We start from the raw sequence: 288,358 nt of genomic DNA, 5'->3' as shown, positions 1-288,358 counted from the left end.
TCTTTATCCGGCGAAGTGTGTTCCTGGACATCATAGCTGTGGTCGTCATGGCTGCAGTCGTCCATTGTCTCTTTTGTCACAGCAGGGGCAAAAAAGTCTTCGTCGTCTTCGTCATACTCAACTCCTGCCCACGTGAGCATTTGCCGAGAACGTTTACCACCAACTTTCCCAGCCGGGGAAGTTTGTTTTTTTAGATCAGAGCAATCTGTTTGGGTCTGGGTGCAATCCTCTAAATCTGCTTTTGTCTGAGCAGGAGTTGAGTCTTCATATTGTCCCTCATACTCAACTCCTGCCCAAGAGAACATAGGGGGAGAACAAACTTCCCCAGCCGGGGAAGAGACCTTGTTCTCTAGGACGGATGTTTCATCATGGGTAAACTGTTCTGATGCCTTGTTTGTCGGGGCAGGAGTTGAGTCTTCATGTCCTTCGTCATACTTTACAACTGCCCAAGAGAACATTGGGGGAGAACGTTTACGGCAAACTTCCCCAGCCGGGGAAGTTTGTTCTCTTAGATCAGAGACCTTGTTCTCTTGGACAGATTTATTTTCTGGGGTCCAGTCTTCTGATGTCTTTTTTGTCTGAGCAGGAGTTGAGTCTTCATCACACTCAACTCCTGCCCAAGAGAACATTGGGGGAGAACGTCTACGGCAAACTTCCCCAGCCGGGGAAGTTTGTTCTCCGAGATCAGAGATCTTGTTCTCTAGGACAGATGTTTCTTCAGGGGTAAAGTCTTCTGATGCCTTTTTCACCTGAGCAGGAGTTGAGTCTTCATCAAACTCAACTCCTGCCCAAGAGAACATTGGGGGAGAACGTTTACTGCAAACTTCCCCAGCCGGGGAAGTTTGTTCTCTGAGATCAGAGACATCATTCCTTTGGTCAGATTTTTCTTCCTGGGTCCCGTCTTCAGATGTCGCTTTTTCCCCAGTTGAGGAAGTTTGATCCTCGGCAGGGGAACCATTTGATAAATCGTTCTCTGATGCAGCCATCTCTTCAACTGTATCGTCTTCCCCAGCCAGTGAACTTTCCTTCTCAGCTGGGGAAGGCTTGAAAAGATAGGCATCAATTACATCATATTCGCAGTCGGTGTAAACGTCCTGTGAGCAAATGTTTTTCTCAGGGAAAACTTCTTCCCCAGCCGGGGAAGGATTGAAAAGATATGAATCAAATATATCGTACTCTGTGTCGTCCTGAGAGGTGCTTCTTTCAAATTTGATATTGGGAAGCAGTTTGTTAAAAACCTTCTTTACTCCCGTTGTTACCATATATCCAACGCCGAAACTGATGGGAAAAAACATTGTGACTAATGCTTGTTCCATTTTTAAAATCCCGGTATAACAGTGGTGAAGTCAAAGAGTTGTTTGTTTGTAACCTGATGTTTTGAGTTGCAAGCATTCATAACCTCCAACATTCTTTGATCTATGACATAGATCTATGTCATAGAAGAGGTCATGAGCTGTAGTTCTAGGGGAATGTCTTGCTTCTCATCGTTGCCATGGAAACGGTCAGATCAGTTCTGCGTGACTCAAGCTAACTGCGTCATTTAATCCAGTGTTTTTCAACTAGTGTGCCGTGAGTGATCGTCAGGTGTGCCGTGGAAATGATTCAATTTCACCTACGGTACCGTATTTTTCGGACTATAAGCTGCTACTGTTTTTCTAAGCTTTGAACCATGCGGATTGTAGCCCGATGTGGCTTTGCTGTGTATTTTTCTTCAACCACCAGGGGGCTCTCTAGCAGGAAGTGAATTATTAGAAGTCAAAATTGTAAATCAAAAGAAGAACGTGCTAATTTTCAACCACATGCTAGCAGCAGGCCCGACAGAGAAATGTTTTCAAACTCATATCATGCAGCTTTTAAGTTGAGGGCTGTCGATCTGGCACTACAGGAGGGAAATAGAGCCGCTGCATTTAAGCTCGGTGTGAACGAAACCATGGTTCGGCTTTGGAGACGGAGTGCAGCGTCCTTAATATATGCAGTAGATTTATTAAGACGCCGCCCTCTGCTGGGTCCTTATGGAAAACAGAGAGCAGCTTCCAGTTTTTATTTTTATTTTATTTTTTTAAAGGACCCCTTCTTTTCAATATTTATATTCTCCCACTGGCTAAGGTTATAACAGGACATAGGATTAGCTACCACAATTATGCGGATGAAACACAGCTCTACATCACGATGTCACCAGGTGACTCGGAAGTTATTATCTTTGGACCTACAGAGGAGCGAACCAGAATCAATGCACAGCTTCAGTTATTACAACTAAAAACCAGCGATTAGCCCGAAACCTGGGAGTAATGATGGACTCTGACCTGAACCTTCAGAGCCACATTAAAACAGTCACAAAGTCGGCCTTCTATCACCTGAAGAACATCTCTAGGATTAGCAGACTGATGTCTCAGCGCTATCTAGAGAAACTCATCCATGTGTTTATCTTTAGCCGCATTGATTACTGCAACAGCGTCTTCACAGGTCTGACTAATAAATCAATCAAACAGCTGCAGCTGATCCATAAGCTGCTGCTGCTGTTCTGACTAAAACCAGAAAGATAGAGACAGAACACCAGTTTTAAAGTCCCTACACTGGCTCCCTGTAGCTCAGAGAATAGACTTTAAAATACTGATGATAGTTTATAAATCACTGAACGGTTTAGCACCACAATACATTAAAGATCTGTTATTACTGTACCAACCGTCTAGACCCCTCAGATCTTCTGGTTCTGGTTCTGCTCTGCATCCCCAGAACCAGAACCAGACGAGGAGAAGCAGCATTCAGTTTCTATGCACCACAGATTTGGAACAAACTTCCAGAAAACTGTAAAACAGCTGAAACACTGGGTGCTTTTAAATCTCAACTTAAAACTCACCTGTTTAGAGTTGCTTATGGCTAAATTAGGGTTAGAGTGCCGGTTTTGATGTCTTCCATGTTTTTATGTCTTTAATGTTTTTAATGATGTAATGTTTTTTGTTTTATTTTTATTTTTTTAATCTCTCTCTTTCTCACTGATTATTTCTGTTTTTATTTTAATTATGTAAAGCACTTTGAAATGCCTTGCTGCTGAAATGTGCTATACAAATAAAATTTGATTGATTGATTGATTGAATTGGTGGCTGACTAAATACTTTTTTGCCCCACTGTATTTGTTAAAATGAGAAAATGAATTTGTTCCCTAATAAGTACAGAATTCAGTTTGTATTAAGAGGGTAAGATTGAGCCTCCACCTGTACTTTTCTTCTACCCTGTCAGGGACGGACAAAACTGAGTTAGATTTAAAAAGTTTTAAATTACACAGGAAAATAAGTATCTCTAGGTGTTTTGACTAAAGACCTGGGATTAATTATTCATTTCTGTAGAAGAAGAATAATTTATCTATTTTTCCTGATGTGAGGTGCGTATCTGGTTCTATAACGGAGATAATTGCACTTGTAGCGCGACAACTATTATAAACCTTTATTTTTTCAAAGTTTATTTGATAGGGACAGACACACATTTACATAGACAAACTGAATGAGACAGCAGTCCCATGTTAGCATCATGGTGCAATAGCAACAGCTAATTCGCAGCACTTGTCCCTAGATGGGCTTTTTTTTTTCTAAAAATAATAACTCTAAAAATTGAAGTGAAATCATTTGAAACAACACGACATAATATATACAGAGAAGTGTAAAAAAATTAAAAATGACTACAGGTCTGTTTTGGCATAACCAGAGTTTTGTTTGATTTTTGAACATACTAAAACTGGTTACAGACTTTAAGTGAACAGGAAGTGAGTTCCAAGCTGCAGATCCTCTCACAGACTGAGCACTTTGAGCAAAAGTGGTTCTTCGAAAGGGAACCTTACAATTTCCCTCCAAGGCTGCTCTGGTAGATCTGCTATTGCCCTGCAATGTCTGTATGCAATCGCTTAATGGTATTGGTGCTAGTCCATTTAAACACTTAAAAATCAGTTTTAAAACGTTATAATTTAGGAAATTTGTAAAATCCAAAATTCCAAATTTAGCCAAAATGCGACAATGATGGAATCTAATTGGCTTTTGAAATAAAACCTTAAAGGCCCGATTATAAAGACTTGCTAGAGGTTTGAGAGTAGTTTGATTAGTTTTAGACCACCATAGGCAAAATGTGTTCAGACAGGAAGGTGCTGAGTTGGAGCAACAGGTTGGATTGCTCTTTGCCAGCTCATGCCCAACTCTCAAAATGGATAAAAGCAAAGAGATCCTGGAAAAACTTTGTTGTTGCAAGCAGACTGGTGTCATTTCTAAACTTATAAATCTTACAGTAGGAACACCTGGAGGTATAATCCAGAATTTGAGTAAACATGATTGTATTATAAATCAATCATAACCAGGTGTTCCTCACAAAATTAATGACAAAACATGGAGTCAACTCCAGAAATGATCAGGTCTTTCCTGGAAAAAAGTTTAATTAATTAGCTATAATGGCCCCAATACATGGTCACTGCACAATAATTCACCACTGAAGAAAAAATTATGTTCATTTTAAGTTTGCTGTCAATAGGCAGTGAACTATTGAGAGAGCATAGCTTTGTGATCGATAGCCAGATGAGACCAAAATGTATCTATTGGATGTAATTCCAGTCAGCATGACTGGAGGAGGAATGACGGCACATCACCCCAGAAACACCACGCCGACAGAGACGGCTCCAGGTGAGGATATCATCTTTCACCACATGGTCCTGGCAGGCATCCTTTAATTTATGAAAGGGTAAATGAGGAAAAGAGTATTCAGCAAGACAATGATCCTAAACACTCCAAGAAACGCTCAATTGGCTTCAAAGAAAGAACATAAAGCTGCTAAAATGGTCCAATCAACCGGCTGATTTATATCCAATTAAAAATAAAAATAAAAAATCAGTGGAGAGATCGGAACATCTCTGCACAGTGGCGCAGTTGGTAGAGCTGTTGCCTTGCAGCAAGGAGGTTCTGGGTTCGATTCCCGGCCTGGGGTCTTTCTGCATGGAGTCTCCATGTTCTCCCTGTGCATGGTGGGTTTTCTCCAGGTACTCCGGTTTCCTCCCACAGTCCAAAAACATGACTGTCAGGTTAATTGGCCTCTACAAATTGTCCCTAGGTGTGAGTGTGTGTGTGCATGATTGTGTGTCCTGTGTGTCTCTGTTGCCCTGCGACAGACTGGCGACCTGTCCAGGGTGTACCCCGCCTCTCGCCCGAAACGTTGGCTGGAGATGGGCACCAGCAACCCTCCCGACCCCACTGAGGGAAAAAGGGTGCAAGAAAATGGATGGATGGAGATCGGAACATCAGATTACACAGAAAAGACCCGGAACAGTCAAGACTTTTAATACCTGAGCTTTAAAAACTGTCATCATACAGAAAAATACATTTCAGCAAAGTAATAAATCAATTTCAGTGAAATATATTTCCGTATGTAAATTATTTAAATGGTTACTGAAATCTGATGTGATTTTCATCCCCATGGCTTCATAAGAAACATATTTACTATGAATAACATAATTTTCTCTTGCTGAATGTGTTGCAACAGTTTATATAAATTGTTAACAGACTACATGTTATCTTTTACAGCTCATTGTATTAATAAAAAAAAGAAAATTGGCCTCAAATTCAAATAAAAAAAAAGCGAGAAGAGCTAAAAACAAATTAAATATTTACTACAATTTTAGCATCTACAAAGGGCTGTAGTGCCCACCGACGCAATGAAAAGCTTTGTTTTTTTCTTTCATTCTCATTTCCTGTTGAAGCCGACTGGGAGATGACAAATCTAGAAACTATTCTTATCTGAACTCCTGTGAGGCCACTAAAGTGTGAATCAAAATAAAATGCATTTAAAACTCTGAAATAATAAAGCAGAGTTTGTACCTCAGAGTGCAGGAAATTATCCATGTTGCTGTTTTCCGACTCCGATATGTTTAAGGTATGCATGAATCACAGAAATGGAAAAACAAAATGTAATGCATTTTACTCATGATGATCACATCCCTGGAAGGAAGATCAAATTTCAAGTAATATGGCAAAGGAAGGCTGCCATTTTATCAAGAAGCTAATATAAGATGAGTCAGATCAATTCCTAAAAAATAATAAATGTGGCACAAACGCCAAGTCTGGATGGTTTATAATTGCAGAGCCTTTGACTGCAGCTGAGGACTTGCATAATTAAATCACTTTGAATCAAAGACTTTCCCAGGTTACCGTCACCTTTCAATGTTACTGCAGCATTTCTGTCATTAAGCTACACATGCAAGCAATGATTGATACTGCACATATTCACATAAAATAAAGGACACAGGAAGAGCTGTTGGATAATGTGTTCATTAATATTTCATTTGATTTCAACGTTCGCTGCCTGTAAGAACCTAAAACATAAGGCAATGTCACTTGATGCACATCCTTCAAAGAAAATGAGTGTTACCTGAAAGCTAATGTACGGCGCACAAAGAATTCCCTTTTGATGGACTTTTTTTAAATTGGGGGTACGTCGGAGTATCAGCAGTCAATATCATACCTGAAGCAAATAACTCTCTGAAAACAGAACAGACTGTCCAAGCAGGATTAGAAAGGACAGACCTCTACCTCTACAAACATCTATAATCTCAAACACGTTGAAGGGAGTTCCTGAAAACACTCCTTTATAAACCACCAGTACATGAAGAATCATAACTGTAAGTATATTCTAACTAATATTGCAGATGTTGCCTTTATGTTACATTAAGTCAGATTTTGTCATCTACTGTTTTGCCTGAGAGAAATCTGCATTTGAACTTTGGTCAAAATGTGGAACAGAAACAGACAAGATAATGTAATCAGTTCAACTACTTCATGTTTAAAGCTGAAATTTAGCACCGTTTCCAAGCAGTGAACTGTTAACATGGTTGGAATCGGTGCAAATTGAATTCATAACTATTCATTCAAACACCTAAAGTGATATAAAACCAGACAATGATTGAGGGAACTCAGAAAAAATCCAAAGTGCCTCTTTAAAAATGGCATGCCGTGTTATGGACGGCTGCAAAAATAAACCAAAACAGTCCAAAGATGAAAAGTTCTATAATTTCATTACACTAAGACAAGACATATTTAATAAAATAATATTAGGGATAAATGGTGAAGACACGGTGTGAATGCATTTTAATTAATAGCCTGAAATTAATTTTTCTCCCTATCTTTGAGGCTAAGCCAAGATTAACCTTAGCATGCCTGAAAATTCAGCGAATTATTTTAATGTCAGTATTATTGCAGAGATAATGATATAATATTTCATCACTCATGTCCAATTAGCTGAAATGAGAGCAAATTGTTCTGTATAATTGAGCAAAAATGCAAAATTCAACATTGTTACAAATGTATCAAGTCACAGCTGGAAAGCATCTATATTCGTTGGCCCTTAAAACTAATGTGGTTATAATGAGAGTGTCAAATATTCACCATAAACAAGAACATTTATCTTTGCACAAAGCAACCCCTGTGAAAACCAGCCTGGGGTTATGAGTGGCTCTCTTAATGTTGACATTTTTGAATGCTAATACATTTGTACATTATTCACTGAACTCAATTTTGCATTTCAGGCACAGTTTCACACATTGTGCACTTTATGCTTTAGTTGTACTCACTTTGAAAAACACTGCTTTCTTGTGGGACGGATTCATTTCGTTTGGCTTGGGCTCAAATTGACATGATGGTGTGGCACTATGAAAGTGAGTCCTGAAACTAGTAGCCCCCCCATTTTCCATTTTGCTTGTTTCCTTCATAGAGTTTTTCTGTTTTTGTTTGAAATGTCATTGTTTGAGTGTTTGCAGCTAGTTTTCGGCGTTAGCTGCAGCTGTTAGAATTTATTAGATTTAACAATGTTTATTAGATTTAACAATGTTTGGGTTTCGCTCAGCACCATATGCAACAGCGGGTGACGCTCTGGCAGGCTGGAGGAGTCCGCCATTTCCGAGAGGACAGTTTGTTGCAGCGGATGTTGGGAGCGCTACTGTATTTTCTTTTCGCGTGTAAGCTGAGTATTAGAATATATAGCTCATAACACCAGTAGCCTCCGATGGGTACGGAATGACACAACAAAGGTGCCTCAGTATAGCTGCATTACCGAGCTAGATATAAAGCCGGAGTTAGCACTAGGCTAAAGTAGCGAGGCTAACGGCTCGCGCTTATGTGGGCTCGGTGGGTCGGCTAAATAGGGCCGTAAAATGTGTTCGAAACTGATGTATTGTTTGAGTTAATGAAAGTATGTTGGATGTAGATGTACAGTGATGTCAGTAGAGAACATTTATATTTGTTGTAGCACAATATGCAACAGCGGGTGACGCTCTGGCAGGCTGGAGGAGTCCGCCATTGCCGAGAGGACAGCTTGTTGCAGCGGATGTTGGGAGCGCTACTGTAACCGCTGTTTTCTTTTCGCAGTTTACACTGAATAAATATGCTACACGCGGAGTGACTCGGCCCATCGTTTCCTGCGGTGTAACAATGGCATAATGTAGTAACCACACAGTCACTGTGGATTTGTTATCTGGGTATCTGTGATTGGAGTTCCCCATTCATCCACATTACAAACTTGTTCTATTGGATAGAGATCTGATGGCCATGGAAGCCAGAGTTCAACTGCTCTCCGTGTTAAAAAAACAAACAGATTAAGCTACTCTAAAGGTCCGAGGATCAAAGTCTGCCAAAAAATATCTCCATAATATATTTATGGGGCCTGCTTTAACGGGGCCTCCAATAAAGCAGGCCCCATTTGTGGGGGTAAGCAACCACAGCCAAATGCAAAAAGCTAAAACCCAGGATGTAAACCTTTGCCTTTACAATAAAGTTCATGTTGGTTTGCATCGTTTGACCGCATTGCCTAAATTCAAAAGATTGGGCATCTAAAAAAACAATTTCAGATGCATGGCAAAAATAATCAGCTAATCTGAATTGTTTTCAGCAATAAATGTCTATAAGACAAAATGAAATATCTGGGTTTAGTTGAGTCCAAAAAGCCAAAACCTCCAGGTTCTCCACTGCTGAGTGTCACTACAAACCCGCCCATTATCCTGCCTGCATTCACGCCAACAGAAGACCATAATGCAGATGGTGCAAACTGGGATAGATCTAAACCAGACATCAACCAGTAAGGTTAAGACTTGACAATGGAGAAGATATTTTCCTCTAGAGGAGTTGGCCCAAGTGGCCGAGCAGAGGGACGTCTGGGTCTTTCTGCTGAGGCTGCAGCATCCGCAACCCGATCCTGGATTAAGTGGAAGAAAATGGAGGGATGGAAAAATTAGTTTGACAGCCTTACCCATAGTGAGTGTGCCTTGCTCAAAAGAACTGCATAAAGTGAGTAGTTCAGTGGTTTATTGAACAGTTCCTGAGAAGAGAAACAAAATCTTAAAGATTAGCACAGTGAGGGGATTCAGAAACAAAGTTTAATCTTGGCAGAGCAAAAGATAAATGTGGTCAGACTAAAACTGCATGGACAACTCTGTCCTCATCTGGTTTATTCTAACCCAGCAGTGACCATTTTCAAGATTATTCAGCAAAAAGCATTGTGTGTGGATGCATAAAATAATGGGAAGACATTTTTGAAATCCATAAGAATGGAAAAAAAACCCCATGAATTTTACATACATCATTTTTAAACTTGCAGTCTGCAGCTCAGCAGCCAGTCAAGGCTGTCAGGTTCAGTATTCAGTTGAGATAGAGACGTTACTCAGCTGGAAATCTTCTTTAAGTAAATCTGAAGATTATTGTGCTCGAGCTTTTAAAGGAAGAAAAAAGGTATTTTAAATTCCTTCTTAATCTCCTTAACTCAAGTCAAGACAAAGTTCCGCTACGCAGCTGACATTTGTTCTCATAATGAGCTTAAATAACGTAATGAAATGACGTACAGTAAAGAATGTCTCAGTGTTTGTAAAAAGTGCATGCAGGACATGCCAATTACACAGAAAATGAAAAACGAACTGCATGACAGGAAAATCAGTTCAGATTCATCGTGACCTGTTAACAGTCTCGCTTCTTCACCTCTTAACCTACAGAGCGATCTGACATCGGGGTCCAGAATAATAGAATTTAAAGGCTCTTGGTAAAAAAAAATAAATAAAAAGAACTACAAAGTGTGCCAGGCTAGGACGAGTAAGAAACGCATCGATCCGTCGGAGGAAAATCGATCAGCCAGTCACTCAAGTTTAAGGTGACACAAGGATGATGGTTTTGGACAGCTGGAAGCTACAGCTGCAGTCTCCTTCTGACTCGCATTCAGAGACAAGGACAATGCGCCGTCAGTCATCATTGTTCATCTGCACTAAGGTACAGACAGAAAATCTCTCCAGCTCTGAAACTTCCCGGGGAATCGGTTTGGCCTTCTTCACCGCTTTCAAGCCGAAGTAGAGAGACATCACAAGGAATAAAGTCTGCCAGGGTCTCGCGATCAATGATCTTAATAAATTGTTCAGTTCTTCAGTGACACTTAATAAATAAAGTTTTGAACCTTTTTCTTCTTTTTTTATTATTATTAAGACCACAACAATCAACATGGTTTTTGGAAATGCATGTGAAAGTAGTGCATAATTGTGGAATTGTTTAGATTTTATAGCACAATCAAGTAGCTACAGTATGTTAACTTCAGTTATTATTAAAATGCTACAAATATACTACATATGAAGTAAAATAAATTTTACTTTGATATTTAATTGTTCAAATAGTCATCAAAACATTGTCTATTAACACTTTAACACTGTTTTTAGTAACATTTCACTGAACTAGCTCCTACAATGAGCTCAGCACTTCCACCAGGTGTTTGCTAATTGCTGCTGGCTAGTCTGCAGGAGCAGTAACTATGAGACCTCTTTAAGAAGCTCCAGTACAGAGACAGAAGATGAACAACCATGCACATAGATCATTTGAAGACAAATCAACCTAATTCTCATGTTTTTTACAAGTGAAGGGAAGCCGGAGAAAAACCACACATCCACAGAGAGAACAGAGTCCATGGAGAAAGAACTCAGGCCAGGATTCAAACCCAGGACCTTCGTGCTGCACAGGAACAACTGCTCCACTGTGCAGCCAAGCTGGAACATATTGAGATGTGGAAAATTTGCAGCGGCATGAATACTTTTTCAAGGCCCGGTTAAGGATAGAAGAAAATACGGCACACTGGCTTTACATTGAAAACGGCTCGACTTTCCAACAACATTGGGAATCATTCCGAACCATCTGCTGAGCATAAGTACCTCATGTTGAGACTTCACATGCGGTTATGGTGCAGACTGAAATATTTGAGAATTTTTTAGGAGTTGCCATCAACAGTGATAGCATGTATGCATCCCTCCCCGTCCAGGCAGGTGACTCTACAATGCGAGCGCAGGAAGCTGTGACCACATGAGGCCTGCTAACCGTTTTGAAAATGCCAAATATCTGTCTGGCAGTGACACCAAGTTTCTGTCCTGAGGGACATTTCAGCCATCTGTGTATATGGTGGCTCCACCTATTTAAATATTTATTTTGTAATTAGGGTCCCTCTTCCTGTTCTCTGCCAGGACTTTTTATAACTGTTCAAACTGTCTCTGCTGTCCGTCTCCGTTTCCATGTAACTGACACACAGAGCATGACATGTTTTAAGGAAAGCAGAGCCGTTTCATAGACGTGCTATTGTAGCCATTGTCTCCTCTTTCTTTTTCTCCCTTCGTATTTGTAGCTGTACGAATGTTTGTCTTTGTAGTTTCTGCTCCATTCACTAGCACATTGCTGTTACTTGTGCCACTACAGTCTCAGATGCCACATCTAACTCTTGTTACTACCCAGAATTTTGCCATTTTGATTTCTCCTTTTTCCGACTGTTTCCAGTGTCTCTGCAATCTGCATGTCTACCTAAAAATATTAACATAAAATAACATAAACCCAGCAAGGTTTATGTTCTGGGTTTGGGCTCCCTGCAGATTCTTGAAAACACTTTGAAACTCAGTGGGCCAAAACAATCTGAAGGGTTTTGGAGCTCATCACTTCACTGGAAAAAAAAAAAAAAAAACAAAGAGAAAGAAATAAGATTCTGTGTTGACATTAAGATCATTTTAGATTTCAGATCAGATTTGTTGACTTTGTGTTATCAATCAGTTGTCCTCAAATACCATAGTTAGTTATGGAGAACCTCAGGCCTTGGTAATTCATTTCATATCTGCTTTCACTTGATAGAACAGCATGTGAAACACTGCAAAAACACAAAATGTTACCAAGTATTTTTTGTCTTATTTCCAGTGCAAATGTCTTAGTGGACTTGAAATAAGAAAACTAACTTACAAGTAACTTTTCAGCAAGATATATGAGCTTATTTTCAGTAAATAATTCCTTAATACGGATTTAAAATCATAAATGTTCCACTGGCAGATTATTTCACTTGCTAGAAACCCAAGAGCTTTAATGGAGATACTAACACTTGTTGATAATCAGTAAGTAGCACCAGGCTACTACGTTGTCTAATGTATTTATTGAGGCAGCAGGAATCAGTGTTTTCCACATATTCAGTTTAACTCATAATCACGCTTCATGGCATCTTTAAAAACTTTAGAACGTAATTATGTTTTATGTCCTAATTCTTAGAAATGTATGTACTGCATGTTTACAGCTGAATCTTCTGTGCATAAATCATATTTATATTGCAACTGAGTGGCAACATGTTTGGAATGTTATTTCAAAGCAAAACATTGCAAACATTCACTCAAGAAAAGTATTGGAATATGTAAAGATGATCTTTTCAGACTGCCACTCAAAGTTTTTGCAACCATTTACAGAAAAAAAAAAATCAGTTCAGTCATGTCAAGATATTACCAAGCAAATAATAATTCATAATTCACCATGAACACCTTTCATCTACTCTTGCTTTAAGAGGAAGGGTCAGAAACTCCTTACTATGGTAATGCAATGCAAAAGCTGGAAGCAAGTAACCAAGCATTGATTTCTGAAATTGACATACTGTTGCCATGACTTGGCTCCACTACGTTCAGATAAACAAACGTGCTGCTTGGAAAAGAACAATCAATTTGGCATTCTCAAGCTTTGAGTGTTGAGAAAATGATCATTTTCCTTGAAGGACCAGTACTATTACTATAATATTCACATTAATCTGTTATTTTCTGGGAGTTTTACTTTGGACTTCTACCACTTCAGGGAGGATTTAAATTGTGTAGTGGTGCATAGAAGATGAGGGTAATTTAAAGAAAACTAAATAATAGAATTTTTTGCTTTACTCCCAGACATTTTCTAGCCATTGTCTGAGTTTTCTTCTATTTCTTTGTCTTAAAGGAGTTTATATACATTAAATGCAGTTTTAGTTATTTCATGTTTATGATTTATCCAAATGTTTATTTCAGAGAACTTTCATACTTATTCAACCTTCCTTTGCAAAATCAGATAATTCCTCTAATCACCTCCCCAACATTTTTAAGCCTGTCAGATAAAATTGCTCTTCTGCAGATCCCCGTTTTTACTTCTGGTCAAGCCAATTCTCCACCGACCATCTCATGTTTCTTGCCTCTGTGTTCCTTAACTTTGTTTAAGTTTATTCTTCACCTCAAAATGAAACCACTATCTTCATGTTTGGCATTTGATGCCAATTCCACTGAAAAATAGACTTTTTAAAACAGTGTTGCAAAAATATATATATATATATATATACATTTAGGATTTTTCATTTTGTTGTGTAGAGCCATAAAAATATGAAAATATTAGATTTTTGCTTGGTTGGCTGGGGATTGCAGTTTGTTTTTGTTTTTTTCCCATTAGTACTCACAACTTAAAATATGTTTTTCAGTTGGAAAATTTAACAGGATCTGAAAAAATGTTTTACTAAAATGTCTTCTGAGAATCACCAAAAGCAGCCAAAATACCTCCATTGATGGTTATTTCACAGTTTCTACACAACTGGTTTAGTTGTGGATAAGAAACAAAAGCACTGATCCAGGAGTACTTTCTACACGAGAGAACTAAATAGTTCATGGCAGTAGTTTAGTGGATTTTTGTATATGCAGTTTAATATAAAGACCAAATCAGTTTGGTAGGCAGCAAAGCCTGTACTGAATAAACCCTCTGGAGCCTGTTGCTGACTACTGCTAAAGCAGCGTGGTGTGTTCTGACATCAGCTACACAACAAAGGAATATTTCTGGATCCGTGGAATTCGCAAACAAGATTTGACATGGCAGTCCTTGTGCAGAAATGCAGGCAGAGTGTTAAAACATTCAAAACACAACTCATGCGTCAGAGGGAACGGCTCGCTCACCCACAAAAGCCAACTGGAACACATCCGGGCCCACAATGGCAGGAAGATTTTATAGATTTACTTGACACTGGTTCAAGCTTAGCCTGATGTAGAAGAGAAAGGTTTGGAGGTTGGTAAAGAAAACCGAGCTCATGGCTCACGGACTGCCTGTCCGTTTTCAGCACTAGATGTGAAGTTTATTTCTTTTTGCACCCAGTTGCATCATGTTGAGGACTGACGCCGTTTCCACATTTCTGTATTTGCATTTTACATTTAGAAAGCGATTTCTGTTGTGTCAAGTCTAAGTGAAATTCATAACATGAAAATGGAGAAGGAACCAATCAAAACCAGTGCTGTAAATCACACCTCCCTCCCTTATCATAAGTCATTTATAATAAATGATGCTGCGACTCTTTTCCAATCATTATCGTCTGCCTACCAAACATTAATACTGCTTATCAAAGAAAAGTGTTGCACATAGAATAAGAAGTTTTCGTAAACAATCCGAAGTGACAGATACAAGTAAATAAAAGAAAAACACTTTCTGATGTTTCTTTCAAAGAATCTTTTAGATATGCTCAAGGTGCCTTTTGGTGTTGAGTGATGACATTCCACCGGCGGCAATATTTCATGCAGAATGACACGCTCCACTGCTTTGAATGAGTGTTTTCTCTCAGCGCTGAGAGAAAGGTTCAGAATCTATAAATGTAATAAAGCATTGTAAACACATACTGCAACGCAACCATTAGAAAACAGGAAAACTGAAGATTGGGGAAAAAACATCATCAACAGGAAGGTTTGACACATTCAGATGAGCGCTCCAGTTTTTGAAATAAAATATGGATTTATTTATTAAGGCGGGAAAAGCAACACAAACCACTTGACCCCAATTTCCCCCTTTATTCAATTTCACAAGCCAAATATAATTATTGTCTAATTTGTAAAGTCAGTAAAAATACATAAAGATCTACATGTTGTTATAATCAAGAAACAAAGCCATTGACACCTACCAGACAAGAAAATGTTACAAAGTCATTTCTCAGGTTTTCAGACCCGAGAGCCAAGAATCTACAGACAAAACATGGAGCAGTGGTGAAACTTCCTGTTTACAGAAATTATCCCCAGAATGCACTGACAACTCATCCAGGAGATCACAGACGTACGCAGGACAACATCTGGATCTCTGCAGTTGTTGGGTCAGTGTTTATGATTCATCAATAAGAGAAACTCGACTGAAATGGAAGAATTTCAAGCTATAAACTTCAAAGGACCAAAGAAAACACAAAGATCTGTATTAGATTTGGCAAAAAGCCTCTGGGTGAGAATGAAAAGGTCATACTAAAACTCAAACACTGTGGTGGGAACGTGATCGTCTGTGGGAGCTTCGCTTGCCATAACTATTGAAGCCATGACCTTTGCTACCAGGACATTCTGAAGGAGAAGGAACAGTCACCAGTTCACGACCTCAAGTTCAGTCTTCCTCCAAGTGCTTCGTGCATTTCCTTGGGTTATTTTTGTTTAATATTAAAATGTGTTTGTTCATCTGAAAAATGTGAATTGTAGTATTTTTTTTATTTCTTTAATTGTGGATTTTATGCTGACAAAACCAAGCAAGAACAGAACATGGACCAAAACCTCTCATCTCCAGTTGTCTGCACTTAAGGCTCATTTATTGGCCGTGACACGTCAATTTCAAACACCACACAGCAAGGGTTTGGGTAAAAATGAGAGATTCATTAAAGTTCATTCTGATGCCTCCAGGGAAATCAACAGTGATAGAGTCAAAGGGCTTCACTATAATCCAGTCTTCCCTGATATGAGTAATACAATCTGTGGAGCTTTATGAGTAATATAGAGGGGAATATTTAAGCAGCCAGAAGACTTCAGGGGGCAATCACTGAAGAGGGAAATGATTTAAATAGACAAAGACCTTCTTTGAGTTGTTACGTCCTGAAGCCCCTGATGTCGAGGCCCAGTACCTCGAGTGACTGACTTGAATAACGAATTATGACAGAAAGGTACCTGAAAAACCTTTTTTAAATACATAAAATAAATAAAAATATCAAAAAGTATGGAAATAAAAATGTGGCAACAAAAACCCTTGTCCCTTAGTGGGGACAAACAACCAGGCACATACTCACACCTGGGGGCAATTTAGAGAAACCAATTAACCCAACTGTGGGAGGAAGCTGGAGTACCCAGAGAAAACCCACCATGCACAGGGAGAACATGCAACTCCGTGCAGAAAGACCCCAGGCTGGGAATCGAACCCAGAACCTTCTTGCTGCAAGGCAACAGCTCTACCAACTGCGCCACTGTGCAGCCCAACACAAGGAACCATTAGTTCATAATATCTATTTAATAACAATAACTCATCTGGAGTGAAACCCTGTATTTAAAAATGTTTTAGTTAGGTAGGTATGATTAATATCTTTCATGTAATAGTGGGTAGTAGGTCAATAGGTCGCCTTGCTCCAGACCGGCCGTTAATCACAGCAGATGTAGCTTTGACTTTCACGTTTGTGTGCTCATCACAGACATTAGCCTGAGACACACAGGCGACTTCTAATGACTCCACTTTATGTCTGAATAATTAAAGTTTGGCTTGTCGGGAACCATTTTCCAGCCCAGGTCCCCAACCCTCAGAAGGATGGTGAAACCGCCACGTCAGCACCTTTTGAGGGCACCGCCTGTGATTTATGGCGTGTTGTCAACGATTTCGGCTGGAAAAAAGCCAGTGGGGTTCATTTTGTTTTGGGTTCGCCTGTAAGCCGCTGCTTCAGAGACTTTGTTTGAAAGTTAATGTGTTTTTCTTACCATCACTGCACTGTTGTTATTAGTGTGAGGCTTTGAATATTGGTTCCATGTGTGATTATTAATTTAAGAGAATGCAATTTTCTGTCTTGAGTATTATTGCGTCTGTCAAAAGGTTTATTGCTTCATTAAGGCAAAGCTTCCAGAACTATTAAAAGGTTTAGCGATGGAAGCTGCAGCCTTTTATGACGATTTAAAATGCGTCTTTTTTTAATACAAGAATGTATTTAGCTGTAAGGACTTTGCAACTACTAATTTGTCAACCAAATCTGGTAAATGTTAGAGCAGTTTATTCTACATTTGCAGAAAAACAAGACAAGATTACAAACAGCGAGAACTCATAAATATGGCAAAGAAAGCAGAATATAATTCCCAGTTCAGGCAGAGGAAAAGATTTTAATTGTTTATTTATTGACTAATAAAAGAGATTTGTTTCCCTCAGAGGAAATCCATAATTATTCGGTTTACTCCAGCAGATTCCCATTCGATTTCATGACAGCAAGGTTTCCTGTCACACAACACCAGTTTCAGTGATTCTTTGAACAATAAATAGCCAATATTAGAAGTTTTTTCCAACAAAGAAATGCACAGGCTGTCAAACACATCAAGTGCCTTTGCTTTTAGTACTGATTACATGGAGGCGAGTGGGACTGAAACACTTTCTTTCATTCCCAAAGGACGTCGGCTGAACGGCAGCAGTTTATTTGTCAAGGAAGTTTAGAGTTATGAGATTTGGCATTTAAGATTACAATTGTGTTGTTGTGGAAGGAGTGCAGGCTGCTAGGAGGTAAAGCAGGTTGTCGGGAGCAGGAGGGTTCAACTGAGCTTAATTTTAAACAAAACTAAAGAAAGCCGTGTCTACAGACCAAACATAGACTAAACTACGACATATGAAACAAGAACAAAGAACCCTTGATGACAGATTAACGATAACCAAACTTGATCTGTGTTAACAACCAATAGAAGAAATGTATTTTGTGGTGTGGTACTTTCGAAATCTAAATAATTAAACATAAAACCAGAACCCGACTTCAAAAAAGAAACTAATATGAATCCTGAAGGAAGCAACACATCTGAGCCAATGAAAGGAGTAACGACAAAGGAAATCTGTTTGTTACCTAACATAAAACAAACTTTCAAGACATTTCAACATATGTTTGCGTAATATTCCATAACAAATGAGCACACAGCACCATATATTTGATTGTGGTTCACTACATAATTAATTAATTGTGCTATAATGTTTTAAGGCATTGTAAACCGTTTGATTGGTGGAAAACAAAACTTGTTCTCTCGTATTATAGACACAACAATAAAGCCTTTACGGCTGACTCCAATCACTGCCTCTTTGTACAATGATTAAAGCAACTTATGGTGCAATTTCATTCAGAAAAACATCCAAATTACACATGGCCACCACATCCTATGACATTCAGCTGTACGTACACAGAGATAAGTGATGTGTGCAGTCACACTTTAACTAAACCGCTCGTAAACCTGACTGTGATTGTACCATAATGCTATGGATGATTACACGTAACTGCAGATTGAGCTGCTAAACAGTTGTGTGCAGGATTTAAGTTTTCATCAGTTATCTCCAGTTATTTATGTCCTGCCTGATTTCTAAATAATGTAGACAGGAATGCAGCTATAATGCAATGTGATTATGTTTTGTTAAATGAAAAATAACTGTGTGTTAAATTACCTCTTATGGATATAAACACCAATTGTTCTGCAAGGTAGTTTATACCTGGATTTACTGTGCTACCAGAAACAAACAGAGTATCAAATTAAACTGTTGTGTTAGTGGATCATTGACTGCATCAAGCTCCTAGCTTAGCTAAACACAACAGTGTATTTGTGGCTCTCCACCAGCAACAAATACACTGCTCTCCAAAGTGCCTCAATAAAATCACAATGTTTAACAATACGTGGGACCACAGAGCGGCAGCAGCACAGCACATCATCGGGGACATGTGACGTTCACAGAGCCGTGTGACTCTGTCCTCTCACTACAAAGATTTATGGCGGAAACCCCTCATCTCTTAAATCTTCAGCCTAAACACCCCACTGGTTAGTTCTGCTGACAGGTGTTATTAGAATATTCCTGCTCTGTGCAAAGCAAGGAGAAACACAGGGAAAAACTGTTGGCTCAGGTTTGGTGAATCCAGTGGGACTATACTCCAGATGCATGGTGGCAACAAACTCCGTTGCCCAGGTGGTTAAGCAGCACATAATGCCGCAGCTGAGCTGCTGCAGCAGGCCTCCTGGCAGCAGCACAAGAGCTGCCAGTCATTAGAGGAAAAAACTGAGTCTCCACAGAAATGACTGATTTATTTATTCCAAAATGTGGGGAACTGGGGATGTAGCATATATTTCACCAGCAATAAATAATACAGCAAGTACTCAAACAGGAGTACGACTACTTTAACATATTCTCAGTTGGATAGAAGTAAAAGAGTAACAACTAAGTAAGGTTAAAAGGTTGGTTAAGTACTGACTACTGCTTAGTCAGATTTAATTTGTGAAAATCATGAAATCAATCAGGAAAATGTAAAATAGTGTGTAGATTCTGATACTTTGGATAATAAAATGGAAAAATAAATCTAATCATTACAAAACATTTTTCAAATCTTCCTTTTTTACAGCATAAAACATTTAAACAGTTTGTAGAAATTGAGCCAGAATGTGTACTGCATGGTTAAGACGTCTGGCTACCAGTCACCTGGTCGACTGAAGGACCTTGCAAGTTCAGAAAATGTCCTGTAAATTCAACAAATACAAACTTTTGGGAAGTAACGTGTAGATTCCAGTAAAGTACCAGGTACATTTCATGAAGTGCTCTTTAACTTCTGAAAGACACCCTATAAGTCCTAGCATAATAAACAGTAAATTCAATATGGGCTCCAGAAAATATAAATAATTTCAAGAAATTGAGCAATGGGTTCCAGTAGAGTGTTCTATAAGATTTTAGAGAGTACATTCGTAAGTATCTTATTACTTTCAGAAGGCCATCTGTAAGTTCCAGGAAGGTACTTCCATCCATCCATTTTCTTGCACCCTTTTTCCCTCAGTGGAGTCGGGAGGGGTGCTGGTGCCCATCTCCAGCCAACATTTCGGGCGAGAGGCGGGGTCACCCTGGACAGGTCGCCAGTCTGTCGCAGGGCAACACAGAGACACACAGGATACACAACCATGCACACACACACACACACACACACACACACACACACACACACACACACACACACTCACACCTAGGGGCAATTTGGAGAGGCCAATTAACCTGACAGTCATGTTTTTGGACTGTGGGAGGAAACCGGAGTACCCGGAGAAAACCCACGCGTGCAGAAAGACCCCAGGCCGGGAATCGAACCCAGAACCTTCTTGCTGCAAGGCAACAGCTCTACCAACTGCGCCACTGTACAGCCTAGCAGGAAGGTACTTTGTAAGTTTAAATATTTTTTTAACTTCTGGCAAGTAACCAGTGACTCCAGAAGAGAGCCCTGTAAGTTTCAGAAGGTATCCAGCTACACAGTACATCCTGGACGGTCCAGCAGGTCTGGGTCGGGTTGTGTAGATTTTTCCTCCCACTATGAATTAGTTATGGCAGCTTACTGAATGTGGAGTGTCTGGCTCTATACCGGTTTTAAATGAAGAATCTAAATGATACTAAGTGCTTCTTGCATGGATTATTGTGGACTTTTTATGCTTCATATGGAGATGCAATATCTCAAAATGCAAATGCACATGCAGTTCCCCTGATAATATTTTAATTAACTCTGTAACTCATGCAGCCAGGCGTGCTTATCTCTGCTTTAAGTGAAAGGACAGCTGTTTGACCAGATGAGGTTGAAGCTTGAGTTTATGTGCAGCATGTAAAGAGCACATACAAAATGCACTTTAATATGCCAAAGGTGCAATAGCAAGAATTAAAGCTTGCATAGTCACAAAATGACTAAGATAAATCTGCAGAGTCTGACAGGTGTGTTGATCATTCTGACAGTACTAAAGCAGGAACTAAGTCTTTCTCACTTTCAGAAATCTCTGAATGTGCTGCTGGAACCAACTCAGCAGCTCTCATATTTTTAGCTTCTCAGTGATGGATGATGGTGTTAGTGCCACAAGAAATTTTGCTCCTGAGCCAAAAAAAGTAAATGGAAGATTATTAGAGTGCTTAGTGTTTGATATACCCCCTCTCCAGTTAATGTTTCTGTTATCCGCTCTAATTAATGTGACTTTAATATTTATGAACTCTGATGCAAGCTGTTGATGTCGCTGAAATCTGTCCAATTCTGGCAGAGGTTGGCCAAAGTCATTCCCAGGCTCCTATAAAGAAGCGTTTTTATTTACATTGTTGACTCATTACATGTCTGCTTTCCTCATTAAAGGTTTGCTTTAATCCAGGACAAATTCTCTTATCAGGGCCTAATGAGCAAGTAATTTCAAGTGGTAACAACAGTGTAGTTGATATTTATCACAAACAAAAGGGCCAAATTAGTCATCAAGGGAAATGTCACCGGGAGCAGCAACCTTTATAAAGGAGTCGGCCTTTGAGCCTCAGTGGCAAGATGGAGAGTCAATGGGTGGAGGTGGAGTGGTCCTGAAACATAATGAGCACTGCTGTAGTGTCTGAGGCAAAAAATAACTCCATTTCAGGATTGCATCCCCGGATGCGTCATCTGAAAGCTGCTATAGGCTGCACAATCAATCTGTTTCTATAGATGCAGACACATGAACACCCTCTTCACGATTCCTGAACAATCTGGAGTGAAAGTGAAGGATTTACCAAGTCTGGATAACTAACCAATATACATCCATTCATATACATCCAGCATTCATGTGAAGTTTTCATCCATCCATCCATTGTCTGGTCATTATCCATCCATTTGTTGATTTTCCATCCACACATACCATCCATTAGACCAGAGGTTCCCAAACTGTGGGGCGCGCCCCCTGGGGGGGCGCCGTACCATTGCATGGGGGGGCGCAGGAAGCCGTCAGGATGAAAGAAAAACAAAAAAAACATGAACGCTGTATGTGCTGGGTTTTTACCTTAGAATGGCCAACTCTCTGTTATTCCTCTGTCAATTTGATACAGAGGAACTTCCACACTTCCCATATCTGTGTCCTCTGTCACTTCTCTCAGCAGTTAAAACTGTTTAGTCCATTGTTAACATGCGGTAACCTATTTTTCCGAGCCATCTTTAAACGCAACATGAGCGCTACGACGCTCGCGCTGGGTTTACACCTGTGCGGCAGTGAAGGAGACCTGCTGCTGCTGGGCAGAGCTACGCAGGTTTGTGTTAGAATCATGGCAGCAAACCAGCAAAACGCAAAGAACTTTTCACAGTTTTTCCCCCAAACTAACCGACTGAGTTGAGCAATGCAGGTAATGTTAGCTAAAAGATGACTAGCTAATATTAATACAGCACCTTAAGCTTGTTAACAAGTAGCTCGTAGGCTACTGGTGGTGTTGTCTATGTTCATTCATTTTGCAGCTAAAAAAGTCGACCCCCCCCACAAACGTCGTTCAAAAAGACAGCTATTTGTAAGCCATAGGGGGCCCAGAAAATGTTTGGAAACCACTGCATTAGACCATCGACTCGTCCCTTTGATCACCATACTTTGACTTATCCATCCATCAGTCAATTGAATTGAATCTGTTTCAATTCAATTGAATTAAAAAATACTTTATTTATCCCAAAGTGAAATTAATATCTTCCAAGTTTCATTATAGATGGTGATGCTGTGTTTGAAGCGTCTCTGGGAAAAGGCCTCCGACTGCTGTGTGACAGTCTCATGACATGACATGCTTAGAGCTTGTCTACTAATTCATATAATGTACTTTTGCTATGCTTCTTTAAATCTCTGGAAAGTTGTGTGGAAAGATTGAGACTGGGATTTGACCTTTGCCCATTATGACTCATGGAAGAGATGGTTTGAACTTCCTCCTTCTCTCGCCGCTCTTTGGTTTTGACCAACCTTCTCAACTGCACTAGGATTTTAGGTTGTAGTTTTAGGTGTTATTTGAGCTTTTGATATGCTAATCTGCTGCTCCCATATGTGTCAACAATAACTTGCTGCCACGGTAACGCATATTAACACCTGTCCAAAAGTTCAAAAGGACAAAAACCCAATCACCTGCACAGTATCCAAAACCCAATGGAATAAACATGCAATAATTTAACCAAAAAATATGACTAAAAGTCTAGAAAAAGAAGCAATAAGAAGTACCATAACAGAGCTACTCCAACATGCTGGCACCAAACGGTGCAATCCATCATCCATTCATCTACTTATCCATGCATTCATCCATTTGACCATCCACCTGTCATCTTTCTTCCTCCTTTCTGCCATTTATTTTAGGTTTCATATTTAAACTCTGATCACTGATAAAAAAAATAACTACCATAAATTCATGGTAGACATCTCTGTCTGTGTGCCCAAATAAATATTTAAAAAATGACTGAGAACTGTGTAAATTTGCGTTTGGAAAAGTATTGAATTTTGACATGAAAAATGTGAAAGGACTCTGCAGCATGCACATTTAGGGCATTCAGGCACCGTGAGACGTATGAGGAATGGATTGGAGTGTAAACGCGACTTGTGATTTTATCGATGAATCACTTGAGTCTCGCTTGGATTATTTGGTCAGCAGCTTCTCTGTGATATAAAGCTGGAGATCTAGATTCAAAGCCGATATTGGAAGGGGATTTCAGATATATCCCGACCTCACTGTGCTTCCCTGCTCCGCACTCTGCAGATGAATTAGTTTGTTTTGTTTTCATATACACCCCATGAGCACGCCGCAAGATTGAAATTTAATGTCAGGCTAAAGCTCCTGAGGCCGATATTGATGTTAAACTTTAGCTTAAATGTCTGCGATGCAATCCGCGGGAGGTTTTACCTCTCTTCCTGAACAGATGATGTGACGTGTTTGGTCCTCAGTGCACTCTCTGTGCAGTCAGTGTGCAGCTTTGCTTGCATGATAAAACATCTTGCCCCAGGTTTAAGTCATAAAAGTGAAGCTGCTGGGCCAGAAAACCACATTTTCTGAGTAGGTAATCATGACCATTAATCATGTTGGCATGATTCGCTTTTTCGGCGACCAAAAGGAATAGGTCTGGGCTAAGGACTCTACCTCTGCGCTGTTGGTGAATATGTACTACCCCTCCCTCATCCTCCAGCTCCAAATAAATGCATATAACACAACCCACAATCCCTTTTTTTCTGACTCACGGCCATTTGGACTGATTTGTGGCTGCAGCTGTGTGAAATTATCTGAATTGTGGCAGTTGAGCAAAAAATATATATACAGCAAATTAGCCAGGTGTGGGACGAAGTTTTCTTAGATGCCCACGACTGTTGTGACACAAACAACTTGTGCTCTACCAAAAAGAAACATAGCAAGAAGAAATAGGAATAGGCATTCTTACACATTTAGCTATAGGTAATGTTGCTTTGAAGCAATAAATAAGAATATTTATCAATTTAAACAAAAAGAATGTTTTTTAAAGTAAAAGATCCAAAGTATCAGAAAAATAGAAATGAAAAAAATTGAGGCAATAACATCAAAAATGTAAATTCAGCACAACAGCAGTAAAAGACTAACAATTGAAAATACTGCTTTAATCTACTGCTAGATTTTGCTTTCATTTTATAGGCGTTTCTCTTTGCGATACCAACTTAAGCCAACTAAAGAGAAATACCAGAATATTTCAACAAAATAATCAATAAAATTAATAAAAACAATATAATTGATATATTAAGAGAGCCAAAGAATGACTTGTAGCTCCACTGCTGTAAGTTGCAGCACATATCATCAAAAGAAATTGATTTAATATTTACTATTCAGGGTTCATAATGGGGTCCAGAACCAGTTCTACCAAGGATCTGGACCTGGTTCAGAACCGCCCATGTTGATGAGCTAGCGTGGTGCCTGGATTAAAGCAGACATTGCTACATTAATTCATCTTAAATTTCATAAACTCCGGAGAAGGTAGAATTTTGTGGCGTAAACAGCATTGCTTTCCACTAATCAGCAGAGTACTATAAGCCTGGCGGTCCACCAGGCTTTACTTGGGCCCCCACCAGGCTAAATGTGTTTTTTAAAACACCAATAACAGTAAAGATGGATTAAGCTGGGTATATAGTTGCACCAATTGCACCATTCCTTCACCTGCCTGTTGGCCTCACGTCATTTAAAAATTATGATGCCCGCCCAACCCCATCTGAATTTTTGTAACTTAAAAACGTATGATGGACTGCCCATCCATCATGCGTATCCATCCTGGGTAGCAGGACTTCTGGGGGAAACCCTGTTGGTCTTTAAAGTAAATATTTCCAGCATGTTTTCTTCATTTTCACTAATGCAATGTGACCACAAGAAAACCACTTGCATATCCAAAGCATGTCTTCAAAAGGGTTAAGCCATCCATCCATCCATTTTCTTGACACCCTTGTCCCTTAGTGGGGTCGGGAGGGTTGCTGGTGCCGGGGGAGAGGAAACCGGAGTACCCGGAGGAAACCCATGCATGCACAGGGAGAACATGGAGACTCCATGCAGAAAGACTTGCTGCAAGGCAACTGCTCTACCAACTGCACCACTGTGCAGCCTGGTTTGATACCAACTGTCTGAAAAACTTCAAACTATTCCTTCACCACCTGGAAATCCCACTTTGGATAAAAGCTAAACCATGTTTTATAGTAGGTCGTAGATATTATTCCATATCTACACCAACATAGGTCTTTTTTCTTGTAGCACAACTTCTAACGGTGAATCTTGGTAAAGATTTTCTGTTGTACCGGATCGTCCCCAATAAATTTACGTGACTTTTCATTCTATGCAGTGAAAGAGACCCAGAGCAGAGTAAATTTAAGCAAAGTGCCCAGTTCCAGCGAGTCCGATGTGAACCCTTCTGATGTGGAAATGAGCTTCTCTTTCACAATGCAGCAATTTGTTTTCTGTGTCAATACCTTGAAAGCAAGGCAAGCCACTCTGCTTATTTCAAGACTCCAATCGATCCAGAAAACTCTATACAAGTCAAATTGCCTTGGGAACAAGTAACATTCATCACTTGCATTCAGGAGACTCAACGACTGAAGACAGCTGAAAAAACTGGCTTAAGATGAGCAGTTTTTGCTGTTTCACCTAAAACATGGCTGCCTTTCAATTACCATGCTCTCAAATGTTGTTATTCCGCTGTGCCTTTTGGGAACTGGGTGAGTGCTTGGGAGGATTATGATAAAATTAGGTCATACACACAATGAAACTGCTGCAGTTTGTCATTTGCACTGTGTTGCCATGTTACCAACCCATAACAAGGTCGGAAAATGCCGCCATGGGTCTTTTTTTTTTTTCTTCCCTTCAATAATTTAAAAAGCAAACTGATAGCTGCAAAGCCCCTACCTCACCTTATACCCAAACTGCCACTGCTGGCAATGTTGCTGACAAACTGTGGTGATACTGGATAATGACTTCTCTCATGTGGTGGAAAGAAATAACGGAAGACGTTATTAGATTGGGAGCTAATTTAGAATCTGAGCCGGCTTAAACTGAGACTTTATCTCACCGGTGCAGCAAGCCAACGGTGAACATAAAATCACCTCATGCTGTCAGGTCTTATCGGGGAAGTCTTCATGTCTGAAAGGTGGGGTTAAGCACCCTCTTCATGTAGAGGAAGCACACAGCATGCCTGAGCTTCACATTATCTGGATTTATGCGTTATAAATCTAGAAGTGATTATTGGAGCTTATTGTTAAAACTTTTTTAATTTTACTTAAATCTCTTCCATCTGGAGGTCTGAGTTACTGTGGTTTTGTCTTCAGCTTGCCTCTTATTACATCTGCTCCTTGTTTCTAGTGAGTACACCTGTTTCCACTTACCTAATCAGTCTGTGCAGTACTTCAGTTTTCTCTCCACTCTAGTTAATGCGATGCTGTGTTCCAGGTGTGTATGCTGCGCCTTCGCTCTGCTTGGTCCGTATTGCATTAAATACAATTTTAGTTTTTTTGACTCTACAACCTGTTTAGATGCTACTAAAGGCTAAAATCAATGTTTAGCTACATTAACCCCATAATTCTTTAAATGAATCATAATGTGTCACATAAGTAATTCACTGCAAAATGAATCTTTGGAGGTTGCTTATTGCTGTAGATCATTTTTATGTCTATTTTCTAGACATAAGAAGACATTTCATAATAATGATTGATTAAAATTGAAAACCAGTGTACCTACTGGTCGTCAGCTACTTGAAATGAAACTGGGAATGTTCAATACACGATTATGAGGCGCTCCTGTTCTCAGTGAAGTGGAGTGTTGAATGCAATGCACCTGGTTTCTAGTTCCCACCACTCAGCCCTCTGAACATTTCAAAGCCAGCTCTTATCTTAAGGATCAAATGTCCTGTATAATTGTGGTGTATTACTATTCCAAAACCTTATTACCTCCTTAGTCATCTCCTTTGGCAGGAGCTTTTTAAGTGCTATCAATTTAAGGTGTAGCTATGTAGCAAGAAAATATCAAAAATATACAGGATAGTGGATCCAGAACACCCACTACCCTAATTAGACAAATTTAATATTTTTTGTCTCATTTAAGAAAAGATAAGTCCATCCATTTTCTTTCACCCTTGTCCCTCAGTGGGGTCGGGAGGGTTGCTGGTGCCCATCTCCAGCTAGCGTGCCAGGCGAGAGGCGGGGTCACCCTGGACAGGTCGCCAGTCTGTCACAGGGCAACACACAGACACACAGGACACACAACCATGCACACACACACACACACTAACACCTAGGGGCAATTTAAACAGACCAATTAACCTGACAGTCATGTTTTTGGACTGTGGGAGGAAACCGGAGTACCCGGAGAAAACCCACCATGCACAGGGAGAACATGCAAACTCCATGCAGAAAGACCGGGGCCGGGAATCGAACCCAGAACCTTCTTGCTGCAAGGCAACAGCTCTACCAACTGCGCCACTGTGCAGCCCAAGATAAGTCTAGTTTTCCTTAATTAATTCCTTAAAGACTAGCATTGGGCTCAGTTTTACTTTAAACAGTTCAGGTTTGACACACTCTCCTTAACAAAAACTGAAAAAGCCGTCCAGATCGAAGCAAATTGAAAACGTCACATCAGACACCAAATTCAGCTCGACTACCAAGCTGCATGTTCTCATACGATGTTTAGACTGTTTACAACACATGTAAATGGCAGCTTAGCATTGATTAAACATGCATACAGTAGACTTTGGTATTGGTAAAATCTGCATATATGTGAGACTGACTATAAATACCCATTTTTAATATTTTAAAAAACACATATACTTAATATGCAATATTATTACACACATTTGAGACTATCATGGCCTGACAGCAGAAGCAAATGTCTAGATTCGAATGGCAGCTCTGCATATCGTGATCTTTCTAAAATGATGGTCTAAGTCATTTTTTACTAAGAGATTATTTAGGAAAAAAAAATCTATTTTGACAAAATAAATAAATACTTCGGCCATTCTTTTAGGAATCTGTGAATGAGAAGAATTCCTGCAAATATTTTGGAGTTATGTTATGTTCCACAGAAAAAATCTATTAATATGGAATCACAAATAGGAGGGAGTCCACCTTTAAAAAGACTTTTTCTTCTGCCGCCCCCTGGTGGAGCGGTGCCCTGATGATGAGCCATATCGTCCCGCTACGTTCCCAACACAGTCAAATATTTTAATGACCATCAAAAGTGTTTGTAAAACATATTTATGCACTAATTTCGTGAAAATATATATAAAAAAAATAGGGCTGCACAGTGGCGCAGTTGGTAGAGCTGTTGCCTTGCAGCAAGAAGGTTCTGGGTTTGATTCCCAGCCTGGGGTCTTTCTGCATGGAGTTTGTATGTTCTCCCTGTGCATGGTGGGTTTTCTCCAGGTACTCCGGTTTCCTCCCACAGTCCAAAAACATGACTGTCCGGTTAATTGGCCTCTCTAAATTGTCCCTAGGTGTGTGTGTGTGCATGGTTGTGTGTCTCTGTGTGTCTCTGTGTTGCCCTGCGACAGACTGGCGACCTGTCCAGGTGACCCCGCCTCTCGCCCGGAACGTTGGCTGGAGATAAACCAGCAACCCTCCCGACCCCACTGAGGGACAAGGGTGAAAGAAAATGGATGGATGGATGTATGGATATTAAAAAAATACTAATTTGTTACAAAACCACACAGGAGGTCACAAGAAACACAGAGGGTCATGGTGTGGAAGGACCTGCCATCTCTCACAACAAGGTAATTTGGTTACCTGAGCAGACAGGAGATTGGCGGTGGCTGCATCATGCTGAGGGAAAGGTGTTCTCTGGCATGAGCAGTGAAACTGGTGATGTGAAGATGGATGGAGCCAAATACAGCGCGACACTGAACAGGAGTAAAAGAAACTGTTGGTAATTGCTAAGCAGATGGTTTCAGCTTTTAAAGTACGGCCAACAAACACATGAATAACAAAACTCAACCTGTGGAGGCTTTTACAAAGTGGAGTCACCTTTCAGGTTTGCCTACAACTGCGTTTTTTTACATCCCCATCTCATGCAGCTTTACTGTCTTTTCACCTGCAGCTGACTAATGATGAAGAAATGCCATCAAAGTAGCGTTTTAAAGGGCACTTCACACACAGACGACTCTGTGCAAAGATGCTCCCCAGGGAGACTTTCTTTTATTTTTAATCTGCTTTTAGAGTCGCAGAACCTTAAAAGGTGAAAAGCAAATCTGGTTCTCTTTTCTGCCATCACTCTGTTCAATATATTGAAGGTTTATGGTTTTGATGTACTGTATTACCTCCTTTCTGTGCAAAAAGGCACACGTTTACAAACAGAAATATTGACAAGAACTTACTGAAAAAGACACAGACAGATCATAAACTGGATTATCGTGGGTTTCAGACCAACATCTCCGAGCTGCTTGAAGTAAAGAGAACTTTTCTTATCTTCTTTGGAAGACAAACTGATACTGAACAAGGTTTTTGAAGCTTTTTTAATATTTGTTCTCCCCTTAACCTTTAATAAAGTAACATCTTGTTTCCAAATGCACCAGTTTTTCTTTAGAGCAAACGCAGCTCCAGAAACATATTATCGGGATTGTAAAGAGTTATACTGTAGGCCATTTAGGAAGACAAACGTCTCGTTTTAGTCTCATTGAAGCCATATGTCCAGCAAGGTTCAATCAGGGATGTAAAATTAATTTAGTATCCCCACCATTATGCTGCTTGTGTCCCAGTGTTGGGTAGCAGCTGGATAATCACACCTATCTGCTGGAGGCATTTTTAATCAACAGCTATAAGGAAAGTGCAACAATGAAATCCTGTTAACTCTGCAACCCAGATGGAAACCATCCGGTGTTAATGACCCTATTCAGGAGCAGCATTGTGTTTGTGTGACTAAGCTTATGAATTTTGTTCCTGAATGTGATGTTGTTGTTATAAAATCATAAAAATAGCATTTTAATGTGCTTATTTTTCAATATTTTTGTAGAACATCGCTTAATGTGAACTGCAACCGAATACAAGTTTGTTTCAAATTTCTTTTTGGGTCAGTTTTTCATGACATTATATTCGTTTAAAAACAAAACAAACGGCTGCTCGGTTTTATTAGCTTTGTTTCCAATAAATCATAAATAATAGGGTGCAGCACATAGTAAAAGTTTTTTTGTTTTCTTTAATTTATAATACAGGGAAAATCTGGAACTGAATGATTGGTTAAAAACTCGTCCTCTAAACCTCAGTTATGGCAGTGAAACCTTTTTTCTTATAAATCAGGAAACTAAATACAAAGAGCAGACATTTCATATTTATATAGAAAAATTAAAAGCATGGTTCATTCTTAGTGTTTCAATCAAAATCCCAAGAAAATTATGCTGGATACGTTAGACAGTGGCGGAGCCAGACTTTTAAAGTTGGGGGGGGCCAAGGGGGTGCCAGGACTACCTCTGGGGGGGCAAAATTTTAAATGTGTGTGCGCATATATATATATATATATATATATATATATATATATATATATGTTATTTTTTTAAGCCCCTCTGTCATTTGACAGGTTATAATTAACACCTTTTGACTGGTGCACATGGAGTCATGTCAGACTTTACGCAAGGAGTTCATCACAGAGGCAACTAAAATCAATCAATAAAAAAATCCTTTCTGAATATCATCTCATGGACACTGAACTAAATGCGTCTTTCTCACCGGGAGCTGGCAGCATGTTGAAGAGTTATGGACACCTTGGTTAGGAAGCTTATTGCAAACCTTTAGTTGAAATGGCGCCTTTAACTCCAGTCTCCAGTACAGAACAGAGAAAACTAAAGAAATGCAACGTAGAGCTATCCATTTACAGTCTAAACAGAGGAGCCAGCAGTTTACTTTGAGGAAATAAATTAAGATGCAGAAGTTAATTAGATCCATGCGCAGTGCACTGCACAACCAATGCGGACGAGGCTCCGCCGCTAAGAATTAGACGCAACTCGCCCCGCAGTTTTAACAAATGGAGGTGAAGATGTTACCCTCCGCACCCAGAAGGAGCGCGCCAGACGAAACATCTGTCCGTTTTGGAGAAGCAAAACCATGCAAAATATATATATATATAAATAAATAAATCCTGGCAAAAACGCACGCTGTCACAGTATCACCTCCGATCTGGACGCTTTAACGGACCAGAGGCTTTGGAGCGTCTAGCGCAGCTGATCCGCATCTGCGGGGTTTTTCTCCCGCTGAGGGATCAGAAAACGATCAGAGTTCTGTCGTCTTCTAATCACGTCATGTCGTGAATTTTTACCTGATTTCAAAAACGTTCTTGCAGAGAAATAATAAACGTTTGAGGTCTTAAAATGTTTTTTTTCTTTGAAGGACAACAAAAAACTCTAGCGAAACCCCTGCTCCAAACTCCGAACTGTGTCGGCCCCTCTTAGGTTTTTTTCTTCTTTTTTTTTTTTTTTTTTTTTTTTGCGGAGGATCAGTAAATAACTTATTGGTGTTTTACCATCACCACCAGGTATGAAGTGCTTTAGCCTTTGAGTTGCACCACAGCGCAGCACAACTGAAACATCCAGGAAAACAATTTCAGCTTGCGAGTACAAATATAAAGGAGGCTGGTATCGCGCCTATTTATTTATATATAACCAAAGCAATGAACAATCATTGCTTTGGTTTAAATCATATTTGGAAGATCGTGAACTATGTGTTGTTATTAATAACAGCAAATCTGTCTTCTGCAACATTGCTACAGGGATTCCGCAAGGAACCATCTTAGGTCCGGTTCTTTTTAGTTTGTATGTTAATAGTCTTCCTGACATTTGTCCTGACGTCAACTTGCAAATGTATGCTGATGACACCATTGTTTATACATCGGACAAAAGCGGTACTGTTGTCAGTGAAAAACTTCAGAGCAGTCTGCAGAGATTATCGACATGGCTAAAGGACTCTTGCTTAACTCTAAATACAAACAAAACAAAGTGCATTTGCTTTTCAATTAGGAAAACCACATTACAGCATTTGAAAATTCAGATTAATGGGGACCCTATTGAACAAGTATCACAAGAAAAATATTTAGGAATCATCCTAGATGCTCAGTTAACTTTCAAGAGCCATGTCGATAAAATCTGCAAAACTGTTAGATCAAATATAAATTGCTTTAAAATCATTAGACATTGTTTGACACTTCACTGTGCAGAGATGTTTATGAACTCACTGATCCTCTCACATTTTGCCTATGGAGCTACTGTCTGGTCTCAAACTAATCAAACTACTCTCAAACCTCTAGCAAGTCTTTATAATCGGGCCTTTAAGGTTTTATATCAAAAGCCAATTAGATTCCATCATTGTCGCATTTTGGCTAAATTTGGAATTTTGGATTTTACAAATTTCCTAAATTATAACGTTTTAAAACTGATTTTTAAGTGTTTAAATGGACTAGCACCAATGCCATTAAGCGATTGCATACATACATTGCAGGGCAATAGCAGATCTACCAGAGCAGCCTTGGAGGGAAATTGTAAGGTTCCCTTTCGAAGAACCACTTTTGCTCAAAGTGCTCAGTCTGTGAGAGGATCTGCAGCTTGGAACTCACTTCCTGTTCACTTAAAGTCTGCAACCAGTTTTAGTATGTTCAAAAATCAAACAAAACTCTGGTTATGCCAAAAACAGACCTGTACTCATTTTTAATTTTTTTTTTTTTTTTTTTTTTTTTTTTACACTTTTCTGAATATATTGTCATGTTGTTTCAAATGATTTCACTTCAATTTTTAGAGTTATTATTTTTAGAAAAAGCCCATCTAGGGACAAGTGCTGCGAATTAGCTGTTGCTATTGCACCATGATGCTAACATGGGACTGCTGTTTTATTCAGTTTGTCTATGTAAATGTGTGTCTGTCCCTATCAAATAAAGGAATAAAAAAAAAAAAAAAAAAAGTCACATGGACTTATATAAAGTTTTATACATTTTCTTTTCATATATTTATTATTGTTTTTCTTCTTTAGATATTAGGTTGGCTTAGAATGATTCCATATAATGTACAGGAATGACCTGGTGCTGTTACATGTCAATCATCTGGGGGGGCCACTAGGGGGGCCAATCAGATGACAGGAGGGGCACTGGCCCCCCCGACCCCCCCCTCTGGCTCCGCCCCTGACGTTAGACAATCTTTTTTTAAAATATAGATTACATGTATCCTTGTAGATTGTGCCACGATGATTTTGTTGTTTCCAGTTTGAATCCAAACAATTAATTTTACACAGCAAATGTATTTTATACTCCCAGCAAGAAAACTTTGACTATAATCTTTACAAATTAAGCAGACTATTTAAAAGCCATAAATGACATTGTAAACAGCTGAACAGATTTTTTTTCCCCTAAGAATTCAAGTTATCGATTAGTGAGTTAATCTACAGTTGATTGGTCTTATCAATCTACAAACAATTAATTAAGTGGCCACAGATGGCCATTTTAATTATTTCAAGAAGGCGGACCGTTTTTTACATAAGATAAAGGGCTATTTTTTATGATATGCTTTTTTTTTTTAAATGACCATTTCACATTTTGTCAGCCGTGTTACATTCCGACTGAATAAACACAGAACATTGTGGCTTTTGTCACATTAATAAACTTGGACATATTTATAAAATATAACAGGAACCTCTTTAGTTGCTGGATAGAAAAATAAAAGATAAGAATAAAATATGCGAAACACTTAATTCAGAGAGACGTCAATACAGAAATGCCATCTGAATGTTAAAACGTCGCTGCATGAAGTGTATTTACTCACAAGTAGTAAAAAAAAATCATGTTTTTACCGTCATATTACTATTTTTCTCGATTCTGTCATCCTCACCTTCACAGCAAAGCAGTAATTTTTGTTGATAAAGTTGGCGCTGCTCCGTCATGCAGCTCGCCTGAGTTATAAGGTGAAACTTAAAGAGCTTGTTGGGTGTTTATTTCAAAACGGAACCACATAACGTTCATTTTACAAGCCGCACAGTGTTTGGACCATAGACATATAATATAAGAGTAGACCCCGCATTGGCTGCTCCGGCGCAGGAAATACGGCGGCCATCTTGGAGCGGCCGTCCCTCCTACTTTGCTCAATCAAAACAGCAGAAGATGCCTCAGCACTGAGGGATATTGTTGTTCGGATCTATGGATTATTGATGTGAGGGCTCCACAGACAACATTTCACAAGTAAGATGGACATATTATTGTGTATATATTGTGATTAGAATATTACTTTACGGTATTTATGTCCACCGGTGAGATACCAGCAAATATTAGCTACAGTGCTTGGTGTAATACGGTGTTCAGCCCCGCTATGAAGGCTAACTGAGATTCCGTAAAGCTAAAAGAAATAATTGTGATTCTTGAGAATAGGGACAAAACAGGTTCTTTGGATAAAGCACAAAATTTGAATGAAATATACACAAAATATACATTTTCAAATATCTGACTAAACTAACCTGGGTCATGTGAGCACAACAATGTATATTTTCCAGGTATTTGCTGAATATTTTTTTTCATTTTAAACATTGTAGTCGGTGGATGATGCCTGTAAAAGCCCTTGTCCGGGAGCAGAACTCAATATATTAAAATAGTTTAAAACAATTAAAGAAATACTCAAATTATATATTATGACAATTAAGTATAAGTAGTCATATAAATAATTATAAAAGTATCAATAAATTGAATTAAAAATCATTTTTATATATTTTCCAACTCCATTGAAATTTGTCCTTAGTTTTTGTCAATACCGTCAGAAATGAAAAGAATGTAAAAACAAATAAATCAGGCATTATTGGGGGCACCAGAACTTCTGAGGACCCCATGACCACTTCCTTTCTCTTCCTTTGCTAAGAGGGCTAAGAGAGTTTTTTCTTCTTTTTATTCCTAAGTTGTTTGTCACAACCATGATATGTCAACACCATAACTGACAATTTACAAAACTGAAATTTTGTGAAATAAAAGCTTAATTTTGGTAAAATGTAAAGATTTTATGGACCTAATGAGCTACAATATGGCCTCCTTCAGAATAACATCATGTAAATTGACGTAGTTTGGCATTTCGTCAACTCCGTCATATATCAACTCCATCAGTTTTTCTGACTCTTTCAGTGAAATTGTTGTCAAATCTCACTTAAATGTGCAGTTAATTCATTTTAATGTATTTTACATAAATTGCATCACTTCACATGTATCAAGTTTTTCATTTTACTCACCAGTTTCTCACCACCTTCAGTTCTGTGTCAACTCCGTCATGCAGTGTCAACTCCGCCAGATGGCCTTTTTGTTGTTTTTTGTTTTAAATAATATTTATTGTGTTTCTTGAGAAGCATTTGTATGTAAAATGAGTAGAAATATAACTAATAGGGTCATTAGAAATTATTTTTTTATTTATTTTTGTCAGATGGTGATGACAACGTTCTGGTCAGGTCGATTAAAAATGTAATTTTAAAAAAAAATGTTGCTACTGGGAGCCTGCACCTTAGCATCTTTATATTTCCAAAACATTATTTGCATACATGAGATTGAGAAATAACAAAAAAAAAAATTTAATTTAAAACCAATTTTATCCCTATTCTCAAGAATCACTAATTCTCTAACATTGGCTTAGATTATCTGACACAAGAGCCTACATTAGAAATTAAACAATGTAACATATATTATAAAACGTATATTATGTGTTATAACATTCACCAGCAAAGTTTACACAGGTGATAAAGACTATTATTTATATGTAATTCTTTCACTAGTAAGATGCATCCCAAATCTTCCGTTTTTGTTTTGAAAGTTTCCTAAAGACATGATGTGAGGAAGAAGAGGGAGATATCTATAAAGAGAGACGGATTCACTGCAGCATGCATGAATCTCACATCGGATTTTGGACTCGATCTCAGCTGTTGAATCTCTCTAAAGCTAGAACTCGTCGGCTGAAAAACATTTATATATATAACATGTATCCAATATATTATTCAGTATTAATCATTATTTATTTTGTTTGTATAGTTATATAAATATGTATTGATATTTCTAAATAATTTATTAAATACATTATGAACAGCTGTGTGCTTTGTAATATGCTCTTCATACATCGATATCAGAATATTCCATTCCTATTCTATTGTTATAGCCACTAAGCATATTTAAATATGCTGAACTATGTATTAAAAACACTTAAAAATACAATTGTTTATAAATATAGCTTTGATAGATGTTTGAATATGGTTTCCAGTAACAAAAAAGTGTGTTTTGATCGATTAAATGCACTGATATGTCATTTTGCCTGCTATACACATAAGGCTCAGTGGAGAGTTCTACCGCTCCAAGATGGCTGCCCTAGATCTCGTCAATAGGCGAGAGCGGTCCATGAGGCGTCTATCCTTATATTATGTCTACGGTTTGGACCATTTCTTTTTCCTGTTCTGTGTAAAACCCGCCATCTTTCCTCCTGGCTCTCCACTTAATGATGTCCAGCTGCGCCCTCTGCTGGATGGCGGGAAAACTACACATAACCTTTTCTAACCTAACATATAGAGAACATACCAGTATAATACTGATCTTTTAACTGCGCTTAACTGTGCTTGCCTGTTATTGTGTTGTAAATTAAAGCCAAAATTGTCTCAATTGTCCCCATAACACTGAAGATACTGCTTCTCAACTGGTTCAAACTCCTGATTGGCAGTCCTGTCTTTTCAACACATAAAACATGTGCATAATTTTGTAGTGTGTTTGCTCAGCTTTCACAAATGTTGAGCAGCTGCGTTGCATCGCACCCTTCTTAAGCAGTCGGGTTGAAGATTCTGACGTCTAAATAATACATTTAAACAATAGTAATCTTTGCAGAGCCCCACAGGGAAAGTGCTGTTTGTTCTCACCATGTAAAAATTTGCTTGTGGTGTACTCTGACCTGTTTACCTTTGGGGTGTCTGATTTTGAGTTGTTTCATGGTTTTAAGTGTGCTTTGTAATTTCCCAGAATTAACCTTTTTTCTGTTTTTCTTTGTTTTACCTTGGAGGGATTGTTACTGCTGGTTTTATTTCACCTGCTGTTCTCCTCTTGCAGTTATCTTCATTGAGACCACCTGTGTTTCACCAGCCTTGGTGAGTACATATGATCTTGTCTTATCCTCTAACTCAGTTTGTCTGTCTGCTTCCTGTGACGTGTTCTGGATTTCTTGTATCATCAAATTAGGTTCTGTTGCTCTTTTTGTCCCAAAAGGCGTTTAGAGTCTTTTGTTCCTTCAGTCTCCAACAATCTTGACCTCTATAAGTCAACAGCTGAACAAACTGCCCTCCTTTCAGAGTCCTCAGGCCTCCAGAAATGATGGTAAACATTCAAGAAAAGACAACAGTGTCAACAACTGAGTTTGTCAAAGAGGCCATGCTTCATTCACATAGGAATAGAAAACTGGTGGACTCATAAATTTTTGAAGCCAAATGGAAAACTGATATTCAGCGCAGTGATAAGTGTGTCACTTTGCAGATTTCATTTGTTTTTACTTTCCAGTTACATTCACTGGTCGCCAAACAAAAATAAAAACTAGTTAATGTTAGTGAATATATGGAGTTTTAGAGAATGTTCTGATGTAAAGCAGCCCAATACCATCACATTATCACAATGACGTTAGGTATTCAGTATGTTGATCTGTTTTAAAGTGCTGTTTTAGTTTTACACCAGACATACCACTACATACATTTGCCACTTTTACATCCTTGAAGACTTTGTAATAGATGTCATTTTTACCCAGTTTTTCTTTCTGATTGTTGAATCATCAACACTGACCTTCTGGAGTCACGTGAGCCCTGCAGTGCTCCAGATATTGTTCTGGGTTCCTTGGTGACGTCCTGGATGAGTCGTCAAAATGCTCCCAGGGTCATTTTTGAAGGTCGGCCCCTGCTCTGATGGTTCATCACTGTTTTATGCTTTCTCCATTTGTGGTAATGGATCTCACTGCAGTTCACTGGAGTCCTAAAGTTTTAGAAATAGCATTTCAACCCCTTTCCAGACTGATGACATCAATCAGTTTTCCTCATCTGTTTTAAAATTTCTTTACATTGTGTGACGATGTTTTGTTTTTTTAGCTCTTTTAAAATCATTTATTGAACCTACATGTCTCATTCAGACTGTTTCTTCTAATCTGTAAAGGGGGAAACTGTACAGGTGCTCTTAAATATGTATCCTGGTTAATTTACACAGTAAATGTAATCTTCTGGATTCGTTTTATTACCTTTGACATTTTCTCGATTCTGCCTCTTTGAAATCCTGCTCTGTTGACATCAGAATTCTCCTCAGTACTTTCTTACATAAGAGCACATCTACAATCTGCCTCACTGAGGTCTTTTCCATTTTCCCCCTTTCCCTATCTTCACTTCTTTTGTTTCATCAGCTGCTATACTCGCCATCTGCTGCATTATGAAACAGAAAAGGACCAAAGATCTACTCAGATGTGTATCGAATGAGTTGACTCCCCTGGAAAAGAGACATGTGCATGTTACATGGAATCCTCCATGTTTTCACGCATTCTAAAGAGGAAACAAAACAAGCTAAAACCTTGTGGAATAAATTAATATGCTGATGACAAACTGCACTAAAAATCCACTCATAATCATAATTTCAATGTGTTTCTGTTCAGCCAAACACTCCCTTTGAGAACTACCAGGAACCCAGTGACTGAACTCTCATGATAAGCTTCACTGATTCTCTTTATGAGTTGGTAAAAGTAGAGCAGACTGTAGAATACCTGATTTTTGTCTGTGAGCGCACTGGGAGCTAGCAGGAATAGCAACTCTCAATGGGATGTTAAACTTTATTGCATGCCAACAACTAACGCTCTAACGATTTCTAATGCTCCCCCTTGACGTCTTAAGACCACCAGCCACGTTCCTTCGTTTTCATCTTGTTCACTAAGCTGCCATAGCAACTGCATCGCCAAATCTCTGCAACAAAAAACAAAGTAAAAAAAAAAAAAAAGAAATCATAAAAGGCTCCATATTCAGTGGGATGGCAAAGAGGATCATCCACGAGGCTTTAAAAGATGCACACAGCTGCGGCAGGTTTTGCACAACACAATTGTGCGAAAGCGAAGTCGCTCTTAGTTTTGCTCTCACCTACAAACAGTTGCACATGCAGGGGGTGTGATGGGTGTGTGTGTGTGTGTGTGGGGGGATTTACAGACGACTGACGCTCCAGGTTGTGGATGTTGTGCAGACGTTGGTGTTCAGCAGCAGCAGAAGCTCTGAGAGGAAGGGAGACGCTGGGTGGGGGAGAGGAGGAGGAGGAGGAAGAAAAAGAAGGTGCAAATGCTGAATAATGGATGACGAGAGGTGAGAGAGTGGAATTCAGCTGCCGCTCTCGCTCCCCAGAACGCAGAGCGTGAATCATCCTCGACATGGATCAAATGGCAGAGTCCACTGAAGGGCTGGGGCAGTGCAGCGAGCAGCGCAGAGGGCATCTGCCAAGTCTGGGAGTCTGGAAGCGAGGAGGGTGGAGGAGAGATGCTACGGCAAACAGAATGGCTGAGGAGTGTCGCTGTTGTTACTGGAAGCGAAACCCAAACACAGATGCAGTCGCAGATTTGCTCATTTCTTTACATGTTTCACTCAACGTGTCGGGTCAGACCTCTGTCTCCTGAATGAGAATGAGATCTGACTGTAACTGATAGTTCTTTATTAAATCATGGAATCGATAACCGTGATTCTTCATGGAGGTTTCCTTTCAACACCACAGACATTTATTCTTCAATTCTCTCACTGCAGATGATTTTAAAATGTTTGATGCAGGTCCCAGAAACCATTGCTTCCATTGACAGCATTCAGTAAAAACAAACTATGTTCACACTGAAATGTTAACATCTTATCTTAACTAGGACACATGGGTTTGCTTACATTGTTTTAGAAACATCAAATTATAATTGTTTTCAAGGATCTGTTGCAAACAAATGTTGCAATTTTGTTTCCCAATCGAACCGAGTCGACCAGACCGTCAGAGAATACAGTGAACTGGATTTTAATAGTAAATACACAGATTCTGTTTGCCCTTTAAACTGCATTAAGATTTTACCTTTGCTATGAATTGGAAAGAAATAAACTGAAGCAAATTAAACTTGAATTATGGCACTTAATCATCATCAGGCTGAGACTGGCACCTGGATGACTCAACCATTTAGTCAAGTTTTTGAATTACTCATTGCTTTTTGAAACACGTCATTCTTTCCCAAACTAAACAAAGCAAACTGCCCCCTCTGGTTTCCTTATATTACATATATTGTTCACTTCCACTTGAAACTTGAAAACATCATATTATTTATTTCTGTCCAAGCCAAGAATCAGTAACCAGAGCATTTCACAATCTTAATATGCATTAGTGAACTTTCACGCCTACTTGACTTCTAAGCTCTTCTGATCAAGGTCTTGTTCTTGGTCTTTTCTTCCTGACTTAGAGGATGATTGAACTGTGTGTGTTTGTTGTCCTCGGCTCAGGGCAGTCGTCCTCTGGGAATCAAGACTTCAGGCTTTACATCACATCTGAAAACCCGTTTTTGTTTTTTTTTCTGGATGTTTTTGTGTCTCACTCACTCGATTTAGGATTCAGCTGGCGTTGATTTGTTGCCGTTTTCTTCCTTTAAATGTTGTTTATGCATGTATTTGTTTTCTATGTATTCCCAGATCAAAATAAATGTATTTATGTGCGCAGTGCAACATAATTCCCTTTTCTAAAAAACACTGCATTCATTTCCAAACCCAGGGTTTCAGAAGGATTGCCTTCTGTTCTCCCTTGTTTCATAAACATCCTCAGCAAATTTCTAACAAACATCCTTGAAGCATTTTCTGCCTTCAGTGTCTGATTGTGGCAACAAAAATAAAAACGGGGGCTGACTTCAGTGAACATTTTAAAGTAGAAACTCTGTCAGCAGATTAACCATCCAGCATCTCCAACTTCATGACTGACTGAAAAAAGAAAACCCAGACAATCCCAGACTGAAACCCATCAACTTTGCAACTTGAAGCCTTTCCCCTCTGCTTTATCACTGTTAGTTACATTACTTTGCATTACTTCAGTCCATTGTGCACTGAGTGAAAGCTGTGCTTTCAAGCCGAATACAATAAACTGGTTGAACCACTTCCTGCATTGATTGAATGCTTCAGCATGCTGATCTCTCTGTTATCACCGTGCAATTTTTAGAAGTCTGATCATTGAAATAATGTTTTGTTTTTCAATCCCTTTCCCCTCCAAACACTTTGCACCTGCTGGTTACCATCCACATTCTTCTAAGCTTGTCATTATAATGGGAGGGGGCCCAGAGGAGGCCATCTAAAACGGCTCTCTGATGTTATTTGAGGCGACCGAGAGCCGCTGCGTGAGTCACATTTTCTCCTCTTTAGTCTGTTACTTACCATGAGAGACACGTAATTGGGAGGATTGCATGTTGGAGTTAAAGGGACAGAGTTGACGCGTCTGCCAATTGAAATCCAGCCATCGGCTGCTGTATCTACCTCTATTACAAGAGGAAGCTGAAAATCTATCAACCTGTTCAATAAACCAGGATGTCTCTTCAAGTGTAGATGGTTGTATTGATGGCACAGGGGAGTTCATGCTCTCAGCTGTGCGATTCCAGTTCTTGTTGTTGTGTTTTTCATCCGTGTTCAGTTTCTGCCTTGTTGAACTCATCTTCAGCCTCCTTTGTGCCACACTGCTCTCCTTCCTCCTCCTCTCACTGTCAGGCTGCCAATAGGAGGCGTGGAGTCGGCGACGGCTCGGCCCAGCCGTGCGTCTGCAATCACTGCGTCTGCAGCGCCGCTGATTGGTGCTCCTGTGTCGGCCGCTGCTGTAGGTGACTGATCAGCTGCTTTCTTGGATACACAAGTCTTCTGTTGATCAATTGCTCCATTAATCCAGCAGCAGAATGGGTAATGCACAGCTAGAGGGGATACACGGCAGCGCCGCGATAGAGGCGCATGTAGTCGCTTGGCACCTCTTGTAAAACAACCCGGCTGGTTGTTGTTTTTGTTCTTTTTGGAACGGGGGTCTCACATGGACGACGCCCTCTAGATCAGTGGCTTTCAGAGTTGGGGGCCGCCAGGGGGCGCTGTGGGGGGCTTCAGAAAGTGGGAAGGAAGATGAGAAAGAAAAATGAATTCCATAAATTTATTCTTAAGTCTTTCAACATAATTTTTGTTTTCAGTTATTCAGTCATTTAACAAATATATATATATTCTTTAAATGTCACTTCAGATGCTCATTTTCTAACCAGTCAAATTCATTAAGCTCATAACGTAGCAAACATGAAATGGAAAAGTTACTGACAAACGAGAGAGCACTGCTGCAAAAAAACCATAAGAACTGTCCAGATAAAATAAAATCTGATCTGATTTACAGAAAATATCACAGATTTTCTTATGATCAAAAGACAGTGTCGGAAATAAAAAAAGGTATCTGGAAATAAAGTTATATTATCGGATAATAAAATGTTCTGCTTCTGAAGTCATGAGGCAGCATAATGCTAAGTGAATGTAATAATTATTGAAAGGTGAATAAAAGACATTCTAAAGTTGATGACTGACTTATTTTGCGGGATTGTCTGCAGCCAGAGCTGGAACAGTTTGGGAATCTTTGCTTCAGACTCATTTGGATAATGTGACACCTACGTTTGGGAAAAATAGAAAAAAAGTAAAGAAGGAGAGCTTTTATTCTTCTGAAGCACCGGAGTAGTTCATGAAACAATCACTCGGCCTGCACCAGAAATGACCAACTCAGAATTAAATGGATTTTCACAAAAAAAATTCAGAAATGTCAAAACAAAGCCAGCAATTACCAACAGCCACTTCAGCTCTGTCGCCTGGGCAAACAACGCAGGCCTGCCAGCTCTCTGACAGACCTCACAGCTAAAAATGGCTCCTTGAGCAAGAAGCTGGCCCTGTTTTCAGCCTGACCGGACTTCCACTGCTGCACAGCCTTCACACCTACATTTAACTGGCAAAGGTTGTCTGTTGTTTTTTTCTTTTAGCTTTGAGGCATAATATGTCAAGCTTATTGTTCAGATACTTGACTAAAACTGAGTGGTGTTTGTTTTGCTGAAGTAGTTCATTACTGTAGTTTGATGGAGGAAGTGGACGGTTGGAACAAGATGCATCAAGTCGGAATATTTTGGCCGAAATCATCAGAAGTCATTTTGATTTTCCCTGTGACGACCACAGCAGAAGAACATATAACATATACGTTTTAATCCGTCGATTTGGATTTTACCGAATTAAACTGATCTGGTATTTGAGCCTCTAAGTTTTTAAATTTAGATAAAAACTTCAATTCAAATTCCCTGAAGCCACATCTTGTCTAACTTGTTGATCCATCGCAGCAGAAAAAGTCTGATTTTGATTCCCATGTGTTCATGATTGAATTTGGGAGTTTTTTGACTTGCTCTCTCCGGTCAGGGCCGTTCAGGACGAGGATTTCACTCAACAGCTGAATTTCTCAGCGCATTTCTAGTTTGAAACGTTGATCAAATGTTGTTGTAAAAGATGGAAACGCTTGAGGTGCTTGAGAGAACCTTTCTTGTGAAAATGCTCTTTTTCCAGTTGGAAATAAAATATGTGGCTTTTTAAAAGTTTGAGCAACTGGCTTAATATTGAGGGAATGTAAAACTCTGGCTTTTTAGACAAAACAGGTGTACTCAGGCATTCAGATACATTCTGCCTTAGATTGGTGTGATCACTAAAAACATCTTGTAATTAATATTGTGTATTTTTCAGTGACAGTATGCTTGTTATATATATATTTATATATTTCTGCAAGTGTAGAAGCAGGTTCCTAGCCTCTCTTTGCTCTTTTTTCTCCAAAATCTTAAGTAAAGCGTTGTAGTAAAATCGTATCAAAGACTGAAAAACAATTGACAAAGCTAGAGGTTTTATAAAAATAAAGGATATTTTCAGCTAGTGAATTTGGTTCTGAAAAATATTAAATATCAATATACGATTAAAATGTACCAACAAGGAAAGGAGATGATTTTCTTCAGAGATTTAGATCCTAAATACTTAAAAAAGTTGATGCCTGTGATCAGATCAGGACCTACGGTTTCACCTTCCAACTGAATCAAAAACAGTTCAAACAGATTTAGAGAGTAAATGACAAAACAATCAAACAAAAGGCTGAAACAAGTTGTTTAAGCCTCTCTGTTTTTGTACACATCTTCATCTCCTCTCCGTCTTTCTGTGTTTCACTTGAGAATCGATATAAAGATTTAAAATAACTCCTCAACTTCTCAAACGATTTCTATAAAGTAGTTTTGACTCCCAAGCTGTAAAATTCACTGTGAAACTTTAATCTGTTGTTATAAACTGAATTCAGAATGAATATAACATTTAACACCCTCAATATTCACCTGTCAATAATAGTAAAATATGTCAGTAGGAGTCTACAGAAACAGTGTCTGAGTGATGCAGCTCTGGAACGTCTTATCACACTGAAGGTGGTTTAAAATGGCTGCTGTGACTTATATCATCCTGTCTGTCCTTTCTCATCTATTTGAAGGAAGAAAGCAACTTCTGAACACGAAGCAACAAAGCAAAGACCTGGCAGTACAGAAAATAAAACTACTGACAGAAACCACAATGAGAAAGCATTTTAAAATGTTTACTGAGTGAGTCTGAATGGGCAGGCAGGGCTGTGAGTGAATATGAAGTTTTACAATAAGGTCCATGGAAGATTAGCAAAACAACCTGAACCTCCTTCCTGTGCTGTTTAGATGGAGAACCCACATCAGTTTTGGTTTTACTACAGCTTGATTCCTTTTGAAAGGAAGCTGTTCATTTCGATAAAAAGTATAGAAACTTATAGAAATTGCTGGAGAATCAAACAACATTTAACTACCTTATACTGTACTTTCACTATCTTTGAAAATAGGAATCCATCGTTGTTGGGGATTGTTTTGGTGGCAAAAAGGTTCTGAATGATCACTTAATGTTTGGTGAAATCACATCACAGACAAGCAGCAGTGTGTTTAATAGTTAACATTTTGAGTGGGCCTGAGCCTGATAGTCATAAGAAAACCACAAATTGGTCGCTGTTTTAGGATTACAGATGCAATGAAGACTTTGTCGATGTTCTGCTAATATTGGGGGGAAAAACTATTTTGCAATTGCTGTGTTTCTATGCAATAAAAATGACATGAGAAAGATTGATGACGTGATAAGTCAGTAAAAAACCATGCCGCCCCACGAACCTCCATCAATATCCTGTTGACTTCCTCTTTGTGGTTTCCCCCAGTAGCAACATCCGGTTGTGTGATTTTAAAAAGTGTTTCCGTTGCAGGTTTGGGAAATGACCAATTTTGATCAAACCAAAAAAACCCAAACACCTCATCCTAGCACCAACACCTTTTTTTTTTTCTTCAAAATTTCCATGTTTCCACAAAGCAAATTTATTTTCAAAATTTCAAATAGACTAATCATATTGTCAATTGAAATGCTGCTAGTGAGGTTAACTGAAAATAAGCTCATTGGACTCTAAAGCGAAGAAAGTCAAATGGTCAGATGAGTCCAGATTTACCCTCCTGCAGAGCGACGGGCAGATGAAGTGATGCAGCCGTCGTTCCTGTAGCACTCTGTGTGGAGTTGTGGTTTGTGCTGCTGGTCAGGTCAAAGTTCAGCAACATTATGAGGTCAGCTGACTACCTGAATATACTGAACAACCAGGTTATTCAAGGCTTTGCTGCCTCCCTCACGATTCATCGGGCTCAAACAGTGAAGGAGTGGTTCACTGAGCAGCAGGTATCATTTTCACCCATGGATCGGTAAACACAAAGCTCAGATTTTAACCTCATCAGGAATCGTTCGGATGCTCTGGAGAAAGCTTGGTGGTCAGACTCTGCCATCACGAATAATGAAAAATTAATTCAGCCCTGGGAGGAAATAAATCTTCAAAACAATGACACAGCATATATCTGAAGGCGGCCTAACAAAGTGTTAGAATGACCTTTTATTGGCGGTAACTTTTTCCTTGGCGGTGCAGCTTTCCAGAATAAAAAGCATATTTCATGTTGGTCAACATAAATTATACTTTGTGCTCTTCTTGCATTTCCGTATTATAATCTTCCCTTAGATCTTGTATCTTAAAGCTTTATCCTTGCTTGTTGTCACACCACTTTCAGGACTTTTTCTCTCCAAAGTGAACACTGAGAATATTCTAAATGAACAACATATTTAACTATTAAAGTATGTTTACGAATGCCTTTCTTGATGTACTTTCTTTCATGTTGCTGCCGACCTCTTCCTCTTTCAAAGCGGTTCACTGCAGGTTCTTCCTGCCTGCTTCACTGAACTGAAGGCATGCCAGCCACAATCTGCTGCAGGAAACACTCTGACTACAGATAAGTACCTCATACGCACCGTCACTTCAAAGAAACTAAACTGTCCTCCTCGGAGGAATATTGTGCCAAGAATCGTACGGCTGTTTTTGCCCTGATGGAGTCGAGTCAGAGGTGGGGATAAGGCTGAGCTGAAGAGCTGTCTGCCAGGATTCAGAGCAGCATGTTGGTTTTTATGTCAGAAAACATAAAAACCTCCTCCTTTAAACTTTTCAAATAATCAAATAGAAACAATAAATAAGACTGGGATTAACTGGTCAGCACTTTGTTTGAGTTTGACTAAATTCTTGGATTCTCTCTGTACAGTATCCTCAAACCACTTTGGCTGTGAACTGGTGGTATATAAATAAAGTGGATTTAAATTAAATGTGATGTGAAGCAACACTCCCGATAAGCTCAGTGAAAGCAGCCATGGATTTCGGCTTTGGTGAAAGCTAGAGGTGAACGCTGCAGAGGATGACTGCATTAATCACACAGTGAAATGACAGCTGACAGCAGCACAAGAAAGGTAGAAAGGTTTTAACGTGTGGCAGCAGCCAAGACTCTCTGCAAAAACACCAAATCTTACCAGGTTTTTCTGGATTCATTTCTAGTGCAAATATCTTAGTACACTTGAAATAAGACAAAACTCTTACCAGTAACTTTTCAGCATGATATCACAGCTTGTTTTAAGTCAATAATTCCTTGATATTGATGGAAAAGTCCCAGTGCCACTGATAGATTATTTCACTTATAACATGGGGAAATGTTTTGTTATAAGTGACATAATCTCCCAGTGGAACAAGATATTGTAAATTTTCTTGCTAATAATGTACTTGTAAGTTAGTTTTGCCTTATTTCAAGTGATTTGCACTAGAAACTAGACCAAATACTTAGTAAGATTTTGTGTTTTTGCAGTGCAGGCTCACATGTCCACAGTCATGTGGATACAGGAACCATAAAACAGTGGCTTTGAATTTATGAACATGCAGGATTTTTATGCTACAATGACAAAAAAGACATTTTAGTTTATATATTAATAGTCAGACCTGCTGGCTTTTTCTTTTGATTAGAGGAAAAAAATATGTTTGAAGAAATATCTAAAAAGTATCCAGTACGTCTAAGGTAAAATGTGTTGTCAGTGACATCTAATAACCCATAAATGGTAAATAAGTAGGTAAATGTCTTCACTACATACTTTAATTATTTGTGTTTAATGTAACAGTTTTTCATTTTCCAATAAGGCTTCCTTATAAAACATCAGAATGTGACACAGGTCACATCTACCTGCTTCTGTCAGTGATGTAGACCATTCAGTCAGAAAATTTTTAAAAGAATCCATGAAACAACAAATGGAAAAACTCAATGGATTAAAAACTGTGTTTACACAACAGTGGAATGAAAAAGCTTTCATCTGTACTGGAACCGATGTAGTGTAGATGCCAGGCCAGTAGGGGGCAGTGATCATTTGCAAGCCGTGTTTTTTCATATGTTCTGACATGCGCACATGATCTGGTGAATGTAATCTTGCTTTCCATTTTCTCTAGCATGATTAACTTTGTGTTTCTAAGACGTTTCACTCTGGAATCTGTTGTCAAACCTTTGCATTTTTTTCCAGCGAACCAAGTAAACAAGAAAACATGCGAGTCCCACTGATCTCACATTGTCTCATTCATTCCTAGAAGATCACCCGATGTTTCTACACAATTAGAGCCAGATCAGGAGTATATATACATATATACTCCTCTATATACAGCATGTATACTGTCGTTAGAATCTGTTTAGGTTTTAATTGGACCAGCTTGAAATAAAACTAATATTTATGGCATATACCAGTCTGAATACTACTGAGAAGGTAATTAAAGGCTAGAATTCTCCCCTCGGTAATCAGTATGAACTGGATTTGCTCCATCTCTGTTTGCACACACCTTATTACGCGTTAGTGCTTAATGAGCGAAATCCTCGTGCACTCCATGTGACTTTTGTTTACAAGCTCTGCCTCCCTTGTAATTAGGATCTGCGAATCTTAATGAACTAAAAAAACAAGTATGCAAATTTTGTATCAACACGCTCACATAAAGTATAATCAAGCCGCACATTTGCACTTCAGTGGAACGCGCTTTTAAAGCATAATAATCTCTCACCTAGTGATTGTTATTCATTTCCAAATTACCCTCCTTGCTGCTGTTCTCCGAACCTCCAGCAGCCAGAGGTGTGATGGGCTCATCCGAGACCAACTCACATCACGTCTCAGTTATTAATTATGGAGATAAAGGTGGTGAAGCTCTCGCTCTGGTTCTGCACAGTGACTGGATGCTCTGTGTTCTGCCGTTTCCTCTCTGGACAGTATCAAGGTCACTGTCTGTACTAACTCTGTTTTGCTACCAGCGGCTCTCTGATTGCATTCCTTGATGCATGCAAGCACCTCGCTCTGTAAAATTAGCCAATCATTACACGAGTTACAACATAATGGCTAAAATGGGGGATACTCTGAAGCAGCTACTCAGGTTGCCATGCTTAGTAAATTTCTCTTTTATTGCTTCTCTTGTTATTGACAGGACACTTAAAACTACACGGCTGTAAAGCCACAAAATAAAACTTCTTCTGCGTTTTGCACACTTGCCTCCCTATTGTTGTAAAAATGTATTCACCCCATTGAAATGTATTACTTACTAGCTCTGTATTGTTGTGAGGCAGAATGAAAAGATTGCAAAAAGATGAGGTTTGACTTTATTAGGGTCATTGTTGTACTGAATGCAAAATTTCTGAAAAGTTCTCAAGTTTTTTAAAAACCATATTAGCATTTAGCTCAATTAACCGAGCCAACAACGCTGAAGTATGGTGGTAGCATGACAACACCACCATGCTTCACCAAGTGAAATTTCCATCCTCTGGTGGCATATAGTATGTTTGTTCTCACCTTAAAGGTCAAATCAGGGGTCAACAACTCCAGGCTTCAAGTGCAACTGTCACCTGAAACAAAAAGCCGACTTATCGTCTTGGCAAATCCGCAAGTTTTGCCAAAGCCTTCTCATTAACAGTTCAAAAGATAAAAATCATATTATTTTCCTTCCACTTCACATTCATGCCCTTTTTTGTTGGTCTATCACATGAAATCCAAATTGGATACATTGAATTCTGGTTCTTTGTTGTCAAAAGTGACGTGATTCAAGCAAAAAACTGCAAACCTCAGCTTTTTCTGTTGACTTTTGCTGATGTGAGTGGCTGAGTGGATTCCCGGCAGATGAATGGTGAGTGGAGTGGGAGCACCGTGTCTCCCCGGAGCTCCCAACACGTCGCCCAACAATCAGCAGCGACGATTGAGGCCAATCAGGACATCAGCGTCTCTCTGGTCTCCCCTCTCCTCCATTTGTGACCCACTAGAAAAAAAAAAGCGTTAGACTTCAACTCAGAATGCAATTCTCCCGACAGAATCATCCCACGCTACACCTGCACCTAATTGAGGTTTTCAAAATCCTCTCTCTCTCTTACACATGGCTCAATCATGCCGAGATTGTATCATCCATAAACATTGGGGGCTTTCATGTGTGTCTGTTTGTGTATGTGCATCAGCGGCTGTGGGAATTTGCCCCCCTATGCCAAGTGGAAATGTTTTCCCACAGCTTTGAGATCACGATGATATGTTAAAAAGGGAAACCCAGGCATGCGGAACCCTCACTTCCAGCTCTGTAGTTAATTGAATTTCATGACATTTCATACACACAAATTTCCATTTTCTGTTCTCCTGAGCTTACCGCTAAATTTATATGATAGACTGAAGAGACAAGAGACTTTAAGGCTTTCCTGTTTTGGAAAGGTGTTAAGTTAAACATCATCCATTCTTCAAAAAGACTGGGAAAACATGTGCTGCTCCAATAATACAAAACCTAGGGAAATAAAAACTATCAAACTTTGAAATGTAAAGGACGATGTACATATACTCAATGAAAGATGTACGAACTGTAATCTGTGTTCCGTTACAAATGTGCAACACACTTTGTCAATATTCCACTAGTTGAAAAAAATAAATCACAATCCCCGTGTTTCGGTTGAATAAGAAACACAATTAAGACCAATTAAATTAAATTTCTCCCGTTTGAGTCGCTATTAGACTGAGAAGCACTAAGGCTAAATAGTTTACCTGCAGTGGCAGGTAACCTAAGAACCAGATACACCAACAGAGGTTTGGCTTAAGTAAAGTATTACTTAGATATTATTACTTAACTAAAATAGGAGTTAGGGTAATTTGCTTTTATCTTGACCAAGTAACTAAATAGCAAGACAGCCAGGTTTGGTGCTACAGGTGATAGAAGTATTTTTATGGGTTAAGCTATGGTGCCTTAGATTTTACAAGTCTGTTACTAAAATGACAGCTTAGTGGCTATCAGCTTGACAACAATTCCTTTAAGAAATGGGAAACAATCAGCAAACACCATGAACAAGACCTGACAGATGCAGCACTGTCCACTGTGAGCCAACTTTTACCTTAGCATTATTCTGGGAGTCACTTTGTTGATTTCTAAATGTTTTCTGAGAGACTTTAACCGAAACATTGGAGCAAAATCTTAATGCTGGAAGGTGATTATTTGTTTAGACTTCAAACTGCATTTCTAGAAGAACAATTAACATAAATACAGAAAAAGTGATGAGTTAAAAACAATAACTTGCATGTGTGGCAAGTGTCTCTGTTCGTCTAAACTTGTAGAGTAGAAATAAAGGTTGTATAGAAGCTGCATCCTGTTTTTACTCACACACCAAAAACGTTCATCTTGCTTATATGATGTAATAATCACAGTGACAAAGCAGCAAATTACATAACAGGCAACATAATGTCCAGATTAGTTTTAGTTTTTGTTTTCCATTGAATGACACACGCGTGCCCAGAGGATCCAGAGAGCGACGCAGGAGCAGTTAGTCAGCGCGGAGACGAGTCAGCGTTCTGTCATATCGCCCTGCAGGGACCCATCACCCTCTAATAATGGCAAAGTGTGAGCTTTGTGGATGTTTTCTGCATCACCTGGGACTGCGTTAGCGCTCCAATGGGAAGCTGCTGCCTTGTGATCAGTGATTTAATGTTCCTGCTGCAGTTTCCAATACATTGACTTGTTGTTGGAGGTGTTGCATTTGGTGTTTGGTTGGTGATTTAATACGGCCCTCAGCATGCCGTTTCACTGCAGCCCAGATGAAGACATCCACTGGTGAATTTAGTTCTGCTCCATTTTGACGGCGAGACCACTTTGCCTTTTCTCTTCCCCCATGAAAAAGCCAAAGGTTGCATTCTCTCATTAGGGGTGTAGATATTTTCTGTTTATGAAAAACAAACACCGACTCCCTGTGTGACAGCTCACACAACGTGATAAATTGATGTTATCACTGCACAAACCTTGCAATTACAGGCCGTTACAAATGGCCGACCCACAGCCCTGTGCATTTAAACCCCCCAACATCAGAAAGTCATGCACAGTATAATGGCCAGTAAACTCTCTATTAATATCAAGGACAGAAACACATAACTGGTGATTTATCTGGGCACTCATATGTGTTTATAGCAATTTATTATTCTTTTTTCTGGAAGAGGGTTTGTGTATGGTGTGAGTAAACAAGAGGTTCTGAGTTTAGACAGTAATTAAAACTGAAATAAGTCAGGTTCAAAGTTCACCAATTAAAATGTATCAGTCACAACATAAACCACAACTTATTCTTTTATCAGGTTTATAGCATGAACTTAGACAGTGACCAGAAAATGATCATACAAACATATAAACATATGGGTTTTAGTTCATTATTGTTAGGTTTTTTGTAAGAGAAATTTAAAGAAATGATTGTTCATCCAATGTAAAATTAAACAGATGTTATGTTGATGGGTTAATGGTGAAATATGGGTTTAGTTGTTATATGAATGGATTACAGAGGAAATAAAGTGGGAAAGATAAAACAAAAGTTTTGACATTTTGCTTCATGCTATATTTTTTGTGCAAATTCAAAAACAAACAAACAAACTGCACTGTGAGCAGAGTTCAGAACCGACCCACTCTGTTGTTTGTTTTGATTTCTTTTTTTGTAGACGTTTGTTCATAATTATTTGGTTAAAATGTTGCATGTTTGGACACACATGTTCCCTCTGGATTGAGATGCTGTGCAGCTGGAATCACTTTTGCTCTTACCTTTTCACTCTTGTACAGTTGTTATGATGTGTAACCGTGGCAACAAGGTTCTACAACTAGGAGCTGGACTAAAGAACCACACACAGATTTACAGAGGAGTGGCAAAAACAACTGAGGTGGATTAGCAGAATTTGCTAACAACTGATGGTTACTGAGGAATATCTTCCCTGCTGGACAGAAATTTAGCCGTTAGCATGTCATGCTAACAGAGACAGTAATACAGCCACAGACTTCAGTCAGAGTCTTCTTCAGATATGTTGGAAGACTGACTGCTAGAGGATATCGTTTTGATCCACAGCATCACCATCCACAATGACTGTTTGAAGATAGTTGAGTTTCAGCATTACTTAATTTCAATTCAGGATAAACTATGAATTTGTGAGTTGAATTTGAATTGAACGTGTTCTGCCAAAAGTTTTATATCTTATTATTCGATATAATTAAACAGTGTAATATCATCTGCAGTCATACTATTTGTAACTTATTATCTACCCAGATGCATTTTGGAAGGCTTGCAGCTGCAGGCCTTTGTTTTACTATTAATCCTATTGAAAATCACCGCTTTATTTTCTAAAGTCCCAAGAAAATACATTGTTTGTGCTTGTATCATGACAAAAGAGTGAATAAATATATTTGAAAGGCATTGTTTTTGTTTTTTCTGCTCTAAACAGCTAAATGTGTTGTGTTTGCAGCATGTCCTCATAAAACCCTCCACAATGGTCTCCTCTCCTTGTAAAGCTCAGGTTCTCCAAAAGTACAATCACCACTCATAAGCTCTCTAATCCAAAACAGATGATGCTTTCTTGTTTTTTTCCCTCCATGAATCAAATGAACTTCATCTGACAGACAACATCTTTGTCCTCGCAAGAAAATGAAATCTATCCTCACAGCAGAGTGATGGAAACGTTGGTTACCTTTGAATGAGATCAAATAGTTACTTTACCAAAGAAGGGAGTAAAATATGACTAATGATGAAAAATATATTTCTTTTTCAGACTATAGTTTAATATACTGATGTATTCAGGTAGCAAAATGTGGCATTATTGTTTATAAAACACATTTCACCCCCGGCTCTCACAGTTCCTGCTCTTTGCCTGCACTACATTTCAAATGTTTCTCCCCCTCATGTATTTTGTCTTTTTTTACTTTTGCAAGTCTTTGCTTTTGTCTTCCTCTCTGAATTGAAAACGTGGCAGCCCCTTGGCCCGCTAACTTTAGCTTATAGGCTTGTTCTTTCCACATTGCAGGTAATTGGTGTCACGGGTGGGCGGGGCTGTCACCTCAGCGTGTGGAAGTATTTTAAAATGTGGGACAGGTTGTACCTGAACATCCTTCAGATGTAACAAAAAAAATATCTGACACTCTGTTGGATCAGCAATTATCTCTCGCTGAGGAAGAGAGGAGAGACTAGCTGTGTATTTTTGGAGATGACTTCCAGCTAACACCGTAATTATGTCTATAAATGAAAGTCGCATTGAAGGAAGTTTGTTTCTTGTGCTTCATGGTTTGTAGGTAAAGTGACGCAGAGAGCCTAAACATCTGGCTGCATTTAGTGTTAAATATTAAGAAAATTGCCATTTCAGATTTCTGTTGTAACTATTGAACATCATGTGTGATTTTTCATTGCACTTAATAATTTTACACCTCTTTATAATTAGAAATCACAAACAATTGTGGTGGAATATGTTGACACTTGTGATTGTTTTACACTAAAATTGCAATTTAACCCCATTTACACTGCACAAAAAACATGCATGAATAGTCTGCTCTTCCATGTTAGACGCCATGATGTTTAGCAAGAAGAATCAAACAGACAAGATTTGATGTGGTTGAATTTCGCTGGTGATGACTTGGAAGAAGCCACACTAAGCTTGTTGTTCCACAGAGGCTCACTGACTGGCAGCTGCCATTGCTGCTGTGCAGAGATGTGCAGCATAGCAGGAAGGTTTTCTCTGAGTCACACCGTTTGGGCAGAAGTGTCAGAGCCACAGAACATTAGCTTCTTCAGCCTTCATGAAAACTGGGAACAAGAGCAGAGGCTGCCGTCAGATCCAGACTCTCACAGCTACTCAGCATTCAGAGGCGTTGTTGTCTTCCAGCTGATTGAAACCTCACAGATCACTGAAACAAAAACAAGACAACGACCTACTTTTCAGTAAAACTGAGTAACGTGGTATGAACATGCATATAAAAATTAAAATGCTCGTTCATTTTGACATTAAATAATACTAAACTTTTTCTGATTTAGATGAGATTTTATTCATTTTGTCTAAAGTTCAGACTTTAAACTTTTAACTGTATTAACTCAAAAGTGTTGGGAAGCTCGTAATTTAAAAAGAAAGAAGCAAACAACTCATCACAACTGACAATATTTAACAATTACATCTCCATCGTGTCGTTTTGCATCATGCTGCCCAAAACAAAGATTTACTTTAGACTCAAGTTATCAAAAATAGTGAAAATGTACCTTTAATCCCTGTTTATACCAACAGATCTCACCCAGTGTGTCATCTACCCCAGAGAGGATATTTACTGCTTATAACTTTTCCAACAGAACCTTGATGCACAAAATTGGTGCATTAAATATAAAAGACAAAATAACTTATTTTATCATCAGTTGATGGAGTTTAAATAGTTTAAACAGCAGCAAAATAATATTGAATTCATCCAGATGAAAGTTCTATATCTGACATTCAAAGGGACTACCAGGTACCTCAAATAGCCTGATAGCATCTGCATCCATAAGTTCTGTGACCTTGACAAATGCTCCAAAGGCTGTACTCTAGCTGAACTTGTGTTTGCAGCATCATGCAGCGTTTGCATGTCCGCTCCCTAGAGAGCTCCAAGCCATCAATCTTTCTTCTCTTCTGCAGCGGGTGTCACCACCACTCTCCTGAAGTCCCACTGCGCTGAAAATCACCCACGTGTCGTATTGACACGGGCAAATGCTACCTGGTAATAACAGTGTCATTCTGTCACTCAAACAGGAAAACTTAAAGGATGACCTGCTGTCATATCCGTCTCACACAGTTCAGGCCAGTTCCCACCAGGAACCACGGACACTTACTGTTGTTTTTCAAGTAAAAGTTGCACTTTTGCAGCTTTTCTTTTGAAAAATAAAAACACCAAAAGCTTCTAAACTCTATATATTTATTACATCCATACCAAAAATGACCACAATTCTCTTTTCGGGCATCTGAAAATGGTCACATCCTAATAACACAATCACAAACCCACTGGTTATTTGGACATCCAGCATGAAAGGGGCAGTGTAGGATAAAAACCTTATTGATATTCATTGAGCCAGAAGAAGGTAAAATTTGAAAAGTGCATGAGATAAAAGGCACAATAATTATAGATAACACTAAGCACTTCTGAACATGTGTTCTTAATAACTCAGTTTCCAGATAAATCCTCCAGCCTTGTTTTTCCCAAATCCAATTTTAAAGTCTAGTTAATTATTAACAATTAACTAACATTTTAATTATTTATTAAAATGTTGAGCAATTGTCTTAACTTTTGTTTGTACATTTCAAAATTACTCTTAGATGTTAGAGTGATATTTTCATCATTTGTTGCCCAGTTATTGGAAATCAAAGCTTCAAAAATGTAGAGACAGTTTAACCTTTCTGGCCTATTAACAATGAAGAATACCATTCACAAAAGCTGCTGTAATATATACATATATTTTTATGCACATTTTTTTTATTTTTGTCACCAGAAAGGCTAAAAATGTGACATCACTTCCCCCCCACCTCCATGTCTATGTGGCACTATGAAAGTGAGTCATGAAACTAGTAGCCCCCCCATTTTCCATTTTGTTTGTTTCCTTCATAGAGTTTTTCTGTTTTTGTTTTGAAATGTCATCGTTCGAGTGTTTGCAGCTAGTTTTCGGCGTTAGCTGCGGCTGTTAGAATTTATTAGATTTAACAATGTTTATTAGATTTAACAATGTTTGGGTTTCGCCATCGGAAGGCGCTCAGCACCATATGCAACAGCGGGTGACGCTCTGGCAGGCTGGAGGAGTCCGCCATTGCCGAGAGGACAGCTTGTTGTAGGGGTTGTTGGGAGCGCTACTGTATTTTCTTTTCGCAGGTAAGCTGAGTATTAGAATATATAGCTCATAACACCAGTAGCCTCCGATGGGTACGGAATGACACAACAAAGGTGCCTCAGTACAGCTGCATTACCGAGCTAGATATAAAGCCGGAGTTAGCACTAGGCTAAAGTAGCGAAGCTAACGGCTCGCGCTTATGTGGGCTCGGTGGGTCGGCTAAATAGGGCCGTAAAATGTGTTCGAAACTGATGTATTGTTTGAGTTAATGAAAGTATGTTGGATGTAGATGTACAGTGATGTCAGTAGAGAACATTTATATTTGTTGTAGCACAATATGCAACAGCGGGTGACGCTCTGGCAGGCTGGAGGAGTCCGCCATTGCCGAGAGGACAGCTTGTTGCAGCGGATGTTGGGAGCGCTACTGTAACGGCTGTGTTTTCTTTTCGCAGTTTACACTGAATAAATATGCTACACGCGGAGTGACTCGGCCCATCGTTTCCTGCGGTGTAACATCTACCAATTTTTGGGTTCAGTTTTACAATAAACAAAAAAACATTAACAAAAATTTAAACAGATAAAAATATTCATGACTAAATAAAACACGGCAACGGCTTAAAATTTCATAAACCTGAAATATGAAACTAAACGGAAGAAGAATAATTATTTTTCCTCATGTCAACTTGTCCAGTCATGCTGGTCGGAACATCACTTGTCTCTCTTTGCATTTTGCCGTCTGCCTGTCCAGAAAGAGAGATAATTACCAAGCAGGTAGAAGCTGTTCTTTTCCAGGAAATGAGTTTGACAGGAAAACAGATTCTGCATTGCTGTTGTTGCCAACTGGGTCACCCTGCCTCGCAAAAAACTTAACGTCCGTTTCAACGAGCTGCCGATTATTCATGGTCACTTTTCCAGTGTGACCAAAGCAAGACGATCTGTTGGGATTGTTCTTCCAGGTCAAAATTTAATTACAATAACACCAAATGTTTTTTGATCATTTTTATTGTGCAAAAGCAAGTCTGTCCTTTGCCCCGTCCCTCCATGCTCTCTCTGCTCCCCACAGAAGTTTAAAGATAAAGTTTAAAAATACAGTACAGCATATGACTAAATTCAAATAGGACATGTAAGTCGAGAATTTGTAAACTGCATAAAGAGAGTCTCTTGACCTGAAAAACTGAAGTACAGAGTTAGAAACTGTCTGGATGGACGATCCCAAAAGAATATAGGCAGAAAAAGATGAGACAAATGCTTATGATTCTCACTATACAAAGATTTAGGGTTGTTTCTTTTCCACCCCTGTGATTTTAGCCTGGTTGAAACTTACTCTATCAAGTTTTTAAAAAAGCTATTTAACAATGGCACAACTTAAGAATACCCCGAAAATGTATAATTTAGGCAATCATTAATAAAATAGCCAACTTTGGGAAAAGTAAACTGTTCTTTTAGACAAAAACAAGTGGCATCATAAGAAGATCTGGAAGATCTTGAAACTTAAAGTGGGCACCAGCACCTTCAGCTGCTAATGTGACAGTCGCTTTTTTTGCATGTGGCTCATGTTAATTGTGCATCAGGCATATCTGCAGAAAACTAAAAGTGAAACTGTCTGCATGGTTCGAACGATTAAAAAATTGTTTCTGATTTTAATCCATAAAAATAAAAAACATTCGCTTGTTTCTTTTTTTTCTTTGTTTACTTATCCGCCATATTTCTTTCAGTTCTTTAATCACTTTTGGCTTTTGTTTCTTTTAAAAACACTTCTTGATAAATCTGTTCAGAGTGCTTTGGGAATGGCTCTGACCCAATTCGACTCGACTGGTAGATATGTAGCTCCGCAGGGCTGCATTTAGCTCTCCAAATTAGAGCGGAGCATTTCATTGACGGATAATGGCGCATAAGGATAAGCTTGGTTGTGAAATTGCATCCCATCGTTGGCTGACATGTCTCGCTCTCCGTGGTTACGCCACAAAATGAACACATTCTCCTGAGAGAGGATTGGGGACTGATGCTGATCGGCTTCATTTTTATTTCAGCTCTCAATGCTTTTGCGTTCCAGAACGAGGTCGCTGCAGAGCTGTGTTCAATCAGCTCCAGAACCAGTTCCTGTCGTACACACACCGTGCTTTGAGACAGACCCATCACCTGGAGCTTTCACCAGTAAACAACTTCAAGAAAAGAAGAAGAATTAACCAGGCAGCTTGGGATTTGATTGTTTTGCCAAACTTAAAACCAAATTCTTTCACCTGAAAGCCGTGAATGTTCAAAAACCAGACAAGAGAAAACGGAGGAAACCAAGGATGGGAATCTTCTTTTGTTCTGGTTTTGCCTAATTAAAAGTGGAGACATCAAATTAAAATCTCAGGGATATTTCAGTAGTCTGAGAACACATTTACCACTTCACAGATCTGCTTTTTAGACAATGTTTCAGATCATCTACTTCATTTTATATGTTATGATTTCCTTGTTTCTTCCATTTCTTATATTGTTTTCTTTGCTGTGACCCGTTTTTTTTTTTCTCCCAAGCACAGTCACTTTAGCAAACGCTGTTTTGTTGATTCACCTCATGTCAACCTTTTTCTCACTTCCTGCTCTGGGTCCCGATGAAGCTAATTAAACGCAAGAGTTTTTCCAAGAATTATACGTGTTCAGTGACTTTGGTCCTGTTTATTTTTATTTGGTTAACATGGAAACAGATGTTTTGTTATTTCCTTGCAAAGTCTGCACAGCCCTGTTCCGGTGCTGGAGATTCACCTTAAAAAACTCAAACTAAATTTATCATGTTCAGTTTTTCTACATGTGAAGAAACAATTTGACTGAAGAACAAATAAATTATATTTTTTTGTATTAATTCTGGATCTGCGCTTGACTCAAAATAAAACCACTCTTTATCTAGAAACTTAATGAAACTGTAAAATGCATCTGGAGAAGAAAAGATCAATTTTACAATACAGGTGGCAGGAAAAGGCAAATTAGATAAAAATGTGAATTTTAAAGAAACAGCTCAAAATTAGGGATACAGGCTGAAACACTTGGGACATAATGAAACAAAATCTAAAAATCATAAAATGTTCACATATGGAGTTTATATTTGGTTATTTAAATTGTTGCTTATAAACATTTATATCCCTAAATTATGATTTGCTTCAACTTTTATTGCCCATCATTGTTTTATTGTCTTCCTTTATGCTCATTTAGCATTTAACAACCCAGTGTACTTCCTGTTATTCCTCACGCTGTATCAATCTAATTAAATTAAAAGTTTTAATGGACCAAATAACCAAAGAAAGAACATGCTGCTATAACTCTCATCATAACGCATTGCCTTAATGACACTGATATACAAAGATATTCAAACTTTCTCTCAAAACAGAAGATCATCAAGCTTGGTTTGGGCAGCGTTTTACTGTAACATCAAAATCTAACCTAAGTTTAATTAAAGTTATTATACTGGTGACTGGATGTTTCTACCAAGGTGGTCAGATAAGAGTTAACAGGTCTATTATAAGAAACCTCAAAACTATGACCAACCAATAAACAATCAAAATCAAAAACGTATTTCTTACTAACTACTGAAAATAAAACAACCATAAAGCCTAGTATTAGTTTATTTCACAAAACTGCAATGGGAATGATTTATTTTTATTATTTTGCATCACTCGAGTCATGTGATCAACAACCAGATGTTACTATTGGTGGAAAAGATGAAGACAGGAAAGAGGATGATGATGATGATGCATGTCTTTAATGACTTACTGTGTGAACAAACTTATTCACATGTGATTTTAATTGCTTTTTTATTTATTTAATGGAAACGCCACAATTTTAAAGTTGTGTTTTTGTTGACATTGACAGAATATCGACTAAGTTCATACAAACTACTCGCTTTAAATTCTAAACTTTTACCAGACTCAGAGTTTTCAGTTTGAGTTGATTTTCAATCTATTTTTTAAAAACATGTCTAATAATTTAAAGTACTCAGACTTTAAATTACAACCAGGAATGGACAGACAGTTTAGTTGGGTTGGACAAATGGACATATGTCTAACTGCATGGACGCATGAATGGATGGTCTGTAACCTTTGGACAACGGCACAATGAATATAGTCTAAAAGTTCAAACGTTGTTCATTTCTCTGCTTCCCTTCATAGTCCAGAAAAATGCTAAAATGTAATATTTTTCCAGACTCCGGATGAATCCATGCGTCGTTACTCTTCCGATGAGGTGGGAGGCTCTTGGATGTTCTTGAGGAAGGTTTATCTTCATCTTCCTCGCTACATGTAACCAACTCCTGCAGGTCCAGGCCTGGTGGTACCAAGACTACAGTTTGCATGCATATTTCCTACACATTTTTAAACAATCTAATTCATTATGCATATTGGATTCTTCTCGTGAGCAGATGGAGACTGCAACTGGGAATTACCAACAGGTCATTACAGCAGCCTCTGTGCAGCGATGGCTGACTGATCCTGGAAGTGCAGGTCAAGCAGACATCCATCTGTAGCCCCCGGCTATCAGTGACCGAAAACAAATCCATGCTCACTTGATTCTGCTTATTTCATCTCAACACCTTGCAGGGCATTTTAATTTAGATTCATCTGGATTCTGCCAGCTCTGCCGTCCACAGAGGCCCGGCTCTGGAGTCGGTTCAGATTGTAGCGGTGGGTCCATTTGGGGCGGGTCTTATTAATGGAGGTAGATGAGGGTTTTTTAACACCAGTGTGTTCATACATACACTAGAGAGGTTTAAAGAATATAAAGCCTGAACACAAAAGGGTTGACCAAGCATCAGTTGTTCATGAAATCTGATGTCTCAGCAACTTTCGAAGTTGCAGAATGTAGCAGTGAGATGTTATTACTTGATTTTAATTTGGAGAAAACTCCCAGGACCAAACAGCCAGGTGTTAACACGGGTCGTTGTTGCTGCTGATTTTAGCCAAACGCACTGCAGAGACTTAAAAAGCTAAAATCCATTCTTGGGCTTGTTTCTTAATTAACACGTCGCTTTTTGAAATAAACTCGTTAACCTAAATCAAGAGTGTCCAAACATTTAGCAGGAATATATTACATTATCATTGTGATTTATCTTTGTACTTTCTCAACAACATACACAGAATGTAATATTTTAATTAAGCAAATAAAGGAGTATTATTTTAGTGGGAATTCAGGTATAAATAAATCTTTTGAATATGAAAAAAGAGAAGCTGGTCTAAATAACGAGAAGAGTTGGGTCACTGTTTATGAAAATACTCAGTGTATTTAGCCAAATGTAATATATTAACTACAGATTAAGATGCAGGAATAGTCTCTGGAGAGATGTGGGCTCATTTACTGTGCAGTTAAAGAAAATACAAAAGATCTGGTTATTAAAGACAAATACTTTGTGATTCTAACATTTTCCACTGTAATAATATTTTAATTTCTAACTATTTTGCTCTTATTAAAGATAAATAAATCTGCATCAGCCACCTGTACTGAGGGGGGAGTCGCTCAGGTTTATCATTGTTAAAGTGAAATTAAAGGCAAATTACTGTGTCTGCCACGCTTAAAATCTTTACTCAATGCGTGAAGGAGAAAACTCAAATAATCTATCAAAATACTCCTACAAAAACAAGTGGAAATAAATGTTTTATATCCCATTAATTACCAGATATTTGTCTAAATTTTACTCTGTGAGACTGACCAATTTATTTAGTTTTCCCAGGAAGTCTGTTAGGAGCAAACTTTTAAATTGAAAACAAAACCTTGGGTCTGCACACCAATTATTTTTCATTTGCTGTGTTTATTTTATGTAAAATTAAAGGATGGTGCTTATTAAAATCAGTACCTTGGGCAAGAACTGTCTACCTAATTTGTTCCCAAACAGAATATCACAGCTCTGTAACAGCCAAGTAAACCTGACCTTTATAAATGTAAAAATGTCAGCCTCTTTGTAGAATAAATTCTTTAACAAACACATCCTCCTTTCAAAAAAGAGCACTGGGAAAAAGAAAAAATCCCCAACTTTTACCAGTTTAATTAATCAAAAACCTTTTAAAGATGTAATTACTAACATAATGTTTAAAGATGGTGCACTGAAATCCATATTGGTTTGTACAGTAAAGTGTAATACCTTTTCAAATCAATTAAATTCAATAAAAGAAAAAACTAGCAGTAGATAAAAACTACTTTAAGCTAGATACAACATCCCTTCTCTCATTATTGTACATAAATATACAATTTTAAATGAAGAAATATATGTTGGCATAAAATAAAAACTGACACAAAGGAAAATAAAAAGATTTTATTCATGTCTCCTTTTCACCCCGTTTCTTTTTTCGTTGACCTGCCGGGGTGAGCAGTGGGCGAAAAAAATGCACACAGCTGCAGCAAAGGTGTTGGGAGATCAGAAACATCAAGGTGTTGCAATGAGATATCAGAAAACTCAGCAAGTTTGATGTGCTGCAGTAGGGAGAAATAAGAGCCGTATCTTGAAGAAGATCAGATGGGTTTCAGGCTGCATAACCCCAAGAATCAGCTTAAAAAAGAGAAAGAATGACAGATCTGCCAACTTTACATCAAAGTGGAATCACCTCTTCAGATGATTTTCTCCCTTTACCTGAGAAACCACGAGATGTTCCTGCAGCCGAAGAGAAAAGATGGAAAGTTGGCAGAGACACGTTCAGTCATAACGGACCATCACATAAAACCCGAGTCGTTTGCTTAATATCTGTTACCAAGTTGTCTCGTCTCCTTGAAGATGATTAGAAATTAAAAATTTATAGCATAATTTCTGTTCTCTTTTCTCAGGTCGTGGCTTGAAGAACAACCGAATGGATTGTGGTGTGGAGTAACAATCAATGCCGGAGTTCTTTGCGTTTTCGATTGCCAACTCGTTCATGCGTCAGGAGCTTTTAGGTTCTTTATTTTGTTTAAGTGAGTGTAACTAGAAACTGATTTCCTCTTGCAGCCATTCTTTTCTCAGCTGTGCAGTCACTTAGGCTTTGACAGAGTCTGACCCTGGAGCTCTCTGCTGTCTAAATCTCATTTCTCCAGTGTGGTAAAGACGGGCTCACTCCGGAGAACGGAGTAATAACCACAGAATATGGTGAGTCACGCAGCCTGAGCACTTCATGGGCAGCCCTTATACGAAGCTGCATGGACATGTGCACTTGTGCTAAAAATGCAGTCTTTCCAAATGGAAAGCTCTAAGAGATCAGCACAAGAACATGTGCATGAATAATGAGACGGAGATAAGAGTGAATGAAGTGAAAACACTGATACACCGATAGATTAACGTTTGCTTTCCTCCTTTATTGGCGCCACTATTTAAATAATCATCTACATACTGACTGCAGTCATCCTTCAGCGGTTTGCATATTATGAGTCATGAAACATTTTGGCAGGTATTTCTAACAGACCTAAGGTCCATATATTTTTCATATGCTTCAATATTTTCCTGCAGCGGCACAGTATTTGAATAAAATAAATTATGCATCTTCAAAGAAAACCTTTTTACACCTTCGTTTGTGAAATAAGAGCTAATTTTTTGTTTCCAAAAGTTTTCATACAGTGAATAATAAGACATCCACATTTTTTTCTCAAATTCTTAAGTGAAATCAGACCAAACTTCTCGTTTCACATTAGTTAGAATAATAAAAAGGATTACCCATTTGCTAAATGATACAATAATGAAAGAAAAATATGTAAAAGATTTACTTATTAATCTCTTAAAACCAGAATTTTACTTACATTTCCTAAATATTTGTTAGGAAATAATCATTTGGCTTTGGTCAAACGTTTTGGGTTTCCTTCAGTAATTTTCTCTGGAGTTCTGACCCATTCCGCCGGTCAGAACCGGTGGAACAGAGTCACCTTTTAAAATCTACCAACAAATTCTCTAGGATTGAAATCAGGACTTTGTGATCACAATAAATTATTGATTTTGTTGTCCTGAAGTCACTTTGTAACAACTTGGGCTGAACGTTCAGGGTTATTGTCCATCTGGACACAAGGTTTAACTTCCCAGCTGATGATTTTAGAATATTTCTTCAGAATGTTTTGTCTTCATGATGGTATTTATTTTATCAAGCGCACCAGCAAACCATTCTGGTGGTGGCAGCATGATGCTGCCACCACCTTACTTCCCAGCTACAGAGGTATAAGTTTCCCTGTTCTTACTTCAAATGTAACGATGGTCATTATGACCAAACAGTTCAACTTTACTCTCCAGAAATGAACTCTTTCAGTGTTTAAAGAGACAGCAATCATTTTGAAACATCTGATCTTTGTCATGATCGTGTTTCTGTGTAGTTATTTTTAGAGTTTCTTGTGTTCAGTTTGCTTCCTGTGTCTGCGTCTTTCCTGTTTGTCTCCCAGTGAAATTACTTTCACAAAGACACCAATTACTGTTTAGTCCACGCTCCCCACTTTACAGTAAGAACAATCCCTTTATTAAGACCAGTAAACAAAATGCCACTATCAACTCTGGTCAGGCCCAGAAGGCCTCCAATCAGAACAGGCTCACCGAACCGGACCCAGGAGGTTTCATGAGTCAAACTTACTTTGGAAAACCCAAAAGGTTTTAAACTGTGCAACACATCCAGAACCAATGTGGTTCTTTTTATTCCTGCTGGATCAAAGCTACAAATAGTCATTATGCAGTCTGTGGTCCATTTTTCATTTTTAATACATATGGGCCCCAAATTGTGTCTGGATCACCAAAGGGAGCAGTTAGATTGGGTTTTATACTTCAGAAAGGCTTTATCTTTATCATTATCATGCGTGTGTCTCTGCACATACTTGCTAAAGTGTTGGAGGTGCAGATTATTAAATTCATGGAGTATTTTAGGTGTAAAAGAAGTGTGACCTTTTATTTTTGCACGCCTTCGGAGCGCAGAGGGACTAGAGAAGCTCCTCAAAGTCGGATCTAGTGCTGGAGTGGAAGAGAGAGGGATTTATCAGACACCAGGTCTGAATAAATCAGAGAAATTAATGAAGGAACCCTCTTGATATTGTCATTTATTCAAGCAGTAAAATAGTCAGATGTCACATGATAACCACAAACATGTTTTTGGGGAGGTATAGGAATAGACCAACATATAATGGTGTTTAACTGTAAAGTAGAAGGAAAACTTACATGCCTGTCAGGCTGTTTGTTTCTCTTTCCCCTCCCCCTCTTTTGTTTGTCTCTTCACAGGTAGTAAGGAAAGCTGGTGTCAATCTCCCCTGATTGATCCTCGTCAAACCAAGGCCCAATCAGCATCCAGGGAGGCCTTGTATAAGCAGCCCAGCTGGGGAGCTGGGATCTCTCTCTCCAACTGACTTTACCTGACGCATGTCTTGTTGCTCTTGGTGTGAAGGTTTGTGGTGGGAGTTAGAAGGTTTGGGGTACCCTGTACATGTCGTCACGTAGGTGTTTTTCTGTTAGATACATTAGGTAAGTAGGTGGGTGCCACCCATGTAAAGTTTTGGTGGAAACTTTTGTTAGATTAGGTAGGCAGGGTTCTTGTTTTCTATTTTTCTTTAGCATAGACGGTAGTTAGGCCCTGTTTTGTTTTTATTATCTTTGATTTGGCACCACCTAACCGTCCCTTTCTCCCCCACAGTTTGTACAAGCCTTCTGGGATTTTTATCAATAAATCCCTCCTTTTTAAAACCTTCACCTGGACTCTTATCAAGTTTTTGTGGTTGTCGTGTTACTCCCCTCCTCCTCACAAAAGGGGGGGCCGTAACACAAGTGGGGGCTTGTCCGGGATCACCATTTTCCCTGAGCTGTAGACATCCACAATAATTTGAGAGATCCTTGTCTGTTTAGAAATGAGCTTCAGCTTAGAGGAGTTCGTACAGGCTCCTAGCCATGAACAGCTGGAACTGTCGTAAGGACGACTTGTGTCTGGCTGAACATTTTGACATTTCAGTGAAAAAACACTTTTCAAAAGCTGAAATTAAAAGCATTGTTCAAAAACTGAGATTAAAGTCCTAGCAGACTCAAGTAAAATGGATGTAGATGTTTGTGCTGTTCCTTCTGTTGATCTAGGACTCCCTCCTTCGAAAGATGGAGTTGCTGTAATGGAAACTCCCCCAAAAGGGTTGGCAGAGCCACAAGTGCCCCCTGCGACTTTACCACGGTTCGATCCGGTGTCACCAGAGCTCAGTGGCTCCAGTGGTAATGTCAGACTCGAGGTTCGGCTGGCTCGCCTACAGTTGGAGGCACAGGAGAGGGAGTTGGTAAGAAAAGCTGAGTTTGATTTCAAACTTGAAATGTTCAAGTTGGAAATTGAAGCTGAAAAGGAGATTAAACTGAAACGGCTTGAGGTAGAAGCTATGAGGCTTTCACGTGGCAATTCACCTCCTCGTTCATCTGTGAACTCTGATTCTCCACAGGTGGTGTCAGACAAAAACAAGTTTAATGTCAGCAAGAATATTGCTTTGGTGCCTGTGTTTAGGGAGTCAGAAGTGGACTCTTACTTCAATGCATTTGAGAGGATTGCTGTGGCACTAGAGTGGCCAAAGGAGATGTGGGCTGTGCTATATCAGTACAAGCTCATAGGTAAAGCACAGGAAGTTGTTTCATCACTGTCAACAGAAGACGGCATGAAATATGATGTGCTGAAAAAGTCAATCTTGCGTGCTTATGAACTTGTACCTGAAGCTTACAGGCAAAAATTCCAGAACCATAAGAGGTCTAGTGGCCAGACCTATGTGGAGTTTGCACATGAGAAGGGACTACTTTTTGATAAATGGGGTGCTGCAAGTGAGGTTAAAGTAACTTTGAACCCCTTCGCCAACTAATTCTGTTGGAAGACTTCAAGAAAACATTGCCGGAGAGGCTGGTAGTTTTCTTGAATGAACAAAAGGTGACCTCTTTGTCTAAAGCAGCTATTGTCGCTGATGAGTTTATGTTGACCCACAAGAATGTATTTGTGTCTGTACCTCGTGCAGATAAAGTTTTGAACATTCGTCAACAAAAACCGGACCCCACTCAGTCAGAAGCTAAGGCTAAGCAACCACCTCTTTCTCCATGAGAGATGAGGGAATGCTTTTACTGCCATAAAAAGGCCATGTCATTGCTGACTGCCTTTCATTAAAGAGCAAGGCTTTGGCAACACAGACAAAATGTGTCGCACTCCAGCAATCAGACTGCTAAACATGACGATGAACTAGATCACTGTTTCATACCCTTTGTTACCCAGGGTCTTGTTTCCTTGACAGGGGATCCAAAGGATGGCCGACACAGGGACCGCCTGAGGGACACACGCGGTTCCCAGACAATCATTTGGGAGGGTATTTTGTCTTTACCTGTCATGTCGTCTTGTCAGTCCAAAGTGGTTTTCCAAGGTATTGGAATGACTTTCGTATCTGCACCACTGCACAATATCCACCTTGACTCATCTCTAGTGGTTTTTGCAGGGTTGCTGTCCTTCCTGCCTTGCCCATAAGGGGGATTGATCTCATTCTGGGGAATGACTTGGCTGGTGGAAAGGTATTACCTGTGCCTGAGGTGTTGGACAGACCTGACGGAAGCGTGGACTTTGAACCAATGCCTGACGTTTTCCCTGCTTGTGTGGTCACGTGGGCCCAGTCAAAGAAATACAGTCTTGATTTGTCTGACTCTTTTCTTGCTGCATAGCAGACTCAAGCTGCTGGATCAGAGACTGAACTCAACAAGTCTGAAAATGTATTTCCTCTTCCAGGTCCAGATATGATGAAATTACCAGCTTCCAGAGAGGAATTCATTGCTGCTCAAAAACAGGACATGACTCTGTTGAAATGTCATTCTTCTGTTCTTACCCAGGAGGAAGCCCAGGGGAAGAAGGTGGCATATGTGTTTGATGATGGTCTCCTGTTGCGATGCTGGGCTGGTGAAAACTTGGAGGAATGGAGTACTATTTATCAGGTGGTTGTGCCAACGAGGTACCGCATGCAGGTGGTAGCATTAGCACATGATCATCCACTGTCGGGACATTTGGGTATAAATAAAACTTATAACAATGTTCTCAAACACTACTTTTGGCCAGGTCTCAAGTCTGGTGTTTCACTTTATTGTTGTACTTGCCATGTTTGCCAAGTTGCAGGCAAGCCAAACCAGATTATACCTCCTGCTCTGTTGTGCCCAATTCCAGTCATGGGTGAACCATTTGGAAGAGTGATTGTGGATTGTGTGGGGCCTTTGCCAAAGTGGAAACCAATTCATCTTGACAATGATGTGTGCTTCCACCAGGTTTCCTGAGGCCGTGCCCCTGCGGAGGATCACAGCTCCCATGGTTACCAAAGCTCTGGTAAAGTTTTTCTCAATGTTTGGTCTTCCCAAGGTTGTCCAAACTGACCAGGGCACAAACTTTAAGTCTAGAACCTTTGCCGGCACTAAAACAGTTGGGTGTAGAGCATGTTACTTCAAGCTCTTACCACCCTGAAAGCTAAGGTGCCCTTGAAGGGTTTCACCAGACATTAAAAGCAATGCTGAGAAAATACTGTATGGATACAGAGAGGGACTGGGATGAAGGTATCCCATTTCTATTGTTTGCACTGTTTCACGCACGGCAAGACACTTGAGGTTGTAGTCCTGCTGGACTTGTGTTTGGACATGAGGTTAGGGGACCTTTAAATGTCCTTAAAGACAAGCTAATCTCACTCTGTAAAAAGTATTCCAGAGTATGTGTCAAAGATGAGAGGGCGCCTTCAGGCAGCTTGTGCTCTTGTTCAAAATGCCTTGGCTTCAAAGCAGGTCAAAATGAAACATTTTGACCGGAAAGCAGTCACTCGTGAGTTTCACCCTGGTGAAACTCTGTCAAGTTTTTGTGGTTGTCGTGTTACTCCCCTCCTCACAAAAGGGGGGGCCGTAACAAAAGCGATGTATATTTTTCGAAAGTTAAATGATAAAACTCAATAGTGTGGCATGCAGTTATAATCAGCCTGCTTCAGTCAATATTGGTAATTTTTTTTACAGTGCGTTTTCAATCATCTAAATAGTTTGCATTTCTTTTTGCCAAAAAAAAAAACAAAAACTCAGGTTGCACAGCAGAAATTCACATCGATTTTAAATTGTTTCCATAGCAGCAGCCTATGGGTCCATTCACACCAGCCCTGCTTGGATCACTTCGTTTGGGGAGGTGTGAATGAATCGAGCTCTGATACAGACCAAAGAAGCAAACTCTGGTCTGACTTACAAACTTCAGCCGCAGTGTAAAGCATATGTGGTTGCCAGCGGACCAGAAACCGCTCCAGAAGCAGAGGGCAAACTACAGAGCAGGGCATTATGGGTAAAAACAACCAAAACCACCATGAGAGTCTAGCAGTAGAGGGAGAAACATGCTGTGGTCTTTTACCAAAGACAAACCGCTACAACGGATCCTCTCAACAGCTTGGCTGTGACTAGAAGATTTGTTCATAAAGGTTATGAACAGAATCGATGACAAAGGTCAACTTTGGCAGATTCCAACTCTCACTGGACAGAAGTCCAACTTTCTGCAAGTCGGGCCAAACTCTGACACCAGTCATCCAGGGGCCTAACAGCCCGTACCAAAGGGCCCGGGCTCCACAATGGATCCTCTGAGGGACAGTATCGAATGCTTTCTCTAAGCTCATAAAACACATGAAGACTGGATGGGCGAGCAGAACTCTGTAAGATGGTCAAAGGTTGAGTTTTATGACCCAACCCTGATTTAAAGTTCTCCATAACTTTGTTCCTGACCTGCCTGCTCTGTTCCTTGGTCTTTGTGATGTTTGTTCTCTGATCCGGCTGGTTTTTACCGAACAGCTGGATTTATACTGAGGTCAAATTATGCACAGATGGACTCTAATCTACTCATTAGATGACTGGCTGCACGGATTTTATTTACTTGATCAGTTATTAAAGGGGTTAAGGGACTAAACAGAGCTGAACAGCACAAAGTTCAAATCTACTTTTGAAAAACAAAACCATTTCTAACAGGTAGATACTGTATTTTGTAGAGGAGTATAAGTTTTACGTGTGAAAGAACCTTGGTTATTAATCTCAGTATGAATATCTCAAAAAGATTTCTCCAAAAAATGAAATATTTCCTCCTGCTGAGCTTCCGTAGCTAAAGAACAAGCAGAGGGATTTCCAAACCCTCGGCTGCAGCCGTTCTGACTCGGACAAAACGAGACGATGGCTTCATGAAGTTTCTGCTGGTCAGTTACTAAGTGAAAGGGCAAAGAGGAAGAGAAGGCAAAGGATTTATAAAAGCAGGAGTCTTACTGCACACCTTTATTTCCATCTGACCTTTAACCCTGAAGCCAGGAAACGCTTACTGTTAATCCAACACACTTTCTAGGGGAAAAAAAAACAGCCCAGTCAACTGAGTTTAAGAGACCTCAGGTAACATTTGAAACCATCAATAGAGCGATGTGGCATGCTAGCGATGAATAAATGCATACCACACACTGATATAGGTGCATTATTCACTTTGAGAGCAAATCTTAAACCAGGAACTAGCAGCGCACAGCGTGGATGTGCTGAGTGACTGGGCTGCTTCAAAGGACTTCCCACTCATCCTGCAATCTGAAGAGGGATCCAAGGGAATACCATCCAGGCAGAATAAAGATTTGAGGGGATGGAGATTTAAAGGGACTGTTCAACCTTATGAATAAATATGGACTGCGTGTTCATCATGCACTTTTCGCTGAGGGGATTTTGCTTTGCACAGACCATGGCAGAGGCCGTCAGCAAAAGCACAAGCATAATAGGATTTCCATATGCAGAGCATTCGAATTTCCACCATTTTCACATATTTCATATTTCTGTCTATGGCTGCGTTAAAGGCTTCAGAACATTAGGCTTAAAAAAATTGGATTGTTTTAAATATCATTCATGTCAACAAACAAAATGTCCAACATGTTGATTTGGTAAAGGACCGCTTCACCAAAATGTTTTAAGGTAAAGGACCGCTTCACCTGGTTTTCAAATTAGATGCTAATGTCAGCGTTTTGTTTTCCTCCTGAAAAATTGAACAACTCATTTTAGGACATCATTTTAGCAGAAGAGCATTTCCTGCCAGACTGAAAACAAATAATCATTTAAAAGGCCAGGCAGCTGCAAATATCGATTTCCTCAAGATCAAAGGTCAAACAGTTTTATAGAAACTTATCAGCTGTAAAGGATTACAGTAAAATCTCACTAACTGAAAGCCAAACCCAAAGAATTTTAAAAGACGGTTGAAAAGTTTAACATTCACAGTTTAAGTTTGAGTAACGGCCCAGGCTGGCATCTTTAGCTGCAGGCGAGCTGGAGGATATTTTCATTAAGTCGTCCTTCAGTGTTGAGCTGCTTCTGGCATGAACAACAACAGACATGCAGCAACGATTGAGACGAGACCAGCAGGTCAGCACAACTACAACTGCTGAGCTTCTCTCTTTTATGCATTTTGTTCGTGCCGACGTTCAAATGGTGCATTCTGGATTCACACCTGATCAGTGCTTCAGAAAAAGCCTTTCATATGGTCTTGAGGATTTCAGAGCCACCTGGGATTGTGTCAGGAATCAGGCATGACCGTCTGGACATCTATATAACATTTAATCCTCAAAGTCCCAAATTTATCATCTTAGCTGTCACCTGTCTTCCCTCTAGAGAGGCAAAGTGTGAAATATCCCCCTTAGCTGTTCTGCAGGGGATTACAAAAGTAAACTGGAGCTTTGCAGGGACAGGGGAGGTCACTGCAGCACATTCCTTCCCTCCTCTGTCCCTCTTTTACTCCTCTAAACTTTTGCTCTGCTCTCACTTCATCACTCTATTGACTCTATAGCACAAATGCATCCTGCCAGTGATGGTTGCATCTGGGATTTATATGTGACCTCCCACTCCTTCCTCTGTGTGCAAGGACAGATCCAATAAAGTGAAGGCAGTCCCCCAAAATATTACCTGTACTCATCCCCCAAAAAATATACACACCTGCTGAGGAGATGCTGATACATCTGTTGCATTGTTACTGATAACCGATGCAAGTTAGTCAAAACTAAAATAAATGCTTCAATAGTTTTTAATACTTTAGATTTTTGTGCCTATTCATGTCTAATGCTCAGTAATACCTTTTGTTTACCAAATGACTATAAGCAATACACTTTACTTCAATGCCGTTAGAGTCTGTAGCACCTCATTTCGGTCTTCCAGTTGAACAAGAAAGGCTCATAAATCTAGTTAAAGAACAGTGTGAGGTGTGAGTGCTGTGCGGATATTTTAAGCAGTCTTTAGCTGCTGTAAAGAAGCTGACACCGATTGTTGTTTTTGGCAAAGAGTGATGGCTTAGCAGGCTATTTCAGCTCCTGACCTCAGCTCCTTGTCATGCAGTTCTGCGAAACAGACAGGAAGGTTTACAAAGGCGTCCAGCAGCCGCATTCCCACAACGCCACGTCCGGCAGGTTTTCAAAAGGTTCTTTTCATCCAGCTAATGAGCCTCATCAGAATGCATATTTCAGTTTATTAGTTATGACAGTAAATATGACGGATTACTTCACTTCTTACAAGACATTTTCCCCTATTTTAAGCTAAATAACCTGCCAGGGCAGCTAGACTTTTTTTTTTTTATATCAGTTTTGAGGAATGACTGACATAAAACAAGCTTCTATATCTTGCTGAAAAGCTACTTGTATATTAGTTTTGTCTTATTTCAAGTGTACTAACATATTAGCTCTGAAAACTGTTTTTGTAGTGTGGCTGTTCCTGTTTGCAGTCAGGCAACCAGCAACTGGTGCTAAAAAAGGCTCGAGAAGTTACAAGCCAGACATACACCGGACATGCTAACAGTGCAGCGCAACAACTAGCTGCAGCAGGAAGTTAGAAAAGTAGTAGTATTGAACTGCTTATAAAACTGAACAGTTTTTTAACTGCTCTTTTTATCCCTGCAGCAAACTTGAGCAGAAACGTGTGGACTGTTATCAGTAGTTTTAGTCATTGTTAATATAACATTGGTTAATATAATCACCACTGTGAAAAGCAATCCAGGAATAACTGTAGAAAAAAGTTAAAGCATCTTTGCTTTACTGTGTGTTTTATGTAAAATAACATTTGTACCGGCAGTAAGTCGGGCTCGTTTCCGGTGAGAGTTGGACTCCGCCAAGGCTGCCCTTTGTCACCGATACTGTTCATTACTTTTATGGACAGAATCTCTAGACCAGCCGAGGTGTTGAGGGGATCCATTTTGGTGGCCTTAGGATCGCATCTCTGCTTTTTGCGGTTGATGTGGTCCTGTTGGCTTCATCAGATCATGATCTGCAGCTCTCACTGGAGCGGTTCGCGGCCGGGATGAGGCTCAGTGCCTCCAAATCCGAGGCCATGGTGTTGAGCCAGAAAAGGGTAGAGTGCCTTCTCCGGGTCAGGGGGGTCGTCCTGCCTCAAGTGGAGGAGTTTAAGTATCTGGGGATCTTGTTCACGAATGAGGGAAGAAGGGAGCGGGAGATCGACAGGCGGATTGGGGCAGCGTCTGCCGTGAAGCGGGCGCTGTACCGGTCCGTCGTGGTGAAGAGAGAGCTGAGCCAAAAAGCGAAGCTCTCGATTTACCGGTCGATCTACGTTCCCACCCTCATCTATGGTCATGAGCTTTGGGTCATGACCGAAAGAATGAGATCACGGATACAAGCGGCCAACATGGGTTTCCTCCGCAGGGTGGCTGGGCTCTCCCTTAGAGAGAGAAGCTCGGTCATCCAGGAGGGACTCAGAGTAGAGCTGCTGCTCCTCCACGTCGAGAGGAGCCAGTTGAGGCTCGGGCATCTGGTCAGGATGCCTCCTGGACGCCTCCCTGGTAAGGTGTTCCGGGCACGTCCCACCGGGAGGAGGCCTCGGGGAAGACCCAGGACACGCTGGAGGGACGATGTCTCTCAGCTGGTCTGGGAACGCCTTGGGATTCCTGGAGGAGCTGGAAGAAGTGGCTGGGGAGGGAAGTCTGGGCCTCCCTTCTGAAGCTGCTGCCCCCGAGACCCGACCCCGGATAAGAGGAAGAAAATCGATGGATGGAACATTTGTACTAAATTTCATCACATTTTCTCCAGGTGCATCTGGTTGAAAAGTACATTTTTATTTCTTCCTCCAACTATCAGAGCCCCAGGGGAGTCAAATTATCGTCTCCATAAGTTGCTGAGCTCCTTTAGCTTGTAAGGCATCGGTGCTGCTGCCCCAACAGATGGCTGCAGACTGCTAGAAAATGTCACCATAAACACTGAATGACCCAAGATTTCTCCACAGGTAACACAGCTTGCATCTTCTTGTGAACAGCCTCAGTATCGCGCTTTTAGTCACGCCTGTCAAGATAATATCTCAATATAACAACGTAATATATTTGGAAAAAGAAAAGCTTGTTTACCAGTCTGCAGTGATTTTCACTCAGAAGAGATTTGTGACTAAATCAAAAACAGAATCTATTTTGGAAAACACTACCTTGTGTCAAATACAAATCAGAGCCACTTTTCCACAGCCTTTGGGGACATTTAGCTCTCCGAACAGAAGTCCTATAACGTCACCACAAGGTAAGAGATCAGCTGAAGGCTGTTATTCCTCTGTTCTCAGTTTTTATTCTTCTCAAACGAGAGAGATACCTTCATTCTAAATAAAGTGTATGGATAAATAAATTATTTTTTATGTTATCTGCTCGAGGGCGTAAGCTATCACTCACACTCATATTTCATGATCCTTTTCTTAAGGCCTGGAATAAAGATGTCAGCAGGATGATCTGCTGATCTGTGGTACTTAAAAGTTCAGGCCACTGCCTTCAGTTTGAATGAAACACTAGAAGCTTCTTCTCAGTGTGCAGAATGCAAAGCAGACATTTTTGAAACTGTACGGCTGCTTATTGTCAATACTATCACTCAAATTGTAAAGCAGTTCCTTTAGCATCTTCACCTGTGGTAGGAATTACATGCACCTGTTTGAAATCTGTCATTAAGGCCCTGTGTCGGAAAATATTGTGCTGTCCGGTTTTTCCTGTAATCATAATGAGGAAATAAAAACTGGAATAGATTATTTACAAGCTGTTACAGCTGAAAAAAAGTTGCCTGACAAACATCTAGTGAATTAATTCAACTAAATTCAAAGTTATTTGGTTTAGTGAATGATCAGAGTATTACTGCAAAACGTGAAGGTCTGCAGATTATTTCAGCTAAGCCAGATGAGTCGACGTTAGCATTAAAGGCTACATTTAGCCCATGCTGAGCTCATCAGTATTTAAAATTAAACAAAATAGAAAGCTATGACCTGCCCAATGAAAGATACAAAACAAGAAACTAACTAAGCGTAAGGGATTCTGTTTAGTGATTTCAGTAATAGATTTACTTTTCTTCAGGTTCAACAGGGAAGCTGGTCAGCTTGATTTCTTGGAAAAATCTATTCCTACTTTCTAGTAACAGAAGCAGAAACACGTTTTGCATTCATGGCATAATCAGAGGTGAATTATGGAGAAAACAGTGGGAGCTGAATTTTCTTCCCACGTTGTTTGGACTACACATCTGCTGGCACGCCTGGGTCTTCGGAGAATTTCTCATGCGGACACTGCATCGTGAAATGAGCCATTAAAATGCATTCCCAAAATTAGAGCTACCTGTTTAGCTCATCTCAAATAATCACCTCATCAAAGCCCCAGAGCAGAATAAACGAATTATAGAGCTAATTGGAGCCAGTATTTAGCAGCTGCACAGACCTTCAGATTTAAAGTTTAGAAATTGAACTAAATTTTTGACTGTTTCCCCTAAAATAATAAACAGAAAGAGTTCCAACATTATTTGGGTTGGGAGTGTTTGGACCAATGGCTGCCAGAGGAGATTAGAGGATTTCTCAAACATGCATGAATGAATCAAGCAACGCTCCAGATCTGTTGAGGGAACACGATTCTAACTTGATATAAAGTTCAGAAAAGTAGATTTTGCACACTACTTCCTCCCCTTTTTTCAATAAAATTAATCGGTATCAGTATCGATATTGCCTGTTCAGTTCTGCTCAATTTTCATCTCTCTTCAGTGATCCTTCTGGGATTTGTCCCATTGAGCTGGATTTCTTTCGTCTTGGCCAATCAGCAAACAGAAGGAAGAGTTCTGAGCGACGCCGTTGAGTTTCTCCTGTTTTTGCGAAGCTTCTTACATGATGGAGCTGGCGCATTACATACGCCAGGACTAGACGTCAGCAATTGGGTGAAATTAGACCCAACCGTTTAAAGGGGACATATTATGCAAAATTCACATTTTGCACTTTTTTGTATTTCCATTTATGTTTCTGCTGCTTCTAAAAATAACCCAAACGCTAAAATTAATTCATTCAAAAACCTCCAAAATGCAGTGTCCATAAATAGGCAGGCACTGAACCTAACCTAGCAACCCCAACCTGTTACCTAGCAACCCAAGTGGATCTCCAGGCTGTTTGGTCAGCTGGTTTTACCGCTGTACAATGGCTGCTGGAAAAGACAAGTGTTATGTTGTTGACATACCATCCAGAATCCACTTGCTGCATTCTTGTTGGTTGTGCAGGAGGCTCTACTTCTGCTTTTCAAAGATGTACGGTTGTGTAATTGCTGAACTGTTTGCAGCCATTTTCAGGTGTGAGTGTAAACGTTGAGTTGGGGGCGTGGCCAGCAGCACTAGTTTGATTTAAAGTGACAGGAGGCCCTGAAACAGCTCATTCTGAAAGGAGCTCAAAATAGGCAGAACTGAGTGGAATAAAATCTCATCTAAGAATGAGTTTGTGCAAAAAATGGAATGAACATGTTTTATGTTCATTACATAAAATGAACACAAACTGTTCAAGAAAACATAATATTTAAAGTTTCAAGAGTCCACACCTCCACTGTTCCAGACCTTCTGGACCAAGCAAACTGGTTCTTCCCAGGCTGTGATGTGACGAGGACCACAAATACATTTGCAAAGCACAGCATGTTTAGAACCTAAAAATGGTTTGTGAAATTTTAGCTACAGTGATCTTGGCAAAAACAATAACATTTATTTGGACTTCTTTTACCTTTCTGTGACTTTTAAAATTCAAATCCACTTTGCTGCAACACATACTTTCCAAAACCTTTGGTGCCTAATGCTCCTCTGCTCCAGCACAGCATCCACTCCTGTGGCCTCAAGTCGATCATTAAAAGAAAAATAAAACAGACTGCTTATTAACAGACTCCGAAGATCTGCAGTTGCTATTCAAAACAAACCCATACTGTGCCAAGGTGTGATGTTTGCTGGGAATGGGCTGTGGGCAGTGCTTTGGACTGAGAATTAAAGATCCATTAAAACCGAAGCGCTTCCTTCTCCTTTCCAGGGAGCAGATGAGCAATTCGTTAGGCAGACAGCTTGGAGAGTGCAGAGCGTTTGCTCATGACTGACTGCAGTGGATCCTTGCTCTCTGTGCGCTGAGTTTCAGTATGTTTGATGTTGAGAACAACCTCCATCCAGCAGGTTGCTAAATAATTAAAAGTGCATTTGATTTGTCTACCTCCTCATTTCTTCATTAAGCCATACTGAAGGGGCAGCTGTTAAACTAAATGTGGTGGGTTTATGTTGGTTTATATTAGGAATGCTACACCTTCTGACTACATGTCTTTTTTTAGGCATAATCACTGTTCTGTGCATAAAGCAAATTGGTATTCCAGATTTTAATTATATAGAATTATGTTTATGTAAGTCACTTTAATTCTGTATCCTCAAACTGTGACTGCAGAGTGTAGATAAAAGTTGTTAAAAGATGTAAGGAAATTGTGCAGATGAATCATAAATGGTATCATATAAATGTTAATGTTAAAGTTGATTATCTGCCATGAATGAAAAACATGTGAAGGTATGAATATGTGATTTGCAGAATTAGATATGGCTGGGCATAGATCTGACCATGAGAAGATGGGAAAGTGCCACTAATGTGATCATTTATGGTTGGATTGTACATCAAAAGGCAATAGTGGGAAATAAAATCAAGCTTTCATCATTTTTAGTTGAATTGTGATGGTTGATAAGAGGTTAACGCTGATGATTCTGTTATGGTTCATATTTCTAATAAACCCCTTGGTAACTACGATCTTTTTCATCTGAATCTGCTTCATTTTTTAAATTAAACATATATTTGGAAAAATCTATGTCATACTTCCATAAATGTAATCTCTCCTGCTTGTCCAAGTTAGAAAGGATCAATGGGATTTTCCTTCAGTTTTAAGTGGGCAATAGAAATCTGGCTGCTTTAAAGAGATAAAGGAGGAATCGAGTTTAAAGGCTATAAAATAATTATGTCCGTCTCAATGTTGGTTCTCACAAATGTTCTTGGAGGAAAGAAGAACACAGGGAAATTGGTCTAAAAGATATTCCCTTTTGTTATTAACATTCAAAATAAATTGCCGTTGTCCATCCCCTGATCTCAGTAAGGCTGGAGAGAGAACCAAATGTTCTGGACTGGGAAAACAAATTTGAGAGTAAATTGCGTGATATAAAGAAAACGTGATGCTTCTCTAAAACGGTGCCAAGCGTGACGAAAAAAGAAAAGGCTCAAGAATGAAGCCTTGTGGTGCCCCTCATGGGAGAGCAACAGAGGAGGAGGAAATATTAACAATCCGAGTATAATCAGACTCTTTCCTGAACATCGTGATGCTGATGGGTCTGATTTCAGAGGGGTGCTAAAGTGAGTATTTCATCTATGTCAGTGATGAATTTTATGGAAATAAAGTTGTTTTTCTATTTAAGCTGTTTAAAACATCCAACACAAATGTTGCTTGGAGAACGTACTGGATTTCTAACATTTTTTTTATCAGAATTTGTCAGAAATAAAGCAAAGAACCTGACAAAACCTGCACATGTAGCCACAAACTTGACATGAACAAACATTTAATGCCTAAAGAGAATAATTTCATTATTACACGTACTAGTGGTCTCTAACAAACAGAAGCAGTGCTGAGGTTTAAAAGTGGGACAGATAATGTGTGTTTGCTCTCAGTGCATCTGCAATGCGTCGCATACAGAGCAATACACTGGTGTCTTAGTCTTCCTGAGTACAACTGGATTCATTTCTCTTCTGCACAGCAGAAACCATTCATCACTCGTCCCCATATCCTCCAGAAGGTCAAAGGTCTTCTCCCTCTTTCTTTTACCCATGTGGAGAAAAAACAGCAGAGGAATTTGAAGTGATGACAAGATTAGGTTAAGGATAAAACTGAAGCATAAATGTGTAGCGTTGGACTTTTAGCTTGTAATGGTGACCAGGGGGTTCTCGTACTTTATGAAATGAAATTGACATTGTGTGACTTGCATAGCTTTAGTATGAATGACTTCAGACATGTTGGAGGGGAGGCGTGTTGATTTTCCAGATCTATTCCACTTACAAATGTCCAATTGGTTTAACTTACCACTTTAGCACCATATCTTATCAGGGCGCCACGTGAGAACAACTTTCCGTTTTGCTTCCTCAACAGGGCAGCAAAAATGATGGACATGTTCCAGGTGCTGCTTAAAAGATTGTGGAGCAAACTAATGAGAATCGCAGGGTAGTGTTTATTGAAAGTTATTTGATTTATTCTATTTACTGACTTTAGCTTATTTTTATGTGTAGATTCATATCCAAAGGATCCTTTTTGTTGGTTTTGGTGTTAGATGTTGTTGAATATCATCTGTTTCCTGACCAGACCTGCAGATAAAGAACAAATCCACCTCAGTCTTTTATTAACATGGTTCTCCATTAAATATCGAGTCGGTCTTACTCTAAAGGCAAGCATGACCTGGAAATAGTTTGAAAACTCCTTCCAATTTAATTCTGTTTATTTATAACGCACAACAAAACACCATGCCCCCGAATCTGAGCTTTGATTTTATTTAGGCACTAAATGATCAACATATTTTTTTGTATATATGTATGCATACTTTACAGTAATCAGCATAACAATTAAATACAATTCTTTCCTAACCAAATAACAGGAAAAACAGAGAAAATATCCTAGAATGGATCCCTGAGGCATCCCACAGCCAAAAGACACTGTAGGTTACAGAAACAAAACCACTCCAAGTCTGCACCTCTAATACCAACACTCAAAAAAATACCCTTCAAGGATGTTTTTGCTGAGAGAGTAACATTATAATACTATATAAAGCTAAAAAAAACAATTTTACATAATACACTCCCTTTAATAGCATCGCCACGTTACAGACACAAACATTATTACATTTAATTTGGATTCCATATGCAAGACCATCAAAAACTGCAGCTTTAATGGATTATTGCATGTTAAAATTAGCTCATACTCAGTCAGATTAAACAAACAGCAACTTTTAACTTTATTTTTTTTAAGATGCAACACATTCTCAATTAAATTTAGCTCTGGCCTTTGACTGGACCCTGAACAAGTTAATGACACATTAATAATTAAACCCTTTTGGAAGTATCCTCATCATATAGGATTCATTTTTACAAGGCAATTAGGCCTTTTTTTTATTAGTTAATGCTTAATAATGCTTCTGATTTGGAAAAAAAAAAAGTGGAGCGCACACAAGACTTGAGAACGTTGTGTTGTCGAACGCAGCATATTTGTGTTGCGTAATACACATGGGCAATCTTGTTTAGACAAAGTGTGGAAAAAGTGACAGCAGTGAGAGGAGCGGGAGTGATGCCTCTTTCATCAAAGAGCCTGCTGAATTATTCAGCCAAATTAATCAAAGTTCATAAAAAATGTAGCTCTTTGACATAGCACCGCCTCTGTGACAGACACATCCTTGCAAAATTAACCATGAAAAGCTTATGTGAAATCATGAGAGGTCCTTTCATTATGTAGGAACTCCAGGGTTTGCACTTTGAAATAAGGAATTAATAAGTGGAACTGAGGGACCCATAAAGCCATGTCCTGGTTTCCTTGAACAGAAATCAAATTTGTTACTTGGCATGTTTTGAAAACAAGTTAAAAACAAGACATGAATAGAATATTGGAAATGTCATCCGAATTCGACATGAAATGTCAATGGCGTGCAAGTTTGATGCATTCATGTCCTAATATTCTCTGTAATCGTTCTGTGTCCCATGTTAGAAGGAAAATTCAGAACATTTCCTCACTGGTTTTTAACGTGATTCAGTAAAATACAAATATAAAGGACAGAATAAATGTTTTCATGGCTTTATGTTTTAGAAATCTGTCGTTTCTTTCGTTAAAGAAGAGTTAAAACACTCGTCGTTTATCACATAATACTCATCCTTTGTTTATTTGCAATCCCCGTTTTCCTCCCATTTGTAGTTTAGTTTATAGCAGGTAAGATAACTATTGAATATGTTTTTCAACGTTTCTGTTGACATGAAAATTTCACCAAATGTAAAAGTTTTCCACGTATAGAAAGAAAACAAAAGAAATAAGTTCAACGTAAAGTACACATGTATGTATTAAGTGCTTGTAGATTTATTGTCTCATTTTATTTTCGACCATGAAGAAGCGAAGGATAATTTCAGCAATTTCATGGTTCTTTTTTTCATTTTAGATTTTTTATTAGGCTCTTATTCTCTTATATTAATCAAATTTTTTGAAAAGCTTATTTTGCTTCGGTCCATTTGTTTCCAATTAGCTGTTCTATTAAAATATGATACATTTCAAAACAGTTGCTGATTTAGCTTAGCAGGTTTTAAAAATTACTTGCCAGTTTAATTTTTTTCAGTTTTTTTTCCCCCCATTATCCATGAGTTTTGAATTTTTATTTCCAGTCATTTGGATTGGTATCACTGTACCACAGCTTCTAGGATTAGAGTTTGAAGAGTTTCTTTTAATTAAGTCCCCAGTTTTGCTCTCCATCTGGCTGTAAAAATATACTCCTTGCTGAGAGAAACACTGAAATTAACTCAGTTAAGTTTTTTTTCTAAATTTTGTGTTTAGTTTATTATAATAATTAGGATTTTTTTCCAAAGATTTTATGCTGGGGATAAGAATTTGACACAAAAGATCTGTTAATTAGCAGATTTTCTGCTAGACTCGGCTGCTCTGGGAACTTATTTCAAAAATGTTGTTAGAAAGAGAAAGAATCTGAGCAGATAATGAGTCTGGTTCTGAGTATCACTTTATTTGCATTGCTCACTTTGCTTAACAGCCACTCTTCATCTTTTCTCTGACTTCAACCTCTTTTAGAAATGTGTAGCTGCAGTTTATTCAAGCCACAAAACTGACTTGTTAAGCAATAAGCATCAAAGTTTCACATTACCTGTTTAATACTGAGTTACATTTAAACCTGAAATGATCCTATCAGACTGAGTTCAGTTCCTCATAATGCAGCCAATACTAAATGCAAAAACAGCACATATCAGTGAATTGTGCAATTAGCTTTCCGAACAACAACGAATCTTAAATTTCAGTATAAATTAACTCTTTTTAGCTCAGATATTGCAGCTAAAACAATATCTGTGGGTCTTTTTCTTGCTCGATTCTAAAAAGGGAGGAGAGAAGAAATAAATATCAAGACGTGTTTACATATTAGGTATTTACTGACAGAATGAAATGTGTACTTATCTCTGTAGTTCACTAGAAAATAGAGCCGTGTACGATATACACTGACAGCATATCTCCTGGGTATCAGGAGCGACAGATTAAATTTACATTTGAAACAAACCATAATTTCCTATCAGCACTACTATGTAGCTTGAAAGGGACGCCGCCAATATCCCTTCACAGTAGACTTACACAGATGTGAGAAACTCTCTTTAAGGCGATACTCTTCATTAGCAAGACGTCTCAAGGATACCATCATAAACAGAATTCATTTAGTACACATAAAAGAAAATCACAGTTTGGTGTGAATCATAATGTCCAACCGTATCAGCATAGCAACTCTTATGGATTTGTGCTGTGGCTCCGCTTTCAGAGTTCAAAATGGGCCTTTTTTATACCCAAGGACTGAAGAGCACAAATATGTACACAGCCCTCTGTGAGAACCTGCTTCTCAGCAGAACTGACTTCTGTTTATCCACTAATAATGTAAAAGGTTCAGGTGTGAACCTCAGGTGAACTACGACCTTTACAGGTGAACCTAGTGGGACCTTCTCTACACCTTTGCACGAGCCCAACTGTCTCTCGTTTCTGTAGTTTTTAGCGCAAATTTTTGTTCTAAAATGTTCGTTTTTATTTCACCTTTATTTATGCAGGTTGTCTCGTTGAGATCCAAGATTTTATTTTCAAGAGAGATCCGTTTTGAGAAAAACAAAAATTACAAACAGAAGCAAAACAAGCAGTTAAGAAATTTCACACCATTAAATAACCCAATAAAATGTGAGCTAAAAACAAGAACAAGTTGCATAAGAAGATTTTTGTTTTTAGATTAAAAGAATTATCCAAAACGATCAAAGTGGAAAGTCTCAAATCCAAGAAAAAATCCTTTTTTTCCCTGTACTAATGATCACAACGCCGCTGAAGAGGACATGACAAAAATGGAAGGCACAACAATTTTAAGACAAATTTATATTTTTATTAAATTAAATCAAGTTTTAAACAAGAAAAAAGCCAAAACAAATTAAAGTACAACAAGACGCCAACACTAAACATTGCTGCAGTTGCAGGAAGTCGTTCTAGTGGGCGACTTTCAAAGTGGCAAAGCAGAAAATTACACAGCATGACTGAAATAAAAACGTACTATAAACTATAAGTTTACTTTAGCACAAAAATATAATAAATTTACAAAGCCATTACATTACCATAAAGTGTTACACATGGAGTTTATCTGCTTCTAAAGAAAACCTTAGATCTCACAAATTCCTGGTCATGTTTTCATATTAAGCCACAGAACTGGTTTAATTTGTCTCTGGTTCCTCAATCGACTCATCTTTAATTCACAAATGCAACAGATGGATTTCTGTGAAATCCCCTATGTGTATAATTATTTATACAGTGAGGAGAATTTTCATTTTGTTCACTTTGCAGAACCGCTCTGGAGATTTCCACGTACAATTACATCGTTCACACCTTTCAAAGACGAGAAAAGGTTCAGGAAATAAGAAACTTAATATGCAAAGAAAATTTTTTCTATTTTGCAAGTTCTTCTGTGAAAAAGGAAGAGAGATTAACAAGCAAATTAACGACTGTCCTCTCCTACGTCTATCTTATCTCACATTCAGGTGTTTAGATTTATTGGATTTTAGTGCAATTTTGATTGTATTTTTTCCTCTCAGATTTTCTGCTGATCATCCTATTAGATCTATACAATTAGCCCATAAAGTCCAAAACTGGAGGATTTAGAAACAGAATAATGTTTCCAAGAATCGAGTGAGAACACCAACTCTGACTTTTTTCATTTTTAAGGCTTTTGACGCTCCGATTTTAAAAATAACAGCGTGTTCACAGCAGGCAGTGATTGCTCTGAGAAGCAGATCATCATTGGTGCTCATTTTCCTTTGAAGAATTTCAAACTCTTAGGGGTGCAGAGCGTACAGCAAGACAATATCCTGACTCTCCCAGCAGACGAGTCTATTAAAGCACCTGTGGGAGTATTAGGCCCATTATCAAAATCCTATTAGCTATTCCACATCCCTGCATGTCACTGTGAGTTGATGAGTATCGACACAGTTTAGGTTGTGTATCTGTGGTGAGGTATACATGAGAACTAAGATGAATTTTTCTCTTTGAGCGTATGAAAATCACTGCCTTAGTCTTAGATTTGTCCCCATCAAGATGTTGACATTTATGCCTGAAGACTCGATAATTAAATACTCTGAACAGGAGGATCACTTGGATTGAACTTTGCAACAGATATTAAAAGTTTCCACAAGAGAGCGACTGTCTCAAAAGACATTTTGGAGAAAAAATAACTTTATTGCATATTGGATTGTTTGGGAATGTCATTTGTTAAATGAGGATGAAATAGATATACTTTGCTTCTTTCTGAATCAATTCAGACTCCAATTTTATTTCAATTAACAAATGAAAGTCGGTAAGCATTTATTTCTACTGACAGTAGCAGATAAAGTTGACTGAGATATTTTTTAATATTTATATTTAAAGTATTCAAAAGAAAAAGATCTAGATTAACCAGGCACAATAATGCTTGACATGCTATTAGCTGACATTTCAGAAGAAGCCAGTCCTACTGAAATCTGCATGACTGCAGCGATCCGGACAGAATCAACCAATCAGAGCCAGGAGGAGGGTCTTAGCGCTGACAATCAGGCTTGTGATACTTAATCTAGCAGCATCCTTTTGTCAACTTTTTATTTTCACCTCTTTACTGGTCATCAAAATGTATACAATCAAAAACTCCAACACTTGTGCAAAGCAATAGTAGCTTAGAGGAAATATTTAAAATATAACATTTTTCTTATTTTATTTTTTTATTATTTACCATAAACTTCTGAGAAATAAAACACACGTAACATCAATGTGCGCATGCGAATTACCACAAGGTATCCTGGATTTACGAGGTATGACAGATAGTCAGAACACCGGCTTTAAATGCATCAACTATAAACCTATTTATTATAAACTTATCTTTTAGGAATAAATCTGCTCCGCTAGTGAAATGCTCAGAGTAACAGAGACGTTTGCAATCCGGCTTAAAAAAAAGAAAGAGATTTAAAATATATATATTTTAATCATTTTTCTAAAAACATAAACAAGCAACGCTTAACCTGGGGGAGGAGCTAGTAAAGCATGGCCGCCAGGCTGGTAGTAAATGTTTCCAGCCCTAATTAAAGCAGGGTCTTTTGTGGAGGTGTGTGTGTCTACTCATTGCTTTATCACACACACACACACACACACATGCACATGCACACACACGCACACACACACACACACACACACACGCCAAACTAGAATCTCCACTGAACATCTGACAAGTTTAACGTCTATAATTTAAAAAATCATGCAGCTGCCTCTGGGCAGTTTTGTTCCCACTGTATTCCTTTATTCTCCTGGTTTAAATGGAAATGTCTCTGTGATGCTGGCTGGTTTACATCCTGCGCTCTGTTCTTATCGTCTCCCCACATCGTATGGCTCTCTGCATGCTGTCCCAACTGTTGGCATTTCTTTTCAAGCCTGCAAGTTTGTTCAAAGCCTCCAAGAGGACTAGGGGCTGATTTGCACCCACATTAGTATAATTTTGTCTTGCCATTTCAAGCTGTGTTCATTGTGCTGTTAGATAGTTTTATGATTTCTTTTAAAGAAAAGACTTGGCTGCCTGGTAATCTTAAAAAGGGCATTGAAAGAGAATGTGGTAGCAACCTGTTTTTGGGTGCTAGTTGGACTTTTCTTTTCTCTACATTTTCTTTTCCGTCTTTCAAATAAATCTAATAAATTTTTTTTTAAATATATTTATCCTAAGGGTGAATTAACACCAACAGTTTTTATCTGGCTTAATCAAACTGGTTTGTCTAGAAATGCCAGTTTGCTGTGGAGCTGTGAATGTATTATCAAACTCTGATGGGGTCCACCTAAAAACCTCGATCTCGGTTCGGTTGAAGTGAATTCTAGTGAGGTTAGAAGGCATGTGTGAACACCAAACGGACGGCTGGAGACCGATCCAAAGACCGAAAGCAGGGCATTCTGGGTAAATAGAACCAAAAACCAACAATGTCCATTATCTTCCATTTATCCCACCCTAAGTGGAAGATAATGGACATCATTTCATAACTACTTCTTCACATTTGTTCAATATGGAACCAAACAGCAATAATATGCATTTAGTCTTGCTGATGCAAAGTTTTTATTTTGTGTTGGGTATTTGTCCTTACTCTGAAAAACAATGACAAACTAGAACTAGGGAATTGATTGCAGCAAAGGTTCAAACCGGCTGCAACTCAGCTGGGAGCATTTAAGTCAATGTGGAACGAACACTAAGCAGTCAGCCATGAGGTCGCCTACACAGCACTTTATTTATTCCATACCTCCTTTTGCTGCCTTGTTTTCTACTTTTATAAGCCTCTCTGACTAAGAGTTTGTCGAATACATCTTATGACCTTTATGAAGAAAAGAAATGTGTCATGATTTCAGCCCTTCAGCTCCACCTTCAGTGGGCTGATTACTCATTACCCTCACCTGCTCTGTGCTGCTCCCTATTTAAACAGCTGCTCGTCACCAGCTCAGTGCGAGATCGTCTGTTGCCACTGTCACAGCTTTCAAGCCTTGTCCATGTTCCAAGTAGTCTACTGGTTTCCTGATCCTGCCTGTTTTTGACCACTGATTTTGCCTTTTCCCTCTGCTCTGAAGATTGTGCCCTCCTGTTGCTGAACCCTGCCTGGTCCTGACCCTGCCTCCTGGCTGCTGTCTATTGGATTACCTTGCCTGAGAAACCCCTGTGCATGACCCTGGACTGTGTTAACGACTAGCCTCTGGTTTGTGGATTTTGTCCCTGTCTTCTAGTTCCTCCCTGAGTCCCCGTGGCCCCCCTCTGCCCTTTCACCCTACCCTCTCCAAGCTGGCTCCCCGACCCCTCTGGTCCCCCACTTCCTCACTCACCAGTGTGACCACTCCCTGTGGAACCCACCCCCTTCCCTTTATTTAGTAATAAACTTTTTTGATCTGATCTCTGGTCTTGGCTGCGTTTTGGGTTCTGGCTGATTTTGCATACTCGTTACAGAAATGGAGGCATTCTACGTGTTCCCCATCAAAATAAACACTAAAACATTTAAGGTTGGGCCATGTAACTTTTATATAAATGTTTTTTTACATATTTGTTGAAATTGTCAGCAAGTAAGAACAGTACAACATGAGACAATCTGTAAAAATATCATATTTTTTTGTGATTTTATGAACTGCATTGTTGCTGAAATGTGCTACAGAAGTAAACTTGATTAATTGTCTGAAATGGAGCCAGTGAGAGGAAAATCTCTGACATCTGGGAATCCTTTGAGATGATCGCTCACAATAAAATTCTTCTTAGATAACAATAATTAACCCCTCCACCTCCCAAATATCTCACCTTCTGCAAAGTTCCACTATTATTTGTAGCTTGATTAGCAAAGATATATCAGTCTTGCACAGCAGAAACAGATTTAATCCTGTTGCAGAATTAAAATTCAACATCTAGCCAAATATAAGGGATCAGAGCCAATTATAAATTCAAGAAAACGTGAACACCCCAACATGCACTGCACTCCCAAGACACTAAAACATCAAATGTCTGACATAAAAGAAAACCCAACACAACCACTGATGTTCAACATAAACCAGGATTAAATTGGCTACAAATCATTTTAATAGTTAAAACATATGACAATTAAATATGGTTTCACTTATTCTCCATCCATCCATTTTCTTGCACCCTTTTTCCCTCAGTGGGGTCGGGAGGGTTGCTGGTTCCTCTCCAGCCAATGTTTCGGGTGAGAGGCGGGGTCACCCTGGACAGGTCGCCAGTCTGTCGCAGGGCAACACAGGACACACAACCATGCACACACACACTCACACCTAGGGGCAATTTAGAGAGGCCAATTAACCTGACAGTCATGTTTTTGGACTGTGGGAGGAAACCGGAGTACCTGGAGAAAACCCACCATGCACAGGGAGAACATGGAGACTCCATGCAGAAAGACCCCAGGCCACTTATTCTCCTGTTACTAAATATGAGTTTGATGAAAACATTGTGACAATATTGCATTTACTAATTTTTGGAAGTATGATCCAACTGGGGCTGCACAGTGGCGCAGTTGGTAGAGCTGTTGCCTTGCAGCAAGAAGGTTCTGGGTTCGATTCCCAGCCTGGGGTCTTTCTGCGTGGAGTCTCCATGTTCTCCCTGTGCATGGTGGGTTTTCTCCGGGTACTCCGGTTTCCTCCCACAGTCCAAAAACATGACTGTTAGGTTAATTGGCCTGTCTAAATTGTCCCTAGGTGTGAGTGTGTGTGTGCATGGTTGTGTGTCCTGTGTGTCTCTGTGTTGCCCTGCGACAGACTGGCGACCTGTCCAGGGTGACCCCGCCTCTCCCCCGAAACGTTGGCTGGAGATGGGCACCAGCAACCCTCCCGACCCCACTGAGGGAAAAAGGGTGCAAGAAAATGGATGGATGGATGGATGATCCAACTGAGTGACAAGGCTGTTAGTTTCACCAGCAGATGTCACTAGTGAGCAATGAATGAAGCATCGAGTAATGAACCTTTTTGAAAGCAAAGGGCTGGAAAGCTTCACTGCTTCATGAGGCTTCATTTGCCCGTCACTAATGAAAGCACACAAACTTACACACATCCGATATAACTTACTTTTTGGTTTCAGCACAAACCGGCGCGGTTCATCGTGGGTTAACACACGCGGTGTTCCTGACTCGGCTGTCATTTCCATCCTACCTTGTAATATTTGGTGTCAAACATTTTCCCGGTTCAGATATTCAAACAAAGCTATTTCCGGATTAATGCGCGCCAGGCGGGAGTCACATGACAACGTAATGACGTCATTAAGACGTTGTACGTAGTGTTTTCTATTAAATTTAACAGTGTATTTTTGGTCACAGGTTTCTTTTTTTCGTTATTATGATTAATATATTTAGTTTATAAACTTTGTATACTTTTTTTTTGTCTTCTTGTGGGCGGAGCCTGTGACTGTAAAACGGGGCTCTGCACGGCAAGGAATCAGCCTGAGTTTAGACTCCCAACAGGTCGGACTGAAATTGATAGACTTTTGAGCTGTAGTGAAGGTACTGTATTGTATTGTTTGTTTGTTTTGTTTTGTTTTTAAATAAGATTGCCTGGATGTCCATTACAACTTCTCCAACTTTTTTAACCTGAAGATAAGTACAATAAGATTGCCTGGATGTCCATTACAACTTCTCCAACTTTTTTAACCTGAAGATAAGTACAATAAACATCATCTGAAGTGAACCGCATTGGCTTATCACGTTTTTTTGTCCACACCACAAATGTTTATTATCAACAATGTTCATTGTAAATTATATAGATTGAAAGACTGTATTTGTTGGTAGTTGTTAACCAAATAATCATAAATGTAAAAATTTGACATCATTTGTCGGGTTGCAGCGGCGTCAGTTCAAGAGGGAAACCCAGACCTCCATTTCCCCTGCGTCGCTCTTAAACCCAATCTGGGTAACATCCCAGGGCATTCCCAGCCCATGAGGGATTTGTAATCCCTCTGGAAATTTCCCCAGCCTCCCAGTGGTATGTGCTGGGAAAACTTCCAAAGAGACAGATCCTGAATGCATCCATCACAGCAAAGGTCCAGGGGACGACAAGGCTCATAATTCAACTGCCCTGTCAAAGAAGCTAAAAGGTGAGACTGTTTTGTCTTTTTAGTCAGAAGTGGTTAGAGTCACGATGCAGTCGAACAGTGTGACTCCATACTACAAGCTGGAGACGGTGTGTCCGCACGTTATCCCTAACTACTGTTTGTAATCAGGATCGCCAGCTGTGCCTTTTTAACTTGTAGTCAAAGATACTCTTTGTAAGGTTTCCTTTTATACTCCACGATATAAGAGCTTTGATCATGCACAAGCAATAGTATTACTCTGATAGTGTAAACAGAGTAATACTATTGCTCTGTTTACACTATCAGAGTGTAAACCAGATTCATAAAATCTGACCAGATTTTATGAATCTGGTCAGTTTTGACCAGATTCATAAAAACTAACCTTAACTGTGATAAGTGAGGACTGCAGTACATTAGATATTCTGGTTTTTGTATTTGTTGTTGGTAACCTCATGGATGAGTTGTTAAATTAACTGGAAGGTTCACCACTTTTCCATATTTCCGGAAAATTGTATTAACCTTAATCCCAAGGTATAAGAAATGGCTTTGTAAATCTTTTCCTTCCCAAAATGAAAGTCAGTGACCATTTCTCATCTGTACTTCATTTTCCTTTCAGGATTTTTTGACCTACTTCATGCTGTCTGAAATGTTATATTTAAGAGATTTATTTATTCAACAGGTCTGGCCGTCTTCGGGTCTGGGTGTAGCTTGTGGAATTAAACCAAGAAATATGACGTGAACCCAGTGTATTAATTATGTAACTGCGTTTTGAATGAACTCATTCTACTGGAGTCTGATTTTGAAATTACCTTGGTGATCTCAAACATTGTGACTAAACCTACATTAGTCAGAGGCCAATCCTTTTTCACAGAACTTGAGAGAAAAGTACTTTTTAAGATCTCTGGATAATAAATCATAAGTCAAACTACAGGAACATTAAAAAAATAAAATAAAATTCAATAACTTTGGTCACACATTTCAGAAAAATACACTGAACAGTGAAACCCCGTTAACGAGCAGTTGAAGTTAAGTGCTGAGGCACAACTATTAGTGATTTGCTATTAGTTTAAAATGCAATTTTTCATTCATCTTGTGTAATATTCTAATTTTCTGGGACACTGGATTTTGGGTTTCCATCATCTGTAAGCCATAATGATCTCAATTACAAGAAATAAAGGCTTGACATATCTCACTTTGGGTAATGAATCCATGTAATAGCTGAGTTTCATTTCCTCAAATGAGACAATATATTGGACTTTTTCCACAATATTCTACATTTTTAAGCTGCTTCTGTATTACCTTGATATTTCCACTATCCAAATGTTGCATAAGTTGAACTCTACCAGATCACTGTACTTTGTTGCCGCAGCAGCCTCCACACTGAAAGAGAGGTCGCTGTCCTTGCCACACACCTCCAACTATAATTACTTGGCATTAAAACTTACTTTTGGAAAAAAGTGCTCATTTTCTCTTGCATAAGAAGAGTGTCAGTGAATAGCCTGTGGTTAAACTCCCTGTAATAAGGTGATTTTTCAAACAAGCCTAATGTGGGGTTGAACAGGGTGAAGGTTTTCAGAGGAGGACAGTGATGACACATCAGAAAACATCTTTTCGGCCCACTAACTCGGCTCTGCCTGCTTTCGCGTAGCCTCAGATATTTTCATTGTTTTTCTATCTAGCAACCTGACTGGAGTGATATTACAGCTCAAGTAACCACGAAAAAGACAGGATAAGATCAGTGGTTCAGTTGGGGAATCCCTCCTCGATGCTTTTAGACTTTGAGGATCAGCTTCGTAGTGCTGTGATTGAATCCATCCTCGCTCGCCCACAGCTCAGAAAAGAGCTGAATAGCAGCCAGCTGGACCTCTTCAGTGAAGCATTGTTTTTGTAAAAAGATAAAAAATGAAGAAGAAGAAGAAGAAAATGCTTCTCCCTTGATGGTCTTGTCACTGAAATAGGCCAGCATCACTGTGAGTTTCTTTGAACAGTCTGGCATGATTTTAGAGAGCATCATAAGGGAGCAGAATCATAAGAAATGATCCCTCAGAGGTATTGAAACAAAAGAAAAAAGTTGCTGATAGTTGAAAGTTTCTGGCTCAGGAGTCAGAGAGGAACTATATTCAGCTGCACAACAGCTGATTGCAGTCAATACTTGAGTCATGTAGACCTGCCCACAGGCATAAACATAACACCATTACAGACAGACAGTACATTTAAAATGTAACTGTAGGTTACATCTGAACACCTTTTCAGACTTTCATGTTAGATTTCTAAAATTTGGGCACATTTGTAATGGAAACACAGCTTCTGCTGACCTAAATCCTAAGCAGATAATCAGATGATTGCAGATAGGTGTGGAGCCACAAACTATAGGAATGATCCTTTGTTTGAAGAGGTTTCTCATGTAAGCACACAGAAACACATGCACACACCAGGATCCATCATTCATCCATTTATGATCTACAGAAATGTTTCATGTTGTTTACATCTGGAAAATCTGTGCCTGTGCAAAACATGGGGGGCAAAACGGTGATTCTTTTATTTGCCATCAATAGCCGTGCTGCTGCGGTAAAACAAACCTGTTAACAAAATGCAACTTGGAAACGCAAATATTATTAATTTAGTGCAATGCGCCACAGCAACGTGAAAAATCATTGAAGAACAAGAAATCCACCCGTGTTCTTTTTTTCTCACTCTGTCGGCTACACTACACACAGGCCCATTGCCATAGCAACTGACTGACAACAGCTCCACAAGTGCATCAGGATTAAACAACAAAAATCTCACTAACATTTCTCACACAAAGAAGAGAGCTTCATATTTATTTTTGCAATTATTCATAAGTAACAATTTTTTTAAACATCATGTTGACATCATACTGATCCTTTCAGGGTCATGGGGGGACTAGTGCCTATTTCCAGTGGTTATTGGGACAGATCGCCACTCCGTCACAGGACAAACAACCGCGCACACATACTCACGCACACACACACACACCCACACACACACACACCCAGTGGCGCAACTACACATTATTTAGGAGGACGCAAAAACATAATAGTAATAATATATTTAGACTGTTTTTCTGTGCTTTCAGCAGTACTTATCTTTTAAATGATGCCAGATATGACTGAATAGGTCTGAGTTCATTTGTATGCATGAGACCTTTCTGGCTCAAACTTCTGGTCATCAGACATTTCTGACTCATAAAACTGTAATAGTAATATGACTAATATAAAACTTTTATGAATCTAGTGCACACAAAGCTCAGGGCAAGTAAGGGTTGTCTTGAGACCAGAATTTAACAGCAAACCAAGATTAAGGCGAGTGGGTTTGATGCATAAAGTAACCAGTTGGAAGGAAAAGTTGAAGCTGAATTACCATAGCAAAATGAAGAAACAAGGCAGCAGTTCTCCCCATGACAGATTTTAAATAACCATGACTACAGCCTGAAGCAACACACTTTCTCTTCGTTGGTCTCGGTACAGTTAGAAACCAGCCAAAGCTCTTTTTTATTGTTTAAATTTTATTTTTGAGCTGCGAAAAACATTTTGATTCTGGACCAAAAAGCTCCAAATCAAGACAACTGTTTTCATTGCAGGCACTTCCAAAGCTGCACAAGCTTCACTTTAATAAAACTCTGATTTTATTGGCACGGCATTTGAGGAAATACTTCCTCTCGGTTAAATTAAAGACAATATCTGAGCTGCTACTTCAACCACAATGGTCAAAGAGAAACACATTTTCTCCTGCAGCTTCATTCCTCCGCTCTTTTCTGCCCTGCTTCCTCCCATGGTGCGCTGTTCCATCTTGCAACACAATTTATGCTAAGTGTGCTAGGTTTCAATAATTGTATATAAGTTTAAGCTGTTAATTAGCTTTATTTAGTGCCATCCATCTTCGGACTCCAAACAACTTTACAGCCCTATAAGGAAATCTTACCCACAGCATAATTCTGCCACTGCCATGTTTACAGTGATAATGTTTTGTTAGTTTTTTTTGTTTTTTTTATGTTTTGGTCTTTCTAGGTAATCATGTCAGTGTTTGAGTAATTCAGTAGATGACTGTATGTACTATAATTTTTTTTCTTTGATTCAGATACATGTAAATGGACAATGTGAAACAATAGATTAAGCAAAAATATTTTCATTTTTGGTTTATGAGTTTGCAGAAAAATACCAACTGCATTTGTTTGTTGTTTTTATTCGTCACTGGGTGCCTTGGTGGCACAGTTGCGCATAAATAGATATTATAAAACCATTGAATAAACAAGATGCCATGGAGAATAAGCCGGGTGGTAAAGCAATGCAGCAGCTTTGATTTACCACATCATTTCTATTCCCACAGCCTCTGGTTGGAGAAGAGCAACAAGCTCAGAGATGAAAAGTTTACAGATCAAGCTTTTGCACACACTCCAAAGGGTTAAATAGGACCCAATAGAAACTAAATCTACACATTTTAGATTCATTTGTCAGAAAACAAAAATCATTTTTTCCTTTTCACATGTGTCCATAGCATTGTGTTGGTCTATCAAATATAATCCTGATAAAAAACATTTGAAATTTCACTAATGTGACAAAATGTGTAAATGTTCAACACGTTCTAATATTTTTGCACATAACTGAATGTGAATGAAGGCAGCTAAGGCACACTGAAGCACAGACAACAGGAAAAACAAGTCAAATGGATGTGAACCAGCTGGCAGAGATCAGACTGCAAATCCTTCTGTTCATGGTGAGTGTAATTTTAGCTCCAAATTTTTAGGTGCTGAAATGTGAACATGAATTATTCAGCTTTAATCTGTGCAAACTAAACCTAGAAGTAGAAGGGAAACTTTCTCAAGTTTGCAACATGCTTCTAAAATACATGGAACTAACTCAAGAATAGTTTTAATTAGATATTTGCACTCTATCAACAGCATCTGGTAAATTTTTAATCTACTATTCTAATTCCTTGTTTCAGTTCCTAAAGACTCTTGATTTTGATTGTATTTCGAGAAAGGGTCAAAAAATCAACATGGTTCAAATTAACTATAGATAACCATTTGATTCTGGATAAAATAGCCTCAACTTCTCAATTTTAATTATATAAGATTTAATTTTTTATTAACCTTTTTATTTTTTATTTTTTCACAGGACCACTTCCAACTCTGTGAATATTACACATATACTTGAATAGAAATGTTTTGAATCTTATACTCCAGAAGAATCTAAGCATCAGTCAAAGCTCTACTTGAGTCCCAAGATTCAACGTCTGACTGCAATGCAAAGCATTTCATGCCTGAATAAATGTTCTTTTTAAAATAATACATTAAGAAAATTGACATTTATGCAAATATTTAGATTTTTTTTCAAAATCATTTTTCAAATTTAAAGGATAATTTTTTCCTTAAAGCTACAAATGTGTTAACTCATTTGGAAAGTATGCAGGTTATTCAAGTTTAGTTTACCAGCTGGAAGAAGACGTTTTTAAAAAAGAAGAGCCTGCCCTTGTGGAAGTTCTGACTGATCCCCGTATCTTCTGAACGCAGCCTGGATCTCTGGGGTCACCTTGACTGACTGCTCTGCTTACAGCTCTGTTCATGTTTAATCCATTTTATTCACATGCTCTGAAAGCAAACAGTTCACAGACATGCAGGTCTGGAATGATGCCGGCGGAGCTCATGTTGTTTGTGGTGAGCTAGACTCAAAAACACCAAGGAGGCGAGTTGAACACGAGGGAAGGAGGAAGATGTTTAAATTACTTCCAGTTTTTCTATGAAGTTTTTGAGAGCAGACCAAACTAATATGGATTTACTTCAGCATAATTGCTGCACTAAGTGGTTTTGTAATAAGACGGAAATGGACAATTACAAAATGGAAATCTACTGAACCCTACACTTCTTCCTCAAAGTCCAGATAATATCCATTTATAAGCCTTTGACGAGGACCTTCTAATATTTTACTGATGTGTGACAAAATGCTTGCAAAAAAAAAAACAATAACAGTGTTTTTTGGGGGAAAATTAAGAAAAATGTATAAAATAGATGTCGTAAATATTCACTATCTGTACAATGTAGAAATTTTAAATTTAATGATCTAGTTTTTTGACAGCAGCAACAAGATATGAAGCAAAAATGTAAAGTTGGAATATTATTCATGGTTTACACACAAGAGAAAATATTGCACATTAAAACAAATGAAAAAAATTATTATACAGAGACTAAAAAACACAGTTAGGCTTCATTCATTCACCTGATCTAAGATGCATTTTTAAAATAGAATTTGCTTAAAACTCTGTTCACTATTAAATTTTGTGGATGAGAAACTACAAACTTTAAAGTAAATCTTCTGTGTTGCATGGCGTTGGACTTATAAGATGAAAGCCTTAAAGTCTGCACAGATAACAGAGGCTAATATGGAAAGAGACAACCAATCTACCTCTGAATCAAATACCTCTGGACAGCTTTTATCTTTTCAGTCAGTGCAGAGCTGAAAATGGCCAGCCAGCTTCACAAGGAAATGGAAACTTTTATGAGAAACCGTACACTTGATAGTTATTGGCACCACAAACTGTAAAACATCTTAAAATGATTTATTGTTTTTGCAGTTGCAGAATTTCACACAAAAAATTCCAATAACATTAAAACAACTACATATTTTTTAGTATTATTTAAATTTTTAGGATGAAAAGAGTGGTCAGATTCCACATTACTGCATTCCCATTCAACTAATGCAGATGCATGTTGATCTTTATAAGATAAACTTAAAACGCTGTCTAAAACATTGTGTTTTGGAATTATTTGTAGTTGAGCAGCCCCAGACATCTGGTTTTAACTGCGTTTATATGCAGTTAGCATCAGATTTTTACATACTCTGAATAAAATATAAAGCCTGTATTTTTTATCACTTTCTGAAGTTAAATGAGAAATCCGCAGATGTGACTCCAATTCATCAGAGGTTTCATCCGTAATACCAGCCAAATGTATGTAAACTTCTTTGAAAAAAGTAAAAAATAAATAAATAAAAACAACTCTAAAAAATGGTATCGCTACGTTTTCTGGCACTTCACAAATAGAAATCATTTTAATTCTAACTGACCTAAAACAGGAGATGTTTGGTCTGATTTGACTTAAGTTTTTGTGTTTTTTATTCCTTGTATCCATGTATGTAACTATCTAGTTTCCATGGTTTTGAGCTTCTGTTCTGTGGGTTTCTACACTATAAGTTAGATTTAAATAATTTTAATAACTGCAGCATTTCTGTTTTTTTTAGTCATCATTAACTACAGCTTTAGCTCAGGTCCTCACATCTTCCTGCTAAAATTCTCCTTCCCATATTTGTGAGGAATCACTTTATTCATGTTGCTTAGAAACCGAGGCTGGCTGATAATTTGACCATCTAAACTTGCCTTAAAGTGTCATTTCAAGCATTTTCAAAGGTACTTTTAGTGATTTTAGCTGGACAAAAGAATGTGGCCTGGTGCTTGTTTTTGTTCTCTGTACTTCAGTCCATCATTAGCTTTAAGGGGATAAGTGAAGCTCCACTTATTTGCTAATAAAACTCCAGGAACAGAGCTCCAAGATCCACCTTCAGATGAAAACTTCATTAAAACTGTTTGCTCACTGCAAACAGGCTTTTCTTTCCAAGTTCAGCTCCCAGTGCTCAGCTGCTCTCAGCAACAGGAGATGTTTGGTCTGATTTGAATCTTTTATATCAATAGTTAAATAAGCTAAATTAATTGTGTTATTTTACAAATATGTTTTTCAGTTCAGCTGTTCCAATATCATAACATTTTGTATACAAAAGTGGGACTGTCCAAGACTAAATAAAGATTTTGCAGGTCTTTATTTAGTTGTAGGACAGACTGACAGGTTAGTACGTAGTTCTGTGGTGGTTTGGAACATTTCCTTGTCGTGTCCTCAGACCTGTGTGTTGGATGTTGGGGGACTTTTCTCCTCCGTCATTGCAGGGTGTGACCGGCAGGTGCAGGCTACACAGCTGCGGCTCATTAAGGCTGATCAGGAGGAATTTAAAGAGGAGTCGCTTCTCTAAGAAACGGCAGAGCGTTTTCATCAAATAGATGGTAATCAGGCCCTCATTTTTTGGCGGTCCTTCTTCCACAAAGCACTGACGTTAACTAAAAGAGCTGAATCACCTCTTCGGCAAGTAGCCGAGTTTCACAGAGTCCTGCTAATGATCGTATTATTCAGTTTAGATGTGCTGAAGCAGAAAGGCATCTAGAAGCTGCAGAACTGGAGTTTGACACCTGAAGTATAAGACAAGTCTGGAGTTCCTCAGGGAAAACGCCAATGGAGCAAAAAATATAAACCATATATGCAATTAAAGGGGTGATATTATGTGTTCTCCCATTTTATAGCAAAATCTGAACTGTTACTCTGCATTTTTTAACAACTGAAGGTATCTAAAACTTAGCTGAAAATAAATTTGACTTTGCAATAAAATTGTACTCTGTCTCTTTAAGAAGCTCCTACTCTTTTTGACAGTATGTCTTCAGCACATCATCACAACAATAGTCATCCATTATGGTGCTTACAGCCATACTTATGAATGCTGGACAAAGAGACGCTCCAGGAATGTTTTTGATGAGAGAATATCATAATGTGATATTATGCTCAAAGTTGATTCTACATAACACCTCATTTTAAATATAAGAGCAGCTACAATGGGTTATTACACAGTAAAGGAAACCAAACACTGTGACCACTGGTTGATAGCACAAAGTTGACATCCAAATCTTCATCCAGGTAATTATTGTTGATGCCAACCCACCATTTGTAAAAGTAATTCTTCTTTAACGCTTTAGGAATGTGTTTATGGAAACTTTGACTGTTCTTCCAAAAGCTCATTTGTGATGTTGGATGAGAAAGTTTTGTAGATGATAAAGTACTGTTTCCCCGGTAAGATTATTCCACTTGTTATATGTGGAAGATATCTCATTCTAATAGTGATTATGTTCCTTATAGCCAGTACTTTTACATCAATACTTAGTATTTAACTTAAAACAAGCTCCTATATCTTGCCAAAAAGTTACTTGTAAGTTGGTTTGGTCTTATTTCAATTCTATGAACATAGTTCCACTAGAAACTAGATAAAAAGTACTTGGTTAGTACAGTGATGCACATGCGATGCCACCTTAAGAGGAAAACCCGGCAGCCAAACACGCCAAACTCAAGAGAGACAAATGAGTTGATCTACAAGTGGGGGAGCCACCTGTTTATATCCAGAGGGAAACCCACTTAATAACCTGCAGGTGGGCCTGCAGCTCAGGTGCAACACTGAGGGAATAGTGTGGGATAGAGAAAGAGCAGCCAAGCGGCTCAACCGCTACATTAACCATAAGCAAAATACATTGTGGGTTTTGGAAGGAAAACCCCCTAAACATTTAGCTGTTCAGTTAAAAGTCGGGGAATTTGCTGAGTGTTCATTGAATGTGATTACAATCTTGGTAACGGATCACGAATTAGTTTCATCCTTTGCTCTGGAGAGACAATGATTTTCATGCAGAGCAGAATTATACAGCAAATGTGTTAAGATGTGAATGAGGTGACAGATTTGGGAGGGTTGGTATATTTCCTCCGTTCCCTCCTTGCCCCTGGCGGTTGTTGAGTTGGAGCCGTTTGCTTCTCATCAGTGAACAAAACTGACATGGGTAATGAGCTTCCTCATTTTAGCTTGGCAAACAGCTTTTTCAGGAAAGAAGGCGCTTTTGGCAAAGTCACGGTGTGCAGTTGCTCCCAACATTATTGTCCCTGAACACCTCTGACACAATGAGCCAATCTGAATACAAACACCAGAAATACACACATGGCATATATGTTTTCAGTGTGCCATTCAAGCATTTTAAATCGTCCCACTCACTTTATCAAAACCCTATTATATCAGTCACATATCACATATATCAGCATAGTGTTGGTTTAAAAAAATGTGGTATGTTCTAAAAAAAGCACTCTATTTATTTGTTTGTTTGTTTGCAGTCAAACTTATTTTTATAGCATACTTCAACAAGGAAGTTTGCTTTCTTCAATCGCTTCCTTTTTTCTAGTAGGAAGAAACGCTTTTAATCATGCAGGGGAAAAAATATCAACTTATATTATTGATTTTACATTGTCTTAGATTTTTTACTTTTTTATTTCATTTTCACTTGAGACCTGACGTGAACTTGTCCCTCAAACTCAGGAACTTACTTAGATTTCTCTCTAAAATACTTGAAAAATAATGTGGATTTGTCCCTAAAGACTTCAGACTTTATTTAGAAAGTGACTTGTGATCTTTGAGTCTAAGGGTGCGTTCACACCAGTCTTGTTCAGTCCTCGTAAGTCAAACTAGTTCATTTGCCTAGAAAGACCAGTTCGTTTGGGTAGGTATGAATGTGCAGTCGAACTCTGGTAACCATTCAACTGGGAATACGTTTTTACAGTCAGTTTGGGTTGTTTGAATCAGTTTAGTATGAAAAAGAACCTCAGCAGCTGAAAATAGAACAAATGTTGCAATTTTGCTCCCCAATCGAACTTATTCACTAAAAGTCATGCATCTTCACAGTCCACAGAAACATGATGCAGATGGTTAGAGTGTTTTGGGAATAACCGTTTTTGGGTTTCACTTTGTCGTTGTGTCTACAGCTTGTCCTTGCCCGGCTACTGTTGGCAGCACACAGTCCTCCTGCACTAACCCAAGCTGCACAAACGACTATTTATTTGGGAGCTGAAGCTACACACATAAAACCAGTGAATGTTTTGGATTGGTGTGTGGATAAGATTCACCGCAGATGCAATACGACAGAAGACATAGTTTCAGTAATCCAGGCAGGTTTGGGTTGACACATCTAGCAAAATCAACACCATGTTTTGAATCATCTGATAACAAACATCTAAACAGAATGTCTGAAAACTTTTGAAAAAAATAAAAAACCAAATAGATCTCCAACACATTAAATGATGAAGACATAATTGCTGTTATCAAGCCTATTAGAAAGTCTGATTGACAATGACAGCGTGTCATTTCTCCACTCAAGTGAAGCAGATGGAGCATAAAAGCAGACGTTATGTCTCTGTGTGGTAGCAGGGAAAGGCTACCATTAGCTCCACAGCAATGGAACAAGATGAGTTTGCATTATGGAGCTTTCAAAGATAATTTTGACAAACATTTTGTAAAAGCTGTAAAGGATTAAAATTGTATCCAAGTATTTTAGCAAAAGACAAAACTGGAAACATTTAAATTAAACTATAAAAAGTGGGCTTTTACCTATTTGCAAAGGGATAGCAACATTACTATAGAAAAAAAGCTTTGATTATGAGAGCTTTTAAATAATACAAAGGACATAAAATAAATTGTAAAATAATGCAAGAACAGTCTGTGTCCTCATTTCTGAATTTGCTATTTTTTTCTGGTCCTTCTTTAAATCTCAGAGATGACCAAATATGTACTAACTGGTTGTTTGGGATGTATGCCAGAAAATATCCTCTCCAGTCTTGGCAACGAAAAAGTAAACAAGCGGATCATTTAATTGGAATCATGTGGTTTGGTCAAATGAGATTAAGGATCTGGGCCAAATCTGACTTTATAGTCCATATGTGAACAATATATTTGTTTTATGGCAATCTAAATGGCATTTATTTCTGTTTTCCATTCAGACAAAGGCAGATTTTATGTGGTTATTAAGTCAAATGTGCATCTGACTGCAGTCTGAATGATTATTTCACCTTTCATGGAAGTTAGCATCCAAAGGAAAATCATGTAAAGAAAAGTTCCAGATTAATCAGACTGCACCAAATGTTATGCTTTTAATCATGTCGTAAATATCAAGAGGTGTAAAGTTATCAAATCAGGCACTTCATTCGTGATGCCCGTGAAACTGAAAGAAAGCTGAAAAAAGGAGCAATCACAAACATCTTTACGTATTGTGATGATGCAGACTTGGTAATATGTTAAGTACACATTTCATTTTAAACTGCTAGAAGTGTTTCTACATTTACATCGATGTGTTTCATTTATGAACACTTTTTTCCTTAATGCCATGCAGACAGCAGCACAGCAGACTGAGGAGAGACCCTTGAAAATAAGAACCCCAACACTCCATCGTTTCATTTACCACAAGGCTACAGGTGCATCAGGAAACACATAAGTGGCCCATAAATAATAGTTTCTCTCGTTTTTTGCTCAGTGAAACAGAATGACTAGATTAATTGTGAAAGTGCTCTCAGTCGAGTCTTCAGCTAATTTATGAAGGAGATTTTTCTTACAGCACCAAGGTGGAGAAATTGTTCCACCACCAAAGAAGCCAGCGGAGGTAGCGGGAAGATTTATTTCCCTCAATGTGTATTTTATACTTTTTGGGAAATTAGAAGTAAATTCAGGGATGCTGCCTTGTCTGTTACTTGAAACTCTGTTGATTTGCAGTCAGCCAGTCGGGAATGTGCAGTGCACCTTTCTGTTGAACTGGACAGTATTTAGTGACTACATTTGACTTTTTCCATTCTTTTATAGGCATCAGGGGTCTTATTACTCTTATGCATGCATACCAACATCACTATTTACTGATTTTGTGAACATTTATCCTCCAAACAGATGTTTCTATGGCAAATATTTATAATTTGAGGGTTGGCCACTTCCACATGGTTTTATGCAACTCAAAGCTTTTGATAACTTTTGATGTCCATTTGGAAGTGTGTATGTCATAAGCTATTGAAGGATTTCTCTCAGTGTAAAACTATGACTATGGCTCTAAAACCTTGTTTTTGTAAAGCATGAGAAACTACAAGTCCACATTTCATATTCCTCAGTCAAAGCATGGCTTGAGAAAGACTTTGTGCTCTGTATTATTTTTGTTCACGCCCATCTAATTGGTCACTAAATAATTTTGTGGGGTTGGATTAATGTCCCTAATGTTTCATTTGGTGCGAATCATACAATATATGTGCAAATTAGAGCCAAATAAAAAATTTCCAGATGATGCCATTGAGGCTATTTTGTTTCAACTTTTGTGAAATCCTTAAAATATGTAAATTTCACACACACCTGACACAAGTGAAAAGTACAGATGCAATAGACCTTCACTGCCTAATAATGCAGCCCAACCTGACAGTCTAATATTCAATGTGTTTTTTGTGTCTCTTCCTTGCTAAAGCTCTTGTTATATGGAAGTCAACTTTTCTTTGTTATATTTGCAAAGAAGCTACTGGATGCAATAACTGTGTTTACTGAAGACCTATCGCACTGACCTCATGTAATGAAATGTTTGGAGAGGATTGTTTCCCTTCACCTGATGTGGCAGGTGTCAATCATTCAGGATTCTCAACAGTTCGCCTTCTGGAAGGACGTAATGGTATATCATCAAAAAAAGAAATCAAATCAAATTTCTATCACACAATACTAAAAATAGATATGATATTACTATAACTTTAGCTTGCTTGACTTAAAAATCAATAGACCCTTTTCACATGTCACACAACTTCCGTTATGGCTCAAAACAGTGTATCTTTAGTTCCGGTGTGTGTAGTTAACGCTGTTTCTGGACTCTAAAGCTGCTGCCACAAATATGATTTGAAGATATATCACTATTTGCAAACAGTTTTTCTTCATCAACATAATCTAAACTGGACAAATTCCTCGCTGATTGACACCAGTTTGACTACAAAGGTACGTGTTTTGGTTTTTTCTAGCTGTTAGTTGATATGCTAGGATAGTAATAGTAATTTGTTAGCTGGCTAACATTACGTAGCCTTTCTGTTTTAGAAATAGAACGTATTTAGGCTCTAATCTTAATCAGATGTTTATAGTATAGACTGGGGTCGCCACCGGTTATGTAAAATGCTTGATCATATTAAACCCTCCTCACTTACGCTAGTTTCATCACCCGCTCAGTAGCGACATTACCTGTAGCCACAAGTCCAAAACTTAACAGTTATGCCAAACACCCGCTGCTCCACCAGGGAGCAGGGAGGCTCTGTACTAGTTTGTCCTTTTAAATCAAGAGGGCCATGATAGTTTGACTAGGCAGCAGATGTCCCACAGCTGATTGACTGAACCTGCCATGGACAGAGGAACTGGATCCTCTGTCCATGGCAGGATCCAGTTCCTGCCATGGACAACCTACCATCTCAGATATGGTAGGTTGTTAGGTCGGCTACTGTTGAGAAAGATGGACAACAAAACAAAAGGAAAAATTATGAATCACATCAGAATATGTAAATTATTTGTTGTTTAGAAAATGCTTTTCTAAACAACAGTGTTGGAAGATGCAAGTGATTTTTGTGAAACTTTTAACAACACAGCACTGAAAAGCAGCGGCGTTTATGTTTCCCAACTGTGGCTAAAGCTGCTGCTAGCTGGTTTACTCTCCGATCGGAGGCTGGTTCCTTTAAATACAGTTGGAGAATGGTCAATTGACAATGACCAATAACGGCTAACACTTAAATGCTGTTTTATTAAAGTTGATACAGAAAGTGAACCTCTAAACGTTACAGCACTGACAGACAGTGGTGTATATATGTTCCCAAATGTGGCTAAAGCTGCTGCTAGCTGGTTTACTTTCCGATCTGAGGCTGGTTATTTTATACACAGAGAATGGTGAATTTACAATGAGTAATAACAGCTATCTAACACTTAAATGCTGTTATTATGAAACTTACCTTTTATTATATCCTTAAGATTATGAGAATGCGGGAAATTTTCAGCTTGGTTCCCAAGGCAAAATCACACCGGAAGTAAAGATACCCAGCTTTGAGTTATGGCGGCCATTGTCTGACGTCACTGTGAAAAGGATCTATTGACATCACTATAAATGATTCATTAGAGTGGTGCACCTAAAATGCCACCACATTATTTCGGTTCTTTTATAATTTTGAAATATTTTCATGTATTATTTATTCTATTTTTTTTTTTCAAAAAATGAACAAATTATATTTTGTTTGTATTTCAGCATCTTAATCTGCCTGCATCTATAGCGCTTTCCTGAGGTTGGGATGGGAGCAGTGGTGGCGAAGCGGAACCTTTGTTTAGGGGACGTTGCTTCCGGGTTGGTTATGGGGCGGAGTTCCGGTTTGCCTCAAACGCAATCTGGATGCTAACGGCAGCGCTTCGGTGCTGACTTCTATTTTATCCTTCTGGTCAGTACACGGTGAAAACATACCAAAACTACTCTGTAAGATGTTTACTTCTTATTTGACCTGTATACAGCTCTGTGTTAGGGTTTTGTGCACCGTTTTACCATTAGTTGCCAGTTTTATCAAGCGAGGGTAAAGTTGGCAGCACGTCAGCCCGCGCTGGGAAAGACCCGCGAGGTAAGGTGATTAGAAGACCTTGATATTTTACTAATTCTGAGTTTTATGAGGTTTATTTTGATTTTATTTGAAAATTATCCAATATACATTGTGTACCGAGGTAGTTCTGACTTGAATGATGCTCAAGGTTGTGACGGTGCGGCGAGAGGTTGGAGAATGAGTTAGCAGTGGTGGTTAGCCACTCTAACCCAAAACAGCAGGACGCACTTTTGAAGTATTCCACGCTTTCAATTTATTTAACTTCGTCCACATACAGCCAGATCTCCACGGTACTAAGCATTATATTTCCATACATGAGAAAAGTAACGTTAGTTTACCGCTCTGCACCTCATCATCACCTATGTTCTCTTCTACAACAAAATGGAAGACTAGTTCTTCTTCTGTACAATAGTGCAACAACAAAGGAAATAGGCGCCCCCTTGAGGCGATACCTACTCATCTCTAGGAACCAAACAGCATAATGACTGTTACAAGGTACAGGCTAGATAGCAAGTATTTTACCCAACAAGAAGGTCAAAGTCACTGGGAGACTCGGGGTTAGAGTAATCTGTTAATTTTATCAATATGCATATTGTAACTGGAGGTAATTACATTTACAAGTGACACAGCCAGAGTCCCAACTTGAATCCGACAGAAAACCTGTTGAATTTGCAAAAGATTAGGGTGCTAGTAAAGCGGCCTTTCGACCTTAAAGACATGAATATGATCACAAAACCACGAAAAGAAAAGAAAAAAAAGAAATAAACAGTAGTGGAGACTTGCATTGAAATAATGAAGGATAATCTGTTCTGCTTTGAGTGACAAATGCAAAGGAAATCCATTTACCAAAACATCCAGTCGTTGTTGAACCTATTATTGAATTTTTATTATTTACAGAAAAGGTCAAGAAAATGTCAAAACAGAATTTAACTTGCGTAGAAAAAATTTTATTTCTTCCAGGAATTAAAATTTTTCTCACCCCACTTTAATATAATGACCGACTTGAAGGGTTATGCAACCTTGACAGCGCTATCTGTTCGAGTACTTTATAGTGTTAATCAGTAATCTGTTTAATTTCACAGAACTGTGGTCAAATCTGCTGAAGGAGTCTGGCACATCCGCACAGCCAGTGTATCAGCACTGCATGGAAGGAGAGCTTCAGGGAAGGATGCCCCTCTAAACTCAACACTTCTCTAACCCTGACATTTAGCAGCCCGACATGAAAACTGGTTGAACAGGTCAGATCAAGATTTTCTTTAAATTTAGTTACAGAAAAACATCACTGCAGTGATGATAGTCATTTATACATGCATAAAGTGGTTTCAAGAAATAAAAAGCGAAACAAATAACTGTTTTATTTTCACCGCTATTAGAAAGGAAGCCAATAAAAAGCCATGACAGTCATAAAATATTTGATGACTCACTTAGTTAGACTACATTACATGGTAATAGCTGTGTCGTATTTGGTTTGGTAACACCAGTCCCATTTGCATCCCTCCAGGCAGCTTAACTTGTTTTGAGAATGGCAAACATGGAGTCCCTCGGGGCAGATCCCACAAAGGAAATGGCCTGTGTCTGTTTGTGTTTGTAAGACACAAAAAAAGGAGAATGGAGTGAATGAATTAGGGGGAAGAGAGCTCAGGCATCGCTGAGTCTGAACAGACTCAGCAAGCATATGGCTTTGAGTCATTCAGCGGTGGAAAGAGAAAGGTGCTTTTCTTGATTTAATGAAGTGGTGCAGACAGCACTGAGTGTGAGACGGGCTGCTATTTAAGGATTCCTGTTAGTCACAATTATGTATCCTGCCTCAGAACATGAGTGTGAATTTAAAAACAGCTCAATAAAGCTTTTGTTAATTCTTTATTATGACTGTCTAATTGGGTTTTACTAATCTTGCAGTATTTCCTGAATGAAACAGGATTCTTTTGTACTTTTTAAATCACTAAACTGATGTGTTTTGCCATTTAAATGCTTTTTAAAATAGAAAATACACACTTCCTTTATATTCCAGAGACAACGCTAGAAAAATGGACATTTGTTAGGGTGAACCTTTCCTTTTAAAGTGAGATGGTATCTTTAAGAGGGGAGCAAGGTGATAGCTGAGTCATGGTGGTATTCAATGTTTAATGCACATGTTTGTGCTCCTGCCTGCAGCAGCAATATCAGTCATGGCGACAACATTCTGCACCTCAGCAAAGGCAATCCACACTCAGGTACAGCTGACATCCGTTCATTTCTTATTGTTCATTTTGATCCAAAAAAAAAAAAAATTAATATTACAAATAACTAATTACTTCTCACCTCTACATTTTGGTCAGCACTCCTTGTAAAGTCAGACGTTTGTGATGTTTGTAGGAGTTGGTATCAAATAAGTACAGGATAATAACAACCATAATCCCAGAGGCATTGAAAAGGAGGAACAAAGAGAAGAGAAGGAGAAAGTTCAAACCATTCCTTCCATTGATCATAACGGTCAACTTATACTGCCTGATCACATCCCCTACTCCAGCATCTCTCACCCCGACTTTCTAACCACACATTAAAGAGGTGCAACAAAAGCAAATGAGGTGGATTAGCAGTCTTTAGTCTGAGGCCTCTTCAGATTCATTGCAAGACTGACTACTACCAGAGATGCTTATTTCCCACAACATCACCATCCAAAATGACTGTTTGAAGATCTTTGGATAATATCGATTTAGGATAAATCAATCAATTGTATTTATATAACACATTTCAGCAACAAGGCAGTTCAAAGTGCTTTACATCAGAAAAACACAAAAATACAAAGTTGTAGAATACACAATTGTCAAGAGCCATTGTTACACATCAAAATGTTGAATAATGTTTCATTGATTATGTTTCAAAAGCAACTCTAAACCTTTAGATTTAAAGGTATGCTGTGCTGTTTTTGCAGTTTTCTCTGAGTTTGTTCCAAATTTGTGGTGCATGGAAGCTGAATGCTTCTTCTCCATGTTTGGATCTGGGAACCAGAAGACCTGATAAATAAAGTAAATAATTTGAATTGAACGAAATAAACCCCAACATGTGAACAGCCTAACCACTCACTGTTTGTTAAATGCACGTTTCTGTGTGTTGCCTCCTTCTGACTCTGTTCGGTTCTTCAGTTTCTTCGTGTAGCGTTTTTGATTTCCCAGTTCATACGTGTCCAGGCTCTGCACCTCCCTGCCAAAAAAGGAAAAAACAATTTCATAGCTTTGCAAAATGATTCCACATTTCCAACGAAAGCGAACATTTGACAGACTGGTGTCTGGTTAGATGTGAAAAACAGATTTTCTTTGACTTGCTTTGCACTGCCTCTGGAATGAAAAGTTCTGGATAGCTGGACGGACATTTTATGAAGGAGAATCATTTCTTTGAAACTTGATTTAAAGACATTTTATTCAGAAACTTATCTTGCTGCTTTTTTTCTTGTGTAAAACTTTTACAATGGCTGATATTTCTAATGCTTATTTAACCTTCTCTTGGACAATAATTAAGACGACTTTGAGAGGATTCTGTTTAGTGTCAGACTTTTTAAGTTATGGCCATTTAAATGAGATTCAAGTAAGCCTCAGTATGGCAGTGTCACTGCTGGAGCACAAATCATTTTATTTATATATATATATATAAATCCCTTGGAAAATGAGGGCAATTTCCCCCGTACTTGAAATAAATGGGATTTGATACCCATACTGTATGATGCAATTAGCCACCTGTGGCCTTCATATCAAAGCTATCAGTCATTATTTCCCTGACACAGTTCCAGCAATAACTCAATATCTGAAGCTTGTGATTTGCTATCCTGCATGATTTTGCCTTTAACAAAGCTTCACAGAACCAAACCAATTAAATAATCCCCATTCCTGTGGTTTGCTTTAATTCTTGGTTTTGTTATCGTCTGACTTTGACCACACATCTTGTCAGAGTTCAATAATAGATGGTGCGTTTGCTCGGACGCCTCTGTGTCAAGGTCAGCCTCTGCTGCCGCCGCACAATTAGTGGGGTTAACGAAGCTGTCTGGCAAAGAAATGCAGTTTCACCCACTTAGACCAGCCCCACCCTGCAAAGCTAACGTGCTAACTGAGCCAACACTTCACATGACGACAGACGAAGTGGCTCGTTTTAATTTAATCATAATTAGCTCTACAATCCCTAACCTTCTGGTGGGGTCGGAGTTGAGGTGTTATTGGAAACTGAGGCAAAGCGAACTGGAAAGTCTTAGCATAACAAACCGGCTAATGTGTATTCATTTGTTTGAGCCAAAGCAGATTGTTCCGTGGCGACAACAATAGAGGAGTTTATTCAAAAGGCGACTTGACAGCTCGTCTTTGCTGCATCACGACAGCGCGCCTTGCGTGACTCAGTAATTGAATGCTGTAAACAAATTGGCTCCCAACCAAACAATGCTCTCGATGCCTGACTGTCCAGTTAATAATCATGTTTTCCTGCTTTTCAAACTCCACTTGTCATTTTGATTTGTTAAGTGACTTACGAGGAAGCTAAGATGTAGATTTTATGAACTCGCTGAATTGAAAGTGGAGTAGAGTTGGCTGAAATCCTCACACCCTCCTCATTACTCCTTCAGTTTAGTTCAGGTCTATATTGTTCTTGCTGTTGAAAGTTCCCTTTAGCAAGACGCCACAGGCAGTACAGGGTTTTATCCAGCCTGTGTAGTTTTAGAGTAGCTCTCTTTCTCCCCCACCTGTTGCTGTGTCACTCAGCTGTGTAGCCAATGGAGGGGAATAGCTATAAAAATGTGGCTCTTGTCAAGACAAGCACCTGTCATTATTTTTAAGTTGGTGAGAGTTTAACCTTAAATTTGCAAACAGCTGCAGGGGGAGAGCATGTCTCAGCACAATACAAATCCAACTGAAGCTTCACTAATGGTTGGGATTGCTTCTTGGCTAAACATAGCTCACATCAACCTTTCAGGCCATTGTGCTCCTTATAAAGAGCAGAGTGGCACAACAGAGCTAACATTCAATGCAAAGAGTGTTTTTTGTTGATATATTTCTAAATTTAGCTGGAAGACTTTCTTTTTTTTTCCAGTGGACCCCTGTGTTCATAGGAGTAAGGTACTAACAACTGCCTGCGATTAGCAATCATGGCACCTTCAGTTATTTTGAAAATGTTAAATATCTACAATAACTTGAATTGAAATGTGACTTTAGCCCTGTCTAACGCTTTGAAATTAGCGTCTGTATTTTTTTAGAACGTCCTACTCTTTCTGACACTCCTCCTTCACCACATTGTAAAAATACTTCTCCGTGCTGCCCATTGATGTCTTTTGCAACTGTTTTTAGGAAAGCTGCAGTTTGAATTTAACTAACTGCTGCTGCCGCTAGTCTTGTGGAGCCTCTGCTGCCAACTTTTCAGCAAGAAAAATAGCTATTGGCTACATTAAAAGAAATCAAAACTTCTTAGTTTTTATTTGTACCGTTTGGAAATATGAAAAAAGTGATGAGGAGACAGCAGTTTGTTATACAGACCACCGTCACCAAGAAGCGATGTGAGGGTGTAACAATAAACTCGTATCACTAGCTGAATTTCCATTGCACAATTTGACATTTTGAAAGTAAATTTGGTTATTGTAAACACCAATTTTGGGAAAACGTTTTTGTTAATTAAAAGGTTGTGACTCTCGGATGAAGTGGCTTTTTTGGCCGTATAGAAACGTTTATCAAAACTGCAATGGAAACACTTATTTTCTCATCACATAAGTCGCATGATCAACAATCGAATGTCATTACTGGCGGAAACTACAAAGAAGAAGACAGGAAATGTTAGGAGAATGTCACGACATGTTTTTAATGACTTATCACGTCAACAAAGTTATTCATGTGTGATTTTATTTGCGTTTCTTATTTCATGAAAACACCCCAATTTCGAAATTGTGATTTTTTTTTGTTAGTGAAACATGGCTATTGTCTTTGTAATCGCTGCAACCTATGAAGATCATAGTTCATTTAATGCCCATTTAAACACATCAGAAGACATTTACTAAAGCTTTGCTTGGGTATACCTTCTGGATGTGACGGAGTGAGACAGAAAGGGGATTCACTTTCCGTCCTGCAGTAAAAGGTCTGGATTGCATGTCACTGCTCTGGCGATCATCCAGACCTTCCATTAGGTCGTCACCAGACCATGGCAGGAAAGGCCTTCGCCACTCTGCTCAACAACTGAAGAAATAGTCTGTGCTGATACCTTACTAGACTCTCTATGTCTGAGTTGTACCTTTTTCTCTTTTCCTTGGTGTTGGAATGTTTAAAGGATTATGGAGAGATTTGCCTCTTAAAGCATTTATTAGTTTATTTTTTTTTAGGACTAAATAATCATAGCTGCTTTCTGGTTGGTGGATTTTGTGAAGAAGTCCACTTGGAATCTCTTATCAAATTACATGTTTTATTTTTAGTAATATCATCATGTTTGGTCTGTTCATTTCACGAGTGCATCGTTATAAAAAAAATTAAAAAAAACAGGGCCTGGAGTAAAACCACCTTCAGTGGTTGTTCAGCATGTGCAGATTCACAGATTTGCTGACTTTTTTTGTGGAAAGGAATCCTAATTATTCAGGAAACCCCACTTGTCTGTTTTATCTTTTTCATTTTGCCCATCTAAATATTAGAAAATGCAGCTTTAGAGCTGAAATGGTGCAGTGCTACTCTACACACAATTGGCTGGTTTGCAAATGCTATCCAATCAAGCAGTACCATGCATTTACCTTTTCACTGATTGGCTGTTCTCCTAACAGCAGAGATAATGCAGACTGCAGATATCTCTCTGATTGTCCTAAGATGGTGTATATATGTATAACCATCTGTTCTCATACACACTGGTTTTCTTTGGGTTCCCTGTTAATAGTAAAATCACAGCCAAGTGTTATGTTTTGCAGTTGATGTGTAATATAAGCAGGGACAGAGCGAACAGATGGCTTCAGTTAAGTTTTTGTGGTCCTCTCCCAAAAGGTGCCTTCTGGTTCGCACAAGCAAAACGCTATGAAATGTATCACAACTTGTAGACTTTCTTTGTAACTAATAGATAATTGTGACGTCCCAATCCAGTCCTAAGTATTGTCAGGTTTGGGTCTCATTTGTGGCTTCAGAGTTTCTGAAATATCCCCAAAGTGCTCAGAACAGCAGAAACACTTAATAAAATAGGGATATTTTTTATTTTATCTTATTTATTTTTGCAAATGAATAATTTTTAAAACATTTGCAAGTTATGCTTTCATTGAGTCTTACCGCAGAGTAAATATGCTAGCATTAGCTTAGCACTTTTAGCACACTGTTCAACATTAAACCATTGTTAACAAGAACTTGTCTTTACTGAAGGATAGCTTTTTGGCAAGTTCGGCAGCCACAACTCAACATAATTGACATGGGATATCAATAACATTGTCTATAAGTGCTCTGTGGGTTTCAGGTGATTTTTTGCCTTCTTGACCTCATGTTTAAGCTGTGCTACAGAAACCTTCCTTTGGAGAAAATATACGTTCGTCTCAAGGAAACCAATCAGCTGAGAGTAGCGATGCACCAAGAAATAGGCTGGAGTCTTTTCCAGATCACAGATTGTGTCATAATTGAGACCTACCAGGTCTGGTTGATAAAACTGTTAAGTGACGACGTTATTACAGAAGGAAGCGGGTTCAAAGTTAGCCATTATTAGTGTTAGAGTTGCTACATTTTCTGATATGAAAATAACTTTACCAACAAACATTAATAGTCGTCTTGGAAATAATTCATAAACGGTTGAGCAGCAAGTTGACCTAAGAATTGCAGCTTTCTGGAAAATGAGTCAAAATTTACCTCCAATCTGAGGAAGTTTTGTCAATTGGCAGATAACAGGAAGAACTCAGAGTTTTTGATGATTTAAAGTAAACGACATTAATATTGGTAATTTTAATCTGGTTTTAAACTGAAGCTCGGTATCGGTGTGACTGATAATATAGAAATGAAAAAAATCGAGATCGGGATTCTAATGGAGATAAATGCAATTGTAAACATAAGTAAGCTTTTCTGTCCAAGTGGCATTTATTTAAGAAAACAGTGCTTATTACATGACCAAACTGTAGCATTTAGCCAGCCCTAACCGTATCTTTTTTTTACAACTCTAGTACAAGTCTATTTACAGGATCCAACTAACAGAAACATACAATTTTCACATGGGCTTTTTTCATTAATTACAAAAAACCTCAAGTGTTTCCAAAAATAAAAAATACCAATTGATGATTGAGAGATAAATAGATAAATACACAAGCATCCGATCAGACTCAGTCATCCAATAAATAAATAGAACAATAAATAACATTCAGAAGATTCTTTGGGCAAACTCGGCCCGTTTCATTTGCCTCACAGGTTCTGGCATTGGTCTCGATGCCAGTCTGAGCACAGTACAGCACGCTGACGGAATCAGCTTTTACTTATGGGGATGAGAAAAATTAAGAAACATACCGGATATGTGCCATGAAACAGCAAGTGAAACAATTATATTGAGGCACTTTAAAGGATGTTCTAGGAAATGACAACATTTCCATGCGTCTTCCCCAAGAGGAAACTAAATGCAAGACGTGAAACAACATTCAATCGACAAGAAATTGAATGGCTGCCCATCTAATCATGTTAACATAATTTTTTTGTGTTTTTTTTTTATTTTTATTTTTTTACAATTTTGGGACTGAACATTGTAAAATTACTTATAAAATAGAACCAGTGAGTTGTAAAACAAAACAAACATTGGAGAAAAACTATGGTGAAAAAAATATGAGGCGATAGCAAAAACATAAAAAATCAACTAAACAATGTTACATCTTCCCTTTTTGAGTCCGTGAGGAACATCAGTGCATGTTCTCTGTGTTTGTCGAATCTGAGTGAGTTTCCGACTGCTCTCCAAAGATCCCCGCCAGAGTTTTAAAGTGAGGCCCCCAGTCGCTGAGGTAGTCGTAGTCCTCCTCAAAGTCTACTGCGAGCGACTCGATGGAGCTGAGAGACTCTGCCACCGAGCCGTCCCCCTCGTACGCGTACGTGGCCAAAGAGTCGTATGGCGGAGCCGAGTTGTCCGTGTCGTGCTCTTTCAGCCGCTGGTTGATGAAGTCTCGGATGTCTGAGCTGTCCTGAGAGGCGGGCGGCCTGGGGCCTCGCTGCATCTCGGGCTTGATGTCCCTCCGGTACAGGTTCTCCTTGACGACCTTGGGGTTTCGAAGGGTCCCCATGTCAAAGGCATGCGTGTCCTCTTCTCCTCCTCCTTCGTCGTCGTAGTGGATCACATTATCTCGGATGTCCTCTTTGGAGGACATGAGGGTTTCCTTTTTCTTCTGCCGTCTTAATCCCACGTAGAGTACGACGATAACTGGGAAAGGAAATTAAAAAAGCTCAGTGTTAGAGAAGCCCTAGAGAAGGTTTTTAGAAAGTGGAGCCCACCAGGGGGCGATAGTGGAGCTTTAGAAAGCTGGAGGCGAGACGAGAAGAAAATACAAAAAAAAAAAAAAAATCTAATACATTTTTTAATTCTACTTTTTTCCATAAAATCTAATTTGCTTCTCAATCATTATAAAACATACATTGAAATAATTTACTGAAATGTTATTTGCCATGCTCAACCTTCTGATTGGCTGAAAGTCAGATTCATTGAAAAAATCAGTTTTTCTGTTGATAACTGAACTCATTTGTGTAAACTCTGTACCTAAGAACTGATTTACAGGCTCTGACTAATCAGGTTAACTGGACTTTTTCCTGTTACGATGATATATTTTGCCAGACCATAAATTGTCCCAGAAGTTGTCATGATAAACAATAATGTTGTTTTGAGACCATTTTCAAGTAATGTCATTATAAGATAAATACACCCTCTCAAAGATGAACAAACTTTAATTTCTAATGAACATTTAATGCTGGAGCTGGAAGACATTTGAAATATTCAAAATAAGTAAACAAAATAACAAATAAAATGGATAAAGTTTGTAAACAAAATTGTCCTTCAAAAAAGACCAAAGCTCCACTGAAGTCTTTTGTCATCCAGTCTTTGATAGAAGGAGAGACACAAGAAATACAAACAATCATGCAAATGGAAACGAAGTTTCTTTTAATTTATCATGTGATTAATTGATTTATTACTTATTAGCTTAATTGGACTACATTTTACAGCAGCATTCAGTCAGAATGTAAGTTTGTCTGAAGATTGGTCCTGACTGCTGGTCTGGAACCAACATGCAGTCCTTTACTGTTCTGTTTGGGTTTGTTGTCTTGTTGAACTGCAAAAAGCTTGTTAATTAGCTATAAATTCAAATCAGGTGTGCTGAAAGCAGAGAAACCAAAACCACCGCTCCAGGTCAGTGTAGAGCCATACAGTCTGATAAAAAAATGAAAAAGTTTCATGACAAACATTAAACATTATTATTATAAAGCACATTTTATGGTTCTGTACAATAGGTTGACAGCCACTGTGGCTATTTTATGAACAGTCTAATTTAAAAAAATATATTTAAAGTACATTTCACCCACCTTACTTATTAAATAATATAGCCAGCTGTTGGCAATGGAGCATTTTTTTAACTTACAGTTCCCAGATGATTTAAAGATTATGAGAGTTTATCCCAACATGAACATGTCCTCAATTTCCTGGTTGGACATCTTGGATTTTATTTAGTGTCATTAACTTTTTTTAAGGTCCTTCTTTATGCGAACGCTCCTGCAAACTCTTCCATCCGAGTTTATTGTCTCATTAGCATTTATGTCATGCTAACATGAAGCAGTAAGATGATGAACATTGTATTCTTCTAGTGAGCAAGTTAACATACTGACATTAGCAATTAACTCACAGGCTCCCCTGTGCCTACAGTAGAAATCTGACTTTAAATGACTCTGAATCCTGCTCAAACATCCAAGTTAGCTCATTATTTCAATTACACAGACTCTTGTTTTATTTTAACTTCTTTTAACGGTGAGCTGAAACAACAGTGATGTGCATGCTTTGTCTAAAGTATTTCTGATTTCGAACTGCGGGTCTGGCTATTTTCCAACATACATAAGTGCTGGTCTGATTTGGTCTCAACCATGAACAGGTAAAAACAAAAAAACAGATTAAGACCTTTGATGTGATAAGTTTGGGAAAAATACCACAGTTACCTGTTAGGAAGGAAGACGAGACTTTTCAACAAAAACATAAAACCAATACTTCTAATTATTTCAAACAGAAAAACGGATAAATAATTAAATCTGATCAGATTTTCAATATAATTTCAATTCGGGGCAGGAAAGGGGCTTAAAAAAAATCTGATTCCTCGCACTAGAGATGAAATCTTTGAGTTTTGATTGTTTTTAGTTATTTGTTTGGCATTTTAATTGTGAAACATTTGCTGCCTTTTGGCTAGGATTGAAAAAGAGGATTTATACGTCTGTGGGACTTTCCTGGTAAAAGGAAATAAAAGGACATTGAGGTGCAAGAACATTTTAACGGTTTTGGTACCGTATCTTTTTCAAACCTTGCAGTCTGTTGATATTAGTAGCCAATCCATTCCCACATGAACATTAATTAGAGGCTAATTTTCACTCATGGAAACAAAAAAAAAACCCTCGGCGGTTCCCTAAACGTCTTATTTTAGACAGCATAGTAGACCACTGTTGTGTTGTTTTCTTCCCGATGCAAAGCAGTAAATTTCCTGCTTTCTCTTCTCCCTTGTCAGTGCAATCTGTCTTACTCCGTCTATCTCCCCTCTGCGTCCCTTGGACTGTCTGTGCTCTGAATAATGCAGTAAATATGTGTTTTTCTTCTGGCTCTGTGATGTATAGCTGCACTTCAGCGGTGGAGCAATGGTAGGAATAACTCTGAAATCAGTCAGTGAAATGAAAGTCAAATAAATACATTGAAGTTGAAAAAATAGGTCTCCTGCTTTAATCCCCTCCTTTATATAACTTTTCTGCTTTTCTTCACTTGCAAATGAATTCATCAACCTTTCTGTGGTGTGGCAGCTCCCCCTAGTGGCGCATTTTCAGACTTCAGCAGGACGGTGCGTTAATGTAGGGCATTCTAGTCGCACGCCGAGCCGTCACGTTGTCCGTGCTCGTCAGTTTGGAGGGAATAAGAAGCAAAGTGAAGCTCTCGCAACGATCTGTTTCATTTGCATCATTATTTGTCCTGGTACAACAAATCCTGCTCAGTGTCTCTACGGAAACGCTCACAGTGTGAGTTCAGAGTCTCTCTGCCGCTTCCCTTGTCGGGGACAGTCTGACAGTCTGGCATCAGCCTCAGCCTTGAGGGGCTGACTCAAGCGAGAGCTTTGAAGACAGCCTTCAGATGGAGAGGACACACCGAGACGGCTCTGCAGCAACACACCACAATCCACTACAAGCCTTTTTATGCTTGATAACATACTAAACACTCGGCCGTGAGTGGATATGTCACCTGAATGCATTCAGAAGGCGCGTGAAAAATTGGATTAATTATGAGAAAGGGTTTCAGTTCCATGTTGGGCGTCAATTAGGAAAGGTGATGGTACTAAAGATATAACTGCAGTATGTAGTTTATCATATATAGAAGATGTATGAAATAGAAAAATAGAGCTCCTCTGCCTTCTTCAGCGCACGCAGTGCTAACTAGAAACAACCAATCAGAGCCAGGAGGCGGGTCTTAGCGCTATCAATCATGCCCATGCTCACGCTGCTTTCAGCAGAGCCTGTTGTGAAATGCTAGTTTGCATGGTCACCGATGGTGGCGGATAAACAGCTTTTCTGTAAAGGTAAGTTGTTTCTGTCATTAGCACATTTAGCAGCACATTCAAAAAGTGATTGACAGCACTAAGACCCTCCTCCTGGCTCTGATTGGGGTTTTTTTTGGCCGGAAACTGCATATCTCATAACAAACTATCACGACATGTGATAGTTTATCAAATATATAAATGTGTTGCATACGGCAACTTTAGATGTTAGAGCACAATTTTCACCGTAAAACAAAAAATTTATTTCTCTTGATATATGCAGATCAGTTGGGAAAATTAATAGTAGAAGATTAAAGGAAAAAGTGGGGTATTTTTCTTTTCCTTTTTTTACCGTGACCTTGTGGAAAGCATTAAAAGCTGTAGCATGGGAGGCATCGACAGGGCAGAAAGATTAAATTTAGTTTATGGAGCTTAGCGGTTCCTCCCCCCGATCTTTAACGTCCCACTGAATGATCATATATGGGAGATTTAATTAAGCCTGGCTGCTCTTGGAAAAATCCCTGCTCTGATGGTGAAAAAGGCAAAAATGCATTACTGAAGCACATCTAAACATCTAAGAATTTAGTACACATCTATTAACGTTTCTACATTAATCAACCTCTATGTAAGAAACCTGCAGAAAACTGTTGGGAAGGAAAAAATCAGTAATAAATAGATGGCAATGGACAAACCTAAGAAAAGAACCCAAATAACCCCATATTTTTAGGATGATCTTTTCTGTCATTAAGATCACTTTTAGATTTTCTGTTTAATTTGATGGCAAACAAATAAACCGTAAAACAAAAGCCGTTGTCTTCGGTAGCAGCACAAATCACCAACGGCAAATGAATAGCCGTGGAATAGAAATGTCAGTAGTTTGACATTTCATAAAATGTCAACATCTCTCTTTTTGACAACAGTTAGACGTGGTGATCAATACCACTATCATTCTCCTCTGGCTGCAGAGCAGGACGATACAGCCCCCACAAGTAAGAAACAGAAAAGACCCCAACACCAAGATGAAGATAAAATAGTAAGAAACAAAACAGATGTTCAAACTTCATTTGGTTTCTGCATAGCTTGTTGGAAATGCCATCTTCCTCGTCGCCTGCTGACTCCATGCTAAGCTACATTTTCTTGCTAATGGTTCGTGTTGGGACATCTCAAAATCTTACATAATTGCTTGCAAGAAACTTTAACATTGCAAAATACACCCTATTCTTCACAAACCTCGCAGGTTAACCTTCTTAAACATTAAGGTTACTTTTTGAAATCACTTCTGCAATTTCCAGAAAACTGAAATCATCATGTTATTTTTGTGCAATTTAAGTTTATTTCACCCAGAAACTTCAACTCATTTTTAGAAATGTACCTGTTACTTTCTGGAATTAGAGAGTTAACCTATCTTGAACTGACACATTACTTTTTAAAACTTACTGGTTACTTTTGATAATTTTATCTGAAACCTAAAGTATCCTACTTCTTCAAATTGCTCCAGAAATTAAATTTAACTTTAAAGAAATCCTTGTTTACTTCGTGAAACTTAATACTTACTTTCTTACAGGTAACTTTATGGAAAGTCATGCCGTGAGACATAAAACTTATACGTCAGCCTTGTTGCTCAAATCTGCTGTGCAAATAAACTTGACTACAAGTATAGTGAAAGTAATCTGTAAATTCAAGCACAATACGGGATGTGTTGAGTTAAAAAAGCGATAAAATTACCTGCAGTTTTAATAACTTTTAGTTCTGACAAGAAAACGTTGACATTTTACCCAGCCAAGAGCAATTGCACCCACAAAATGTGAATCCAACTTTCCTTGTGTCTGGTCATCACATTGCTTATGCGATGTGCTTTTACACTAAAACTCGTAAAAGTTGTTACATTTTACCTCATGTTATGAAAAGAAAATTGCGAAAAACAATTTTCTGCCAGGTCTCACCTAATAAGATGACGATGCACAGCAGTATGGCGATGAGAGCTCCTGTGCTCAGCCCCACAGGAAGGAAGATGGCCTCGGCGCTGCATGTTAGCAGCGAGCCGTCCAATTCGCAGCCACACACACGGATGGTTAGCGTTCCCGTGCTGCTCTTCGGCGGGTAGCCATTGTCTTCTATCACGACAGGCAGGAAGTAGATCTCCTGTAGACGCCGCCTGAAGCCGCTCCGCTTTGTCACAATTCCTGCCGTGTTGTCTGAAAGAGACGCAGCATGCTGATTCATATCGATTCAAAAGAACTTGTTTTGAATTAGAACTAGGTTAGAATTGGGGCTTATTTGTCATCTTTGCAGGTTAGGTGTTCAGAGAAATAAATCCAACAAGCTTCTGAGAAAGTCTAGAAGTCCAAGAATGGGAAGTGAAACTTTATTTCTGATAGTGTTTGCCTTTCCGAATGAAATGAAAAACGCCTACTTATCAGTCCCATCTTATTAAAGTTATCACCTAACCACACCCTGCCTAGCATTTTTATTCTTCCTCTGCTCCGAGATCGACTTATTTTCTAATCTCTTTGCTCACAAAGTAAGGATTGATTCTGAAATTAGCTATGATAGGTACTAGCAGGAAAAATAGAGATGAAAACATGAAAAAGGTGCGAGTTGAGAAGACAGCCGGAGGTGCAAGGATGGCAAGTTGAATAGAGGGTGACAATGTACACACGGGAGGGGGGACATGTCGGTTCGAACCTGCCTGTTCCTGTCTTCCACAGCCACGTTGTCTGACCCCTGTCAAGACAAGTTTGTTGCACCAACAAAGCCTGCACTCTTTCTGACAGGAGGTCAGGCGTTTTAACACACCTTGCATGTTGTGCACAGCCGTGATTTTTGTTTGTGCTCTCCCTCTCTCTCCCTCTCTCTCCCTCCCCGGCTCAACCTGCGTGCATCGCCTTCAGTGTTTGTATTTCCTGTCCCTGCCTATCAGATCCCGGCCTCCATCCGCAGAGTGTGTTTCCTAGGCTGCTGGCAGTCAGGAAAGTGAAAGACAGTGTGTCCAAAAGGTAAAAGTGGATCAGAGGTTCAGACCTGGGCTTGTCAAGGACGGTGAATCCATTCGTTTCCCCTGGCCTCATCCTGCCATGTCCCACTTTTCACTGCACGTCTCTTTGGCTCCACTTCAAAGGGCTTGGCGAGCGCGCGCTGAAGAGTGTCACACGTGGCCTTATCATATCACCGTGTGCTTTAAAGTTATTTTCAGAACAGAAGCGTGACACTAACGAACTTTTGCTGGCTCCATTCATCTCTTGATCTTCAGCGATTTTTAAGCTAATTAGCTGAAGGTAGAAATGGAGGAAAAGCCGTTAGTAAGCTTGTGTTTTGCACGGTTCCAGTATGATGTTGATTATTAATAATGTGAGTTTTTAGGATTCCCTCTTTCAGTGGTCCTATCGTGATCTCCTGACCCACCTGGTCTTTGTATCCATCTTCCTCAGCATTTAGAGCCTTGATCTTTCCTTGTTCATTGTTAGATCCTTCCATTGTCTTTGTGGTTCTGGTTTTATTCATCTATTATTTCTGTATCTTTTATGAAGATGATTGCTGTTGGACCTTTTCTACCAAACCAGTTGGTATTCTGTCTCAAGTGAACCCTTTCTGTGTAAATTTGGCCTTCTGTTTTGGATCAATATCCCATTTTTCAAAACTCGGTGAAGTCCCATTTTTGGCTTTCTGGCAGAACCAATTGATTTAAGTGTTAAGTGTCTTTAGAACAGAAATAGGCCCACAGCATCACAGATCATCCACCATATATACTGGTGGAGTGTTTGTTGCTGAAACACTCAATACTTGCTAAATGTAAAATATTTGTAGGGCATTTTGCAAACTCCACATTTACATTTGTGATGGAAAAGTAGAAATAATCAATTATTATGTGGATGACGTCATGTTTATACCAGCTGGAATCAGACAATTATATATTAATAATTGACTGAATCTGACCCAAAAAGGAGAAATAAAAAGCATTTAGTTACTTTTATCTTCTAGAGGTTCTTAGAGTTGCCAATAAGTTTGCCACAAGCAATTTATTTCAAAATAATTATATCTTAACATTGTTTTTTTTATTCCACTGAAAAAATATACTCAAATGAAAGATTATATTTCTCCACATTTCTTAGTCAGAGATAGGTCTGCAATATGAGATTAAATTGTTTTAATATTTTCGAGGGATTTAAAAAAAAATCTGTTTTCACACAGCTTCAATAAATGTGCTTATCTTTAATACCTACTGTTTAGCTAAATAATGTTTTGCACCTTTTATTTTCCTTCATATTCACATACTTACTTCCAAAGTCTCGAACTGTGAAATTCTTATTCTTGACGTCTTCCTTTGACGTTCTGAAGGAGAACTGTTGCCCAGCACTCGGTAGGTCTTGATCTTTTGCACTGAAGATCTGAATCACCTGGTAGGCATGAAAAAAACAAACATTTATTTAGATTTACATATACTTTAAATGCCATTTCAAAATCTTAGTGCAGATTTCTGTGTTGGAGTAAATTGATTACATTTATCGTTATAATATAGAACCGGTAGGGTTTCCTGAAGACGGTGCATGTCAAACCTTTCAGGCCTGAACCTTGGCAGTGATTGGTTCTCCCTGTCATGTTGGATACAGCTGCTGAGCACTTTCTACATCACCTCACCATATGGTGTGATGGATTAACTTCCTTTAAAACCACTGGGGATTGCTCACTGGTTGTAATTCTAGAGTGAGACACACCAGTGTGAAAGGTTTCCACAGAAGCTCATGTACCATTTCCTCCTCTAATACAGTTTCCTGTGTTTCTCTTCCATGAAAAATGTTTTTATCCACAGTTTTTGTTTTTTTCCTGTTGTGCTGCTTGAGTAATTCCTACTCGTGCCTACGGGACTTTCTACCTTCTCATACGTGAAGGGGGAAAGCTGTTCACACAACCAAACAAAACACTGGACTTTTCAAAGTCATACCATCACCAGGATGGAGCCTGAAATCCCAGGAAAGTCACGAAAATGGGATAATCGTGAGGAATATTAATAAACAATGCAAAAACACAAAATCTTATCAAGTATTTGTGGTGTAGTTTCTAATGTGAATATCTTAGTTCTTATTTTAAGTGTAATAACTTCAAAGTGAAGCTTTAAACATGAGGAAAATGTCTTGCAATAAGTGAATCTGCAAGTGGAATCAGTACTTTTTAATCAATATTTAAAAAATAATATTGACTTAAAATAAGGTCCTATATCTTACTGAAAAGTTACTTGTAAGTTAGTTTTGTCTTATTTCAATTGTATTAAGATATTTGCACTAGAAACTAGACGAAAAATCTTCTACATTTGAAGCACTGACAAGTAGAGAAGCGTGGTTCTGCATATTTTGACATTAATCGATAACTAAAACCCGAGCCCGTATCGTCAATACCAATACTGATACCAATACTTTTTTATTTAAATTTGATATACGTTTTTACTATTTTGTTCAAACCTAAGGCAGAATATGTACATTTATAGGTATCCACAAAAGACTTTAATAATGTATTAATACGGTTTGTGTGCATTTTTCTAAAATGCAAAAAATATTATTAGAGGAAAAAATCAAAACAACATCCTTTTTGAGAATACAAAACTAAAACAAAATTTCAAGAGGGAATCTGAAACTAAATCAATTGTATTATTAGTATCGAATCCAGTATAGCGATCGATGTTATTGATATTCTGGATCGATCCACCAACCTATAATGACGAGAACAATCTGATTATCTCAGGTTATATACACAGTCTTTTTAACTCTTCAAGGTCTAAATGGCCATTCCGGCGCGCAGTCTTTCTCTTCTCAGTGCGTCAGCGCTCGCTACGAAGCCATGCAGCGATCGCTGGCAAAACTACTACTAACACTACACACACCACAAACTCTAAATAACACACTTACTGTATAAAAAACCCATCGAAACACTCTTAGTAAAATCCACAGCATCAATTCTCCCTAGTCTCTTGCCGTATCCAAATCCCCCCCTCGTTTGTCCCCACGTATCTCCGTTCTACCTAGCAACAGACCGTCAACACATTTTCATTGGTTGTGTTGAAATGTGGTACAGTTAGACCCCCACACAGTAAGGCGGAAATGATCGATCATATTCCTGGCTTTATTTTCAAGTAAATAACCACAAAACCAATATAAAAACACCACTTTTATAAAGTTTGAAGTCCGTACTGTCCACCAGAGGTGAAATGAACACTCGGTATGCCGCCTGTGTTATTACGAAGCCTTATAAATGTGTCACGTGCTTGCCTGCTCCACAGCGGGCTTCGTCCCGGTAGGGCTAACCTTTTGCTATTAATACACCAGTGCTTTCCTAGCCCAGTTCCTTCTGTCTTTTAGTAATTAAAGAAATTGTACTACAGTTGTGTCATATAAAACAAAATAAAGCAAAAATAGGAGATGAGAGGAGGGGTGAAAAACAACAAAATAGAAAGTTTCTCATTTACTTAATTCAACACAAAACAAAACCACTAAGTTAAAATACTCTACTAATTCTCTACCATCTTGAAAGTCAGACTTGCTTTATATTTCTCCCTGCTGTTACAGCTCTCGCTCCTGTGATGAGTGCAGCTCTGCAGCCAGTCTGCTCTTCCTCAGTCACTGGGTTTGACCTGCTGAAGACCTCCAGGCCCATCCCAAGATCCCCCTCCAACAAACAGGAGCGACTAATCAGCCCTGCTGTCGTGTTACATTATTCCGACTCTGCTGCGCTCCATGTTTGCCCTCTCAGTATTTGAATAAAATTCCCTGTAGGGGAATAAAGCTGACACTGGGCGTGATGAGTGTTCTGCTGTGCTCCCCACAGCGGATGTAAAGTTCACACTTTCGATCTCCGCCGAGCTGGATTAGCTTTGTGATGAATATGTCCCCTTGTAGCTAATAGTCACTTTAATTAGAGTTTAATTTATTAAGCCTGTCTTTTTCGTGCTGAATTAGTGAGTAAAAATGACAGCAAGTGCCCATCAAACAATACACACTGGGGAAAGTTGTGTTTTGGGAGAATCTTTGGGCCTAATTCCATGAAATGTCATTTGCATTTGTTGAAAACGGAAGTGCACAGTTGTAAAATAAGCAAAATAAAAAACTTTTCAGAAGTTTACAACAGCAAAATATATATATATATTTTTTGCAACAATTTAATAAAAAAAAAATCTAAGCAATTAGAAGTCTGATCAGCTGCAATGGAATATTTTTTTAAGTACAACAATAACTATTACTTTGATGAAACTGGGGAAGTACAAGTATGAAGTAGATAACATAGTTATGATATCTGATTGTGTCAAATATTTTCTAATATTTCAAAATAGTTTATGTTTGAGCTAACAATTTTGCAGATTGCTTTAGTGTTGGCGCTAGATAAAACAGGAAGAAGTGTGTCACTTTTAAATTTGACCTTTTCGTAAGAAAATAATAAAATCCAGGTATTAAAATTTAGGTAATTGGTGATAGAATCTTGAAATGATCAATTTTCTCACTTCTAGATGCAGCTAGCTGCGTTGCCGTGCTAACAATAGCTTTTTTGTAGCATATAATGAAATATTTCCTTGAATAACTGTCTTATTTTTTAGGTAACTGCTGACAAGAACTAACTTCCTGTAGCAGCTAGCGACGCTGCTTTCCTTTTGAGGCTAACTGCTAATCCTAGCTTGTCGGACAACAGAAACGGAACGGAGTTTCAGCCGCTGCTTTTATTTTTGTTCTCCCTTTACAACATTTGTATTATTTTCTTAAAATGTTTTTTTTTTTTTTTTTTTACTGTCAGTCGCTTCTTGCTTCATGGCCTAGAAGGTTGAGTTTATCACACCAGGTGCAGCTGTTGCTGTTTTCCATAATTATTTCTGAGGATTATCATTAGTCTTGATTACAGCCACAATACACAAATTTCCGAGGTTAAAAAGCATAACTTTTATTCTTCGCAGATTTTATTGCTCTGTAAGGCCACGTTCGTTTTATATTTGGAAAATACCCAGGATGTTCCAGAAATGGTCAACTTCAAGGCAGCTTCTGTGTTTCATTTTTTTTTTTTACTTTTAAAGCATGTTGCAGTAGCGATTAAGCAGATGTTAAGCAAATGGTTTTGCAATGATTGGGTAGTCAAGGGAATTGCTTTTTTTTTTCCAGACACTTCAGCAGGTGGTATTTGGTTTTTAAAAAAAAGTTTCTTAAATGCATCTTTGTAATTTGGCAAACATCTTGGATGCACTGAATGCTGCTTAACACTGCAGGCAGGAACAGCCGAAACAGCAAAGCTTTTGCTCTTTAATTAGAATTTGTCATGGAAAACTCCCCCTTTGCTTCACTCAGAAACACTTCCCACCCCACCTGTGATCATGAGTGTGGCAGTCATGGCTGCAGCTGCTCATTACTGCGTTCCATTGTATATGTGAAAGCTTCAAATGTATTTTGCTTTCACACTCGGCTGCATTGGAGGCAAAGAAAGATAAGGATGCTCGGTAAATGGTGTAAATATCAGTGTAATTACTCCTGCATAATGGGCTGATTTGCCGGTTTAGCATTTCAATACAGCACAGCAAATACCTTAAACAGCAGAAACACATTAGAGAACTGTCTCTGTTAAATACAGCCAATAGGGAGGGACTTGTTTTATGTTTCCTTTCTGCTTTGTCCCATTTCACACTTGACCAACTGACTACGTGAACCATTATTTGTAAAATTAAGGAAGAATTATGTAAAATTATGTAACCACCTTGACTCTGATTCTTTTCACCTGCAAATTTCCAGGCTTTTTCTTGTTTCGAGGCACACATTTACATGAAAAAAATATTGATTTCCTGTACTTGGTTTCATCATGGTTACAAATTATTTTCAATCAGAGGGGCCACAGCGTGAGGCACTCCAAAACAGGCACTGTGTGTGTATTTCGGCTGTGCCGGTGCAGATAATCATCGGGGGGAGGTATACGATGGATTTTGGTTTTTTTTTCAAGAAGCAGATCAACATTTTTTTTATCGTTCCCCAGCTGTGTGCAACACCTGGTGAAATCACGCTGTGGAAACGCTGCAGGAAAACATGGATCCTGTAGGAGGGGGCGAGGAAGGAGGCAATACGAAGGGTAAAATGGAGAGATGGAGTGAAGGTTAAAGTAAATTGGGGTAAAAACAGGGAATAAATGAATTTCAATTTAGGTCTCTGTTTTGCTGCATGAGATCTGCGCAAAAGTTTTGGTTTCAAATAATTATTTGGGGCAGACAACTACCAGATATCTAATATACCCTTCTGAACTTTATGAAGACATCATGCATGTATGAAAATGTTGCAGTGTGACGTCATAAGATCCTGCTTGCTAACAGTGATTAGCATTTGTTTTAGCTGTCAAGTTATCAACACAACGCTCTAAATCTTAAGTGTATGAATGATATGTTAGAGAAAAGGGATGCAGTGGTTTGCTACTAAATGTCAGCACTGCCACAACTAGATGACAAGGTCAGGAAAAAGTTTTAATTAAAAAATGAAGAGGGAAGTAGGTCAGTTATGCTAGCTTGACTTTGACAACCTTGACATGTAGATGTGCTGCAGAATGCAGAGTGCTTTGGTTGAGTTAAAAAGGGTGACCCACAAGCAAACTTTCTGACTGATCGTCAGTAGAGCAGATGTTTAAATTAATTAATAAACCACTTCAGTAGATATAGAGTGAGGAATAAAAGAATATGAGTGATTTTGAGTTATTCTTCACTGGTTTTTCTGCATTTTTTACTTTGGTGTGACACACTGGACTAAATTAATAATGCCTACATCTTCAGGTTTATTTTTTTAACAGAATTATTCTACTGTGACAGTGTAGCTATGGTTGGCATGTAAAATAATCATCTTTTTGCTCTCCAGCGTTATGCACATTTGCAAAAACAGTAACATGCAACATGTTTATAGTTTACAGATTATCATCCTTGTCATACACGTTGCTCTGAAATATGGGGAAAATATATATTTTTCCGTGTAATGTAAGTGCATATGAAGAGTATATCTAAAATATATATGTAGGCTCAAAGCTAACGGACATCCTACGTTTGGATGGCCGGAGTTTGCAAAGCAGCCAATTTATTTTCCTTGGCACTGATTGGTTGTGCCACTAAGATTGGTGATTAAGAAACCTGTAGATATTAGCTTGTACAGTAGACCATATTAAAGTAAGTTTGGGGGTTGACCTAGTAAAATAGGCAATTATAGGCATAAGTAGGAGTTCTTAAGTATTTGTGATTTTAGCTGTTTGCACAGGGTTGAGATCCCTAAGCAAATACCAAGGGCCCCTGTGAAACTTTTCAGTCTGACCTTTGTTAATCAGCAAGCTAGAGTTTTCATTTTCCCAAGTATCCAGCATTTCCCATAACATTTCTCAGTGTTTATAGATTTACAGAGTGATGGCTTGTTTAGAGGCATCAGACCAGGTGTTGTAAATTTCAAAGGTCCATAAAGAGTTTGACTCACAAAACTTTTCTCCAACAATCAGCAACCATCAGCCTCCTAAACCAGATGCCAGGCACTCTGAAAGTTATAATTGAGGCTCACAAAGCAGAGGCATGCTGTAATAAGACAGCAAAGCATTTTTGCCAGCTGTTACATCAGTCTGTAGCACAAATTTAAAAATTAAAGCAGTGGAGGTCAAGGTGACCTCTAGAAGAGATAATACGCTTCTACTGTGGAGCTGAACTGCCTAATCATTGGGAATACTGTAAACTAGCTGCATTAAGGAAGAGTATGTGAATTTTTTAAGGAATTTTAATTTTGTGCCCATCTGTCAAAATCCAAAAAAACAACAAAGCATTCTTAGGTGTAAGTCAGTTATGTTCTTGGCATATAAGAATAATCGCAAACATGTTTTTTCAGGTTTAAAGAATTTATAGAGCTGCACGTTATCCACTCAGAAAACCTTTCCCAAACTTGACATTTCTGAGTTTTAATACTAGATTTGTCTGATGGTGCATAAACAATTTAAATGATTCAGAGAAAAAAAGTCCAAAATCTATGACGGTGTATCAGGGCCATTATAGATGAGGAAAAAATGAGCAAATTTCTGCCAAAAAAACTCAGAAATATCTGAGTTTTTCCAGACATTTTCCAGAAAAAACAAGGACATTTCTGAGTTTCAGATTTTTTTTTCTCACACAAACTAAAGAAAAGAAATCAGAGACCAGTTTTATGTTGGAAACCTCTACCTCACTGAGCAAGATAAACATGAATTTGTGAGGAGCAAACTGTTTTCCAACAGAGTGTTTTTCTTTCTTTTCATAAATTCATAGTTAAGGAGAGCAACACTCTCTTTTCAGGCATCAATTGCTGTTTCTATCCAATCATGAGGGAAGAAAACACGTTAGATTCCCGTGTCGGTAAAGACGGCGATGCCTTCAAATGAAGGGCACAGCCGTTGTTTTGATTGCAGCGGGCCTAAGGACCAGCGTGATGAGAGGGGTCCGCGGTGATTTGATGGGCTGCCAGAGAAGCTGCTCCAGCACAACGCTAACTGCATATAGATTCCAGCTAATGGGCTAATTTACAGGCACAGGTAGTTTACAATGCACCTTGGCAAATTCCCCGCCGCATCCCAAATATACAGTTTGAAATGCAGTCTGGGTAGCGGCTATATGCAGAACGCTGCTGCACTTTATTATTGCTTCTGCTACTAAATTGAACTCTGCAAAATGGGCAATTCGATACTTTCTACATAGAAAGGAATCTCAGGAAAACAAGGTTCTAGTTAAGCAACTCCAACTGGACTCTGTGTAGAGAGATGATGGAGGAAAAATGTGATCTTTTTGTAAGTTTTTGCTTTCTGAAATAACTGGCAAGAAATGCCACATTAATATGTAATATTCTGATTTCAACAATATTCAAATTACAACATATTCATGGTTTTGTAATGGCCTAATCAAATCCAGATTTTAACTGGACTAAAATGTTTTGGTTTCAAAGCCCCATCTGTCCACACATACCTAAAAAAACTGAAACGTCGTAAAAAAAACCAAACGGTGGAGTAAAATTTCTAAACATGAGACTCATAATGTCAGACAGAACTTGGTCACTGAGGGTGTTTTTACAAGCTGCTGAATGTGTAATTTTTACAAAGTATTTGCATTTTTTGTTTCATCTTTGCTTAACGATTGTAGAATTTGTCTTGTAATTTTCCATCTTTAATATTTTATTCATATAAAAAAACTCTTCTTCTGACATTAAAGTCAAAGTTTAAAGTCAGAATTCCATTTTTTTTCCGGTGGCCCTGATCTTCTTCCGTATTGGTAGAACCTGAAATGAGCAGAGGGGTTAGTAATGAGCGTACCTGTCCCACTTTGGCGTTTTCACAAACGAAGGTCTCATAAGGACTGGCCAGTTCAGGCGGGAACTCGTTGATGTCCAGGACGTGCACCGTGACGGCCACTCGGCTGGTCAGAACCGGGCTGTCTGCAGACAGGAGCACAAAACAAAAAACCATTTTTATTTTTTTTTATTTTTCACAGCACTGACACCAAGTGGACGTCTGCAGGACTACCGCTTTATGACACGGCCAAGCATGCGGTTTTATCACTGTTGCAATGGGATGGCTGACTGGTTAAAGAGGCTGCAGCGCTCCAATATGCAGTCAGAGCGTCCTTGAAGAGATGCACTCTAAATCACCCCGTTTATAACTTCTAATGCGTCCAGGACATGTTGATACATAAAATGCCCAGATGCTCCTATTTTGCAAATTAGAAGTTTTACGCTCATCTAAAAAAGCGCAGGTTTATAAAAGTTTGTTGGAATTTCTTTGAATACTTTTCCCCTTCTGGTTTGAGCAATAAAACGCGCCGCCCACTGTAATTACAGTTTGAAAGCCCCCCTGAGTGAGACTAACCGGAATTCAGGCTTGTTTGCTACACCGTTGCCTCCCAGCAGGGACACAAAAGGGAAATGTTCCCTCTGTGCAAGTGGAAAACTTTATGGATTTGATGTGGGAGTGGGCTTTGTTGTGCAGTGGGAGGCTTAGTGTGTGTGGAGGTATGCATTGTGTGTTGGCTGGGTTCGGCGTGTCGGTGGCGGCGGGGCTTGAGAATGGGGTTGTGTAGTCATCCTGAAGGGATTGGAGGAGCAGGCTCAGATGTCAACCCGACTCTGACCTTGATGGAAAAAGCAATCTTCCCAACCCTGCTATGACAAAGAGCACAGGATTTGCTGCTCTCCGCTGACCCAGACACCAACATTTATGCTCATCCAGCGAAGAATCTCTGGATCTGCCTTCAAAATGATTTTTATGCTCTCTTAGGTCATAAAGTCTGTAATATTGGGCTTTAAAGCCGCTCACTTTCAGGTGCTGAAAAGCAACATTTTCTTCTATCGTTTGAAAGACTTGAAAAACTTATAATAAAAGTAGTACATCATTGAGACCACTTGATGGAGCAATAGCACAGTGGATACATTCCAGTCTTGGCTGCATCAGCTTTTCAACCCAACAAACCCACTGCTCCTTTTCATTACGTTCAGAGTTACAACACTGCATTGCTGGGAAATGCTTCAAAAATTAGTGATAAAGTCGTCTGCTTAAACTGCTTGGTTGCTGAACTTCACTTGTTTTAATTAGGTTCCTTTTAATGGAACAATCTACATTTTACAAGCAATCAAGCGCAGATAGATGTGGAATTTAATCTTTAGAAAGTGCAGCCGCTGACAGAATCATTGCGCAAACTCACAACTCAAAACTTCATGAAAACTATGAGACAAATTTTCATTTGACTTAAATAGGGGTTTGAAAGCGCTCTCTAATTGCATCCAGCTAAGGTTATTACTGCATTTAATAGATCTTCCCACTGTTTTTCACTCCCCCAAAAATTGGATTTGGGTTTAATTGGCAAACAACAATCTGTTACTGCAGTCCGTGCTCTTCCTTAGCACACCCTAAGCAACACAGACTGCGCCTGGGGATAGGACAGCATACACTGCTGTCTTTTTGATGCATGACTGCAGCGTTTGGGGTTGACCGGACAGATAAAAACTCTTCAAGGTTTGTAAAGTGAAAGGTTTTCTCCAGTGTTGGAGATGGCTGTGTTGAAAATGTGCCTTTTCTGTTATTTTTGGGCCGTTAAATAAAGCATATAGGTAGGAATCACAACAAATGTCTACAATGACCTACTACTGCTTTTGGAAAAACAGCAATGCAGAGGCGTCTCAAGCTGCTCCAGGCTCCAGTTATTGCCGCGTTCTATTTACCTCAATAATCACAGCCGGATCTGGGATTGACGTCATTCCCAATTTACTGTGTTCCAGTTGCATGTTGGGGAAAAACCATTGGGATTTGCTAATTATTGTGCTCAATACGCAGGCTAATTACAGTTAGCAATACAAGACAATGCCAGTAAAAGTCTCAACAATTTGTGGTGTCAGGCATTGAGTCAGAATCACAGTTGTGAGGAAAAGTTGGCCAGCTGTCAATGGCATCTGATAGAAACTGGTAACATTTACTTGAGTAATATTTTGAAAAAATAAATTACTTTTAGGAGTATTTTTACTGCGCTGTACATTTTACTTTTAAAAGTACTGCTACTCTTGGGTAAAATATCTGTATGGAGAACAAGCTTGTTTAATCCAGTTTCTGCAGTTTTATATTGAAAGTAATTGATTTAGATGGTTTTGTCTTTTGTCTGATTTTGCAATTATGTTATTTAAATGATTTTTTTTTTCCAGTTTGGCCAATAAAATACCAACATTTCTACATAAATGTATATTTTGGTCTGCCTTTTTATGAAAACCTTTTTTTTCTCTTACTTGAGTAATTTCTTGGATGGCTACTTTTTAGTTTTACATGAGTAAAAACATGTTGAAGTAGTGCTACACTTACTCAAGTACAACTTTAGGGCACTATAACCACGTCTGCTGATTTAAGGTGCAACCACTAATGTTTATGAACGGCAGCCATGTTGGAGTTTGTGGTTAGGATGGATGAAGAATCTCTGAATTTGTCAAGGGAACCTGGATTAGACCTGGAAACAACTTTACTCCCAATGTAGCTGTTTTAAAATGTTAAACTGGAAAACCAGTTGTCAACCTAATGAGTTCACATCTCAACATTCCTTTGCATTGATATTACGCCCATTGATGAAAAGCCTTGTTTTTCCAGTAAACAACATTATTACCCTGCCACCAGTAAAAGCTGCATGGCATTAGCAGAGAGGTATTTGCCAAGCTTTTCAAATCTTACAAGTGCATTTTCCTTAGAGATAAGGCAAATAAACAAAGAAATAATCGCCCAAACCCACATTAAATTGAAAATTTTCCTAAGCTTAATTATAGCTGCAAACCATGTTCTATATTCACACAGGAGAATACAACAACAAAAAGTCTAAGGGGTCAAATCATATTTTTATTATGAGCATTTGCATTCGGATTATGAATACAAATAATAAACATGGCACAGATATCCTTGAAAGCCCATGCCTTCCATCCATTACTTAATCCTCAATAAGAACATGTTATTGTGGGAGAGTAAAATATTTCAGACAGCATGACCTCTCCTCAGTAAACGCATTATTTGTATTTACACCTAAGGTATCTGCACAACTTCACTTATTGTTGCTCTTCATGGTTTAAAACCCACATAATAGACAGACGCTCTTCCAGTGATAACAATACAGCTCAGCACAGAGGAGCCATAAAAACTGTTCAATACCCCGAACAGCAAGTTCTGCCAAAACTAACTCAAGGTCAAAGTCAGACTGAACTCAAGGCGCGAACACAAATGCTGAGCTGCTTTCTTTATCGCTTCATTCATCCCCAGCAGTTACTTTTAAACATCGACTTTTAACACTTTTTATTTTTAATTGATGAGGAAAAAATCATCATTGTTTCCCCGGAGAGGGAGAGTCCACGGGGGCGAGAAGACAGGCGTAAAAAGCAGCTGTGAAAGGGGCGAAATCAGCAGAAATCCTCCCTCATTCCTTCATCAGGAATGACAGACCAAAACAAGCAACCTTATAAAAATCCCATCTGCCTTCCGATCCTCCGCCATGCGCACCAAATCCTTTTAGCCCACCTCGTCTCCTAATTTCAATGCATAAAACCACACGAAAAAGCACGAACACACACACTGAGAACACAATTAGAATGTCACTGATGTGACCTTGAGGGGAAGTGAGTAATATCAGTTTCCAAGGCGACAATGATTCAAGTTTTAACAGGCCATATTTCACAGTCTGTCCTAATGAATATACAGCGGGTGTAATTTTGATTGAGCGCCAGCCTGCCTCTGGGATAATGACTTTGACGGTTCTTAGCCGATTTGATGACTTGATGACGATGGATTTGCTTATTTATGCGGAAATTCGCTCTAGTTCCTTCATAATAAACATAATTAGCTTGATGGCACGTCTTAAAGCCGCAGCGTCGGTTCCGTCATGCATCTGCTCGCTGTAAAATTTGGGATGGTTCACACTTTACTGTGGGGTAAGTAAAGTTGACTTTGTTTGAAAAAACTTCCTCCAAATACCATCCGGAAAAAAAAAAGGTAGTTAAAAATGAAAGCAATGTCGCGGCGAGCAATGGGAGAGGAGACGATGTCCTGAAGATACAACCCTTTGGGAGAGCCAGCCATCGTGGTTTATGGCCGCCTATAAACCTTTCTGGGAAAATGGGATTGAGTATTGACTTGAGTAAAAGAGCGTTAAATCCTTCACACAGATTATGGAGGAGGAAGGTCAGCGACACCTGCATGAATCACAGCTGATCTCATTGTCATACTCACTGAGTTTGGTTGCCACAACAGAGATATTGTGCTGGGCGATGTTCTCCCTGTCAAGCAGCTCGTTTGTGGAAATCGTTCCTTCCACCGGATCGATGTCAAAGTAGCTGTCCAAGTCACTCTTCCAGTCGATGGAATACCTGGAAGAAAGAAAATGTTTGTTTAATGGGATAAACTGAAGAATTAGCAGTGGAGTAATTCCCCCCCTGGACTCGTACAGAAGGGACGTAAGAATTGAACATCTCAGTATTTTTCCCTATTCATTACAATTTGAATTTATTTGTGGAGCACATTTCAGCAACAAGGCAGCTCAAAGTGCTTTACATCATACAAACTACAATCACCAACATTACATTTTATCATATTCAATACGCACTAAGATCCGTGTATCATTTACTTCTAATCTAAAGCAACTCTAAACAAATTCAAATCCTCAATTTAAAGGAATTCAAGATTTCAGCTGTAGTTTGCTGAATAATTAATGTTTTTCCCTAGTAAATGTATTTTATTAAAGGGGTTAGTGACACAAAAAGTCCCACCAGATTTCAGTAAAAGTCAAATGAATTCACACATACAATGAGAAGTTACAGTAGCCAAGTATTTAACATGGGAAGATAAGCTAAAAGTCACAGAAAGCCAAGAAATCAGCTGAAATTTATTAGTTTAGAAAGCTGTAATTTTTTCAAATTCAACCAATATAGCTGGTTTAGACATTTTTGACAGCCTATATATATTTTCATAATGGGAGTGGAAAAAAGCTCTTTCACATCTTTGTCAACCTTATTGTTGTAAAGGTTTGTATCGGTATTAATACATTTCTAAACCTCTAAAATGTCAAATAATGCAGAAGTGGAGAGAACATAAATTCAAAAGCATTGTGTACAACTGCTGGATTTTGAAGTTATCATAAAGTGGAGCCATTTTCGGTTTTGTATTAAATGAAAGAAAATTTGTGAGCCGTCCTTGATGAGCATTTGAAATGGAAAAAATGGTAAAAGCAAGACCAGAATCTCAAGAAAACAATGTTATTTTTAGACAAAGATACATCTAAGACAACCTTCTCATCAGTTGTTAGAATTGTATTCCAGTAAAATAGTGTATTGCTTGTGTCTGTATAAGAACCTGTCAACCAAAGGACTTCAAAGCACTTTATACTACAATTGTAAGTAAAGGGAAAATCTGTGGGGACATCTGAACTTCAGAGGGCGTAGAACGGATCCCAGGAACTTCTAGATCTGAATATAACTTATGTGGAAGAATATGTCATATCCTGTGTTGTTTGGAGCCATTACTTCTGTTTCCTTCTATTGATTTCCTGTCTTTATCTTTCTGATCACCTGATGTTATTTTTAAGTGCCATGAAAACTGTGAATTTCTACGCATGTGATTTTTATTTTGCATTTTGAATCAATTTTCAATAAGTTTAAGAAAACTTTTCCCCTCCATTTTTTGTTTTGAGCGATAATCCAGTAAGAATCCAGATGCAATCTAATAGCCTAAACAAAAACTTCAATAACTATGTGTTTGTTAGTCCGTGGACATATTTGTTTTCATGCCACTGTGTTTGTGGATGACTTGGACCGCTACCAGCAGCCGGTGTGGATTTCATGTCAATGGCGCCGTCAGATATATATTTACTGAGAAAAAACATTGGCGTGTTCAGTACTTATTTCCCCATGCTGTATTCATATGAGTTGGGTGTAATGAGATGTTGGCGTAGTCTTCATCACTCATTCTGAACGGTCATTTCCACCAAATGTGCTGAGGACTGCACATGCATCCCAATCGAGTAATGGAGCACACGTTTGGCCATGCTGAGCTAATGTTTTTCTTGGGAACATAAATTCATTTTAGGGCCCGTTGAAAGCGTATCAATCTCTTCCTCTGCCGATGAAAAACAAAAGCATGGAGAATACTGGGATTGGTGTCCAAAACAAGCAGGGATGCTTCTCTCTACGGAGTGAGTCTTTGGTGTTAGTTGGCTGCTCTGAATGCAAACTATGGAGTTCCAGAAAAGAAAGAAGAAAAAAAAAGAGATCAGAACCCAAAGCACCGGCCAGTGACAGCCTCATTCATCACTTTATGCTATTTGATGTTAAAAACTGCATTTTTTCATTAATAATCATACAATCGTCTATGGAATTCCATTAGAGGAAAGTCATATTTTATTCCCCTTTACAAAGAGTTCACAGGGTGGGAATTTGAAGCCTTGCCCAAAGGCACTTCCACAAAACAGGTTGGTAATTTCTCGTGAGGCTGAGCCTGGACTAGGCTAACCTCTTTGGCAACATACTCTGATTTTTTTCTTTTCTGTTGAGCTTTTCATCCTAATAGAAAATAATATGAATGGCTGTAGAGTTTTTTCATTAAGAGAAATACCCATTCACCCTCATTTGGTGTTTTACAGTAATGAGAAACATAACCAAATGACTTCATGAGTGTTTCCGGTTTGATTTGTCCGTGTCGTGTCTCTCTGCGTTGCCTGCAGCCTTGAAGTGAACATGCATGTGTCCAACCAGTTTAGCGAGACTCTCTTTGATGAAAACTGCAGCCAAACTCCCATCAAGAGTTCAAAAGATCAATGCTTTATAATTTTTCCTCAAGGCAAACAGATTATTTTCTCTTTTTTTATTTCAGAAGGCATTACTGGATAATACATATGTTTTATTTGGTTTGCACCAAGTCATACTAAGAACTCACCATGTCTTAAAATGAAAGACAAACTAGAGGGAGTAAAATACAGTATCCCTGTTGGGCAGAAAACATTAAATAAATACTTTTTGTTGTAGCTGATCTGAGTTAATTCAGCAGAACTGATAAACAGCTGTAAAAAAAAAAGAGAAATCACAGATCTGAAGAGTCTCCTTAGCTCTGAGTCCATGGCAGCGACAGCTGTAGATATGAAAATTAATTACTCTTATCTCCTCCTTTGTAGAGCAGTAAAATTCCTTCCCTATATATGAGCATCAAACCAAACGCAGGACAGAATTTCAGTAAAGAAGAGGTGTGCTTTTGTATATCTTCCACGCTTACAGGTGATGTTTCATGGTTCATTCAGACCTTTTCTCCATTCCTGTCTAGTCTACTTAAATTAAACTCTATGTTGAAAGACCAATTTGTATGGGGAGGTGTCAATGTGCAATCAAACGCTGATCCAAACTCTGGCCCACCTACAAACCTCGGTCTGTGCACGATTGAAGTGAACAGATTGGAGCGGACCGGCAAGTGCTCCAAAAGCAGGAAGCCAAGTGCATTCTGGGTAAATACAATCATGGCAAACGTGAGAGTTTACCGGCAGCAGGAGAAATGGTTTGTGGTCCTTTATCAAAAACAAAAGATAAATCTTACAATCACTAAAATCTGGCGTCGCTCGGCGTTTGCTTATATTTCCTGAAGAAAAAAGTTGCATTCAGGGTCTTCTTCAGAGGTTTATATGTTGTTCTCTTCGTTAGTTTTTGGTGCTGCGCCATCAAAGGCGAGGGGATGAACAGTTTTTTCAAAGAGTTTGGTTTGTTTGACACAGTAGAGCGTGAAAGTGCCTGAAAGTGTGACAAATGTTGCAGTTTTGGTTCCCAATCCAACAGAGTCTGCTGGACTGGAGACTGGAGTGTTGCTGTCTTGTAATTCTTATGATTACTATCACAATATAAAACCTAAACTTTTATAGGAATAACCCAACAATGCAACTCTGCATTCCGAGCTGGAGAAAAACTTCAAGCGCTAAGTAGCCGAATGGGTTTGGTTTGAAGTCTAAAAGCATGATTCTCTATGCATGACAGGGCATATGGAGTCCTATTGTTTTGAAGCCTACAATGCAAGGCTGCTCTCTGAAGAACGCAGAAAATAACAATGTCATCTGTGCTACTGATGAATATTTAAAGACCGGAGACAAAGTGGAGATCCACAGAGCAGAGGGCATTAGCTTTTTCTTGTTGAACAAATCTCCGCTTCCGCTGTTCTATTGTTTTCCTCGTGATGAAATATTAATAGTAAAACAACTGCTCATCATGCAACAGGTATTTCCTCTTTTTCAGCCATTTAAGACTGAGTACCCATCACCCTGAAGCAATTTAACACTGTAAAAGTGGTGAGTAGTCCTTATACATTTTTTAAATCACTCTTTCTTTTGTCTCCGCAATGGATGGGCTATTGTTATCCAGAAGTGATGAATGTTTTACGGCTTAAAAAAAGGAGGTAGTGATGTCCTATAAGTGCTCACGAAGGCAGAAAGACAGACGGATAGAGAATGACTTGGAAAGAGTGCGACTTGAGTTTAATGAAGCATGTTGGTTCTACAAAACTGAGTTCATTGTCCAAATAGATTATCTTCAAGAGGAAAAGCATTTTGCTATGTTAAATATTAAATCTCATACTTTTTTTGTAATTAAAATAGAAAAGAATAAAGGATGAAATCAGAACCTTCACGGTTTGGCGTTAAGTGGATACCTATTTGTAGTTCAGTATTCAAGGATTTCCCTGTTTGCAAATGTTTATGTGTAATAAAACTCTAAATTATTAGCATAAATTTGACCTATTTTCTGATTTTTCTGTTCAGCAAATCTATAATATTTGAAAGAAAATGCAGAAACAAAATATGCGCTCTTAACATTTTCAGCAGATAACAGGAAAGTTGGATTTTGAAATGTTGGCTGACAGAGTAAAAGGTCTACATTCTCCAGGAAATATAAAAATAAACTGACTTTAGCCGCGCCAATTATGTTTATCACTAATGGAAAATGCAACTTTAAATGCTAACCATGTAATACGTTTTACTTGGTTTAAAATATTTTTTTTGTAGCTGGTCTTACACTCAGTAGCTGCATGATTATTATGAATGTGCGCAAAAAAAAAAAACTTTAGCATTTGTGTAAATCATCCTCCCACACCTTCTGTGTCTTCTCTGTCCTTTCCAAGGGATAGGTTAAAAATTAATTATGGCTCACAGAAGATGAGGAAATTTGCTTCATTTTTTAATGGTAAATTTCAGTAAACAGAATCTACTTAAACTGATATTCGCTGCTTGATTGTTTACTGGCAATCACAGGTGAAGAGAGAAATTTCATTTATTGCTTCTCTAAGGTCATTGCTGATGGCTTCCCATTGTTGCATTGTGTTAATACACGGCAGTATGCTGCAGAGAAGTAAGCTGCCAAAATTTCTGCATCCACACAAGTGATCATTCTAACGTTGATCGATTAATCGGGTCTATCAAATTCAAAGCTGAAATGTTGTCATTATTGTTTGCTACAGCTGTGCATAAAATTAGACAAATACTATTTTTGGTTTGTTTTATTCATTTGGATTGAGTGAAAGAACCAGGCCAGACTTTATTAAACATAGATAATTAGGGCTTTCATTGAAATTCAGTGCAAAACTTCAAGACTTTCCTAAAAATCGCAAAACAGAGCTTTGGCCTTGATGGAAGGTTTCTGAAGGAGTGATATCTGGGGAGTTTGTAAGAGAAATATCTTAAGATTTCAAGGGAAAAAAAACCTCATCTGCATGTGAAAGACATAGCCACTCTCTGAACCAATGATCAAACACAGTAATCCACTCTCTTATTTGCTGAAACGCCTTGTTTTGTGTGTGCAGGTGCAAGCATTTATAATGAGACCACTTACAAAGCTTGAATATTCCCTCCGTGTCACACCGTGTCATCGACAATTGCTGACCTGCCAGAAGATGACGCTAGCAGGGTTTTACAAGACAGAGTCAAATGTTCTACATAGATTGATTAGTTCTCAAACTGATGAGTAAAGCTGACAAAACTTTCACGATTAAAGCCGTGATGACATTGATGAATGAAGACTGCGGACGTTGATGAATGAATTAGAGATCTAAAACCTTCAATCACAGGCTGCAATGGCACAGTCGTTCTCCCTTTTGGTTTTTAATCCTCACTGAATAGAAAAAGAGGTTTGGTCCTGCAGTGAAGCTTCTAAAGGCTGAATAAGTTTTAAAGAAAGTGGAAATTTTAACTCCTCTGTGGAAAGAATGCTAAAACTTTAATGACAAATTAAAAAAATAAGATGAACGCAGGGTAATCTTTTACCAGTCTTTCACATTACAATGTTTTAGTTTTTATGCTCCTACTGCCTCGTATTACAACAAGAAATAAGATTAGTTACCATAACTACACAGATAATGCACAGTTTCAATACAATTTCACCTGGTGACTCTGAACCCATCGAAGCACTGAACAAATGCTTAGAACAGATAAATGTGTGGATGTGCCAAAACTTTCACAGCTTCAGCTATTACAGGTAGAAACTAGAGATCTGGTGCAAAATCTGGGTGTAGTGATGGACTCTGACCTGAACCTTCAGAGTCACATAAAGACGGTTTCAAAGTCGGCCTTCTATCACCTGAAGAACATTTTCAGGATTAAAGGATTGATGTTCCAGAAAGATCTAGAGAAACTCAGCCATCCATTTATCTTTAGTCGGACTGATTATTACAACAATGTCTTTATAAATCTGCCTAAAAAAATCAATCCTCCAACTGTAGCTGATCCAGAACGCTGCTGCTGGTGATCTGACTAAAACCAGGACAATAGAGCACAGCACCCCAGTTCTTCCACTGGCTCCCAGTAGCTAGGAGAATAGGCTTTAAAATACTGCTAGTTTATAAATCGCTGAGCGGCTTACAGATCTGCTGTTGCTGTTTCAACCTCCAGACCTCTCAAGTCTTCTGGTTCTGGTCTGTTCTACATCCCCAGAACCAGAACCAAACATGGAGAAGCAGCATTCAGCTTCTATGCACCACAGATCTGGAAAAAAACTTCCAGAAAACTGCAAAAGAGCTGAAACACTGAGTTCCTTTAAATCAAGGCTAAAAACCTATTTGTTAAAGTTGCCTTAGATTAGTAGTAAGTGAAACATTGATCAATACATTTGTTTGCTTAATGATTTTGATATTTGTCAAATGTAAAAGAAATTGATATTTTTATGATGTAAAGCTCTTTGAACTTGTTGCTTAAATGTGTGATATTTGACTAGATAATTATTAACTTTTGATTTTGGTCAAGCCTTTTCAAGTAAAAAGGTGCAAGTCCAAGTTAGGTCAGAAATCTGAACACTTATTCAAGTCATGTCTAATGTCATAATGTTAATGACTCCAGTCCAAGTCATGTGACTTAAACAACCAACTGAAAGTTTTTTATTATGAGTTTCAAATGAACCTTCATAGCATCAAATGCAGCTTCATTTAGTTGGAATTCTTACGTCTTTTCCAATCTTTCAGCACCTTCAATACTTGAACTTTTAACTTTTTGAATGGTTTTCTTGGGGACTTTGACGTAAAGAAGATGATTAATGATATCAACCTGTCTTAAAACACTGTGAAAGCTTTAACTTTACCTGACTGGGCTGCTGCTGGCGTCTAAATCCTGTGCCGTCACCGCCCCGATGATGGTGCCCGCGGGCGTGTCCTCGTACACATCCATCACATAGGAGGGCTTATTGAACACCGGGGGCTCATCCACATCCAACACGTTAATCTTCACTGTTGCTGTGTCTTTGAAAGCCCCAAAGCTCTGGAATCGTGGATCCAAATGAGCGTTGGAGGCTTCCACCTTGAAGGTGTACGCCTTCTTGGTCTCATAGTCCAGCGGCTACAAACACAGAGAGGAAGACAGAAAACAGAACCGTTCAGGTTGCATCAACAGAGTACATTTTAATTTCAAATCTTGTGAACTGTGTCAGCACTTGTGTTCTAATTTCCTCTCCATGTGGAGTTCACTTGCTGAGAGTAAAGAGCTCTTCAAGTGGTGCTGCAAGTCCTTCTGAGTCTTAACTGACTGCAGTTTGTCCTCTGACTGCCGTTAACTTTTAACACCATTAAAAAGCCAGATAACCACGATTTGCAAGGATATCCACACAAGTTAATCTGTTTCATATTTTGTCACAATATGGCCACAAACTTTAATGTATTTTACTAGAATTTTATGTGATAAACCAGCTCAAAGTTTTGCAGAAATCTGAAGTAGGAAGACAAATGATAAATGGTTAATTTTTGCAGCAAAAATCTGAAAAGTCTCATTTTTATCCACAACTTTATTCCAGTACCTCTAAAACAAACCTACGCCAGTGATCTAATTATTCTGCAATTTAAGCTCAACATAAAACACAGTGTGGCACAACTGCAAACCTACAAAAACCACGGACATTCGCCTAAACCACATCGCAAACTCAAGTTTATATATAAATATATTCTGCGACAATCTGCCCTTTAAGAACATTTCCAAACTTGATATGGCCAAAAATGAAAATGAGTTTGATATCCCTGATTTAAGCTGAAAGGAAAGATGAGGAAAGTTGCACAGAACCAGCGGTCATTGGGTGAGAGGCACTGGACACTAAGCCTAATTTAAAGATGCTGAAGACACAGGAAACATATGGAAGAAGATGGATGAGCAAAAAAATGTAACTTTTGTTTTGTTCATATGCAAAACTAATACAACACAACACCCTGAACACACCATCTCACTTGTGAAATATGGCTGTAGCGACATTGGCTGCTTTTCTTCTGCAGTGACAGGGAAGCTGGTTAAAAATAATGGGAAGACAGATGGTGAAAAGCACAAGGCAGTTATGGGAGAAAACCTAGAAGAGGCGACAAAAGACTTTAGGAATGTAGGTGATGCTCAATGTAACCAAAGCTACAATGGGATGGGAAAGATCAAAGGAGTGGACCAGTCAAAGTGCAAACCTAAATCCAATTGGGAATATGTAGCAAAAACTATACCCTTTATTTTTGGTCTAGTTTCTAGTACACTTGAAACGAGGCAAAAATACTTTCTATAAATGTATAGGAGTTTGTTTTAAGTCAATAAATTATTAATACTGATGAGAAAATACTAGTTCCACTTTATAACAGGGGGAAAAATATCTTATCGTAGGTGAAATAATCTGCCATAGGAACTAGTACTTTTTCAAAAATACTGACATGAAACAAGCTCCTATCTCTCTGAAATGTTGTTTGTAGGTTAGTTTTTTTCTTATTTCAACTGCACTAAGATATTTGCACCAGACTCTAGATGAAAAATATGTTTTGTTTTTGCTGTATAATGTTTAATGGTGATTTCCATCCAACCTGGCTGAGTTTGAGCTATTTCCAGATGCATAAAGTCAAAGGAGGAGGCATACCCCCAAAAGACTTGCAAATCAGATTGCTATAAAAAGCTTGAACGTAGTATTCATTCATCTTCAACCAATCAATCATCAACCTAAAACGTTAAACGTCAGATTTCCATTCTCAGAGCGATAAAAAGTCAAGCCGCTGTTACTTGGTTGAGCAACTCCTCACCTTACTTTCAGAAGCCTCCAAACCGAGTTCATATCTTGTTTCTCCTCAGGCTTCTGACACGTCGACTCAGGGTCAATTAGTCAAAAGCTGGGGGAAGGAATTTGCCTCCACAATATGTCTGCAGCTGAGGTGCTCACATCTGACAGCAATGAAACCCGCGCTCATGCCTCTGCCTGTCTGCTGCCCCGTCATGTGTGACCGACCATACTTGGGCGAGCTAGCAGCTGGTCATGCTCTGCTGGCCCGGAGTCACATGAGAGACATTCCCTTTCGGTGTACTTCAAATTGACTAACATGTCCGCCATGGCAGCAATGCTATCTCCCTGCCCCAGGACTCGGGCTTCTCTTGTTTCGGAAGACAGCGAGTGAAAACAACTGGTAATGGTGCTGCGAGTGGTGCTGAGTATGAAAAGAGACAGCAACTGTTAGATGGAGATGGAGAAGAAGGTGCAGGGCTCGCCTCAAATTGATTTTATCACATTACAACCGCAGAGTCGAAGCCAGAAGTTTACATACACCAAACAAACCTTTTTTTTTTCTATTTCAGTGTGAAGCTAAATCAAACCAAACTTCTCTCGCTTTAGGTCAGCTAGAATGATCACAATGATTTCTGTTTGCTAAATGCTACACAGAGAAAAACATTTATGTATTTGTCTTCAAAATCAGAAGTAGAGGCGTTGCAGTAAAGGTGAGAAGATTTGCACTGCAAAAACACAAAATCTAACCAAGTATTTATGTTCTAGTTTCTAGCGCAAATATCTTGGTACATTTGAAATAAAACAAAACTAACTTAGACTGTTCAGTAAAATGTAAAAGCTTGTTTTCAGTCAACAATTTCTTAATATTGATTAAAAAATACAAGTTCCACTGGCTGAATATTTCACTTACAACATGGGGAAAATGTTAAATAATCTGCCAGTCGAACTTTTATCAATATTAAATAATTATTTACTTAAAATAAACTACTACATCTTGCTGAAAAGTTACTTGTAAGTTAGTTTTGTTTTATGTCAAGAGTATTAAGATATTTGCATTAGAAACTAGATTGAAAATACTTGGTAAATGTTTGTGTTTTTGCAGTTATATGCAATCCTAGAATAAAACTGTTTTAATAATGGTTCCCAAATAAAAATCCAAAAAGTTATTAAACCACTTGTGTGCTGATACCTTCAAATAAACTACAGTGCATCTACAGTGCATCCCCCCTTTCCCTATATGTGGTTCAGTTTTCCTGGATTCACCTATTTGTAGATTTTTTTTGTGAAGCATATCTAAAATATTCAAGAGAAAATTCAGAACTGAAAAGTAAAAAAATCAGAACTGCCAAAGGAATCTGAACTCCTCCTCCAGTCACACCGATGCCCCTCTGATACGTTTCAAAAAGTGAAAACCTTCAAGGGGTTTGAATATCTTTACAAGCTACTGTACGCCTTGTGATGCAGAATAAATGGGATGGCTTATCTGCATGAATTAGCCATCTGATTAGAGGCCAATCAGGAGAAATGAAGCGAGGCTGTGAAGCTGTGATTCCACCGTGATAACAGGTGCATCTCTAACCCTCTGTCTGTCCCACCTCGCCTCACATTCACAGCAGGGGTCCATAAAACGACTGGAGGAAAGAAAAAAAAAAAGTTATGTGGAGGCAAGCCAATCTGAAAGCAATCACTGACCATCAACTGCTGTGATTGGTTTGATTGCACACCAAATGCAACTGGCAGGGCCCAGAGAAAAGATCCTTTAGGAGGAAATTCACTCTGTCCCCTTCAATATCTCCCAAAGAGTGACGACACAGACAGGAGACAAACCAATAGCGCTGTGTACAAACTGAATTTAGCATGCGTTGCAGTGAAATGCCGATCGTGACAATCAAGTTAGACCAACGAAGTAGGATAAGACTGCTTAGCAGTTATTATCTCAGCATTCAGAGCCAGTTCATTTGATTTCCTGGAAGTCTGCATCTAAAAGCAGTGACTCAGACTGCAATAAATGCACAAATATGTAATCAAATTCCTCTCATTATGCAAAGCTTACGTCGAGACAGCCTGGAAAAGAAGGTAAAGCCACTACGCCTGGAATGTGTATGACAATGCACTCTGGGTTTTTGTGTTATAAGCGCATCATACATAGATCATGCTGAGTCAAAACGGACGCCAGGGGATGATCCTGCCTAGCTCAGCTGAAATCTGTGCGCAGGTGGAGGGAGGATGGAGAAGGCAGGGCGATGCAAGGGATTGTGGACAGCAGGAGGTGAACACCAGGCCTCATTAGCATGTTTCTCATCAGGGAGACGCAGAAACTCTGGTGCTTCACCTCAGTTAGGACTGAAATATGAGCTTCTAATTTCCATGTAAAGCCCAGTTGCCAGAGGACAATATTGCGGTGTGTTTTATGGTGTTAAAATATTCGAACAAACACAGCTGGTGTTCTGAACTTCCTGCTGACAGATTCGTTTGTGTATACAGTGCTGAAAATAAAGCATTGTCCCCATTAGAGATTTACTCTGTTTTTGCTTTTTTGTCTCCCGTACAGTATGTTTCAGAGCCATCCAACCCAACATGGCTTTATGTGAAGAAGTAATCACCACCCAAGTTTAGAGAGTCTGTTTCTCCTTTCACTGCAACAATTGGCATTAAAGATTGACAACTAGTCAACTGAGGAATTTGGCACGCTCTTTACAGAATCACAGAAATGTAGCTGCTTTTTCATTTGTTGAAACTTTGTCGATATTACATTAATGTTGAAAAATCACAGTTGCGGTGTTTCCTATAAATAAGTAACAACTAAAATCCCACGTGAATAAATTTGTTCACATGGTAAGTCAATAAAAAACATGCTGCTCCATCGTCCTCCTACCACTTCCTGTCGTCTTCTTCGTGGTTTCCACCAGTAGTAACTGTTGATCACATGACCCGTGTGAAGCAAAAAAGTGTTTCCTTTGCAGTTTTGCGAAACACACTAACTTCGGAACAATCAAAAAAAGTGATTTTTATTTTTTGCCTACTTAATGTTGTCAGACAGGTTTTATCTGACTCATTTATTTATGCAGTAATCAGGCCTCAGCATAAGTAGTGGAATTGAATCCCAAAATTTGGTTAATCAGAAATGATTTAAAAAGTGGACCAATGGATGGCCTTTACCTATAGTAGAGAAGATTGTCATATAAAAGTTTTGAATTTATTATATTGATTAAGGCAAACTTAATCAAACTTATAATTTCCTTTTAAATCTTGGAAGTTTTTAAATGTTTTTTGATGGACAAAGAAAGTTTATCGTAGACTTCCTATATTTTTGTTAATGTATTTTTCACATGTAGATTTGATCAAAACAGGTTTTGATTGTGGGAATATGGAGATGATCTGGTTCACTGGCTGCATGATTAGCCTCCAAACACATTCTATGGACTGATTTACATACAACAAAACGCTAATGCTAAGAGGCTCACTGACTTTTAAATGTGTCTGAGATGCATGATGGTGCATGTATGTCTGGTATATCTGTTGTTAAATTGGAATAAAATGGGACCAGAAGGGGATAATGACAAAGTCTAAGTTAATGAGAAGACATGCTAATGTGTCAACGCTTGACTAAGGGACTCAAATCAGATCAGCTGGGCCATGGGGGAAATTTCCCAAGAAGGGAAGAATGATAAAAGGAGGGGGAAAAAGGCCATTTGTTCAGACTGCAGAAATGATTTAGCATGTTTTCCCCATTCCTTGCAGATGACCTACTTATTCACTCCCAATCCAGCACCATTTGAGTATCTGTTAACACCGATCCACACGTGTGTTATCTTTAAACAAAATGCATGCACCTTCTCCGTGTTCAGTTGAGCATTTGAAGCGTCTCATTACAGCCTGGGCTCCTCTGCACCTTTCATGTGTTACTGTGGACATAACAAGGAAGTGTATCAACAGTGGAATTTGTAAGGAGGACAGAGCAAGTTCCTCTCATGTCAGTGCTGCTGCTCTTCAACATCACAACAGAACACACTTGAAATTCCAGACATGGTGCTGCAGCCTTTGATATGTAAATGTGCACCTTCATTGCACTGGAAGTGCCACTGAATGAAGCTGCTTTTTTCCCCCCTTCCAATTGAACCTGCCATGTTCCGAGGGATTTAGTTAATTTAGAACAAGGGACTAATCAACGCATCACGCTCTCACCGCTACAGTATTACACTTCAAACATAATAAAACAGTCCTTACATCATTAGACTCCCAAAACAGTGACAGTTTGTCCTGGAATAAATGTCCAAGAACTCAAGTTTTACTCCCACTTTGCTCTCTCAAATCTTGGTTGCAGATTTTTCTCTGGTTACTGTTTATTTCAGGGAACGAAGAACCAGAATGAAATGCATAATTAATGGCTTCTCACTTCAGCGCTGTGCTCAGTTTAGAATTACAATTCCTGAATCCGATAATCTTCTCAAACCTAAGACACGGTCAGAAGTTTACAGAGATTCATCCTCGGGATGAACACCATATTAATTTGCACTTGTAATGATTTCTTTGAACCTCAGAGTGAAATGATTATACAACACACAGCATGCATTGATTTGTAAAACAACAATTAGGTGCACATTACTGATAGTTGACAAGGTCAAAACTATAAATATATTTTGTACACAAAACACCTACCCACTGAACAGATTTTACATTTCTTCCAGAACGTCAGACTTTAACCAGAGAAAATACAATTTGCAGTTTTCAAATGGTAATTTTCTGTGTTTCAGGTAGAAAAAAGCAAATAAAACCAACATGGCCTCATCAGAAAAGTAGTAATTTAAATGAAGAGTTTGATTAGGCCCCGCCAAATCCTTCATTTTGTTTGTTTTGAAACATTCAGAGGTGGAATTGTTGACGTACTTCATTGCCAAATTTCTGCAAAATCCAAGAGCACTTGAGCTGAAGGTTTTCCATGGAGAGCCTCAGAGCTCTGCAACAAAACATTCTCATATGTACCACTAACTACATATGATACACTAACTCAGTGTGTCGCCATGAGAGTTATTATCCATGTCACACAAACTGAGCGGCCCATATAAACAAGTCTGAACCTCAGAACTAATATGACATTCATGCCAAAGAGAGGCGTGTAAACATTTCTCACCTGACTTACCAGGACGGCTTTCTGTCATCATTAGCAAATACATTTCTCTAAGAGGCTGTGGATTAAATGGCTTGGAAAAAGCTCCAGAATTATGTTTAATCTATGATGCACTGTGCGACCTTAAATCTATTTAAACAGAGTATTATATATTTACAATACCACTTATGAATCATTAACACCCCCTCCCTTGATTTATCCACTGAGAGCAACTCAAAGCAAATTCAAACACGCCAAAAATATCACAGACTTCTAATTGCAGCTGCGTGAGCCAAAATCTAACTCCAAACGGCAGCATTAAAGGCGATGTTGGGGTGTTTAATTTTCTCCAAATTTCAAGCTCTTTGATCCCACATTCAGCATCGACACTCCTCACTGGAAAACACAGCTTTTCATTTTGGCTACTCAATGCTAATCACGCTCAAAACGACGATGTTTTCAGGATGAACTGCTGCTTCAAAGCAAAATGATGCTGCCACCACCATATTTCACCACAGTGTGTTAATTGCGATGAGTATTTACTCAGACGTTTATTCGTTTGATTGACCTCTGACCTAACTAACCTTTTCACTGTTTTATTCCTGAGGCTGTATTACAAGTTGGGTTGTTTTGTGTGTTTCTTGATCTTCGTCATGATGTTCATTCATAAATGTTGCATATAAACCACTGAGGCCTTCACAGAGCAGCTGGATTTATGCTCTGAATAAATTACACACATGTGGAGATTTATTTTGTAACTTGTTAAATTGTGACGGCGGTTGGCTGCACTGGAATTACATCCAGAGTAAATTTGACTAAATGTACATATCCAACACATTTTATTGGTAAAAAAAGAATGAAAATTCTGCCTTCATTTCAATCCAGCTTACAATTATTACAATCACTAAAAAACACTAAATCTAACCATGTATTTTTGTGTAATTTCTGTTGCAAATATTAGTTTTGTCTTATTTTCAAATGTGCTGACTTACAAGTAAACCTTCAGATTTAGGAGCTTGTTTTATGTCAATTTCTTAAATTGATGAAAAAGTACTTGTTAATTCACCTATAACAAAATATTTTGTCGTTATAATATGTTATAAAAGTGGTAAAAAGTCAATGGAACATGTGCTTTTTCATAAATGGTTGACTTTAAAACAATCTTGCTTACTTTTAAGTTATTTTGTCTTATTTCAAGTATACTAAGATATTTGTACTTGAAACTAGACCAACGTTCTTGGTTAGATTTTGTGATTTTGCAGTGTACTTTGGGTGCTTATCTCATAAAATAAAGAAAAAAAAAATTTTTTAAATGTGATTGTAATACAGCAAAATGTGGAAACTGATAATTTCACCTGAACATTGCAGAATACTAAAGACCACTGACTGATATTTTGCCATCGGCGGACGAGCGAACACAGAGCAAAAAACAGCTTCTCTTTCACTAAGCAAAGCTCACATGCCCCAGAGAGCCATTTCATGTTCCTCTGAGTACCGGGGGGTCTTAACACTGTGGAGAAGAGATGCTCACTTTATTGTGCTGCCATCAGTCACATCGGTTTGTGTCCTTGGCTGCCTCCGAGCATCTCCATCCTCTCGGTCGCTCCCAACAGTGGAGTGCCATTTGAGTAGTTCGCCAGCAGCTCTGTCCACACTGCAGTGGAGTCGAGTGACTGCAAAAGACTTGCGCTGCCACTCCTAATAGGACAGGGTTAGCCCTGGGATGAGCCCCGAGACACTAGCTTAATCTATTACACCCACGCCTCTCAAAGCCACCAGAGAGCGGACACTTCATCGACTCCAAGCACCTCTCCGGCCGTCTTTGTCACTCTCCGTCTACAGTCCCTACTTGACTCAGGCGCAGCACATGCATAAACAGACGCGTTGCACCCCGCTTGGTTGCTTGGTGAGGTGTTACTCTGCTGTGCTTGGCACCTGAATCTCCTGCTGTTCCGAGGTATTGTTTCCTCTTTTCCTCCTCCGTTTCAGTCCCTGCCACATGGAGACAAAAATAACTCATTCCACCTCCCACTGGAACATTCAGCCCTACAATCAATAGGTTGGTTTCAGCTCTTGTCTTTGAGCAAGACACGGTTGATCTCATGCCATGTGGCTGCAGTATTCAACCAGCAAACCAGTGTTAGTAGTTGTTGTTCAGTAGAGTCAGGACTGGATTTAGTCTTTTTCTTCCAAACAGCACGGTAGCATCTCAATAAATGTGGAAGGCAACAAAGCATAAAAATATTTATTGCTCCAACAGTCAACTAATAAGAAGTCTGATTGCGATATTAAACAGCAGTCATTTTATAGCTTTAGTGTAATTAAGTCTGTAATTAATGACAGGGGCGATAAAAGGAGAAAGTCTCTGTTTTCTCACCTAACTTCTGATTGAGACTCACTTTAGCACTTCTTCACACTGGATTAATATTTCACTAAATTCTCTAAAGCCCATATATGTTAAGTGAGTGTGCCAAAAATCATAAAAAATGAAATGTATCAACAGCTTTATTGCTTTTTCATTAAGAAAGACTTGAATTATCAGGATTACTTTACTTCATTTAGCAGTTGTTGACCTGAGCGCCCAAAGGCCTCACATGGAGTTCCTCAAGGCTCTATTCTTAGACCATGTTTTATACAATAAAGTATCAAACTACAGAGTACAACAACATTTCTTACTATGCTGGTCTTAAGTCCTGCATCTGACTTTCAGATACCCTGTTTGATTTATTAAAAATGTCCAGTTTTAATAAGTTTTACTCCACTTCCAATACGTAAATTTAAGAAACTTACCACAGACAGACAGACAGACTGACAATGTTTCCAGTGTTTTCCCTCCATCCTGCAAGCTTGTGTCAAAACTGATGTCTTTATTCACTGCTTCACATTTCTCTCCATATCCACATTTTTATTTACAGTGAGCAGTCAGCAGATTCGTGACAACAGTAGTACAAGTATTTATGAAGCTGTAAATGTGTCAGTGCATCATCGAGTGGAGGAATGTCTCATGGACACTTTTGTTCACTCGAAGGAGCTTAGAAATACAAATTCTGACCCTGAAAACCCAAATAAAAGGAATAATTAAGATTAAATAAAAAAGAGTAATGAGTTTAGCTCAGCCTCTTCTGGCAGATGTGAGAAAAGGTAAAAGTAAAAGTGTTTGGTTCCGTCAGGTTAATCTAGTCTGACAGGATTACAGGATCCCCACTGAAAACTCACGGAAAGAAATGTTCCACTCTGAGATCTAGTGGGACCAAAGCAAAAGAAGGAAAAGAAGAATTTTAAAAAGTTAAAGTTTTCTTAAAGCAAACTGTGTTTTCAAACTTTAGCGACAGCAGCGCGAGACAAACTTTGTCGTTCTTTTGTAAACATCCTCTGGGTGACTTGTACATTATGAAACTACAGGGAACACTCGATAGATGCAGAAAAGATCGGAAAAGATCGGAAAAACAAAAACGTTTCAATAGTTAAACTGGTTGCAGACTGTAAAAGTTACGTTATGTGGACTCTACCTGCAGTGGCCTGTTTTCTTTCCATGCCACAGAGCTTTGTTACTTAAGAAGAAAAGTGATACCATTTTAATACTAATGAAAGAATCTGCTAAATATTTAGCTTTTTCACGAAGAATTAACCAACGATAATACAACACAACTTTTATAATTGCTAAAATAAGTTCTCGTACTTTAACTCAGCATGCTAACCGTCAACAGAGCGCGCGACCTTTCTTGCGTATCGACATTGTTGAATCTGTTGAGTTCTTGTACACATCAAAGTAAAATCTGAATATTTTTAGAAAATGGTAAAGAACAAATTATTCTTTCAAACTGATATCACTATATGCATCAATTTTATTTGCTTTCCCTTATTTCCCAAGCTTGTAGTTGGGTCGGGTATTAAGAAGTTTGCAGTTTACAAATCATATGCAACTCCGTCCAACAGTTTTTATGGACCCTCCATAAGACTCCGCGGCCAGAGGATTTGGAAGTGTCACCACAAGTCTGCTGCAAATGCTCTTTACTCAGTGTATTGTGGCCAGTGGGGGCTTTCAGTTTGCACAGCGAGGATATAGTCATGTTTGAAAAATGGATTCTCTGAGCAGGAGCCAGCAAGCTGTCATTAAACAGCACTGCTACTTTAGCGTTCACAATATTTCAACTCCACTGCAAAAAAAATAAAATCTTACCAAGTATTTCTGGACCAGTTTCTACTGCAGATTTCTTAGTACATCTGAAATAAGACAAAACTAACGTGAAAGTAACTTCTTAGCAATTATTTCAAGTCAATAATTCCTTAATCTTGATGAAGAAGCACTAGTTCCTCTGGCAAATTATTTCACTTATAAAAAGACATTTCCACATATTGGACTTTTTCATCAATATTAAGGAATTATTTGCTTAGAACAAACTCATATATGTTGACCAAAGTTTACTTGTAAGGTTTTTTTTTTTGTTTAAAGTGTAGTAATATATTTTAACTAGAAACTAGACAAAAATACCCTGTAAGATTTTGTGTTTTTGCAGTGTACGTTTCTTTGTCATTCCTAAGAGAAAATCAGCAAGCATGCAAATGGACAATGATTTTATCTTTACCTCCACAACCCAAGGTTATCCATCTGAATCTCTGTGTGCAACAACTGCTTCCCATCTGTGTGTTGCCTTATAATGCAGCCGTGTCCTTGAGCATGCGTTTTCATGTTCAGTGCGTCGGTTTGTGCGCTCACATTTGTCTGCACGCTTTCCTGGGAATTCTCTGCAGGATTTACCTATTGTCTCCCATAATCTTGTGTTTTGCAGATGGGATGTGCAAACCCCTTCAATGCCTCCATGCTGCTCTTCCCCCCCTCCACTCCGCCATCCGTCCCCTTGTATTGGCAGACTGGGAAGCAGATGATCATCCTTTGAACCCATTACTCAGCCTGATTCTCTTATCATAACCAACCTTCCTGAGTCTCTAATTTGGGGTCTGCCAAACTCCGCTCTGTGCACAATGTGGCTTTCGTTTCTCTCCCGTTGAGCCCTTCTTCTTCTTCTTTTTTCTACCTCATCAATATGTGTGTGAGGGAAGTGAGTCAAAGGAGAGCGAACAGGGATCCTCTGCACACATTTGCGCACCTATCTCAGGGGATGTTCCAGCACTCTGAAATAAGTCAAACATGTGGGTGGGTCAGTATTCTGGGAACACAAAGGCTTCATCTTCAGCTACCTGCTACTCACCTTTCCAAGGAATCGCTCATTTTCCCTCCCTGGCTCTGTGTCCTGTAAATATCACATTCCTCCCCTATGGCATATAGCACATGTTCGGTGCATTCCTCTGTGGGGGATGTGGTCAATTAAATGGGCTCGCAATCCCACCCAGTGTGGGGAATACACCACAATGTCTTATTGTTTTAAATGGAAGTATATCAAACGTTGGGAGTGAAACAATGGGAGAAAAAAATCCTTCCACGCCGGGTGTCAGGGGTATACACGATGTAAACAAATAAATGTCTTCATTTGCATCAGAACTGCACACTGTCTCTTTCTGCTGCTCCATTAGTGTCAATGAGAAGGTCACTAAACATGATGTATCATTGTGATGACGAGAACGCGAGGTTCTCCGTTTAGACCGAGGCTTCTCTCGCACTAAGCCGCGAATCAATTACTCACTTCGCTGAATATTTTTGCGGATCAAAGGATCACGCACCTTTTGTGCGCTCGTGTGCCGGGGCATGTTCTAAAAATGTAACCGGGTAACGAACACCTCTCTGTCTGATACGTAAGAAGAAGAAGAAAAAAGAAAAGTGAATTTGCATAACCCCCCCAAAGAGCATTTTAGACACTTACATCAGAAAGAGCCCGAAAGGCACAAAAACAGACTGAAGTGCTTTCGTCTCTTACTTCTGCAATCAGTTGAAATATGTGCGTTATACCTGATTAAAACAACAGACAAAAGCCGGGTTTGTCATAACTCCTTTAAAGTATTTTGTTGGCAAAGAAGGTACGGATTTTAATGAGAAACCTACGTTTTTGATCCTCCAGCCTGAAATTTGCATGAAAAGATGTGAAAGAGAGTCTTTAATAGGGAAGTTTGAAGTCTGGATGTTAAAATGAAGAAAGGAAATGAACGATACTTTATGCCACGACAAAAGTTGGCGCTGATTTATATGATTTAGAGTTCAACTTTGTAGGACACCTAATCTACTCCTAACTAACCAAGTGTAGTTAGGAGTAGATTTCAAGAAAAACGTTGAAATATTTACGTCTTGAGGTAAAAAAAAACAAAAAACGTTGAAATATTTACGTCTTGAGGTAAAAAAAACAACACATCTACAGAAATATGGAATGGACAAGAACAGTGTTTTTCAATGTTTATGCTGCAACGCCCTGGAGGGCCACAAGGGGGCGCTGTGGGGGAAATTTGTTTTTAAATTGAATCCCATAAAATTCACTATTTCAATTTGTTTTTCAATCATTCTTAAATATAAAATATAAGTCAAAATATTTGATTTAAACATTATTTCTGATGCTCATTTTCTGATTGGCTGCCAGTCAAATTCCCCAAGCCGCTTAGCTCCTAAAGCTAGCGTAGCAAACAAGAAGTGGAAAAGTTTCTGATTAAAAAAAGACCAGAGGAGAGTTATGAAATAACATAAAACTTGAGGTGATAAGTATAAAATATTACATATAGAGAGGACTGTAATGAAAAATGGAAAAAATCTGTCAAAGTCAGTGTATTTATCTGATAAGATTTTCCAACACAGAACTCATGGCCATCTGAAGTCAGACGTTATAAGGCAACATTTATGCTAAATGAATGTAATAATTACTGAAAGGTGAATAAAAACATTTTAAAGGTTGATGTTTCTTTACATGTCTTATAATATTTTCTGTGTTTGCACAGCCAGATATTAATGTTCTTTGGGGTCAAAGATATGGAAACGTCCTGGACTAGAATACTGTCAGCAGAAAGTCTGATAAGAAGTTAGAGAAAGTGCTGGGAAATAGAAGCATCAGTCGACCTTGATCTGGATGGCAGGATCTTCCTTCCTGTAGTAATCATGAAAAGTTGAGCTCTTTAAAAAAATATCACCTCCACTGTCAAGCAAAGAGCTGGAAACATTACGAATTGAGACTGTTTGTCTGCTGAGTGTTCAAATGAGTTAAAACTTGGAGGAGAACTTCCTTCTTTCAGCCAGGATTCGTAGGACGGGTCATAAAGGAATCTCACAGTATGACAAAGATGCCACACAGCACTAAGGCAATAAAGCAGCAGTCAGTTTTATGTTTTCTCTGTTTTTTCTCTCTCTCTATAGAAGCTGCATCTGGTCTGCCGTTCTGTTTGGCTCTGCTGCCTTACTGCAGGGAAGCATCGGCTGAAATAACGCTGCCAACTAAACGTTTTCTTCTTCTATTAACTTTTTACTTTTTATTAACTCCTGTATCAGTTTTTCTGTTTCTTTGTTGTGAATCTGCTCAGCCTGGCAGATGGCCGCCTGTACCGAGTCAGGCTCTGGTTCTGCTGGAGGTTTCTTCCTGTTAAAGGGGAATTTTTCCTTTCCATGCAAAGTCAAAGACACAATGCACAATTCCTACTGTAGATATGTCCAGGAGTGAATGCTGCAAGTCAATGATTCAATGCAATCTGCCGGTTTCCTTAGAATCTTTTTAAACTAATTTCAATAATAAACTGATATTAATGCACTGTTTGATATACAGTATCAACTTTAATGTTTGAGTGACTGAATTAACATGAATTATTTTGCTAAATGTCCTCAAGACGATGTTCAATGTGAATTGGTGCTGTATAAAAAAGACATCCAAGTCATAGACCAGTTTATCCCATCTTAAAATTCCCAATCTTTAAGAAATCTGTAGAAAAGTCTGAAGCTTTGAGCTGCAATGCACCATCCAGAAAACCTGAAAATGAGACTTTTTATAAAGAAAAGTGGCAAAAAATGTGTCCCTAAGTGTCAACAATGCTGACAAATACAGGAAGTCTCTTGCTAGCAAAGGTGTCTTGGCCAAAGTCTTGGTTTTCTGGTGATCAAATATTTTTTTCACTTAGTTTTAAGCACATGAGATACATATTTGTTTCTGGATCATGGTTGGTTTTTCATCTCTACGCAACAGAAACTACTACTACTTTAATTGTTCAATTACTGGAAAAAACTAAATCATAAAAAGTATTTTTGTCTCGTTCTGGTGAAAACATCTTACTACACTTGAACTAACACAAAACTAACTTACCAGTATCTTTTTATCATGATGTTGGAGCTTTTTTATAGTGAATAATTCCTTAATATTGATGAAAACGTTCTAGTTTTAAGTGGAGTAATCTGCGAGTAGTACGAAGCTGTTTGTTATTATTTCACTGAGTTAGTTTTGTCCTATTTCAAGTACGCCAATATATTTGCACTAGAAACTAGACCAAATACACTTGGTAATATTTTGTGCATTCCCTTGGAAACATTAACATTTCTGTAAGGTTTTGGAAATAATGCCACAACTCTGTGATACCAAACTGCAGCCCAAATCCAGGAAGCATTTCCAGCAGATAAAAGAATTAATATCAAGAAGGAAACCCGTCTCATCCTCGCACAAAAGCATTGCTTACAAAACTCTTCACTCACTGACATTTACATTTTATTTCCTTCGCCATATCACTCAGATCGTTTGGGGCTTTTGCATTATGCAAACGTGGCATTCCTTTGCCGTTCTTTATTCTTCCGAATCTCAATACCTCTGACAACAAATGGCATTTAAACTCACCACAGGGGTCTGCTGCATCCTGCCAAAGGGAAACGCAGAGAACAGAGCAGGAAGGTATCGGCGAGCGAGGGTCTTATGTTAGCCGAGTCAGACCGCGAGCAACAGCGTCGGCAGGTAAAAGCTTACATTAGGGAAGCTTCCTGTGTGGGCGGCAGTCTCCTCAATATGTGTTGCATGTTTTGCCACAGAAACGGCACATTTTAGGAGAATGAGGTAAAATTTTGCAGTGATGTTGACTGAAAACTGGGAGAAGTACAACAGCAGATTAAGGCCATTGTAGAAAAAAAAATGCAAAAGTTGTACTGAATTTATACCAAAACATCAGAAATTTTTTGATTAATCTCAGAAATTTTCCAGAAAAAACATGGAACATTTCTGAGTTTGAACAGTCAAAATTTGTGAGAAAAAAACTCACTTAATCAAAAAATAAGCCTTTTTTTAATTTAATTTCAAAAGTTTAAAATTTGTGATACAAAATTCAGATGTTGTCTAAAATTTTCTAGACAAAACTTGGAAATTTCTTAGTATCAAAAGCTGAAAAAGTCCAGCTTTTTTCATTTTTCAAACTCAGAAATTTTCAAGCATTTTCTAGCATTAACCTCAAATTTATTTATTTTTTGGTAGCACATTTTTTACCTTTATGGAACCAAAATTTTCACGTTTTTTTCTCTATAAAATTTCAACATGTCTGAGTTAATTGGTGGAAATGTACTCCTATTCTTTCTTGTTTTGCTTTTGGCCATAATAAACCGTCATATAGAAGTGTACTTGTACTACAGACTCTCATAGCTAAGGCATATAATCTAAGTAAATGAAACAGTTTGTAAGTCGTTAAGCAGAATTAATATTTTTCCTGTGATGCCAAACAAAAGCGAGTTCACCGAGTCTGAATCTCTGAGTAATGACAGGTTTAATTCTGATTATTGTGGCAAAACGGTCACGTAATCAGGCACAGGTTCATTTCCTTTATTCATACCTCGATTAATGCCCCTTTTGTTGATGCTTGCCATTATTCTAAGAGTAGGTGTATCTTGGCCCCTGAAACACTAATGAGACTTTGTTGAGGCTCTTGTTTTATTCTCTTTCCATGCAACTCTCATAAATGCACATTACCCACCCACTGTCATCAAGCTGGAAGCTTTAAGCGCCTAAAGTGAATTAATATCATTATGTCCTCGCCTTCTGCGGCCATGCCTGTGGGGAAAGCAGGATATTAATTTTATTAATGTGTTTGGACATGATTGATCTGCAAGATTTTAACGGTGCACACACCCTAAGGAGATGGGGTCGTGCCAGACCAAGGCCACATACACAAGTGAGAAGATACTTTCTTAATGGGCAGACTTTTACGAAGCAGAAAGTCCTGACCACGTTCTGAGAGCCGACATAAAGACTGATGGAGGATTTCACGTCTGTTTTTGCTGCAAAGCAGAACTGAAGTTCAGTACTGACTGATAAAGTCATTTCAAGAGCTCCTGTTCCAGTTGGAAGGACAGTCATACTTCTGAAGATAATCTACTTAAATTTGGGGTTTTAATGATTTATTTAAATTGATATTTTTCTGGGGCTGCACAGTGGTGCAGTTGGTAGAGCTGTTGCCTTGCAGCAAGAAGGTTCTGGGTTCGATTCCCGGCCCCAGTCTTTCTGCATGGAGTTTGCATGTTCTCCCTGTGCATGGTGGGTTTTCTCCAGGTACTCCGGTTTCCTCCCACAATCCAAAAACATGACTGTCAGGTTAATTGGCCTATCCAAATTGTCCTTAGGTGTGAGTGTGTGTGTGCATGGTTGTGTGTCCTGTGTGTCTCTGTGTTGCCCTGTGACAGACTGGTGACCTGTCCAGGGTGACCCCGCCTCTCGCCCGGAACGTTAGCTGGAGAGGAACCAGCAACCCTCCCGACCCCACTGAGGGACAAGGGTGAAAGAAAATGGATGGATGGATATTTTTCTGTTTGAACTGATTATACAATATAAAACTTAAATGTTTGCTAAATATATATCATGGTTGCAACATTTTGCAGTCATGATGAATTTACATTAATCCACTTATTAGACATTCAGGCTCAAATATACACATTCATCTGCTAAAATATTTAAATAAAGGTTTTCCAGCAAGTTGCAGATGCTTTTTGTTGCCCTCAACAAACTCATATTTCCTCCAGTCTGCAAACAACAAAGAGCAAAGATCATTAGAACAGCTGTAAGTTCTGGATGTTCCGGCTCTTTTACGTATTTCCTGTTTGGCAAAAAAAAAAAAAAAAAATTCATGAAGAAGGAAGTTGAACCCAGTGACTTCTGCAGAGATTCCCATGTCATTTCCTTCAGTGGTTCTTGGTGCGGCGCCCCCACAGGACAGGAGGGGAATAGGGTTTTTAAATGATTTGGTCTGAGGTAGTGCAGTGTGAAAGAAAACTGCAGCAGCTGCAAATGCAACAAAAGTTGCAACTTTGGTCCCCAATCAAACCGAGTTTCCTGGATAATCAGGTGTGAACTGGAGAATGAGCCCAAAACTAGCATCTTAGTTGTTTTGGAATGGGTCAAACTGGATGCAGTTAAATATTCCTGGATTCACCTGTTCACATGTTATTCTGTGGAATGAAACGTCAAATTTTTCATGGAAAATGTGTGTTTTTAATTATTATTTTGGAAATATTGGAAAGAAAATGCAGCTTGGGAAGCTGAAATACAATAGATTCACTTCATCTGCCATGAAACCAAACATTTTAATGCACTCTACCAAGAATGGAGGTCAAATATTCAGCCAAACGCTGGAAGTTTGTTGACGGCCACAAAAAAGCACAAAAACCTAATTCAGTCAAGTAATTTTACATATAAATACTTTACATATAATTCTTAATCTACTTCTAGTGGACATAAATGATTAAATTAATCCTAAAGTGAAACCATATGCAAACATATTTTCAAAAATAGTAATTGATTTCATGTCAAATCTCCTTACAGTGTAGCTTTGGAGCACATCAGGTCTCATCTCATTGGCTCTAGCACCATATTTCTCCCTCTAATTTTAGTCTTAGGCTCTAATGTCTTTTTTTCTCCATTCACCTCTGGCAGTTGCAGGTCTCCTTCGAAAATGAGATGATATATCTCTGAGGGTTTATCCTGGGAGTAATAAATTTCTCTAATGTATCGTGCTCTTTTATGCCACTTGCCATTTTCTAAAGAGATATTATGACTCTAAAAATGCTTTATGTGGTAAAAGTAGTTGGTATTAAATGAGATACTTTTGAGAGGAGGTCACAGTGCTGTGGGTGTATTAATCCATCGGAACATATGGCAAAGCAAATGAGCCCTGACATGCTAAGTGAATGCTTTAGATAGCGCAGGCGCGCAGAAAGACTTATGTCATCGCTTTGAGATGCTTCACCGCTTGGACAGCAGCAACCCGACATCGAACGAGGTCCAGATCACAGGTTCAGACTCAACATCTGCCTCTACATCTTTTAAAGAAGCAAATGTATATTTTAGGAAAAACAAATGTGAGTCACATTATTAGAAGTCTAACAAATGGGTGAGTCTTTGACTCTGGAAGTGCAGAAAACCAACTTCCCCTTCATGCTCTCTCTCCCTCCCCCTAGTGACTGGGAACTGCTGTTTATTTTTAAACCTCCCTGCTTGTGAGACATTTCTGTGTGTGCTTGCATCCCACCTCTTCCATTCCCTGTCAGGTACGGTAGCTCTTCTATTTTTAAAAAAAAGTCTCGCGAGCGGGGCAGGGCTTCCATGCTTCATACTGTATGTTTCTCTTTCTCTGCTGATCTGTCGAAGCACAAAGTTTTTGGACAGGATTTAGACAGCCTCTCACACTTGAAAGAAATGCCAGAGTTCAAATGCAGCATTCAACCACCGGCGGCTCCTCAGAAGTTCAGCGCTTTCCTGAGTGATGACTCTGTGCTGCTCCTCACCAAAAGAGCGTTAAAAAAAAAAAATGCATACAATGTTAAGGATGCAAATAAGTACCTTCCACTCCAGCCAAGGACAAATGGTGTAAAAATAATATATTGCTAATATATAAATGTATTATTATGCTTTTTATATGAATTTTCAGTTAATTTGTTTAGATGTAAAAATACATTTAGCAGGAGGGAGAACACGCTGCTTAATGTCACCAGTTAAACATTTTCTGCAGGTAATTTCCATATAAGGAAGTGGCTCTTGGTTGTTTTTTGGGGCAGTTACTCAGGGTGGCATAGAGGAGAGGGGAGGACACAAGAATCAAATAAAATTTAATTTTCTTTCCGTCAGTTGCATCTCAAACTAGTTTTCTATTGCTTTGTGCTTATAATATGGAGAGTATTTTACATTTAATTCAGTTTCGTTTACTTAGGATCCACATTTAGTTGCCGCTCATCTAACACATCACTCAATTACATCACAAAACAATTAAATAAAAATAAAACCTGCCAGAATACATGTAATTTCAGGTTAGCCATATAATTAACTTTGGTTCAGATCACAACCAGAAACTTACATTATTTGCTGTTTACTAAAATATTGTTTTATACATTGTTAAATATAACAAAAGTTGGCATTAAGTTCCAGAATTGTACTTTTGGAAAAATGCATCTCTTTCTAATAGCATTGATAGTAAAATGAAAATCTGTATTTTGTCTTAACAATTTATTTTGAAATAAAATTACAAGTTTTCTAGTATAAACAATATTCTTGAGAAACACAAGTAGTGAATGGCTTAATTTAGCTTTAATGCAAACTGATCTGTGTGGGACTGAACTGCATTGTAGCCAATATCCCACATTTTTATTGGTCGGCTCAGCAGCTTAAAAAAAGCCACATAAAGAGGGATCCCACCTATTCAGGGTTCAGTATTTACAGATTCACATATTAGTAGATTAGTAATAAATGCATATTAAGGTGTGTTTGGCATTAGATTTAAATTCAGATTTAAGCAATCGGTCCCTAATCTCTGCAAATACCAAGGGTCCACTGCATATCTGACATAAATGCCTAATCCTTTGAAAATGATGCAATTGAAAACTGAAAGCACTGATAACAGAGAAAGTCATCATTTGACCTGACAGGCGTCACATGAGCGGAGCAGAGGCCTGAAATGTTAAGCTTTCAAACCAACAAGGCATTACTGCCTTGTTGGTTTGACAACAAACTGCCATTTGTCACCTCCTTTAATCTAATTCATGTCAGACATGAAACATAATCTAAAACAAATCAGTATATTGGCTTGTGTTTGGTCCCAAAGGTGAAAAACAAGAAACAGTTTGACAGTTCACCTGTAGAGCGACTCTACAGCTCATTTTCCAAGTTGTTCACAGACCAGAAGTTTTATATATACTGTGTGTGTGTGTGTGTGTGTATATATATATATATACACGTATTTGTTCTGGCAAGTTCTGGGTCTGCTGCTGAGTCATCTCCTACAGGGACATGCTTGAAAAATCAGCAGAGGGATTATTTAAACCACCACAACTGATTTCTTTCAAAGCAGAAAAGTAATTGTTACTCTGAGCTCACATTATTGCAGGACGGGTCCCACATTATTGCAGGATGGGTCCCACATTGTTGCAGGACAGGTCCCACATTATTGCAGGATTGGTCCCACATTATTGCAGGATGGGTCCCACATTATTGCAGGATGGGTCCCGATCCTCCATCCTACCTCCGACTTATCAATAAGGCACCAATAAACTGAAATTATGCATCGACTTAAAAACAAGAAAGAAAACGCATCACAACATCAAAAGATGTAACAATGGAGTGAGTGAAAGTGGAAGAATTGAGTTCATGTAGTAGGGATGCAAGTTATTGATTATTGAGTTAATCTAACGTTTATTGATTTTACCAATTGACTAACGATTAATCAATAAGCATCCATTTCCCCTTGTATCAAGAGGGCTGACCATCTTTCCATAACATAAAGGGTTGCATTTTACAGAATATGATGAATTTAAAAGAAACATCATTAAATATAAATATTGTCAGCTTTATTAAATACCGTCTGAATAAAGAGAAAATGTTGGTATTCTCAAATTATTAGACAAAATATTTGTCAAATATAACAAAACAGGAATTTCTTAGGTTAGCTCAATGGAAACATAAAATTAAATGAATATAATATACGATATTCTTACTTCCCATGAATAGATATTTACAACTGAAGTACCATCCGTTGCTCTTGAAGTAAAATGTCAAAACTTTGACAGCTCTCAAAATCAACCCTGCTTTTTGGCGTCATGATTTTTATCCACATTTTTACAACTTTTCTGCATCGTCCCCTCTGCTATTGTTTCGTAACATCCTTTCCATCACGCAAAACGTGATGGAGAGTATGGCCCCGCCATCATTGTTTCTGTATCATCTGGCTCCACTTAAGGATGACCAGCGCTGCCCTCTACTGGATGGCACCCAAACTACACCTCTGGAAGAAGGTCTAGGCGTGCATTATTAGTTAATCAGTTGGAACTCATTTAATCAACAATTAATTGTAAGTGGATTAATAGTTGGCGTACCCTTTTGAGAATGATCATCCCCTCTTGGTTGTGCTCATTGGTTGTGATGTCAAACATGGCGCCTCCATCGCCGGGAACGATGGTGTACTCTACTTCGGCGTTCCTCCCGATGTCCAAGTCGTGGGCCTTTATTCTGCCGACAGCGGAGCCCATTGCAGAGGATTCAGGAACTCTCAGGTGGAAGAAACCTGTCCGAGAAAATGAGAGCAGAGACGGGTTTATCACCTGACATCAAAAGGAAACACAGCAAACTCCTCACATCATTACTTCTGTAGTTATTCCCTCACCCTCCAAAGGATGTCAAAAAGTATTTACCCATAAGCAAAGGAGCTGTGATTCTCTCTGTTTGATGTCAAGCCTTTAGTTTTTTTGCATGGTATTATTGGAGTTTCATTGAAACGGCCTGAAACAAACCAGTAAGGTCAAACAAAAATGGCACATCCCAGGTGCTGCGGCATTAAAAAAAAAAAAAAAAAAATCCATGTTCAGGCAAACAGCTGACTGATTATCGCTTACTCCTGAAGTGGAAGGAAATTAATCATTTCTGTGCCTCACTTCACTCTCTGAGATCTGCTTAAAGATTAGTTTCTGTGTGTGCCAGAAAACTTCTGGGTTGCATTTGACGTCTGACGCCCGAGATCATGAAACGGGCGCGAGTCATTCAGAGTCCATAACTTTATGTACGATCTGAGAAACAACACAACTAAAAACCTCCTCTTTCCTTTCTCTGTTTGGACATTCATGTAGAAATGATTAACTTCAACACATTTGAGACTTTTTTTTACTGAATGAAATTCCACAAGTAATTCAAATTGCTTCCCTCTGAACGGCTGAGCTACTTCCCTTTTTTCTGTCCTCGCACATTTTTAAATTGAATCCAGAAAAATTCCAAACATGTTTCACTTTTGAGATAACAACAACAAAAAACAGCCAAGGGCGCTTCAAGAAAATCTGATTATCTTTCTGTTTGAATTTGATTACTTTGGCCTTATTTGACAAAATAAACTCCAACTCCATCTTGGTGTGAATGCATCATGCAGACAGGATTAAGGAAAAGGATGTTTTTCGCTGGTGGCAAATAAATACAGCCTTTGTAAAACAAGGTTAAAATACACTATTTTTGTTTGTACTTAAAAAATTGTTTAAAATCATTGCCACAACACAAAGTTTTTGCAAAAAAAGGAACGTGCGAAAATCAAATGGAAGCATTTCTCTGGTTGTTTGACTCTAAATTGTGATTTTTGCCACATTTTTCTTAGTATTTAGGCAATTATCAAAGCAATAAATCTCAAAGCAAAGCAGTCATTTTCAGTTTGTATGGTCTGGTTGGTCAAATTTTATCTGTGGATGGTTTCCCATAAAACTGGTTCCGGTGTGTAGTTGACCCAAAAGTTCACTGCATGAAACACTCGAGCAGTCTGAGCACCAACTCATTTCTGGGCCAGATAAAATACCAGCTTCTGCTGTTTCTCAAAAAAAATGTTTAGTAATTCGTCATATCGCAAGGCCTTGTGCTTAATTAGCACCTTTCATATCATTCTAATTAATATCCTTCAATCACACAGAGTGGCATTCACACATGGGGTTTTTTTTCAATATAGTGTTTGGAGGTTTGATTATAGAGTTTTTCTTCTCCGAGCTGATGTTCAAAAATCAACTCCATCTATGAGAATTAGTCTTAATGACAGATACGATAATCTACATTGTCCCTTTAAAATAAAATGAAAGTTATCTACAGCTAACTAGATGCAATCAACATTTTCTTGTGTCTATTCCAGCCTAACCAGATCCTTGTCTTTGTTTGGTGAAGGAAAATAGCCAAAAATGTGACGTTTGTGGTTTATTAGGCCATCATTAAATCAACTTTAACACATTTAAACATCGACAGACCCCTTTATGTTGGTTTTATGATGTGGAATGAAGCTACTTCTGAGTTAGCAAAGCAGCCCAGCCCACCACACTAACACCAACATGTTTGATGGCATCATTTTCTGAAATGCTGTAATAGATATGTGTAAGACACAAGTGAAATTGTTTCATTAGGATTTAAAAGTGTTAAGATACTTCTGGGTTATTAGTGGTTTTTGCTTTGAAACCTGATTGTTAATGCAACTTTTGCCCAGATTCTTCTTCCATCTGTTGTCAGGTGAAGCCTGAGCTGCTCTTTTGGCTTTTCTGTCACCTTCTGGCCCAGTAGTCAATGTGTAAGTAAGGCAATATTTACACATCAGGAAGAATCCAAACCAAATTCTCCATTTTTGCTCGGTACTCCACAAAACTACTGCTGAACTTTAAAATCGATCTGTTTTTACTCCCATAAACACTTTTTGCTACTCAACCTCCTTCTCGTGTGCATGCAGGTCGCTTTTTGGTGGTAAACCGTTAAGTCTCATTGCAGGCGGGTTTAATTAGTTGTAAGAACGACAACGTAAAAATATTGTATTCGAGTAAAAGACTGGAAATGAGCCTGAGAACCTGCTGTGTGAACGTAGCCTTCATGGACGTCTAGCCACTCCTGAGTGCAGAGAGTGATTATTTATTGTATCACACATTTCTGAATATTGGCTCCTAGATGTTATTTATTTCTCTCTTTTAATGTACCTGTTTTTGTCAGACAGCTTCTAGTTAAGTAAAATCACAATTGTCCAGATTTGGCAGTAATCAGGCCGGGATGTGGCCAATAAAATTGAACTCAGCTTTCCAAAAAATGTTATTAGTCACAGTTCATTAGTCAGTTAACAAAAGGGGCAATTACTTTTTTCACACAAGACCAAATTAGTTTGGAGTATTTTCCCTGTCATAAATGAAACAGCTATTTAATAACTAAATTCTCTATTTAGTCTGTGTCCCATATTAAAACTGTGACGCTGTTTGTCAAAGAAAAAAAAGAAAACAGTTAATGCATAAGAGGGCAAATCAGGAATGTCACAGGACAATGCACACAATCTTCAATGGTAATTTTTTTCTTCTCATTCCTTAAAACCTGAATGCCCTTTGTAGCGGTGAGCAGTGGGAGACAAAAGAGGATGGGATGGGGCAGAGGAGCGGGGATGCTTGGCCCCAGCCTCAGTGCTGTGACAGCATTATGGAAATATCATCTTTTCCTAGCAGCCAGAGGAGCTTGACCGTCTGACTGGCTGTATTTACATTCAGGGCAGAGCGCTCAGTGTCACCTCAGCGCGCACAAAGAAGCCGCATCAATACGGAGGAGTATCTTTTGCTTTCTGTTCTTGCTCCCCTGCTGCTTCTATCAAGAATATAATTAGCATACACTTTAATACATGTGCTTCAAAGTATGCGGAGAAGCAGATGTTTTGGTTTGCCTTATGTTATTTTAAACGTTGGCTCTCCGCATGATTTAGTAAACGCTACAATCGAGGTAATCTGGTTTAGCAGCAGCTTACGGGAACAAAAATACAGAGTTTAAACACACCGACTGAATCCCTGACGCTGCAGCAACAAATCTCAAATCTGATCTAAATATAGACGGATGCCCACGAGCGAAATAACATCTACCCTGCGTTATTTTCCAGGAGTTGTAGCTGGAGATGCAATCACAACAAATAAACAGGCCACTGCTTACGACGGAGCATAATGACAAATAATGAAAAGCAATTAGGAAGAGAAGTGATGATGAAAGCCCCCTGCCTTGCTGTAATTGTGGAGTGTTTGTTTTATTCTGAAATCATCTGTGAACCTGGGTAAGGTCACTGTGTTCCTACAAAACTTATGTTCATCGCAAAGTGTCAAAACGTTGTCACATTACAACCAGCAACTCTGGTGTGTTTTTGAGGAAATGTATGTGGCACACTAAACTGAGCATGTTTTCAAGTGGAAGGACGTTTCTAGAAGGTTTTCAAGGTGATTTTTAGAATAAAAGTCTGAACAGTACACATCCCAGTTACCTGCGAAACACTTCATAGAGCCGCTTTTTACTGCAATTCACTTACAGGAACGAGATTTACTTATCAGTGTAACAGCTTCTTTTCTGAGGGATCGCTGCTGTTTGTGGGACGTTTGCTGCGACGAAACGCATGAATCTAGATTATTTCACTTATAACAAGATTTTTCCCCCATGTTATAAGTGAAATAATCTGTCAGTGGAACTCCTGCTTTCTTAATCAATATTAAGGTGTTCAGAGTACACTTACTTTTAGAGAACCTGGGCGGGTTGTCGTTAACGTCGCTGAGCGTAATGTTGACAATGGTGGTGCCAGCCAGTCCTCCCAGTTGCCCGCCCATGTCCTTGGCCTGGATTAATACCTGGTACTCTTCCTTCACTTCTCTGTCCATATTGGGCAAAGCTGTCTTTATAACACCTGGTGTGAGAGCAAGATTTATGAGAGTAGGAGGTAAAAGAGAAGGAAGACAAAGTGGGGGGAAAAAAGAGAAAGGAGGTAGCGGGAAAGAGCGGTTGGGACATAAAAAGAGAAAGAAATGGAGGGTTATACACAAGGCAAGCAGGGAGGCGCTCAATTTACTTCAAAATGCACAATATATGGCCAGCGGAGAAGCTCACTCCTCCGCATAGAGCTGCAGAAGTATGAGGCCGAAAATGGAGGTCACCTTACAAACTGGAAACACTTGACATTCAATACGGAGCTCTGGTGAAGCCACATAATGACTCACTGGAGGATCTGAGACCCTGAGATCAGAGAGGGTTTATACTGCAGATTAATAGTGGGGTCAATGGGAGGTTGGCAGGCTAAAGAGGAGCATGCAGCACAGGTTGGACTCAACTTCCTTTTTCCATTATTCCATTAATTACATGGAGATGCTGTTCCATTTGATCCACAGACCTCTGACACGCTGATTGTTTTGATATTTTTGCCATCGTTCTTTGTGGCACGCACGCAGATTGGTGCATGTCATCGCCCCGGGTTGTCATAGTTTAGGTCCTAATTTATATTTAGTTGTAATTTTTGTTTGTTTAATTCGTTTTTAGTGTGTTTAACCTGAGTTAAAGATGGTTTAGTTTTAGTTTAGTTTTTATTGGTTATAGAAGAAGTTTTAGTTTTTTCATACTTTGTTTCATTTTTAGAATTCAGAAATCTCAAAGTGATGAAGTCTCAACAGAAGATATCATTTTCAAAAATGTATTTAATTATTGTTGAAGAATATGGATGATTGGAAACTACGTGTGTGTGGAGGAATAAAAATCAGCTTCACATCCATTTAACAGGCTAATATTCAGATCCATAAACACAAAAACAAAAGATATTCCATCTGTGATTTCAGTATGTTTTAATTAGTTTTATAAATGCCTAATATAGTTTCAGTTAACTAGTTTTTCCCTCTAGCTAACTGGGATTAGGTAGGGAATAAATGACCGTTTTTATTTATTTCATTTCACGAAACCCTTTTCTCCATTTCAGTTCTTGTTTCGTTAGTTTTAGTTAACTACAACAACTTTGTTCACCTTTTACCTCCCAGCGTTTCTCCCTCCTTTTCTCCTGTGTGTTTGGAGATAGCAGCAGCCCCAGCAGGACAAACATTTGCTTTAACAATTTCATTTTTTTTCACCTACCATCAGTTTGAAATACAATCACAGTAGGCGCTCTGCAAAGCTGTGGGATGAGTAGCGCGATCAGCAACAGATTCCACCTTATCTGGCTGTGTGATATGCATGAACCCATTTCCATATGCATTGAAATGCCCCAGATAGCAGAGGAACAGCAACACAGTCCTGCCGGTGCAAAGTTATTTCAGATTTAGAGCAGTCATGCTCCATATACCACCTCCACCCTGAGCCCTTTTCACCTGCTTTTGACACAATTTATCAACAAATAAGTGAGAGAAATAAATTCTGTCAATGCAGCAGAAACAAATGCTTTTGTTTTATTTTTCTTTTAGGGACCCAAGTTGGAACCATCAGCTGCAGAACGCTGGCTGCCCACAATCAGAGCATCGGAGATTCAGTAATTTCATGGCTTTAACTCCCGTTTTGATGCACTGCAGTGATATAATAGCATTCTGCCATCGCAACTGTACTTGAAAGACGCTGCATATTTATGAAGCTTTGTCTGACAGACATCTGCAGAGTATTTTACATCTTCAGAGTTATTGACATTGCAGATAAAGATGAGGATAAGATCCTCTTTTATGCAGGTTTTCGTTTTGATTCGTTTCTGGGCGTTGACATGGGAGCAGGGGCGGTTCAAGACTGTTTGGTGTCCTGGGCCAACATGCTCCATCCACCGTGAGGCATCATTTAGATCAGACACACATATACGTCTTTTAATATTCTATATGGAAAACAAACATGTGAAAGAAACAAAAACAATGCTGTAAACACTCAACACAAGGCACAAACACACTGTGTACAAAAATGACATAAAACTAAAGTTCATTACACAATCATGTGTAGTTTGTTTGCCTTTTGATCAAGACAAAAATGTCACTGCATAACCGTCAAGAAACATTAAAAATGATTTAAGGCAGTTTACACTATTACACTTCAAGAAACACAAATTAAATTGCACCATTCTAGAAAGTCTTTGTTAAATAATTACCTTTCAAACAAAAAATAAGCTACATATTTAATTGTTTGCCAGTGTGGCAGCTCATGCCGCTCTGGGCAGCTGTCCACTCACCTGTTTTCTTTTTATTATTAAAAATATTCTGGTATTCATCTACAAAATGGCCTTCTGCGTCCTCTACCGAACCCAACAGCTGGATTTCTTTTCTCCAGTATTTGTGATGTTTACATTCAGCTTGACATTATTTCACATGATTAATAATTTAGTTAAGTGCAGAGTGAACTACATACATTACTGCTGCTGAAAGATGCATTCGCTGACATAAGGTTTTGGATTAGGCCACTCTTTTTTCTTTTCTTTTTTTTGCTGTATCTGCATGACAAACTTTAATGCTCCCAGGTAACTGGGAGTTTTCTACGTTTTGTTTCTGTGTCACTTTATATAGTTTCCTTGCAGAACATTACATGTTGTGCACATAGTTCCACCCATACAAAGGGCCAAACCAGATATTTACTCTATATGCAGATTCTAATGTTCATTCTAATTGGCTACTTTAACATCTTTTTGTGAAATCCTGAAATACAGTATTTGTTAACCAAATTATGTGTGCAGATTCAAGATACGTTCAGTGGGTAACACTGAATAGATTTTTTATAATATCTATATTTGTTTCTCTGCTAGTAAACAGAGAAAAGAACATGAATCCCATTATCCATAAAATCCAGATCACTGTAGGAAGAAAAAAGTGTTATTTCATTAACTGGGTAAGGAGATGTTTGGTGGTTTAACACGGATTTGGAAAAACATTTAGCAGTAAAGAAAATGGATACTACATAATGAGGTCCTCGAAAGAATGAGAAGAACGGTTTGTGCTGATACATTGAATGGGCATAAATAATCTGTCTACTAAAGTAACACCCATCACTTTGTAGCAGGAGTTTGATGAGACAAAATCAGCTTTAATCAACCTGGACGGTTTTCTACAGACTGTGACAAAAGTTGGGTTACTCTGCGTTTTTCATGAAGACAGAAACTGGAGCTGTAGTCGTCGAGCAAACAGCAGAAGTAAAAGTTCATGACTGAATGATTAGAATGAAACTGAACAAGTTCCCAGCTGAAAGCTTCTTCTTCCTGAAACAAAATTTCAGCACAACTTGGATTCAAAGTTGCATCCAGGATTTCTGGAACAGTGATATTCAAAAAATGAACTCTAGTTTGTTTGCTTAGAAAGTCTGGTTCATTTGGGGAGGTGTGAACACTCAACTGGGTCTCAGTTCGGTTGAAGTGAACTCTGGCGCAGTTTGAATGCATATGTGAATGCCAAGTGGACCAGAGACAGCTCCAAAAGCGGGAAGTGGACTACAGTGCAAGGCATTCTGGGTAAATACAACCAAAATAAACACGAGAGTCCAGCACTATCTGGAGAAACGGCTGGTGGTCTTTAACCAAAGACAAAAGAGAAATCCCACAACCACTAAAATCTGACACTACTTCATTTTGTTTCCATTTCATGTAGAAGTAAGTTAATGTCTTCTTCAGACGTTTTTGTGTTGTTTCCTTCAGTGGTTCTTGTTGCAGCGCCTCTACAGGCAAGAGTTGCAAATGAACTGAATGCAACATTAAAAGCTTGGCCTAAACTGGATCAAAAGAGCAATGGTGCCATGTTGCTTTCTACAGTATTTGACTAGAAAATCATCAACCTTAATCTTGGCACAGAAAATTATGACTTATTAATTATTGAAAGTCTAATTTTTACCCATAAGTGTGTGTCTACTGTGCCTAATCACATACGGATAGATAACTTTGACATGTTTTCTACTGCAATGGCATAAGATACAGTTTAAGAACCCATTTCCCTAATTATCTCTAAATCCTTCTCCTCAGGCTGAAGTAGATGATCTGCTTAACAGCTGAGACATCTAGGGAATTACTGTGCATTTTAAACAAGTCTGAAAAACACAGTAATAAGCTGTGAATGTTAGTATTAGCATGTTAATTTAGCGTTAGCTTTGTTGTAGCTGATGTTGCAGTATGGAATGGCTTTAGCCAATATGACAGATAGCATCTCTATATTAACATTTTTTATGTACAATATTAATACTGGATGAAAAATCAGGATTTAAGTTTTACGCATTACTAAAACAAGTGAATAGTTACAGTTTCAGGTAATAGACCTAGAAAGAGGTCAGATATTAAAAAGTTTGAAATGTGCAAAGAAAAAACACTTTTGATACTATAATGTGAGATATTATTAATAAAATGTGCCAGAAGTCCATCCATCCATTTTCTTTACACCCTTGTCCCTCAGTGGGGCCGGGAGGGTTGCTGGTGCCCATCTCCAGCTAACGTTCCGGGCGAGAGGCGGGGTCACCTGGACAGGTCGCCAGTCTGTCGCAGGGCAACACAGAGACACACAGGACACATAACCATGCACACACACACTCACACCGAGGGACAATTTGGAGAGGCCAATTAACCTGACAGTCATGTTTTTGGACTGTGGGAGGAAACCAGAGTACCCGGAGAAAACCCACGCATGCAGAAAGACCGGGACCGGGAATCGAACCCAGAACCTTCTTGCTACAAGGCAACAACTCTACCAACTGCGCCACTGTGCAGCCCGTGCCAGAAGTCCTCTACATGAAATGAAATATTTGTGAGATTGCACATCTGGATATTTTCCAAAGTGTAAGTGTTGGGCTCTATTCCTGTACCAGAACGACATCCCCTGGTGCAGACTCATCATGAACACCTTGACCAGAGTTACACACCTGAGACGGTGAGGAAGAAGCTGCAACTTGGCTGCATCGAGTCTGGACCCGGGGGACAGCATAGCAAACCGTCAAGTTTTACTTGCCTTTCTACTTTTTTTGTAAATGAATCAAAAAGTTAAATTTTTATAGTTATTTGTCATAGTTTTGTTGGGTTTTGATCTCAATTCTTGATACACAGAGCTCTGTTTTTATAAGTTTAGATATTTTAAGCAGTAAAATCAATTTGATTCATCTGCTTGTGTCCTTTCTTGCATTTGGATCCAAGTATCAACCTTCCAGTCCAGTACAGTTTTCCTCCCTGAGACCCCCATAAAGGCCTCGACCCGTTTCTCTAAAAGGAGACGCCTTGTGCAAAATTCACACTTTGTACATCTTTGTACGTCCATTTGGGTTTTACTTATTCTGAAAACAGTCCAAACATAAAAAATAAAAAAAACTCAGATGGGTTTTTGGTGTCTGGAAAACGAACCATTTCAAAAACCTCCGAAATGTAACATCTCAAAGCTGCTGGCACTGCCTGTTACCTAGCAACCCCAGGTAAGTTTCAACATGTTTTATCAGCTGATTTTAGCGCTGACAAATTTTATGGCTGCTGGAAAAGACAAGTGTTTTGTTGCTGACCAGAAACCATTCCCTGCATTCTTTTTGGTTGCAAAGAAGGCTCCACTTTTGCTTTTCAAAGCTATCCGGTTGCATAATTGCGCATCTGTCTTCAGTCATTTAACATGTGAGTGTAAACGTTGACCTTGGGGGGCATATTTAGATTTAAAGTGACAAGACGCCCTAAAGAAGCTCGTTCTAAAAGGAATTCAAAATAGGCAGAACTGATCAGACTAAAATCTCATTATCTAAGAATGACTGTGCAACAAAAATGTAATGACCCTGTTTTGTGTAACTCATACATCTATCCTACTATCTTCACAGAGGCCTAATAGGTCACCTTTAACAATAGAGTAGCTGATCTCACTGTGATAGTTCTTCACAAAAGTCACCTCTAGAATTTAATCATTCAAATTTCTGACACGTACGAGACGTGGGAAGAAAGCTATTTAGCTTACCTGTTTTGGGGTCAACAGAGAAGTATGGCTGACCATGAAGGATGCTATACACAACTCTGGCACTGTTTCCATAGGTTGGGTCATCCGCGTCTGTGGCTGTTACTTGCGTCACGTAGGTCCCTGCGGAAAAGAGCGGAGGGAAAAATACAAATCGACCTTGAATTAATCCGTTTCCACATGAGACCGGCATCCAGATCCGTTTGAAGTTCATCAGCCTAACAAAGGATCTCACCTGACGCCTAATGAGTGTTGAGTCACTGGTGAGAAAGCTGCAGCTGAAGCTGCTGGAGGGGAACGAGGGACAATATGTAGCGCCCCTGTTGTTTGGTTGCATTTGCATGTTTCTAGCTTTACAAAGCAGCCGTGAAAATGTGATGGGAAAAAGTTGTGGTTCAAACACTTCACTGAACAACGCTGCCATTAAGAAAACAAAGAGCAGAGTCAGGAGCAGCCTTCCAGGCTCCTAAAGCAACACTAATCACTTAGTGGTAAGTGTTTAACTCTACTGCTTTTATATTTTTGTCTGGGGGAAAATAGATGAATTCATAAAGATATTCCCAAAAATGTATCCCAATATTTGCTTCTTTTTTTGGCCACATTGGGTGCTGGGAAAGGTGGGTAGCAACTGGCAACATTTACTTAAACTAGTACTTTTAATACTTGAGTAATATTACTTCTACTCATTTTTGAGTCAGATTTCTGAGTACAGTTTTGAATGACTTCACTGACTGAAGAAAAATGCACCAAACACGACATACAACCTGTTAAAGTGAGACTTGTTTATGCATCATATTTATCATTTTAATGTTATTTTCTGTCTGCTGAATATCTGAAGGTCAAGTGGAGATACAGTAAGGATACAGTATGCACTGTTCTAACGTACCATGCTGTCAAAAGTTTTATATAGTAATTAAAATTATTTGGAAATATTTATATTATTTATTTACCTTCTTTTCTATTATTTCATTCTCAAAAAATGTAGTTTTTTTAATGTAATTACATATTTTGTAACAATGCAATCAGATGTTTCGTTACTTCAGTAGCTTTTTTTTTACCAAATATATCTTTTTGTCTTACTTCAGTCATTTTTCAAAGGATATTTTAAACGTTTACTTGAGTAAAATGATATTAAAGCAGTTCTGTTCTAAGTTCAGTACAGTTTTTGGCAGCTCTAACCCCGTCGGGGTCCTTGTTACGTCAACAATTCATCATTTCATTCGAACGGAGTAGAATTAGCTACCAGATCAGCTTCAACATCCCTAATTGACACAAGCTGTTTCCCACAAGAGCATTTCTGCTAAATTATGCTTGTTTGATGTTTCCGCTGCACCAAATAAAAACTGTTGTTTCTTTGCCAGAAATCCAAAATGGCTTCTCTGATATGATAGTTTCCAGTACTGGAGTTCGACCTGTAATCGTTGGGTTGCCGGTTTGATCCTTCGCTCTCTGACTCTGTAGTTGTGTCCTTGGGCAAGATACTTTGTTTTAAAAAAATTCAGCAAAAATGCACTAAATAATAGATAAATAATTGGTTTGCAGGTCAAATAAATATTTGATCCCTTACAACGGAGATCTTGATGAATAAAAGAGCGTTGACACGTTTTCTATAGTTGGTCAAGAGGATTTGACATGTAAGCTGAGATTTTGACTCCTCTTTACAAAAACACTCTAAATCCTTTAGTTTTCCTGAGTCCTTAACTTAAAGCTACGGCTTTTCTTTGGGTTCAGAAGTTTAACTAGGCCGCTCCATGACCTTAACGCCATGTTTGGCCATTTCTTCTGTCTTCTGTCTTACACAGTTTTTCCTCATTTTCACCTCCGTGCTTAACTAGAAATATTGTTCTTGAGGTTTTATTCTGGATTTCTGGATCTCAATTTTGATGTCACCTGGCCATGTGGCTTTTTTCCCCCAATCTTCCAATGATGCAACGGTCAAAAAATGCAAGTGGAAATTGGCAAACAAGCTTATCAGCAAGTAATATTTGCCTTAAGCTCCCAGAGAAAGAGAAAAAAAAACAATGATTTGAGTCAAGAAGCGAGTTAAGACGACATGCCTCCCAATCTCCTAAAACAACAATGGGTGTATGATTACAATCATGAAGTTTGGTTGATCTGCTTTTTTCAATTTAGCGAAAAACAGTCCTAAACGTTTGCTCAAATTCAACAGATGCAGGTTTTATAGCTCCACAACACAAGCAGATTGCTCAGAACGGCTCCCCCCCATCTGGGCGGTGTAAAAATATACTGGATGAAGACGAAAATTGCAGGATGTGTGGGATGCTTTTTATGATCAAGAGGCACTGACCGGAGGGCTGGCACTTAGCTTGGTCATTTTCTACGCTGCTTGATGCCTAAAGAACTCGCTGTATATTAAATCGTTTTGTTTTTCAGTCTGTGGTGATGTTAACAGCTGAATTAACCCTCCTATTATGTTGCGGGTCAAATTGACCCGTTTCAAAGTTTAAAAATATTTTAAAAATAGTTGCAAGTATTTTTATTGCATGAAACTTTTTCTATTTGTCTTAATAGGTGAACTCTACATATAAATTAAAAATGTATTCATTTTACACATTTGCAGCCCCCCCTGCGTCTACTTGTTACATCGATACTGTTCGGGTCAATTTGACCCCGCAGTCAAGTTAAAGTGCAAAAAAAGATTAAAAATGTCCAATTCTGTTTGTTTCCTTACAGTTATGAGCCTTATTTCACCACACACACACACACAAACACACACACACACAACACAACACAACACAACACAACACAACACACACACACCACACACACACGCAGACACACACAAACCCACTTTCTCTCTACTCTCTTTACTTCACAATGAACTGCGAGAAAGCAGGTGTTCATACAACTTTTGACGGGAACCTTTTCTGTTCCCGTGGGTAAACTCCACCCACACTGAGTGGGTAAACTCCACCCACACTGAGTGGACAAACTCCACCCACACTGAGTGGACAAACTCCACCCACACTGAGTGGGTAAACTCCTCCCACACTGAGTGACACTCAGTAGAAGTGGAGGGGAACATAAATACTCTCTGCATGACTCATTTATCTTGATTTTAATTGGCGGGTCAATTTGACCCGGAACAGTTTGTGTGTCTCAAGTTCAATTATAAAGATCACCCTTTGAAAAAAAAAATTAAATGTAATATAAAAAAATTTACCAAAGATCACTTTCAAGGAAATTATTGTTTTTTTGTGTCTAGGTTTTTTTCAGTGGACATAAAAAATGTAAATCCCATTTTTTATGTCCAAATGAGTAATTGAGTAAGTTGTCGTCATTAATCCTTAATTTCTGAGAAATAAAAAACATAATTGCTCAAATTTTGATTGAGATGGTTAGTATTAGAGTTAATAATCAGATAAAGAAATGTTTTGGAGGAATTCTTTGGTTCCTGACACTATTGCAGGAACCAAAACTCTCCCCGGGTCAAATTGACCCACGAACATTATTGCTGTACCTCAGAAACGAACATAACAGGAGGGTTAAAATATCAGGTGAAGTGAGAGAGAGAGAGAGAGAGATTAGTGTTCCTGAAAGATGCCTGATTAGAAATGCTGTAGAAGGGCTGTGCTAAACATGTGTGCAGAGCAGATGAGATAACACGTTTCCTGCTAATGCAAAGAGAGCAAAGCCTCGGCAGCCGCAGCCTGTATGAGCTGAAAGTTTGAAAGCCTTCGAGCGCCTCTGACTCCTACACATTCCCATGCAACAAAGGTAACAGCTTTTACATAAGTGTGAGGCTATAAACCAGTAAAATGGATTTCAATTTGGAGGAAGAAGGAAAATCAAATGCCTGAATGAGAACACATTGAAAAAAAACGGTTCAAATTCTTAAACCATCCAACTTCATCAAACGGCGCATTACTCCAGATTAATGCAGTGGTGTAAAGGAAAGCAATTAATGTCGCAGACTGCACAATGTATGCATGCTTTATATTTAAGCATGAGGCTGGGAGATAAGAATTACATCTATCTAAAGACTGATCCGATTACGAAAAGGAGTTTTTTGCAGGAAAATTCATGAGTCTGATGTTAAAAAAAACACATTAACAACCTAAAGTGGAAGTTTGTATAAAGGCAGTGGAAGAAACAAATTGATTAAGCATAAGACTTCATTTTGCAGTAATTACACCCCCTGAAATAGTGTTTTTAATCTGCCTCATTCCCTAAATGATCCAGGGATAAACTATTTATTGACAAGGGATTATGGAAAGATTTGTTGCTTGGCTAAATGTTTGCTGCATTTACTAACCTACCAGCCACTAAAGCAAATTTCTGCCTCGCAGCTCTTGGTCTCTTTAGGACATTTAGTGAGGCGTTTTTGTTTGTGTGTTTGGTAATAAACACGACAGGCTGGTGATTCATTACCCTCTGAACACTTCACTACAATTTAATTCAATGACTTTGCATTTTCAAATGATTGCTGCATCTCAGAACGGACAACTTTTGGGTCATAAATTATGCTTTTTTATTTATGTTGTCTGTCACCAAAGTGCCTGATTTATACCAGAGTTAAATGTTAAACTTAGCTATGGGTGGTTTTGTATTTATGGATTTTTCTGCAGAACATGACTCCAACATATTCATGGTAAATTCAACCAAAACAAACGCTAGTCTAGCGCTAGCAGGAGAAACGACTCGTGGTTTTTTATCAAAGACGAAAGAAGCTACTCCATTTTTGTGTACATTTTATGATGAAGATGGAAGCTGCGTTCAGTGTCTTCAGAGGTTTTTGCGACGTTTCCTTCAATGGTTCTTGGTGCAGCGCCACCACAGGCGAGGAGGGGAACTGTTTTTTCAAAGGGTTTGGATCATTTGACAGCACAGTGTGAAAGTGAACCACAGCAGCTGAAAATATAACAGATGTTAACATTTTGGCCTCAAATCAAATCAGTTCTTCTGGACTATCTGGTATGAGGTGAAGCGGGACAGATTATGTTACAGATTAAGGGTTATTGGCAAGACTTTATTAATTACCAAGGCCTAAATAGTAAATATTCTAACAGTGTGCAATGTAATATTCTATGACTGCTACATGAATTCAGCTGGATAAAGACATTGTATAATAATCCAGATCAAATCTTTTAGTTCTCTAACTGATCTCTTCACTTCTCTTTCATGGACATGTTTTTTTTTGGCGAACTTGAAAGCCTCCATCCTACGGTAAACATTACAGAGCTGCCTTTGATTCAGGGAGCCCGCCAAGCCTGCACCGTGTTTTCCCTGCTTCCGACCCATCCTTCCCCCGGGACTGCTGAATTTGAAGTTTTCAGGGCTTCATTGTGATTCACATCAAGAGAAAACCATTCTCCCAGCGAATTACCTTGATCTGCCACCCCTCCCCCCGAGGGAAGTGTAAAGACAAAGCTGTGAAATGTACTAAGGGCACACCAGGAATAAAATGGTTCTCTGAAATGTCAAAATCTGTTAGGTGGAGCAGCGTTACCCCGCTGGTTGTAGCCACTCTGCTTTCAAGCTGAACTTGTTTTTTTGTGTGTTTTTTTTTTTTTACTATTTCTCAAAGAGAAAGAAAAGTTTCCCTTGCAAAGTAGAATTTAGATTGGGCCAAAATAAAAATAAAAAATCCAACCCAACCCAAACCTGATCCAACTAACTTTAGTTCTGGGTCCAAACCCGACGTAAATATGACATATGATATTAATGAAGACAACAGTAGATCTTTAATGTATTGTGGTGCTGAGCTGTCCAGTGTTTTAAAGTCTCTGAGCTCAGGGACGTTAGAACTGGGCTGATGTGCTCCATCTTCCTGGTTTTAGTCAGAACGCCAGCAGCAGCGTTCTGGATCTGATCGATTATTTTTAGGTCACTGTTACAGTAATCAATCTGACTAAAGATAAACACATGGATGAGTTTCTCCAGATCTTGCTGCAACATTAGTCCTTTAAACCTGGAAATGTTCTGCAGGTGAGAGAAGACCAGCTTTGTAACTGTCTTTATGTGGCTCTGAAGGCTCAGCTCTGAGTCCATCAACACATCAAACCTGATCAATCATTTCTAGCTGTCCTCAATTTCTTTACTTCCTCAAAAGTTTGAACTATCAACTCCTCTATTTACCCTATAATATGTAGATTAATAAAACTTTACATTATTGTTTATCTTCCTCTGAACTGCATGGTTGTTAAACGCCACAGAAGCCAGAACCTGTGGCCAATTCTGGTCCTGAATCTGGAGTGTTCTGCAGACATGTTAGGGCTCTGCATGCTCCCTTACCGACTGGTGACATCTCGGGTACGCTGGCTGTGTAAGGTCCCTCCAGGAATTTTGGTTCATTGTCATTGATATCTTGGACCTTGATGACAAACTCCGACTCCGGCTCCAGGGGGATACTGGTGTCGATGTCCACAGCCTGAGCCCGCAGGGTGTAGTAAGGCTTCTCCTCCCTGTCGAGGCTCCTTAAGGCATGGATGTCCCCCGTAGTTTGGTCAATTGTGAAAATGGAGCCAGCACCTTCCCCCGAGAGGGTGTACTTCACCGAACTGTCCCCCTTATCGAGGTCAGTGTGGAGCTGTGAGACAAAAGAAGGGAGGGGAAAAAAAGAGGCTGAGTGCAAACATTGACACAGATAATGATTCAATGAAAACACCGGGGAAGAGCTGTCAAGGAGAACTATTTCACAATGACAGTCAAGGAAACTGACTGCACATCAAAGAGTTCACTCAGCTCTCTGCGAAGATCTGCGAAACACCAAGTCAGGAGAAAAGGAAAATGATCAGGCGCTCAGAACATTCTGCAGATTAACGACGTGAAATCTTTCATAAATAATGAATCATCTCAGTGCAATTATGCTGCCCTGACAAGCCTTCCACAACTTAAGACCCATTACAGTTTAAGAAGAACTCAGAACTCTTTTCTTATAATAGACCAATGGAAGTTTAACTTTAGGAAGCAAACCTCAAACAGAAAAAACACCAGATCAACACCTACAGTGTTTTTTTTATTTTAAAAAGCAGTTTATAATTGATGATTTAGGGGAAAGTGAAACTGATATGACATGCTTCGCCGTATCTCTTATAAACATCCTTTTAAGCTTTACTTTCCATAAGCAAACACCGATTTTAATTTGTTCAGTTTTCAGCAAGACACAGCAGCTTGTTTTAAGTCAGTAACTCCTCAGTTTAGATTTTTAAGAAAGTGATTATGACAAGAGGAAAAAGTGAATAAATCTGCCAGTGGTGCTTTGTTTTATCAATGTTAAGAAATTGTTTACTTAAAACAAGCTCAAATATCTTGCTAAAAAGTAACTTATAAGTTAGTTTTATCTTATTTCAAGTGTAATAAGAAATTTGCACTGGAAACTACACCAACATTACTTGGTAAATTGTTGCATTTTTGCAGTGTCAGCATACAAAACATTCATATTTGCCAAGTTAATTAAAATATGAGGCTGCAGATGAGCGTGTGCAAATCAGAACAGGAACTTTACCAAGTTCTGCAAAGCTCCAGCTTTTGCAACATATCCAAGCAGAAAGCATATTTGCTAATACAGACTCAGGTCGATGGAAGCAATTTTTTCCCCTTCTGACAAACACAAAACGCATTCGGCACAAGAAAAGCCTATTGACATAGTTATGTTTACTTTATGGCAGAAAACAGCTATGATATTCAGAGCCTTTTAAATATTTACAGGCTGTAATGCAATGTGATTACCTCAGAGGACTATGGATTTTTCTCTCACTTTGTCAGTGAGATGGAGTTTCCACAAGCCTGACTGAATGGAGGCTGTAAACCGGGAGAAAATAAAAGATAAATATTCACAACTCCAAGCTACTAGCTTAACTGTTGTCTTGTGGAAACAGGATAGATTTTCCATTAAATTTGGCGTCTTAAAAATAAGCTTTTTCAGTTTGACCAGGCAACAATTGATGTATTATGTTACTTTTGCATCTTGTTGTGTTACAACTTTAATGTAACTAAAATGAAATCTGTGTGTGAGACCAAACTCATATCCTTCTCAGTTGGTTTTCCAAAGAATATCCGTAAGCTAACATTGACTTGACACTGGATTCATTGGTTGTTTTAGCAGGACAACAATAAGTGAATAAATTCCAATAAATAAATGGAACTGCAGCATTTATTTTTCTATTTCAGTGACTGTGAGCTTAATTAGTTGAAAAATTGCTACACAATAACAATTATTCCCCTAAAAAAGCACAAGTTTAAAACTGCTAAAACTGTGACCAATCAAGTTGGGAAGAGGTCAAAGTTTATCTTGAAACCAGACATCATCAAGAGGATGTTTAGTGAGGGAATTAACTGTCAGCCATTTTCAAACCTGCATCTTGTTGGACATACTTTGTATTTTATGAATTCATTGGATGAAATACTTTAATTATCTACTTTCAGCAGATTTTAACCCAGAAGCTAAAACCTTTGTGTACTATATGTTAATCATTTCTTAGTTTTTAAATAAACTTTACAACAACCACAGAAGAAGAAGCTTTAGCTGAAATGCATTACTGGCTTCTAAAATACGGCCTCTCACGGTTGATGCTTCAAAAGATTGAATTAAGCTTCTCTGATTCTACTTTTCTTCTGATCTATTGAACCTGTAATTTCCCCGACCTCAGCTTTTCTATTTATGCATTCTCCTAATGAGTCGATGGATTCCCGCTACGCCGTTGCTAACTGCCATGGCCGTGACGACGGGAAGAAATATGAGCCGTGGCTGTAGATTTTCTGTAGGTTACAGCAGCTCCAACAGACACTCAGACAAAATAAAAAGGCACCAACACACTGGGAGTAATTGGTGATTCAGAGCAAATTGCCAAGTTCACAGAAGCATAGCATGGCATTATAATGCTGTCACCCATTGGTGCATTTCTCATTGCTATTCAAATGATAGACTATTATTCTTAGTACATGACCGATGTTGGGTGATAACGAGACCCCAAAACATTTCTCCCAGGAGGACGAGGACGTGATGGAGATTAGGTTTTCTCATGTACAGCTAATTTGACTGATACGTTCTCCTCCTCCATCGCAATTCAATTAGAGATTCACAAAATTACCCAAAAATTAAATCCATAGGATTTAGATTGCTGTTTTTTTTTACCCCTGAAAATACCAATATCTGAGTAAAGTCGCTCCTGTATGGAAGAGGAGTAGAGCTATGGGGGAAAAAAACACATTATGACTTTAATCTGAGAATTCGGACTTTCTTCTCAGAAAATTAAAGTCAGAATGTCTGAAAAAAACAAAAAGTCTGAATTTTTAGGTTGAAATCCCAATTTTTTGGGGGGGAAAAAAAATCATAATTCTAATAAATCACCAAATTAAATCAGACTAAGTTCTTTTCAAAATGCAGTACCTGGCAAAATTCAGATTCAGATTAACTTTATTTAGGTAAATTTACAACATTACAAAATAATATTTAACAAACCAATAATTTTCCAAAAAAGGAGCAGGTGGAAAATATTTTACCATTTACATCAACACAGCGAAATGCATGCAAATCTAAAATAAAATGTAAAAATATGATTTAAAAAGAGGTTTTGGTACCTTACATCTCTTTTACAAAAACTGTTGTAAACATGAGTGAAGTTTTGTTTGTGACTGAATTAAATTCAATTTCTCATTTTAACTCCTGGGAGTTTTCCTTTAGCTTCTTTTTAAGAAAATTATTTTTATTAGTCGGAATTTAATTGAGGCCTGATACTGTAACTTTTCTGTTGTGATGTCTTATTTATTGTATTTACTTATTTTTATTGTTTATTTTATCAATTTATTCTGTTGTGTTATTGTTTTTGTACAGCACTTTGGTGCAGTACAAAACTGTTTTTAAAAGTTCTACATAAATACATTTGAATTTGAAGTAAAAACTGAAATCCTTCAGTCTTGGTAAAAGAAATCAGACATTTTATGCCACATTTTCTCCACATCTCCTCTCTAATTTAGTCTTGCCGAGGGGAAGTTTCTACCTGAACCTGTTGAGAGCTGATGAGTGACAGGAAGCAGGTGTGATAACTAGTGAAGGGAACAGAAAGCACCAAAGAAGAAAGGAAGCAGCAATCACACAATCTCAAGAGCTCCATGTGTTTGGAATAGAAACATGTGAAGATTTTGGACTTTGGTTGAGTTGCAGGATGGATTAAAACCAAAAAACTGCAGAATGACTGCAGAAAGGTAGGAGCTGATTTTCCTCTGCTGGGCCTGGTTTCCTTTTCTGTCCCCTCTGCTCCGTCTGGTACAAAAGCTGCCTATTGTGCTCATTATTCCTGAGTTGGCTTTCATTATGCGCTTGCTTCTGTTAGTCCTGCTTTCTTTTGTGCCGGTTTGCATTGACTGGGTCTTAATAGATTATTTATATGCATTTCTGTTCCTACAAGCTTTGGCATTTGTTGTGGAATTTGTCTCCTTGAGTTATGCAGATATGTTTTTGTTGGGATGTCATGATGACAAATTGGTTAAACGCTTTGAGCTGCAATGATTTAAAAATTATAAGACGCTGTGTGACCCTTAAATGTGAGTGTGGCTTAGTAATTATTAATCGTCTCTGATCCGCCAGGGGTTTTATCTTCATGTGTTGGCAATAGATGTGTTTTTGTGATTTCTCTGACACTAGTGAAAGGATTTGACTTGAGTGGTAAATATTTAATGGGAAGTGGTAGACATTTTGCTCATAAGATGGATTATTTTCTGCACTGATGATTTTTAAATGTCTTCCATGCGATGCTTATTTAGATTCTTGTAAGTCTTTAAAAATGTTCCTTTTCTTTAACTCTTTACATTTATTTAATCTCACACTTGTTTTTAGTAGCTCTTAAATCTCTAAGCTATATTATCACAAATTATAAGTTGAGCTGCAAAGTTTTTAAGCCATTATAGATGTCTAAAATAGTTTTCCTGGTCTGGAAATGCTAATTTGTGTAACAAAACATTGTTAAAAAAATCATCAGGTTCTAAAATGTCTGTAATCTCACTTCAAGTTTGAAAACCAAACCAAATTGGTGAAAAGTTAACAGGACAAAACAGAATGACTTTAAAAACCAAACTGAACAACCTGATTTCATCATCTTTTAACTTTTTTTGGTCTCTTTGGCCTTGTGATCATTTTGATCAACATTTCTTACAGTATTGCTGCATTTAGGTTAGAAAACGTTACTTTCTGTGGAGTTTTCTGTCTTTTCCATCCGTTCTGCTGCTGTTTGAGATCGTCGTCTTGTTGATGACCAGGTTTGAGCAAAGCTTCAGGTGATTTTCGACTCAGGCATGTGAAACCAGATCTTCACCACTGTGCCTGACAGTTTCTGCTGAAATTCTGTGTTTTATGCTGTCAACATTATGTTGTATGTTATGGGGAAAATCTCTGCTTGGTTTTCATGTCCAAACGACACCGACCACAGCTTCCTCCTTCCAGATAAGCTACTTGTTTTGTCCTTTATCCTATTTTCCCTGTCATGAGCTTTAATGTTTAACAGGTTAAGGGTGTATTCACACCAACCCAGTTTGGTTTGCTTTAATTAAACTCTAGTTTATCTGCCTGTCTAAAAGCCTTGGCTCAGTTGAAGTGAACTCTGGTGCAGTTTGAATGTGAACACAAAGCAAACCTGAGACCGCTCCAAAAACAGGAAGTGAACAATAATGCAGGGCATTCTGGGTAAATACAAAATACAATGGATTACAATCTGGCCACACATCATTCCCTTATAAATAACTAGTGAATGAAAATGTTCCAGATAAACCTTGCTGTCTGCATGATGATTTCTCCTGGGAGGTGTGTTGGTATTACTGATATCCCTTGATGAACTTTCAACCCTTCCCAGATTGTTGGATCTTAACAGTTGCTTCTCTAAGCTCGTTATTTTTGATGTCTTTCCATTTTTGACATTGTGCAAACACGCCTGAATGCTTCAAAGCAGAAAATGATCAAAACCTATTAAATAAGACACATTTGATGATTTGTTAATGCGGTATGGCATCCTGATGTTACTTTTGCACTTAAAGCCAATAAAAGTGAACATAGTTTTACACAAGATTCCTTTTTTCTTGTTACATTATTAATATCTGATCACTTTGGTATGGAAACCCTAAAACTCCACCGGGGTCTGTTTGTGTTTTCTTTCACTTTCATGGTAAACAATCAACTTTTCACTGAATTTATGATTTTATAGTTCTGGTGAAAACTTTAGCTCTACGTATTTTTCGCTCCTTGAGGGAACAGAAGCTTCCAGAACAGTTTCCAGTCAACAGTGAGTGATTTTCTGCTGGAAAAACTGCCTTGTGTTCAACAGTTGTTCCTTTATCATCCATCCCTTTTTTTCCCCCTCTCTGTTGTAATCCCGTAATCTTTCGCGGCATCAATTGCTCTAGATTATCTCATGAGTTTGGCGCTCCCATTAGACAGATGAAACGAGACAAACATTTTCCTTCTGCGACAAAGCGGCCCTCGTCTCTCTGTGGTTTTACTTGTGACCTACTGCAGAGATGATGGCGGCAGATGAACTGTTGCAACAATGTTGTCTTAATGGGATCTATTTCTTTTCATGACGCCGACGGATGGCAGACACAGAAAACAGCTGTGTTTAAAACGGCCCAAATCAGGCCGCCTGGAGCCAAACCGCTGCTGTGAAAACACAAAGCTGGTTTTCATTAGACCTGTTTGATGACACGCTTTCTAATTGTGATTGCAGCGTGTTACAAGAGCCCCAATCTCACTGTCACCTATTCCTGGTGGACCTAATAATGGCAGCTTTACAGTGAGACGTGTGTGTGCGTGTGTGCGTGTGTGTGTGTGTGTGCGTGTGTGTGTGTGTGTGCTGCTGGTGCTTTGTGAGGCTGAATCAACTTGTTTTTGACACACTAAGAAAATGAGCTGTGTAAGCGACACGGCAGAATATGTTGCAGAGCAGTTGTTTTGCATTGCATAAGGTTGTCAAGGCGTTTGTGATGATTGCCACCATATATATATATATATATATATATATATATATATATATATATATATATATATATAATACAGCATGCAGAGGCAGCTCAGGGTTGATTGAGAAATGCCACATCATTAAAACAAACCTGCCTCATGGTGTCTACATCTGCCAAAACATCTCAAGCATTACATTGAAAAAAACACAAAATTCAAAGTATTTTTCTTGTCCAGTTTCTACTGCAGATATCTTATTTCAAGTGTGCTAACTTAGAAGTGACTTTTCTACAAGATATACGAATTTGTTTTAAGTCAATACTTTGCTTCCAGATCGTTTCACTTATTGCAGGACATGTTTCCCATGTTAAGTCAAATAATCTGCCGTCTTTATTAATATTAACAGATTATTGATTTGAAACAAGCTCCTGGATGTTGCTGAAAACTTACCTGTAAACTAGTTTTGCCTCATTTCAAGTGGACTCAGATGTTTGCTAGAAACTAGTCCAAATATACTTGATTTTGTTTTTGCTCGTTGATGACCAGTAGCATGTAAGACTTAAAACTGATGCTGAGCAGAAACTTGATGTTTTTCCACCAAATGAAAGGTAAATCAGGATGTTATGGTACGTTATTGACAGCTGTTTCCAGTTGAAAGTTTGAAAACAATCATTGTCGCAATGACTGTTTAAGCCTGAATAAGCAAATATGAAGTAATCAGAGGAGAAGTAAAATCCACATTCCCCTTCTGTTGTGTTGATCTCTATCCAACAAGAGAGAGCAGGTGGAAATAATACACAGGTAAACAGAGACTGTAATACTTAGCAATGGGTGAAGCTGGAATCAGACGTCATAAGAACCACACTCACACAATACTGCTTTTTAAACTCGGCGATGAAAGCTGACGGCATCGTCACGAGATCATAACGAGACAAAGGAAAATGATAAAAAGGAAACAAAACTAATAACAACGACCTTTTGTGGAGCATTGATTGCAGGTCTGTAGAGAAGTCTGTTTGGATGTGATGCGCTTCACTGACAGACTCCCAACTCATAAGTTCATCATTTTCAGCCTTTATGTCCAGATTTCCAGTGTCTGGCTTCATCTGGAGCATAATTAGGCTGCACGTCTCGCGTCAGCGACGTAAAAACTGGATAAAATGTCACAACTGTTCAGGCTGCAGACGCATGGAAAACAATTAGGTATGTATCTGAATTGAACCACATATGGAAGTGGCACAATTTGAAAAAGTTGTATGTTGATTCAGCACCAGAAAGAAAGATCTGGTTGCTTTTTTTAATTTTTTTTGTTGCCACTTTTAAAGAAGCCTACTGGGGAAAAAGTTAAAAATGAAATATTTGTTCATAATGAGAATAATGTTTGAAAGAGTAAAGATGCTCTAAAAACCAATAATCCATCGTGCAAGGAGACCATTTCACTCTGAGCGTGACACAAAGATGGTAAAACGATAAAAACGGAGGACTGACTGACTCCAGATTCCTTCAACTTCACCTTCAGTCAAGGTCAAAATCAAAATAGCTGAAACTTGACACCGTTCAGGTTCACTCAGGCTTGACTGATACTTTCCTGACTAAAAATCGTCATTATTAATGCTAATACTTTAGGTATTTGAGAGGTTCAGCCTCCAATTAAACTGTTAATGTTGGTCTTTTAACTCCGTCTATCCTTGATTCTGATAACCTCTTTAATCGTCAGTCACACATCTATGCCTCGTTTTTGGAAAAAGGAAAAAAAAATCTGTTAATAAAGAGCACATATCAGAAATCTGTTAATTTGTCTTTGCATTAACAGACGTGGCTGTTACTGAATAAATTATCATTTCTGATTGGGGAGAAGTTGAGATTTGATTTTTCTCCTTGATTGGCAGGAGAGGAAAAGCCGCCTCTTTAATTTATTTGCATTAAAAAGAAATGTTCAGGTATTTCAATACAAGCACCCAAGAGATGTGCATTGATTCAGAACAGCACATTGAGGGAAGAAATGCAAATGCAAAATGAAACGGACGGACACTTTGGCCCGTTAATTACAAGAGAACACAGCCTGTTATTAATTAAAATTTCCATTATGCCAACAATGGTAATCAGTCAAATAAAAAAATATTCATTAATAAAGAGGCACTCAATTGTTGAAAGCATAAAGAACCAAATAGTCCAGGGGCAGAATCATAGCTTTTGTAATCAAATATAAAAAGAACAAAAGAGCACAAGTTATTGTAATAACAAAGGGAGGCAGAAAAAAATTAAACAGGAGGTAGAAATTATATCACTAACTAAAAGAGCCTATTGGTTGAGAATTCAAAAAGATGGAAACTGTGATGAGTTGAAATGAAGCATTGCAGAACGGCTGACTGACAGGACGACAAGGATGACCTTCCCATTTTTTATTTATTTTTCTCTACGCATAATTAGTGAGATGCTCTGAGCGCCGTATCTGTTGACACGGCAGCTAAAAAAAGAAGCAGATTGTGTGTGAAACTGTAATAAGACTCCAGTTACGATCCAACCTCACGACAAAACGGAAAGAAAGGAAACTTTTCTTTCTGTTTTTTTTTGTTTAGTTTTTTTCCATCTTGATTATTAAGGTACATGAAGCCGCAGAGGAATATTGAATATTTATGTACGAGCTCTTCAGCTGCTGCAAGTCAAAGAGATTTTTCAATGATCATGGAGCTCAGCAAATAATTACATAACTGAATTGGCTCATAAGCCAACAAACATTCATGTGGGAAGTGGCAGCTCCTCTGCATGAAAGCTACTGAAGTTGCTTATGCTAAATTTGCATAACGACCATCTGCATTTATAAAGGGAACTTCCTTCTGTCGACTCTTGTTTTTTTGTTATTTGATACAAAATCTACTTGTGCACACGTGTAGCTGCTGTGAGTTATCACTCAACCTAGCAGTGATGTTTGGACTGTGGGAGGAAGCTGGAGAACCGGGAGGGAACCAGGAGAACATGCAAACAGGCCGCAGGCTGGGGTTCAGTCCCACACGGCAAAAACACAAAACCTTACCAATTATGTTTGGTTGTTTCTTATCTTAGCACACTTAAAGTAAGACAAAACTAACTGACACTGTATGACACTTATTTCTCTTACAGCAAGATGCTTTTTCCATGTTTGTGAAAATATCTGACAGTAGAACCAAATCATCAACATTATGGAAATGATTACTTAAAACAATCTCCTATCTTGCTAAAAAAGTTACTTTCAAGTCTTATTTCAAGTGTACTAAGATGCAGACACTATAAACTAGACCAACAATTATTTAAGATTCTTGGTGCAAAGCAACAGCGTTGCCTGGAGCAAACCTTTAATGGATTAAAGTGTTTGTTTTTCTTTTTTGTTTGTCGTTTCATACAATGAAAAGGTGTAAAAACAGAGAATTTAATCTTGGTTTCACATTTATTCTTCCATCGTGGAGCGTTGAATGTATTTGTTTAGGTTGGAGACGAGGGTACAGCTGGTCGAGGGCTTAATGCCGAAACAAATCCTATTCTGTTCGCGTTCTGCAGCGACTCATTGTGTAATGACAAGGACAAAGACACGAGTAAGACATTGACAGTAACAAGTCATGACCTGGTAATTTCAACGTTGTCCTCTTTAAGAATTAGGTCGTCTTGTTCCACCTGGAAGAGTTGAGCCGATGCAGACTGGCAGCTACAGCATCAGCAGTTTTACCCAGCCCATTAGTTCTTACATTAATAAACACGCAAATTTAGAAAAAGAGGCATTGACTACAGGTAGAAACTGTTGATGTGGCAGCCTGTGTTGCTGTTAAATGCTCTTTAAGTTGGAGCAGCAGGTTTTGACTGCTGAAGAGCGAGCTGCTGCTGTTTCTGGGTTCTGTTGCTTTGCAGCAAACGGTCCCTCACAGGCTGGGCAGTAAAGCTGCATATTGATTTGAGTTATTCCAGCGGAGAATGTAACCAACCTCTGTAGAAAAGGCTGTAATTGGATTTCTGCGGCCAGGATTATGTGGAGCTCCTCAAGAATGCACATCAAAGCTGCAACTCTTTGTTGATGGGTGAGAAATCCAGCACCAGTAGGTACACGTTTAAAAAAAATGTAAAAAAATCTGCAAACACCCTGATGAGAGCTGCTCCTGTCTTTAAATGAAATTACAGCTCTGAGTGCAATAGGACAGGTAGTTAACATACCATTAATGTAGCTTAATGATAATTTATACTCCATATCTAACAGAGAGCCTCTTAAAGGGAAGGTGATGAAGGATGAAAAAGGTCGTATTAGAGAAAATCGAAAAGGTTAAAGTGTTGCCTTTAAGACACTTCTCTAAATCTGGATTTAAAATCTAAAAATGTATTTAAGATGATTAAAAGTTAAGTACACGAACAGTTCATTCTTTATGTAAGTTTTCTTTTCGACGTTTTAATGATGTAATGTTTTTTGTTTTTATTTTTATTGTTTTTTTATTATTTTTTTTTTTAAATCTCTCTCTTTCTCACTGATTATTTCTGTTTTTATTTTAATTATGCAAAGCACTTTGAAATGCCTTGCTGCTGAAATGTGCTATACAAATAAAATTTGATTGATTGATTAGAAAATATTATCGGTAAATTCTGGTTCCGGTTTTTGCTAGAAAACAAAGTTTGGCAGAGAGGCGGTGTGGAAATATGATCAGCGGCTATCAGCCATGAACAATCAGGCAGGAATGCAGTAAGTTGCATTATTTGACAGTTTATACTGATAACTAAGTGCTTTATTTTGTGTAAATGTTGGTTTAATGAGCTTTATGCATGTTGTAAATGTGCTATTTCAGTTTTCAGCTCTTGTTCATGAGGACAGTGAAACAAGCTGCAGCTGATCTCCAGGGTCTGCATTTGTGGTTTAACTTGGTGTCGCCAACATACAGAGATAATTAATAACTCTAACACTTTTACAAAGTCATCTTTAAACACCATTATAATGAAACTAGCTGTGGCTGCGGTGCAGCTTACCACCATCAGTGTGTGAATGACTAAATGTAAAGAGCTTTAGAGTCTGAGACTTGATGAAGGTCGATTCAAGTGCAGATCGTTTACGATTTAAAAAGTCCAGAATAAAAACTCTGCATTGTAAAAATGGAGTTCAAGTCGCCAAAGATGGAGGAAACTGTCCATAACACTGCAAAAACTCCAAATCTTACCAAGTATTTAGTTTCCTTGCGTGCTTCAAATAAGACAAAACTAACGTAAAAATAAACTTTTAGCAAAATATAAGAGCTTGTTTTAAGTAAATAAAATCTGATTCCACTGACTATTTCGTTTGAAATACATTTTTTCCATAATCTGCCAGTGGAAATAGCACTGTTTGTTTGTTTTTTTAAATTAAGGAATGATCAACTTAAAATAAACTTATAGGTCTTGTAGAAAATATGTTTATAAAATGCTTTTGTCTTGGTTCACTTAAGATATTTGCACTAGACAAAGACACTTGGATTTTTGTTTCATTGCAATGTAAAGATGGCTTGGCCAAACCGGGGAAAAACAAACTGTACATGCTAATAAAACCAAATAAAAGTTTTGGGTGTCTAAATTTGAAGTAGGTTGTTGATCCAGTCACTGGTCCTCCGGTATGAAAACCATGACTTCATCTAGACCGCAGCTGACTGATGGTTAACGGCAAAATAATCTAATAAACTGTTGGTAGATCCATGCTGCATCAGAAACCTGCCATCTTTAGTTCGTCCTTTTTTACATAAACGTGTGAAGCAGTTTTTCCCTCCACTGCATCATCGGTGCTCCCTGCTCGGCTGTAAGATCACACGGTGACAGAGTCTCCACTTGCAAGCTGCTTCGTGTCCACAGACTGTCACCGCGGCTCCATATCTTACCACATCATGCCTGCCTGTTGGGCAGCGGCCATTTGAGGGTCGTCACTGTACTGGTGAGCAGGTGAGAGGGAAGCAAACACAATGTCAAATCTAGCAGGCTTTTTATAGCTGATCGATTTTTGGCTTGAGTCTTGTTTTGTTTGTTCTAATATTGGTGACAGCTCGGAGAACGCTATCTGGTTTGTGTCATAGCCCAGTTGGGTAATAAGGATGGAGAGAGAAAACTCACTGGGATTTGTATCGGCAGGTATGCAGCCATAGAATCGGTGTGTGTGTGTGTGTGTGTGTGTGTGTGTGTGTGTGTGTGTGTGTGTGTGTGTGTGTGTGTGTGTGTGTGTGTGTGTGTGTGTGTGTTACTGCAAGCCTTGCATGTATGACAAGTGAAGTTAATGAGTTTTATTCTCTTGTGATGCTGTTTAAATGGCCATTCATCAAAAAACCAATTGGATAACTTGCACTTTTTGAAAACAGCTGAAGTGGTTGAGGATATTATAGCCACTTAGTTTGGCCGTTTGTAAAACTGAGCAGAAAGCCTCTGAATACATCATTCCACATCCTACGGATGGCTTTTCCTCAGTCGGAGGTACAAATACAGATGTTTGATCTCATAAAGGTCAGAATTGACGCATGGCCTCCATTCCTCATAGTACACCTGATTTAACAATGTAGTAACATTAATACAAAACACTGACACTTTTTTTTTTTTACCCAGAATCCCGACGACATCCTTTCCTGAATGTCATCCTACAAATGGAAAATGTTGACCGTGGTAGAAAGTGATCCTTATTGGGGCATTAGCAGGCCATTTGGAAATATGATTCAGGCAATTCAACAGAAAACTCCATTACCCATCAGGACAAAATATAGGAATTGTATTACTTTGGCAGGACAGATGAATGACATCATTAGCTTTTATTTCATCTGTTCTTTCTGGCGACATTCATCATCAACATACATTTCCACTCTGAATGCTCTCCACTTCTTAATAATTTCTAACGAGCCGCAGAGGCGCAGCGATGCCTCGACCTTATGCATAAGGTCTGCAGCAGAGCAATCATTTTAAATCGCTCTGCATATCGTAGGAAATTACAGGTGATACATATAAAGCTAATGTCCCAGAATCATTTTTCAATCTCTTTAGCTCGGTCTATTAAAAGCAGCAAAGATGATCCTAATTTATGGGTATTATGGAAATCTGTAGATGGACAGCATCTCAGTCACACAGATACGAAATGGCTTAAAGACATGAGACAGAACCTGAGCTCATCAGTATTATGGTTGTTTATACTCCAGGTAATGGTAAAAGACACAGCCGGCCCAAGGTATATGTGAGTTGAGCGGCTGCTTAGGTTCACAAACGCAGAAAGCTAGCATGATTTTAAAAATGTATAGAGATTTAAAATAATATAAACTAACAAGGAAAAACAATTTCTATTGCATTTATAGTTCTTACACAAATAACAGATTAATCTCTTCCTGCTGTTTGGGAAAATATAAAATATTACTCTAGTCTTAACTTTAGCGTTTAGCAGCTTTCAAAAAGTAAAAACATATTTCACACTTAAATACCACTCTACATTTTCTTTTTTTTTAAATAGCCATATGACGTAAGCTAATTGCAAATGATGCTAATGATGGTAAATACTGTATGTTCGACCCATAGAGCTGTTTTGGACTGGTAACACATCTGGTGTTTACATGTTTGCCGGGGGGAAAAGAGCAAAAAGGCTCGGACTGGTACTGGTGAGAGGTCTTGTCTTTAACTTTACCATTTACTTTTTGTCATAACGTCTCCAAAGGATGATGCTTATTATGGTGTTTCCTGGTGCAGTGTTTGTTTGTTGAGGTAAATTCTGAAAAAACTCCATAGATATATGCACTTTACTTTATTAGCTACATCTTGCTAGTTAGAACTGGTTTGGGCCCATTTGTCCCTCAAAACTACATTGTTTGTGGCACAAAACGGTGCCAGAAGGTGGGAACTCTGTAGTCATAAAGGGAAAGACTTGGTCAGCAGGCTGCCATATTTAAATGGCTTTAATGGATGCTATATTTAAGAAATCTCACACCTCACAGCCAGAAGAGAGCTGCTGTGGGGGACAGATGTCAAACATCTGTCTTCATACTGTAGGAAGACGCATCTTCCTGCAGTACGCCAAACGTACCTCAGTGTCCGCATTGAAAAATAAAAACTGCAGTCTTGGCATTAGTGGTTACAGAACAGAAGTTTAGCATTTACTACTTTGTTGCTTTATGAGTTGTGCAGCGATTGTATATGGTTCTTATGGGAACTTTCAATTTATCTTTTATATTTTATTAACTCACTGACTCAGGAAGTACAGATAGAAAGTAGCTAAAGCTAAATCTGGGCAAAGCGTCTCTTATGAAAGTTTTTTGCAGATTGTCCCTGTTTTTAAATAAACTGAACATGAGGGGTAACATTACACTGCAAAAACACAAAATCTTAAGTATTTTTGTCTAACTTAAAGGTACAGAAGGATATAGCAACTTGTTTTAAATCAATAAATATGTAATATAAATGAAAGGTCCAGGATGTTATTTCACTTGTAACATGGGAAAATGTCTTGGTACAAAATAATAATACTAGTTGAAATAGCACTTTTTAATTTTAAGGAATTATTGACAGAAAATAAGCTCTTATTTCTTGCTGAAAAGCTACTTATGAGTTAGTTTATTCTTATTTCAAGTATTCTACAATGTTTTCACCAGAAACTGGACAAAAATTACTTCAGATTTTGTGGTTTTGCTGTAAGGAGGCAGGGTGTCCATGTCTTTTAGAAAATAGTTTTGTTTTAATTAGTAAAATGAAAAAAATATAAATTGCTGCACAACTCGTAAAGCAACAAAGTAGTAAATGCCAAACTTCTGTTGTGTAACCACTAATGCCAAGAATCCAGTTTTATTTATATATATATATATATATATATATATATATATATATATAATTAATAAATCACTACAAAATGCCCATGTTTAATAGGTGGAAAACGATGCTATTCTAATTCTTTCACATGGAATAAATTTGTGACTCTTGCGTTATTATTGGGGTCTACATTATAGTAGCAATAATCCCACCTTAAAGCCTCCTGAGCTGTAATATTCAGGCCTTTTGCTGGATAACTGTACATCAAGTGATGATATATTTCAATTAAACTTGTCAGTTAAAACATCTGGGATATAAATGAGTAAATACTAACAGACCTTCAGAAAGACCTGAAAAAAAAGTGTTACCTGAACATTCCTGTGCAGTCTTGTTTATATCACCCAATTATCTTGTTTTTCTTTCTGTGTTTGACATTCTTTAACTATGCTGCATATAAATAGACAAGATTATATAAGATTATTGTTTAGCATGTTGGCTCAGTTGTGCATGTTACTACCCCACTTAGCTGTAGGTCACTGAATAAACCAATTAAGTTATGAAGCTTGTGATTTTGAATTCCAAGTTAATTAGCTGCTGGTTTGCCTCTCAGCCAGTCCTGCTGAATTATTGTACAGTGGTGGCTGTCCTAATCATCACATCACATAAACAGGTGTGTTGTTTTTATGTTGACTTGCTCAAATACAGAGGACTTCCGGCGCGATTAAAAAGATCCAAATTTAACCGTGTGGAACTTACCGTCTCGCTTAGGCCTATAAATTTCATACGGCTGGTTGATGAAATCTTTCTTTGTTGGTCCCGGTGTGTAAGTCTTGTTGAAAAGGCTTTTATGTCCCTCTTATGGGTCGTCACAGAAAGATTAAATTGCAGGCTCCACATCGGTCATAAATCTGAGACAGGTGTGGAACGGGACCAAAAGGAAGAGCCATCAATAAAAATAAGGATGGCCATTTGTTGTCAGGCAGGACGCGAGGGAATAAGCAGGTTGTCAGAGAAATGGTGCTGGCCTTTAAGTTTAAAGAAAAAAAAAACTTCATATTGACTTGTATGTAAATAAGTGACCTTTTGTCTTCAAGTGAAAAATGGGGCATTAAAGCAAACTGCTGCATACTGTTCTTCTGAGAAGAAAGCATTACTTTTTTTTTTCTACACTTGGTTACACAACCTAAATTTATTGCTACAAACTATTCAGAGAATTGTTTACATATTTCTTTAGTCAGTTTTTTTTTACTTGTTTTTGAACACTTCTAGTAATGAGGAAAAAACTAACTTATTTTTCAAGGTTACTGTTTAACATTGCATCCGGAATTAGCATTTCAGCCAACAACAAAGAGACTGTGGTTGCTGCTCCACATATAGCAACCTCCCCCCCCCAAATCCCACATGTATCCTTAAGTACCACTAATGGCAATTTTAATGTGTAAGAGAACCGGTGGCGTGCTACAGCTGAGCACGGCTCAACAGTAGACACAGCTGTGTTAGCTTTAGCATTAGCGTCCGGGATAACTAAGATGCAGTTTGGCACAATTTTTAACGACTTGATAATTTCTTAGCTCAGTTTCTTAACTGAGTTTTTTGCTTTTTTGTTAGAAGAAGTTTTCAAACTAACTTCATGGGGGGAAAAAACTGAACTTAGCATTGCTTAAAGTTACCCTTTAGCATCACATTCAGAATTAGCATTTCAGTTAACAACATGCGCCAACCTCTACAAGTCCCCTGTGTTACACCGAAACTAGTAGTGGCTACTGCCTTAGCTTTAGCTGGAATAACTGAGACACGGTTTGGTGTTTTATAAGAACTTTGACGGGAATTAGTGAGAGCAGAGGAAAGGCTGATGTTCTGACGAGCCATGCAGGTTGTGTGAGCTCTCGTTCTCAAATTGTAGATGGTAACACAAAGAAAGTTGAGGTGTAACTAGATTTGAAGAACCTTTAGTCTAAGTTGTGGAGGCGTATGTTTATATTTAGGCTTGTGACTTTGTGTGGATCGGAGAAAATCCATAATTTGTGCAAATTTATTCACATTTAAGAAGCCGGTGTAGTTGTTACACCCTAAAAAAAAACTAGCCAAACATTAGTTTAGCATTCCTGCAGTTGAATAGATGTAAACTTGTTACCAGAACTGTAAAAAAATTACTTTAAAAAATAAATAAATGAACATATATTCAGGGCATAGCATAATAACATGGGTACATTTCACTGGCGATGAAATGAAACAATGTCAAGCTTCAAAAACATGTTTGGGAGCAAAATGAATGTCTTAAAGCGATAATGAATATATTCCCCCTGTGGTGCCACCATAGGAAAAAAGGGCAACCAGCTGCTACAAAACCTTCTCAGATGTTTCTATGTTTGGAGCTTCATGCTTTTTTGTCACACCTTGAAATGATTGCAGCAACACTGAGCTGCATATATCCTCCATCTGTAAAAACATGCCTTCCAGAGAGACCTCAACCTGCATTTCACATGTCGTTCTCACACCTTTACAGCCATGTGATCTTAGCTTTAATGTTTACTGAACAAGGCATCTGGTTGAACAGAATCCCAGTTCCTGTTCTCTCACTGCACTAATTTTCACTCAATGCCTAATAAAGCAAAACAGAAAAGATTTGAGAAATTTCTTAAAACCTTGAGGTTTGTACAAATTGCACAGTTATTTGTAATGCATGTGTGTACACACACATTCAGTGTGTGCTTTTCTTCACGGTATCCATTGGACTTTGCATAATTATGTATGAACGCTTGTCTGCATGCATGTGGGAATAGAATAGAATATACTTTATTGTCCCCTGAGGAAATTTGTCATGGACTCAAGGGTGTGTAGTGTGTAGTAGCAGCTGTCCAGACAATAAAGACACATAAAATAAAAAAGCTAAGAAAAAGACTTGTACAACGTGGAGTAACTTCAGTAACTGTTTAAAATGGACTTTAGAGATTCTGTAACCACATATTTACCACCGTATATTAAGACCATTGTAGATGGGGAGGGGAAAATGGAAGTCCACCAACAACATGTTCTAGGAAAGCAAGGAAATTTCTAAATTTGAAAGGCTGGAAAAATTGCTAGAAAAAAACTGAAATTTGCAATCTCCAAAAATTTCTGGGAAAAAACACGCAAATTTAAGTTTCCTAAATAATAAAAATGTATCTTGATTTCTGAGTTCTGGTAAATTTTCTAATGTCGAACTCAAAAAATTCCACATTTTCACATTATTTCTCAGTCTTCTCCAGCAAAGTTTTGACTTTTGGAGCTACAAAATTATTCTTTTTTTTTTTCATCCATCTACAAAATGGCCTTCACGATGTTTGAACCTACTTTCCAGAATTTTTTTAGGTAACCAAACTACAGATATTTTACTATCCTATTCTAAATTCCTGCCTTCTTTTCTTGTCTCTGGGATCCGAGTCATCAGTTACTGTAACGGATGTAATAAAACAGCTTTGGTTCACTCTTGTATTAAAGTTGATGAAGCAGTAAAGAACATTTTTAAAACCACGTCCTGAACTCTGTGAAGTTTACCAGAAAAAACCCTGCTCCATATCTTCCAGAGCCCAGTTCAGTGAAGGTCTCAGCATATTTTAGTTGCCACATTTACCCCTTGTAAGCCCTGTGGACTCTGCTTGTCAAATTTTTGCGCTCCTCATTATTCCTGTCCTCGGATGTGCGACGTTTTTACGGTGCAGAATTCCCCATTAAGCTGCCCTCGTTTGGATTTCTTATTTTTTGGGACCTTCTGTCCGTGTAAGGGCTAACCAGTCATCACTAATAGTCTCTGTTGCTAAAATCCTGCTCTGATAAATGTGGTGGTTTTGAACCAAACCCGTAAGTCTATCCTCAGCAATGCTTTGCCGATGATTTTAATTAAAATAGAAACCGAGAAGAGAGTGGCATGTGGTCAAGATGAGATTCCACCTCCAGGTAGACCAAACGAAGCATCAAACAAAAACAATTTTACGTCTGAAAGGCTGCAATTAGAAACCCTTTCAACAAAATATACCTTCGAGCAAAAATGCCTAGAGGGTCAGAGTATGATGAGACAGCCCTTTCTTTGATTTTCAAGAGTTTTAGTTCACGTCAGCACTGGGATAATGAAAAAAAATGAATATTAAACGAGGAATAAATTACTTCCAAATAGCTGCGCTGAGTACTTAAAGTTTTGTCCCCTGGAACAATTTATTGAAAGTCTCACAACAGATGTATGCACAGCCAAGCCAACTTGATTTGCCAGCAGTGGTTGTATCCATCCATCTGTTTTCTGTTCCCAAGAAATCTGTCCCAGGAGGCAGCTGGAGAATATCCCAGCAGCCAAAGTGTGGAGACGTGGAAAACACCCAGGAAAACAGATTCCACACCGAGGGGCAACTGAGACGAGCTCAAAAACCAGAACTACAAGTGGGGCACTTGATTTACTGTTTACAAGAATCAGGGCGATTTGAAAGGTGCTGCTATTTGGGTGGAAAAACTCTTTATGACTTCTAGAACATCAAAATGTGATTATATGCTGACCCAGGTACGGGTCAGCTCCCAATGTTGAGGCGGAAAAGAATAGAAATATCATTTTGTCCCGCAGTGGAGAATCTGACACAGATATTAATACCATCCATCTTTATTCTTGACCTTATTTTCAAACTGCGTGCTTCTATTTTACTTTTAACTTTCTGCTGGTGCGCCTGAATTTTCCCCAGATCTATTCAGTCTATTTCTATCATGCTTTATTATTTATTTTACATTATATTCATAATTCCTAATTGCAATTTCTGAACCATTTGAAAAGTTAGTTGCATTTTATTTTCATGTTTGAACAACCTGTTGTTTTTATCCGTTTTTTTTTATTATTTATCTTATGCTCCTCATTGCACTGATTGGCCAAATTAAAGTTGCTGTTTTTACATTAATATATTTAAAATTATAATAATATTTAAAAGTGCTGTAGTGGTGCAGAATTATCAAATAAATTTGTAATTCTGTGTATTTGAAAAAAACAAAACAAAACAAATGTTTTATGTCAATCCAACACTGTTTTTATTGTTTGCTTCAGATTATCGGCTGATTCTAAACATCAGATATCGGTATCGGAAAAAAGCGGATCGGTGCAACTGCTGTGGATTAAAAAAAATACAAAAAATGTAAATAATTTAGCAGATAACATCAGCGATGTAAACACTTCTGATTGATTTAAAGAGTTAAAGCATGGAGTGGAAGAAATTGTCCAAAATGTAACATTTAAAGCTTGTGAATTTTTCCTGTTTTTTTGAGATGTCGGACAAAGTTTTACACCGAGTGCAGTTGCCCCTCCCCCACCAGTTGCTGTGCACTACAGGTTAGCAGACAGATAAAATGCAACTGTCCTTCCAGCACTAATAAGAGACACATTCAACTTTTTGGGAATATATCCTGGCATTAAAACACCATGAACAGTCAGTGTGGAAACTAAAGGACAGCCACCTGACACTGTAAGACTGCGTCTAAAACTGGAAAGTTATTTGCAGCTTGTCTGCTAAGTTAGCCGACCTGTTAGCCCACTTAGTGCCAAATTTTTATATCTGTGCTGCTATATAAAGTCCTGAACAGCAAAAGTTTCATTTTAATGTCAAAATCCAAACGAGGAGATGTTGGGATAACTTTTAATTAAAAGCAATCAGTTTTACACTTTCTGTAAAGCCGTGGTATTCATGTATTTTTACTTTGAGTTAATTTTTCTTACACCAGACTTCAAAGAGGTGAAATAATCTTTTTGAGGAGTAAGAAATGAACTGGTTGGAGACCAGAAGAGAATCTGTTCTGGTTCTTCTTGCACCGGGTTTGTTTTGAATCGCTGTGTAGTGAACTGGTGTAAACCAGAAAGAAAACTTTCCAGAGATGCTATTTGTGCTTCTGATTAAATTCAGCACATTTCTTTATATTATTGCATCTAGATGTGTGCTGTAAATGAGTTTTATTTAAATATTACACTGTTTGGACTTATTTTGCATACATTTTGATCCATGCAAGACAAATGTGAATACATTAGTCTCCTTACTGCAGACTTCCACTGTTTCTGTATTCAAATGAGCTTGCATGTATTAAATAGTTTGAAAGCTTGAGGAAAAAAATAGACTCTTTAGTTTGCAGTAGTACCAAGCCACCAGGATGCGCAGGAATGCAGACTCGGCATTTATTTCTACATATGCTGCAGAACAAAAGAAACTTTGCTGGCGCTCATTAATCCAAAAAAGAACAGGTAGTGTATTACAATAATAATCTGTTTCCCCCTTATGTTTAGTTTTCTAAATTTATAAATCCCCGTCCGTCCTGCATTAATACTGTACACCAGTGGTCCCCAAACTACGGCCCACGGGCCGGATCTGGCCCGCCTCCATATTTGGTCCGGCCCCCTGAACAATACCAGAGAGCAGTAAGATTTTTTTTTTCATATATTGTATTTTCCGGTTTATATGTGGATTTTTCTTCCACCACCAGGGGGCTCTTTAGCAGGAAGTGTGTCCTGTAAACTGTGGGTGTTTTGTTTTGCATGGCGCATTGCTGCCATCTGTTGGACTTTTAGGGAACTGCTTGACTTTCATGTTATTTAATCAGTACGGTTGTTTGCTAGTGGTAGAGCAGATGAAACGCCGCATTTCTTGTCGAGTTCTTCGAAGAAATGCCTGTAAGTAGCAACTTATACTTCAAAACGAGCCTTTATGTTAACATATGAGGAATTAATATGTTAAAGTTACTTTCCCTCAATGGAACTAGTCAGTCCCAGTGACCGTTTCACTAACGGTTTTTGTCTATGTGCTTTCTGGGTAAAAATCAATCGAGAAACGCCCTCTCCCCCCCCCCCCCCTCAACAATTTTTGGCAGCGCAGGTGATAAACGTGCAACACTTTTTCTGTTACAAACTGACTCCGCCCCCCACCAGAGAAAGGAAAAGTTATGTGGCCCTCACAGGAAAAAGTTTGGGGACCCCTGCTATATACACTTAAAACAGAAGCAGTCGGAAGACGAACGCAGTGTTCAAATAGATTTGAAATGCATCAACATAAAGTTAGACATTAACTTGGAAGCTGTAATAAAACTGAGCCCTCCCACCTCACTGCTGGAGCACGACTCGATATCGACTTTTTGAGGTGTATTGATATGTTTTCAAAGCAGATAAAGGATGAGACGATTCTTCTTCATAGCCCAGCTTTCATTGTGGATTTATAGCAGCCAGACTTCGACCTACATTCAGAAGAGGAAGCAAATGGAAATCACTGCCCTGCAGTTTTTAGAAAAGATGGAATGACTGGGGGAAGAAGGTGTTTGTCATCTTGTGTGGTTTCAAAAAGTGTCAAAAAGAATCTAAGATTTTATAAATGAAGATGCTCGAAAGTTACAGCTGCAGCTTTCAGCCTCTTTTTCGCAACTTATTTCTTAATTTTCACATTTTGTAATAATAAAACAATGAAGCAACTGCTTGGAGGACACAACATTTAGTAATAGGATTTATTTACTTCCCATTATTAAAACTAGTACCCAACATTACACTTTTTGAAAAGTTCTCCCACTCCTTTAAACTTTGCTTTTTATTTTTCTACTTTACAACCTCCAACTTGGTCAGTCATGAATTTTATGATGGATCATGATATAGTAGATCATAAATGTGAAGTGCAAAGGAAGATTCATGCTTCAGTACTTTTTTTCTTAGTAAAAATACAGGTCCAATTTATGTATTCTTGTAAGTTCGCTTTATTATGACATGCCTAAATAAAACAACCAGACAACCATAAAGCTTTTTACATCAGCATATTATGGCCACTGAAGGCAGAAAAACTACATTTCTGCCAGAAAATAAAATTAAATTTGCCATTTTTATAAGGTGATAATTTACTAGAAAAAAATTTGGTGCTTTGAATGAAGAACAGACTGTTTATTATATATATATATACATATTTATAGATTAAGACATTCCACAAGGCTTTATGTTTGACTGAGGTGGTTTTTGGCTTTTCCTAAAAACTTGGACATTTTTCAGACATTCGTTATTTATTTTTTTATTTATTTTTTAGCAAATTTGAAAGTTTTCTACTTTTTCTAGAAAATGTAAGATTTTATTTTTTGATAGAGATGTACTTTATTATTATTATTATTATTTACAATGACCCTACCACGCCATCATACTTTCTAAAAACTGAATATTTCCATGGTCCAGCAATCTTTTGTTCAGTTTTTTTCTTTCCTTAATTGAAAATAATCGAAACAACAAAATAAACAAATTTTCATTTCCATTTGAGAATAAAAAATACAACATCAATGCTTTTTGTATGTCTGACTTGATCCTGAAATCAAAAGTCAAACATTTATAAAAGTCTGTATGCTTTGTTCAGTTTTTTTAAAATTGAAAGTCGCAATCAGATAAATAAAAACTTATTTCATCATTTTTCATGTGAAATTAAAAAAAAAACCACAAATTAATGCTTTCTTTGTATTTGTGACTTTTATCTTCAAGTGAAAAATCAAACATTTATAAAACACAGTGCAACCTCATTTGATTTGAAAGAATTAGAAGTGGCATTGGGGGTTTTTTATTTCCACAAAATGGACTAAAACCCACTCTAAATCTAAATCTAATTTCTTTTCTTGCATATAAGTGCTACAATATTAGTCATGCACAAGGACGTGGTTAAGAAGTGGACTCGAGCAGCACTGAAAATCCTGTTTGCAGTTCGGCGATAGTTCCATTTTGTTGCCTCCTAAAATGGTTCTGTTCGGTCTGAAAACCCAAATGAATGTTTCGACATTTCTTACTGGGAAGAAACCAGTAAGGCGAGCAAATTCGATCCAACTGTTGCCAAACATCTGCTAGTTCCCACAAACAGGCACTTGTTCTTTTTGGCACAAGTTGCAGGCAGACCAGTTGAACCAAGACACCAGTACAGTGTGTCGCCATCACTTCACCCTCCACCTCCCTCCTTCTCCAGTACAAGTCTTTCATTTAGTCTGCCGTCAGAACTGACAAAATTACCACCCAGTTAGCAGCTTGAATTATGTTTCAGTGGCTAGCACTAATTACTGCTTATTTAGCTTTTCTAATTACAGTTGGCAGTGATGCATTTAATGCGATGCTCTAGAAATGGGTATAATTTGCACTGTTGCCCAAAGAAATCAGCTAATTTTCTTTTTTTTTTTAAAGCCAAATAGCAGAATATTTAAATTTTGGCGCTTTTAGTAATAGCATCAACCCGAAATGTACAATCAGAAACAACAGTCAGTTGCTTATGGAGCCGTTTTTAGCAGCTGTTATCGTTACTAATCCTCTTCTGTTTGACTTTATTAGTCACCCTGTTAAACTTCTCTTCTTTCCAACAGTGTTTGAATTTATGAGTAATGAGATATTTGTTTTTACGCAGCTATTTAGCAATCAAATTAACACATGTACTTTGACTGGGCCAGTGCAGCAGCTTCAGATTTGTTGTTTTGCTGCAGATTTGCCTGTTTGGGACCACTGACCTGTTGGTGACCCAGTTTGGGTTAAGCTCCTGCTGACAGACAGATGGCGTCACATTTCACCCTCGTTTGTGCTCATATGTTTGATGATGTGGTGATGCGTATTGACCATCTCCACATTGGAACAATGGCCATGTTTCATTCAAGGTGTTTTTCTTTTTTTATGTGGATTTTGAAGCATTAGAACATCATTAATGGTTGAGGGACGTGGCAAAATGGGGAATTTGTTGCTTGTGGTGGTTTTTGGCTTTTCTGAGAGTTTATGTGCAACAAGGAAAATTAAAACGTATACATTAGAACTAATAAGTTCTGACATGACTATAGGGCTGAAACGATTCCTCAAGTGATTCGAGTACCTCGATTATTAAAATTCCTCGAGGAAAATTGACCTGCCTCGAAGCTTCGTTAATTTATGTTTCATCATTTAGCGCACCGTGTTTCAGCCGGAACATTATTTGCGTTGCGCGGAGCTCTGACTTCCGCCTCTGAGTTGTTGACGGAAGCTACGTGTTGGCAGCATAACGTCCAATCTTCAAGTTCGGCCCGCGGAGATTTTACTAATTGGTGATAATTCCGGGTTTTCATCGTTTTTGTGGGACCAATAAACATCCTTAAAATGACCGGCGCGATGCCGGGAGTTCGGCAGCCTTTCTGCTCCGGAGCTGCTGGTTGAACGGCGGGAAGAAGCTGAGGAGGATTTCTACAGGTGAGCAGAGAGACTGAACACGGCTGAGGGTTGATGCTTACAGGGTAAGAGCAGCTTTACGGACGAACCGCACAATAAACTTATATCATCCCGGTCTGAACAAACGGGAGGCGGAACATGGCTGGTAGATGAGTTTCTGAACGGAGGAGCTGTAAATATCCCGTGTTGCTCCCCCGGTCTACAAAAAAGTAACTGGTAGGGAAGCACAAATGTGGAAAAAATAGACTGATGTTGATATCCGATAGTAACACTGGTGTTATGGAAGATTTACCAATATTTTATTTCATAATTGTTTTTATCCGATTACTCGATTAATCGTAAGAAAAATCTACAGATTACTCGATTACTAAAATAATCGTTTACAGCAGCCCTACATGATTATCTTTCCTATCTAGTGGTGGACCTGTGCATGAAAGTTGGAAAAATGTCAACTTTCATGCAACTTTCAATGGTTGCCATAAAGATCAATACTACCAAACTGCAGCAGGAGGAGGACCATCCAGTGAGAGTCACTCAAGGCTGGGATGCAGTGGAGGAACCAGGAGTTGTTTTAATGGATTATTTTCAATCTTTCACAGTTTATTTTTAAACATTGATTGGAAAAATCTCAAGGCCATCCACAGTTTTGAATATTACAATTTAAATATTGGAGTACTTGGTGCAGATATTTTCAACTTCATGCATGGATAACTGTTACGGCCAGTGGCCTTGTGTATGTTTTCTTTTCCTTTTTTGTACCATCGGCAGCTTCTAATCAAGTTGACTCCACTTGGAAGTGGATGCAGCCCTGCCTTCCTGTGCCACTCCCTGAGGCCTACAGCGATTGGCTCATCAATTGCCAGCTCCACCAATCCCTGAAGAGGCCTCCCCTTTAAAAACCAAGGACTTCCTGGGAGAAGGCGCGGCTGATTCTTTGTTTAGACAGCCTGCCACTTTGTCCCTGTGGGGGATTTTTTTGTATTTTGGCTACAGATTTGTAGTTTGTTTTTGTCTAACCTGTATGGAAAGTCCATTTTTATTTGGTTAAGATATTTGGTTTACAACCCTGGTTGTTTTGTGGATTTTGTCTTATTTAGTACAATTTTGTTGCAAGTCCCTACCTTTTGATTATTGTTAATTTTTACCTTTTTATTTTTATTTTTTGTCAAAACCCAAACAATAAACTCCTAAATTGTAAAACCTTACCACCTAGGTTTCTTTAATGTTACTTCCCTTTCCCCTGGCCGAGCCGGGTCGTAACAATAACCAAATCAATCAAAAGTCATTTTAGAATCTCGTCTGAATATTATCTCTGATCTGACTCTGAACTAAACGCTTCTCGCTATCGGGGAGCCGACGGCACGTTGAAGAGTTATGGACACTTTGGAGCTGGTCTGGTGCAGGAGGAGTCCATCCTCCCTCGTTCAGAGAGTCTAGTAACTTCTGATCTCTTCAACTTGAGAGATGTTCCCTGATTTCAAAACTTTGGTTGAAGTTACTGGTGATTCCAGGGTCCATTGTGGATTCAGCCTGGAGAAAAATATGTTTTCATTTTGTATATCTAAAATATTCAAAAGAAAATGTCACCTGGGAAGCTGGAATAACTGACGTTAATGCTACTTGACGCACTATTGGTTGGCATTGACCTTCCTTGACACAGATAGTGGAGATAATGAGATGGTTTCATAATGCACATTGAGGTATTTTTGATCTACTAAAATAGACAGCTGAGGGTGTTTTTATAGAGAGTCTCAGGTTTTTGTGAATTTTATCCAGTCACATGCGGTCAGGGTCCCCAAACTCTGCGAAAACCGAAGGTTCACTGTAGTTTGGAGTCTGGATGTGCATCGTACTTGTTTTGTAAAATGCTTCAAGATCACGTTTGTTGTGCATTTGCCCTCTGAATAAAAACTGGTTCCAATTAAAGTTGCATCAATCTGCATTCAGAATCCATACAAATGTTTTTCTTTTTTTCTTTTTTTTTATGTGTCTGGCGCTCGTTCAGTGGAAAGTAAACAAAAGAAGGAAAAAAAACGTGGAAATCCTTTCGGTGGACATCTGATGGCTGCATGGTCGGCGCACATGTGGGTGGGAAAAAAAAAAAAAATCCCTCTGCAGCTGAATCCCTCTACTTGACTTGCAGCCAGTGGGATCTTTGCTCCATGTGATTCTCTTGCCCCAAATTTCCCATCAATCTCCACCGCAGCTATCCTCTTTAGGCTGAGTGCCAAAAGATTTAAACATTCAAAATAATGAACCGTAATGGCATGTAAGGAGGACTGTGTGTAATATACACTCGTGTTGCTTGGATCATTACAGCTGCGTGTGTGTCTGGCTGGAAAGCGGGTCAGAGGGTAATACTTTCTGCATACACAATCGTTAAAGTGTTGCCAAGCTTATGAGGCTGGGTCGACAGATGATTCAGTCACACATCCCTGAAGTATGAACTCCTCTGGCAATATCATCATCTGCCACAAAGTTTCTCTTACATCATACTCATATGCTGGGACTCTTCAGCTAGCTCCCACCCCGACTCTCAAATGCTCCAAGTAAAGCTTCTCCAGTCTTCAGTAACTCTCTCTGCTTTTTCCTCATCTGATCTTCTCCCTCCTTTTAGAGGCTGCAGTCAGATACAGAAATTACTACTTCAATAGGTCCAGAGAGGCACTTCTGCCACTGAGCGGAGAGCAAATTTAATGTGTCACTCTTACCCCACACCATGTAGGTCACTGAATGGACCTGATGTTTAGAAACTGCCTTCCATTTACTGCATCTCTTAAAGGGCCGGTATTATGCATTTTGCAGCCACATAGTGCCATTCTATAGTTCAATTAAATAACTGTTACCTTCAGTTGCTATAAAATACAACATATATCAAAAATGACAAATTTGTTGTAATTTAGCATCTTGAAATGTAGTCTCTTTTTAAAACTCTTTCTGACATTCAGCCTTCAGGAAGTAATCAGAGCATCACTCCTATTAGCTCTTTAGCAACATTTATACCAGTGTTTCACTAAGAAGCAGCTCATACAATGAGCTCAGCAGATCCACCAGGTGTTTACTAATTGCTGCTGGCTAGTCTGAAGGAGCTGAGTGGAGGAGTCGGAGGGAAGGGCTGCTTTGTGAGGCGGAAGCTTAGAAACTGCAGCTAAGAGGAGGAGCTGCGCCATGAAGGCGGAGCTTGGTCCACCCAGGTGTTTTGCACAGCTGAATGGTTGCCATAAAGTATTTGAAAGAATCTAAGAAATGGGGAAATTATGTTATAACATGCTGTAATGCTAAAAAAAACAGTAGACTTTACACAATGCTGCTTCTTCCAAGCTCAGCAGGTTGAAGTACCTCTGTTATTAGTTCTGATTTATTCTTTTTTTTAATAGATTTATCTTTTTTTGGAAAGATATTCCCTCTGGCTTGGATGCTGAGCAGCTGGAAATATTTGTGCTGCTCTTTAACTTTTGGGAAGTTGTGTAAAAACGGCAAAAAGGTATTAGCTGATTAACGTCTGATAAGTTTGAATAACGTTCTGGCTCTGGCAGCCAGGATGTTACTCTCTTAAAGCTGGCCCAGTTCTGCATCTCTGTTCAAGTTCAGAAACATTTCCTGTGACTTTACAGAATTCAACATTTTTCAACCAAGTTCTACCTTTGGCATCCTGTGGTAATTCAGCAGCAGAGAAGGTCCTGCACAAACATCATGAACCAAAAACATACCCACTAAATACAACACACATCAACCTTTTTTTTTAGATTTGTTGTACGATTGGATTTTCTAATTTGGTTTCAAATAAAGCTCAGTTTCTGAGCGCACTGAATTCCATTTGCTATTTTTAAAACTAATCTGAGATGTTCAGTAACAAAATTTGCTCTGCATTATTTTGCATCAATTATTGTAAAATAGGAAACTGATGACTCCAGTACAGCTAAAAACTGGAGATGGCGCTTAATGCAGTTGGATGCTATATTGGGTTTTAACTTCCTGGGCAAATCAAGTTGAATATTCTCATTTGCTAAGCTAATTAGCCTTGGTCACCAAGCCAACTACACTAGCACTTTGTGTTGCCTTGTTGCTGAAAATGTGCTATATAGATAAAATTAGATCTGCTTATATTGGTCATATAAGCGGTCAGTGAACATGTTGACACAATATTTTAAATGGCAATAATATGTAGGTGGAAGAGATAAAAACCCATAAAAGTGCAAATAAAAAGGTTGTTAGCCAATGTGACTTTTAAATTTAGAGGCTGGAGTTTGCAATATATTCAAAGTTAGAAGATTAACTTTAGAGGTCATCTAAATATCTATCTCTGTCTCTGTATCTATTTGATATTGCAAGGCTAATTGTGGGGCTAAGCCACTATAATCTATTATTTGTGATTAAAAGCACAGAGCAAAGCATTTGTCTCCACTCTGGCAACAAATCATTAATGAATATTGAACAGTGTTGTGATGAAATTAGAGATAAAATATAAAGTATAAGTGATGTATGTAGCAGCAGAGATATTGGATTTTTAACTTGAGGTTTGAACTTCTTGCTTTTCAAGGTTGGATCCCAAATTAGAATCACTGAAAGGAAACGTTCAGCATTTCTGAATGTATGTTCTGTCAAAATATTATGAGCCGCTAAGAACTTACATCAAGTAGATATTTCTCCTCGATGTCTTTATGTAGCATAAATCAAGTTTATTACTTCCTAAGTGCTGAAGCTATTGGCTCTTCATATCTGATGAGCATCATCATATATATGCAAAATTATGAGGACTTGTTTTGTTTTTTTTAGATGGTAATATGGATTTTTACTACATCAATACACTAATATTAACCTTTTTATCTGTTTACAGCTGCAGGATGTAGCTTGTATAAAAATGTTTGTTAAAACTGTCACTATGTTGTGATGGTAAAATGTGTAAACGTCAAACTCATGCAGAAGTACACACCTCAGTCAGAGGTAGAAGCAGGGTTTTCAATCATTCTCGTGTACACGCTGCTCACCTCCTCCCCCTTGCTCTCTGCTACGCTACAGCTTCATCCCAATAGCAAGAATGCTAAGGCTAGTTAGCATAGCCAAAAATGATGGCAGATAAACAGTTTTCCTGTAACTGTAAGTTGTTTCTCCACCATTAGCACATTGAGCAGCGCATACACAAGCCTGATTGACAGTTCTAAGACCCGCCTTCTGTCTCTGATTGGTGGTTTCTGACCGGGACCAGACTGGAATCTAAAGAGCTCAATAGTAGCACTGAGAGATGGTTATTTTTTTTTATTTTTATTTTAAAAAATAATCTCTCATACTATACTGTCACAATATGACAATATATGTAAAAACATATATTTTTAAGTTACTGCAGCTTTAAGGAACGTTTTTAAAAATGCTGAAATATCTGCTTATATATAATCCATCCATCCATCCATTTTCTTTACACCCTTGTCCCTTGGTGGGGTTGGGAGGGTTGCTGGTTCCTCTCCAGCTAGCATACCGGGTGAGAGGCGGGGTCACCTGGAAAGGTCGCCAGTCTGTCGTAGGGCAACACAGAGACACACAGGACACACAACCACGCACACACACACTCACACCTAGGGACAATTTAGACAGACCAATTAACCTGACAGTCATGTTTTTGGACTGTGGGAGGAAACCGGAGTACCTGGAGAAAACCCACCATGCACAGGGAGAACATGGAGACTCCATGCAGAAAGACCGGGGCTGGGAATCGAACCCAGAACCTTCTTGCTGCAAGGCAACAGCTCTACCAACTGCCCCACTGTGCAGCCTCTTATATATAATATATGCTATTTTTTTCTCTCTGACTTGGAAATTAAAAATGTCAACTTCTCAGTGCATGTGGAACGTAGATATACTCCTGAGTAGGTGAAACGATCCTCGTCTTTTGTTGTTGTTAGCATCACGGCTAACTGTGTGTCCCTGACGGTGCATTCCTGACGCCTTATCTAAAGTCTGTTGGTACTTGATTCAGACAGCCAGCTTTCAACTTCTTAATGTGCCATCGCTACAATTATTACGAGCTAAAATCCTCCCTATTAAGACTGTCCCAACAAAGATCGGAGCATCTCCAAATGCTGGTCATATGTGGAAAAATCAGTCAATTATTTTGAAGCAGTGCAGCGGTCCAGGATTAAGGACTTAGAAGTGCAACAGACATCAGCCTCTGCCTCTCTCCCTGCTTTACCCTCAGAGACTTGCACAAACAGCACGGCTTGTCAGGGCTGATTGCAGTGGCACTGGGGCAGATAAGTCAGTCTTACTATTATCCTGTGTAAGCCAGGACTGCCAAATTACAACTTTAGCCGTAAACCCCCACAGAGTTTGCTTACGAATGTCCTAAGCCACAGCAGTGAATAAGAAATCCTGGTAAAAAGAGTGATAGCCAAGGTTTTAGAGGGGACCAAAACAAGTGGGTCTGATGGGATGCATTTTGTTCAGGCTGCTGCAGTCTCTTCTACCTTTTTATTGCTTTTGGCACCCTTCCCCGGCTCATAAGTATGATGTTCTTACAGCTTTGCAAGGACCGTAATTTAAAGTTATTTCCACCATACCATCGATTCTCTCTCGGCTTTGATGCCTTGTGCGTCTGCTTACAGTGGCAGAGAGAGGTTGTGGCACAGGAGCATTAGCATGTATGGATTTCTTTGTCTCGTCTGTAGACGCAGGGACAATTTCTCCTCACAAGATTTAAAAGATAACAGTAGTGAAGCTTCATGGGGTGAATTAAATGGGGCAACGTGAAGCAGTAACCTTTAGGATGTATTGGTAGGCTGTACAACTGTGCCTTGCAGAATTATTTAATCACATTACAGCTGGAAAACCTTAAAGGTGACCTTATTGTACGTGAACAGATCAGGATAGATTTATGGACTATAAAAAAACATGTTCATTACATTTTTGCACAAACTCCATCTTGGATGATGAAATCTCAGTTCTGTCTACCCTGAGCTCCTTTCAGAATGAGCCATTTTAGGGCGTCTTGTCACTTTAAATCCAAATAAGCTGCTGCTGGCCACGCCCCCAACTCCACATTTACACTCGCACATAAAAATGACTCCAAACAGATGTATAACTATAAAACCGCATTTGAAAAGCATCAGTAGAGCCTCCTGCACAACCAACAAGAACGCATCAAGTTGTTCCTGAATAGTGAGTCAACAACAAAACACTTGTCTCTTCCAGCAGCCATTGTACAGCGCATACAGCAGTAAAACCAGCTGACCAAACGTCCTTCAGCTCCATTTGGGTTGCAAGGCCCCAAATATGACTTAACTGGGAAGTTTATGAAATTGCTCATTTACCAGACACCAACAACATTAACTTATTGCCAAAAAGCATTTGAGCTTGTTTTTTAGAAGCAGCAAAAACCCAAATGGAAGCATAAAAATGTGCAAATATTGAATTTTGCATCATAATGTTATTTTAGTGGAATTTTGACAGGCCAACATAAAGTGATGTATATCTGTGAAGTGAAAATTAACGGGGCTTTTTCTAACTATTTCTTTTTTTTAAAAAAGCTTAAAATTCATGGTATTTGTCTCTATCTTTCACTGCAATTACAGCTGAAAGTCTTTTGGAGTTTGTCTCATCCAGTTGGAAGATGACATTTTTCCAAACTAGCTCAAGCTCAGTCTGATTAAATGGAAAGCGAATCCCGATGGCCCGGTCCAACCGGGCCTTGGAGTGGACCATTCTAGCACATAATTATATTTTGATTTAAGCCACTCTCTTATTAGGCCCATGGCAAACTTTAAATGGGACTTTTTAAGTTTTTTTTTTTCTCTCACCAGTGGCATTATGTTTAAATTTTTCCATCAAGGTCAACTTTGTAGAGTCCATAAGAAATACGTGGTGATTTTAAGTTGAGTCTCTCTGAGCTGCTGCTTTAATTAGAAGCCTCTTGGCACAGAGTGTCAGTTTAAATAGATGGCCATAACTTGGTAGATTTACAGTTGTTCAAGGTAACTAGAACTAGCTGTAAATTAAATCTATCCAGACGAGAATGAATATTCTTTTTCATGCTTCATCACATTAACACTGAAATAAATTCACAGCTGCAGCAAGATCTGGTTCCCCTTCATTCATCGTATTTTGACTTTTTATATGCAGAAGTGAAGTTATTCACTAGCTACCATGTCCATTAGCATTTTTATATTTTATTTTTTACACGGTTCCTACTTTTCTGGGGATATTTTCCTTAGCATTTCTTTCTCTAGGCCAAATTTCTCAAACAGCTGCTACTTTCATATTTTTTTAAGTTTTCTTAATTAAAAAAACTAAAAAAAAGACCCTGTTTTAATCACAATATCCCGACCCCACTAAAGGAAAAGGGTGTAAAGAAAATGGATGGATGTAATCACAATAATCTTTTTAAAGCACTGAGGTTATGCAAGTTCAGAAAATCTTTTTTCCCTCCTAAAGCTGTAAAAACCTGAGGAAAGGCTGTGTAAAAAAAAACAACCTTTAATATATTAGTTTGTTGTAATGATGAGTTTTCAGTTTATATTGAACAAGACTTTAATTAATGGTTACAATCACAAACAATTTTATGTAAATGTGGTCACACTCTAAGTTTTATAAGATTTCAGGTCCTGGTTTGAACTTCTCTGCAGCTTTTGCTCTGACCCGACTGCTGTGTCTTTGTCTTCTTGATCCTGTTTGTTCTCAAATGGACCTCTCGGGTTCAGTTCAGTTCGAAATTATCCCCAGAGGGGCAATTAAAGGGGCCCGAAAGTCAAACTTGGAAGAAAACTGTCCACTTTTAAACTACAAATCAAATGTGGAAAAAGTTCAAGTTTTAAGAGTTTACCACTGTACTGTAGGGCTGGACATTTATCACATCTTTTATCATTCATCTTGAAGAACTTTGACTTTTGTTGTCACAATAAATTCCAATTAATAAAGGTTAAAAAAAAACAAAATTATCTGTATTGTCAGGATTGTAGGTTTTATTACTTGTTTCCACTGTTTGTTCATTGAGAGTCATTAAAGTTGCAGTTTAGTGACACAAATCACACTTTTTTATATGACTGGTGTCATAAGGTAGCGTATTACAGTCGGTATGGCTTTCTGTTTCATCCCATCACAGCCGTACAGTCGCCTACAGAATAGTTTAGTTTATCACAATAGTACCACAAACTATCTTGAGATCTCCACCCCTACCCAGTTTCTATGTTTATTTAGCATCAAAGTCCATGTATTTAGACCATTTCTAATGTTTCTCACCTGATACTTTTATCTATCATCAGTGTTTTCCTTTTTTACCCTCCTTTATCCCATTATATCTCCTAACATTCCTTTGCTCCCTCCATTTACCCCTTGATTCAATTGCTCCACAACTCCTTACTGCTTGATTTATGACTTCTCCTGTACCATAAATTACTGGTGCGCAAAGATTTTTTATTAATTTTTTTCCTTACCTTGCCCACGTACTGCGGGTCTGAGCCCATGTACTCCTCCAGGACAAAGAACTGGTTCCACACCCAGCCCCTCTTGACGCGCTGAAACGCAGCCGCCCCATTCCTCGTCGAGCCCACCGAGCTCCTGGCGCGCTCTCGCCCGCTCCTGCTCCGTCCCAGTGGGGATGAAGGTTTGTGTGAGGAAAAGACGGAACCCTCGTTGACAAGAATCCACAGGAACAGCAGCAGGCAGTTCCTTGTAAGCATTGGCGATTTGTGAGGTTCAGTTCCCCGAGTTGAAGTCCTTGTTGAGAACTGAGTTACGGGGGGAAAACGGCTGCTGGCGATGAGTTGTGTGGATGAGTGAGGCGTGGAGTCGCAGCGTGCTTCAGGGCTGCAGACGGTGACTTCTCGATCTCATTACCTGAAAGAAAGAAAATCTGTTTTAAAATGGCTATTTTTTGCATCACCTGTACTGCAAACTAATAACACCTTATTAAAATAAAGAGTAAGGGTAGTGCAGGGTCGCCTCACCTCACACTCGGTCATAACATGCGGTGCTAATAGCTTCCTTTTCACAAACACCAATTGGTAATGGCTTTCTTTTCATAAATACCAATATCTTGGTGGCACTTAGCAGCCTATATTCTTTCCCCCACTGCTCACCTGCATTAGTTTTTAACTGCTCAATGATAAATTATAGTGCTTTCACTCTCAAGCATAAAAGTAAGTGCTGTAATTATGTGCCCTGTGATAGATTACTTCTACGCCAGGCAGTTCTCATGGATACATGCTCTAATTAGCAAGAAAACTTGTCTCTGTGGGGAAAAACGGTGCCTTTATTTTCGCTGTCAATTACCGGCCACCACACACCGAGCCGCAGACCTGTCAATGTTGCAGCAATTCCTCACCCATAGGCTGGCTAAAAGTCAGCATTTTCAATGACACTTTAATGAGAGGGTTCTGATGCATGTCATGATTTCCTTGTCTCGGTATATTTCATCTAAAAACTGCAGGTAAAGAAGAAGAAAACTTTCTTCGCAGACGGAATAAAACATGAAACAAAAACCAGAAGACGACGAAGGAAGATGCACAACAGGGTGTATGTATCAAAATGACATGAGCACTGACTGAAATGTCACCATACAGGAGCATGCTCACAGTGATCTCCAAGAAATGTTGCTTTTCCTGAGAAGTCGCCCTTATAAGGGGCGCGGCTTGACAATAAAGGGCAACTGCAGATTGACTCTGCTTGGCATTTTGACATGCATGTGGGAATCTGTGTACATCCCATAAAAATAACTAAAAAGTTTTTTTCAAAGTATGGCCAGGCGAAAGCTTTGTACGATCTCAGTTGGTATGACATTTTACGTACATTATATCTAAATGTTCATAGATATTTGAGTTTGAAAAAACTACATGTTAAACATTTTGTTCTGTTTTTTATCATCGTTTCCTGTGGGTGCATTTGGTTGTGGTGTACCTCAAGGATGAGTCATTTACCCTCTTTTGTTTGCATGTCTTGGTTCCTTTACCAAGAACAATATTGTTCATTTCTATGCAGATGACACCAAACTGTACGTTTTAAAAACCTACAAATTTTCAAATCGGTTACTTCAAGAGTATGTCCCTGGACAATTCAATAATTTTCTAAAAATCTGACAGCTGTTCAGTTTTTGGCAGTTGGAGATCAGTTAATATTTTTTGTTGATTTAGTCACTAAAATCCTCGTTTTGTCGCTTTGAAACTTTTTTTTTTAAAAAAGTGCCATACCAAGGAAAGGGGCAGTTCAAAGAGCTGTACACGATGACGTAAAACAAACAAGTGGTATAATTAATGAAAAGTTTAAATGCAGATTAAAATGAATGATGTTCCAATCAAAGGCAGCTCTCAGTAAATGGTGTGTTGGCAGGGATTTAAAGGAACTCGGTGCTTCAGCATTTTTGCACTTTGTTCCAGATCAGAGGAAGCTGAATGTGGGTTTCATATGTTTGGTACGCTTCTGTTTGAAAAGGAGTAGAAAGAAATGAACACTTATTTAATCTCATCCCTTATCTCAGTTTAATAAAATATATAGCTTAAACCCATGTTATAATATTAATGCACCTGTTCATTATGTTGTGCAAAAGAGCTGGCAAATAAATTACATGGACAAAATGGTTAGAAACCAATTCATGACAAAACAAGAACATCTATTACTACTATTAGTAATAAAAGTAATAATGACGATTGTAGAAAACACCCATACATTCTTCTTAATCTGTGTTATATAACAATAAATGACATTTAATAAAGTATTAGCTGGAGTGACTTTTTCTAAAGGGAAAAATATCTGCTGCATTCTCAGTGTGGTTTTAGCAGTTGGTTCTCCAAGCGGCTGCGGCTGCGGCTGCGGCTGCTGCTGCGGCTGCTGCTGTGGCTGCGGCTGCTGGCGCCTCGTTTCCAGTCGTTTACTACACTGTCAACACCGAAGCGTTCAGCTCTGGCCTTGTTACACGAGACGCCATTGTTCTAGAAACGAGTGACTGGAACAGCAGCCGGTGGGAAGAAAGGAGCAAACGATCCACCTCTCCACATAAGGCTCTACGAATCTGTACAGTAATGGAAGAAAGCGTCTCTCTAATTTCATAAATGGAGCCCTCATTGACATCATTGTCTTTGATTAATTATACAGACTTGGAACACCGGCTTCAGAGGTAGATTACTCCTCCAAGGTTATCTTGTGCAACCAGATCCATTTATTCGCTGTCACCACACTCCCTTTAAAGAGCAGAAACTGATCTGCAATGTTCCCCAATATGAAATTGGCAGGAACCGCCTTGACACGGGTCAGACATGCCTCTGCCGCAGGTCAGTCCTCATTTAGCTCCAACATAATGGAAAATGACTGTTCCCATAATTCCTGCAGAATCACGCCTCTGCCACAGTTCGGTCCTGAGAGAGGGCCCCATGCATATTTTATGAGATGAGCTCATTAGCATATGTCGGGCTTTCGGGTGCGAGCCTTGACCTGTGTGTCTGCTTCACGTAGCACGACGAGCGCAGCAGGCTGACGGGGGCCCTCGCACATCACCTTCAATAATCAAAGAACATATGGCCGGCCGATCTGCCGGCGCAGATTACCACCCACGAGAAACTCCCACAGAAAGTTATTAGTTGTCAAGGCAGCCATAAACATGACAAACAAATCAGCAGGCATTGACTTTTGCAGCGGAGGGGAAGGAATGAGTCATGAGGATCAAGTTTTTGTTTTGCATACACTTTTATATCCTAACCTTTTATTTCCCCCTCTGCTTTAATAGCTTCATTGTTTTGCACTGGCGTTATTATTATTATTCAGGGACATGGGCAAAGGTGTCGACGTTTTAACAGGGTTATGAACTGACCCAGTCGTGAGTCGGAGACGAATTTTTAATGGATCAGAATAATGCAGCTTTTCTCCTATAGAGCGTCAGAATTAATATGGAAATTAACTTCACACTGATTCATGAGGAATTTACATTTTAAATTAGTTTAACCGTTGTACAGCTCCAGACTGCGACTTTCTTTTAATATATGCTTTATGTTTTCTGGTTTTAGTGTGCTTATTTAGCACAGTAAGAAACGGCATAATGCAGGGAGGGAAGCAGAAAGTTCAAGTTATGTAAAACCTTATGTGAATAAACAGAAAATATTGGAAAGAATATAACATATATGGAGATCACTGTAAAGAATATCTACTGAAAAATAATCCTAAACCAGAGAAAAGTGTCGGATGGTTCGGGAATTTGTCCGTTATTTCGATTCAATAAGGACAAATTAAAAGAAATATATTTTTATATTATACATGTATAATAAAAAGCAGTTGTTTAAATGTTTTCTCCAAGTCAGATTGAGTTAAAAAATAATCTGAGAATATTGTAGAAAACGGCTGATTTATGTCAATTGAATCTGATGTTTAGTGTTGGCTTTTTAGTTTCTTTTTTTCTATTCAGGATAAAATACACATTATTATTTTAAGTAATAAATGATGTTTAAACCATGAACTGAATTCCTTTAGTGAATTTGAACATTTTCACCTCTAAAGTAAACGTAATAGATCTGATCATCTCTCTGGGATATTAGTTATTTAACGGTTAAAAATCAATCTAAACCATTAGCATTAGAGCTCATGACAGTTTTTTTTACGTTGTATGCTGATTTTATTTGTCTGGTTTTTGTTTTGGCTTCCTGATGTCTGCCCATCTTCAGTTGGCTCTAGTTTTCCACCGCCTGCTGCAGATTCCCGTCTCATTCAGTTCTCCTGCTTCCCTCACCGGGTCTCTTCCTGTTATGCAGAGTAATGCTGTAGAGGTGTTGTTTCCGAAATAAACTCATATGTTGTTTTTTTAAGTAATATTATTTTTACAGCATGTTTTGTACACGTCTCGGTGTTTTGTGAAACGGAGGTAAAGTAGGAGATTTCAAACAGAAATATAAGCCATTGTTCCACTTACTGTACTCATCATGTAATGGTGTTTTGATCAATTAAGTATTTTATTATTCTTTAGCTTTGGTATAATTTCTTCACACTAACATAACTGTTAAAACTTCTGCAGTGTTGAAACAAAATGAAACAAAACAAATTACATTAATGTGGAAAAGTAATCAACTAAGTCATTAACTAACTCAATTATTGTAAAGTAAGGACTTTTTATCCTAACTCTTTACCTTTTATCAAGATTTCTTCAAGTGTACTAAGATGTTTGCACTAGAAAGCAGATGAAGGTCACTAAAAATCCTTGCTTTACAATAATAATTTAATATTTCTGAAAAATAACTAGTTCCTCTAGCAGATTATTTCACTGAACCTTTTCCCCCCATGTAATGACTGAATTTTTCACCACTACTACAGAATTAACTTTATACAATCTCCTATCTTGCTGAAAAGTTACTTGCAAGTTTTGTCTTATTTCAGTTTTGCTACGACGTTTGCACTAGAAACTAGACCAGAAATACTTGGTAATAGTTTGTTTTTGCAGTGTAGGTTGGAGAAATACTGACTGCAGCACTGAAGCCGGTTCACTAATGACCAATTATCAGAGAGACTAGCAATAGACCAGGCCTAAAACAAAATTCTCAGCATTTATTTCCACAGAATAAATCACTTAGCACTGAAAGATTTTATGATCGTGACAAAAACGGCGACGTGCGCCGAAGCCTCTGCGGTGAGGTCTGTTAATCGGGTAAATATCAGCAGACGCCGTCTCCACACAGCTCAGACAGGGGGAGACGGTAATAACACTCAAACCCCTGAGGAAGCAAGTGGGAGGAAAAATAAGTGTAGGTGGGGAAAAAACAAAGTAATGAAAATGGGAATATCATCACAGCTGGCCAGTAGAGCAGAATTATCAGATCACAACTCATGTAGGTTAAAGCACAAACGATGGCTTTAATTTTTCAGATATGTGCTCATATTTGCATTTTTATGTACACAATGTAAAGTGTAGATGCTGTGCAAACGGACCTGTTCCCCTTAGGCCTTTCACATTTTCCCTACATTAGAATAACAACCTTGAATGTTTATTTTTTTTGGTGTTAGACTAACAGATTGTAGTGAATTAATGTAAAGTGTGTGGAAGAGGATACAGGTTTTTCTTACGCCAAGAATAAAAATACAGCCAAGGACTCCTTATGAAACTTACTATTGGGTCATATTTTAATTCAGTAGAAGATATTTATGCTTTTGCATGTGTTTATCTTCAGTGGCATTGATTCTGGATCAGGCAGTAAAGTCAGGTCCAGAACGCTGCTGCTGGCGTTCTGACTAAAACCAGGAAGATGGAGCACATCAGCCAGTCCTACACTGAGCACAGAGCGTAGACTTTAAAATACTGTTAGTTTATTAATCACTGAACAGCTTGGCACCAAAGAAAATCTACCTGCCAGACCTCAGGTATTCTGGTTCTGGTCCCACTCTGCATCCCCAGAACCATTGAACAACAAACATTTACTTGATTGAATCTGATGAAATGTAATGTTTACTGGTTGCTTCATAATCGGTGGCTGATGTTTTTCAGTGTAATGGACTTTGAACTGCCTTGTTCCTGAAATGTGCTATGTCATAAACTTGAATTGATTTATTTCCAAATCAATGCCCCCATTGTCCCACAGTTTAACATTTTCTGGCTGCATAAGAAAACTAATTAAAAAGTTTGCTGACAGTTTGTCTCTTCCAGGAGAACAAATCAATTTAGTACTTGTCCAAAACCTTCTGTGTTCTTCGAAGTTTGGGAATTACTTGGTGGTCTGGCTACCAGCCCAGATCCACCCTGGTGGAAAACCAATAAAACAAGTTTCAGGCATAAATATTATGACCTAAACAAGATTAAGTACTACTTTTTAACCATCATTTCTAACTGTTTTGTAAAACTACTTTTTTTTTTTATTGTCAATCCATTGAATCGTTTGAACAGCAGGCGGACATGTTCTTTTAATGGTGACAAATGAAAACCAGTCCTGGTCCCAAGACTATTTGTGTGATAAATGCTCTTTGATGCTTCTTATAGTGCAACGTCTGCAAAACAAGGAAGTCTGTACAAGAGAGAAGAACACTTTGCAGGGGCGCGTTAGTAGTTTTTAAAGGAAACAGGATTGGAAGTACAGTTTTAAGTTACTTTGAGTCAGAGAGTGATTGCTGCTGCTGCCTCCATTGTTTTCAGAGTAAACACAGCAGCAGAATTCATTGCACGAAGAGGCAGGATAGCTGCACCTCTATCGAATAAGTCTGGCTCTCTGCCCACTGCTGCTGACTTCATGATGGTTCAACTTCTTCTAAAGGTTTGCTATCACTTCTAATAAACTCCTGTGCTTCACGGTGTTGCAGTTCTGTTCATCTTCACAACAACAGGCTGCGCTCTGCAGCTTCTTGTTTGCATGCACAGGGTGATTGAACTTCAGTTTTGACACCTGACTAGTCAAATTAAAGGAGTTATGTTGCTGCTTCTAGGTTGAAAAGTCAGATATAAAAGCTAACATTCCTAACAAGAGCTTAAATCTTTCTCTACCGTATTTGGATATGGGGAAATCTTAATATCAATTTTAATAAAAATGAGAATTTCAAGGAATATAAACAAAACTGAAGAAAAGGTTTTGTAAAATGGAACAAAAAGGCATTTTTTGTTGAGGAATAAATTTGGACAACCTCACATTTTCACTTGAAATGGCTAAAGTTTTATGCTTAAGCTTTCTGGAGACTTCAGAGAGAAGATTGCATCAGCTTACGAATCGGGTGAGGGATTTATACGGGTTTCAACAGAGTCTGAACTGGCAATCTTGGTGTATGGAGAATAGGCTGCAGGTGGTGGTGCACATTTAAACAGCTGCCAACATGCACAGAAGACTAGTAACTAGTTACTTTTACTCAGTTAACTTTTTGAGAAAACATTTACTTTTAGGAGTAGTTTTGCTTCATTGTACTTCTTACTTCCACTGATATTGTTAGTAAAACTTCTGCCTGCTGTGATTAACTTAACTAAAACATGCTTTAACCAAAGCAGCAGATACAGACACAGCTATCGTTCATGTTGAAGTGGAAATTCTTGTTTAAACAGTTTTGTTTATTTGATGCTAGTTTCTGTCTGCTGAGACATTTAAAGTTTAAAAAAATAAATTATATTATCACTAAAAGTACTTTCACACTGCTCTAACAAACATTATACCACTCTGTTATGTTAGTGTTTTAGGGAAGCTTAGATTGGGTTATAAAACTGTGATAACTGTGCTAATGCTAATCGCGAAGCTAACTGCTAGCATGAGGCTGGTTTGGTTGCTAGGCTAGCTTAGTTAATCATTTTTGTTGTATTTATGAATGAGCATTTTATATTATGACTATTTATCAGTAATTTAACAAAGTTTAGACATCAACAAACATTTAACGGGAGTCGTGAAAAAATCAGTCACACTTTGGAAAAAAATTGGATTTAGGTCGTATTTGCTGCTAAAAGAACATATTCAAAACGGCCATAAAAGCACTACATAGATTCAATCAATTTAATAAAAGTGCATGACCACCCAGTAATTAGGCAATTTAAATTAAAAAGGCATTAAACTTTAAAATTCACACATTCAAAACAAATGGGTTTTTATCACCTCTGCACATTGTTTCAGAAATGTTATTTCTAAAAATGTCCAAAAAATATATTTATACAAAATAATTTCCCATCTCACGTTCCTTTTATTTTACTTACTTTTAAAATATTTTTTAACAGACTTCAAATGCAAAAAAAAAAAACACATTATTGGAGTCCTTTTCACACCCGCAGTGTGAAAATGTTCATGTTTTGACCCCAAATAGTTTGGAGTTTGACGGATGAACTCTTTTGTTTTCATATTTTTGCCTGTTTCCAGTGTCCCACCACCAGCTGTCGGACATCTTTCATGTCGTCCTTGACGTCAGAAGTTTTTGACAGAAACAAATATTCAGAGTCAGGAGAGATGCCTGATCTCATAGAGAAGCAGTGAAAGACAGGCAGCTACTCGGATGAAATGAAACAGCACTGTTGCCCCAAGGCAGCTGTGGAGCACTGCGGGTGCACAGGCAGCGGCTGTCATCCAGTCAGACCATCTTAAAACCCGCTTTTACAACCAATTTTTGACCCGAGCTTCTTGAAAACCTTCTCCCTTAACCCATTAAGAATGGATGCAGCGCTTCTACGCATCTCCCTCTCAAAGTTGAACGAATGACCTTTTCGTGCTTCTCCCCCATAAGCCTGTCATATCTTTTGTGCCTCGCAGTCGGCGTGTTTAATATTGGCCAATAAAAGGGCAAAGTCAATAAAAAAAAACATGAATGCTGAAGATCTGATCTCTTAAATAGGTTTTACTGTATCAGATATGCCTTGTTTCCTCAAAGGCAAAGACATTAAGTGGCGACTCATGACTTCTCTGTATGCGCAGCTACGAGGTTCCCAGTGATGTCTAGCGCTCATAAACAATATAATTAACTTGGTTCTGCCTCAGAAAGCGTTAAAAATACCCAGAATTTATTCATGTCCAGTCCTATTTTCAAGCAGCACTGTTTTGGTACACCTGTCTACAGGAGTGTAAAACACACTGCTGGAGGAATAAATTAATGCCAAAGGTGTTTTTGTTTGAACAAAATTCAAGTTGGAAGAGGTAGAAGAGCAGCAGAGGTCAAAAATGTGACTGGGAATACAGCCAGCTCACGAGATGAGTTGATCCACTGGAACAAGTCCATGAAAAAGAAAAGATTTTAATCTTCATTTTTTATTTTCATTGTATGCAAGTTTCAAAAATCAAACTGTTGAATAAATTTGGTTTGGGTTTGTGATCTTAAAATGTGCTGCAGTTTTGAAAAGTGGTACTAAAAATATCATCTGGGTTTGCATAAATAGAATAAAGGCTGTGCAAATCATTTTAATAAGTCTCAAAGCGTTTAGTTGACTAGTTGATAAAATGTATGGAGCCAGAAGTCATACTAATGTCATGACTCTAGTTGCTTTGTCAGCTGGTTGGTTTCTGTTTTCCCCCGTTAAAAAACAAATGTGATGTTTGGGAAAAGTCTGAGTTGTGTAAAATATATTTCAGTTCAGGTTTGGCCATTATCTCACATTTTGAACAATAAAAATAAAGCTTAGGGTCAGATGCTAACTTTAGCATCATCAGCTAGCTTAGCCATATTCTAACTGCACCTGCATTTTGTAAGGCTACTGAATTTTTTTTTTGTCGTTTATAAAAACATGAATTTTATAGAATATTATTGATAAATTTCGAAAAATAACAAAAATTCCCTGCGTAGAAACGCCCATAGCACCAAATGAGTTTTTTTTTTCTTTTATGTTTATTTTTTTTACCTCCAAATCTTCTTGAAGGAGTGAGTGAGTTCACCACAGAAACTATCTAACCCCAAATTAAAATCTAAGAAAATTCATGTACTCCATGGCCTCCGTCTTTTCTTCTAAACATGTTTGAAGTTGTTGCTTCTGTTTTAGATTAAATTAGTTATCCTGGAACAAAGTCTGCAACCAGTAAAAAAAAAAAAAGATCCTGCAATCTTATTTATATCAGAACTAAATGAAGTTTGATTTTTATTTTGTTTTTCTCAGTTATGTCATCTCTGTGTTTCTATAGCACAAATATTTGTCATTTCAGTCTCTATATTATAGCCTCATAAATTAAAAACTAAACTGAAAGTATAATATATTTCATATTTTTTAAGGTAAATGTGTGACATGTAGTCTCAGTTCACACCACAACCCTGAATGGAGACAAACGGTGGAAAAATAAAAATCTGGTTGCTCGAAGCGGCATCAGGGTAACTGAGAGCCTTCTGTTTGACGACACTCATTATCCGAATCTGGAAAAAAACCCTAAGTGGCCACCTGGCTACTTCCCACCTGTTCCTTCCAGCTAGCAGCAAGAAGTATCGGCCGCATCGGTCAGTCTTCTTTCTGTGCAGCAGCTTTGAAGTTCTCATTGGACGACCACCACCCAGAAATTTGGGCTCCTGCTGTAAAGCAGAATGTTAAAAATGGGCCGTGAACTCGCCTTCCCTCATTGCTGTTCTGAAAACCCCAATTCTGGCACGAAAAGCAGACCTCCTATTGAATAATCGCCGTCCAAACTGTATGACTGCATTCTGCAGAAAAACCACCAGCACCCTGTTAGTCATCCACCGGAAACTCAGTAAACGATGCATTTATTGACTTTACCGCATCACTTGTTGGTGTTTGAACCAGGCTGGTCTGTCTTCCTCCACCTGCACATTTAAAGGATAGGTCAGTGGTCATGTTGAGAGCTTCTGAGCAGTCAGTGTCTTGCAAGTGGTGGGTAACATTTAGCATCTTCACTTTAATGAAAAAGAAAATATAAGAGCTAACAGCTACTCAGAGTAAGGGCAAGAAAAGCAAACAACCCAGAGTGTTATCTTTTATTTTATTTTTTTTAACCTTTTGGTAGTTTTCTTCAGATGTATATCAAAACATGCTTAAAAAATGTGCATTATATTGCACTGCATTGTTTAATTTGAAAGATTTTATACTTGTTTCCTTTTTTATTAACTGTTCTAATTGTATTTATTGACAAAAAATATGTTTAATTAAGTCATTTTATTGTTTACCCTTTGCATGTTTCTAGCGCCTGCTGTCAGTCTTTAACAAATCCACATAATTCTACCTAAACAGCAGTCAAACAATAACTTTGCGGCTAAACATAGCCTGTCTTTCTTTCGGCCTGTTTTTGTCTAGATATTTACCACTGAATATTTTCTAGGAGTATTATGACCGTATGTGAGCTCATCATCCAGGTCATTAAATATACATAAGATAATCCATCCAACAAGTAAAATTTACCGTGCAACTGGTTTTGCTCACATCAGTACTGCAATAACTATTGACATTTGAAACGATGCCATTGGTTGGTTGCAGCTATATATATATTGGAGATTTAAAAGTGTCCAGTTGTTTAGCAGTCATATGCTACAGACCATCACTACCACCGCTACAGCATTCTAGAGAAGTACAAGTTTTTGAGCTTTGAAAATGTTGTTTTGTAACTTGAGTCTTATTTATAAATGATCTTGTCCCCCTCTCTGTCTGATTTTGAGGATACTCTGTTATTGGAGACAATTATATCGGTGCCAATATCATCTCTGTCGGAGCGTACCATCCCATTTCGCCGTACTGCTACCAGGCAATCAGCTTCTCCTGTAAAGGCAGCTAATCAGTGGAAGTCATTGCCTGATGATGTGAGGAGCTGCAGCTCTTTGCAACTTTTCGAAACTAACTTGAAAATTGTGTTAACTTCTCAGATATGTAATCATTAACTGTGTGTGTAGTGTGACAACTTGTAGTGTTATATTTTCTGTCACCCATTTCTGCGAATTAGCTCACGCTATAATCTGGTGCTGCGCATCAAATGGTGACATTTATGTTTGCGCTCTACAGTGTGCCTTTCTAAATGTAATTTATTACTTACTAATTCCAATAGTGTGGATGGAAAACATCCAAAGACTGATTGCAAAACCCGGCAACGTTTCTCTGAGCTGCTAGTCAGAAGGGCGTCTTCATTTGGGGAAAACCCAAAACCAGTCAGTTTTCCTCACAGTGAGGAAAGATGTTCATGTTTTCCTCTGATGCTCTTATCGGCGCTGAGTGAAAATGGAAATATGGATGAACGAACAATTGAACACTCGAATCTTGATTCATTCAGATTTAAATATGTTAAGCTGTAAAAACGGGTAATTCCAGTTATATCGAAGTAACAGTTTCCTTGGGTAACAAGGCATTCACAGTAATTTAAGTTGAAGAAATCACATAATAGATGTGAGAGATAGATTTCATCAGTTGCCTTTCATCATTGATTCCTCTGAGATGGTATATCACCTTGACTATAATCTTAGGGTGATAAAAAATAAATTAGCCGTGTGTCCTACTGAACGAAGGCTGCCTCTTGCTAGAAATTGAACTTTTCCCCCACTGAAGATATGGGAAGCTTAGCTTTAGAGACAAAACTGGCCTGAGGCAATAAAGAAAACCTACACTGGCTCAGCTCTCCCCAGAGTGAAAATGTCTGAATCCCCTGCCAACAAAATCTATGATGCAATAGATTTTGCTACAATGAAAGGTAATAATTAAAGGCCGTGATCTGAATGCGGAGTCTTCTCGGGGAATCTCGACACGGGAAGATGATCGGGGCGCACTCTCTCAAATGTTCGATAGATGAAAAATACCTCTAATGGCGAGAGAGAGCAGAACTGACAAAGGGGTCGTGTTGTCTGAATACGGCGTCATGGAGAGCGAACGAACACACAACCAGAAAAAACGTCACTGCGGAGACGTGTCAGAAATCTGGCTGTAGGAAAAGCAACAAACAAACTGAACTTTGCCTCACCTGTTTTTTTACTGACTTTGCGTTGAAAACTCAGACGACGCCTCGGCTCACGCCGCTTCTGTTTAAGTTTTGAGCCCTGCTGCGGTGTTACAGGGCATGCCAATAAATTCTGCTGAAGGCAGCGCAAACCATTGACAGATAAGGTTATGGCAGGAGCGAGATGACGAGGCATCATCAGGGAAGTGGTCAATATGGATATGCTCTAATGGAGAATGACAGCCATCTGTGAAAATCTAACGCTTCTGCAGGAGGATTTACAGCTCTGTGGGATATTAAATCATGTTACTCCAGTAAACATCGATAACTTACAACCTTGAAATCTTTTGTTCTCGGATAAACTAATATTATGAGAACCGAGGTGTTTCAATAAAGAATATCCTCGAGTAAACATTTTTCATATTCATGCAGCTTGTTTTTTTCAGCCTACAAATGTGACAAATGATGTAAATAAAAGAGCAATGCACTTCTTGAAATATTAAATCTCACCATCAAACACTTGGAGCGTCTGACACTAAGCTATGCTTTGCTTTAAATAGAAAACACATTTACTATAAGCATTGCACCAGACAGGCAGGGTCAGGCGTGAACCATAATTTTAAAGGTGACCTATTCTTCTTCCTTGAACAGGTTGGGAAAAAACTATGATCTATACAATCATGTTTGCTACATTTTTTTGGCACAAAATTATTCTTTCAGTTTGAGAATGAGCTGTTTCAGGGCCTCTTGCCACTTTAAATCCAGATGAGATGCTGGTGACCACGCCACTTAGCTCAATGTTTACACTCACACATGAAAATGGCTGCAAACAGATGTGCAGTTATACAACCATACATCCTTGAAAAGCAGAAGCGGAGCCTCCTGCGCAGTCAACAAGAATGTAGAAAGTGGTTTCTGGATGGCAAATCAACAAAACGCTCGTCTTTTCCAGTAGCCATTGTACCAAACCATACCAACTTTATTTATAAAGCACTTTAAAACAACCACAGCCGATACAAAGTGATGTACATTATAACACAACAATAAAAATGAATAAATAAAAACTCTTACAGTTTAAAAACAAACAATTTAAAACTAGATCCCGCTGGAGTTGAAAGGACGGGCAAGATTATGCAGTGATTTAAAAACAAACAAGAATTTTAAAATGAATCCTAAAATATACAGGCAGCCAGTGAAGTGAGGCCAGGTCAGGGGTCACATGCTCCCTCTTCACAGGGGTCACAGCGCACACTGAGGTAAAACCAGCTGAACAAACATGCTAGAGCTCCACTTGAGTTGCTAGCTAATGCTTTGGGCTTCACTACGGTTGCTAGGAAACGGGGCTGATTTGTGATGTCACATTCTGAAGGTTTTTGAAACGGCTCATTTTCCAGACACCAAGAAACATCAACTTGTTGCCATAAAATGACTTTTTTTATTATTATTATTATTATTTATTTAAACACTTGGGTGTTTGTAGAAGCAGTAAAGAGCCAAATGGAAGTACATAAGATTGCTTCATGTGATTGTGTTCTTAAAAATAATTTGTTTTATTCTGAAATGTGAATATATTTTGTAACTGTGTAGCTTTATTAAATATTTATTTTGTGGTAATGTCTGCTCTTTAATAAAAGTCTTGGTAAGCGTAGCTCATGTAAAAGTTCAACATAAAGAGAAGCTCTTTTGATGTCAGACCAAGACGTACGAGTTGTTTTTGGACTGTCGTTTTTATTTTATTGAACAAGACGAGCAATGATGTTGAAGCATGACACTCATTTTAGGTTCAGCCTCCTTTATTCTGCTTCCTGTAAATAAAATCAGGCAACGAATCATCCATCCATCCATTTTCTTGCACCCTTTTTCCCTCAGTGGGGTCGGGAGGGGTCCTGGTGCCCATCTCCAGCCAACGTTTCGGGCGAGAGGCGGGGTCACCCTGGACAGGTCGCCAGTCTGTCTCAGGGCAACACAGAGACACACAGGACACACAACCATGCACACACACACTCACACCTAGGGGCAATTTGGAGAGGCCAATTAACCTGACAGTCATGTTTTTGGACTGTGGGAGGAAACCGGAGTACCCGGAGAAAACCCACCATGCACAGGGAGAACATGCAAACTCCATGCAGAAAGACTGGGGCCGGGAATCGAACCCAGAACCTTCTTGCTGCAAGGCAACAGCTCTACCAACTGCGCCACTGTGCAGCCCGTGGCAACGAATCAAAAACTCATTTTAAGTTTCTTACAATAAACTGTAAACTTGAAAGCCTTTTACATCCAGATTTGGTCTGGATATTTCCTGATCCAGACCAAATGAAATCCATAAAATCTCTATAGATGTGATGAATGAACACATTTCTGCCACACCAGGCTGTTTGTCACCATGATGTCGAAGCGCCAAAAAAATGAGCATTTTGTACATTTTTCACTTTTTTGTTGCCATTTTATTTATTGAGTTTGCTCCAAAGTGGACATCTTGTATTGACAATTTTTTATATCTCTTTTTATGGCATGCATCTGTCATTTTAACAGCTAAATTGTAAACAAAAGCCAGTGGATCTGCTGCAAGTTTGAACCTCTTTAATCACAGCCGAATGCCTTTTGCCCATTATGGCTGCTTCCTTATTCTAATTACCCTGATTTAATAAATGCATTTGCTTGCAGTGACAGACACGCATCCCAAACTGTTATGACTGTCATTACCCGGCTGCAGCATTTTTCAGCCAACGCAGTTCCCATTTTTGCTTAATTAGACATTGCTAAATGTTAACAGATAAAGCCTGGGTGAGCAAGTCGGCCTGCGTTCAGATTTACACCCGAGCCGAGCAGATGGCAATAAATTAGAGATGAGAGAGACGAAATGAAGTGGGGGAAGGAAAACAGAGTCGCATCTACTTTCCTTGCATAATACAACAAGTTTGTGTTATTTTTTTCTAATAAATGCTTGTGGAGATGGAGCCCGTCTTCCACTTCTCAACCTTTCGTCTCTTGTAATTTTTCTGCAGTGTTTTGATTCTGCACTAAACTTGAAAACTATTGTGGAAAGCTGTAACTCAGCGTTTCCAGGAGCAGACTTCAAACGTAGTTGTTCTGTTAAACTTATCTACTCGTTGCATCAAAAATCTCTAATGTGAAGGAAAGCTGTGAAAATATGCACTGAATAAATTTGTCAGCTGTTTCAGAGGAATCAAGGGACATTAGATTTTCTTCTGTAGGATTTTTTTAAAACTGATTAGCTGTGGAAAGCTGAGTTGGTGCATCATAATAGGTTAGGAGGCTACAGAATAGCTAACGGTTAAAACAAAGCAGGATTTCTACAAGGTCCTAAAAAGCAAAACTAACTTTTATAGCCTTACAAAATATTAAATGGACCCTAATTTTCAACAGCAGATCTTACATTTCACATAATTTTCTTTCTTCTATTAACTTTCTTTCTAGACATGAACATTTAACGGTTCCATGAGTCTCAGTTTTGTGTTTTTTAACGAGGTTTAGTTTAACACAGGGATTTGAATCTGAAGCTGATGTAAAAGCTCTGGAGTTGAAAAGCATCAGTTGGCACAGATTTAAAGTTTAAGCATCAGTTTTTCTTATTTAAATAATAGCTCCAGAATAAACTAGTTAGGCTTTTGTAACCAAATTTAAATGGGATAGTTATGAACTATTTGGAAGAAAGTTGTTTAAAAATATTTCTAGGCGAAAGTCCAGGTGACCTTGAAAGTGTGACGCAGCATTTTGGGCATCAAAGTACTTCCACTGAGACAAACTCCATCTCCAGTGCTGAAAACCAGTGCTATCCCAAAACCAGTTTGTTGCCGGGACAGCGGGGACCAGCAGCCAATCAAAACGCTGCAAACTCCAGATTTTATTTGATTGATTAGCGGTCGGGTTAAAATGATAAAACTGTAAGAACGAAGCATTTCAACAGCATTAAATTGGACAAACATAATAAAACAAGCTTCCCTTATTTACGTAATTCATCAATAACCTTTGACCTTTACGGTTTTAATATCACCAGCTGCAGGTGTGGATGAGGAATGAGCCGGTCACGTTTTTAGATTAAGAAGGTAAAATAAACTGGATTTGTTTTTGAGTTGTTCTCTTGAAAACAGAACCTCAGACTCAGATGCTGCCACAGCACATTTAAACAAAACTTATTCAATCTATTTCTCAAATGTTTTTCTGCATTTTCCTTGACTGAGGCCACCCCAACAACACCTTATCATTTGATTATCCGAGACATTTCGTAAAGATTGTCCATGCACAGAGGGCTGGTGCTGCCTAATTAAGTGTCTGTGATGGTGTGCAGCTGACATTTTTTGCGACTGCAGAACGGTGAAGAACCGAAAACAAATTAGACCCACTTGGTATGCGCCATCGGCAAACAATGCGAGGCTCATGAATATGAAAATCAGCACTTGATGTTGTTTGTGGTAAATACCACACGTAAATGAAGGAGGATAATTTTAGCATTTCAGGTCACATTTCCAACTTTTTAGAAGCTAATATTGTCAGATAAAAATTTTAAATTAAAGATGATTAAAGGGAAACAAATGGTCCGGCTAATTGATACGTTTATCATCCCGTTTTGTTTTCCACGGCGCCCAGCTGTTATTGTTTTAAACGTGATAGATTGGGATTCTGTTATACATCCTTTCATACAGATCCAGTCTAAGTGTTTAACTGCACAGTTTTATTCAAAATACATGCACATTAGTCTCTTTTTTTTTTTTTTCCAGAACAAGATTCATCGCCATGGTCTTTCTATTACCACAGTAATCTAAATGCAAATTTTAACTGTCCCTTTTTTCCACCAAGATGATGCTTCTGGCACAGCGTGAGCACTGGAATTGAGATGTGTTTTCCTGCTCCCATTCCAGCTCCGTTACATGGAAATTTAGCTCCGGATAAAAACTGCTTACCGCGCCGACGTTTGTACAAAAAGAGGAAGTTGTAATTGAATAAGAAATATGCCTTTTAGTGAATCGTTAGATTTTCAAGGAGCGCTGACTTCTTCATTATTTATTTATTTAATGATAAAAATAGTTTTGTCATTTTCGAATAAACCTGTAATTTTAATCCACATGCATTAGATTAAAGTGGAATACAGAGGATTTCCTCTCGGTAAATGTCACTTTCTTTGCACTTTTAGTTTAGAAACACAGCAGCTGCCCTGCACACACGGATATGGATTGGTCGCAGTGAAAGGGCTTTATCACTGCTGCCTCCCTTCCTGCCCCATCATCAATTTTCCCTGCATGGGTATCGTCCTGAGTGACACCTGGTGAGTTGCTTTCTCCTATCTCCTCCTCCCTCTGCACTGTAAATACATCCACAGTGCAGCAGCCGGCCGTGCCTCGCCTCGCCTCTCCTCTCCTCTCCTCTCCTCTCCTCCTGGCGTAATTGTAAACCGGAGAGCTGGTGGGTCTCGTATACCAACAACCTTCCTCTGCACATTGCTGCTGAGCTGTTCTCCATCGCTGTGCTGCCGGGTGGCTTTTTCTTAATCTGTGAATTAATCTGAATATCTGGAGTGAAAGTCACCAAGTTAAAAAGCAAGCAGAAAAAGGTTTAGGATCCATTCTGGATATGTTTAAATGTATATTACATAGAGAGAGGTTTCTTTGAATTGGTGTTTAATTCAATTATATGACATCATAAATATTTTCCTTTTGAAAACTCCACACTCTGTTAGATTCTTATTTCTTAACTACTTTGAATTTTTTAGAATATTCTGGTTCTTGCATCAAATATTAGTTTTGTCACATTTAAAGCTGCAGTATGTAACTTTTATAAAGAATACTTTTTTTGCATATTCAACTCTCACTATATTGTGACAGCATGTTATGAGACAACATTGAGCATCTCTGCCTTCTCTCTGTGCTAACAGAAACAACCAATCAGAGCCAGAGGGCGGGTCTTAATGCTGTCAATCACCTCTCAATGTGGCGCTGAAATTTCTTACATTTTACTTTTTTTTTTTTTTTTTGCCTTGATGACATTTGTTGTGAATTGGCACTATATAAGTAAACCAAGATGAAAAAAAGTTTTTTTCTTGTCAGTCCACAGGAAAATATTTTCAAAAGCTCTTGAGAATAATCAACCAGGTTTTCTTGGCTAATTTTACAGGTGTTATTGTTTTTACTGTTGCTTGGTTTTGGTGGGACAACTCATCTTTTTACAGAGGGACATGTTGGTTTGGTTTCCATCTTCTGTTGAGCAAAATTCTGACTGGAAACGTACGTTTTGTAGTTTTTCTAGGATTTCTTTGTGAGATTTGTTTGATGTGAAACATTGAAATGTTATAAAAGCAGGTGGGCAAACACCATCTACATGAAAACAAACTGAAGTACTGTTGACAATGTAATCAGACTGATTTAATAGTTTTCTATAGTAGTTCAGATTACTTGTGCAGGTTGTGAGTTAATCCTTCAAATTAAGAGCTAACAAAGGTTAGAAAGGTTGTTTTTATTGACAACCTTGACACCAATCAGTCCAGCGGATATGAAAGCACCACTCCAGTATGCATGTGGAGCTCAGTGAAAGGTAGAGCACTGGCTTCACAGTGGGAAACAGGATTTTCCACCAGTGGATAAACCCTTTGGAGGAGGGACTGGATGTGGTCCAATGTGCTGAGGAAGCAGCAAGCTGACTGAGTGTGGGCGGACTGAATCTCCTTAAAGACTGATGCTGGGAAGGAAAACCTTTATGATGGTACAGCTAACCTTCATTCTTCCAGTTTTTTGTAGAACAAGATTGTGCATTTACAGCTACAAGTACAAACAGGATGTTAACCTAAAGTCACTAAACCTAAAAAGTGAATTTGGTTTGTCTGGTTGTGTTGATCTGTGGGCCGCTGCTTAGTTAAAACCAAAAACGGTTTTCATTATAACTACTGTTTGTGTAGTTTTATTTTGAAAAAAACCAACTTCCGCCTGACTTCTGTCCAGCAGACATCTTTACACACGCCGATCATCTCTGCTGCAGTTACTAAAACTGAACAAGCAAATCACTTCACTCGTGCTTGGAGGATAAAGTGGAGTAATGCTGCATTCCAGTTACCTGGGAAATTGTAACTTCAAGCTGGGTTTGAGGTCCGAACCGAGGTAACGGCGTTCCAGTTGAGAAGTCAAAATTTCAACATGGCGACGATGGACGTTGTTTGCAGTTTCTCTTGCAAACATTTTAAACTTTACTTTCCATAAACAAAGACTTTTAATTTGTTCAGTTAATGGATGCAGGCGCTACACGTGTGCTCTATAAAATGAACATATTCCCAGCACATCTTTCTACTACTGATCCGAGCAGCGGCCATTTTGAAACGTAAAGTTGGCCTTACAAGTTCTAACTGGGGGTAGTCGGAGTTGCTCCCACTTTCAGAGTGGGAAATCTGACTTTGGTGGGTGATTTTTCTAACTGGGATGTTAGAAATTCCCAGTTTCATGTGTAGCATAAGTTGTTGTAGGTAACCAGGAAAAGCCAGAGTGGAGTTTTAGCTCTGAGTATCAATAAAGTGGAATGAATTATTTTGTGAATCGACAGAAATGGCGTTCCTAGAGGTAATGTTTTATTGTAAATATGTGTGGACGGGTTCAGCCTGACTCGATAGTAACCCTGATTACTAAGTGTGTCTCCCTTCCCGAGGTTTAGATCTTCTGGTGTAATGATCTGATGAACTGAGAGGAACAGCTTCTAGTTTCACATATGGAACATTTTATTCCTATTCCTACGTGTCGTTTACTTTCACTATACTACTATCAACACGGAATAATTCAAAACAAAGCTGCTTTTGTCCACTAATAAAGAAAACATGTTGCTGCACAACATGACCGTTAAGTAAAGGACAAGTCCAGAACACAAATGGTGAGAAATTTTCTTACCTGAATTAGGTTTCCTCAGTTAATAATTCTGACAATAAAACTCAAGTTTGTTCCATGTTTTTTTTTTTTGGTTCTGTTTATGAAATGACACATTGACTTTTAGATTAGTTCCTTGAACTCAGAAATTGTTTCACCAGAGCATTTTATTAACTTTTCAAGTGTTAAACCACTTGAAGTTCTTTGCTAACTTGAAGTTATTCCAGTGAAAAAATAACATTCACTTGATTTGCTAGAAGCTCTTGTATTTCTGCCTTGCAACATGGATGCCTTTCACCTTATTTTAAGTTTGAGCTTTTCTAAAAAGTCTCCTCATCATTGGTCACATCTCTGACCTGCTATTCCTTCTTTCTTTTATTTTGCCAACAAAAAAAAAAACTAAACTTTTTGCCTACGAACATCTTCACATTAATTAAAAAAAATATTTTAATGTGCTGCAACTAAGCTACTTCATGGAAAACCTCTCATTTAAAATTTAAACTATTCCTTTGAGCATTGAGAAATTATTTGATGTTTAGAAAGTCAGGAGTTTATTTAAAGGTCAGAGCAAAATGCCAAAAGCTGGACGCTTATGAAAAAGTCAAAGCAGCAAGAAAAAAGAAAAGTGACGGTTTGGATATTTTTCTTTTCCCCAACAATCTAAAAGATTCATTGAGAATTTATTGTTAATGGAGAAGCTTTCAAAAACCCAAAAGCTGCAGTAAAACTTTCAGAGCACCTTACTCAGACTTTGTAGTTATTATGTTTTTATTAAGGCGAGGACTAATGAAGACTTTCTGTTTTACATCAACTGTTCAGTTTTAATTTGGTACAAGAAGACACTAAATGACAATTGTCATCTGATTAGATCTGTTGAGCACCAAAACTGCTACACTTCATTAAACTCCTTAATAAGATTTGCATGTGTCTGATCATTTCAAAGAAACTGAAAATGTGGAAATCGTGATGGTAGAAATTCAGAGTATGCTTGTTTTTTTTTAATACAGGGGACTGTTTAGAGATTAGCTGCATATTTTTAATAGTTCAACCACCAATACATACCTTAATATGCACCATGAAAATCTACAGTATTCCATACAGCCAATCAGCACCAAGGAAAATGCATGGTGCTTCTGGATTGGCTGCTTTGAAAATGCCAGCCAATAGTGTCAACTAGCATTGAGCAAAGGAAATTCAGCTTCCAAAGCTGCATTTTCTGTTCAAACATTATATGCAAATAATCCAAATTTTGCACAAATGGTAGGGCTCTATTGTAGATATTAAAATAATTCCAGTAATCTATCAATTTTAATAGTCAATTTTGCATAGCAATTATGTTTTGGCTCCATTTAAATAACCGTAGAGTCATTTTTTGGATACAATTTAATTGATATTTTAACTTTGACATGTAAAAATGACTTTCAGTATTTTTGTATTTTTGCATTTTTGTTCCATGTGAAACTTTGAAACCGTTTTTACAAGACAAATCGTAGCCAATCAAACAGAACTGGTGCCTTACCTGCAGAAGGAAAGCACCTGATGGGGGCAGGAGGGTCTCCCTCAGATGAAGCTAATTAGATGTTTTACACACACCGCTCTCTAATTTTGCTGTCTCTGTGTTGTTTTTGGATCTTTTAATGGGCTTTTAATGTCTCAGGAAATATTTTTGGCTCTTTGACCAGGCAGGTGTGCATTAATAGGAATTAAATAGCTTCTTCATACCACTTGTAAATCTAATAGAGAAATGTTGTGACACAAGTTGGAGTCTGTGACTGATGGTGTGTGTGACAGGGACCCTGTCAGCTGTAGTTTAATGAATCACACTTGTTCCACAACGATCCCTTGCCAGGACTCTCTCATTGTTGTATTCTTCCAGCCATTTAACAGTCTGGGAAATCAGCGGATAACATGATTACATCGCCTGGGGCTAGAAACAGCCAATGTTCCTGTTTCGCGCAATGGCCATTGTTGAATGCTGACAATCCAATAAAAATAGCCAAACAGTTGACAAATGATCGCCCGTGGGCCCGACAGCGCATTTTTCCTTCTTGCCTATCTTCCTCCCTCTGAGGCATTCTTTGCTAAAGCCCACTCAGTGGTTATTAGGACGGATAATGCAGAACACTGATAATAATCCTATTTGTTCAAGTTACAAATATCCTCGAATATGTTTCACATTTGAGTTGAGCAATCTGGTGTAAGGGCAGCAAACATCAACATGCGTGGTCATTGCTTTATTTTTTGAAAAATTATTCGCAAAAACGGCTAAGAAGCCAGAAGGAATGATCCTATTTGGGCATAATTTAAATAAAACGATCTGTAAACAGCTGTTGTACCTTATGGATTTTGAGCTTGTTGCATAAACTGTTGCACTCCAGGCGGTTTTAGATGGTTCATTAAAACTGGAGCTGCTATCTTTGGACCTTAAAGAGAAACAATCAAGAGTCAATTATTATAGCTAGAAACTGGTAATGAGGCCCAAAATGTGGGGGTAGTGACGGACTGAGACCTGAGCCTTCAGAGACACATAAAGACAGCTACAAAGTCTGTCTTTTATGAAGAACATTTCCATGATTTAAAGGATTAATGTCAAAGCAAGACCAAGAGAAAGTAATGGCACCAAAATATATTAAATACCGGTTATTGTTGAAACAATGTTTGAGAGCATTTCTGCAGACCAAACATGGGGAAGCAGCGTTTATGACTGCGGACTCTCATTATGACAAACTCTACCATTCAACTCGAGGCTAAATCACTGATAACCCTGAAACACTTCCAAATATTATTAAAAAAAACATTTCAAGGACTATAAGAGCTTGTCCAATGTCTCTACCTGTTTTAAACTTGCTCGTTTGTTGCTAATCTAATGACATCTAGTTTGCACAAATACCAAATTACGACCAAATTGGACCAATTTCTTCTTGGCACCTCACAGTTTGTCACATTGTGACATAAACTGTGTGGCATACATTTTCCTTTTCTCACAGCAGAAGATTTGGGAGAAACAAATTACTTAAAATCATCATGTCCAACATTTGTTTCTTATCTGCAAACATCCAAATGGTGATCTCTCTAGTTTAAGGACAACTATCTTAACAGCGAATGAAATCTTAATAGCTTGTGTTGCTCTCAGGGTTTTTCTATTTGTAGTCACTCCTTGGTAAACAGAGGCATAAAAACATCGCCTTTGCCCTTAAATACAGCAAGATCTATAGAGATGACGAAAGTCTACCAAGTGAAAAGGTGTCCGGACTCAATTTCCTGTTATGCAGTCTTTAGATTGGGTGTTAATTTGAAATAAGGAGGTGTGGTGGTTACAACTTTCCCCCAGGAGATGAAGCAAATATTCTTTACACAGATATGTTTTGTTGTTGACAACCTCTGCAGGGATATTTCTGAAATACAACATGTGTCGTATGTTTTTGACTAGTTTAGTGCATGACTAGACCTAATGAAATGGCAGATGTAAAGCTATGGGATTTATGAAAGAGAACAGATGTTACCTTCTATTGTAGAGCTAAGATGGTTTACGATGATGGTAATGCATCATCGTAAACCGTGCAGAAACATTTTCAGAGGCGGTTTCAAGTATTTGCAGATTTTAACCATTCGCTGGTGGTTGAGGTCACTAATCCACGCGAATACTTGAGATCCGCTGTGTAGTAATCCAGCTAAGTGGATATTGTTTGGCCCTGACAGATTACTCTCTTCCTAGAAATAATTGACTTTGTTTTGACCTGCTGCCTCAAATGATAAAAGCTTGATCCGCTGAGTGCCCTGATCTGTCAGACATAAAATCTGTGTCCACTTTAATGATCATAAACTGTGATGGATGGCTTGGTAAACTGAGGGACTCTTAAGATGTTGCTACTTGTGACCATCGCCAAGCCTGTCGCAATAAAAGCTATTCAGCCCCCTGAACAGATTTCTTCATATTCACATTTACAATTCAGGTTTGATCTTTGTCACACCTGACCTGATGCCACCAATCAGTCACACCTGACGCAAACACTTCAGATACCTGGATGCTTGGTGGTGGTTTTATTGCATGCTAGCAATACGACTCAGTCAACACGTTCAGAGAAAATATCTAGAATACAAAATTAAATGATTAAAAATGGAGATAAAGTTGAAAAATCTGTTCAAGTTAAAGGATTGTTTTTTTATTTATTTATTTAATGAACTGCAGTTGGTTGAGTTGTTGCAGACAGCTGATTGTACAATTTTACCAATAAGTCCAATTTGCAGTAGGAGCTGATTAAGCTACACTTTTTATTTTTGCCCTGAGCAGAGATCTGACCTCAGTCAGTACGCCAGGCTTCCTCAAAATGAAGCCAACTGTGAGCAAAGAAAAGGGGGCCGAACACTGAGCCCTGTGGGACGCCACATGTGAAAGGGTTGAAGAGTTCCCAGAGAGTTAGTTTTGCAAAGTAGGATCTGAATCAACCCCAGTAAAAGGTGACCCAAAACAGGAAGTCTGCCCTTAGTAAACATTAATAACAATGTAGTTACATTTATTTGCTGTTTCACGGTTCACTTTGTTTAAATTTCACATTTTGTTGGACCTACTTACACTGGGTTAGCTGCATTGTATTATTTGTTAAAAATGGTTTGATTACATGTGTGCCAATCTTTTTATTAGAAAAAATCCAATTAGGATTTGAACAGTGAGGAAAATTAATTTCGAGAAAGGTCAGTTTAATTATGAAGCAACTCAAATCAATACGCTTTTATAGAGAGGCAAACAAAAGGACGACTTTTTTTATTCATTTCATTTATGTCCTATCTGTTTTGTGTTAAATTGAATTTCCTCAATTCTCTAATCAATGCAGTAGTAAATAACAAGGATTGCGAGTAACTACACTGTAATCAGAACAGCACATTAGCATATAGATTTATTACGCAGAAGCTACGTAGTTTCACTGGGATCCTTAATTACTCCGCATGACAAAGGACAAAGCTGTAGAATAAAACGTTTTATTTCAGCACAGACCTCCTGATCTCGGTTTGATAACCTGGTGAAAAGGTTCACTGGGCTGAGTTTCTGTCACTGGAGATGGATGTGCATCAGATAGCGAATGCACCGCCAGATGAGGAAGAAGACATCAGGATATTCTGTTACACATTCCTTCTGTCGAGTCATCACCGATCATTGTTCAACGGTCATTGATATTGTCTTCCACCGGTCAATGTTTACTCGCACCCAGAACAAAAAGCTGCTGTAAATCTATTACTGGATAACAAGAAATGCTTTTTAATGTCCAGAAACTTTTTTTTTTACCACATTTGTTGTGAATATTCTGGAATAGTTTGAAAAAACCATTTTTGCTCGCTCTACATTTTTATAGATTTTCTATTAAGTGCAGAGGCTCGAGTGTGAATAGCTAAACAAATGCCCCTTGAGCCTGAAAATCAATACGCTTCCCCAGCTGTAATTGTCAGATTGTTGGCACAGCAAATTTTGCTCTCAAATGAAATCCTCTCAAGCTTGTTGTTTGATGAGTGACAAGGACTTTGTGGTGCCCAGTGATGCTCTCTGCACCTCATCCTTTTAAAATACATTGACCTCACTTAAAAGAAAGTTTAAAAAATGTGCAAATATGAAGCTGAAGCCTTTTCAAATAATATTGATCACCAGAATCTAACTGACTTCTGTTGTAATTTTGAAGTTTAACACATGACTGCTATGTTTTCCAGGCATAGCACCGTTTTATAGTACACAGCAAAAAGCCCAGTGTTAATTTAACTCTGAAGAGTGTGGACTATATAAACGCTGAAAAAGTGTTAATATCAACTCTGTGGGAGTTAAATCAACACTGGGAATTATGTTGTTAACTCCCACAGAGTTGATATGAACACTTTTTCAGTGTTTATATAGTCCACACTCTTCAGAGTTAAATTAACACTGGGCTTTTTGCTGTGTACAATCAAGTAACTACATATATATCCAGAGGTAGTTATTGTACTTGAGTAAGAGTAGCACTACTTCAACATGTTTTTTCTCAAGTAAGAGTAAAAAGTAGCCGTCCAAGAAATTACTCGAGTAAAAAAGTATTTGTAAAAGGTTTACTCCAGTAGTGAGTAACTGATCAAATTATTGACCATTTAATATTTAAAAATTACATCATCAGACATACCAAAAGGCAATTTTTTTTTTTTCAGTGTGAAACTTTAACAAAAGCTGCAGGTGTCCGTATGTCTGGTGAATTTTTGGATAAAACTTGTTTTTTCATTCAGTGGGAAGAAAATCCAGAAATTTTTACTCAAGAGTCTCAATACTTCATAATAAAATTACTCCATTACAGCGTAAAAATACCCTAAAAGTAGATTTTTTTCAAAAAAGTTACTCAAGTAAATGTAGCCTAATTGAGTAAATGTAACTAGTTACTACCCACTTCAGTATAAATCAAATATGATCGTCTCCTTAAAAGCTCCAGCTCTTTTTGAAACTCTGCCTTCAGGACTGATCACATCGCTTTGATAACGTTTCTACCAGCTTGTATAGTGAGCTCAGTTGATGTGTAGTTCTGCCAGGTGTTTGCTAATTTCTCCTGGCTAGTCTGAAGGAGCTCAGTAGCTCAGAAGCTTGTAAACTTCAGCTCTGAGGAGGAGGAGTAACTATGCCCACCGAGGCGTTTTGCACGGCTGAATGGTGCAAAACGGAGGCAACACTCCAGGTTTGTTTCTGAATAACAATATAACACGATGTAAAGCATAAAAAAGTGGGTTTTACATGTCACGGCCCCTTTAAAACACAAGCCTGCATCACAACATGGAGCCGCTCCAGTTCAGCTTGTCGACATGCAGTTGATTGCAGATGCCAGCTCATCCATTCTGCCTTGGAAATGGAAACAGGCGTCGGCGCCAACATAAAACGTGATACACAAGCAGGTATAAATTTCAACTAAATATTTAAATAGAGATGTCATTACGTTGGTGAGCCAAGCATATGTGTCACGGCTTAGATTTGTTTTCTGTGTCAGGTGGCCATTTAAATCGATGTGCAGCTGAATGCATGAGCAGGAGGAGCTACTACAGCGGAGTCGATGCCTTACTGCTGGCTCTCAGAGGAGGAAATATAGAAGAAATGAAAAAGACAGCAGCGTCACCCATCTGTGGTGAAACCATGTTTCAGAACTGACTGAATTTGACTTGGTTGAACTGGAACCAGGTTTAAATTCAACCGAGAATCTTGTTGTGGTGTTTCTAATTGGAAAAGACTGAAATGGGTTGTGTAATGAACATTTAAAAATCGCCCAGATTTCCAAGTTTCTATTTAATTTGAATTTTAATTTATCTGAAGGTATTTCAGTAAAATCCAGTTGCTTGTACTGAGCTGCTGCAGCACAAAACGGTCCAAAATCAGATTAGAGACGCAACTAATTGAGGTCATCAACAATTATTTTAATAGACGGCCAACATTTTTGATAACTCTGAACTCATTAATTTTGTTGAATTTAAATCATAATTTCCTGAACTGTGTTCTCAGTTCTCAACCTAATTATTTTTTTCTTTTTACTGGAATTGGATTCTGACTGAACTGAACTTTTTTTGTGAAAAGATGAACTTGCACAACCCGACCTGCTGGAGAGGTTATGATTTCAATGTTTTGGTCCACATATTTTATTTATTCATATATGTACCCCTGAGCTGGATGCAGATAAATGATTCAAAAGATAAAACAATGTTTTATATTCAAAATGCTTGGAAATGGATGCAGAAATATAGAGCTGGAGCCTGAAATGGTAAAATCACTTCCGTTTTTTAATTTTTTTTCCCCTTTTATCAGAGCGATGTCCTTGAAATGACCCCTCTGCACCTAATTTTATTAAACAGCAGGTTTTTTAGCCAAATCGGTGACCCTAAAGTCAGGCAATTGAACTCCATGATCTCCTGTTTCTATAGATGAGAGGGACACAGTTTGGAGAGTATCAACCAGGTCGGAGTCGACCTCTTCCAGCGCCTCAGACCTGCTCTGCTCAACATTTTCTGCTCGGCTGTGCTGCAAAATAAAAGTCAAAATAACTGAGAGACAAAGCAAATATTTCTTTCATGCGGTTATGGGTTATTAGACACACAGACTCGCATTAAGCCTCGTCTCATTATCGGGGCAAAGATAAACTCAAAAAGCATTAGGGTCGAGCTCACTGATGTATAGTTATGATCAGCACATTCGTTATGCTAATGGATGTTTGTGTTTTCTATTTATGCTGCAGCCTAATGGTAATGTTCATCTTTGTGTCGGTGTGTGTGTGCGTGTGCGTGTGTGTGTGTGTGTGTGTGTGTGTGTGTGTGTGAGCGCCGCGTCTCGGTGGTGCAGACTGCTTTATGTAAGATGAGTTGACAGACAAACATGGGAGTAAACATCACCTCAAAGCTTTTCATTGGCTTTTCAACTTGACGGTCCCAACCACACCATTTCCAGACTAATGGTCTATTACGCACATCACACACAGAGGAAACTTAGTGTAATAATCAGCTAATTAATTATTGAAGATCAAAGGAATGCGAGCAGAAGAGAGGCTGTTTAGTGTTTTTTGCCTTAGGCGGCCCTCGGTGACCGCAGCATGCGATCTGAAGCGATACGGCTCACGGATTCCCATCTACCTCGCCGTTAGCAATAAGCGCTGCAAGCTATTGATGTTTGCAGCGCTGCACTCTGCACTGCTGCTGGGCGATATTACTCTCGGATAAGTGCCTGCAAAAAAAGGCCCACTTTAACCTGTGATACCTTTTGTGCAAATAGGAGAGGGCCGCATCATTTCTTGGAAAGTGTTGGATCTCCAGATTTCTTAGGTTGCCACCTCCTGTTAGAGTTGAGGCTATGCATAAAGACCGGCAGGGATTTGACCCTGAAGTCAGATGAATAACCACTATGCCCAAATAAACAGCTGCTACATGTCTTTTATTTATTGTGGGATAATCTCTTCCTTTGAGAGTTTTTTATCTCCGACCACAATTTGACTGCCATGCCTCTCCGCCTGCCTGTGATTTGTTTTCAGGCTGTCAAGCCCCCATTTCAAATCACAGATAATCTAACGAAGCCTCCGCTGAGCCGCACTATTAAACTGGAGTGGCCTGACCTCAGAAAGATACTTGAGCGGTGTTTTTCAGCACTTAATTAAAGTGACAAGAGATGCATTTCCAGAGTGTTTGCTTGAAGTGTTCTTGTAGGTGTGACAAAGTGGAATTTTGTAACTCTACATTTCAGTTTCGGCACATACGAGTGCATTTAAGAGCCTGAAGTGAAGCGTTTTGTTTGACTTGCCACTTACTGTTGCCTTAAATACACACGAAACAATGTGAAAGGTTAAATCCATCAACAGCCCTGCATTAGAATGTAATTAGTTGTAAAATTTATTGCATTTTTTTCCCGTAAAAACGAGAAAGTTTAAACCTCTGTTACATCCAAAATCACTGCTGATGTTCAGATGTGACCTTCTCTGTTCGCCTTGTGTCGACTTCACAACACAACACACACACACTCAGGTTCGCTGTATTTACTCTTAACAATAGAGAAAATCCGGTTAGTGGTTAACGTCAATCCAGCAGCTTACAATAGATAACAGTAAATAAACTGCAGAGCAATTGTTCCCAATGAAACATCAACAGTTGTAAGATTAAATTTAAGTTAAAAAAAATAACATGGCAAAATCAAATATGAAACTCTAAACTTGTCTAAAATATCATACTTTAGAGCTGATCCTACTACAAACCAGTCACGGGCCAACAGAAAAAGGGGGCGGAGCCGTAAGTCACTGGTTGCTATGGTAACCACCAACTGTCAAGAGCAGCTCATACGTAAATCTAAGGAAAATATGCGTTTTGAAGAACACCAATGCAGAAACTGACCATAAATAAAACAAACCAATAAACTTCTACAAACATTTAAGTAAAAAATTATGCAAAAAAAATCAGGCAGAAAAGTATTTCCCAAAGGCTTCATGCTAATTGTCTTTATAGTTGTGATGTGCGAACTAAAAAGGCGCTGGAGGGTTTGCATCTTGGGAACTGATTTTAACTTTTTTTTTTTTTTTGAAAACTTAAAATTTTACTAATAAGTTTCAATGTGCACCAATTGATTCTGCCCATTACCAGATTTCCAGGGCAACATCAGCATATGGGGTCTTTTAAAATGTTTAAAATGAGAATTGGGTTAACCCAAAACAAGATTGTCCAGGATTAATAATCAATCTCTTGCTAACTGCACTGCAAAAACACAAAATCTGACAAAGTATTTTTGGTCTAGTTTCTTGTGTAAATATCGTATTACATTTGAAGTAAAATATATATATATATATATATATATATATATATATATTTATAACTGACTTACAAAAAACTTTTCAGCAAGATATAGGAATATGTTTTTAGTTAATTATCAATAACTTAAAAAGTACTGGTTCCAACTTATAACAAGATATTGTTCCAATGTTATAAGTGAAATAATCTGCTAGAGGAACTTGAATATTTTACAGGAATGATTAGGATTGGACTCTTGTAAAATGATAGAGATTTTTTGGTATTATCATTTTGTTGTTACTTTAGTTCATATTCAGTCTAATGTTAGTCAGTTTAAAGTATTCTCTTCTTTAGTGTGTGTATGAACTAACCTGGGGGTCACAGCTGCCTGTTCATCTTCATGTGAAACAGTTTGACCGAGATTTGAACCGGGCTCAGATCGTAGGTCAGATGTTAAATTGTTTTATGACCTTTGCTGTTTTTCCTCTGCTGTCTATCTTGCCTATCCTTCCTCTTTGAAGTTTGATAATAAAAGACAAGCTGTACCCAAAGATCTTCAGAACGCTCTGTGAACGGCTCAGAGGAGCAGTTGATAGAGTCTTCTCTTTTGCAAAAGCTTTAAGATTCATATACGTTGTCTGTGGTTCTTTTATGTAGGTTCTAAGAAAATACCTATCATAAAGTATCTCTAGTTGTAAGGATGTTATTGTTTTAATTTGATTAGGGTTAGGGTTAGGGACCCTTGGAACTGTATTTGGTCAAATCTGACACAAAAAAGTCCAACCTTGATCTATGATTGTAGAAAACCAGAGAAATCCATCAAAATGCTTTTAGAAATGTTCATAAATTGGAGAATTTTCCCGTTAAAACATGATTGGTGTCCTGCTCTCCAGAGGTTTCTCACACCTTTTATGAAATTCCCAAAGAACCATGTGATATTTCACTACCAAACCATAAAATTGCCAATCAAGCCACAAGCTCTCGTGTTAAAAGTTGTCGCCAACATAACGGTGCTTCAACGCTTTGGTTTTAGCAACTTTAATTCATTCTTATTGTTTATTGATAAATGTTTAGTCATTCTGAGAGCTATTCTGCCTTGCGTCACAAAGGACTCGTGGGTTTTTGTAATCAAGCATCACAGTTCGACATTATTAGCCTCAAGCAGAGCTGGCATAATGATTCAGCCAGGTAATATTAAAAGGTAAGCTCTCCCAACCTCTCAGGTGACATAACTGCCTTAATCAAACTGTTATCGCACGAGAGGCCATGGGGAGGGAGAGTAATGAGCGAGCAGTATCCTGGATTACGAATGAGTCTGTTCTGTAATGACTCTGTCTCCTTGGGTCAGGACGTCAAGGCACAGCAAACAAAAGGCTTGTAAAAGGAGGAAAAAAATATTTGAGGATGCGACTCGGGGGTTTCATGACTCGCTGATGGGGAGAGAATGGAACAAATTTGTTTTTATAGGACAGGAATGTAGGAGAAAGTAGGACAGGAATGTAGCTCCCTACATGCAACGTTTCCTTCTGTCGGGAAGTTTACCTGCGACGGTTTTATTCCTTTGTTTTAAAGGAATAAACATTTTTAATCTAGATTCCAAATTTCAATTAATAATAATGAAAAATTTGAGTTTAAAGGTGATTTTTGCCTGCAGAGCCACGAAAGTTAGATGACCTTTAAAAAAAGGAACTTTTTAAGAAAACCTGACTTAGGAAAGTCACAATAAGCAATTAGTCAGTTAATTGCATGATAAATTAAAATTTTATTTTGATGGTCATTTTGTTTAGAGACATCATAATCAATTTAATTCATAGTTTCAGTTGTGTGCAGTTTTTATTTGATAGTTTTAATAATTTTTTTAAGTAACTTCCAGTTCCAGTGTTTTTCCAAATTACAGTTTACAGATCTTTAAAATAGTGAATTTGCATCATTATGCCACATATATGCACATATGTTGCTTGAAAATGGTGTCAAAACAACAATATTATTGTTTATCACAATAATTACTGGGATAATTTATCTTCCAGCAAAATTTATTGAGACAGGCCCAGAATATTTCAGGGTTTTTTTTCTTATATGTGATGTTTATATATATATTTTTTTTAAATACTGGTACTTTTAATATTTAAGTTCAGTTTCAGTGTTAAAGAAAGAAAAACTAAAAAACTGTTAATTCTTTCGTTTGTCATTTATCATTTTTAGCCAAAGTTGAGACGAACTGATGTAGGAGAATCTTCTACTCTGACGAGGAATAAAAAGTTGAAAAGAAAAGAGGAGGAATGTTCAGTTCAACTATTTCAAAGGTTTTGGTTTGCAAATAGAACAAAAACATGAACAGACTTTATTTTGCTCTTCTGAATGATGAATAATTTCATTGTTCTTCACGTTTCTGCTTTACAGTAAATGCATTTTGTCTTCCTTCTGTGTGCTCCTCATTCTTAGCTTTAGTGATTTCTTCCACGTTAAAGGATTATTCATTCTAAACTTTAACAAATCTTTGGTCTTCGTGGCAACAGAAGTGGCCTTAAAAGTCCCTCTTGCTCTTTTTCATTTTTCTTTCTCGTTCTCTAGAAGTTGCATTGAAATATTGAATAAATGAAGTCGAACGCTGAGATGATGTGAAAGGATTATGAATAACTTCACATTCTGCACTTCTTCATCTCCTGTACTTTTTTCACTTCCACTTAGCAACTAAACTCTGAAAGGATGTGTGTTGAAGCTGGAGCAGATTACTGTGAATTTCTCAAGAATGAGAAAATCGCTGCCTGAAAATACAAACTGTTCTTTTATAGTGGATGCAAAACTCCAGCGCACACACACACGCACACACACACACACACACACACAGCAAGCTTTTATTCAGAAGTATCTCTTGGTGTGAGAGGAAATTAAATATAAAGTGTGGAGAGAATAAAACGGATGTTAACACTTTTTTGCTCTTCTCAATTGTAGAGTTATGGCCAAAACATTTGACAGTTGTGAAGAAGTTACCATTTCAACAGCCTGCAGAGGTTATTTTACAAGAATAATCCATTTGCACTGTATTGTTGCACAAAATGGTTCATAACTTTATTTCATCTTAGTAACATTAGAAAAAGCAGCAGCAAAACTGTGAAAGAGGAAACTAGACTGTTGAAAAATAACAGAAGATGTCCTTTAAAGCTGCAACTTTTATCAACTTTATGTTTTTACATATTTGCTAAGACAGTCATCATGTCTTGGCAGTAAAATATGATGCAGTTAATGTGACGATATCATGGAAAAAACATTGTTTATAAAAGTTACAAACTGCAGCTTTAAGTTTTTCTGTTGGCAGGTGTTGCTCCCTAAAAATAAAAGCATGCAGTTGCTGTTTTGGATTAAAGAGACTCAGAAAATTCTGCTAAGAATAATTATTGCACCTCAGAAACTTTTTCTGGCTCATCAAGGAGTCAAGAATGAGCTGTAGTGAAAAGTGTTAAAGTCCTATGACTGAGTGCATTGAAAGATTGCAATAAAAAAACTTCTGCTAAAAAAATATCATAATGGACAGACTGAGAATCTGCAGGGAATACATGGATCAACAGCAGGGAACTGGTGCAAAGTTGTTGTTTTTCTAAAATACCCTGATGAAGAAATCATTCTGCACCAGAATCCCAGATTACTTCAGATCCTCTGTCTATTTTAAAAGGTCAAACACCAAATGTACCATAATGCTCATTAAATGCACTCAGTAGAAGGTTTTCCTTTTCTCCACTATTGGTTGGAGTCAATCAGCATGAAGGAAAATAAACGCCGCTCCCGGATTGGTTCTCAGCTTTCCCAAGCTGCATTTTGCTTCAGTTATTTCAGGTTTTACACTAATTTGGAGAAATGCCCTGAAGAAAAATCCCCCAAAAAATGAACCATGAATAGACAGGAGTCCAATGGATATCGCTTCTGACCTGAGAACGTCTTGTTCTCCTTCCTAAAGTAACAGGAATGCCAAGAAGTTCAAATTTACTGAACCACTCTGACAGGAATGTTTCACCATAAAGTTTGACCAAGAGAATTATAGTTAAAGATGACTTACTATGCCTCCTTCAACAGGGTAGGATAATTGTACAAAACATGATCACTACGGTTTTTTGCATAAAATCTTTCTTGCATAATGAGATTTCAATCCCTAGAGAATGAGCTGTTTAAGGGCCTCCTGTCACTTTAAATCCAAATAAGCCGCTGCTGGCCACGCCCCCTCAACTCAGCGTTTACACTTGCACGTAAAAATGACTAACAGATTGGCAATAATACAACCGCATATCTTTAAAAAGCAAAAGTGGAGTCTCCTACACAACCAACACAAATGCAGCAAGTGGTTTCTGGAGGGTAAGTCAACAACAAAACACTTGTCTTGTCCAGCAGCCATTGTACAGCACCAACAACAGTAAAACCAGCTGAACAAACACACTTTCTGGAGGTTTTGAAATGTCTCCTTTTACAGTAATCCAAAAGCAGTAACTTTTTGCCAGAAAATAAGTTAAAGTTTTTGTTTTAAGCACTTGTGCGGTTTCAGTAGAAACCTAAATGGAAAGACAAAAACGTGCAAAATGTGAATTTTGTTCACCAGGTTTCCTTTAACACAGAGTCTCTAACTTAAGATACCATGACAAATAACTGCATTGCATCCGTTTTATTCTCCCATAACCTAAATATGTTTTGATTGTGACATTGATACAGATGGAAATCACAATTATTCCAGTTAAATGTAAGATTTTGAAATCACTTAATTCATAAAGAATACATCCATCTACCTCACTGCCTTGGAAATGGTCACAGAGCATCTGTGGGTATTTATTTACATAATCCCAGCATTGGATGGGAAGTTGGGCCGTTTTTACACAAACATGCCGTCAGATTGGGATCTTGGGAGTTTGGAAGCTGGGTCAGCGCCTCAGGCTCTTCGTCGTGTTGCACTAGTCATTCCTGAGCAGCGTTTGTAGTTTGGTGGGGCGCGTTGTTGTGCTGGAGGAGGCTGCTGCTGTCAAGGAGTATGTTGTCTCCATGGGGGTGTGTGCATGTGTGTGTGTGTGTGTTTGGTTTGTATTCATTTTACGGTGGGTGGTGCATGTCAGCGTTATATCCAGATAAATGCTTCCTCCTCAGGTTTCCCTGCAAGTAATGGCTGATGAATAAAAGTCCAATTCCGGCGCCTGCTTCTTCAAAATGACTAGAAAATGTTGGAAGGATGACGTATCATGATAAAGTGTACCAATATCAAAACCATCTGAGTGAATCTGCTGTTTAATTGCAAAAAATGTGTCTTCCCATCGACTTCCTTTGAGGAAAAAGAAGAAACTATTAGGTTTTGATGAGCAGCTACTGCGAGGCATCATCTGCCTAATGTGGTGACTCTCTATGCTGCAGCCCTTTTTCCAGCTGCTTCAACCATCAAATCATGATTTCCCCAGAGCTGCAGCTAATTATGTAATTCATGTTCGTATGATAAGATAGCAGATCATCCAAGCGTTTCTTGAATGAACATGATTTATCAGATTTTTTTGGTGTGTTTTAATTCTTCTGTGCCTGGTTATCATGCAAGCCATGCAGAGATGTGATCAGATATCAGCCAAAACATCTGCAGGATGTTTTATTCATATTTTTCTTTGGATAACGAGCAAAGGCGTCTCGACAGGTTGAAACCAAACATGTTCTTATAGCCTCGTGTTTGAACTGCACTTAGAGGTTTGTGGTAAATGGGCAGCATTCTTAGAGCTACGCTCAATCATGTTTCATGAACAAACAAGCAAACTAAATTAATATTTAATCTTCAGTCTTCAATTTTGATACTGATACTTTCTAGTTACCTCAAGATTTTTTTTTTATGTAGATTTTCTTGTTTTCTTGAGATTTAATCAGCACTTTTCCACTAAAATACTTGAATTACTTTTCATCATGTTATCTGGAGATATGTACTTGTTTTGGGGTTTGGGATATATATCAAGACATCATTTCAAACATATTTTTTAACAGCAATCACAATGCATGGCTTCTATAATTCCTAGGATTAACAGGATTTTAAGCTACAGACTCATTAGAAACCATAATTTTGTGGTTTTGACATTTATACTTTTTAAAAGGGTCTATTTAGGACTTGGCTAAAGAAGATCAAGGAGTACAGCTGTATGCAGAGACTCTTGGCACTTTAAATGTTGCTTTATTTACTCTTTAAGCCTGCAGAAGCCTGCAGGTTGTTGCATCCCCCAGTTTCTTTGTTGTGCTGTTGAAGTCATTAGCGGCTCCTTTCGGGGCACAGTGCTGCCCTCCTGGGGGTTGCTTGGTTGTTGTAGACGTAAAGGATAAACCATTCCTCATAAATCACTGACATTTATTACAAAAGCTTTAGTTTAATCACTTGGACTTAAGTTTTGAGTCGGTAATTTATTAAGAAAGTGTCCTGGACGGCAGGTGAATCGGATTAGCCGTGAAGTTTAAAAATACCATTTGTCACTGAAAGTTACTGTACCAAAAACTTTACCCATTTTAAGTTAAGATGCTCACCAACACATAACTCGGGTGATTTATGGCTCTATATAAGAGAGATAGATCTGTCAGTCGAGTGGATTGTGTAGACAATAAGAAATGGGGCGAGCGGAGGCCTTGCTTGCAGAAGGGTGACTGAGCGCGTTGTTGTTTATCTCCAGCACAATGAAGTCAACAGACCCTTGCTCATGAGAAAAACTCAGCCGGCTAGGTCACAACTGACAAATACCGAGCCCCGAGGGAGAAGAGACGCTGCGTTAAGTTTAGCTTCGTCTTACTCAGAGCTCAGGTGAAGAACCTTGAGAGAGAGGAAGTTCATTAACATGATGAGGCTTCCACTTTAATTCTACTTAGGGTGCTGGTAGTAAAAGCATTAACAACATGCAGGTGTCTGCTTGGGTGAGCTTACGACTGTTTGCACACAGCGTCAGCAGTTTAAGCCTTAAAGCAGGATGCAGCATGATAATGGTGAAACTCTGGGGTGAGTTTTTGTTTTTCAGAGGGTCATTTTCTGAATACATTCTAAAATAAACTTCAAGAAGCAGAAAACACTGGTTTTTGTTCTACTGTTCGTATATTACTCATTAACTGTGCGTTCACATGAGACCAGTTTAATCCACTTTAATCCAACTCCAGTTCGTTTGTGCAGGAAACTTGTTTTATTTGGGCAAGTATGAATGCATTATTGAAATCTGCAGACCAAAGAAGTGAACTCTGGTCCACCTGTAAACCTAGGTTTATGTTTAAAGTGAACTTCAGTGCAGTATAAATGCAGATGTGAATGCCAAGCGAGCCGGAGACGACTCTAAAGGCAGGAAGTGGTCTATAATCCAGGGCATTCTGGGTAAATATAACCAAAAGAAGCACATATATCTAGCACTAGCAGGAGAAATGGCTCATAATCTGTTACAAAATACGAAAGAAAATCCTGCAACTTTTGATGCCACTCCATTTTTGTTTTTGTTTCCTTAGAGTTTTTTATGGTTTTTCCTTCAGTAGTTCTTGGTGCAGCGCCCCCACAGGCGAGGAGGGGGACAGGTTTTTCAATTAGTTTGGTTAGTTTGACAGAGCAGAGTGAAAGTGAATCACACCGACTGAAGATTTAACAAATGCTCCCTGTTATGCAAAATTTTTAAATTCTGAATATTAGGTTCACCTTCCAGACTTCAGCTGAAAGGTGAACCTTGAAAATTAATACTTCTGTTCAGCCTTTTTGCAGAAGAAAAATAAATTGCCCTCACACAAGCAGAACAGTAATAGACTGAATTTTGTAATTTGAATGTGAGTAAATGGGAGCAACTTCAGGGGGTGAATACTTTAGAAAATCGCTGCATTTCTCAAAATCCAGACTCCAGCAAATCAAAGCCATTTTTCCTTCATCGTAGGGTCGCCTTCTTGTTAGGTATGTTTGATATGTGTCTGATCTCAAAGCCTGTGGAGGCATCATTCATGATGTTTCCTCAGGCCATCCAACATGAGACACTCAACCCAGACAAACCAGCTACGGCTGAAAAGCCTCAACTTGTAACCAGGTAGCAACCATGGCCACCCACAGCTGCCCTCTGCTGAGCCACAGCCGCTTTGAAGTCGCTTGTGCAACCTTGATTTGCAACTTAATGGCTGACAGGTCCATGCAATGAAAAGCTGGTTCTAAACAGAGAATTTAAGTTTTTCATTTTTTCACTAAGATTTTAAAATTGTTAGCTAATTTACATGACTGTAAATAAATAAATAAAAATCTTGGGTTTAACGGGTTTGGTTCACCAACATTCGGAAAATCTCACAAAACCTCTCAGAAAAACAGTTTTCAGAGGAAACAAACATGGCCGACTGGGAAGAAGCAATGGCGATAGTTAATGGACCATCTACAACGTTTATCTCTTAAGATAAGAGACAATTAACCAATCAAATAAGTTTATTTGCCATCACTAAAATCATGTTTATCTATTTGTTATGGTTCAAAAGTGACTCTAAACAGCTGGGCTTCTAGCCTAGATTTAAAGGAACTCAGTGTTTCGACTGTTTTTCTGTTTTCTGGAAGCTGAATGCTGCTTCTCCATGCTTGGTTCTGGTTCTGGAGATGCAGAGCAGAACCAGAAGGTTGGTCTAATTTAAAAAAGTGTGATTTAAAAACAATCCTTAAAATTGTTGGAAGGAGGAAATCTGCGTAAAAAAGCATTTTAATTCCTTTTATTTGCTAAACATAAACGACATTTACGTCATCATCACTGTTCTACTACAAAATGCTCTCAGTAACAAGCTAAGAGAGTCTTACTGATGGTACATTATGTATGAACTGGATACAAAAGGACAACTCTGCATTCATTATTGATCTTACAAGGGCGCCACAAACAAATTTATTAATTTTACTTTCATTAGTCATGAATGAATTTCATGTCTCAATCTGTATTTAATGGCAACAGGACCCAGTAACTTTTAGTTTTTAATTTTAAACACTTCCAGCTCTGTGTGATCTTGGTTCACAGGTAAACACATTTCATTAACCATGTGAATCGTCACTGCTGCTGCTCCTCTCTCCCCGTGCATCGCGCCCTATTTATCACGTTGTAGCGCGTTGAAGGAAGCCTGATCAAGCTGACCTTGAGGAAGTCTCGCTCATAAGAAGCCTCACCTACAGGCCAAGATCTAGAGTCTGTCAGGATGATTTCTTATTCTATTTAATGGAAAAAGTGCAGAGTTTTATCACCTCTTGGGTTCATGGTTTGTATAAGGCATAACTGGCTTCGAATGGTTATGCCATTAAGTCAGAAAGCCAGGTACACAAAAACGATGTCCTTAAGAGTCACTGTGATTTAGGTGCGTTGGAGGTGAATGGGCAATTTGATGTTAGACCGGCACTCTGGAGAACTGCAAGCTGAGAAACAGACAACGATGTCCCGCCGTCTCCTCACTGACATTTCCCACAAAGGCATTTGTCTGAAGATAAGCATGAATGAAAAAAGAGCAAAGTGCTTCTTTGTCCTTATGCTCTCATCCAAGACCACACCTCAGTGAGTTTCACCGTTTTTTTAATCTGAAGTTTTCTGCTGGACTTGTATGATAAAACTGAACTGGAAGTATTTTAATTTTTTTCCTCTTGGGGTTCTCGACGTTTAAAAATACATTAACTTATAAATTATTTTACTTTTGGTGCAGACAGAGATTAGAAATTCTGTAATAAAAATCCAATATCCAAGAGCTGAACATTCTGCAAAAACACAAAATCTTAGCAAGTATTTTTGATCAGATTCTACAGCAGATATCTTAACGGACTTAAAATAAGACAAAACTAACTTACAAGTAGCTTTTCATCAAGACGTAGAAGTTTATTTTAAGTAAATACATTCTTAATATTGAATAAAAATTGAAAAATGTTTTGTTATAAGTGAAATAATCTGTCAATGGAACTAGTACGTGTTTATTAATTTAAGGAATTATTTAAAATAAGCTCCAATATCTTTCTGGAAAGTTACTTGTAAGTTAGTTTTGTCTTATTTCAAGTGTATTAAGATATTTGCACTGGAGGCTGGACTGAGAATACTTTGTTTTTTGCAGGGCCAGAAATGGCAGCAACCTGGAAAACCAGTCAATTTTCAAATTGCATGCTAAAGAAGCGAGCTAACTCTTGTTTCCTGCTTGCGACTGAAGCTAAACAGTTTATTCCCGTCTTTTACTTTCTTCCAACACTGCAAAGAGTAAGTAAATTTACTAAATTTTCAGCAGTACTCTGTGTGACCATCAAACTGATGTGATGTCAAACTTTGCAATAAAAAATAAAGCAATTTATTTCAGAATCTTTCAGAAAGGTTAACAAGGAACTCCAGTTTTTCTTTTTTAAGTCTCTTTCCTCATTTGTAGTTAGAAATTTTTGTCCTCTTGGCATAAAAACACATGTATAAGCCTTGCAGCTACATTATAATTCAGAGTGTGAATAATGAGACGCCTCATATTTTCCCCTTCAATTCCAGGTTTTTACTGAATTGTTTCAACTTGAACTCAGAAATATTGTCTGACGTACAAATGAACAAATTTGTTTTGGTTGCCTTGTTAGACTTGAAAGACGTTTTGAAACTATAAAACTGAAAGTGCAGGAAAAAGATAGTTAAAAATGTATGGAAGAAGACTGGGGTCACTGAAAAAATAATAATTTCAGTTTTTTCTCAGAATTCTGACTTTAATCTTCTGAGATCAAAAGTCAGAATTCTGAGAAAAACATCAGAATTCTCTTTTCTATGGCCCAAAATATCCCAAAAACAGCAATAAATACCTCTGGAATCCAACTTACCCAGTCATTTGTTTACATCAAGCAGCCATATTGGATTTGTGGGTTGTAGTTTGTGAGAAAACTCAAACTTTCCTTCTTTACTTTTGGCTTATAACTCTGAAATGAGAACTTTTCTCCTGACTCTACAAGTGAAAATCAGCAAATGGCTTATAACGCTATAGCTGTCACAAAGTGGAACCTCCATCATGTGAACAGTGGGTGACATTACTAACAGCTGAGTTTCAATATACACTCACAGCATAACAGTAGCATAAAGGAGAAGACTCATATTTTATGTCCAGCTGAGATTTGCATTACGCTCCGGCTGCAGCCAGCTACTGCTGTTCTAACATCTAATCCTGTAAGTAAAACAGAAACCTGATAATCTGCCATGATAGAGAGACGATGAGATGCAGCAGGATCAGCCTCCTGTTGTGCATACTTGTGCACACAGCCTTGAGATTACGGCTCAAATATTACAAATCGTATGAAGAACTGCTCATGTACACATTCCCTCGGCTTCAGCTGCTTAGCATATTTTATTCTTTACCTCATAAATCCTAATTTGGTATTCCCAAATGTATCTGAGGCTGATAATACAGGAAGGTTGAGCTACATGTAATGTGATGGTAGATGGAAACAAAGAGGGATAAATTTCTGCCAAAAAACTCAGAAATATTTAGATTATTCTTGGAAATTTCTGTCTCAAAAGTTAAGTGTTTGACTTTAGAAACTCTGAAATTAATGCTTTTGTTCTAGAATATTTTAGATTTTTGAGTTTTTTCTAACTTTTTTCTAGAATATTTCTGAGATTAATCTCAATTTTTTTTGACAAATGTTCTCCTTTTTCTGTCTACAATTTCCCTAATACAGTCGTAAATTAGTGAGCAAACATTCCTGCAGCTCCATGGTCTATATGCTGCAGCAGGTATCCTGCCAAACTGTGATAAAGAAAAGGTAGAAGTTACAGTTGCTTTACTAAAAATCTCCATTATGTTATTTAATTGATGGTCAGTGATGTAGGAAATAAATGTTTACACTTGGAAACTCAATTTACAGATTCATTCTAATATAATTTGGTGCTTGTACACATAGCAGTATTTTCTTAAGATGATTTAGATCTTATAGTGTATTTTTAGCAACAATAAGATGGGACCATATGGCCATATGTTAAATCCCATGTTACCAGGTAATCTGTAGTGTTAAAAGGGGGTTCAGGATTACAAATCCCAGGTTCTTTCAGATAAACATGCCAATTTGGCATTAAAATCACAAAAAGCGTCAAATTTGAATGTACTGAATATGACGTGTTAGTTTAATCTAATATCACCGTAAATGAGTAACTTTTAAAGATAATAAAAGTCGTCAGCTGGAGATTTAATATGAAGCTCTGTGAATAACAGGCCAGCTCTCATCATTACTGAAGGATTAACTGATGGACTGCTGCCACACAAACTTATTAAGGTTCTGAAGAGTCGGGCCTAAATGAAAAATTTATTGACCCAGCAAGGCTGTACTGGAAAAAAGCAGCCACTAATGGCCTCGGAGTCATCTGCAAAATTTAATCAGTTCACCAAAATGGGAGTATTCCATATTTGTTTTCACCTTACACTTTCCTGCAGAACAGCTCAGCCCCAGTAATGAAAGGCCCCTCGGCAACCTCTCTAGAAATCATTACAATCCCACTTTACCTCTAGGGTCACTAAACTAATAGTCACTCACCTGTGTGACAGGAAATCTTTCCCAAGTTGCCAATAGGGGGCCAGCAGGGTTGTGTTTAAGGTTATGGAGTCGAGTCCAGCCAGAGATGGCGGTTTATTGTTCTGATGAGTCCCAAGGAGTGAGAGCATCAATTTCACATCAGAAGCAATGAATCACAAATGAAAAGGGCCGTGGTTGCACACATGCATTTCTAATTGTTTGTCTGGCCAACAGTGGCTGAGTTACCCCTCATATTTTAGTCACAGGGATTATCTAGTTGGGTATGTTATCATACACTACCTCCTAACAGAGAATACATTTTAAGAACAAGTATTTTTGTATTTCCCCCGAAAAAATGTTGGAAACTGGACTTTTTTCAGGGGACTTATTATGCCAAATTCACATTTTGCACATTTTTGCTCTTACATTTTGGATTCTGCTTCTAAAAACAACCCAAGCGCGTAAATAAACCACCCAGCTGCTTTTGGCAGTAAGCTAACGCCACAAATCAGCAGGTACTGCCTGTTACCTAGCAACCCAAGCTGAGCCCCAGCATGTTTGGTCAGCTGGTTTTAGTGCTGTATAATGGCTGCTGGAACAGACAAGTGTTTTGTTGTTGACTTACCGTCCAGAAAAAACTTTCTGCATTCTTGTTGGTTGTGCAGGAGGCTCTACTTCTGCTTTTCAAAGATGTATGATTGTATGATTGCGCATCTGTTTGCAGCCATTTTCACATGTTAGGGTAAACATTGAGTTGGGGGGCGTGGCCAGCAGCAGCTAATTCGGATTTAAAGTGACATGACGCCCTAAAACAGCTCATTTTGAAAGATTAAAATCTCAAGATCTCAGGATGATTTTGTGAAACAACAAAAAAATGTAATGAACATGTAGATTGATCACCTTTTAAGCACATTTAGAGATTAATGAGCATCTTTCTGGAGATGCTTCAATCACAATTTCAATTTGCTTGGAGTGCAATAACATCTCTCCTATGTCTAGGTTTTGGGGAACTTCTGTTTTGTTTAGCCTTAGCCTCTTCCAGGGAAGAAGTAGGTGAAGGTTTCCATTACAAAACTATTCTGGTCTTTATTTTGTTGGTGAATCTCTCAAAGGGATCGTATAAATCTGCCCAGGAACACAAAGGGTCATCCAGGTATTTTCAGACTCAAAGTGTTTCAAGCTGCATTTTTTTCTTCTCATTGAACAAAAACGGCAAACATAAACTGACCTCACCTTGGGGTTTCCTTGAAATATTCAAAGGTTGTGAACTGCAATGTTTTTAAGTGGGATTGCAGGAGAGAGAAAAAAACCTGAGAAGTCTGATTAATAATGTTGTTTTTCTCGAGCCCTCCGACTGTGGGCATTCTGAGATAAAAACCCCAGCAGTGCTCATGTGTGAGTAATAATCAGTGTTCAGACAGTGTGCAGTTTGAGTCTCAGAGGAGCCGCCTCACCTTTTATCTTACATGGAACACCATACCGAGCTCGCCGCTTTGTCTTTTTCTCACGGCAAAACAGTTGTGTCCTCGATATGAAATGGTATCATCAGGTAACCGCATCCTTCCTACTTCTATTTTCGCCGGCCGTTTCAGATGGCATGCGAACACCACAGGGAAAGTTCAATTCGTTTGCTTTACCCGACGAGAGCCTGCACGAACTGTGAGCTTTTACCTCTGTAGGGGGGTTTCTCTACCACACAGAGGAAGAAATGAAGAAAAAACCCGACAGACGAACAGAGACAAATCTATATAAATAATTGCTAAGTGGAGTGGAGAGGAGTTGCCCATCATTCAGACAAGAAGAGTGTGCAATATCTCCAGGAGATTGAGAGTCATCCATCACTGCAAGACTTTAATTTGAGATGTTTAGGACTGTTGCTGATGATTGTCTGGAGAGGCGGGGAGCGTCTGGTCTTTGGGGGTCTGCAGGGGTCTTCGCCTGAGTGTGGCTCACAGTGGGGGAAAAATTGCTGCCTGACACGAAGCCCGTTTACACAGGAACAATGCAATAGTTTCACCCGAGATTGGCTGTGAGCACACAGACAGAACAAGCAAATCACTGTCTGATTAGCATTCAGATGCTTGAAAGTGTGGAAGCAAGTTTCTGACAGCTTATTACATCTTTTGGCGCTACAGTAATGCACGCCGACAGATGCGCTTTGGTGCACGCACACACACTCGGACACACCTCATTTAGAGCGGAATGATGTCAAAATGAGTCCATTGAGTGGGGGGCGGAGATTCAGAGCCCAAGGTAAAGAGAGTCTGGAGACTCCAAATAATCTCAAGTATTGATTCCATTTGAGCCCCGAGGCTCCTGATGGACACGCACTTAGAAATGCAGCAATAGGTGGCACATCCGTATGACTGATCACTGTGGCTCTGCTTTATGGTAAGGCCTGCAGACTATCTATAAATAACAGCTCTCTCTAATCAAACGGAGCAGCAGATCCGAAGACGCGATGACAGCTTGCTAGACGTATGCTGTAATTTACCACAGAGCACTTAGTCTAGCCATTAAATTTACATGGACACAGTGCAGAGTTGACTTTTCCTTTGCCTAAGCATGCCGCAGCTGATGTACAACACCCGACCCATGATGGCATTGGAGGACATATTTCACTTTGGAGGTGTGCAGTAGTTTTATACCCTAAAACAAACCAGAATTATAATTAAAAGTCATTTCACTCAACAAGTCAGAACAATCTGGATTTGATTAAATCTGTGCAGTGTGTGGCCGCCTGTAATCTGATGTAAAGCTGTTGGGTTTTTGACATTGTGATGGGATTCTGCATCCTGTCCTGTTAGCTGGACTGGCATCTATCCAGCGCAGACAAGAGGAGGGCACGAATACAGAATGCCATTATTCATGCAAGGAAAAGGAGGTCATCTCAGGAGAATATCATGTTCCAATCATCGAGTTGGTGAAATTAATGCCTTCATATGCACCTGAGTCGGTTAGTGGCGTTGGCGTTTCTTAATAACTCCAAGTATATTGCATGTGTCTTGACTTATCCCCTCTCTAATGCAGTTATAATACCTGAGTGGTCGGTGGCTGCATGCCTTGAATGCTCATTTTCTGCACAGTAGCCTCTGTGTACTCAAAGTGTCCGGCTTCTCCTTTTCCCGAGACGCAGACTCCTTGGAGTATAATTTGATTATTCCAAAGCAGGTGTTTTCAGCTGAATGTTGATAAGAGAACTGAGCGCCTCAAACACTTAAGTAAGGGTGCATTAGATCTGCCTGAAGCAGTGGAGGGTAAAGGCTTATTTTTCATCTAATCTGCAAGTGAGGATGGGATTCGCTGAAAAGCCGCATATGGTACCTCTGTAGAGTAGAAAAACATTGCAAATACCGAGAAAATGAGGGGACTGATCTTCATTATCCCTGAAGCAAAATCAGCCATGCATATGGCATAAAAAGTCCCAAAAAGTGGATTAAGTTCAAGTCAGTCCATGTTGCTGCTACGTGTTTGCAGGAAGAGATGCATATCTAATGTAATCACAACTTACAGCAGGTTTGCACAATCAATAGGTCTCTTCAGATTTGTGTCAATGCATTTCCAATGTCGCTCTTCTGAACTGACAGCTATGTAACGGATAAAGTTACATCTATAAGCCTTTTATTTTACAACCTTAACTCACACCATAATAGCATTTTTCAGTATTGACCAACAGACTGGGCCCAAACAAAAAGAAACTTCTCAAGTAAAGTCAGCCATGCTTCCTAAAATGTCCCAAAAAGTGGAGTAAGTTCAAACTAACCCATGTTGATGATGCTTGTTTGAAATATCTGCGCATCTAATGTCATTGCACTTTGAATGGATTTGCAGAATCAAGAGATTTTTATTTTGTGTCGATCTATTTCCAATATCAGTTTCTGAATCACAACAGAGGAAGGTTTCATCTGTGAGCCTTTCGTTTCCGAGCATAACCCAAACCTGCGTTTCCATTACAAATGTGTGTAAAACTTTGTCAACATCTAATGTCCAAAAACAATAAGAAACACAATTACAATCACGCGTGAATACGTTTTACGCAACAAGTCACTAAAAACATGATGCACCACCGTCCTCCAAATTCCTGTCATTTACTAATATCCTGTTATTGATCACATGACTTGTCTGATGCAAACTAATTTGGATGCAGCTGAAAACCCACCTCATCCTGGTTTTTATCACAAGACGTTTTTTTAAATTGCTGTGTTTCTAATAATCAAATTTATTGTCGTAATTCCAAGTTGCGCAGTTTTACAGTCAATAGAAATGCAGCAACTCTTCTGTCTTCTCACACAAGAACAACTATCCTTTTGCAGTGCTGACCAATGACATGCATGTCTGTTGGAGTTACTGTAGGTTTGCAGAATCAACAGATGAACAGTTTAGTAGAATAGACACTTGTTGTTGCATTAGTGGAGAGTAATGCATGAAGACGGGGAACCTTCTCAAGCCAATTCAACTCTTTGTCTTTTGATGTCTTTGCAATCTGTTTATCTAAATCAACAGCTGCTAGTATATGATGGATTATAGGCGACATCTGTGATCCTGTTGTTTAACCACAGCCACATTCCTTCACATTCCCACCTTCCAAAACATGAAGAAGACTCCACAGACAAAAGGAATCCTCTCAGGCATGTAGATCATGTTCGTCTTTCAACTCGACACTTAACTGCGTTACCAGAAAAGAGAGTCTGATGCATTAAGGTCATATCTTCCACTTGGAGGGGAGTATTAATTCCTACATTTCAACAGATCATTTCAGCGCTGATTGGATGAGATGGGACTTCTTTTTGTGCTGCTCCACGTCATAAGCACAGCTCTGAACAACTTGCCAAAACCTTTTGACACAGCGTGGTGAGATAATCACAGCTGAGCGCAGAGTTAAAAAGCCGCGCAGCCTTTTCATATGCAGATGAACCCAAAAAAAGAAACTCAGACCTACAACTTGATGTCGGCGCATTCGCCGGATCCCGACACGTGTCTAATTGATGCTTTTCTCCCACCTCATTTCGCTCTATGAGCCCCGGCAGAGAAGAAAGTGGCGGCAATGCTCGAAGTTAAACAGCATTACAACAGTATGAAGGGCACACGCTCCAGCCGCTTCACCGGAGGCTCGCAACAGCAAGGAAATTAAAGCAATAACTTCATCAAACAGAACATCTAGGCTGCGGAGTTGTTGAATATTAAATAAATGTCTGTGTGATACAAACAGAATATAAAAACACACTTACCTGTGATGGTAACCAGGAAGCAGAGGAGCAGCCAGTTTAATCCAAATTCTCACTGAATCAAACTGTCCTTCCACCTTTTACGCAAACGCGGTCTCCCTCTTTCTCCTTTCACTCCTTTTCTTTAATTCCTTCTCTCACCCTGCTTTCCTCTTTGGTGCCTTTCAGTCATCGTCCCGCTCTGTCTGTGTTCACTTTGAGCGCGAGCTGGAGCATAACAGGACCGCACGCGCCGCACCGCACCGCAAGAGACGAGGGCAGAGCTGGAGAATGCACAGGAGCTGTACCTAAAGTGAAGTGCGTCCGAGCGGATGCAGAACGACGACCGAATGGTGGAGAGGAGGAGGAGGAGGAGGAGGGGAGAGAGAGAGAGGCTGAGTGAGCAGGGCAGTGTGTGTGTGTGCGCCAGGAGGAGAGAGGAGGTGTGTGTTTGAAGCAGAGAGAACATGTGAGGAGGGTCTGGGAGAACTGCCGGCTCGGTGGTGAGCGACGGTCGTGATTGCATTGGCGTAAGGCAGGAGAGCAACACCCCCCACCCTTCCCCGACTCCTTCATCAGATCCCCCTGAGCACCGAGGATCTTCATCATCAAGCAGATTAGAGCCAACTAACACCCCACCCCCTTCACCCCCTGAAGACACACACACAGCCGGGGCTGTGCTCTGTGGTCACAGGGGACATCCTAATTGGAGAGACTGTTGGAGATGCTTCTTTTGTCTCAAGCGCATGCGGTGGCCAGGCCTTTGAAGACGAACTTGGGGTTTCTTTAATCAGTTTTTCTCTGAATTTTCCTTGAAATCCTTGGCAGCACACTGCCATCCAAACAGAACCGAGTGTAAGAAATTATAGATTCGCCACTGGTTCAAGTGGATGGGTCACCTTAAATCGAACTCCAGTCCTCCAGGGTCGCTCACCTGCATTTTTTAATGTCCTTCCTGGTCCTACACTGCAAAAAAAAACAATAAATAAATCTTACAAAGCATTTTAGTTTGTGCATTTTAGTCTAAATTATTAAGAAAATATCTCGGTAACCTTAAAATAAGACAAAACTAACTTACAAGTAACACTTCAGCAAGCTTGTTTTAAGTAAATATTGTCTTAATATTGATTAAAAAGTATTTGTTCCATTTATTATCAGACATTTAACCCATGTACAATCTGCCAGTTCAACTATAACTTTATAACTTGCTGAAAAGTTACTTTTAAGTTTAGCCTCATTTGTACTAAATCTACTAAAAGTACTTGATAAGATTTTGTGTTTTTGTGAACAAACCAGATTGAAATGGCTGAATTATTTCCTCAATATAGAAAATTTCTCCAGAGTCCTAATAAAAATGTATGTATTTGATTTATGTAAAAAGGTTTTTCCACAAAGTTATTACTCTGGGATGAGGGGGTTGGGGGGTTGGATTGTATCAGTTAGTGTTTTTAACAAAACGGAAACATTTTTACACATCAGACATGTTAACAACAACCAAATGTTTCTACTGGCGGAAAGACGAAGATGAAGATGATGCTATAGCTCCTCCAGTAGCAGTCAATCTTGCAATAAATCTGAAGACGCCTCTGACTGAAGCATGACATGCTGACGCCTCAGCAGGCAGCAGAGAGGGTATTTGAATATTAAGCCTTTTTTTCAACTCCTGTGGGATTTGGGGTCGTAGTTCAGATACTATTTGCGCTTTAGGTGCATATTAGTAAAATCATTAATGTGGATTTAAAGAAAAGAGAAAAAATACTAGTTCCACAGGCAGATTTCTTTCATTTATTACATGAGAAAATATTTTGTTATAAGTGAATTAATCTGCCAGTTTCATCAATATTAAGGAATTATTGACCTAAAACAAGCTCCTACTTCACTGAAAAGTTACTTCTAAGTTAGTTTTGTCTTCAAGTGTATCAAGAAATTTGCACTATAAACTAAACCAAAAATAAGATTTTGTTTTTGCATCCAGGCTGTTGGAAAGCAACCAATACAGGAAAGCTAATCATTTTCCTTGGTGCTGATTGGCTGAACCCCCAAAAGTGGATATAAAGAAAATGTTCAGTTCTGCGGTAGAGCTAATTAATGCATATTAAGGTATATTTGGTGTTTGAAGTGTTTAAAATGGGCGACTATAAGCGTTTTTTGACATTATCTCAAGTAAAAAAAATATCTCCTATTAAAACCAATGTATATATTTATTTTTACAACAAAAAACTCATTAATAATCTCTTCCACATGTAACAGCTAAAGTTCATAACAGCAATTATAATGGAAATGTATGTTTACAACTTTTTGAAAGGGTGAAAACCTCCTGAAATCTGACTTGTCAGTCTCTTCATACGAGGATATTTTAAGTCATTTTCAAACAGCATTTCTGCCTAAAATGGGCATCTCCACCTCATTCTGTTTCCCTTTTCCATTTGATGCATCTCCTCCACGGTGCAGTCCAGACTGAAAGCATATGGCTGGCCATCAAACTGAAATAGCCCTCATTATACTGCTCCGCAGGGTCATCTTCTATGAATATGCCCATAAAACGTCAGCCTCAGCCTGTAAACAAACAAGTGTGCACCAATGATGAATATATTGGTGATTGGTCAGGAAGGCGGGAAAACTGAGAACACAGCGGCGCTGCTCTTCAGCGGCGTAACAAGACCGTTCTGATTGCAGGAAATGGCATGAGGGAGAAAACGACGACGACGGCGTGTTAGGGCCGCTGCAGGTGGAAAAATGTACTTCATTTTTGCCAAAGTACTCATTTTGAGATTAATCTGACATTTTCTTTTTTTAAAAATTACATTTCTGAGTTCGAAAAGGTAAATTTTGAATTAATCTCAAACTTTCTGATGTTTTTTATTGCAAATGTTCCACTTTTGGAGTTCGGAGATTTGAGATTAATCTAGAAAATCTGAAATTTACTCCTTTTTTCTACCTGCAGTAGCCAGAATACGCCACTGCAGAAAACTGATGGCAGATTAAAAGTCCATTTCGTTTCTTTTTCCACATTTTTGTCTCATAGAAGTTACTCTGATCATTTTAGAGCCTCAAGTAATTAATCTATTCTTTGAAGCCATAATTTCACCTCACTTGCACCATTCTTTGTTGCTCTTTCTTGTTGCTGGGAGTTTGAATCATGGTTTATTGTGTTTGTTGGGACGTTTCATTATTCTTGACAGACTGAAAGCTGAGTCAGCACAATGAACCAGGAGGAAGGTCAGGGTTTAAGATTCAGGTTTGGCATCTGAAGGGAGTTTTCTCACTGATTTCCTCCACATAAATCTTCATGTTGCTTTTAAATTGAGAGATTTATTCATTAACACAATTGTCTGCTTCTTCTATTTTCCTGGGCTGCTAATTGGTGTATCCTCCACAGGGAACATTTTTATTTAATGCTTTTTTTTTTTGTTCTACATCTTTGTTAAATAATCTATTTCTTTGCAAACTATAATTATCAACCTGATTTTAAAACCTCGGTATATTCATTTTCCAACAAATTCACATTTTAGTAGTGCATTATAATTCCTTAAAAATAAACACTTTCATTTAAAACCTTTTGCGTTTACTTATTTTGTCTCTGAATAATATTTAAATTGGTTTTAATTGTGACAGACGTGCAAAAAACGGTAAACTAGGAAGGAGGCAACACTTTCTCACACCACTATCAGGTGTCCTGACATTGTTGGGATCCTCTTACATAGTAAACAGTTTGGGATAAACTCGAAGTCTCACTGGGGATAAACAAGCACATCTTTACATTGAGCATAAATTCAGCCTCGCTGGTTGCAACAAGCTGCAGTTTTTTTCTTCAGGCTTCAGTCTGAACACAGCGTGTGGCTGCCAGCCAACATTCGCTAGTTAAGTGAGCAGTAACACCATGGCTGAGCTGCGACAACTTTGGCTCGTTCAGCTGCTGAGCAAAAACAACAACCACTTCATGTTTACTTGATACTTGCTGGAGAACAGCAGCAGCCTGTAGGGAAACTCTCAAATGAGTTTGTATGATCCGATCATAAACACAGACATGAGTTTTGAATGAATGACAACCTTAGACTGGATGCAGTTCGATGCCACAGACCAGACATGTCTCCGAACCAAACTGTGATACTGCAGAGTGCGGAAAAATGAGACGTTTTTCATTTAGTTTCGCTACATCAAGACATTAGTTTAGTCGCTCACTTGTATGTCTGTATATATTTCAGAATGTTGCGCATCCTTTAAAACAATTTGAGTGTAAATAACTGTTTGGAAAACATAGTATTTCCAAAAAACATCTCTTAACAATTTCTGATCATTTTAATTGGTAAAATGTTACCCGATTTTAAAACTTTGTCACTGCGGAGAAAAAGTTAAATGTATTCAGCTTGCTGAATATTAATTCAACAAAATGAAATTCAATTAAACATTAAATATAGTGATTATCATTTTAAAAACTTATGAGTAAAGTAGATGAAAGTAGTCAAAATGGCCGACAAAAACCCCGTAGCGGGACGTCTGATTGCTTTGACAGAGTATTACTGTTATGAAAAAAATTTAATAAAAAGATTAAACTCGTACAAGAATCAAGTCATATTATGAAAATAAAGTCGTATGACAATAAAACTGAAATGGATTAGTCTTAACATTAGAAAAAAATAATAAGAATAAAGTCGTACAAGAATAAGCAAGGTATCAGAAGGAAAAAGTTGAAATGATAAATGAAGTCGTACTAGAATAAAATACTGGAATTAAGTTTATTACAAGAATAGTCATTACTAGAATAAATTCATACAAGAATAATCAAAATAATGAGAATAAAGTCAGAGTATTACGAGATTAAAGTTGAAATAAGGCTAGAATAAAGTCGTAATGTGACTTTCAAACTACTGTGACTTTATTGTAATTTTTTTTTTAATTTGACGTGTCTTTTATATTCTGACAAATTACAACCCAATACATGTAACACTTGAGGTTTATTATTAAAAATCCTGAAAAATGGTGTGCTGTGGCGGCGCAGGGGTTAAGCACAACCCACATATGGAGGCCTTAGTCCTTGATGCAGCTGTCGCAGGTTTGATTCCCGGCCTCGGCGACCTTTGCCGCATGTCTTCCCCATTTCTCTCATTACCCACTTTCCTATCAAATAAAGGCCACTAGAGCCAAAAAAAAATACATTTTTAAAAATCCTGAAAAATATTAGTAGAATGTGTTGGAATATTGCATGAAATCCAATGAAATACAATTGAATTTGTTTGTTTTTTAGCATAAAATTTGAAGTAGTACAAAGTACAGCTCTAGAATAAATATGAGCTCACTGCACTGAACCTGGTTATTCCACCAAATACTGATTTCTGAACTCTTCTTCAGTTAAAACATTAGTATTGTTGTTTCTAAATGAACATAAACTTGTTTTCTTTGCATTATTTGAGGTCTGAAAGCTCTGCATCTTTTATTTTCACCGTTTCTCATTTTCTGCAAATAAATACTGAAATTTTAGCTTGTAATTTCAGAGACATGTTGTCAGAAGTTCATGGAATAAAATAACAATGTTCATTTTACTCAGACATATATCTGTAAAGGGTAAAATCAGAGAAACTGGTCATTTGAAGTGGTCTAAATTTTTACCAGTGCTCTATATAAATACTGTTCCAAGTCGCCGAACCAGTTTAAGACCTTCCTCTCCACTGGCATTAAAAACATCTTAAATACTTTGCTTTTTCCCCTCCACACTGCGGAAAGATGCACTTCTCAGTAAAATGCAAATCCTAGTTATCCAAATAGGGCAATTTTCAGAGCAGCCATTATTTAAATGAAGCTAATAGGAGCATTCCGACTTGAGTCACTTTAAACAGACATGTATTAAATTTAACTACATCCTACGGTGTTCCACCGAAGACTTCATTGCACCTTCCAACACGTTGCTGCTTTGTAATGCACGCCCCAGGCTCCTGCAGGGTGAGGGGAGAACAGGAAGGCTGAGGGTAAAAAAAGAAAGGTGCTTGCTTGGAGACGGAGAGGAACTCTGCAGACCTAATGAAGGCTTTGGGTTGTGTTGTCGGGGAATGCAGCGTGTAACGTGATTAAAGTCATTGATCTCACTGGGATCTCCAACATGATGCAAGCGAGAAAATAAACAGGATGTTCTCCATGCAATTCATGTAGAGAGCATAATTGGAATATTGTTGTATTTGGAAAAAGGTCAATAGCTGAAATATTGCTGCGCATGTAAACAGAGGCAATCTGTTGCTGTTGGTGGGTCCCCTTCCTCTCGTTTCCGCAGCATGGCGCCCTTAATGATGCTTTTAAACACATCAACAGAGGTTAATTATTCATGATTTCTGCCCCGCTCGCCTCACCTCTGAACTATTTTTGGCTTTGCTTAATTATTTCTCTGAATTACAGTCTTTAATTTAATGTTTTATTGTTGATTGTGTGCATGTTGGTCAGCAGTTATGCGAGCAGAAGTAAAATATTTAACTTGGACTAGGCTGCTGATGTGAAAAGTAATTTCCATATGGCCAAAAAAACCACCACCACCTCCTCATCTGAACATGAGTTTTTTCAGAATTGATTTGTTTCCCTTGGATGAATTTATTTTGGTGATTCCAGTCGGTGTAAATGCATCTGGTGTGACCCTTTGACGTAACGCTGCTCCACACTCTGTGGTCAAACTTCAGAAGCTTTTTAGAGAAAAATCAAAGTTTTCCATCAACAAACGAATGACACCAGCGATGAAGCTTTTTGGGGAATGATTTACAGCAAGTCCAGAGCTTTTAGCCGAAGCCATCTGCTTCCCCCGCTCACTACGCCTCTTATGTGAATTGATTGGCGCTCCAACGTACTTGGACAGACCAGGGCATTCATTGAAGTTTACAAAGCGGTTTCTTTCTCTACTTCATGTTTCTGAAGCTGTACGACGAGACCGACAGAAAATAAAAGTTCTGGCAACACAGGCAGAAAGTTTCTTGTGATGCTCGTTTTAAAAAAAAAAAATTTTTTTATTAGATTTTAAGTAAACGTCCTGTTTTTGAAGGCTTGAAATTGCATGAATCTACCAATATTGCCGTTTATTGAAATACCTCGGCGGCCAATTTAGCCAATTTATTCAGGTAGCAAATATTCAATCAGCTACGTTGTGTGAAGCTCAGCCGTAAACCGTCATCATGGGGGTGATATACATTTATTCAATCAGTGTCTGTTTCCTACAAGCTGCCTGTGCTCCAGGAGCCATTTTGTGTGTACGGAATACCAAACCGAATTCTCTGGTTTCCCACTGCTGTGCAACATCTGTTCACCATCTTTAGATACAAACCCTGGAGAAACTCAGCTGCTAGATAAACACAGTCCATCAGTTCGCCTTTTTTTGGCTTTAACGTGGCGCCACAAGGCATTCACCGGCTGAAAAGTAAACTTAGTAACTCGTCGTTGTTTCTTTTCACTCTATTCATCTTAAATCAAATGTATTGCGACTGTTTACCGTTCAAAATGTAAAAAGGGCAGTAATTGTATAAAATTTACCTATTTTCTTAGCTTTACATCATGTTTTAATGTTGTTCTCTCATCAGAAACATACATGGAGTTTTGCTTCGCTTCTTTAATGTGTGTTTGAGAAATCCTTTAATCTCCATGGCAACCATTTATATTTGCAAAACGCCTGGGAGGACAAAGCTCCGCCTCCGAGGCTCAGCCCCTCCTCTTAGCTTCTCAGTGAATTAAAGTTATTAAAGGGTTAAAGGAGTGATGTTGTAATGACTTCCTGAAGGCGGAGTTTCAGGAGTTTTTATAGAGACAGAGACCCAATTTCAAGGTGTCACATTAGATATTAATAGCATTTTTAAACAACTGGAGTTAACATATTTACTTGATTATGCTACTACTATGAGCCCGGAAAATGCATCATGTTTCCACTGTAACAGTTACATACTTGGAAGGGATGAACATTTATGCAATCATTTATTTTATATTGTATATCGTCACTTTTTAAAATAATTTTTTGCCAAAAGTGACTTTGACAAAACTTCACGTCGGCCATTATTATTATTTTTACTTAATTGTCATTATTTTGTACAAATCAATTTTCACTCTGACATTAAAATGGATGTATTTTATAACTTTTTTTTGTCCAAAAAGCCTAATTTTATTAGTTGTGATTTATTTTTAAAAGGTAAACTATCCAAAGTGGTGAATACTTTTTATCACCTGTAAACAAAATGCAGAAAAAGAAAGAAAACTTGTGTTTAGCCAATTACTTTTTTGACGTTTCTTCCTGGTAAAATGCCGGTTTATTCCCTTTGATCGGTGTTTTGTTTTTAGTTTGATTTTTATTCAGTTTTTCTTCCAGCTGGAAAGATCGTGCTGTAATTTTCAGGTTATATCCGCCACTCAAACTTTGGATATACAGAAAATCCATACAAATTTATTGAGGATTATAAATTTGCATTCCTGCCAAACGCTGACCAGAAATAAAAACTAAAATAAAACTGTGAAGAGCTCAAATCTTCCTATCTAGACAGTAAGTCTTCTGCTTCCTGTTGTTGATGCCTGTCGAGTTGAGGGGTGACTCGGGTCATAATCAGGTTTAGGGTTGGGATTTGGGGGAATATGGTAATTCCTCATCTCCAGCTCAGCCATGGTTACTTGAAAATCATTTTAATCAATCTTGTTTTTGACATTTGCACCAGGAAAATGTTGGAGAAACGGCTCCTAAGGTAAAACAAGAGGAAAACGGATGATAAAGCGTTTGTGTGTGAGAGAGAGAGAGGGGCAGATTTAGGCAGAAAAGGAGGCATCAGCTGGCTTCTGCTAATACCCATAACCTCCCAAATATTGAAATCAAATAAAGAAAATCCAAACCCCACCTCCCTTCTCCCCAACAGAGACCAGCATAAAAACGAATTACATGACATAAACATCCAAACTTTCTGGTTTCTCCCTGAAGTCTGGCAGTCGTCGCTGACTGTGACCTAAATTCCCTAATTTTCATCTTCCAGGAGATTCTTCACGCGCTGCTACGCTCCTCTCTTGGCCATGCAGAGCACAGATGTCGTCTTATTTCTCCCCGGCATGCTGAAGAGTGGCCACACATCTTAACCTTTAGCGATCCGGTCAGGGAACCAGAAGTGGCCCACATCAGTCTATAGAAAAGGTTAGTGAGGCATTAGCATTTAGGCATTTCCGTATTTTATTTTTGATTGGATTGGAGATGGACAGATATGAAATAAAGAGCAGATTTTCTTTAAATCTTATTTTACTATGATAAACATTTCCTGAAACAGATGGTTCATAACTGGGGGCCCGGGGGCCATTAACGGCCCCTGGACTGATTGATTGCGGCCCCTAACTTTGATTCAAGTAGTTGGAGACTTTCTATTTTTAACTAGGGCAAAATTATCACAAAGTAAGATACACTTACAATGTTGGCAACACCAATTATGTCTTTAAATAACCAGGATTTTACTTTTTCCACATCTACAGACTTTCACCTAAAATCGAACTTTGCTGCACCCAGATCTGCTTTTTATTCATTTAGTAAATTCTTCTAAATGCAGGAAGCCTTTTCAAACAGAGTGACCTAAATCCTCCCTTTTACTGCTCAGAACTGACTAAAGTTTGTTCTCTTTTATTCATTATTGATACACTGTAAAAACACGCTCTTACCATCATGGTCTGGTTTCTAGTGGAAAATATCTTAGTACAGTTGGAATAAAACTAAAAAAAACCTATAAATAATTTTTCAGCAGAATAATTAGGTCTGTCTCAAGTCAATAATTGCTTAACACTGAAAAAATATTAGTTCCACTGGCACATTTTCGCACTTTTCCCACTTATTTATAAGAAATAATCTTATAAATAATATTATTTCACTTATTTATAAGTGAAATAATATTATTTATAAGAAATAATATTATTTCACTTATTTATAAGTGAAATAATCTGCCAGGGGAGCCAGTACATTTTACATTAAGGAATAATTTACTTTAGAAGAGCTCCTGTATTTTTCTGAAAAGTTACTTAGAAGTTAACTGTGTTATTTCAAGTGCACCAACATATTTATGGTAGAAATTAGACCGAAAACAGTAGATTTTGTGTTTTTGCAGTGTACCTAGACAATTGCAACATTTCTTGCAACAAGATAAACTTACAAAATCCTATTTAACTTTTGTGTCTATAATAATTTAACCATACCTTTCCAGCAACAAACTTGTTAATTTATGCAAGCTTTTATTATTGAGTATGTAAAAGATTTTATTTTATTTTTTTTGGCCCTCCAGTTGTTTTGACTTTACAGTTTTGATCTATGTGGCTAAAAATGTTGACATTTCTGGTTTAGAATACAAAGTTCGAATGTAAAAATCTGACTAAAAATGCTTTAATAAAACACTGAATGACGTGAGAAGGCTTTTATTCTAGAATAAAAAGCGTTGTGGAGACTGAAAGCTGTATTTCAGAGTTCCCTGCGCTCAGCAGTCCTGTTTGACAGCCCCGCTCCCAGATCAACTCTGACCAGACGGCATGGCGTGGCCCTAGAGGACTCCATTTTTAATCCTCTTGGCACCGGCTTTGCTAAGCAAGAGGTGGAACGGCTGCTTGGAGTCGGGCGTCAATCATGGCACCTCAGCCTGACCCGCGCTCTGTGGGACACTGAAGCATTTCCACTGTAGCGTGCCAACAGAAAAGGGAAGAAAGGATACTTTACAAGGCCATTACAGGTAAACTGCTGATATGAAAGGAAAAATGATGGGCATCAACACAGACGCCAACGGAGAAGAAACATGTTAGTATTAACTTTATTTTACCTGAAAAGTAAGGAGTAGTAACGCTTCGTTGCACATAAACCTGTGAATAAAAATACCCAGAATATCAGGAAGAGGATTGTGGAGCTGCACAAGCCTGGTTCAACAATTTCCAGATGCTTGAAGGTGCTCAGTGCATCTGTTCAAACAATTATATGTAGAGTTTAAACGATTAATCGTGATTAATCACTAACTTAGTAATAGATAAATCATTAACTGGATTATACAGACTCAAAAACAGGCAATTTGCTGAAAGAACATGTTTCAATGTTTCAACCTAGGAACGATTTCCAGATGTCTGGATGTGCCGCATTCATCTGTTCAAGCAATGATATGTAGGGCAGAAACGATTAATTGGATTAATTGTGATAAATCGCTAATTTAGGAATAGATTAATCATTAACTGGATTACACAGACTAAAAAAAAGGCTTTTTGCTGAAAGAACAACATATTCAGAGCAGTAAGTCTTGTTCAATCCTGGGAATAATTTCCAGATGTCTGAATGGGCCGCATTCATCTGTTCAAATAATTATATGTTGGGTTCAAACGATTAATCATGAATAATCGCAAATTTAGTGATCGATTAACTCAGAAAATGGCAATTTGCTGATTGAACAAGGTGAGTGGTAATTAACCCAAACATGTACAAAATTTATATATAGATATATTTTCCATTAAAGGTAAAAAAATGTGTAAATATGTTTTAGCCAAAACTTCTCAAGTTGCATAGTTTTAGCTTCACCTGCTTCATGTTCACTAAAGGAATATTATGTTGTTAACTTTTAGGAAATTAAATGTTTATTTTCTTATTTTACAAAAAGGAGATGAATTATTTGTTTATTAATCTTTTAATGTATTTCTAATATTGTAAAAAAAAAAAAAGGCTTAAGTGCCTGAATGAGAAACCTGCAGAATGTGAGAATTATTTTATCAAATTTAATTGAAGAATTGTCGGAATAATTACTAAAATCGTGCTAGTTTCTAGTCCAAATATCTCAATACACTTGAAATATGACAAAACTAACTTACAAGTATCTATAAGCAAGAATTAGGAGCTTGTTTTAAGTCAATAATTCCTTAATATTAATGAAAAAGTGCTAGTTATACTGGCAGATTAGTTTATAACATGGGGGCATTTCTGTAACGTTTCTGTCAATATTAGGGATTATTGACTTACACCAAGTTTCTACATCTTGCTGAAAAGTTGCTTGTAAGTTAATTTGATCTTATTTCATGTGTAGTCAGATATTTGTACTATAAACTAGACAAAAAACACTTGGTAAGAGTTCGGTTTTTGCGGTGCATATGCACTGTACAATGGCTGCTGGAAAACAAGTGTTTTATTGTTGACTTACCATCCAGAACCCACTTGCTGCATTATTGTCGGTTGTGCAGGAGGCTCCACTTCTACTTTTCAAACACATACAGTTGTATATTTGCTCATCTTTTTGCAGTTATTTTCATGTGCCAATATAAATGCTGAGTTCGAGAATGGAGAGCAGCAGCTGATATGGATTTAAAGTGACAAGATGCCCTAAAACAGTTCATTCTAAAAGGAGCTCAAAATAGCCTAAAATCTCATTATTTAAGAATCAGTTGTGTTTTGTATTGTCTTTAAATCTATCCTATCTTGTTCAATGAGGCATAATGGATCATCTGTAAAAGAAAATATTTAAATTATCATCTTCCAAGGAAAAACAGACTTGTATATGTTTATCTTTTTATGATATTTTCTCAAAGCACAAGAATGATTGAGGAGGAATGGATGAATAAGGATGTTTTTGCCAAAGCACGAGGACCCAGGTGTAGCATGCTATTAGAGGCCAAGCTAATGGAATCACCAGACTGTCGCTCGCTGGATCATCCAGCTCAAGACAAGACGAGACTATCCTGAGGGAGGTCAGGCCTAAAAGAAGGCATCTGGAGCCACGCTCTGCCTCCTGCTCCCTCATTCACTTCATTTGCTTGTAGGAGAGAAATGCTGTGATATACATCAAATCAAATGCAGCTTTTTTAGAGCTGGGACGTTTAATCTTTGCTTTTCATCACTTCCTGTGGCAACGTGCCAAAATTGTCATTTTAAGAAGCCAGTCTGTAACCATAAAGAGAAAAGGAAAAATTTGGATTCCACGTCTTTCCGAGTCCTTCTTGTGAGTTTTGATTAGGGGGGAACATTCCAAAGTGCTAAATCAGAGAATAATAATCTTTCATTAAGCCTGCGAAATCCTCTTCACAATCAGAAATCTGGGCCAAAACAAGGAGAGTCTTTAAGGAACCCTCGGAACTGAATGCTGATCACAGTATCAATGCTGCATTGATCTGAATGAAGCTGTAATTAAAACAGACGTTGCTTGAACGAAGCAAGCCACACTCGATCTGCCTGCGCCGCCGCTGTGCAGGTTGCTATTCACAACAATCAGAGCTGGCAGTGGGACTGAGGCGTCTAATCAGTTTGTCAAAGCCATAATGCCGCCCTAATGAAAGAGATTAAAAATGCTTATTCGAGGGGGCGGTCATTTCGCTGATGAGGGTTAAAGCAGTATATAATTATTGAATGCATCTTTCCTGTCTGGAATTTAACGTATTGCAAGTCAAACTATTATTTTATGTCTGAACAGGAGGAATTCATTTTTATTTTGGCTAGCTACAACCGCTACTTCTGTGTGCTTTGTGATGCACACAAAGGATTGCATAATTATGATATAAAAGGGAAACAAACAATCAATCCACATAAAGTCAACTAAATTTAAGTTATTTGCATTTTCATAAACCTTAAAATGTTTGATAGTAAAATTAGCAAAGCAACTTAGCTAGGTTGCCTTGCTAAATATCAGGCTAGGTTGCTAGCTATATTTAGCTTGAAGCTAAATATTCAACTGCCCACCTAAATAAAGGTAAATATTTTAACTGGTGGATTAAATATTTAGTTTGTAACTCTGATTTTAAAGATATCAGTTAAAGAAAATGACAAAGTGAAAATATGACTATGAAAAATGGACACCCACATGTTTTTCTTTAATAAGCCAAATTATTTACAAACAGAAAACCCAAATATAATTAAATAAATGTTGAAGTTTTCTGAATTTCTGAAAACCTTTCCTGGGGAAAGTCAGAAACGCTTTCTGCTAAAAAAAAAAAAAAAAAAAAAAAAAAAAAAAAGGAAAAAATGAGGTCACATGTCATCAGGTTGCAGTGGAAGGAAAAAAAAAATCCTTTCAAAGTTTGGATGGTTTGACAATTTGATCAGCAATCTTTTGCGAGTAATAAGTCCTGGCAGACACGGCCGCCGCTCCTGTCAGTGCCACGGGGGCTGCTGCCACCGAATGAGTCCATATTGCTCATCTGCCGCTGAAGCTGAGAGATAGGTTGTCAGACGAGCATTTGGCAAAGATTTGAGCTGGTAGTGGGGAAGGATAGAGGCACAGTAAATACTGTGGAGAGATGAAGCAGGCCAGAATCTGAGCTCAGGGCCTAAAGGAGTTTGAAGTATATTGAGGAAGTGGACGAGGATGAACACAACAGCCAGGAGGGCTCCGGCGAGGAGGCCGCCACAACTCACTGAAGGCTCCAAATTGTCTTCTGCAGCTGCGCTATATTACATTTCTACTCTGTCCGTCTGAATGCAACACGCTGCCTCAACCTTAAACCTGTTCAGAGAAGGTGATTGTTGCTTCAACCTTCTCTTCTAAATTGTTCCTTAATACAAAAAAAGAAAGGTGAACAGCCATCTCACATTGTGCTTCTACGTCGTGCCTGCTTGTTAAAACCGAACGCTGTGTAGGTGACACGGTTGCTGGAGGCGCTCTGCTTTTTCCTGGCCAGTCCGAAGCTTCGGGATGAGCAGTTAGGTTTGTCTTATAAATGGTGGAGCGCCAAAGTCGAAATGCGGTGATGAAAAAGGGAGATGCATAATCTCCCGGGTGGAAAGTGGTGCCAGGGAAACGGCTTTCCTGTTTGTCCACTGCATGGGATTAGCTCACATTATGGCTGCTCTCACACTGCAAAAACACAATTTAACCAAATATTTTAGCTCTAGTTTCTAGTGCAAATTTCTTGGTTCACTTGGAATAGCACAAAATTAACTTGCAGGTAACTTTTCAGCAATATATATCTTCTTTTATGTTAGTAACTCCTTAATATTGATGTAAACCTACTGGGGAAAATGTCTTATGAGTGAAATAATCTGCCAGTGGAATTAGTATTTTTAATATTTGGCAATTATTGACTGAAAACAAGCTTCTACACTGAAAAAAGAAAATATCTTGTCCAACCCAAATTGAGTTGATTTGATATAATCAAAGTAAATATATTAAATTGTCTTCACATTCTGAGTTGTTTCACAGAATTTTAGATTAAAATTCGATTTTTTTTATATTTTACTCAGTGGTTTTAATCTTCTTCCAGACCTGGCATAAAACTTTAAACATATTTAGAAGTGAAGCATCTTTTATTCCATTTTTGACTGAATTTGAATGAATTCTGAGGGAAATCATGGAAAAGTTGTCCCATGTTCTCATACAAGGGCAGAAAGCCCCACCACTTTGTCCTCCACTTACATAACCAAGTGATGCAGGACACTGCTAACCCCTGGGATGTACATGAAATAAATGGGGCTAGAAGCTAGATTCAAATTAGCCCAAGTGTCGGGGCATCAGATGACAACTTAAAAAAATAATAATTGCAGCTCTCTCCTTTAAGACACACACAAAAAATCCTTGACATTGTCACAAAAAGTACTTCAAAACATCTGTACTGTTTTTTTTCCGGTAAGATATCCGGAAGCGTTGAAAATGCATGCAGACGATTAGGACTAAATATGCAGCTACTTGACTGTTTCACCACCTGTATGGTCCTCATTTGGTTCGTTTTGTAGCGCGAGACACCCAAAGTTAAAATAATGATCCCTGAATGCGCATGGTTCTTGGGTAGATTAGGTGTCACTGTGCCGCACTTCCCATACTCGCCATGCTTGTTACTAAAGAAGATTCTTGCAATTCATTTTTAAAAATTGGGTCAGTAAATAGCTGTCAGTGTAATTCATTTGGCACTGGAACGCTGAAGCCAAAATGATGCCTTCCCGGCTGCAGCACTGCTGCAACCAGCACTCTTGGCAAGCAGGGTTCAAATTAATATGTTGCTGGATTGGTTCTCAGTCACACACACACTTGGTGGAAGTCAGATAAAGACAGCAGGAGACAGGGCAGGGAAAAAAAAAAAAATGTTTCCACCAATACAGGCAAATGATTTCCTTCACCATCTCCCCAAGGAAGTGTTTTCAGCATGACTAATAATGTTCGCTGAGAATCTGAGAAAACATGCATAAACCTCTGGAACTTGCATGACACGCTGCACTTTTTAAGTGAAACTGAAACATCGGATTGCATGCACACAGTTTGGGTTTAATTTTAGTGCCATGTTTTATGTTAAGCTGCATTTCATGACCATGAAATCTTGTGGTTTAACATGCCAGAAACACTGTTATCCCACACATAACAATCCAGTAGTATGAGATTTCCACCGTTTATTTGGCATGTACTGTATTAGAGGGGTATGGTGAAATAATGGTTATTTATCACCTGCAAAGGAAATATCAGTTTTCGATAAATGCCCTGTAAGTTGGCCAAATCGGGTCTAAATCCAGATTTCATTCCTTGTCGTAGTGAGTAAAAATTATATCCATCAGTTTCTCCATTCTTTCAACTATCTGCCTGCCTAACCCTTCGAATGATCAGTTTCTTTGTCCAACCATTTGACCATTTATTATTCCATTCATCCATCTCTCAATTAGCTGATCCATTTCCCCATCCACTGGTCTGCTGGTCACAGCGATGACCTTTGGTCTGCTGGTCCCAGCGTTGACCTTTGGTCTGCTGGTCCCAGCGTTGACCTTTGGTCTGCTGGTCCCAGCGTTGACCTTTGGTCTGTTGGTCCCAGCGTTGACCTTTGGTCTGTTGGTCCCAGCGTTGACCTTTGGTCTGCTGGTCCCAGCGTTGACCTTTGGTCTGTTGGTCCCAGGGTTGACCTTTAGTCTGTTGGTCCCAGCGTTGACCTTTGGTCTGTTGGTCCCAGCGTTGACCTTTGGTCTGTTGGTCCCAAGGTTGACCTTTAGTCTGTTGGTCCCAGCGTTGACCTTTGGTCTGTTGGTCCCAGCGTTGACCTTTGGTCTGTTGGTCCCAGCGTTGACCTTTGGTCTGTTGGTCCCAGCGTTGACCTTTGGTCTGTTGGTCCCAGCGTTGACCTTTGGTCTGTTGGTCCCAGCGTTGACCTTTGGTCTGTTGGTCCCAGCGTTGACCTTTGGTCTGTTGGTCCCAGCGTTGACCTTTGGTCTGTTGGTCCCAGCGTTGACCTTTGGTCTGTTGGTCCCAAGGTTGACCTTTAGTCTGTTGGTCCCAGCGTTGACCTTTGGTCTGTTGGTCCCAACGTTGACTTTTGGTCTGTTGGTCCCAGCGATGACCTTTGGTCTGTTGGTCCCAGCGTTGACCTTTGGTCTGTTGGTCCCAGTGTTGACCTTTGGTCTGTTGGTCCCAGCGTTGACCTTTGGTCTGTTGGTCCCAGCGTTGACCTTTGGTCTGTTGGTCCCAGCGTTGACTTTTGGTCTGTTGGTCCCAGGGTTGACCTTTAGTCTGTTGGTCCCAGCGTTGACCTTTGGTCTGTTGGTCCCAAGGTTGACCTTTAGTCTCTTGGTCCCAGCGTTGACCTTTGGTCTGTTGGTCCCAAGGTTGACCTTTGGTCTGTTGGTCCCAAGGTTGACCTTTGGTCTGTTGGTCCCAGCATTGACTTTTGGTCTGTTGGTCCCAAGGTTGACCTTTAGTCTGTTGGTCCCAACGTTGACTTTTGGTCTGTTGGTCCCAGCGTTGACTTTTGGTCTGTTGGTCCCAGAGTTGACCTTTGGTCTGTTGGTCCCAGCGTTGACTTTTGGTTTGTCCACCCAAACATTAGAACAATGGCTTGACTGTTCATCTGACCATCGGTTTGTCTGTCCACCACTGATTTGGTTATTTTACAGCCCCAGGTCAGTCTGTTTATTGGGTTCTCCACCCATCCAGCCATAGGCTTGTCCATCCATCTGCTTGCCCTCCATTCATCCAACGACTGGCTTAGTGTGTGATTTTTTCTTACTTTCTTACTAAAACAGATCGATGTTTAAGATGTTTGATGTGGGGAAATATCACAAAGTCACTGCTGGCTTCTGGCAAGACGAATGTATGACAAAAATAATGCTGTTATGGACTTTACCTTTTCTTTCTTTCCAGTCTTATAGCACTTTGGAGGAGCCTCCAAAGTGCTTGTAATGTATCACAAAACACAGAAAACAAGCTGCCACTGCAGAGCTTTTTGCACAATATTTGAGTGAAGTTTTAACAATGGCTGTCACCGTGTACTTTACTGTGACCTGTCTGGAGCAAGTCCAGCCAGCGTGATAAGAGTTCTCGTCATTATTGAAGTTCAATTATAGAGATGCTGAGTGCGGCTGCATTATTAAAGTGATTCCTTCCAACTGGCACAGGCAAATGGTCGTGTTGGAAGTCTTCGGCTTCAAGCTGTTCAACCTTACGCTCTCTCTTAGGAAGGGGAGAATGTAATTGCACAACAGTGTTCAAAGCTCAGTTAGGGACTCTGCTAATGGCACATTTTTAAAGACACTGAGAAATAGGTGGGCTGCATATAGAGAGCAGAAGCTGTGGGAAGATGAACTATTACAATATGTATTGTATAGAATATATTTATCATTGATTTGGCAACTATAGAGACTATGTTTATAGACTATTTGCAAGCTGTTATTTTTGTGACCCACTAATTAATTCAACAGTTAATGAAGTAATCATTTCACTTTGGAAAGAAATCAGCATTTTTGCTATTATTATAGGAAGTTGTCCAACTGCATTCTGTTTATGCTTCAACATAACCTCACTAATTACAACTCTGCAATCATTTTCTCCATGATACATAAGAGATTGGCTGTTTTATATCTATGAAGTATAAAAATTCATAAATCTCACTACTATGCAAACTATATTCTGACATTTGCTACAATCGATAGTATCCACACAGGCACACCCACTAGAAGGAAACAAACGCACCCAGTACAACACTTTCATTCTATTGGTTGAGAGGTTGCCAGGCGACGGTGCTTTTCTGTTCCAAGTGCGAGCAGAAAATGGTTCACAAGCGAGCAGAGAGGCCTGCAAGCGGAAATTTTAACCAAGTTTTGAGCGTTAGCAGAAAGGTTTGAGAAAGCACAGTGAATATTTGAAAGAGAGCAGAAGTTTTGAGTACAAAATTTCACGTTTTGAAAACAAAAGACATGAAATCCCACTTTCAGACTCGAATTGTGGCAGAAAAATTCCCCCATACAAAAACCAGTAAGATTTTTATGAAAGCAACAAGAAAAAGAAAAACAGTTTTGATTTACAGACTTCACTTGTGAATCCTATAGGTGTTTATGCTTATTTCAAGTTCAAATAATTTTTAGGGGCAGTAGTATTTTTCTTATTTCATAATGTCATGATTGAAAATTGGGAATGCAATGAAAATATTCTCTTGCTCACTTCACAACCCCTCCTAAAGACCTTTTATACTCCATAATTGAAGAAAAGTAAGTCTCTCCAACTTAATGGCCTTCATTTCATTCAAACTGAATTAGTTAAACTAATCTTTGTGCATAAACACTAAAGACTGATGCTATTCAAACATTTGAGTCAGACTCTCCAAAGGAAAGAAAAAGATCACTTTTTGACTGCTGGGAGTTTTATACCCAGGATAAAGACGGTAAATAATAAAGAACAATTACCAAGCTGAAAAAGAGGGATTGATTGACGGGAGAAAACAGGGGTGTGGAAGTGTGTGGAGTAGAAATGGGGATTTTATTTTCACTTCTGCCATTAACAGAGCTGGATAATAAATCCAGAATATCTCCTAAAGCGCAGTGAGCGCTCAGTTTGTGCCTTCAATACAGTCTGTTGCCGTATTGGTGTGTGGGCCTGCTGGCTCTTAAAGCTGATGAATAGCAAACTGTCCTCAAAGGAAAAGAGAAGGAAGAAGGGACCCCCATTCATTTTTAAATAATAAAAATCATAGAATCTATTATTTATGCGCAAATGTCCAGCTTGAGATATCAAATGCACCTCTGAAGACTGGAAGGGTATATCTTCTCACCTTGTTTGAAACCGGCCTCAACAATATGAAAGGAGGTGGGTGTGTACAGAGAATACCAAGCTGAGTGTGTGTTTACTTATTTATCTGTTTTGTGCATTCACTCTTTACGGCGTCGGTTCACAGGAAGTGCAGGATACACATTCAAGCCTTTTGGGGAAAGATGTTTCATAAACTGCAATAAGTCTTGTGGGCCAGCCATAAGTTATTCCTCTTTAACTGCCCCGGTGGCAGTTCTGTATTATTCTTTTCCACCCAGATTGACGGCTGGTTTTAATGTTTTATCACTGGAGAAACTGTGAAGACTGCTGTATTATCAAGGGCTCGTAATGGAGGTATTAAAGTGCTAACATTTCTTAAATGTATTTAAAGAAGGCTTAATTTTTACCAGCTCTTTCTGTCACAAAGCGGATCTTCTTGCATCATATAACACAATTTCTCCAGCCTGCTGACATAGTGCTGCTACTGCCAACGCATTTTAAACAATCTGTAATAGAGGAAATAAATCATTACTGCTTCCACAGGATTTAAGAGGGACGGTAGCAGTGTTGATAGTAGTGATCAACTGATCATCAGAAAGCATGAAAACCTCCATATGTGGAAACATTCGCACCAGTCCTGCTTACTCTGCTTTAATTGAACTCCAGTTCGTTAAGAAAGTCAACTTTTGGGGGGGAGGTGTGGATGTGTACTCCGATACGGACCAAAAAAGCGAACTCTGGTTCAGTTGAAGTGAACTCTGGTGCGGTTCAGATGTATATGTGAACACCAAGCGGACCAGAGACCGCTCCAAAAGCAGGAAGTGGACTACAGCACAGGGCATTCTGGGTAAATACAACCAAAACAAACACGCTACTCCAGCGCTAGTTGGAGAAATGGCTCGGGATTTTTCACCAAGAACCACTACAATGAACCACTAAAATCTGATGCTACTCCATTTTTGTTTACATTTTGTCAAGAAGGAAGTTGCTCTGTGTCTTCTTTGGATGTTTTCATGTTGTTTCCTTCAGTGGTTTTTGGGTGCAGCGCCCCCACAGGCGAGGAGGGGAACAGATTTTTCAAGCGGTTTGAAAAATCTGACAGTGTAGTGTGAAAGTGAATCAGCCAGCTGAAAATGAAACAAATGTTGCAATTTTGGTCCTAAATCAAACCGAGTCTATTGAACTATCAGGTGTGAAAAGCCTTAGTTGGCTGCCAGATAATAAAACAGAGTAACTTAAGTCTTTTTGTAGCTCAAACTGTTAATGGAGCATCTTAGCTGAGAATAATCTTACAGATAAAAAGGAATTCCAACATAAAACTAAATTTGCCTGCTGCACCATTCACATCTTACTGAGGCGGCTGAATTTCTATCCATGGTTTCTTTTCATTCACATGAGACAAAAGATGCAAAGCAAATAAAATTCAAGGAATCAAAACAGCAGAAGAAATAAAACATTTAACTGCTTCACAGGAGACCCCAGGATATGTACATGCATATAACAACTATAAGGCCACAATGAGGATCAAGTAGTGCTAAGCAGAGATTTCTGGGATGCAAAACCCATTTGTTTGTAGAGACACCAAATGTGAAAACATTTGCATATTTTAGAGCAAGTTTATCTTTTCAGTGACTGAAAAAAGGAGAAAAGTGAGTAAAGTTGTTCTGTTTTCCACTCTTGCTCCCAAATGCCCCCACAGACAGCCTGCGGTGGTGTGGAAAGTGTTTAGAGTATGGCTCAGTGTCACATATTGTGGATGAAAACAGGAACAGGCTTGTGGCTTTTAATCCGGAAAAGCTTTTTGTGCGTTAAAAAGAAAAATGCCCCTCACTCTTCCTTTCTAAAAAGCTTATTTTGTCCAGACAGCACTGACATTTATTCTGTCATTTAAGCTCCATTTCTGCTTCAGTCATGCCACGCTAAAATAGAGTTAACGGCGCACAGCTTATAGAGACAGGGGGACAAGAAAGTTTGACTGTCAATACACAACGAACGACTAAGTCACCGCGCCTTGCGGCTGTATTTATATACCTTGAACTTTTTAATTTTGTCACTTTACAGCCACAAACTTTAATGTACTTATTTTGATTTTATGTGACTAGCACAAAGTGGGTCATAACTGCATGCAGAAAAGAGTAATGATTTATTTCCCCCGCCCATAAAAAATCTAATTTACACTCAGAATCCCCTCCATGAATACTTAAGAGAACCTTGGCAGCAACTTTAGTTGAAAGTCTGAAAGTTGGAAAGCTCAAGATCAGTCAGCGTCTGAATATTTAAGTCATGGGATACATTTCTAATTAATTTGAAATTTGACTAAAGCTATTAGTTATGAAATTATTCTGCAATAATGGATGAATCTATATCTTACTATTAATTTTAACTTAAATTCTTTAAATGTTGTAAATATTTGACATTCTATGACTGATGTCATTGTGTCTTTGCTTATTGCTCGCTATATTGACCGCAGACATCTTTGCGTGCCAGTTTGCACCTGCTTTTCAAACGTGCTAAATGTAGATGCAAAAACAGCACCGGCAATCTGGTTCAGGTTTCGTAGATTGCATTGCGGTCGGTAACTTGACATTTGCACATCCTCCTCCCAGTATTTTGCACTTTCTGAAGATCAGCATGATGTTTTGCACATTCATTAAGGGAGACATGCTACATTTATTGGGCTTGTGCCTCAGTTTACTGACGCAGTCCTGTTTATGTTGTTTGTAGATCAAGTTTGCGTGTGCTATCAAGTTTGCACCTGTTTCAGTAAGTGCAAACCTGGATTGTTTACATTGTAGATCAAAATTTTTTTTTTGTCTTATTTGACCTCAGTGTCCTGCATTTTATTAGCAAATCACGTAGTGGTGAGA

General features: G+C 38.5%; 1 protein-coding gene and 1 long non-coding RNA gene across 4 annotated transcripts; one reads left to right on the top strand and one right to left on the bottom strand.

Annotated features, from left to right (window-relative positions):
- Nucleotides 1-106,129: 106,129 nt before the first annotated feature.
- LOC103456690 (uncharacterized) lies at nucleotides 106,130-155,706 on the top strand. Of its 3 annotated transcripts, XR_001776057.2 has the most exons (4): nucleotides 106,130-106,432; nucleotides 107,494-107,649; nucleotides 108,566-108,624; nucleotides 155,003-155,706. It is a non-coding gene; the product is annotated as an uncharacterized LOC103456690 (long non-coding RNA). The 3 variants fall into 3 exon arrangements; XR_014085280.1 differs by lacking the exons at nucleotides 108,566-108,624; nucleotides 155,003-155,706 and adding an exon at nucleotides 107,913-108,274 and having other exon boundaries at nucleotides 106,136-106,432; XR_532291.2 differs by lacking the exon at nucleotides 108,566-108,624 and having other exon boundaries at nucleotides 106,142-106,432.
- Nucleotides 114,418-266,107, bottom strand: LOC103456689 (cadherin-12). Its single transcript, XM_008396402.3, has 12 exons — nucleotides 265,606-266,107; nucleotides 216,992-217,394; nucleotides 182,017-182,311; nucleotides 175,765-175,884; nucleotides 169,605-169,772; nucleotides 165,454-165,641; nucleotides 143,180-143,433; nucleotides 135,825-135,961; nucleotides 131,397-131,518; nucleotides 123,376-123,493; nucleotides 121,043-121,294; nucleotides 114,418-115,756 (listed from the first exon to the last, which is right to left on the bottom strand). The coding sequence occupies exons 2-12, from the start codon at nucleotides 217,235-217,237 to the stop codon at nucleotides 115,245-115,247; spliced, it is 2,412 nt and encodes an 803-aa protein (XP_008394624.1). The 5' UTR covers nucleotides 217,238-217,394; nucleotides 265,606-266,107; the 3' UTR covers nucleotides 114,418-115,244.
- Between the last annotated feature and the right edge of the window lie 22,251 nt (nucleotides 266,108-288,358).

This window comes from Poecilia reticulata, chromosome 20 (assembly GCF_904066995.2).
Source record: "Poecilia reticulata chromosome 20, P_reticulata-male-v2, whole genome shotgun sequence".
Taxonomy (NCBI): domain Eukaryota; kingdom Metazoa; phylum Chordata; class Actinopteri; order Cyprinodontiformes; family Poeciliidae; genus Poecilia; species Poecilia reticulata.
The sequence above is the reverse complement of the archived record's forward strand: the minus strand, read 5'-3'. Positions and strand labels throughout refer to the sequence as shown.

Excerpts from the sequence above, each read along its gene's own strand:
- LOC103456689 (XM_008396402.3), bottom strand. The coding sequence starts at position 217,237 with ATGCTTACAAGGAACTGCCTGCTGCTGTTCCTGTGGATTCTTGTCAAC. Across the intron at positions 165,642-169,604 it reads CCCGCCCAGGTTCTCTAAAA|GTTTCTTCCACCTGAGAGTT; the intron begins GTAAGTGTACTC and ends TTTCTCGGACAG. Across the intron at positions 115,757-121,042 it reads GTGCATCGTCATCTTATTAG|TTATCGTCGTACTCTACGTG; the intron begins GTGAGACCTGGC and ends TTCCTTTCCCAG.